A 245,005-nucleotide genomic window follows, 5' to 3' on the forward strand; every position below is an offset into this window, starting at 1 on the left:
CTGATCAAAAATACTGAGTGATGAGAATTGATATCCTGAGCCCATTCACCGATATAACTTCAAAGAATTATACTTGAAACCAAGGCAGACTCCCCTCCAAAAAAAGTGGGGCAAAAGACATGAAGCTCATCCAGAAAGCTGCTTTGCTAAGCATGTTTCTTCTCAGCTGGTAAGGAAATAATGTAAGTGTAAATTGCACTGTCCTTACAGTATGCCCTGAAGATGCATGCAGAGCAGGTTTGTGCTATGTGATTGTCCATGGAGCTCCAATCACCAACATCAAGGAAATCATTATAATACAAAAATGTTAATTCTATATCTTAATTATATCCAAAAGGTTGACAAACATTTACTGCAATTCAATCAAGAACCACTTGGGATTAAATTCTACTAAATTTGGAAGATGTGGTTCTGTGTAGATTTATTTCAGAGCAAGCTATGCCTATCTGTACTGAAATAGTATAGTTCTATAGAAAAATAAGTGAAGATTATTGATTTTTATTTGATGTCCAATTTGTATTCAATACATTCCTTAAAGCACACTATAAAAATATATAAATCATTAGTAGAATCTGGGTAAACTACAAATATGTATCACATTATATATTAAATTGTATCAATTGAGCAAGTTGTCAAAATACTTTGGAAATTAAGAGCTATAAAACTTCAAAATATGCAAAACACATATAACTAGAAATGTCTAACAAAATCACTCTCAAATTTGGTCAAACTATAATTATTATACATTTTTTAAAAAAATTCAAAGCTCATTATATTTACTCATGCAGATTTAATAATCCAAAAGAGAAAATAAAACTGATCAATTGATTTTGTTCATTTAAGTTGCTTTGACAATTATATTTATATTTTTCCAGCTAAACTTCAAAAACTAATTTAACATATTTTCAAACTACAACTTTAGTTCTAATTTAATTTGAATATATGGCCATGTATTATTTTTATCACAAGGTATTTTGAGTATTCACTGGATTATATTTGCACTATCATTCTATTGCTAATATACTTTCTAGTTTTTCATATTCTCCTGAGAAATAGATTTTTTCCACACTGTAAAATAATTAAATTTCCTCCTTATCCATCCATGCTTTTTCCATTAGACATAGTCATTTTTTCTGATTGGCAAGTCAGGATTAGTCAATGAGGGTTACCAAGCTAAACATATCATGTTAACAAAAAGGAAAGAGCCACCAAATTAAAGCTACTTTCACCAACAAAAATAGAAGCAAAGTGAGACAACAGAAATAAACATTGGCAGAAGGCTTCAAAGCTTACTAAGTATTAACAATAGCTAGCGATTTTGGCTCTCAGGATGACCCAACCCCTAGCTTAATGACAATTCAACAGAGCCAGAGCCTTCATGCGAAGCAGAGGTTCTACTCCTTATGTAATTCTCAGATACTGTGGCCACAGCCACAGTCTACATAGCAATGGAGCCTTCACGGAAGGTTGTTTTCCCAATCAATGCATTGAGAAGGACGGGCTGTCCATTCCTGCATTTGGATTGTGCTGTCCGGATGATGTCATCCATTTGGTCCTCATTCTGGCGTGTGAGCAACAAACCTTTTCCTCCTAAACCTTCCACCACCACATGGTAATCTGCAAAGAAAAAATCATCACTCATCAACATGGGAGAAAGCATGTGTTGTGCAAATCCCACAGGGAAACGTCTGAGAATTTAGATTGGGAACCAAGTTGACAACAGCTCCTTCCTTGACAAGTTTTGCTACTGCAGGTCAGCTTTAAATATCTAGCCACAATAATATAATAACATCTAACTTTTATTAGAGGTTTTAAGCATTGCATAAAGAAAGGGATGGAGAAAGGAATTTGTAGTCATCACTCATTGTGTCAGATCCGTGTATCTGCCATTCTTCAATGGAAGAAGAAGAGGGGGAGTTGGTACAAGTAATCCTTTTTGATGTAACCTGAATAACTTAAGTCTTGTATTTAATCTGTATAACTTGCACAACTAGGGACTGGAGCCCAGATGCCTGGAAACTTGTCACCTCTTGGAGAGATAGCAAGAGGAGAAGGAGCCATAAAAATTCCAGCTCCGAAAGAAACTTCCTGGGAAACCTCAACTACGATCCCAGAAAAGGGGGTGGGAATCAACATTTCTTTGTATTGACGAAATCCACATCAGAATAAGGGGAGAGGTTCTAACTCCCTTTATCTATGCTGTATGCCTGGAGGCATATTAGACCCTGCTTTGACTAGTACCTGGATAACTTCCTTCCAATAAATAATTCCTTTTGAAATACCCAGCTTTCAGAAGTTTGTTCTTATTGTTTGAAGGGGAGAGAGTCTGGGCCTTACATAAAGAAGGATTTGCAATAGTGGTCAACCTGGAGAGGAAAAAAAAAATATCCTTCCAAAAAAGAACTTCACTCTACCGAGGGGACCCTGCAAAAATGTCTGAATATAGCAAAGGAGCAAAGGGAAGCCGAATGCTGGGAAGAAACTTCGACAACTACCCAGCCAGATACTGGCTTTGTGTATCCCATCAAAGACATCAAAGTTGCCTGCAAAAATCCCCTGAAGTCCCGATGGTCTATAGGCATTGAAAAGAGAGACAGCTGGAATGGAAGAACCAAGTGAATAATCCTCACCCATGGTAGCCATAAACCCAGGTGGAAAATGGAGCTGGAGGCCCTTTCTGGGCAGGAAGAATGGGTTGAGGACAGACTGGCAGATGACTGACTGAAACGGTACAGAAAGCATCTCGTGAGGAAAGCCCTGGAGGCCTCAATGTGCGGGATGAACCAGGTCACCAACGAAGGAGAGCGAGTGAACCAGAAATTGAGAGAACCTGAGCCATCACCCCTGATCCAGCTGAGAATGATTGAGCAACGGAACAAGTCGGAGGACCAGCAGCAGTGCCAGGTATGCGACCCCTTGCCGTTCCAGAGCAGGGGATTAACCCTGGTCAACCCAGAGACATAAAACTACAGAGAAAGATCCCGCCCTTGGGGGTGAAATTCGATGGGGACCCCCAGAAATTGGGATTCTTTCTGGTGCAAGTCCTCACCTATATGCAAGAATATGGGCGGAACTTCCAGACCCAGGGGGCCTGAGTGTGAGTCGTCAACCTGGCCCTAGAAGGAGCAGCTGCCAGATGGATGGTAATCCTCCACAATGTTAACTCCCCAGAGCTGAGGAACCTTGATCAATTCATGACAACCCTATGCCACCACTTCGAAGACCCCCTCACCAATCGAAAAGCCCGCAACTGCATTAGGGTCGTAAAGCAAGGTCGTTGCCCTGAGGAATTTCACAACCTGGCCAGCTGAGTTGACTGGCCAGAAGATATCCTAATCTGTTGGTTCAAAGATGGACTCAATGACAACCTGTACAATGCCTGCCTGGCCCCGTGGAGCTCCAAACCTTCTACATAAATGGTACCTGATGGCAGAGGAGGTGGAGATAGACATGTAACCAGTATCGCAGTGGCACGGTTTGGAAAAGATCCCCATCCCAGGGGAAGCGGGAGTTTGTCAAACCTCAAACCACCATGACTACAAGACCATCTGGCTGTTTTAAGTGTGGAAAGGAGAATGCTGTTCAAAAACTCTGCCAGAAAGCCAGACCACCCATTGGGGGGGAACCCTGGAAAATCCAACCTCTGAGGAAAAGAAACTGCTCTGAGAAGCCGAGAAGCCATGAGGTTTCTGTCCCCTGCAAACCCAGAGGAAGAACCCCCAAAGCCCTGAGGAGACCTGAGCCAATCTGAAAGCAATCTGGAAGATGACCCGCTGGTAAGCGACCCAATCGAACCACTCACTCTACCCCCAAGACTGTTTATCCCCAGCCGAGGGAAGGGGAAGGAAGTTGCAGCGCTACTGGATTCGGGATGCACCTGGTGCCTAATCAACCCCTCCCTAGTAGGGAACTTGGGAATCCACCTAAGGAAAATGGAAAACCCCATTGCTTTCTGCCAATTAGATGGAATTATAGCGAGGGCGGGGGAGCCAGCCAGTTTTGCCACAGAACTGTTGAAAATAGAACTGGGGAACCATAGTGAGATGCTCACGTTCATTGTAGCCCCAGGAATGGAAGGGCCACTAGTCCTAGGACTCACATGGCTACAGAAATGGAATCCAAAAATAAACTGGAAGAGAGGAACCGTACAGTTCCAGAAACATGTAGCATTTGCAAACATCCCAGAGGGGGGGAAAGAAAGAAAAGAGAACAGAGAACCAGCCATGACTGGCCAGCCGGCTGAACCCATTAACATCCCTAAAGAGTACCAGGATTTAGCCCAAGTATTTAGCAAGGAGGCTTCTGATGAACTCCCACCTCATCGCGCCACAGACTGCACCATTGAAATCCTACCAGGGGCTAAACTTCCAAAACCGAAAATGTATTGCATGTCCCCCAGAGAATTAGATGAACTCAGAGCATTTAGCGATAAAAATCTAAAAAGGGGTTTCATCGAACCTACCCGACCAAAAATAGCCGCAGTATTATTCCACAAAAAGATGGATCCTTACGCCTCTGTGTGGATTTTCGTACCGTGAACACCATATCTGTGGAGAATATGTACCCACTCCTCCTCATGAAGGACATGCTAGCTCACCTCTCTAAAGGATTTTTTTTTTCAAAGTTAGATTTAAGAGAGACATACTACCACATCAGAATAAGAGAGGGGGATAAGTGGAAGACTGCGTTTAACACCCCACTGGGGTGCTACCAATTTAAAGTGCTCCCTTTTGGACTACAAGGAGCACCTGATGTATTTATGCAACTAATTAATAAGGTTCTCCATGATTTTTTGTACAAAGGGGTTCTGTTTATCTCAATGACATTTTAATCTACATCAAAACAAAAGAAGAGCACAATAAAGTTACTCTGAGCAGTTCTCACAAAACTCCAAAATGCCAAACTATATGCAAAACTCTTTATATGTGAGTTCCACCAAGAAAAAATTAACTACCTGGGATATAGAATATCCCATGAGGGAATAGAGATGGACCCACAAAAAGTAAAAGCTGTCATCGATTGGGAGCCGCCCCATACTTGCAAACAACTGCAAAGCTTCCTGGGTTTTGCAAACTTTTACCATCAGTTCATTCCAGCTTTTGCGAATATCATCCTCCCCATCACAAACTTGTTAAAAACGAAAGGGCGGGGGGAGAAGCCGAAGCCAAGGCAACCCCTGAACAACCATTTGTCATCCAAGCAGACACTAGCGATGTGGCAGTTGGAGCAGTTCTACTCCAAGAAAATGGACGTGGACAGTTACAACCATGTGCTTATACTTCCAGGAAACTGACAGAAATCGAGCAAAGATGGGCCATATGGGAGAAACAGGCATATGCTGTGTGATGAACACTCCTCACATGGAGACATTTCCTAGAAGGGAGCCAAATCCCCTTTGAAGTCTGGACCGATCATAAAAATCTAGAAGCCCTGAAAACTCCACGTAAACTCTCAGAAAAACAAGCAAGGTGGGCTCAATATTTTAAACATTAATTTCACTCTCAAATATTCCCAGGGGGAAAAATTTCTTGGCAGATGCCCTGTCTAGGAAACCCCAATACAACAGCAAAAAGATTGAAGTTGTAAACCCATGATCCAACCAACCCAACTTGCAGCCAAAGTAATTACCCGAGCGCAAGGGAAGAAAGAACCACTGATTGACAATGCAACAACTTCCAAATTTAAGGAGGCACTACTTTAGGACGACTGGCTAACAAAAACATTTGCTTACTCAAAGATGATCTAGCCTGGGTAAAAAACAAACTTTATGTCCCTGCCAGCCAGAGAATGGACCTCATGAAACGATGCCATGACTCAAAAATGGCTGGACACTTTGGACCCTGCACCTCATCAAAAGACAATTCTGGTGGCCATCTCTCAAAAAAGATATTGAAAGCTATGTTGCTAGATGCGCTGCTGCAAAAAGAAGACAAGGAAAATCCCCTGGGCTTTTACAAACAGTGGCAGAACCTTCAGCACCCTGGAGAGAGAGATCTCTATGGACTTTATAGTGGAGCTCCCTGAAAGTGCAGGAAATACTGTTATTTGGGTTGTAACTGACCTTTTTTCAAAACAGGTTCATTTTGTACCCTGCCAAAAGATCCCAACAGACATTGGCAAAGATGTTTTTAATACACATTTATTGCCTCCATGGAGCTCCCCAACAGATTATCTCAGATAGGAGTTGTACAATTCACATCTACATTTTTGCAGGCATTTTTAAACCTATTAGGCTCCACCCAGGGGTTGTCCTCGTCCAATCATCCAGAAACTAATGGCTTGACAGAGAGAGCTAATGGTGTATTAGAACAATATTTAAGATGCTTTATTAATTACCAACTGGAATGATCTTCTTCCTTTTGCAGAGGTAGCATACAATAACTCAGTCCATAGTAGCATGGGGTTCACCCCATTCCAAGTAGCCACAGGACCCCATGCCAGAACTACCTACCATGGAACCTGAAATTCCCTCCCTTAAGGAGTGGATAAATAATTTGCAAACCACTTGGCCAGTGGTCAGACTAGCTAGAACAGCCTTCAAAGCTCAAGCGGACAAAAAATGCTGTGATCCTAAACTATTCAAAGTCGGGGACTGCGTATATTTGTCTACAAAGTCCCTAAAATCATTGCAACCCTCTAAGAAACTGGGACCGAAATTCATTGGCCCATTTTCTATCTCCAGAATTATTAATTCTGTTAGTGTAGAGCTTCTACTTCCCAAAACACTAAGACAGGTTCATCCAGTATTTCACTGCAGCCTACTCAAACCAGAGATCACTTCAAAACTTCGACCTCCCCTTCCCACACCTCCAACTCCCTATATGGTACATGGGGAACAACATTTGGAAATTAAAGATATCCTTGATTCGCACACTTACCATTGATCCACACAATATTTAATAGCTTGGAAACACCTTCCCTCCTCACAAAATGAGTGGGTAGCCAACGACATAGCACCCACATTACTACGGAAGTTCCACCTGAAATACTCTCACAAACCATCCTAAATTGTAAATGGAACACATGTTTATGTCTTCCAGGTGAATTTCTTAATTTTTTGAGGAGAGCAATATGTCAGATCCGTGTATCTGCCATTCTTTATTGGCTGCCTCATTTCGTATCCATTCAAAGTTTCCATTATATAAAACATAGCTTTGAGACCAATCCTCATACACTGCTCAAAAAAATAAAGGGAACACCAAAACAAGACATCCTAGATCTGAATGAATGAAATATTCTTATTAAATACTTCGTTCATTACATAGTTGAATGTGCTGACAACAAAATCACACAAAAATTATCAATGGAAATCAAATTTAGCAACCCATGGAGGTCTGGATTTGGAGTTACACTCAAAATTAAAGTGGAAAAAAACACTACAGGCTGATCCAACTGTGATGTAATGTCCTTAAAACAAGTCAAAATGAGGCTCAGTAGTGTGTGTGGCCTCCACGTGCCTGTATGACCTCCCTACAACACCTGGGCATGCTCCTGATGAGGTGGTGGATGGTCTCCTGAGGGATCTCCTCCCACATCTGGACTAAAGCATCCCCTAACTCCTGGACAGTCTGTGGTGCAACGTAGTGTTGGTGGATGGAGTGAGACATGATGTCCCAGATGTGCTCAATTGGATTCAGGTCTGGGGAACGGGCGGGTCAGTCCATAGCATCAATGCCTTCGTCTTGCAGGAACTGCTGACACACTCCAGCTACATGAGGTCTAGCATTGTATTGCATTAGGAGGAACCCAGGGCCAACCGCACCAACATATGGTCTCACAAGGGGTCCAAGGATCTCATCTCGGTACCTAATGGCAGTCAGGCTACCTCTGGCGAGTGCATAGAGGGCTGTGCACCACCCTAAAGAAATACCACCCCACACCATTACTAACCCACTGCCAAACCGGTCATGCTGGAGGATGTTGCAGGCAGCAGAACGTTCTCCATGGCGTCACCAGACCCTGTCACGTCTGTAACATGTACTCAGTGTGAACCTGCTTTCATCTGTAAAGAGCACAGGGTGCCAGTGGCGAATTTGCCAATCTGGCAAAAGCCAAACGTCCTGCATGGTGTTGGGCTGTAAGCACAACCTCCACCTGTAGACGTTGGGCCCTCATGCCACCCCCATAGAGTCTGTTTCTGACCGTTTGAGCAGCCACATGCACAGTTGTGGCCCGCTGGAGGTCATTTTGCAGGGCTCTGGCAGTGCTCCTCCTGTCCCACCTTGCACAAAGACAGAGGTAGCGGTTCTGATGCTGGGTTGTTGCCCTCCTACGGCCTCCTCCACGTCTCCTGATGTACTGGCCTGTCTCCTGGTAACACCTGCATGCTCTGGACACTACGCTGACAGAGACAGCAAACCTTCTTGCCACAGCTCGCATTGATGTGCCATCCTGGATGAGCTGCACTACCAGAGCCACTTGTGTGGGTTTTAGACTCCGTCTCATGCAACCACTAAAGTGAAAGCACTGCCAGCATTCAAAAGTGACCAAATCATCAGCCAGAAAGCATAGGAACTGAGAAGTGGTCTGTGGTCACCACCTGCAGAACCACTCCTTTATTGGGGATGTGTCATGTCCCTGGGGGAGACTGACTCTGAGGAAGAGGAGGAAGAGCCAACAGGGAGTGGGAGTGTGGCTCCAGAGGTGGTGGAGGAGGCTGGGGAAGGGCAGAGGCCGGCTGAGCAGTCAGAGGAGGATCCAGGCCCATCCCCTATCCATCCTAGGTCACGCAGGGAGGAGAGGATCAGGGAAAAGTGAGGTCTACTCAGGAGATTACCATGATCCTCCTTGTGGCTTGCAGGTGGGAGCTATGTATATAAGTTTGCAACTGTGCAGTTAGAATTTGCAGGAGTGAATTTAGTGTTCCTTGAAAGAGGTTTATCTTTGCTGGCGTTCTTCCCATGGATTCTCCTCAATTATTTTCCTGGAGCTTATGAATAGTTATCTTGGCTTGCTTCGGAACTCTCGTCAATGCTGTTTGGTTTTCTTTTTGCCTCATTATTTACTTTTGTGACTTTAAACTGTACCTAATAAAACGGTGAAGTTAAGTTGAAGGCCTTATTGGACTTTGTTTTGGGTTTTGGATTATTTTGAGAGACTACGGGTCATCACATTTTGACTCCTGCCACCCTTTCAACTTATTTTTGCTTTTTGTGGGGTGACCATGGATCAGCTCAGAGCAGAGATTGCCCAGTTAACCCAGCAAGTGGCTCTTTTGACTGCACAGGTGGCACAAATACAAGCTGCCCGGCCACGTTGAAAATGCCCAGTGGCAGTGCCAGATAAATTTGATGGTTCGCTGGCCCAATTTCCAGCATTTTTTGGGCAGTGCCAGCTGCCTTCGGTCTGAGGACTTTCCCACTGACCGGGATAAGGTGGGGTTTTTGATTAGTTTGTTGTCAGGCTCTATAGCACGTTGGGCGACGCCTCTGCTGACCCAGCCCAACCAGGTGTTGGAAAATTACGCCGAGTTTTGCCGTCAGTTTCAGGCCATGTTTGAGGACCCTGTTTGAAGCCAAACAGCAAACAGACATTTGAGAGAGTTGAAGCAGGGGCGTGGCTCACTCATGGATTATATTGCTAGTTTTCAGGTGGTTGCTCTGGATGTACAATGGAATGAGGGAGCACTATTAGACCAGTTCCAGGAGGGTTTGTCGTCGGAGCTCCTGGATGAGTTGGCACGCATTGAATGCCCTCACACCCTTCAGGAGCTCATGCATTTGTGTCTTCGTATCGATGCTAGACTTCAGCAGCGACAGGTACAACAACTGACAGAGACCGTATCTGTTTCCAGCAAGACGGCGCCCTTGGTGGAAGTACCTTTGGAGGAACCCATGCAGTTGGGGGCTGGCTGCCCTCGCCTGACTCAAGTAGAAAAGAATAGACGTCGTCTTGATGGTTTATGCCTCTATTGTGGCAATCGAGGCCATTTTGTGGCCAAGTGTCCTGTTAAGACATCCACAGCAGCGATACCTGCAGTGGCAGGAGACGAGGATCATTCGGCCTATGGAGGTCTGCAGGTCGGGGTGTAAAGTCCATAGGCCCGCTATCTTCACCAATCTTGGCATCCTCGTCACCTTTGACATCTTCGACATCTCTACCACAGTCGCTATTGGTGAAGCATCTTGTGCTGCCAGCAAGTGTGTTCGTGCCTGGTGTGGGAGTGGTGGAGATCCCAGCTTTGATTGACTTAGGGGCCACAGCCAATTTCATGGATGCTCATTTTGTCAAGCAGTGGTTCATTCCTCAGCAACAGGTTTCCCCACCAGTAATGGTGGAGACGATTGATGGTCGGCCCCTTTGTTCGGGACCTGTGGTTGCTGCAACCAAACCCCTTTGCATGCATATTGGGCAGCATGTGGAGGAAACCGTGTTTTACGTTGCCGCAGTGCCTCATTTTCCGGTGGTGCTGGGTTTGGAGTGGTTACAGGCCCATGATCCACAGATTGTCTGGTCGTCTGGAGCTGTGCAGTTCCTTGATAAGAAATGTGCCAACCATTGCTTGCGCTCCTGTACAGGGAGTGTGGCTACGCCCGTGGACCTGGATCTACCGGCGGAGTTGGTGGACTTTGCTGATGTGTTTGGGGAGGAGGGGGATCAGTTGCCTCCGCATCGGGCGTATGACTGTCCAATCGACTTGTTGCCCGATGCAAAATTGCCGGTGGGTCAGATATATTCCCTGTTGGAACCAGAGTTGGCTGCATTGCAGGATTTTATTGACAAGAACCTCCGGAAAGGGTTTATCCAGCCTTCTACCTCCCCATTGGCTGCACCGGTGCTTTTTGTGTTGTGATTACTGCAAGTTGAATGCAATCACAGTGAGGAATCGGTACCCGCTTCCCCTCATCCCTGAACTGATTGAGAGGCTTTGTCAAGCTAAGATCTTTACGAAGTTGGACTTGCGTGGGGCCTACAATCTGGTTCGCATTCGTGCAGGGGACGAGTGGAAAACAGCTTTCCGGACGAGGTACGGGCATTTTGAGTATACCGTGATGCCTTTTGGATTAACCAATGCCCCAGCTGTGTTCATGCATTTCATGCACAATGTTTTCCATGATTTGTTGGATCAATTCGTGGTCATTTATTTAGATGACATTTTGATTTACTCAGACTTCCTGCAGGAACATTGGCAGCATGTGTGGCTGGTGTTGTAACGTTTGCGTGATAACCACCTGTTTGCTAAACGTGATAAGTGTCAGTTTGCACAAACCACAATTAACTTCTTGGGACATTGTATTTCACCTGCTGGGGTGGAAATGGACCCGGAAAAAATCCAATCGTTGCAGGAGTGGGAACCTCCACAGCGGGTTAAGGATGTGCAACAACTGTTGGGGTTTGCAAACTACTACCGCACATTTATTCCCTGCTTTGCTGCCTTGACTGCTCCCCTTTCTAATCTGTTCAAGAAAGGGGAGAAGTTCCATTGAGGTGCTGAGGAGCAGGCAGCTTTTCAGACATTGAAAGTCGCCTTTGCTTCTGAGCCTATCCTCAAACACCCTGATCCAGGCCAGCCATTTGTGGTGGAAACAGATGCTTCCAATGTGGCTGTTGGTGCAGTGCTCCTCCAGGCCTATGCTCCTGCAGGCACCTTGTTCCCGTGCGCTTATTATTCCCAGAAGTTGTCGGCTCCAGAGCGCAACTATACGATTTGGGACAAGGAGCTATTGGCGGTTAAGGTTGCTTTTGAGACATGGTGGCACCACCTGGAGAGGCTTGTCACCAAATCGAGGTTCGGACGGATCATCGCAATTTGGAGCATCTATGTACAGTTTGGACACTGAACCAGCGTCAGGTGAGATGGTCCTTATTCTTTGCTCGATTCGATTTCCGGGTGACCTATGTTCCAAGTGGAGGGAATCAATGCACCGACGCCCTATCTCAGAAGCCCGAGTATACCCAAAGGGAGGATAAAATCTTGCCCTGGAAGGTGATTCCGTTGGAGCGGTTTGCGGCCACCAAGGAACCTGTGAACCTCCGAGTGAGGATGCAGGAGGCGCAATGGCAGGACCCAGTTGTGGCAGCTCAATGTCGAGAATTGGATGAGAATGGGAGACAAGAGACTCCTTGGGTGTATATTGGGGACCTGTTGTGGTTCTATGATCACATTTATGTGCCTAGAGGTCCTCTTTGTGGCCTTATCCTACGTCAATATCATGATAGTCTGGCGGCAGGACACTTTGGGGTGTTCAAAACACTGCACCTCATCTCTAGGACATTTTGGTGGCAGAGACTTAAACATGATGTGTCGGGATATGTGGCGTCCTGTGGGATCTGTCGCCAAGCCAAGCATGCTCCTGGTGCGCCCCCTGGTCTCTTGCAGCCCTTGCCCACACCAGAATGACCGTGGGGGGCAGTTTCATTGGATTTCATCATTGAGTTACCACCATCGAATGGTGCCACAACCATTTTGGTGGTGGTGGATATGTTGACTAAAATGGCCCACTTTATTCCGTGTGCAGGTCTTCCATCGGCCAAGATAACGGCTCAATTGTTTATCTCCCATGTTTTCCGGTTGCATGGGTTACCAGACCGCATGGTATCAGATCGGGGGGTACAATTTACGGCACGCTTCTGGCAGACCCTACTCGCGAAACTGCAGGTTCAGGCGTGTCTGTCATCTGCTCATCACCCCGAAACTGATGGGGGGACAGAGAGAGTGAATGCTATTTTGGAGCAGTACCTCCGCTGTTTCAGCAATACTCAACAAGACAATTGGGTGGAAGTGCTGCCGGTGGCAGAATTCACTTATAACAATGGTCAACATGCATCCACCCGTGTGTCCCCTTTCTTTGCTAATTATGGGTTTCATCCACGACTTTTCCCTTTAGCCCCATCTGATTCCCCAGTTCTGGCAGTGGATACGTTTTTGCAGGAGTTAAAAGCCATGCACCACATGGTCCGCGATCAACAAAAGAGAGCCAAGGAAGACTATAAACGGTTTGCAGACCGACATCATCACGATGTTCCTCCTTTAGTGGTCGGCGATTGGGTTTGGCTCTCTACTCGATATTTACCAACGACGCGACCATCAAAAAAGCTCGATCACCGTTACTTGGGACCTTTTCCGGTCGAGGCGGTGATCAATCCTGTGGCTTACCGTCTCTCCGTGCCACGGACCATGCGTATCCATCCTTTTTTTCATCGTTCCCTGTTAGTCCCTGCCTTGGCCAACAGTCCACATCGACCAGTTCCATCACTGCCAGCCCCAGTAGCCCCTCTGGGAGAGGAGTACGAAGTGGATAGCATCCGAGATTCACACCAGTTGCGGGGCTGATTTCAGTATTTGGTGGCATGGAAAGGTTATGGACCAGAGGACTTCACCTGGGTCGATGCCACTGATGTTCATGCTTGTTTGGTCCAGAACTTTCACCCTCAGTTTCCTCAACGTCCTCGTCTGCCTGGTCCCAGGGGAGGGGGCCCTGCGGGGGGGATAGCCTCTGGTGGAGACTGACTCTGAGGAAGAGGAGGAACAGCCAACAGGGAGTGGGAGTGTGGCTCCAGAGGTGGTAGAGGAGGCTGGGGAAGGGCAGAGGCCGGCTGAGCAGTCAGAGGAGGATCCAGGCCCATCCCCTATCCATCCTAGGTCACGCAGGGAGGAGAGGATCAGGGAAGCGAGGTCTACTCAGGAGGAGATTACCATGATCCTCCTCGTGGCTTGCAGGTGGGAGCTATGTATATAAGTTTGCAACTGCGCAGTTAGAATTTGCAGGAGCGAATTTAGTGTTCCTTGAAAGAGGTTTATCTTTGCTGGTGTTCTTCCCATGGATTCTCCTCAATTATTTTCCTGGAGTTTATGATTAGTTATCTTGGCTTGCTTTGGAACTCTCGTCAATGCGGTTTGTTTGGTTTTCTTTTTGCCTCATTATTTATTTTTGTGACTTTAAACTGTGCCTAATAAAACAGTGAAGTTAAGTTGAAGGGCTTACCGGACTTTGTTTTGGGTTTTGGATTATTTTGAGAGACATCACAGGATGTCTTGCTAACTGCCTATGCTTTCCACCTGTTGTCTATTCCATTTGCACAACAGCATGTGAAATTGATTGTCAGTGTTGCTACCTAAGTGGACAGTTTGATTTCACAGAAGTGTGATTGACTTGGAGTTACATTGTGTTGTTTAAGTGTTCCCTTTATTTTTTGAGCAGTGTATTTACAATCCATTGCAGTTGGTTGTGGTTATGTTATTATCATCTATGTGCTTTGCAACTGGTACACATTTGTAACTGTTGCAGCATCCCACAATCACATGATTGCTATTCACTTGCATCCAAACCAGCTTGCAACAAGCAGAGCTAACAGACCACAGAAGTAAAATTGCAAGTTATGGTCATATAATGTTTTTGCTTAACAACCCAATGGAAAGTGACATCATAAGCCCATTATGGCCATGTGAGCTTCTACTTAGTGACTGCAACATTTAGCAACAGAACTGCTGGTCCCAATGTTGGTCATTAAGCAAGGATTACCTGCATCAGATTCAGTTTTTATTGAATAAACAAGCTTTATAAGTATTATTTATACATTATAAATAATACAACCTGTAAATACTCCAAACAAGGATACACATACTCTCTATATTATAAGATGGAAAGCAGAAGTTTATCTTTGTAGGTGCTTAAAAACTTTTATCAACTTGGTCAAAATACATGGTATACATGAAGCCAGCCTGGAAATGTGAGATCTTGGTATTCATTCTAGTTCTGATCCAACAGATGTACTTAGCATGGATCAGTCCATTTGAAATCAGATCAGAAATTTGTGACAGAAGCAGGATTTGTTTCAAGCCAAGGAGCTGTACAAAATGCTCTTTTGCTGGTCCTTCCTGAGAGCCTGGGCTCTTTTGCCCTCACACTACCTGTATTTCTAGATAGTATAAGGCACATGAAATTATGCAGGCTATTAACTCACCTAAGTAATCCAGTGCACAGGCTACATTGCTACCCAACAAGGGCACTTGTTCCCTGGAAATTTGAGTCCAGCAGGCATCATTCCCCACAAGCGCAATAACAGGTATCTGAAAGAGTGGAATAACTATGTTAAACTGAAAAAGTGATTGAGGAAGCTATTCTCTACTCCAGTAGTCCCCAACCTTTCTGGCTCTGTGGACCAGCCACAGCACTGTTGGGCAGCGGGGGATGATTTCACACACATAACCTAATCCCATACATGCGCAAATGGACCTCTGCATGCTCAACTGCTGCTTACGCAGCCCAGTTTCTAATGGGCCATGGATTGGTAGCCAGCGGTGAACCAGGGGTTGGGGACCTCTGCTCTACTCTACTCTTGACTTTATTTGATTAAAATTGTCCTCAATGCTGAAAGACTCTTGGGAGCTTACAAAAAAAAAAAAATTAAATTAAACACAATACCCAAGAAAAGTGCTGTCTGCCAAAAAGTGAACTGAAGATAAGGTGTACTGGAATTATCCAGGTTTAACTTGTTGGCAGAAAGTAAATAAGGTGGGAGCCTTGCATATTTCTGGAGGAAGAGTGCTCTACAAAGTGGAGAAATATCTACTGCCTTATTCAGATCCCTATACCTCTTGAGAAGGGGAGACTTTCAGCAGGTCTTCCCAAGATGACCAGACCAAATAGGAGGATTCAATTGTGGAAAGTCATCTCAAGATGTATCCCAGTGTTGTTTCTGTACATGATTTTAAAGATAATTACTCCTGTGTTTTCTACTGGGGCTGTTGGGTCTTTTGGTTTAATCAGGATGTTTTGGAGGACTTAAATTGGTTTGTATGCTATGCTGATGCCATGAGGTTATAACAGTCTGTTGACTCAGCAGCCCAGAAGAAAAAACAGGAGTCATCTACAACAGTGGTCGCCAACCGGTGGGCCGTGAGAAAATTTTGGTGGGCCACAGAGAAATGTCCTCCCCAAAACACCCCCCCCAAAAGCAATTAATCCAGGCTGTTCCCTGGATTATGGCCCGCCCACCCACTGGCCCCCACCCTTCGGCCAAGCACAAACCTTGAAAAAGCAGCGCAGCCCTTGCTGGCCAGGACGAGGTAATGGTGCTGTTGCAGCAAGAGGGGGCTGGTGGCACAGGCGGGCTGAAGCGGCGATGGAGATGGCTGGAAGATGCAGGAGCGCCACACTACTTGCATTTGTGCGGCACTCCCGCACCTTCCAGTTTGCATCTCCTGGCCTGGGCTCTTCTTGATGGCCATGGGCTGTAGAGATGGCCCAGGGCAGGAAAAGTACCGGCTGGTGGTGGTGGGAGGGGGCGGAGTGGGCAAGTCTGCGCTCACCATCCAGTTCAGAGGTCCAGAATGGGGTGTTGGCGTCATCAGTTTCCTCATCCCTCTTGGCGCTCTGCTGGCCCCCCACCCCAGCCATTGCTGCCCAGGGAAAGCACACGAAAAGCGAACAGAAACATAGCTCTCACTGGGGCAAAAGAGCTGAGATCGAGGAAGGCACAGGCAAGAGAAGACGGAAGCTGCCACCTTTGAAAAGCGTTGCTTTCTGTTGCCTGTGTCTTCCGATCTCCGGTCTTTTGCCCCAGTGAGAGCTACATTTCTGCTCGCTTTCTTTTCTTGCAGGCGGGCAGCAGAGACGTCAGGGCTAGTCTCCCCCCTCAGCAAGCCAGGCCTGGAGGAACGCGAAGAATTGCGGGCAAGCACCGGAGAAAGGTGTGTTGGAAATGCCAACACACGTTTCCAGCGTGCTCCTCTCTGTCCTGAAGTAGAATTGAGTGGAGGGAAGGGAGCAGGGGGAAGGAGAAGCCCAGCTGGCTTTCCTTTGGCATGGGGCAGGGGGAGAGACCAAATGCACAGACCAAAAGAGTGCCGAGGAAGACAGGCTCCTAACAACCAGCCTGTTTGTGCAGGCAAGAGCTCGAGTTTTTCTGGGCTCGACACCCCCCGCCCTTTGGCCTTCACACAGGGAGGGACCCTTCTCTGCTGGGAAGCGGTGGGAGAAACCTGGAGCTTAGCCTTATGTGGAGGCCGAAGGGGAGGAGTGTTGCCTGGTTATTAGGAGCCCGTCTTCATCGGTGCTTCCAGCCCGGCTCTCCTTCCCTCCTGCAACTCCAGGCACCCGCACCTGGCAAAGGAGGGAGAGGTTTCCTCTGACTTGGGGGAGATATGAGATGGCTCTGCTTTTCTTCCATTTGTGGGGGAGCCGGTTCCTCCCCATCCAGATTTTCCCAGACCCCAGGCACCATGTGGCTTCCTAAATCCTCCCTCTTTCCCCCCCAAAAGATGAGAGAGACTCCTCCTTTCCCTTTGCTCTGCCCCACAGTTATGATTAAGCATTTACAATTTTGTTATAATTAAATAAGAATTTTAATATTGTATGTATATATATATATATATATATATATATATATATATATATATATATATATATATATATATTTTTTCTTAACTTTTCATGGGTATTTATATGTATGGTATTCAGCTTTGTTGGTATTTTCCACGTCATTTAAAATGCTTTTAAAGCACTACTTTAATGACGTGGGAAAATACCCGAACAAAGCTGAATACCATACATACATACATACACACAAAATTAATTTTTTAAATATTAAATTTATATTTAATATAAAAAACATTTTTATATTAAATATATTATCTTTAAAAAAAATGTATTAGTGGTCCTCGGGATTGAAAAGTATGAATTTGTTGGTCTCTGAGGTCCAAAAGGTTGGCGACCCCTGATCTGCAACATACAGTATAAAACTGCAACAGCCACCACATAGAACAGACAGAAGACTAGCAGAATGCATCCATGAAATCATATAGTATTCAGAAGACAAGATGAAAGTTATTTAATTTCACAATTAAAGACTCGTCAGACTTAACCATGGTTTCAAGTGGGAAACCATGATAATCTTAGATCAGGGATGTCAAACTCGATTTCATTTAGGGTAGCACCAGGGTTGTGTTTGACTTGGGGAGGTGGCCAGGTGGGTGTGACCATCTTGACAGTGTGGCTTAAAAAAAAACTTGCAGGATGGTGGAGTGGGCTTCCCATTTTGACACTCCACCCCCACTGTTGCCTCCATGCCATTGCCTTCCACACCACTCTCCACTCCACAAAATGGGAAGTCCTGGCTGCCACTATAGCCAAACTGCTCATTCGGTGTTTGGGCTGGAGCAACCCACTGCCACTGTCCTTTGACAAGCCCCCTCAATTCCATATCAGTGCTGTCCTGCCTATCACTGTCCCCGACAGCCTGTTCACTTTCCACCCACCCAGCTCTCCACCCAGCACCCACAGTGAGTTGTCCCTGCAACTAATTTCCAGTGTTGAGATGTCCTGCAACAAGACGGAAGCAGGAGGTTGGCAGAGGGGACTTGGCAGTGGCGAAAAGGCCTTCCACACCTGGCTGCGCCAAGCTAGTGGTGTCAAGTCATCCTAAAACTCCTAGAACCTGGGCAAGCTGATAGTTACCCTGTGTCGCACAAAAGTATCAAATTCCATAATGCTGAATCCAAGAGAGCCATCTCCATATAAGATCCACACCTGTTTACAATTTAAAAAAAAAGATGGAAGAGTTAGCAGCTAGAAAAAGAAGTTGTAAAACGGACCTAGCCTCTTATTTGCTTTTCCATTACTTAGTTTCCACCCTTAAGCTTCCCTCTACAATATACTAACCTCTGAGTCTGGCCTGCAGAGCTTGGCTCCTAGGGCAAATCCACCCCCAACTCCCAAAGTTCCAAAAGCCCCTACAATGAGATGAAACAAAGAAATAATGATTAAAGAAACTGCACAGGTTGTGTGTACCGATTCCCAAATAGTAATTCCTTGACTTTCTAAAAAGAAGTGCATTTCATCTGTTTATGATTGCTTACTACACACTGTATCTTTTTCAGCTTCGTTAATATCTGTCATGATTGGTATGTTACACAGAAAGGAAGGATACACATAGATTAAAACAAATCAACAAACTAATTCATGCCTCTATAACAGGACAAGATACATACTGGAGTTAATTTATTGTACTAGAAACCTAGCCTGTTTTACCCACAGTTTAGTTAAGCCATAAATTAATTACTAATTAAAGAAATATGCTTCTTGACCTGGTAAAAATATGATGAAAGATATGGAGAAGAATGCTAGAATTGTAGAATTGTTTAAGATCGTTGAAAAACGTTTATTTTATACTACTCACTATTTATTATTTTTTACTACTACTATTCAGACTAAAAATAATTTGAGGACTGATTCTTAATTGACACTCTAGTGCAGGGGTTGCCAACCTTTTGGACCCCAGGGACCACCAAACTCATAATTTTAAATCCCGCGGACCACTAATATGAATTTTGACTGATGGTGGCTTGCTGACATTTTCCCAGAGTCTCTGCAGAAAGCAGCAGAGACCCTGGGAAAATCCCAAAAAAAAGTCTGCAGGAAAATTCCCCACCCTGTTTTCCTGCCGATCAATCATTCTTTATTTGGGATCACAGGATACTGTCTTTAGCTTCATTCTCAGGGGAGGGAGGGAGGGAGAGGGAGAGGGAAAGGGGGAGAGAGAGAGAGAGAGAGAGACAGACAGACAGACAGACAGACAGACACTTTTGGCTTCATGCAAGGAAAGCAACAAAAATCTTTCTTTCTCTCCTCCAAACTCCGCCAGAAATGAGTCTTTGTGAGACTTGTCATGCCGGCGCAGCCTCTTGGAACAGGATGCCTTGCAGGGTCCAAAAGACTTAATTTCTGGCAGAGTTTGGGGGACAGAAAGAAAGACTTTTGCTGATTTCCTTGCGTGCAGCCAAAAGCAGAAGAAGAAAGAAGTGGAAAGAAGTAGCCCGGTGGCCAGGCGAGGCACGTGGGGCAAGTTCCCCCCTCCGCTCTTTCCCTCCACCCCTCACTATCGTGTTGTTTGCAATGCAAGTGATGCAAGCCTTGTGTTCCAGTGGGTCACGTGGGTAGCACAGCCTTGTGTTCCTGCGCAGCCTGGATTAATTGCTTTGGGGGTGCCATTTCTCTGCAGCCCACCAAAAAAATGTTGCGGACCACCAGTGGTCCGTGGCCGACTGGTTGACGACCACTGCTTTAGTGTAATGGTTTTGCTCTCTTTTGTGTGGTCTATTTCTTTGATCCATGTGGTAATGCAGCGAAGATGAAGAGCCCAAACTTCATCTGATACTACCTGGGGGATAAACACCGCTGTGGGTTGGGAGATTTTACTGAGTGAGAATTGGATGCACGTTTGGAAACCAAAAATATATTTTTGGATATTTTCGAGGATGGAGCATGTCTCCTGTTTCAAAAGCAGCTGAGTACAAAGTGGAAGGCTGTGTAATGAAGTATGACCCCATTCTACATCATGAAAAACAATTAAGTCTAGACTACTGCTTTAGTTCATACCTGGATCCAGCCAAGATAGTGGTCCCCTTGGCTTTATAATATAGGCAGCACTTGCTACAAAATCACCTCCATCTGCAACTAGTAGACTGTGTTCAGGAAGCAAGTAATCTACATGATGCAAGAGCTTCAGTGGGTTAAGATACTGTTCTGTCCGTTCTTCTGCCTTCTCTCTGGAGATCACAAACTGATTTGAGACATACCAGTAGATAGACATACTTTTGATATAGCAAAGTATTATTTAAGAGTAACGCAAATAAGAAGTTTCTGCAAGCCTTGTACTACATATGGACACATACAAAAAGTACCATTTATTTATTACCTGTTTGTTTTCTCCTTCCTCTGATCAGCCTCCTTCAAACTTATTACCCAATCCTGAGGACATGAATAGCCTTTCAGCTTTTGGTTTAAGCACACAAGGAACAATGCAGCATCTCCTGTGTAAAACATAATTGAAGGTGTTATGCACCCTCTTCCAATGATCCTCTTTCTCTGATCACCGGTATTAACAATGCATGCATTAAGCATCATCTTTTTATTGTTGTCTTTTCTCACTATATCAAATCCCTAGGAAATGTTGCTCACATCTCTCTTATTGTTGCCTTGAACAAGCTCCTCACCTTTTATGGCTATATTTGGTATCCAGTGAAAATATGCATTTTTAAACAGTTGCTCCCGATTCCTGTTAACAGCAATGATTTTGCTGTGCTTACTCAAGGTGCGTCCATATGACAGGCGAAAATCACAGACGGTGCCTGAAAAGGAAAAAGAAGATATAAACAGAAGACAATTGTTAGATAATCATCATTACTATCAAAAATATCTGCTAACCTCCCAATTTCCCAAGATTGGCACAATGTTTTTTTGAAAGTCCTCTTCAGCAAAAGAAAAAAACCTAGTACAAAACTCTCAGCTGAGCTACCTGCTAGAATAACCAGATCTGCCTCCTTGAGAGCTTCACGCCGATTTTGACGAATGTGCAATGGACTGTTCTTTCCCAGCATGCCCCGAGCCATGCCTCCTAGGAAACATGGAATCCCAAGTTCTTCTAAAGCTTCTCTGTAAGAATATGCAGGGGGAGGAAAAGTTCAGATATCTTTGTTATCTCTTCTCACTTCTGTCTACACATCTGAACACATGCTCATCACAGATCCTGTAGTTCCTCTTTCCCATCAATGGATTAATTCTATTGAGCAAGGATATTGTGCCTCAGAGTCAGTGGCAGCCTAATAGTAGATCAATATTATATTATAAAAGGAATCTCAGTCTAGGGCAGGCAGCATATCTTACCTAAGCTTGTTTGCTGGGATTGGAGGGAGGGTCACTTGACTGCCAAGCAGTATGACTGGTTTCCTAGCCCTGCTGATCAGCTCCACGCACTGTTGCACCTGCACAGAAGTATGCCCAGGAAAAATTGTTCACAGCGAAAGTCAATGATTTAGAGCAGCAACCTAACTAGTATTAATTGTTTATGTGGATACAGTGATGAATAATGGGGGCAATGAAAGTGATAGTAATCCAAGGCTTTACTGATAAAAATGGAAATTATATTTTCTGCCTTAAGTTCATTCCCTTTTATTAGTTTGCAATCTCAACGAAGACATTAAATGCTGGAACGATAAGAAAGCAGAAGCAAAACAAAATATTAACAAATAATGTTTCCAATATCCCCTCTTTGACTTTGATTAGTTTGACTGGAATCTGAAAATATTTACTTAAAAAGGAAGTCTCACCTGTGCCTCTGTGGCTTTTGGCATGCTCACTGGTAGAGGTGAAAGGTCTTGTGCTTCCCAAGCTCCAGCAAACAGGTTTCTCAAATAATTGCGCAGAAACCTAGTAGACAACAGAGAACTGAAACAAAACCACTGCCACTATTATAGCTGCATGGTACAAGAAAATGTGGCCAAAACCATAGAAACTGAAGACTGTGATTTTTTTATTGCCCTAATTTGTAGTGCTTACCAACTACCAAAAATGCTCAAGAACTTAATAACAGTAGATAAACTAGTACAATCCTCCTTGGTTGGTATATGGAACTGGGTCAACAAATTGCTGAATCTCATGACTTAAAGATGCTGGGGGCCGGGGTAGAGAACGAGGCACCATCAAAAAATCCTAAAAGCTGCTCAATCGATTGTCATATTATATAGACATCTTGTCAGAGTTTGCAACAATCCAACAAGTACACAAGTAAAGAATTCAGCAGGATTCATTTATAGAAGAAACTTCTTTATATACAATATAAAGTATGATGCATGTATACAATACCCATGCAGCAGAAGCCAGAATCAGAACTAAAAATCCAGAAGTCATAATCACAGAAGATACACACACACACACACACACACACACACACACACACACACACCAGTCAAGCTAAGCCACACCCAGGCTCCGAGCTGTCTGTCATGGCTCACAATAGATCTTGTTTCTTAGTCACCAAACAGTTCCCATTGGCTATCCCAGCTCACAATTTCTTACACGCCTGCCTTTATAGACTCCTGCCTTTATAGACATAAAACCAAATAACTTAATATTCTTACCATGGTGCACTCCACCCAATGGCTTGGTCATTATATCTGCCAGATTGTCTTCTGAAGAACAGTGAAGCAAGCTAATCAAATTACATTTGATGGCTTCTCTTATATTACAATATTTAATATCCACACACTTGCTTCTATTTTTTACTCTGTCACCTGTTGCCATTTTAATGCAAGCAGCATTATCCCCAAACATTGTTACAGCTTCATTTACTTTTATGTTTAAATCCTTTAACAATTGCTCAGATAGAGCAATAAATTGCTGCTGCCAACTAAGAAACAGAATCTGTTGTGAGCCATGACAGACAGCTCGGAGCCTGGGCATGACTTAGCTTGATTGATCTGTATATATAAGACTTGGTTTGTCCTTGCAATCTTTGCTTGTGATTATGACTTCTGGATTCTGAGTTCTGGTTCTGGCTTCTGCTGCATGGGTATTGTATACATGCATCATACTTTATATTATATTGTACATGTATATAAAGAACTTTCTTCTATAAATGAATCCTGCTGAATTATTTACAAACCAACTCATAAACACACACACACACACATACACCAGCCAAGCTAAACCACGCCCAGGCTCCGAGCTATCTGACATGGATCACACCAGATCCTGTTTCTTAGTCACCAAACAGTTCCCATTGGCTATCTTGTTGTTATGGCTATCCCAGCTCATAATTTCTTACACACTGACACATCTACCTGTCATTGACTGGTTTACTTTTATTTTTGGAGTGAGGCTGCTTCATCTGTTGGTAATTATTCTATCACATGCAACATTTGGAGCATAAATTGAATACAATACAAAGAATTTGAATTTGAATCTGTGTGTTTGAAATGAGAAAGATTTTGATACTCCCGCTTTATAAATTTCTATTGAAAGCACCAGTTGATATGGTTTTCCGTATGTGTTAAGAGAAGCAATGAGGGCCAATATTCATGGAAAATAGTTGGTATTTCAAACAAAATACCAAACATATCATGCTAAAGAAAACTTCAGCAGCAACATGAAAAATGCCAAGCATCTATGAAGCAAAGAATTAACTGCCCAGTAAATGCACACATATATACATAAAAAGAGTGGTATGGTGACTCAGACACTGGGCTTATCTGCTGGAAAGCTGGCAGCCCAGGTTCAAGACCCAAGTGTCATGACAGGGTGAGCTCCTGTCCTCACCTCTGCTCTTAGTAATCTGAAAGCATGCAAATGCAATAGATAAATAGATAGCACCTTGGTGGGAAGATAACAGCGCTCTGTGATGTCATGCTGGCCACATGATCTTTGGACAGCAGTGGCTCAATGACTTTTATGAGCATCATCCCCTTTAGTCAGCAATGACTAGCAGAGTAAAATCCACAGGGACGTCTTTATCTTTTTACTTATATAGATAAAAAGTAGGTATATACTTATATACATACATATTCCATCCTGCCCCGCTTGGTCCTCAGAGGCATTGGGCATGTTATGCCAACATACTCAGTTCCATTCACTCCTTCCCATCCCCACTCCATCCCCATTCATTTATTTATCTTTTGACAAGCTCAGGAAGTCAGGGTAGAGAAGGCAGCTCCCTTGCTGGGCCACGTGGCACAATGAAAAAGAAGAAATTCGATCACTTTGCTTCTGTTGTAATCCTTTCCTATCCAGCCAGCATAAACTATAACAATTTCTCCTTAGCTCCACCAGCACTAGTTTTATGGTAGTGGTGCTAAAAAGAAATTGTGCCTATTTTGGTTCTTTGCAAGCCTTTATTCCCCAGCCAGCTTACAGGTGAAACTCGAAAAATTAGAATATCATGCAAAAGTTCATTTATTTCAGTAATGCAACTTAAAAGGTGAAACTAATATATGAGATAGACTCATTACATGCAAAGCAAGATAGTTCAAGCTGTGATTTGTCATAATTGTGATGATTATGGCTTACAGCTCATGAAAACCCCAAATCCACTATCTCAGAAAATTAGAATATTACATGCAATCAATAAAACAAGGATTGTACATAGAACAATATCGGACCTCTGAAAAGTATAAGCATGCATATGTACTCAGTACTTTGTTTGGGCCCCTTTTGCAGCAATTACTGCCTCAATGCAGCGTGGCATGGAAGCTATCAGCCTGTGGCACTGCTGAGGTGTTATGGAAGACCAGGATGCTTCAATAGCGGCCTTCAGCTCTTCTGCATTTTTCGGTCTCATGTCTCTCATCTTCCTCTTGGCAATGCCCCATAGATTCTCGATGGGGTTCAGGTCAGGAGAGTTTGCTGGCCAATCAAGCACATTAATCCCACGGTCATTGAACCAGGTTTTGGTGCTTTTGGCAGTATGGGCAGGTGCCAAGTCCTGCTGGAAAATGAAGTCAACATCCCCATAAAGCTTGTCTGCAGAAGGAAGCATGAAGTGCTCGAAAATCTCCTGGTATATAGCTGTGTTGACCCTGGACTTAATGAAGCACAGTGGACCAACACCAGCAGATGACATGGCTCCCCAAATCAACAGACTGTGGAAACTTCACACTGGACTTCAAGCATCTTGCAGTGTGTGCCTCTCCATTCTTCCTCCAGACTCTGGTCCTTGGTTTCCAAATGAAATGCAAAAGTTGCTCTCATCAGAAAAGAGGACTTTGGACCACTTGGACCAACAGACCAGTTCTGTTTTTCTTTAGCCCAGGTAAGACGCTTCTGACGTTGTTTGTTGTTCAAGAGTGGCTTGACAAGAGAAATACGACATTTGAAGCCCATGTCCAGGATCTGTCTGTGTGTGGTGGCTCTTGATGCACTGACTCCAGCCTCAGTCCACTCTTTGTGAAAGTCCCCAACACTTTTGAATGGCCTTTTCCTGACAATCCTCTCCAGGCTGCGGTCATCCCTGCTGCTTGTGCACCTTTTTCTTCCACACTTTTCCCTTCCACATAACTTTCTATTAATGTGCTTTGATACAGCACTTTGGGAACATCCAACTTCTTTTGCAATTACCTTTTGAGCTTTCCCTCCTTATGGAGGGTGTCAATGATGATTTTCTGCACAACTGTCAGGTCAGCAGTCTTTCCCATGATTGTGATTCCTACTGAACCAGACTGAGAGACCATTTAAAGGCTCAGGAACCCTTTGCAGGTGTTATGGCTTGATTAGCTGATAAGAGCGGGACACTTTCAGCCTGGAATATTGAACCTTTTCACAATATTCTAATTTTCTGAGATTGTGGATTTGGGGTTCTCATGAGCTGTAAGCCATAATCATCACAATTATGGCAAATCACGGCTTGAACTCTCTTGCTTTGCATGTAATGAGTCTATCTCATATATTAGTTTCACCTTTTAAGTTGCATTACTGAAATAAATGAACTTTTGCACGATATTCCAATTTTTTGAGTTTCACCTGTACTAGAATTCAACATAACACAAACACAAGCAATAGAACATAATGACACCAGAGTCTTGGATTTTAAAAGAGCTGCTTTTAATAAATTCAGAGAGAATTTGGGAAAGATTCCATGGATGAAAATCCTAAAGGGGAAAACAACTCAAGAATCTTGGGAAACTCTGAAAAGTACAACCATAGAAGTCCAGACTAGCACAATTCCACTGAGAAAGAAAAACAAGAAATCCAAGAAGAAACCAGCATGGCTGCACAAAGATCTCTCTGGCAAATTGAAAGAAAAAAAGGACAAGTAGAAAAAATGGAAAGAGGGACATACAACAAAGGCAGAATATCAGCATATAGCCCGAATCTGCAAAGACAAAGACTTGCAACAAAAGTCAAATATAATAAAAAAAGTTTCTTCCAACATATAAATAACGAGAAAAAAATCAAGGAAACAGTTGGTCCACTAAAGAGAGAAGATGGCAAGGAAGTAACAGGCAACAGAGAGAAAGCAGAACTGCTTAACTCATTCTTTGCATTGGTCTTCATGCAAAAAGAAACTATAGCTCAACCCACCCAAAACATAACTGTAAAAGACAGACCAGAAATAAAAGTTAAAATAAGCAAAAAAATAGTAAGAGAACACCTGTCTGATCTTGATGAACACAAATCACCAGGGCCTGATGGATTACATCCCAGAGTTTTAAAGGAGCTGGCAGGTGTTATCTCAGAACCACTGCACCATATCTTTCAAAAATCCTGGAGTTTTCGAGTTTTACCTGTAAATCAGTAGTGATTTACGAGGGGTGGGATTCAAAAATCCCAGCACCTGGTTCGCTGCCCAGTTGCTGGGTGGGCGTGGCCATGGTTGGTGTGGCCTACTGGAACTTCTGGGAGGGCTGTTTTTCGCCCACCCAAGGGTCTGGAGGCTTCCCCTGGGCCTCTGGGAGGGCGAATATAGCCTCCCGCGGGCTCTGAAGGCCCATTGGAAGCTGGAGACAGGCCCGTTTCCAGACTTCCAGGAGGGCCGTTTTTGATCCTGCCAAGGGTCTGGAGGCCTCCCCCTGGCCTCTGGGAGGGTGAAAACGGCCTCCCTGGGCTCTCGAGGCCCTCCAGAAGCTGGAAACAGGCCTGTTTCTGGATTTTGGGAAGGCCCGTTTTTCCCCCTTCCACAGCCTCCGCCTGGACCCTGCACCTACCTATATCGCATGGAGATTCCTGGGAGGGGACGGGTGGGGAGGGCGAGGCTCAGTTGAAATACTGTTTTGGTGAACCAGATGAAAACTTAACATCCAGTTCGCCTGAACTGGTCTGAACCAGTAGAATCCCACCCCTGTGATTTACCCTAGCTGATGAGGAAAGGATTGCCATGGAAGTAAAAGAGATGAGATTTCCTCTTTGCTCTACTAGCATAAGATTGGCATAAAGCTAGCACTAGTAGCGCTAAGAAGAAATCATACTTATTTTGGATTCCTTGCAAGCCTTTCCTCTCCAGCCAGCATAGTCATAATTTATTTTTAGTGCCGCCAGTGCTAGCTTTATGTTAGTCTTATGCTAATATAGCAAAGAAGAAATTCCATCTCTTTTGCTTCCATGGCAATCCTTTCCTCCCCAGCCAGGGTAAATCATCATCAATTTACCCTGGCTGGGGAGGAAAGGCTTACAAGGAACCAAAATAGGCACATTTTTTTCTTAGAGCCACTAGCATAAAACTTGTTCTGACCAATTTTCATGAGTCCCACTCAAGAGCCTACTGGTGAGGAAAAACCCCTTTTTATTTAGAAAGGCAGGAATTCACAGCATTCACTGACAAAGCTCCAGATCACACATCAGTAGATGATTTACAAGCAGGGAGCCTCAATTAGCACTTCAATCCCAACACAAAATGTCCTGACCAATCTGATCAGTGGCAAGGAAATCCTGGCAAGGAATCCGCCAGAGGGAACTCTTCTGGAGCATGAATGGATGCCTCCAACACCCACGCCTCCCACACCTCTCCTCCTTATATCCCAGCCAGGGAGGGGCTTGTTAATTTCTCCTTTTTTTCCTAGATAGCTGCCCCTCAATCCTGCATTGCTCTCCTCTCTGCTCTCTCCTAGAGAGAGTTTAGGAAGGATTCCATGGATGAAAGTCTTAAATGGGAAAACAACTCAAGAAGCTTGGGAAACACTGAACAATATGTTTATACAAACTCAGTTCAGCATAACACCACTGAAAAAGAAAAATAAGAAATCCACAAAGAAACCAGCATGGTTGCACAAAGAACTCTGATAAACTAAACAACAAAAGAGTTATAAAAAATGAAAAGAGGGACACACAACTAAGGCAGAATACCAATATACCAGCAAATAGCCCAAATCTGCAAAGATGAAGTCAGGAAAGCTAAGACTAAGAATGAACTAAGACTTGCAACAAATGTCAAAAATAATTTTTAAAAGAAAAAAGTCAAAGAAACAATTGGTCCAGTAATGGCAAGGAAGTGACAGGCAGCAGGGAGAGCTGCTTTATTCTTTTCTTGCATCTGTCATCATACAAAAAGAAAAAATGGCCCAACCTATGAAAAACAGAACCATAAAAGACAGACTAGGAATTCAAATTAAAATAGGCAACAAAATGGTAAGAGAACACCTATGGTTCCCATCTTCAAAAAAGGGGAAGAAAACAGATCCAGGAAACTAGAGACCAATCAGTCTGACCTCAATACCTGGAAAGATCCTGAAAAGATGACCAAGTAACAGAACACCTAGAAGCAAGCAAAGTTATAGCTAGGAGCCAACGTGGGTTTGTCAAAAACAGATCATGCCAAATAAATCTTATTTCATTCTTTGACAAAGTTACTAAATTAGTGGACCAGTAAAATAGTGTGCACGTAGTATACTTGGATTTCAGTACATTTGACAAAGAAGACCATAAACTACTACTTGGTAAGCTAGAAAAAATGTGGGATAGATAGCATCACTATTAGATGGATTTGAAACCGGATGAAAAACCACACAACTTAATGGAACTACATCTACATGGAGGGATGTAAGTAGTGGGGTACCTCAAGGTTCTATCTTAGGCCCAGTACACCTCAATATCCTCATAAACAATTTAGATGAGGGAATAGGAGGGGAACTCATCAAATTTGCAGATGGCACCAAGCTGGAAGGAATAGTTAACACCCCAGAAAACAGGTTCTCAACAGACTTGAACACTAGGCCCTATCTAACAAAATGAAATTCTATGTAGAGAAAAGCAAGGTTTTACACTTATGTGAGAAAAACCAAATGTTCATGTACAGATTAGGTGGAAGTTGGCTGAAAACCAGTAACTTGGATCTTGGAGTCCTAGTGGACAATCACTTAAATATGAGCCAGCAGTGTGCTGTAGATGCCAAAAAAGGCAATGCAATCCTAGGTTGCATTAGCAGAGGGATGGAATCAAGATCACATGAAATGTTAGTACTGCCTTATAAAGCCTTGGTAAGATCACACTTGGAATACTGCATCCAGTTTTGGTCACTACAATATAAAAAAGATATTGAGACTCTGGAAAGAGTGCAGAGAAGAGCAACAAAGATGATTAGCTAGCTGGAGGTAAAACACATGAAGAACAATTGCAGGAATTGTATATGGCTAGTCTAATGAAAAGGATAGGAGTGACAGGACAGCAGTATTCTAAAATTTGGGTGGCTGCCACACACACACACAAAAGGGGGGGGGGGGTTATTTTCCAAAGCACCAGAAGGCAACACAAGAAGCAATGGTTAGAAAATAACCAAGGAGAGAAGAAACTTAAAACTTAGGAGAAATTTCCTGATAGTGAAAACAATAAACCAGTAGAATGGATTGCCTTCAGAAATTGTGGATGCTCCACCACTGGAGGCTTTTAATAAGAGACTGGACAATAGGAAATAGATGATAAAAAAACAAGAGGAACTGTTAGGAGAGGGAAGCACACACAAGAAGAAACTGAAACAGAGTGAAAGGAAAGAAGGGAACAAGAAGGAACAAGTGTAAAAGAACAGAGAGAAATAAGATAAACTAGAACAACAAAACCTATCTATAAGTAAACAATAGAAGAACAAACAAAACTATTGGCAATCTACATAAATGGACTGAAGTTACCCATGAAAAGAAAAAGGATTTTTAATAAATTAGAAAAAAACTAGATTTGATTCGTCTTCAAGAGGTGCACATCAGTGGTGGGATTCAATTTTTTTTTACTACCGGTTCTGTGGGTGTGGCTTATTTGGTGGGTGTGGCTTGGTGGTCATGTGACTGGGTGGTCATGTGATTGGGTGGCCAACTTGATGTCACCCACATCAAATGGTGCCTTGCCTGGCCTCTCCTCGCCTCAAAGAGGTACAATTTCCCTCTCTATTTACTGCTACTGAACATCCAAAATACACTATTTAATCTTTTGTATATATGCCACGTGTACATACATATTACATAGTATAGTGTGTGTATAGGCACACAAAAAGATACATTATCTACTATATATACTGTATGTGTATGTACACATACACACACACACAGAGCTCTTCTAAAACTATACACATTCAACCTCAATGCATTTGGAAAAACACACCCATAGTCCACTTTCTGCTACATATTTAACAAAAACTTCTGTACATTAGAACATTGCACACACCTTCAGATTTACTTCCCTAGCTTGCACATGACCATTAGACCCAGGAGATGTCATGGATTGAGTAAAATGTGGTGAAACTCACTTAACAACGCTCTTGCTTAGCAACCAAAATTTTGGCCTCAATTGTGGTCGTAAGTGAAGGACTATCTCTGCCTTCCTCTGCATGGCAGCCTTGTCCTAGTAAACTCCTCTGCCAATTTTCCTCTGTGTTAAAGGCACTGTAAGGTCTGGCAGTACGCTTAAGCCAAAAATGAACCAAAACAAAGACTTAAATGGAGGCTTGCAAATTAAAGAAAGAAGACTTTTATTCTTTGATTAAAGTTAAAGATCTGGGAAGAAGTTCCTAGCACATCACAAGAGAGATGGGAGGAAAATTCTACAAAATACGGAAAGATGCCCTGTCCTTCTTATACCTTTAAGATTCTTAGAAGTTGAGTAACTGCATTGTAAAGCTCTCTAACTTAGATTTACATCTTTCCTGCAAAAGACATTCCTCCGGCAATGTTTACCTTTCATTATCTCTCCTCCTATTGTCCATCTAATTGATCGCAATCGACCACTTGAGGCTATTAACAGCATACTTCAAAGGTGTGGATTCCTCCGAATGGAGGTACATTACATTCCCAGAGAGGTATGTTTCATTCCCAGGGGGTGATGCTGGGGTGAAATGTATCAATCCAGGAAAATAGATGGATTCAGATTGATTTAGATGGGACAATCATGTGTCTTAATAGGAGAGGGGTGTAACTGACTGCAGGCATGTGTTTATAATTGTTTTATAACAAATGAAAAGTTAAGGAAATCTTTTTTTACAACAGCGAAATAAGAAATGCCTATAAAGTAACTCTCTATAATGCTATAATATATTTTAATACATTTATATATTTATTAATATGCCCTTCAGCGCCAAAATAATCCAGATTCCAGATGATATAAGGTCTCCTGCTAGGGACTTGGACTAGATGGCCTTGAAGATTCCTTCTAACTCTGCTGTTCTATGATTCTGTAAGGATCTCCTGCTGAAGCAGGGGGTTGGACTAGAACAGGGGTCTTCAAACTTGACAGCTTTAAGCCTTGTGGACTTCAACTCCCAGAATTCCTCCTCCAATCATGATAGCTCAGGAAATATGGGAGTTGAAGACCACAAGTCTTAAAGCTCTCAAGTTTGAAGACCCTTGGACTAGAAGATGACCTCCGAGATCCCTTCCAGCCCTAGATTGCTGTTCTGTTTCAAAGAGTCTTCTGAAGCCCATGCCAAATCACTGCTACCAGTTCACCCGAGCCAGTGCGAACCAGTTGAATACCACCTCTGGTGCACATAAAAAACAACATAGTAAATTATTGGAATATTCCAAAATTGGGAAATTATATGTTTTATTAGCACAGCAAAAAAAAAAAAAAAAAAAAGGGAGGTCGCTCTATATATTAAAGAAACAATAAATACTAGATAATTTTTTGCAAATGAAGATGGGAGAATATTGATGGAGATAACAATGAATTATGAGCAGATGCTGTTGATAGCAATATATGCACCTAATAATAAACAAGAAGAGTTTTATGGAAAACTCCAGAAGAAAATTATAGAATTGGAATACGAAAATATTTGTGTGGTAGGAGACTTCAATGCAATTGTAGATACAGAACTTGATTATAAGAGTAGTAAAATAGGTAAAAAAGCTAGGAAAACACTCCCTAAAACTTTTTTTTAAATGATGGAAGAAATAGGAACTAGAAATATATGGAGAGAAACACATTCCAAGAAAAATCAGTACTCCTTTTATTCAAATAGACATAAATCTTGGTTAAGAATAGATATAGTATGGATGTCATTAGAATTGAGAACATGTGTACAAGAGATAGAAATAGAACCCAATGTTTGGGCAGATCATAATCCAGTAAAAGTTGTGTGGAAAGGACAAAAAAGAAAATTGAGATGGACATTGAACCAAGCAATACTATAAGATAAGGAATTTATACAAAGTACGGAAAAAGAACTGGACTTTTTAAAAAAATAGAACAGGAAAGAAGATACTTCCTTGCAAACTGTATGGCCATGATGGTGAACCTATGGCACACATGCCAGACGTAGCACGCAGATTCTGTGGGCACATGCACAGTCGCCCCAGCCCAGCTCCAATCGCATTTCACTCAATCAATTCCAACTTCGCGAGAAAGAAAAAAATCTCATGAAATTAGAATTGATTGAGTGAACTTTTTCACTTGCACACTTCACAATGGGGGAGATGGGATCCTGTCCTCTTGAAGCCTAATACAATGCAGAACCACAATATGATCCTGCGTTGGCTCGGCTCAGCAAAAAAAACCAGTTTCTTTTTCTGCAGAGCTGCCGGTGTTGGGATGCCCTGCTTCCCTGCCAGCCAGCTGAATTTCTTCAGGCACTTAGCTTGTCCACCTATTAGATCCACCCCACCCTCCGCCTCAACAAGTAGTGCACCAAAGTTCAGCTGCAATGCAGCTCACTTTGCCCTTTCCAAGCCCACTGTTGGTGAAGCTGGGCACCGGTGAGGGCTGGCTTTTTTCCTAGCTTTGTCCGGCTGATGGGGAGAGTGGGGGAAACAGACAGGGGCCTGGGGAGGATCAAACTAGACTGGGGAATGTGGCTGTGAGAGGAAGAGAAGTCAGGTGAGCCAGATGCTTCCTGGGTCCCCTCATCCCAGAACAGCAACCTCACACTCTTCTTTGCACGGGGTTGCCCAGCAATGGAGAAAGAGAGGAAGGAGGGAGCGGCGTTTCTGTGTGGCACTCTCCCCTGAGTGCTAGAGCAAACGCCACCCCCTCCTCTCTTTGAGGAGGAGGGAAGCCAGGCAAAGGGGCGAACGAGGAGCGTGCGCAGCATGCCGGACCTGGCAGACTTTCTAAGCCTGCTTAAAGCAAGGAGGGAGGGAGGGAGACAGAGAGAGAATGGGAGAAAATGAATGATGAATGAGAGAGAGAATGAGAGAGAATGACAGAATGAATGATGAATGAATGATGATTATAAGATGAGATGAATGATGAATGAATGAGATAGAGAGAATGAGAGAGGGAATGACAGAGAATGACAGAGAGGAGAGAGAGGAGGAGGAGGAGAGAAGGAGAGAGAAAGGAGAGAGAGAATGAGAGAGAATGAATGATGAGAGAGAGAATGAGAGATAATGAGAGAATAATGAATGAGAATGAGAGAAAGAGAGAATGAGAGATCCAATCTACATCTGTGTGTATGTGTGCATGAGAGAGAGAGAGAGAAATCTGATACAAGTGTGGAGAGTTATATCAGGGCTGGTGGCCATTCTGTCTCTTCCTCTCTCTCTCACACACACATACACACACAAAGAGGTTAGATCTTTTTTTCTTTCCTTCTGCCCCACCCACCAGAGACCCCTGGGTTCCCTCCCCAACCCTGCCTGTCTCATACAGGCACCACCCACATGAGTGACATAGAGTTGGCTATGCCCACTCAGTCACACGACCCCCCCAACCACGCCTACCTGGTCATTAGGAAGAACCGATTGTTAAATTATTTGAATCCCACCATTGGTAGTAAAACCTTAGTATTCAGGTTAAATTGCCGTGTTGGCACTTTGCGATAAATAAATGGGTTTTGGGTTGCAGTTTGGGCACTCGGTTCCTAAAAGGTTCGCCATCACTGCTGAATGGGATACTGCTAAAGTGAATACCCGGGGATTAGTCATAACTTACATGGGGAAGAAAAATAAGAAGACACAAAATTAAAAAATGTTAGAAGAACTTAAAAGATTACAATTAGAACTACAGAAAGAACCACCAAAAAAAGAAGATTTAACGCAGATAAATCAAATAGACCTAATAACGCATAAAATGAACCTATTGGAAAAAGATGAACTGGCACAAAAAATCAAAAGTGTTAAACAATTTTTTTTTGAAAATGTGAATAAACCAGGAAGATGGTTGGCATATGAACTGAAAAAAGAGAGGGGGAAAAACTGATACATCGACTAATAGATGAGAAAGGAACCCTTTATTACCAGAATGAGGATTTAAAAAAAATATTCAAGAGTATTATGGGAAACTGTATGATCAGGAGAAAATCCCTGAAAATAGAATACAACAATATTTGGAACAATCTGAACTTTCTAAAGTACCTGAAACAGTTAAAGTCATGTTGAATGAGCGAATAACGATGATGGAATTGACAGAAGTGATTTAGAAACAAAAGAATAATAAAACACCAGGGCCTGATGGGCTACCGGCAGAATTTTATAAACAACTACAAGATATATTAGGCCCAGTTACGTTGGAAGTTTATAATGAAGTTCTACTAGAAGCGAAAGTACCAAATGCATGGATGGAAGCAAATTTTACTCTTATACTGAAAGATGATTCAGATTTAATGCAGCTTAATCATTATAGGCCAATATCTCTATTGAATGTGGACTATAAAATATATGCTTCAATAATAGCAGAGAGATTAAAAAGGGGTTTGAATTAATTTATACATGTAGGTCGGAATGGAATTTTGCCAAAGAGGCAGATTAAAAACAACATGAGAATGATTTTAAACGCATTGGAGTATTTTGAAACATATCTTGGAAAACAAATGGCATTGATGTTTTTTGATGTACAGAAAGCATTTGATAACGTTGATTGGTGATTTATGTTATTACAACTAAAATACATGGACTTTGGGGAGAGATTTATCAATATGATTAAAGCAATATATCACAAACAATCAGCCAAAGTGATGGTAAATGGGGACATGACAGAGAACTTTGATATAAAAAAAGGCACAAGACAGGGATGTCCATTGTCTCCTTTACCACTTATATTGACTTTGGAAATGTTAACCAGAAATATGAGACAAGATAAAGAAATGAAAAGAATGGAAATAAAAAAGAGAAATATAAGCTACAGGCGTTTGCAGAGGATTTGGTTTTTATACTACCGGTAGAAGACCCACTAGAAACTGGTCAGAAGTTAATTAGAAAGATAGAAGAATATGAAGAAGTTGCAGGATTGAAAATAAACAAAGAAAAGACAAAAATTCTAGTTAAAAATCCTACAGATACACAGAAAAGAGAGTTGATGGAAAGAATTGATATACAGATGGTCAAGAAAGTAAAGTACTTAGGGATACAACTAACAGCAAAATGTGCAATGATTAAAGGAGATTATATATGAAATATATAATTATATGAAACTGATGCAACAAATTAAATTAGATTTGGAGAAATGGAAAAGTCTGTAATTGTTATTGACAAGAAGAATAGCTACTGTAAAAATGAATATTTTACCAAGATTATTATATTTATTTCAAATAATTCCAATAAAACTGGGGGAAAATATTTTGAAGAACTAAATAAAATAATATTAAAATATATTTTGTTACGGAAAAAAAGCAAGAATAGGTTTGAAAATGTTGTAAGACTCCAAAAAAAGAGGGGGCTTTGGGTTGCCAGACTGGAAATTGTATTATCAGGCCTTGGTACTTACATGGCTGAAAGGATGGATCAATTTGAAGCATAAAGGACTGTTGAGGTAATTCCCCGTTAGGAGAATGAACGCATACAGGGAGAAGTAGTGAGAGTAGTGTTGAATAATACACACAGGAACTGTATTTGCTTGGCATACAACACTAGCCTGATATCTATCAGGTGGTCGTGTGACTCGGGTTGAACGTCTTGGTAATACAGGGCTAACTGGTGGACTCACCTGTTCCACCTGCTCCTGTTCTACTACTTCTTCCTGTGCCTGTTCTTCTACTTCCTCTTGTTCTTCCTCTTTAATGGCTATTCGTGGTTTACTTATTTCATCTTTAGGGACTATTTGGGTGTCAATAATTATATCATTGCTGGATTCATGTTCCAGTTTATCCCACCAACGTGCTCGAGAAATTTTGCACTAGCACTACAATAAATATGAGCTGTGCCTTGATCCCAGAATCTAAATGATCTATGGTTAGCCTCGTAACCTTCAAAAAATAACTTCTTAGCTCTATGTTGCCCTTTCATTCTTACTTGTGAGGGAATATGCACCAAATGAGCTCCAAATGTGTGTGGGTGTCAGCCTTCAAGATTTTCTCCCTTTGCTTTGCATCTTTCGGCTGTCATAAGTAACGGGGGGAGGAGGGGGGAATGGTTATGGGAAGTGAGCTGGAGGTGTTACAAACCAGAACTGTATAAACTGGGGGGGGGGGTACATTCTTGTTTGGTTTCTATCGTATGCTATGCGCAGCTGCAACCCTTTATCAAACTATGTCAAGGTCAACGGACAGAAGCCTCATCACCACCTGGAGATGCCCACATGATGATATACACAACTTTTAATTGGATGAGCCAATTGAACTATTGGGGGTGGGAACGTTGCCATTACTTTGTATATGTGATTTTTCTCAGATTCAGAATTCTTTTGTTGCTACCACTTGATTTCCAGTAAAAGATATCTTTTCTCTGATTAAAGGAGTCTAAGTATTTCTTTCTTGGATTTTGAATGGAGCACCAGCTGACAGTAGGTAACTTAAATTTGGTTTTCTGCCATGCCAACAAGTGAATGGCAATTCACCAGTTGTTGTGTTAACTACATTGTTTAAAACTTGATTGCTACACATTATGGCCTCACCCAACAGTGTTTCAGGTAAACCTGAATCAGATAACATAGTGCGAGCCATGGCTTGTAACGTTTGCCCTCTTCGTTCTACGAACGAGTTATGTTGTGGTCTGTAAGGTGCAGAATGTTTATGCTTAACACCAGCCAATTTTAACATAGTTTGGAATCTCTTGTTAACAAACTCAGTTCCATTATCAATAACTAAAGTAATTACTTTACTCCTCATTTTTCTCTCAGCAAACCTTAGCCAATTAAAGAAATGTTGGAATGTTTCTGTTTTGTTTTTCATGAGATAGCAGAAACCGTACCTTGAGTAATGGTCCATAATACTCAAAATATAGCAGGCACCTCCTAAACTAGGTTTCTTAGGACCAATTATGTCAGCAAAAACAACCTCTAAAGGTTCTTTGGTCTTAAACCCATTTAGTCTGTTTGCTGGAGTAACCTTGCTTTTCTCTTGGCTACAAGCATTACAGTTTAAATACTTGCTACAGGGTTTCAATTTTACGCCCTCTGACAAATTGACAGTTTCAGCATTTTGAAATTAATGTGCCCCAGATGTCTATGTAGTAAATGTATACATTCATCATGTGGCTTAACATTGTTATAAACTGAGTTAGCCATCTTCAACTGGTCATCATGTATCACATATAAATCATTCTCTAAATTAGCAGTAACACTTTTACCCTCTTTCTCTATTATACATTTATCTCCCCTAAAGGTTACTACATAACCAAGATTAATTAAAGCCCTTACTGATAACAAATTGAATTTTAGTTTAGGTACATATAACAGTTAAATGTTCGTTGATACAAGAACAATATGCATTACCTTCACCAGAAACCTTCATCTTCCATCCATTTGCCAATGATACATGTTGTTTACTCGTAGACATCTTTATAAACCTCTATCTTTAGTAATGCATTGCGATGCTCCACTATCAACAACCCACAAATCATGGTTTACAGTTGAATTGCTAGACATAGCTAAACTAATATTCTTCTTGGCCTTCTGGTGTTTACTAGTATTCTGTCGTTTTCCTTTCTTACAAAATTAGCTATATGTCCCCTAGCCCCACAAGAAAAACATTTACTAACATTATAGGCAGTTGAACACAAATCCTCTTCTTTGGTTGTTCCTTCCTCAGTTGGTCCCTATCCAGCCGTCTTCTTGCTTCTTTTAACAACCTTCCAGTTATGTCAGTCAATGTCAGTTTATCTCTGGGCAGGACTTCCAGTGAAGATACGTAATCATCATAACTTTCATCCAACGAGGAAAGAATGATGTAAACTTGATGCAGCTCTGAAAATATCAGTTCTTTTTCATGCAGCTCTTGAAAAGTTCTTTTCATGAAGTTCAAATGAGCTAACATATCTCCACCTTTCAGCAGACGTGCTCTAAACAGTTTACATGTAAGATGTATGTGTGCACCTACACTGTCACGAACATAAATCTTCTTCAAATTCTCCCAACACCTAGCAGCAGACTCTTCTCCACGAATATGGACTAGCTGCTGGTCACTCAGTATTAGTCCAATTATACAAAGAGCTCGTTCGTTGTTCTGTTTAAAGTCAGCAAGCTTCTTGGCATCGTCCTCATTATCTGAATCCCAAGCATTTACATCCGGTGGGTCTTGAACTACAGTCCATAACCCTTCTCTACGCAGAAGTAGACTGCACTTCATAGACCAGGAAACATAGTTTGTTCCATCCAACTGGGTTATCAGTGATAGACTTATTGAAGTGTCTTATGCCATCTTTACCAGGATAGTAACCCACAATTAAACAGTAAACAGCTGTCTGTATACAGTACTGTGCATTCACACCAACTCTCAGTTATCTGAGCCTGGTATGGCCTGGGCCATAACCAGTGCTGAGGTAATTCCCCGTTAGGAGAATGAGCGCATACAGGAAGAAGTAGTGAGAGTAGTGTTGAATAATACACACATAGCACACAGATACACTGTACAGTAAATGTAGGTTTTTACTTCCAATAAACGTTTAAGCACAGTCCAAGATAAGCAGTCCAAGTCATTCACAGGTAAAGCAGTCGGTGTTCAGTTCAGGGATAATCCAAATAACAAAGTCCAGTATCAAAAAACAGTTCAGTAACAGACTTACATCAACGATCAGTAACAGTCATTTAGGAGGAACGGCAACTCTCTCCAACAGAATGAACAGAAACTCACTGAGACTAAACAACCCAGGTTTCTGGCTCCATCTTATTGCCGTTTGAGAAACCACACTCAATTACAGTTGTAGCATTTTCTTAAAGACAGTATTAAAATGTCTATCCTAGTTTATATATTTCCAACCCAAATAACTGTTAGGTGACTTACATTCCTAACAAGGACTATTAACCTTAGAAGGACAAGACCTTCAATCAAGTTGGCATGCTTTTTTATGGTATGGGAAGAATAAGATACATAGCTATTTCCAAAGACACTATGTTAGAAATACATTCTTATTAGTATGGATTAAAATTAAAGAACAACATTATCTGAAAATACCAGTCTGGCTTTCCACAATTGAAGCATTGATACATCCTAATGTTATTAACATGGAAAATATTATAAGATATAAATATATTCTGAATGAAAATGGGGAACTAAAAACCAAGCAAGAACTTAGTAGTCAAGGGATGGACATAGCATGGTGGCCACAAATGCAGATACAATCTCAATATGAGAAATATGTATGGTTTTAATAAAGAATTCACAGAATTGAACCAGATCTTAATTGGAAGGGATGAAAAACTGATAAAGAAAACATATAACTATTTATTAAGTATCAAACTGGAAAGTGAGCAGGTAAAGGAGACAATGATAGTTTGGGCTAAAAACTTTGGATATGCAATAGAATTGAACAAATGGCAGAAATTGTGAGATAGAAATGTTAAATTAACTATGTCAACTGCATATAAAGAAAGTTTGTATAAAATGTTTTATAGGTGGCATTTTTCACCAACAAGACTGGCAAAAATGTTTAAAGATAGATCCGCTAAATGTTGGAAGTGCAAGCAGATACCTGGTTTGTATTACCATATGTGGTGAACATGCCCAAAAGCCAAAATATAATTGGACAAAAATACATACTTGATTGGAAAAAATGATAAAACAGTATATAGACTTGAAACCAGAAATATTTTTATTGGGTATTCTGCTGGAAAAATATGATAACAGGAATATATATTTGATCTTACATGTATTAACTGCAGCCAGAATTTTATTTGCACAACAATGGAAAAACAATGAGATTCTGACAGATGAGAGTCTAATTAAGAAAATATCAGAATGTGCAGAAATGGACAGATTAACGCTTACAATTAAGGAAAAAGAAGAAACTGAAACACTGAAATACTCAGCCAGATTTAGAAACTGCCCTATAAAAAGAAAGGGTTAACAAAAGAAATCTTTCAAATGTTGTGTTTGTTTTAATCTGGAACAATGGTCTCCAACCTTTGTGGCTTGGCAGTTTGACTGGGGGGAGAAGAAGGAACTGAACCGCATGAGAAGCAGGCTGATGCACGTACGCATGCAGTCCTTGCGCAAATAGCGGGCCATTGCAAGTTGAGCTGTGCGTGCTCCGACCAGCCATTTGTGCAGCCCAATTCCAAATAGGTCCAGCAGTAGACTACAGCCCAGGGGTTGGGGATCCCTGGTGTAGAGAGATTCTCAGAAAAATCTAATTTTAAAAACAATCTTAAAAAATAACCTTGGATACCTGGAATTGTCTTTGTCCTTTTTCATATTTTCCCTGATCAATCAGAAACAAAATCCAGAAATGATCAGAAACAGTATATGTTTATATGTGTAGGTGTATGTATGCACACATATATATCACAAAAAATATTCCATAGCAGCAAGTAATGCATATATTAATGAACTTCCCCTTGGTTTTCTATACTGCAACAATCTATCATTGTTTGAGCTAACTGATCCATTAAAATCTTTCCTGATAGCAAAAGGAGAACAACTCACAACTCACCAGTTCAAGGCCTTTCCTTTCAGGCTCTTGGGAAAAACATTCCTAAGTATCTCTCTCTCAACCAAATGGTAAGGATATAGAATATCCAAAGGAAACTCCACAAACACAGGACCTGTAAAATTAACAAAGGTTTTAGTGAAAGATAAAACTTTAAAGAAAAATCTGTATTTAAATGAATAACCATATCTTATATAACACAATTATGTCTTACACAGTCACCTGATCATGAGGTGGGTGGTAAACAAACAATTTATTTTACTATTTCAACATGCTAAAAAAATATGGTTTTCGTGAGACCATTCAACGAGCATTCATTCCTACTCTCTTAAACAATTTATCAGCTGTCACATACTGTTCTAAAAATTATCACTGATGGAATATTTAATTTTTTGCCCTCAATTGTAAGAACCATCAGTTATTATTAATACAGAAAAGGCAATTTTAGTATCTTCTGTGAAGCAAGATGACAGAATAAAGCTATTAAAAAGTCAAACAATAATACGTAGTTTGTTTAATTTCTTCAGTACTTAAAACCTTTTGATCATTGGATGAGACAACAGCACATCCAATCTTTATTATTTGTTACCAAGCAAACAAGACATTTATAATCACATTGTTTTTTTTATTACCCGTGTTTCTTCCAAAATAAGACCCGGTCTTATATTTTTTTTACTCGAAAAGACGCATTAGGGCTTATTTTCATGGAAGCATGGTATCAGGATAATCAGCCCAGCCGGAAAGCACACACCCCGGTGCATGCACAAGACAAGGCGAGTGCATGGGGGCCAACAATGTCTGGCAGCAGCCACAGCCCTCCAGCCCCTTGGCTAGCACACTCTGGGGCTGCACAGCCCACGCAGCGCAGGCGAGTTGGAGTGCTGTGATCACCAGTCCAGCCCTCAAAACAGCAGCAGTCAGAGGCGCAGGTGAAAAGCACGCAATCTGGCCCACCAGCTATGGTGGGACAGAGTGGGCGAGTGGCTGTGGGAGGCTTGTCCCGCACATGTGGTGGAGCTGGAGGACGATGTTTCGATTCACCTGTGCGTGCATATTGCATGCATACATGACATGCACGCATGTGTCTTTCAGCAAAGAAAGCGGACTAGTCCTAGCCCAGGAAGGCCCTCAAGCTGCCCCAAAGGACCCACAGCAGTCCCAGTTGCTGCAAGCAAGCAACAAGCATGTCAAAAGCGAAATGCGGGATTCACCCACCATCCTTTGCATTGCAGAAGGCAGTGAAACATAAGGAACAGCCACCCTTTTTTCAGAAAAGAGCCAGGAGGCATTTCAATAGCAGGTCAAGCCGATGACGTCCCAGCATGTCTTGGAAGGGAGAAGATGCAGCTGCTATTGCCCATGCTTACACAGCGGCGGCAAGAGATGCAGGATTTATTTTAAAGAGAGACAGGGGAGGGGCTTCAAATTTTTTTGCACAGGGCGACAGACTGTCTCACTCATCATCATATGTGTGCGTGTGTTGTAACCACTCTCTGCCTGACTAGACGTAAGGCAGGGGGTTGGGTGAGGGTGGGGCCACGCCACGGCCCCTGCTTGCTCGGCCACTGCTTAGAGTTAGATAAGGAGCAATGGTATTCAAGGGAAGTGGGAGGGGGCAAGCGTACACACACACTCTCTCTTTTAAATAAATTCTGCAATCTTTTGCTGCTGTCGTGCAAACCCCAGCACGGGCAATAGCAGCTGCGCCTTCTCCTTTCCAAGACATGCTGGGATGTCATCTGAATAAAATCTGGCTTGACCTGCTATTGAAACACCTCCCGGCTCTTTCCTGAAGGAAGGGTGGCTCTTCTCTATGTTTCACCATCTTCTGCAGTACAAGGACAGTGGGCGAGTCCCGCTTTTCGCTTTTAATGCGCTTGCCACTTGCTTGCAGCAATTGAGACTGCTGCAGTTGGCAGCAAGTGGAGGCAAAGGCACAGGGCCACCCATTCTGTGTCCAGCAGCTGCTGCAAGCACATTTCTAGCAGCCATGAACTCATCTGGCTCTCAGACTCTCCCAACCCACCAACAGGAAAGAACCCTCAGCCAGAGCAGCCTGGTGCAATTTAATGCTTTTACTTTACAAATAGAAACCTGGTTACTACTACTACTCCTTCTCTTCTTTTTTGCCTCTTTTTTCCTTCTCCTTTTCCTTGTCATCTATCCTCTCCTTCTTACTTTCCTCCTTTTCCTGCCCCTCCTTCTTGGCTTCTCTGTTCATCAGATTGTGCAGCACTACCAATGAACAGGTGAGGCAAGGCAAATGGTGGGGTGGGGCCAACCATGCAGGTTGGCCCCGCCATCCAACATTGTCCTCCAGCTCCGCTGCACAGGCAGGACAAGGCTCCTGCAGCCAGCTGCCCATTCCATCTTGTCTGTCTTTGTTTGCTGCGTGTGGCGTCCAGCAGACTGGATCACACGCCTTCCCCCCACACCTCTGCCTTCACCCACTTTCACTATGGGAAATGGTCATAGGAATTTTGGACCCACTTTCTTTGTAGGCAACTTTAAGATATTTAATGGACAAGTAGATCCGATCTCCCATTTTAAAGGAGGCTTGGGGTGATCGGTGCTTGTCCGCCTGACATTTGTGTTTCTCAGCGGCTTGGGTGAGGGCACGCTTGGTATTTTCCCGCCCGTTTTAATGAGTCCATCCATTTGGTTAGAGACATTAGATATTGGCGGCTCTCTAGGTAACTCAGACATAGGCACAAAGTCCTTCCCACTGATGACTTGGAAAGGAGTTAGTCTGGTACTACTGTGGACTGCATTGTTGTAGGCTACTTCTGCGAAAAGTAGCAGATCAGCCCAATTATCTTGCTGGTAGTCTATGTAACATCTCAGATACTATCCCATCATGGTATTCATCCGTTCTGTGGCCCTGTTCGTACTTGGATGAAAAGCAGAGCTCAGTCCCTGTGAGGACCCAATGGACCGCAGGAACTCCCTCCAGAACTTTGAAGTAAACTGGATTCCTCGATCAGAAATAATCCAGCGGGGCACTCCATGCAGTCTATAAATCTGCTTGATGAACATTTTTGCTAGTTTCTTAGCAGATAGTAATCCAGAGCAAGCACTGAAATATGCTTGCTTAGAGAATAAGTCAATCACTGTCCAAATGATAGTGTTTCCACAGCTCTCTGGAAGTTCAACTATAAAATCCATGGCTATCTCTTCCCATGGTTGGCTGGGATCAGCTACAGGTTGGAGCAGACCAGGTGGCTTTCCTGGTCGTGTTTTCATGGCAGCGCATGTGGAACAACTTTTTACATAGTCCTCCACATCTGCCTTCATTTTTGGCCCCCAAAATTGCCTCCTCACTAAGTGAAGGGTCTTTAGAAATCCAAAGTGACCAGCCAACCAGGAGTCATGACTGCACTGCAATACTTTCAATCTCACATAGTGTTAGGATGTTGTTTCCGGGTATGATGAAGTTGCCAATCCAATACGGCTTTAACCTTGCCTGGTCCATCTCAATCCCCTTGGTTGACACTCAGTAGCCAAGGTAATCTAGGGAGGTCTTGTGAAATTCACACTTTGACAGCTTGGCATAAAGCTTAGCATATAGGAGTTTTTTCAATACTTGGCGCACTAGTCTGACATGTTCCTCCATTGTCTCACTGAAGATGAGAATATTGTACAAATAAACTAGAGCTCCTTTGTATAGGTGCTCTTGTAGTACCTCGTTAATGAATTGCATAAACACCACGGGGGCTCCCTGTAGCCCAAATGGCATGACCTTAAACTGGAAGCTGCCTAACTGGCAATTGAATGCTGTTTTCCATTTGTTGCCCTCTTTTATCCGCACGTGGTAGTAGGCTTCTTGAAAGTCTAGCTTTGTAAACACTTTTTCCCTCGCCAGATGGTTGAGCATGTCCTTCACGAGGGGGATGGGGGTCGGTGTTTTTGTACGCAAACAGTGTTTATCCAGCGAAAATCAGGGAGCCTTACCCCCTTCTTTTTTCTCTTTAAACAATATGGGAGCTGCGACCCTAGATTTGGCGGGCTGGATGAATCCCCTTGCTAAGTTGACATCAATGTACTTCCTCAATTCATCCATTTCTTTAGGGGTCATTGAGTACATCTTTGGCTCTGATAGTTTTGCCCCGGGATGAATTCTATTGTGCAATCGGTCGGGGGAGATGTACATTACACTCGTCTTCACTAAAGACTTCCACTAAGTCTTGGTACTCTTTGGGTATACGTGGGCAACCAAATTTCCACCTCAGCTTCCTCTCGGTTAGCCATGTCCTCAAATCGGGCCCTAAGGGACTGCACAAACTCATCCACATCTTCAAACTCAGAGGCTCCTTCATCATGGAGCTGAGCAATCCATTCTGCTTCTTCCCCTTCTCTCATATTATCTGCAATGACCGAGATCATGTCCTAGTCTGACTGGTATTGAGCCCCATATTGATCAATGTGAGCCCAGATTCGGTTCAGGAAATAGGCCAGTTTTCCTGGGGTGCCATCAAAGGTAGTGTCAACTCTACCTTTGGCTACTCAACAGGTAGCCAAGAATTGCGGTGGGGCAGCTGCAGCTGGCGGGATCGGTGGTGGGATGGGAGCCGGCATCCACTGGTACTTGATCCACCCCTGGTGCCTCGGCTTAAGTGGCCCAGGGGTCCAGGGTGTCATCCTGCTGTGGCTCCCTTCTGGGCTGCTGCTCCAATGGATGGGGTCCGAAGCGGGAGGCTGACCCTTGGTCCGGCCAGTGTCAAGTGGAATGAAGCCAAAGCCCCGCTTTGGACTGCCATACTCTCGGATCCCAGAAAGTTAAATGTAGGTTGGATTAGAATTCAACCAGGCTGGATGGGTGTGGGGACATTTGAGCTGTGGGCTTCACACTCAGCTGATCGAACCTGTAGGGTAGCCCGGCCAGTGAATGGCTCCACGACGATTGGAATTTCCATTCTCTGGACTCGCTAATCTCCAGGGATTTCAATGGTCTCCACTTGCTGCCACTTGCTCGGGGTGTCCTGAAGGCTGCCACTTGCTCGGGGTGTCCTGACACCCCTGGAGGTCCTGGGGTTACCATCATGGGCTCCAATTCTAACTGCGTAGCTGGTCCAGCTGGCTGGGACAGCCATAGGACTGGCTCCTTGGGTCGGGCACCCCTCCAGAGTTCGGCCTCCACTCCCTCTGCTTCGGCTACTGCAGTAGCTGATGGGTAGCAGAGAGCTCTGCAAACATCTCCTGAAGCGTATCTGGTAGCCCCTTCAGGGGTTTCTGTTCCCTGCTCCATCTTCCCTAAGTCTTTACACCTGTTAGGTTGGGGGGCTTTCGGGGCTCAGGACCCCGGACAGCGGCAATGCTTTTGCGAGAAGCCTCTGTGATTTTCTTTAGATTAAGATTCGGGTTAATGTCAGTGTTCCAATCAATCTCCTATCTCAGCCTCCCCCATCCTGCCCTAGCTTGATTTTTAAGCTTGCAGCTCACCCCATCTTGTACAATTAAGATGGTAGGCGGAGCTTAACTAGGGCTTATTTTGGAGGTAGAGATTATTTTAGGCACAGGCATTAAATCAGGCAAAGGCTTGTTTTCGGGCTAGGTTTTATTTTCAGGGAAACATGGGTATATAATAGCACTGGCCTAAGGGGAAGACTTCCTGATATCTGATAGGTCAGGGGTCCCCAACCACCGGTCCGTGGACCGGTACCGGTCCATGGAACAACTCCTACTGGGCCACGGCTTGCTGGGCGCCGCCATCTTTTTCATGAAAAAGTGCTTCCGGTGAGCTTTTCCGGGTAGAGCTCACCGGAAGCACGCGTTTTCATCAAAAGATGGCGGCGCTAGCACTCGTGAGCTTTTCCGGGTAGAAAGCCATTTCTACCCGGAAAAGCTCATCGAGCTTGGCGCCGCCATCTTTTTGATGAAAACGTGCTTCCGGTGAGGTCACCGGAAGCACTTTTCATCAAAAAGATGGCGGTGCCCAGCTGATGCCGGTACCGGGCCGCGGCGCCCAGCTAATGCCGGTACCGGGCCGCGGCGTCAAAAAGGTTGGGGATCACTGTGATTGGTAATGAAAGGAAAAAGAGATATAAATCAAATATCCTAGCAAACGGGACAGAAGAAGCCTATTCCAGCAGTCACTCCTACCAAGCTACCCCTCTGCTCAGAAATTGTAATTATGGGTGTTTGCCAGATTAATTCCAAGTCAGTAGAACAAGGACATACCTGGAGTATTACATTGGGCAACAGCAATTGCTTTTCGCAGCACAGGAGCAATATCTTTGACAGTGTTTACTGAAGCACAGAATTTGCAGAGTGGCTTGAATAGAGATAATTGGTCAATATCTTGGAGAGCTCCTCTGCCCTGAAAAGCGGAAGAATGGAGAGAAAAAACTGAAAGCCCACTCATTTCATATAGAAATAGCTGGTTTTACCAACAGGTATGCAAATATTTATAAAAAGTGGCTTGTTTACCACACAGATGCTGTGCAAAAGCTAATTCAGGTTGTGGGAGAAAGCCTATTTAATCTAAGAAAACAAATCAGCAATATTAGCAAACTGTGCCTTTGTTTTTTTTTTCAAACTTCCGGGTCTATGGCTGGAGCAGCCTACCTTCTGCAATGTGCTTGTTGCCCCTCCAATCAGCAATATGGGAGATTCTGCCATTTGGGCATTTTTCATAGCTGTCACAGTATTTGTTACTCCAGGTCCTGCTGTCACTGCAGCAACTCCCACTGTTCCTGCAACAGAAAAAAATCAAACAAAGTGTTATTGGGTCTGTGTATTCCTCCCACAGAAAAAGTGAAGTACAAAGCAATACCTGAGAGTCTGGCCACTGCATCTGCTGCAAATACAGCAGTCACCTCATGCCTTGTGTCCACAACACGAATGCCCAATTTCTCACTAGCCACCAAAATGGGGGAGATGTGTCCACCCACCAGCGTGAACAAGTAGTGCACACCATGAGCTTTCAGCACCTCTGCCACTATCTCCCCACCATGCCGGGTACTTTTAGGATCCACCTAGAAAAGATAAGGACACATGTTGATGCTATTTAACAGAAGTCATACAACAAAAATCTGTTTGTCACAATTCTCTCTAATACAGAACCAGAGGAATGAACTGTAGATATATAAAAACTAGGAATAGTTTTAATTTTTTACTGTCTCTTAAAAGCTACCTGCTAAAAATATTTCATTATCTGAGTAATTTTTTCAAGAATACAACCTCCACTAAGGATGTATTGTATACATATGATTCCAGCTGTTGTAAAGGTTCCAGAAATTATCCGGTTCAATCAGTAACTGCGAGACAGACATCATCTCAAAGTGCTCCATTAAAACCAGGAACTGGTAACATCTGTGGAATTCCGAAACTGAAGCTCTTTTCAGACTTCCCACAAAATTCCAACTACACCCACCCATTTCTCTACACCTCATAAATCACATGAACCAATTAATATGCAGCTTCAATTACCAGCTGCCACACTCTGTAACCTTGAACTCTCAAACTAATATATTTTGTCTACTAAAAGCTATTGAATTACATCACTCCCTCCCACATTCTTCAACTCTATGGCAGCGATAAATTCCAGAGCTGACAGCTGTTTTATTTCACAATTCTGTTGTAAAATGGCTTTACCTGATGCCAGAATTGATAAATCAGTCCTAGTTTGTACACCAGTCCAAGAGCAGTTACTGTAAAAGTTCCCAACAGTGCCAGCACCCATATTGAGGAACTTTCCAGGCCTAAGGTTTCAGCCACCATCATGAGATTTATTCAGCACCAGCTAGGGATACACTTCAGTTCTGAAAAAGGAAACAGACACAGAAGTGGCATTCCATTAGCTATATATTCATAGCTATATATTTAAGCCATACTAACATTAAAATTGTAGTCTATTTCAGATGCTATTCAAATTATGGACAAAAATTAAGCAAATTATAAATACTGTAAATAATGCTATTAAAATATAATTTAATAACACTTTATCTAAGATAGCCTGCATTGTACTAAAATGGTCGGCAAGTGAACTTCTAGCATGACTTGCTGAGTTGCACTGTCACAATGGAATATTGCGGGGAAATAGCATAGACCTAAGAAAGGAAGCAACATCCATTTATGAAGGCAGTAAAGCAAAGGTGGCATTTTTGACCAGAGAACAGGAGAGAAGAGAAAGAATTAACCACCATCTGGATACATGAAGGTATCTAAAAATGAAACCTGGGAAGAACGCTATACTGCCACAAAATACACTACAGCAACAAAATTTAACCTACTCAATTTGAAAAAACTTGTTCAATCTTTGACAGTTGATCTTCAATTCTATTTTATTCTCTCTAATTGTTAGGAAATCATTATGAATTGCAATGTAGTATACATCTTGACATGAAGAGGGAAGACTAATGGTTTACTTGATTCCAGAAGCTGAAAGGCAGTGGTGAGAGAAATATATGGTGCATATTGCTTAACTAGGGAAATCAATATTTTCTAAAGTGAGAAAAATTTAAGATAGCAATAATGAGACAGTAGCCAACTCCCAAGCTTTGCAGAGATCAAAATTCACAATTTGCAAAATTGAAGTTGTGCTATATGAGTTGCATCAAAGAACCAAAAGAAAATTGACTTGGCAATCCAAGAAGTTAATATTTTAAGGAGATGGGAGCAGAGTGTCAGTACAAAATTGGAACAAATGCTGCACATGGAGGGGTGCAATTTCCTAGGTGCAATTCATGACTTAGTTTGATCAGCATTTTTGTTTCTAGGATGCTTGGGGTATGAACAATGCTCAAATGAAGAAGAAAAAGCCACACTGCTGAAAGTAGGTTATTCCTGCCATTGGCCTGTAGCTGAAATTTTGGCTTTCAGTGGTTGAGCAACTATCTCCTGTATAAACAAATTACAGGGCAGCTGAACATTGTCTGCCTAAATAAGATTTTAAATTACCTTCCTAGGTCATACCAAAGCTTTATATACCTCTAAATCATTGACTATTCTGTTACAGTAATTATGAAGCATATGCATGTAGTTAGCATATGCATGTATTTGATTAATAAATAGTCAGAAAATTTGATTTAAATACTTTTTTGTCAACTATTTTAATTCGACCCTTATAGAACTCAAGTAAAATATTGGATGGCCAGAATTTTGCTCTAGATTCACCTTTCTGTTGCTGTTGATGAACAAATTAAAAATGACAATTTTAACCATTTCTGCTCTTGAGTAATAAAAGCAATATCTGAGCCTACATTTGCCTAACCATATTTTTACCGTTTACTTATTTTACAATATTTATAAGACATAAATCATCCCAATCCTGATGGAACTCCAGATGAGTAAGTGCAAATCAAAATGTTAAAATGTTTTATATTTTATATTCCCATTTTTATGATATTGTAAGATGTACAGAATTAATACTAATAGTGAGTGAGTGGCATACAAAGTTAATGAATAAATAAAAATAAATTTAAATATAAAAATTGCAATATCATCAAAAAATATCAGTTTTGTAAATATAAATGCCTTTAAGCTAAATTAAACCAAAAGCTGGGGTGGAGCTGACATCGCGGCAAGAATGGCGAGCTTTCATGGGGCTCTGTGTTAAGTCGCCATATTCTACCTGTCAGGAGCAGTGGTGGGATTCAATTTTTTTTTCTACCGGTTCTGTGGGCATGGCTTGGTGGGCATGGCAGGGGAAGGATACTGTAAAATCTCCAGTCAAGAGATGGTATTTGCCAGTTCTCCAAACCACTAAAAATTTCCACTACCACTTTTCCAGAACTGGTCAGGACCTGCTGAATACCACCTCTGGTCAGGAGGTCCAATTGGATTCAATTAGACCCAAGCCACCTTGGAGAGGTGGCGGAGGTACGGGGAACTTCTGCTGATCACAGAGAGTCTGCAAACTCTCTGTTTGATTCTGGAAAACTCCTGATCCTGACAAGGGGAAAAGAATGCCATTAAATTGACTGGACTGAGGCTATGACAACTCTGATGAAAGAGCAGTAAAGGAGACAAGCAGAGAAAAAGAGAGCCTGCAGCCCAGGGGTGGGATTCTACCGGTTCTGTCTGGCTCTGTAGAACCGGTAGCTGTGAAGAGCAGCAGACACAGAACCAGTTCTGTGTCTGCTACTGTTTTGGCCCACCCGCCCACCTGGGCTCTTACCTGACCTTTATTTCCTCAGCTGCTGACCTCAGCTGCTTTGCGCGGCACAGTTGCAGTTGAAAAAGCAGGAAAAAAGTGCTTTTTCAAATGCTGCTCACCTGCGTACAGCACATTGCTCAGCTGTCTAGGCAGCAAGCTGATGTTTCACATGCATGCACAGAGCGCGTCAGGCACACGTGCGTGTGAAACGTGCATGCGTGCACAAAACATAAATCACCGAACTGGTAGTTACACCGGTCGGATCCCACCCCTGCTAAAGCCTGACACGGAAGAAGCTGGCCTTATGGCAGACCCGGAGGCATGACTGCTGATCCGAAGAGGCAAGGAAAGATAAAAGACAGTACGGCAGTAGCAGGTGAGCTGTGGATGTAGCCGAGTCTAGAAGATCGGTGAAAATTAAGCCAGAGAGCAGCTAAAAATCAAAGGGAGTCTCCAACAAGGAAGGGTTAAGCTCAAAGGACAAGCGGCAGCTGATTCTTTTTTCCTTCTTGCGTTAGGAGCAGAATGATATTCGGAAGGAAAGATCAGACAGCAGGACAATAAGGGGGGGGGGGGAGGAAAAGTACTGCTTGAAAAAATAGCCTTTCGGAGATTGATACTGTGAAGCTCCAACAGAAAAAAGACAGGTTTCACAGATGTGAAGAGAAACTTTGGATGAATGACTGTGCAGAGTGTGTGAGACCGCCATTGTGAGAAGAGACAAGAACTGAGAACTGATGCAATACAGACAAGTGATAATTAACGGAAAAACTTTTTATATGTGCTAGTGCTATTAGACTTATATTAATAATACTTATTCATATTTATATTAATACTTATTCTTATTTACATTTATATTTATATTAATATTGAATAATTAAAGTTAATATATTTAGAAGTGAGAAGTTAAAGATAAAGAAATAGACTTTTTCCCTTATTAGTATTATTTGCATAGATTATATTTATATAGGTTTATTTGGTTTTATATCAGATTGTTTAAATAATTTTATAATCTTTGATTTACTAAGACATGGACAGATTTATATATCTGAAGTACTTATCTTAATAATATTATCAACTGTTTAATTATTATTAGTAATATTGCTATTAACTACTAAATATTAACTGTGTTTATAGTATTTATAGTATTTATTGTATTTAGTATCTTAAATATCTAGTTTTTTAACATACTGATTAATAATTAACTATTAATTGATATTAATTATATTTATCAATACTTATTTATATATTTATTAATTACCCTATTGATTATTAATTTGAGAGATAATTCTAAGAGAGAGTAACTGAACTGGATGGTAATTTGGGAAAACATCTATAAGTTCCTAGGGGAACAACATAAAATCATTAAGAGAGATGACTAGTATTACAACTGCCAAGACAGGGAAGAAACCTACATCTTTGTCAATACCTAGTCCGGCCAACATCAAGTTTGTGAACAATTGAAGGAATGCTTGCTATTGAGAAAATGAATACTACTTCCAACATTCAGAGATGCAAGCCACACTATTGATGATACAGGATTGTCATGATCAAACTGCAAGAAAATATATAAAAAAACCACGGTGAAATCAAATTTGAAATGGGAGAGATGAAATCAGAAATACACAAACTGGATGACAAGATAGGATCAATCAAAGAAGCGATCAAGAAAAATGAGAAGAGGATAAAAATAACTGAAAATCAAGCGGAACAAACTGAGAAAAAAACTAGAAATGGTGGATCAGAAGATGACAGGACAAAACAAAGAATTGGAAGAATCTCTCATTCATCTCAAAATGGACTGGGCCTCATTCCTTCTAAGGTTCCAGAATATAACAGAGACAAAGGAGGAGGACCTGCAGATACTGATGGCAGAATTGATTGCAGAAGTCCTCCAGAGGGATAGGCAAGAAATTATAAATGAAATTGATGTCTACAGAGAATATACCAGTTATGTCAGGCGCCACAGATGTGGATATAAGAAGTACATATAAGATTTGCACACAGAAAAGTCAGGGATATTATATACAAAATCACAAGAGAGAAACCGATGACATACAAAAGGAAAGAAATAATTGTACTGAAGCAAATCCCTAGAAGAGATGCGAACAGTGGAAAGACTATCGGTTTCTAGCGAGCCAATTAAATAAAAAGAACATCCTGTTCCAATGGATCATTCCGGAGGGAATGCTGGTCTCATGGAATGAAAATAAAATAAAAATTGATAACCTGGAAAAAGTCCAAGAACTTTATGATCAGCTGGTTGGATCACAGCCACGGCCCACCGGTGGGCCTTGAGAAAATTTTGGTGGGCCGCAGAGAAATCTCACCCCCAAAGCACTTTCCCAAAGCAATTAATCCAGGCTGCGCAGAAACACAAGGATGCTCAGCCCACATGGCCCACAGGAACGCTCCCTGCCCACTCACTCCTTACCCAGCAAACTTGCCTGCTAAAATTGCTATTTTTCCTTTTTCCGACCATCATCTGTTCTGCTGTGCCAGGAGATTTAGATTAGCTAGGAAGCAGGAAATGGTTGGATTTCTTGCTTTCTAGCTAGTCTTTAGATCTTCAGCTCTGCTTCCCTTAGGACTGAAGGTTTGCTTGCAAGCAAATTCAGTGCAGATTCACAGCAAGCAAATTTGAGAGACTGACCTAGCCAATGGCAGATAGATGGATCACTGAATGATTCTGCGAGCAACTCAATCTGCCTGCTTTGGCTGATTTTGGGTAAAAATTGCTTTTTTATATAAAAAAATTCAAATATTCAAATAAAATTCAATATTTACATACATGGTGTGTTGTGAGTTAATTTTGTGAGTTTGCTTGCAAGCAAATTTTATGTGACAGACTGAGCTAGCCAATGGCAGATAGATTTCTGAATGAATCTGTGATTCTGTGAGCAACTCAATCTGCCTGCCTGCTTTGCCTGATTTTGGGTAAAAGTTGCTCTTTTTTTATAAAAAATTCAATATTTATATAAATATTTATAATATTTACATACAAGCCATGCCCAGCCAGTCACATGACCACCAAGCCACACCCACAAATTAGGCCATGCCCACAGAACCGGTTAGTGGTCCCTGGGATCTAAAATTGTGAGTTTGGTGGTCCCTGAGATCCAAAAGGTTGGCGACCCCTGGATCAGAGGAGGAAAGCAGTAGTAGAGAAGAGTTAGATCAACCAAGCCAAGATGAACAGCGGCAAGAGATTAGAGAGAAGGAACAAGAAAAGAAAAATAACAAGGAGAAAGACAACCAAGAAGAGCATATTTGAGAGGGATAATGACAGATTATACTGCAAAGAGAAATAAGGAAAAATGGGGAAACCATAATATACTACTAGGGAGATAAAGAAATTACAAGACAAATTACAAAAGGATCCTGGGGAAGAACAAATTAAATTGGCCTTAACAAAACATAAGTTGAATATTCTACATCAAGAAAAATTGGCAAGGAATTTAAAATTTACAAAACAAAATTATTTTGAGCATGCAAATAAACCTGGAAGATGGTTGGCCTATACATTAAAAAAAAAAGGAGAGAAGACCTATACACCAATTACAAGATAAGAATGGAATTGAGGAAACTAATATTGATAAGGAAAAAGAAATTGTAAGATAATTTTTTGAAAATCTTTATAGCCAGGAATATAGAAATGGGAAAAATAGATGAATATTTAAAAGAAGGAACAATGTCCCCATTATTGGAAGAAATAAGGGAATTACTAAACAAGGAAATAACACTAACAGAACTAAAGGAAGCAATTAGAAAACAAAAAAACAAGACCCCAGGACCTTGCCAGGGGAATTCAAAAATATGGGAGATTTGGTAGAAACATTATTTCTGGAAGTTTGTAATGAGGCAATGACAAAAGCAAAGTTACCAGATTCATGGAAAGAGGCTTATATTACATTGATTCCAAAAGAGGGTACAGATATAAAACAAATTAAGAACTATAGACCAAACTCCCTTCTAAATGCTGACTATAAAGTATTCATGAGTATTATAGCAGATAGGTTGAAAAAATTATTGAATGAAAGAATACACCCAGATCAAAATGGATTTCTCCCGACATGACAAATTAGGAATAATACTAGAACAATTATTAATATATTAGATTAGAATATTATGAGGTACATTCAGGAAATCAAGCGGCTCTTATCTTCCTGGATGTGCAAAAAGCTTTTGATAACATAAATTGGGAATTTAAGATTCAACAGATTAAAGTTATGAAATTTGGAGAAAGATTTGAGAACATGCAAGAAGCGATTTATTCCACTCAAAACGCGAGTGTATTAATAAATCGGGAAATGACAAATTCATTTAAAATAGCGAAAAGAGTTAGACAGAGATGTCCACTATCACCTCTACTTTTCATCCTGATACTAGAAATACTAATAAGAATTAGATTAAATAAGGAAATAAAAGGAACCAAAATTAAAAAAGAATACAAATTACAGGCCTTTGCTGATGATATAGCATTTATTGAACCAGCAAAGGAGTGGCCCATCTTGCAGCCGAACCCGACAAGAGACTGATAACAAACCCCACCTGAGCCCGGTCATCAGGGAAATCTTCTGGCCGTAAAGACATAAACAGTTGACACTGCCCCATAAAAGCCGGGAACATTTCAGGCTGTCCAGAGAATTTATCCGGCACAGCTACCGGGCATTTCCTATGGGGAGGGGCAGAAGGATTAACAGGAGCTTGCATCAGCGTAAGGTGATTAATCAGCTGGGTGACTTGTTTCTGCAATACCTGGTTATCCTGCAGAAGCTGGTTAATCTGTAGCTGTTGCTGCTCTAACTGTGTTTGGTCCATCTTGGTTAGAAGATAGGATGAAGGTTCGGGTCAAAAATGTTCTGTCTCACCTGTAGCCACAAGGTGAGAATCCAAATGTCCCAAAGGAATAAATATGAACAGACAATATCAGGAAACAACAGAGTTAACTTTCCTCTGTAGTCGTCGTTGGCAGCTTTCCCAGAAACTGTCTTCAAACCCAGATAAGGAGCCGCACGATAAATCAGAGCCAAAAGGCAAACAGAAGGCTTATCCCAAACTGCTAACGTAATTAACGAAGTTTGACCCGAACAAGGATCTCTAGCTAACACGCCTCCTTATATTCCTTGAAGGGGCGTGTCAGTCTCTCTAATTAGTCTCTGATTTGACGTTTCCTTTCAAATTGTGCTTGACGTCTCAGCCTACGTCTAGTCCTTGCATCAACCCAACATTCGTCCGTTTGATCATCACTCAAAGACTCTGGCGCGTTCTGTGGATCAGCTGCTGACATCTGAGGCATAACTGATGTGGAAGGTTCTGGAGAGGAAGGTGATTCCGACACTTCCTCATCTTCCTGGCTCACGTCTGCATCTCCCATTAAAGCAGGTTCAAATTCCAATGCCAAACCCTCCTCATCACTCAAACCTGTGTCTTCTGACACATCAGACTCAAAGCGCACAGCAGGCTCAAACCTCCCAGTCACAACACTATCCCTCACCGCAGGGCCCTTCCCACGAGTCTGACGATCCGGATGTGGCTTCGATGGAAATTGTGCATGATATAGCCAGATAAGGTCCGGAGCATGCTCCTTGGACACATCCTCCCAGGAACGAATCTCTGTTTCATTCTCCAACCTCCCTACGAAGTACTGAAATCGTCCTTTCAGCCATCATGAATCGTGAATGCCAACCACCATGGCATCAACAACAGGATCATCGCTGGGCCCAGATGGAGAAACCGTATTGTCGGGAAAACGGAGAGTACACGATGGGGTGTCAGGAACCAGAAGGGAACAGTGGAAGACAGGATGAATGCGCATGGAGCGCGGTAGGGTGAGCCGATAAGCAACGGGATTGATGACCGCCTCAATAGGGAAGGGACCAATGAAGCGATGATCCAACTTCTTAATCGGACGATCAACCCGGAGATGCTTCGTGGACAACCACACCCTGTCCCCCACAGCCAGCGGAGGCGTCTCCCGATGCGAACGATCCGCGAATCTTTTATAGTCCGCCTTAGCCCGTTCCAATTGTTGGGAAATCAAATGGTGCACCGAATGTAGTTCAGACAAAAATTCTCGTGTGGGTAGAGGTGTGCTGAGAATTGTTAAAAGCAAACTCCGCCAAAGGAAGATAGGTCACCCAGTCGTTTTGTCGTTGATTAACAAAACATCTGAGGTATTGGGCGAGGATGCCAATTACTTTCTCAGTCCCGCTATCGGTTTCCGGATGGTGCGCCGACGCTAAACATACTTGCACCCGTAATGCATTCATTAGGCTCTTCCAGAATTGAGCGGTGAATTGGACACCGCGGTCTGAAACAACTCTGTCCGGTAAGCCATGCAAACGGAATACATGTTGCAGAAAAAGTCGGGCAGTAACACGAGCCGATGGTAACCTTCTACATGGGATGAAATGGACCATCTTGGTGAGCATGTCAACCACCACAAGTACCGTCGTATAACCCGACAAAGAGGGCAAGTGTGTTAAAAAGTCCATGGAAATTGCCCCCCAGAGTCGGTTCGGAGTCAGTAGTGGTTGAAGAAGGCCAGGAGGCGCACCCGACGCAGCTTTTGCTTGCCGACATGGTACACAAGAGGTAACATAAGCAAAGACATCATGCCGAACTCGAGGCCACCAAAAAGTCCTTGTGACTAGATGAAGGGTTTTGAAGAACCCAAAATGACCCGCAGCTGGGTTGTCATGACATTGGGTCATGATGAGGGCTCTAAGTGTCCTGGTGGGCACGTACAATCGGCCCCAATGTCGTAGTAAACCCTCCTCCAGAGTCCATGGGGAGTCGGGTCCAATTTCCCCCATTCTCTGCTGCGACCAATCGTCTACGCGCTGCGCCTCTCGTACCCGAGCCCTCAAATCCACCGGTTCCTGGATAACAGCTAAAGATTCCGGTGGCAGCACTGTACGTGAAGGAAGAGGTTCTTCAGGACACTGATACTCCGGTTTGCGGGACAGGGCATCTGCTTTTTTATTTTGACCACTAGGGATGTACGTGACTGAAAAATTGAACCTAGCAAAGAACAACGACCATCGGATCTGTCGTTGGTTCAATTTCCGAGCAGTGGTCAAGTGTTCCAGATTCCGATGATCCATCCGAACTTCCACCTTGTGCCGAGCCCCCTCCAGGTGATGTCGCCAGATCTCAAACGCAGCCTTAATGGCCAGCAGCTCTTTCTCCCAAATTGTATAATTATGCTCGGAAGTAGTAAGGTTCCGTGAATAATATGCGCATGGAAAAAGAGGTACGCCATCCGCTGGGGCTTGTAACAACACCGCCCCAATGGCCACGTTGGATGCATCCGTCTCCACTACAAATGGACGATGGGGGTCGGGATGTCTCAAGATCGGTTCTGCAATGAAGGCTTTCTTGATGGCCTCAAAGGCCTGTTGCTGTGGAGGCCCCCACTGGAATGGAACCTTCTTGCGAAGGAGCTGGGTGATGGGATCCGTCAGTTTAGCAAAACCCGGGATGAAGGACCTGTAATAATTAGCAAACCCCAAGATACGTTGCACGTCTTTCACTCGACAAGGGGGTTCCCAACTACACAGAGCCTCCACCTTGCGCGGGTCCATAGCAATGCCTTCGGGAGAAATGATATGCCCCAAGAACTCTATGGAAGTCTGGAAAAAGAGACATTTCTCCAGTTCCGCATAGAGTTTATGCTCCCGAAGACGTTGTAATACCTGGCGGACTTGGCGAAGGTGGCTTTCCCTGGAATTAGAATAGATCAAAATGTCGTCCAGGTACACCACCACAAACCGATCAAGCATGTCCCTGAAAATATCATTCATGAAATGTTGAAAGACCGCGGGGGCGTTGGTCAACCCAAAAGGCATTACAGTATATTCGAAGTGGCCGTATCTAGTACCAAACGCCATCTTCCACTCGTCTCCTTTGCGCATCCACACCAGGTTGTAAGCCCCTTGAAGATCGAGCTTGGTGAAAATAGTGGCCTCTCGTAATCGCTCCATCAGCTCGGGAATGAGCGGCAAAGGATAACTATTTTTCACCGTAATGGCGTTTAACCTGCGGTAGTCACAACATAAGCGCAAATCCCCCATCTTCTTTTTCACAAAAAGGACAGGAGCAGAAAGAGGAGACGACGACGGTCTGATAAACCCCCGGGCCAAGTTCTTGTCCAGAAAATATCGAAGAGCGGCCAATTCGGGCTCAGACATTGAATACAAATGACCTTTGGGTAGCAGAGCATTGGGCAGGAGGTCCACAGGACAGTCATAGGGTCGATGCGGGGGTAACCGATCCGCCTCCTTCTCGCTAAAAACATCGGAGAAGTCAGATAGTTCAGGAGGTACGGAGATGGCGGGGGCGACGATGTCCTGGCCAGCACAAGTGTGTCGTAGATGGTCCACACACTGGAGACTCGGGAACGAAATGGCGTTCTGTGCCCATGCCACCCGAGGATCGTGCAACCGTAGCCAAGCCATTCCAAGAACCAAAGGGAGATGGAGGTCCGAGGTGATATAAAAACTAATCGCCTCCTCATGGTCCCCAATGACCAGACGTAACGGCTGAGTAGCAAAACGAATAGGCCCAGACCGCAGTTCCCACCCATCAATGGTTTCCACCTTAATGGGAGGCTCCACAGCAACCAAGGGAATTTCATAATGTGTTGCAAAAGCCCGGTCCATGAAATTGGTAGTAGCCCCCAAGTCCACCAACGCAACCGCAGGAATTCCCTCTGACCGGGACTGTAAGAAAACCTGCGTGTCCAAAAGCAAATGTCGTGGAGGACCAGAGTTCACCTCTGCTACTTCGGGCGGTTGTGTGGTATGTGCCCGACCTAGGGTTTCCCCGAGGCCGGACCTGCCCTGTTTCCCGATGGTACAGGATGAGATTCGGGCACTGGCTTTCGTGCCCTCCGTTGTTTACTAGGACAGGAACTGGCAAAATGTCCCGACCCCCCACAATACAGGCACAAGCCTCCCTGAAATCTCTGCGTGTGTTCTTGTGCCGTCAACCGAGGGGGGAGCGCACCCAACTCCATCGGTTCCTCAGTCCTGGTCACGGCACTATGGGATACCAGGGGCGCTGGTTGTATGGGAGGCTGCGGCTGTGAGTGGGAGGGCGGCTCCGGAACTGGGCGTCTGGTCTTGTGCCGTTGAAGCCGGACGTCAATGCGCAAACATTGCACCACTAGCGCATCCAGGGTTAGAGCCGGCTCCACATGCACCAACTCATCTTGAATTTCTTCTGCCAAACCCTCCTGAAAAGCGTCCATGTGGGCTGCCTCATTCCAAGCAGAATCCATGCAGAGCAGACGAAACTCTGCAATAAACTCTTGCAAAGGGCGTTTCCCCTAACGAATATCCTTTAAACGTCTGGCTACGATTTGAGTTTTTATGGGGTCCTCATACATAGAACGTAAATGGTGCCAAAAGCCCTGATAGTCATTCAATAAAGGACTATTTTGCACCAGCAAAGGAGTGGCCCATCTTGCAGCCGAACCCGACAAGAGACTGATAACAAACCCCACCCGAGCCCGGTCATCAGGGAAATCTTCTGGCCGTAAAGACATAAACAGTTGACACTGCCCCATAAAAGCCGGGAACATTTCAGGCTGTCCAGAGAATTTATCCGGCACAGCTACCGGGCATTTCCTATGGGGAGGGGCAGAAGGATTAACAGGAGCTTGCATCAGCGTAAGGTGATTAATCAGCTGGGTGACTTGTTTCTGCAATACCTGGTTATCCTGCAGAAGCTGGTTAATCTGTAGCTGTTGCTGCTCTAACTGTGTTTGGTCCATCTTGGTTAGAAGATGGGATGAAGGTTCGGGTCAAAAATGTTCTGTCTCACCTGTAGCCACAAGGTGAGAATCCAAATGTCCCAAAGGAATAAATATGAACAGACAATATCAGGAAACAACAGAGTTAACTTTCCTCTGTAGTCGTCGTTGGCAGCTTTCCCAGAAACTGTCTTCAAACCCAGATAAGGAGCCGCACGATAAATCAGAGCCAAAAGGCAAACAGAAGGCTTATCCCAAACTGCTAACGTAATTAACGAAGTTTGACCCGAACAAGGATCTCTAGCTAACACGCCTCCTTATATTCCTTGAAAGGGCGTGTCAGTCTCTCTAATTAGTCTCTGATTTGACGTTTCCTTTCAAATTGTGCTTGACGTCTCAGCCTACGTCTAGTCCTTGCATCAACCCAACATTCGTCCGTTTGATCATCACTCAAAGACTCTGGCGCGGTCTGTGGATCAGCTGCTGACACCTGAGGCATAATTGATGTGGAAGGTTCTGGAGAGGAAGGTGATTCCGACACTTCCTCATCCTCCTGGCTCACGTCTGCATCTCCCATTAAAGCAGGTTCAAATTCCAATGCCAAACCCTCCTCATCACTCAAACCTGTGTCTTCTGACACATCAGACTCAAAGCGCACAGCAGGCTCAAACCTCCCAGTCACAACATTTAGGTATTTGGTTAAGGGCAAGATACTCAGCATTAAAAAAAGGATAACTATGCAAAACTTCTACAGCAAATAGGGAATGATTTGGACAAATGGAGTAAATTACAGCTTTCATTAGGGAAAATTGCTATAATCAAAATGAACATTCTACCCAAATTGCTATACCCATTCCAAACTATATCTATAAAATTAGATAAACACTTTTTAAAAAAATTAAATAAAATAACTATGAAATTCACATGGTCAGGGAAAAAAGCATGAATAAAATCAATTTATTTACAGGACAGTAAAGGACAGTAAAGGTAGATGTGGCTTTGGACTCCCAATATGGGAAACTTACTATAAAGCAACATCCCTAGTTTGGATTAAGGAATGGATCAAATTAGAAAATAGGAGAATTCTGACATTAGAGGGACATCAATGCAAATAGGGTGGCATGTCTTCATATGGAACCCCAGAAATAAGAACCACTCCTATTTTTATAGATATATTTTATGAGAATCATTGATAAATACCTGGGAGGAAATTAGAAAAAAACATTATACCAAAATCCCAGGCTGGTTATATCCACTATGGAGGCAATGATCCACCCTAATACATTGGACATTAGTAAAAAGGTTAAATACGATCAAATTTTGGGTAATCAAGGAAGACTTAAAACAAACCAAGAATTAGAAACACAGGGAATACTCGTAGATTGGTGGCCATACCTTCAGGTGCAGACGAGATACAAAAAAGATCTAGAAGAATTTGGATTTGAAATGAAAGCAACCCAGTTAGATAAATTATTACTGGGAACAGAAGAAAAATTAATATCGCAAATATATAACTATTTATTAAACTTTGATTTAGAAGAGGAAATAGTAAAAGGACTTATGTTAGCTGGGGCCAAAAATTTTGGACACAATATTGAATTAGAAGATTCGGAAAAAGTGTGGCGTAAAAATTTATCCTTAACAAAGTCTGCTGCACATAAAGAAAATTTATACAAAATGCTTTATCATTGGCATTTAGCACCATTCAGGCTTGCAAAAAGTATCCCAATCTGAACCTGAATTGTTGGAAGTGTAAGAAATCACAAGGTACCTTCTTCCATGTCTGGTGGCTATGCCCAGAGATTAAAAAATATTGGATTAAGATACAAACATGGCTAGATGAAATTACCCATTGCAGGTTGGAGTTGAAGCCTGAATTGTTTCTCTAGGGAATTATCAAGGATAAAAACCCTAAAAAGATCCAATATTTGATTATACATATAATCATGGTAGCAAGAATCACACTAGCTCAGGCTTGGAAGATGTCTACCACACCACATCATCAGATGGAGTAATAATTTGTAAAATTCTGGAATGTACAGAAATGGATAGACTCACTTTGAAATTAAATGACAAAGATTCAGAACATTATACGTTCTGGGGACTTTTCAAGAAATACTAGCCAAAAATGAAGAAAAGATTAAAACGATTGAAGAGAAGTCAGAACAACTAGAGAAAAAAATAGAGGAAATGCATCAGAAACTAACACAGGCCAATAGAGAACTGGAAGGAACTGTTATTCAATTGCAAATGGAAAAGACTGAAAGTTCCTGAGGTTCCAGAATATTGAGGAAGAAAAAGAGGAAAACTTAGCTGAGTTGATGGTAGAGTTACAGACTCAAACCTTACAGATAACAATACATGAGATGAGGGCTGAGATAGACAAAGTGTTCAAAATTCATACTAGCTATGCTAGAAAGAAGTAATTTCCAAGGAAGGCGCATGTAAGATTTCTGAAAAAAATCAACAAGAGCAGAAATACTTAAAAAAACAAGAGAGGAAACCCTAAAATATAAGGGAAGAGAGATTGTGGTTTTAAAACAATTGCCCAGAAGAGTTAGAGATCAGTGGAATTCCTGACAGGACAGTTGATTAAACACCAGGTAAAGTTTAGATGGCTGATACCGGATGGAATTTTGGTTACCTGGAATGACAAAAGACATAGACTGGACCAGGGGTGGGATTCAAATTTTTTAACAACCGGTTCTGTGGGCGTGGCTTGGTGGGCGTGACTGATTATGTGACTGGGTGGGCATGGCTAGGTGGTCATGTGACTGGGTGGGTGTAGCCAACTCAACATCACTCACGCCAAGGGGCGCTTCTCCTCGCCTGGCATCTCATGACCATGGGAATGCTGCAACGGTTGTAAGTGTGAAAAAGTCATGTCACTTTTCTCAGTGTCATTGTAACTTCGAATGATTACTAAATGAACTGTTGTAAGTCAAGGATTACCTGTACAAAAATACAAAAAGCTTCTTTGCTTGCAAAAAGCTACCCTAAGTACCAATCATTAGATTAAAAATACCTGCAAGCCGGAGTTACAAATCAGGCAGGATGCCAGAGCACCTTGAGGAATTAATATAGTTAAAATGCAATGATAACTATCAGCAGCCAACTATTACCCAGAAAGCGAAACCTTTTAGCAGAGAGGTCATTTAAGCTCTCCAGAAAGAGCACACCCAGGAGAAGCAATCCTTAGACCCATTTAACAGATAACAGATAATCAGAGTTGGAAGGGACCTTGTAGTCATCTAGCCCAAGCGGGAGACCCTACACCATTTCTGACAAATGGCAGTCCAATCTCTTCTTGAAGGTCTCAAGTGATGGCGCTCCCACAACTTTTGAGGGCAAGGTGTTCCATTGGTTGATTGTTCTGTCAGAAAGTTTCTTCTTATTTCCAGGTTAAATCTCTCCTTGTTCAGTTTCCATCCATTATTCCTTGTCTGGCCTACAGGTGCTTTAGAAAATAGCTTGACCCCTTCCTCTCTGTGGCAGCCCCTCAAATATTGGAAGACTGCTATCATGTCTCCCCTGGTCCTTTTCTTTACTAGACTAGCCAAGCCTAGTTCCTGTAACCGTTCATCGTATGTTTTAGTCTCCAGTCCCCTAATCATCCTGGTTGCTGTTCTCTGTACTTTTTCTAGAGTCTCAACATCTTTTTTATAATGTGGTGAACAAAACTGGATGCAGTACTCTAGGTGTGGTCTTACTAAGGCTTTATAGAGTGGTATTAGTACCTCCCTTGATCTTGATTGTATCCCTCTGTTAATACAATTTAGGATTGCATTAGCTTTTTTGGCTGCTGCTGCATACTGCTGGCTCATATTTAGCTGGTTGTCCACTAAGACTCCAAGATCCCTCTCACAGTTACTGCTATTGAGCCTAGTTTCACCCAGTCTGTATGTGTACTTTTGGTTTTGCTTGCCTATATGTACGACTTTACTTTTCTCTACATTGAATTGCATTTTGTTAGATACCACCCAGTGTTCTAGTCTGTCAAGATCCATCTGGATCTTTAGCCTATCTTCTTGGGTGTTAGCTATTCCTGCCAACTTAGTATCATCTGCAAATTTGCTAAGTTTCCCTTCTATTCCCTCATCTAAGTCGTTAACGAAGATATTGAAGAGTACTGGGCCTAAGACGGAACCTTGTGGCACCCCACTGCTTACTTCCCTCCATGTAGACTTAGACCCATTGAGGACTACTCATTGAGTACGGTTTGTCAGCCAGTTGCGAGTCCATCTAGTTGTGGTGCTATCTGTTCCACTTTTCTCTAGCTTGCTAAGAAGTAGGTTGTGGTCTACTTTGTTGAATGCCTTGCTGAAATCTAAATATATTATGTCCACAGTATTTTGCTTGTCTATTAATTTAGTCACTATGTTGAAGAATGAAATAAGATTGGTTTGGCATGATTTGTTCTTAACAAACCCGTGCTGACTGCTAGTTAGTATTTACTTGTTTCTAGATGTTGGCAGATCTGTTTTTTTATTATCTTTTCCAGTATCTTTCCGGGTATTGATGTTAGGCTGATTGGTCTATAGTTTCCTGGGTCTGGTTTTTTTTTTCCCCCTTTTTTGAAGATGGGAACCACATCAGCTCTTTTCCAGTCCTCTGGTAGTTCTCTGGTGCTCCAGGATTTTTGAAAGATATGGTGCAGTGGTTCTGAGATAACACCTGCCAGCTCCTTTAAAACTCTGGGATGTAATCCATCAGGCCCTGGTGATTTGTGTTCATCAAGATCAGACAGGTCTTACTATTTTTTTTGCTTATTTTAACTTTTATTTCTGGTCTGTCTTTTACAGTTATGTTTTGGGTGGGTTGAGCTATAGTTTCTTTTTGCATGAAGACCAATGCAAAGAATGAGTTAAGCAGTTCTGCTTTCTCTCTGTTGCCTGTTACTTCCTTGCCATCTTCTCTCTTTAGTGGACCAACTGTTTCCTTGATTTTTTTCTCGTTATTTATATGTTGGAAGAAACTTTTTTTATTATATTTGACTTTTGTTGCAAGTCTTTGTCTTTGCAGATTCGGGCTATATGCTGATATTCTGCCTTTGTTGTATGTCCCTCTTTCCATTTTTTCTACTTGTCCTTTTTTTCTTTCAATTTGCCAGAGAGATCTTTGTGCAGCCATGCTGGTTTCTTCTTGGATTTCTTGTTTTTCTTTCTCAGTGGAATTGTGCTAGTCTGGACTTCTATGGTTGTACTTTTCAGAGTTTCCCAAGATTCTTGAGTTGTTTTCCCCTTTAGGATTTTCATCCATGGAATCTTTCCCAAATTCTCTCTGAATTTATTAAAAGCAGCTCTTTTAAAATCCAAGACTCTGGTGTCATTATGTTCTATTGCTTGTGTTTGTGTTATGTTGAATTCTAGTACAGGTGAAACTCAAAAAATTGGAATATCGTGCAAAAGTTCATTTATTTCAGTAATGCAACTTAAAAGGTGAAACTAATATATGAGATAGACTCATTACATGCAAAGCAAGAGAGTTCAAGCCGTGATTTGCCATAATTGTGATGATTATGGCTTACAGCTCATGAGAACCCCAAATCCACAATCTCAGAAAATTAGAATATTGTGAAAAGGTCCAATATTCTAGGCTCAAAGTGTCCCACTCTAACCATAACACCTGCAAAGGGTTCCTGAGCCTTGAAATGGTCTCTCAGTCTGGTTCAGTAGGAATCACAATCGTGGGAAAGACTGCTGACCTGACAGTTGTGCAGAAAACCATCATTGACACCCTCCATAGGGAGGGAAAGCTCAAAAGGTAATTGCAAAAGAAGTTGGATGTTCCCAAAGTGCTGTATCAAAGCACATTAATAGAAAGTTATGTGGAAGGGAAAAGTGTGGAAGAAAAAGGTGCACAAGCAGCAGGAATGACCGTAGCCTGGAGAGGATTGTCAGGAAAAGGCCATTCAAAAGTGTTGGGGACTTTCACAAAGAGTGGACTGAGGCTGGAGTCAGTGCATCAAGAACCACCACACACAGACGGATCCTGGACATGGGCTTCAAATGTTGTATTCCTCTTGTCAAGCCGCTCTTGAACAACAAACGTCAGAAGCGTCTTACCTGAGCTAAAGAAAAACAGAACTGGTCTGTTGGTCCAAGTGGTCCAAAGTCTTCTTTTCTGATGAGAGCAACTTTTGCATCTCATTTGGAAACCAAGGACCCAGAGTCTGGAGGAAGAATGGAGAGGCACACACTGCAAGATGCCTGAAGTCCAGTGTGAAGTTTCCACAGTCTGTGTTGATTTGGGGAGCCATGTCATCTGCTGGTGTTGGTCCACTGTGCTTCATTAAGTCCTGGATCAATGCAGCCGTCTACCAGGAGATTTTGGAGCACTTCATGCTTCCTTCCGCAGACGAGCTTTATGGGGATGCTGAGTTCATTTTCCACCAGGACTTGGCACCAAAACCTGGTTCAATGACCGTGGGATTATTGTGTTTGATTGGCCAGCAAACTCGCCTGGCCTGAACTCCATCGAGAATCTATGGGGCATTGCCAAGAGAAAGATGAGAGACATGAGACCGAACAATGCAGAAGAGCTGAAGGCCGCTATTGAAGCATCCTGGTCTTCCATAACACCTCAGCAGTGCCACAGGCTGATAGCTTCCATGCCACGCTGCATTGAGGCAGTAATTGCTGCAAAAGGGGCCCAAACCAAGTACTGAGTACATATGCACGCTTATACTTTTCAGAGGTCTGACATTGTTCTATGTACAATCCTTGTTTTATTGATTGCATGTAATATTCTAATTTTCTGAGATAGTGGATTTGGGGTTTTCATGAGCTGTAAGCCATAATCATCACAATTATGGCAAATCACAGCTTGAACTATCTTACTTTGCATGTAATGATCTATCTCATATATTAGTTTCACCTTTTAAGTTGCATTATGAAATAAATGAACTTTTGCACGATATTCTAATTTTTCGAGTTTCACCTGTATGACATGGTCACTCAACTCCCTCTATCACTTCTTCTCTGTTTGAATTAAATCCAGTATGGCTGTCCCTCTAGTTCCATCCTCTACCCTTTGGACAACAAAATTGTCAGCTAGGTTGGTTAGGAACTTATTTGATTTCTCACTTGGTGCAGAATTAGTTTTCCAATTGATATCAGGATACCGTATATACTCGAGAGTATAAGCTGAGTTTTTCAGCCCATTTTTTGTGCTGAAAAAACCCCCCTTGGCTTATACTCGAGTCAGATTCCCCTCTGAAAAAAAAATGGTGTGGAGCTCCGGAGCTGGGCAGGCGCTTCCCTGCTTCCGTGTTTCCTTTGCAACTTTTAAGCATGGGGGTAATCGGAAGCAGAAAAGTTCTTGCATGAGGATATATTGTTTTTTCTTTTTTTAACTGTTTTTAGAGGGGGGGGAAAGACCCACCGTCATGTGAGAATGCTCAGACACGAAATCTATCCGCCCAAAAATAAGTGTGTGTGTGTGTGGGGGGGAATTTTAACAGAGGGAAGATGTAGGGAGAAGGCAAAAGCGACGGAAGATCCTTCAGGGGAAACTGAGGGGGAGACTCACCCTTGGTCCAGATGAGCCCCCTTCCCTGCCCCTAAGGAAGCAGAGGCAGCCAGCAAGGGCAGGCAAGCCCCCCTTCACAGACTCCATCCGTCCTCACTCCCACCCACCCACCCAAAGCCACGAAGTCCCCCAATCGCGCAGCCCAGAATCACCCTCCCCTCAGGGGGCAGCAACGACGCCCGGTTTTTCCCGAGACAAGAAGCTCCGCCGTGCAATGAAAGCGCCCTGGCTCTAGGCTCGCGGGCTCAGAAACAACGCGAGCCGAGGTCGCTTCGGCTCCGCTCGGCTTCTCCAACATCCGGCACCGCCCTGTTCTATGTGCCAGGCCCGGCAAGTCCGAGCAGCCAGCGCATGGAGCAGGACGGCGCCGGAGATCGTTGGCTGCCTCTTTCGCAGCACGGGAGGCCTCCCCCAGCTGGCCAGCTGCTCTCCTCCTTCTCTGCCTGTTTGTTCTGTGTGACCGAGGAGGAGGAGACCGGCCGGCTGGTTGGGGGAGGCTTTCTGCGCTGAGGGAGGCGGCTGCTGGTGTCCGGCTTTGCTCCGCTTCTCTGGCGCGGCCCTGTTCTTTACTTGGGCAGCCGGGCGCCTGCAACGGCGCCCACGGCGGCAACAGGCAGTTCCACCCGGGTTCCGCTCAGGTGTCCGGCTGGGGTTGTCGGGAGTTGCTGCTGCCAGTGCGGCTCCAGTCCCGCGTTGCCTTGGGAAGGGTGGGGCAAAACCAGGAGTCACTGAGCCTGAGCCTCCGGTGCCGCTGTTGAAAAGCGCTGCCGCGGCTCTTCCTTTTTGCCTTTGCCTTCCCGAGGCGACGCGGGACTGGGGCCGCGCCGGCAGTAGCGACTCCTGACTCAGGGGGCCTCCGAGGGAGGGGAAGAGAGTGACTCCTGCCTCCCGCTGTCATCATCATCTTCTTCTTTTGGGTTAGTGAATCAATTAAACCTTTCATGATAGTGAGATCATTTCCCAAATTAATTATTTTTATTTTTGAAATTTACCAGTAGCTGCTGCATTTCCCACCCTCGGCTTATACTCGAGTCAATAAGTTTTCCCAGGTTTTTTTGTGTAAAATTAGGTGCCTCGGCTTATATTCGGGTCGACTTATACTCGAGTATATACGGTAATTGAAGTCCCCCATTACGATTGTTGTGTGTTTCCTGCATATGTTTGTTAGTTGGTTGGCAAAAAGGACATCTATTTTTTTCTGCTTGATTGGGTGGCCTATAATATACACCTATGGCCATGTCATTCTTTTTTTCTTTTATATTGACCCATATGCATTCTAGGTTTTCATCTTTTGTTTCATGCATTTCTGTAGCAATACAGTGCAACTCCACCTCCTCTTTTATGGAGTCTGTTTGTTTTTTAATAGTTTGTATCCTTCTACCAGTATGTTCCAATCATGGGTTTTATCCCACCAAGTTTCTGTTATTCCAACTATATCATATCTACCTTCATGTATTCGTAGTTCGAGTTCACCCTGTTTGTTCCCCAGACTTTGTGCATTTGTATATAGGCACTTAAGATCTTTATGTCTGACACTGTGTTTACTGTCTACATAACCTGTGTTATGCCTGCCTGCCCCTACTTTCTTGTCACCTGTTTGATTAATGCACATGGTATGGCACTCACTATTAAATGCTTGGTTTTGGTTGACAGCCAGGTTGATAATCTTACCTGCACAGAGATCTATTTTGCATGCACTGGTATCCTTATTAATTTTAGGTTGCTGGGGACAGACATTTTCTGTATCCATTAATTCTCTGTCCCCGCTGTTCAGTTTAAATGTTTATCCAGAAAATGTGTGAATTTAATGCCAAGTAACTCAGTCCCTTTCTTTGATGGATGCAATCCATCTCTTTTGTAGTTTTTCATTGGACCAGCTGCAGACATCATGACTAATAAAACCAAAGCCTTCCCTTTTACACCACTCCTTTAGCCACACATGAAACTCCGCTACATGCTGACCTTTCCTTTTTTGTTCCTTGTATACTGGTAGAACCTCTGAAAAGATAAGCCTACAGCCCATATTACTAAGTTCATACCCCAAGCTCTGGAAGTCTTTCTGAACAGAAAGTACATCCTTCTGGGACAGATCATTTGTGTACCAAGATGTATAATAGCATCAACATCACAATCCTTACTGGCATTCTTAACTATCTTAAGAATATGCTTCTTGTCTCTGCTGGCAGTAGCACCTGGCAGACACCTGATCTCTTTCAAAACCTTTGTATCCTTTCCTAAATTTACATCCCTTACAATTGAGTCCCCAAACAGAAGGTGGCTTCTCTTTTTAGATGCCTTGCTCGTCTTGTGTGACTGATGCGTAATACCTGATTCACACTTTCTCCTTTCCAAAGTAAGTTCTTCTTCTAGGACCATGATCACCGGCTTATTTGAGTTATCATTATCACAACTACCTTGACCTGTCACTTTAGTGTCCCCTATTAAGGTCAGCAAGGGCACTCCCCCCTGAAAAAAAAATCTGAAAAGTAGCCAGGGGTGCAGGGGTTGCCTAAGCACCCGCCGCAGTCCGCACAGCGCCCCGGTGGGAATTAAATTGGCAACGCCCCCTTGAAGCTTTAGCAGAGTAAAGTGATCAAAAGTGATTTTTCAAGGTGAGTCTGCACAATAGTTTTATTATTTGACAAAAAAAAATAATAAAGAGCACCATGAGAATGCTCTCGGACAAAGGGTTGCACATTTAAAAAATAAAACAAACAAACAAAAACAACAAAGAAACCCTGCTTAACAGACAGAAAAACAGCCACAATGCTTCACCTCTAATTGGACTTTCTCTTTGTTCCCTTTCCTTCGATCAGCATTGCTTCTCTATGCTTCTTTCTAGCTAGTTGAGCTGATAGCATAACTTTGAGTCTGGCCTGTCTTTTGGCTACAGTTGTCTTCCTCTTCAGTTCCAGATTGGCCCTTTTTGCTGCAAGCTTCTGTTTTATTGTCTTCAGTTCTTCCATGTACGATTTATGTGCCCTTCTCATATTTCTTACAAGACTTGGATTCACTGGGTCATGTTCAAGGTCCTTCCTTTGATACTGCTGTACAGCAGACTTCCCTGAAGCCTTCAATGAGTATTTAACACTTTGAAGAGCATCAAATGTCCTTATGCCAAGGCGAGATGTTTTGGAAGTTATAATGTTACCCATTAGGCTGAAAGAACTCTCAACTTGGGGTCCATGGAAGCAGCTCATGATTGCTTTCATCATCTTGAAGAGGCAAGGATACTTTCCTGCTGAAGCAATCCCAGTCCACCAGTTGTCTATCATTGCTTGGTCTGCTGCACTAGGTATCCTGGCATCACTGTGATACCGGTGAACCTCTAGTATGTAGGGCTCTACCTCTGAAGCTTCCAAGACATTTGGTAGAAGCTGTGGAAGTGCCTTCATGCACTTCAGTGCTTGGGAGTGTCCTCTCACAATGGGGTCTGTTGCTGAGAAATGAGCAAGTAATTTGTTCTTGATAGGCAGTTTTTCCTGCAAGCATTTTCCAGCTGAAACATAGGCAGACCTTGCCCTAGTAAGGAATCCGTTCTTCACCTCCTTCTTCTCTTTCTTGAGAATCTCTTTCGCTTCAGGCCCAACAAACATGTCTATACATGGTAACAAAGAAGTCTCAGCTTGGACATCTACTGCACACACTTTACAGTCACGAAGTACTTCTGGCTTCACAAAGCATGCAAAGAAGTTCTTTGTCAAGTCTACAACTTCATCATGCAGTTTGTGGATTTTTGTTTCCTTCTTCTGAAACACCAGAACAAACTTCTTCAATAGAGGCAAGGAAGCACAGTAGAAATGAAGAAGCAATCTTGTGTAGCTGCGATTCACAAACAGCTTCTGTGTGATTCTTTCTTTTCGTTGTTTCCCCTCTCCTGTCATTTTCTTCTCTCTGAGCTTGACTTGAATTGCTCTGATAGCCCTGACAGCTTCGTCTCCAATATCCTTTGTGTTGAAGATACCCTTGCACAAGAAGAAAAAATGCTGACGATCGAATGAAGGTAGGAAGGAGAAGTAGAAGATAGCGTACACTTCAAACAACCTTAGAGTGTCAACTGCTACATCATACACACTAAGCCACCTGGTTGGAACGTATCTCTCTGGCATGGTGAACTTTACTCCAAGAATGATGCTCAGCTCCACCAGGTACTGGCGAAGATCCATAGACCATTTGAAATCATTGTAGATGGAGGTGAATAGCTCTTCTAAATAATGTTCAAAAGCACTTGAGAACTTCTTTCAAGAATTGTGTACATGATGTGTACATGATGACACACATCTCCATCAATGTCCAGGAGATGAGGAGCATGCTTTGTCCTTATCCGTGTCTCCAATCCAGCCTTTGAGCCCCTTATAACATTGCAGGAATCCATGAGAATAGACATGACATTTTCCCATGGTATGTTGTGTTGTTTTATCAATGCATCGATTTCTTTTTCAAGATTCTCACTGTTCACCACTATCAAACTAAGTGAGGCAAAGTGCTGAATTATAACCTTCTTCAGAGAATCAGAGTAGTAGCTCACCAGGACAGTCAAAATTTTCTTGTTGCTGTCAGAGGTTGCCTCATCAATGTTCATTGAGAACTTGCTGCTTTGCAGGTCCTTCACTAAGTTATCTTTGATAGTCTTCGCAAGGCCATATTGCATTTATATGATGCAGTATTTTTGTCCATGGAGAGTTGACTTAGGACCTTGGGATCTCCAGCAAGAGCCTGTGACAAGTTGATCAAATCTGGTGCCAAGCTGAATGGAAGCGACTTCTCTGCAAGAAACGCCAACAGCATGGCCTCGTGGTTAGTAACTCTGTCCACGAGAGGAACCGAGGCTTGAAGAGGTGGACAAGATGGTGTTACGTTTGACTTGACGGAAGGGTGCAAGCCATACGTTGAGCTGGAGGTTGATGTTGAGGGAGCAAATGCAGCTGTAAAAAGAGAGAGGGAGAGGTAAAACAAAGTAATGTGACATCATAATAATGATGATGGTGGTGGTGATAATAATAATAACTACAATTATAATTATTATTATATTATTATTAATAACAATGTACTACTATAAAATTTATGATACTACGTACTGACATTTCCTATATAATTAATATTACAGGAAAGAAATAATTTTTGAAGATATTGTGAGATTTGTCACACTTTAAAACATTTTTAGAAGTACAATTTATGACGCATTTACTTCATGTTTCAATACCAAAATACCTTGAAATTATTTACAAATTTATCTTCCCTAAAGTCATAAATGTTCATAGATTTCCTCTGAGGCAGATGTTGAATTGGAGGCATGATTTTTCTCCTGATCTAAACTTGCTGAGTTCACAATTGGTTATTTACATGTTGTTTATTCAAAATTGTTTGTGATCAAGTCTAATTATATGTTTATTCAATTTTGTTTGTTTGTGATGATATTAATTAATATGCAGGGCCTTCACGTACAGTAAACCAGTTTATAATAACCACTGATAAAGCTACCCTGGGTAAAAGAAAAAGACTAAATAAATAGAATAAATAAATAAATTGAAAAATAAGTTTGGATGCATTCACTAAACACTCCTTCAATTACTTAATCTCTAATTAAATTTCATCAAATAAATCAAACCAGCATAAAAACCCCATTCACATAAGATCGGAATGGAGCCGTCTACTTGAGCCGACCAACAAACCTCCACAGCACAGAGACTCGTGCCACCAGTATTCGCCCCTGGAACTCTGGCAGGGCTAGCCTGCAGTACGCCCCGATATAGTCAGCTGGTTTGCTTCGGCAATTCAGGGATCATATCGAAATTGCAGTCAGCACCACTATTCAATGACTAATTAACTTCGCAAAGGGGGGGAAATTTGGGGCTAAAACACACAAATTTTTCATGTAAAAATTATCTACACACTCTACAGTAACTTTCCAATGCCAATTTTTGGGACTTATGGTTTTAAAAATCGAGGGATTTCATGAAGAGTTTTCCATATATTTCGAGCTGGGCATCCCCGCAATAGCACTGTCTAAATGCCGATCCCATACACACGCAAGCACAAAAATGAACGAACGAATTCAAAGTTTTAGTTGTAACTTGGTCCGGATGTGAAGACAGAAATGATTACAAAACATAAAATAAATGAGATCACAGATGAAACTTACCACTAAGGCTGTAATTTGTCTCCCTAAGTTTCTTCACGTCCATGTGTTTCTTCTTTGTCATATGCCGCTTTATCACAACGAGGCCACCCTTTGCATAGGTGATAACACTTTCACACCAGACACAAAATGCTTTCCCTGGTTTCGTGACTTTTCTGATGCTTCAGATATCATGGTGCCATCAACAGTTCTCTGGGTCCATTCCCAATTCCACTTGTCATGGACAGTTCCATCAATTTTCCTGACAAGGGCTTCATCCTTTCTTTCCAAAATTTTCCACCGAGAAGCCATGCTGTTTTTGCTGTCTTTAGGTACGGGAGGCCAAATCCAGCATGTGCATAAGCAACGGCGATACACGGCGTGTTGTAAAAGTAGATATTTTCGCGCAATTAATTTTCGCGTTCGGTCGAGTTAAAACAATTTCGTGTGTTTCTAATTTTGCGGAATCAAGACGTACATAGAGGTACGTATAACAAGCAAAAATATTCGTGTGCTTTTATTTTCGCGCTGTCTGGTTGCACGAAATGTGCGAAAATTTCCACACTGCGACTTTTGGGCATGCGTATGACTGATTGAAACACAGGCTGTACGCACGATGCCAGCACGCGCCCCAGCCCTCATACACTAGCTTGCTCTGCCTGGCTGGCGCGGCTCATGGCCGCGGAGCTAGCTCTGATCAGATCGATCGGAGGTGCGGAATGGTCTAGACCGATGTAACAGAAAAGGATTGAGAGTTTATGGCAAAAACGAAAAAAAGTAGGAATCACTGTTTGGAAAAGAAAAAAATCGGAATTCCGATTTTAGTCGGAAGAATATCATGCCAGGTTTATGGTCCATGGCTCTCACCCTGCCAGATCCCATGGTTGTCCATACTGCCCTTTTCCTGTAGGATCTTTGTGGTAGTGGGGGCTGGTAGCATGGCAGCTTAATAGATGGCTGGATTGGGCACCTAATTTCTGCTTGGAGAGCACAGATTAGAGATTGTAGATAGGTAATCTGTCCAAGTAGACTGGTAATTTTTTTACAAAGAGGACAGTATTAAAATTAGAAAAGAGTACTGCGAAAGACAGCTGTAAAGCAAGTATTACACTGAACTAAGCCAGTCATGTTGAAATAAAATAAAATCACAATCTAAAGCGCACTAACTCTAAATGTATTATTGGTATTTTGCACCACTTAAAGACACCAGCTGGTCTTACTCACCTCACAAGATATCCTAAGGAAATCATCCAGATTTAAGGAAAGATCATGTGCCCCCCAGAAAGGCAGTAAAAAAAATCAGTGCCAAGCTTGCATCCTGCCTCTTGGAAGAACACCTCAAAAGGACAGTGTCAGGAACCAGTAAAGCAGTGAAGGAAGACCCCTGCCCCAGATAGAAAAAGAAACCATGAGGCAGGAAAAAATTCAAACACAATACAAATAATTAAATCACAACAGTAGCTGTTACTTGTTAAACCAATTATCAGAACAAATAGACCCAGGAACTAGCCAGATTTCTCAACCCAGTTTCTTTTCAGGAACAGAAATTAACCTTTTTCCTTCCAAACAAAGCTGAATAGGGAAAATTATCCCACCAATAAACACAGGATTAAACGGCACCAAGCACAATTAAACTTCACCAAAAACCAGTTTTAGACCAAAACTCAGAAAGGGTATGTAAACTCACGTTTGAATGTCAATCTTTCTAGCTAGCCAAGAAGCTCTGCTTCGTCATTCAATTATTTCTTCAAAGTGCTGATCCCGGCTGGAAGAACTCCAACAGGGGAGTATTTCCTCCCAACAGCAGTGTAAAAAGCTTAAAACAACCCTTCCCCTTTAAGAAAGTTCCAGCAAAGAAAAAAAAAAAACCTCCGGAGACACAAAGTCTAGGCGTACTCCCAAGAATGTAGTAAGGATTAACTGAGAGGCAGTTTCTGTAAGTAGGTCAATAAAGATTATGCTAGAAACACACCAGAATGTTTCTGTGATGACCTGGAGTGTAACACAAATGTAACAAAATCCAAAATGTAAATAAATGTCCTTTAATGCCTCCAACTTGGCCCCACTGTTCAATAATTCTCAGTTGGAGATAAAACATACTCAAAAATAGTCTTCAAAAGAAAGCAATACAGTCTGAACTTAATGAGCAGATAGAGGTGAAATAAAAAACCAAATAAACTGCAATGATGAAATTTCCACAATGGACCAGGATAAGTAATTACCTAATTCAGGGAGATAACAAGGCGGTCTGTTGGAAGGATGCCAATTAACTTCAGCCCAAAATAACACACACTTTGCTTCTAGCAACGCTGTGTTGTAATAGTCTCTCTTATATACCAGTCTCCCAGCTGCAACCAATGAGGATTATGGCCGCTTCCCTCTTTCGTAAGCCAAGTTGTTGCCTTCTCCATTCCTCCCTGCATGTCCTAGGATGCAGAGGGGATGGGTCTGGTTCTTCCTCTGACTTCCCAGCTGGCCTCTGCCCTTCCCCAGCCTCCTCCACAACCTACGGAGCCACACCTCCACTCCCTGTCGGCTATTCCTCCTCTCCCTCAGAGTCCGACTCTACCAAGGGCATGAGTTTCCTTCCTGCCTTCCTTACAGGATTAACCCTGTAAAGTGGAAAAAAACAAAAGGAGATTTCTTTCAACAACCAGTTCTTCGAACTGCTTAAAAAGTTAACAACAGGTTCTAGCGAATAGGTGAGAACCAGTAGAATCCCACCCCTGGACTGGACTCTCTAGATAGTGCATATGAATTCTATGACTATTACTTTAAGTCACAGGAGCAACAAACGAGAGGAAGCAGGAAATAGAGGACAAGAGAAATTAATGACATGAAATGACAACTAAGCAACAAGGAAGTGAAGTTGAACAAAAGAGACGAGCAGAACAAGGAGTAAGAACAAAGGAGTAGAGAGCAACTAGAACAGCAAAACCCACCTATAAGTCAAAGAAGAAATAAACTTACTATCGATTAATATAAATGGACTAAAATTTCCCATGAAAAGAAGATTCTTTACGAAACTGCAAAAAATGTACTTAGACCTAATCTGCCTACAAGAAATACCTATCAAAAGACAACACAGCAAACTCTTAGACTATCCCAAAATTGGGAAACTATATTTTTCATTGGCACAATAGAAGTAGGGTGGTCTTATATATCAAAGAAACAATAAAAGCCAAACCAATATACACAGACGAAGATGGAAGAATATTGATGGTGGAAGTAATAATAAACCACAAACAGGTGCTCTTGACAGTAATATATGCACCAACAAGCAAGATTTTTATGGGAAACTTCAACAGAAAATTGCAGAATTGGACTATGAAAACATTTGTCTAATAGGAGATTTTAATGAAATCATAGATGTAAAGCTAGACTACAGAAGCAGTAAAACAAACAAAAAGGTAAGGAAAACCCTACCAAAGACTTTCTTTAAATTGGTGGAGGAAATGAGTTTTCAAGATACATTGAGAGAAAGAAATCTGGAGAAAAACCAATATATATACTACTATAGCCATCAATCCTGCTGAAAGATAAATATGGCATGGATGTCATCAGAACTATGTACTGATGTATAAGAAATAGAAGTAGAGCCAAATCTATGGGCAGACCACAACTCAGTTAGGATTAAATTGAAAGGATATAAGAAAAAAGTGAGATGATGTTAAATCAATCTACATTAAAAGATAAAGAATTCATACAAATAACAGAAAAATGACCTTCTTTAAAGAAAATAGAAAGGAAGAGACCTCACTACAAAGTGTATGGGACACAGCAAAGACATACTTTCGAGGATTAGCTATATCCTATATAGCAGTAATGGCTAACCTTTTCGGCAGCAAGTGCCCAAAGCATGCATGTGCATCTCCAAAATGTAACGTGCACACACCACATGCATGCATCCTACCCCTCCGTGCATGCGTACATGACCCCTCCAGTGCCCCATGCATGCATGTGTGACCTCAGTGCGCCCGCACGTGTGCATGACCCTGTGTGTGCACCTTGCCCCATGCATGCATGCACAACCCCCGTGTGTGCGCCCTCCACTCCACACACATGCGCAACAGAGACCCGAAGACCAGCTGGCCGGCGGGAGGTGCGTGCATGCATGCACGGCAGAGCTGAGCTGGGGTGACAGCTCGCGTGCCCAGACAGAGGGCTCTGCGTGCCACCTCTGGAATGCATGCCATAGGTTCGCCATCACGGGTATATAGGAAGGAAAAATAAGGAAAAGAAGCAACATCAAAAAAACACTGGAGGGACAGTACAATAAGACTAGAACTGGAACAAAGAAAAAGCCACAAGAAAAGAAGCTCAAAAATCAAATGGAAATAATAAAACACAAATTGAGCTTACTCAAAAAATAACTGGATCAAAAAAATAAGAGTATGAAATAAAATTTCTTCGAAAATGCTAATAAACCAGGAAGATGGTTGGCATACATTCTAAAAAAGGAAAAAGAAAAAAAAATAGGTGCAAAGTTTTGATAGACGAGAAAGGTACACTACTGTATCAAAATTACAGCAAAAAATAATAATTCAGAACTATTATGAAAATCTACATGAACAAGAGGGACTATTGGAGGATAAAATAAAATGATACCTAGAAGCCAGATTGCCTAAAGTCCCTGAAGAAATAAGATCTAAATTAAACGAAAGGATAGCAATGTTTGAATTAACAGAGACAATTAAGAGACAGAAGAATAAAAAAACACCAGGACCAGATAGCCTACTGGCAGAATTCTATAAACCAGAGATCGCCAATCTTTTGGACCTCAGGGACCATCAAACTCATAATTTTAGATTCCAGGGACCACTAACTGTTTCTGTGGGCATGGCCTAATTTGTGGGTGTGGCTTGGTGGTCATGTGACTGGCTGGGCATGGCTTGTATGTAAATATTATAAATATTTATATAAATATTGATTTTTTTATTAAAAAGAGAAACTTTTACCCAAAATCAGGCAAAACAGGCAGGCAGATTGAGTCTCTCACAGAATCACAGATTCATTCAGAAATCTATCTATCTGCCATTGGCTAGCTCAGTCTGTCAAATAAAATTTGCTTGCACGCAAACTCATAAAATTTGCTAGCAAGCAAACTCATAAAATTAACTCACAACACAACATGCATGTAAATATTGAATTTTTTATTTAAAAAAAGAGCAACTTTTACCCAAACTCAGGCAAAGCAGGTAGGCAGATTGAGTTGCTATCAGAATCACAGATTCATTCAGAAATCTATCTGCCATTGACTAGCTCAGTCTGTCACATAAAATTTGCTTGCAAGCAAACTCATAAAATTAAGTCGCAGCACACCATGTATGTAAATATTGATATTTTTTTTATAAAAAGAGCAACTTTTATCCAAAATCAGGCAAAGCAGGCAGATTGAGTTGCTCACAGAATCATTCAGTGATCTATCTATTTGCCATCGACCAGCTCAGTCTTTCAAACTTGCTTACCGTGAGTCTGCACTGAATTTGCTTGCAAGCAAACCTTCAGTCCTAAGGGAGGTTCAGCTGTGCTTAGCTAGAAAGCAAGAAATCCAACCATTTCCTGCTTCCTAGCTAATTTAAATCTCCCGGCACAGCAGAACAGATGGTCAGATAAAGGAAAAATAGCAACTTAGCAGACAAGTTTGCAGGATAAGGAGTGAGTGGGCGGGGAGAGTTCCCGCGGGCCATATGGGCTGAGCAGCCTTGTGTTTCTGCGCAGCCTGGATTAATTGCTTTGGGGGGATGCTCCGGGGGAGAGATTTCTCTGTGGCCCACCAACATTTTCTCATGGCCCACCAATGTTAGGGATAACATTGTTTACCCTAACTGGTTTGGGTAAAAATAATAAATAAGGTATCATGGTTTGTTAGTTAAAGTGTGTGTAACTTTAACTGCAAGAATGTAATTAAGGGTGTGGTTGTAAAAGCACTATATAAGTAGCGAGGCAATTGCAGCTCACTCTCTCTGGCTTACTGATCCCTAATTACTGAATGGATTGATGACTGCATTCTTGCTGAAACGGGGAGAGATAAAGGAGTGTTGATTTTCTCAACGGAGAGAAGATAAAGATTGGACTGATTTATTGTAAGTGAACTGACATTGGCTATTCAACACGGACTTTGCAAATAGAGTATCCCCGACAAGACTTGACTGAAATTGATATATGACTAATGGACCGTTATTTTGACTATGCTATAATTCTTAAATGGAATAAACAATATTTTTGATAGCACAAGCGTATCTGTATTTTTACTGCGTGTTAACTAGAAAACTTATCTCACACATTTACCTGTCTTCCTATCTGACTTCGCTGCACGTTCTGTTTGGTTTGTTTTCCTTAACACCCGTTGGGGAATCCAGGCTTAACAGGCGGGGAGAGTTCCCGCGGGCCATATGGGCTGAGCAGCCTTGTGTTTCTGCGCAGCCTGGATTAATTGCTTTGGGGGGATGCTCCGGGGGAGAGATTTCTCTGTGGCCCACCAACATTTTCTCATGGCCCACCAGTGGGCCGTGGCCACCGGTTGGCGACCACCGCTATAAACAACTACAAGACTTTCTGGGACTATTAATGCTGGAAGTTTACAATGAAGTCCTGTTAGAAGCTAAAATAGCAAAATCCTGGATGGAAACAAATATCACCCTCATACCAAAAGATGCAGATTTATCACAAATTAAAAATTATAGACCTATCTCACTTTTAAATGTGGACTACAAAATTTACACATCAATAATAGCTGAAAGATTGAAGAGATTCCTGAATGAATTTATACATTCAGACCAGAATGGCTTCTTACTGAATAGATAAATTAAAAACAACATGAGAATAATTTTGAACACATTGGAATATTATAAAACACACCTTGAAAAACAAATGGCACTGATGTTTCTGGATGCATTTGATAATGTAAACTGATTCATGATACTGCAGCTAATATGTATGGAATTTGGGGAAAATTTATTGTGATTAATGCAATGTACACTAAGCAGACTGCAAAAGTGTTTGTAAATGGGGATATAACAGAGAATATTAATATTAAAAGAGCACAAGACAAGGATGTCCATTATCCCCTCTACTATTTATTCTGGCTTTGGGAGTGTTAAATAGAAACATCCACCAAGATATAGAAATACAAGGCATCGAGATAAAAAAGAAAAAAAATACAAACTACAAGCTTTCGCAGATGATTTGGATTTCATCATAGAGGAACCGCAAGAACAAGATTCAAATTAATAAAGAAAATAGAAGACTATGGTGATGTTGCAAGATTGAAAATAAATAAAGAGAAAACTAAAATCTTAGTTAAGAATTTTACAGATAAACACAAAAAAGACCTAATGAAAAAGAGAGATATTCAGATAGTAAAAAGAGTAAAATATTTGGGAATCTACCTATCAGCGAGATGTGTAACTATAAAAGAAGACAACTATTTAAAACTAACACAGTAAATTAAGCTAGATTTGGAAAAGTGGAAAAAATGTAACTATCACTGCTAGAAAGAAAAGCCACCATCAAAAGGAATATCTTACCGAGATTGTTAAACCTGTTCCAAACAATCCCAATAAAGTTAGAAAGGAAACATTTTGAGGAACTAAATAGAATAGTATCCAAATTTATTTGGCAATGTAGAAAGGCAAGAATAAGCCTGAAATTAATACAAGACTCTATTAACAGAGGAGGCTTTGGGTTGCCAAATTGGGAATTACTACCAAGCAGTTCCCCTTACTTGGCTAAAAGAATGGATAACTCTGGGACATGATTTGCAATTGGGGTGGCATGCCTTCCTACGGTATGAGAAACACAATACTTTCAAAGACACTATATCAGAAATGCTCTGTTCTCAGTATGGGCAAAAATCAAGGAAAAACACTATTTGAAAATACCAGTATGCCTCTCCACGATGGAGGCACCAATACACCCAAATGCGATGGATATGGAAAAAAATTGTGAGATACGAAGATATTTTGAATGAGAATGGGGAATTGAAAAATAAACAGGAATTGAATAGCCAAGGGATAGACTTAGCATGGTGGCCGCATGTACAGATACAATCTAGATCAGGGGTCACCAACCTTTTGGACCTCAGGGACCACCAAACTCGTAATTTTAAAATCCCGGGGACCACTAATATGAATTTTGACTGATGGTGGCTTGCTGATGTTGGGGGGGAGAGAGAGAGAGAGAGAGAGAGAGAGAGTGAGAGTGAGAGTGAGAGAGAGGGATCTAACCTCTCTCTTCCCCCCACCATACACACACACATACACACACACAAACACATAGAGGCAGGAGTGGGATTCAAATTTTTTAACAACCGGGTCTTGGGCGTGGCCTAATTTGTGGATGTGGCTTGGTGGTCATGTGACAGGCTGGGCATGGCTTGTATGTAAATATTATAAATATTTATGTAAATATAGATTTTTTTTAATAAGAGCATTTTTTACCCAAAATCAGGCAAAGCAGGCAGGCAGATTGAGTTGCCCACAAAATCACACTTAGAGATCTGTTTTTCTGCCATCAACTACCTGAATCTGCACTGACAAATAGAAGCTTCAGTCCTAAGGAAGGTTAAAAAGCAGAGCCAAAGATCTAAAGATTAGCTAGAAAGCAAGAAATCAAACGATTTGCTGCTTTCTATCTAATCTAAATCTCCCAGCACAGCAGAACAGCTGATGGTCAGTGAAAAATAAAAAATAGCAACTTAGCAGGCAAGTTGAGTGGGTGGGGAGGGTTCCCGCGGGCCATGTGGGCTGCACAGCCTTGTGTTCCTGCGCAGCCTGAATTAATTGCTTTGGGGAGTGCTCTGGGGGTGACATTTCTCTGCGGACCACCAAAATTTTCTCATGGACCACCAGTGGGCCATGGCCCACTGGCTGGCGACCACTGATCTAGATATTATAAAGATGCTAAAACATATGGTTTTAATAAAGAACCAAAAGAATTGGATCAAATCTTAATGGGACCGGAGGAGAAACTGATTTTTAAAAAATTGTAATTATCTATTGACTATTAGAATGGAAGAGGAACAAGTAAAAGAAATCATGATAGCATGGGCTAAAAACTTTGGGCATTCTATAGAATTGGACACATGGCAACAGTTATGGGATAGAAACTATAAATTGACAATGTCCACTGCATATAATAAAAACCTATACAAAATGTTTTATAGATGGCATTTCTCTCCAGCAAGATTAGCTAGAATGTTTAAGAATATGACTGCCAAGTGTTGGAATGAAACCAAATCCCGGGCTTGTACTACCACATTTGGTGGACATGCGTGAAAGCAAAAAAAAAAAAAAAAAATGAAGTAAAATACATACCTGGATAGAAAAAATGATAAAAGGAACCTATAGATTTAAAACTGGAAATATTTCTGTTGGGCATTATACCAGAAAAATACAGTAAATACAGTAAAAGGAATGTATATTTAATAGTACATGTGTTAACAGCAGCCAGAATCGTGTTTGCACAACATTGGATGAGGAGATCTCTACAGAAGAACAGATAATAACAAAAGTCTTAGAATGTGCAGAAATGAATAAACATGGTTAAATAAGAGAAACAGAACTTAGAACTTCTAAAATCACAATAGAAAGATTAATTTTGCTATTAGGATTGATTATTGTAACTTATTAATTTTGATTATTAATTATTATGTATTAATATGAGGGAAAAGCACTGTCATTACGAGATTACTATTAGAAATTACGATGAGTATTACTCAAACGAATTGTAACCAGCCAACACACTGTTTATATGGATATTGAATATGTTGCTCTATTTATATTTTTTTAAAAAATTATTAAACCAAGAGCTGAACACACACTGAAATAAAACAGTGCTGACTTATTTATGCTAATATATATATACACACACACACACATATACATATATACACACACGCTTATAAAATGCTAATAGATATTCATAAAGTTAGAGCCACCATCCACATTGGGGCTACAACAGGCCTTCTTTTGAATGACTACACTGAATGAACAAGTTCAACTCTGGCAAAATATTGTTGGATGTACCTACACTGTGTGCACAATTATTAGGCAAGTGAGTATTTTGATCATATCATCATTTTATGCATATTTTCCACCTCCAAGCATATCAGGTGAGGTATATTTGTGTAATGAGGGAGGGTGTGGCCTAAGGAGACCAACACCCTATATCAGAGGTGGGCAACTATGGCCCCTTTATGACTTGTGGACTTCAACTCCCAAAATTCCTGAACTAGCATGGCTTCCATAATTCATAAAAGGGCCATAGTTGCCCACCCCTGCCCTATATCAAGGTGTACATAATTATTAGGCAGCTTCTTTTCCTCAGGCAAAAAGTGGGAGATATTTATTTTATTTATTTATTTTGTCAAGCGATTATAAGATAACAGGTATAAATATAAACATAGTTATGAATACATGAAATGGATACATATAAGAAAAATAAAAAACCAATAGGACACGTTGGTGCACTTATGCACGCACCAATGTCAACTTGCACAGAATAAAGCTCATCCTACATTTTCTCACTTCCACACTCTCTCTGCGGAATTGGCTGCCTGCCCAGAAGCTCAACTTATAAAACCAATCGACTCCGCATTTCTTCGACCAGTTTTGCTGGGAACATCGTGTCTGGTGGAAATGCTGCGGGACTGTGAAAGGAAGGGAAGCAGTTGGCATCATACGTCTCTACAAAGAGTGGCAACTCCACCGCTGAAAGAATGGGAAAACGTCCATGTGTCAGGCAAGACGACACTCGCGGGGTGCAAATTCCACTGCGGTATTGACTATGGAATTCATACTCTTAAAACTCTGCCACGCCAACCACGAAAGTCCAAGGGTGACTTTCCCTCCACCCTCCCGTCTCCACTCCGGCACCCGATTTTGGAAAAGTGAGTGACATTCGAAGCCTTCAACTTACCGAGCTAGGAACGAGCAAACCTGGAGAAAACAGGCACCGGACCGCTGGCGAATAAATGGGCGTTGGCGGGCGGGTTCGCTATATGGGTAAAGGCATGAGGCCGGGACCGCCTACTCCGGCGCACACCGCTTTCGCCCCGCCGGAAACAAGACCTGGGGAAAGAACTGGCAACTTGATTGGCAGCAGTTGCTGCCATTCATCGACTCAGGTGCATAGTCGCGAAGGCCGGGCGGTTTTGCATGCCGTTTCTCCGCCTCTGGAAGATCGCCTGCAGTCTCTTCCCAGGCCGGGATCTCTCGCCTACAAAATAAAGAGTGGTCAAGAGCCGTTGAAAATCCAGATGTTTCCGCCCCCGAAAAATAAAAATCACACGACACTCCCCCCCCACCCCGCGACAGGAAGCGCCAAGCTCTTTGGCCCTGCTGTTAAGCAGTGTTCCCGTTTTAAACGGCTGCGACAGAAGACTTTCAATTCGCGGCATAAGCAAACCGTAGCTCACCATGGCTTTACAGCAAAGTTCCCAACCTTTCCGGGTGGGCAGATGGGAGGGGGGAAAGAGGAGATGATTTTGTGGGCGGGGTAAATTCGCTATGACGTGGCGCGGTCGCGAGCGCCGTGGGCGCGCGCACCAGCCGGCTCCTGACACGGCCCACTGGCGATTAGCCCGAGGTCGTGTTGTGGGCAGTGGACCGCATGTTGGAGACCCCTGCTTTAGTGTATGCTTAGCCCATAACACGACCATATGGTAGCCCCCTGTTGGTGTGTTTGACACGCAAAATAAAGTTAGTAGGTCTTACGAGGTTACGTGTGGGGAGGGGAAAGCCTCTCCCCCCAACTGCCGAAGAATGAAATATTTTGGGGGATATTAAATAAGGCAGAAAGCAGCCCCAACAGCCTAGCACAGTGGTGGTAAACCTTTTTGGCTCCGGTGCTGATAATTGTGTGCATGCTCGCGCTAGCTTGCTGTCCCCCCCACCCCCTGCGCATGCACATGCAATCCCCCTGCCGCATGCTGTGCGTCTGCGCCTGCACGTGTGATTCCCCCACTGCATGCCATGCATCTGTGCATGCACACTCGATCACCCCTTCATGTGCCGCACATCTGCGCATGCATGTGCAACCCCAGCATGCGCTGCACATCTCTGCATGCGCATGTATCTCTTTTGTGCTCCCGCCCCCACCCCGTGCATGCATGCCAAATACCTGACAATCAGCTTCTGGGGGGTGGCGCATGCACATGCGCAGTGGGGCTCTTCTGGGCAAGCTCTCACGTGCTGGGAGAAATGGCTCTGCATGCCACTTCCATAGGTTAGCCATCACGGGCCTAGCAGACGCCTGAAGAGGAGGAGATTTTTTTGTGTCTATTAATAAATCCAATTCTATTCACAAACAAAACACTTTCAGCTCCAGTTGATGGGATTAAGAAGGACAGGAGATGACCTTTAGGACAAAATTCCCAGTCAAGTAGAAATTGCTCTTGTCACTGAAAATGACCTTGGCCCACTGTTTGTTGGCCCACTTGGCATACTTCTTGGCCCACGCATGTCGAAGAGAGCGGTGAGTGTCTGTGAGCAAAGGTTTACTTCGAGCCCTGCAGCCTTTGAGCCCTCTGGCAAGCAGTCTGTGACGCACTGTGTTTGTGCACACTTTTACATCACAAATTCTTGTAATCTGAGGTGAGGTGAGCTTCCTGTCAGCCATCGAAATGCGTTGCAGAGCCTGATCTTGCCTGACTTTGCCTTTGCAGATTCTGGCTATCTGCTGATATTCTGCCTTAGTTGTGTGTTCCTCTTACCATTTTTTGTACTTGTCCTTTTTTTCTTTCAATTTGTCAGAGAGATCTTTGTGCAACCATGCTGGTTTCTTCTTGGATTTCTTTTCTTTCTCAGTGGTTGGTGCTCCATTCAAAATCCAAGAAAGACACACTTAGACTCCATTATTATAGAAAAAAGGAACTTTTACTGGAAATCAAGTGGTAGCATCAAAGGAATTCTAAATCTGATGATTTACGTGCGAAAAACACATATAAAACACATTTCCAATTCTTTTAATTCTGTTTCTGTGAATACTTTATTTCTTATTATTAATCAGTGTTGATCTGCCAGCCTCTGTTCTGTTATTTCTGATTCTGGGTGATCTTTTTTCCAGAATTGGTGCATTTATTTCAAATACCCTCTTCTTGTTAGACTTCATCTGTAATAACGAATCATTATTTCTTTGTTTTCAGTTACTGTATATTTGCAGTGGGTAAAGGCCTTTCCTTCCAGTAGTTCTGCAGTTGCTGACCCTGGTTGCTCAGACAACAGTCCTGATTCCAACACCTAGTTTTGTTGACCTGGGCAATGACCAAGCTGGTATGGGTTTCTGTAATTTACTTACTATATTTTTTATGGGAGAGACATTCTTTCTCTGACTCCTCTGATGTCACCTGCCAGTATAGTAGAACCTCTGGAAGAGCTCCCATCTTCTTCAGAGCACATAAGCCACACAATCACATCAAGATAGTGGGAGACTATTATTATATACATAAAATATGAAATCACAGCTTCTAGTTCTTTAGGTGTTGGCCTTCTTTATGCATCAAATATTTCCCAAGAATTTTGTAATTCTTTTTTTTTTGTAATAATTGTAAAAGATGTAATGCCGTGATGGCAAACCTATGGCACGCGTGCCACAGGTGGCATGCAGAGCCCTCTCTGCGGGCAAGCGAGTGGTTGGCCCAACTCAGCTCCACTGCGCATGCGTGCCTCCCAGCTGATTTCGGATCTAGACCACGCTGCCTTCCCCATTCCATTTGCAAAAAAACCAGTCAAACCGTTTAACATTTTGTCCCACTGGCTGGCCCTGCCCTGCCCTATCTGCCTCTCCCGCCTCCAGAGTCACACGCGCTGCCTAATGGTTCTTTGGCTGCTCTCTGGTTCCCGCTCCTTGCTTGTTGTCATTGCGGCTGCTTGCTTGCTTGCTTGCTTGCTTGGCTGACCTGACTCACTTGACTTCTGTGGCGTGCATAATTTTTGGTAAGTTGCTGACTTTGTGCCCCCACACCGCTTGTTGCCGCAGCCCAGGCCCAGCTGCTCCCACTCCTAGCCTGCTTGCTGTCGGTGCTGTCGGTGGCTGCATGCAGCCCCAGGATATCCGCTCCCTTGCCACCAGGCTCCCCTGTGCCTGCATGCCTGTCTCGCGCTCCTGGCGGCTTTTAACAACACCGCAAGAAACACCTGGGATCCACTTGGGCTGGGGGGGAGGGCAGGCATGGCTGGCTGGACCCTGCCCCGAGTGCGATTCTGGCAGAGGAGGAGCGGGGATCCCTGCAGCCCACACCTGCTCATGCTGCCACCAGGAAAGGTTGGTGGTCTGCAGCACACCCATGTTGGCAAAAGGGGTGACAAATGGGGAGGGAGGGTACCACATGGGAGATCACATCATCAGAACCCTTCCCAATGCTGGTATGTCTGGATAGAACAAAAATAGAAAATATATTAGTAAATACTGTAAAATGTAAAAGTAGTAATTATATATTCGCAATAAGATGTATTTGTAAATATGTCACCAATATTGATAACAAATAAGGAACCATAGACTGTCGATAATAGAATTGCTAGTTTTTTAATCGTTTTCTTTTTCTTTTCCTTTTTTTTCTGTGTGTTGTGTATGTGTTTGTTTGACATTTTAGTTGTATAAATATATATATATATATTTAAAAAAAGAACCCTTCCCAGGTGTCCCATGACCTGCGAGAGTAGGGCACGATCTCCCGCTCTCCCCCTGCAAAGCGCTCCCCTTCCCTCCTACCACGCTTCTCTTCCTCCTCGCCAGAAGTGGTCACATGCCCAACAGGAAGGAAGAGGCTTGGCGAGGGTCTGCAAGCAATTTGCGGATCTCCCGCACTCCCCCCTCTCAGGAAGCTTGGCGAGGAGAAAGCTTCTCTTCCTCCTCGCCAGAAGCTCGCCTCTCCTTGTGCTCGCCTCCACTCCCACCATGCTTTCCTTCCTCCTCGCCGGAAGCGCTCGCACGCCCAGCGGAAAGGAGGAGGTTTGGCGAGGACCAGCAAACGCTTTGTGGCTTCTGAGGGGGAGGGGTCGAGCCTCCTCTTTGCAACATCTTTGGGCATCGCTGACAGCTGCTTCCAGCAACTCAGGAGTTCTGCGCTCTTCCCGCTGCTGCTCAGCCTCCTTGATGTGTGGAGGCAGGAGGCTGAGCAGCAGCCATAATGCGGGTTTGCTAGGGAGACTGCAGGAAAAAAATCACCCCTGCCCTACTTGGCCCCACCCCTGCCTGCCCGGTCGCCCCCATGTCTTGTTTAAAGCTCTCGTTTAGTTTAGCTCCGAGACTAAAAAATATATATCCTGATCAGTGGGACTTCTATCTCTAAGCAGAAGAGAAAGCCATGGTCACCTGAAGTGGCTCCCCTTGAGTGTGGAGAAAGGTAGCGATTTAATCCCCTTTACCCTTCGAAAGCCCCTTTTACCCTCCCACCTCGTCTCTCAGCGCCTCTTCTCCGTGTACAGGAGGAGCTGCATTCTCACGGCAATTGGCTAGCCCTGCAGCCGAGGGGAAAAGCAAGGAGGAAGCAGCTGGGGGAAAAGCTGGGGAGACAGGAGAAGCGTTCCCCTTTCCAGCCAGCTGGGGCTGTCTGCGCTCGCTACTGTTCCCCTTTGTGGGGGCAGAGCCTGATGTCTTTTCTCATGCTTAACAGTCATGGCTAAGGAAGCACCACTGCTGGGTACTTTAACGCCCGCCCCAATCCAAGCTCGGCTACCTGCTCTTGGTCTCCCACTGTCTCAGGTGTCAGTTCAGCAGCCGTGTGGTGAGGGCTACAGAAGACTTTGCCATCCTACCCCCTCGGTTCATCTCCAGGCAATAGTGTGTGTAGCCAAAGAACTGGGAGAGAGAGGGAGAAAGAGAGAAAGAGAGGGAGAAATGGAGAAAGAGGGAGAGGGGGAGATGAAAGAAAGGGAGAAAGAGGGGAGAAAGGGAGAAAGAGAGATGAAAGGGAGAAAGAAAGAGAGGTAGGAAAGAGAGGGAGAGAGGGAGAAAGGGAGAAAGATGAAAGAAAAAGAGGGAGAAAGACAGAGATAGAAAGAGAGGGAGAGAGATGAGATGTTGCTTCTTATGGGAAAGGGGAGTTATCTATGCAAGAGCCCCCTCCTCACTTTATCCCACTTGAAAGGGGAGAGGGGGGTCTCTGTTATTATTTGAATAAAATTAAATCCACTATTTGTACCTAGTGTAGTTGTCCTTCATTTCCTGCTTTTTCAACCTCAGCTGCTTTGCGCGGCACAGCTGAGATTGAAAAAGCAGGAAAGAAGAGGATTTTCAAATGCTGCACACCCGCATGCAGCACTTGTCAGCTGTCCAAGCAGCACAGCTGATGATTTCTTGCAAATGCTGTGCATGCTTGCACAGCGCTCGTCAGGCATGGCCGTGCGCACAGCACAGGGCCACGTGCAAAACGCGCACTCACCGAACTGCGGCTTTGCTCCGCATTAGGAAGGCTTCTCACTGGGTGGTCGAATGCATCAAGAAAGACTCCAGGCAGGTTCTATCTTGGGTGAGCTGCCCCGATCACGAGCTCAGGGAAGCTCTTTTATTAAAAACACATAGTGATACATCATAAGCGGTGAATTCTATCCAATCATTATGTTACATGAGCAGAAATATTAGTGGACACATAGCAGCATCCAATTACAGTTACATGGTCAGTTTGAAAGGTACAAAGTAGCAAATCAGCGTTTGCAGTCCAGTTATTAGCCCACGTGTTGTTGATTGATGTTCTTTGTTCCTGGTACACGCTTTCAGCCTACGTGAGGCCTTGAGGCCTGGTATGTACCGAAACTATTGAAGCTGATTTATTACTGCATCTCCTCTGTTTTAGTTTTATAGATTAATTTCTTCTGGATCTTCGTCACTGCCCATGCGAAAATCTGTGCGAGCGTACGCATCAGGGTCTTCTGAGGGTATGACTTTGTACAGAGGTTCCTTTTCCCAGAGGGCATTAACCTGTGCAATAGCGCGCTTTTCAGCTAACAAGGAGAGACTATTGGAGATAGTGCGAATAAAAATTGGTAACACACATGGAAGAATAACGCATCCTGCAGCAATCATACCTATGAGAGCTACTATAGTTTGTAATCCTGGTAGTTTTGGGAACCAGGAACTAAAAATATTTTTTAAATCAATACCTTGCCATACTTGATTAGGATTATAGGTTAATTGTCGCATTTCAGTTGTTAATTGTGCTACTACTTTGCCTACTTTATCAATTTGAAGTCAACAATTTGTGAGATTGAACCTACCACATACCCCTCCTTCTTTGGCTAGTATGTAATCTAAAGCTAAGCGATTTTGGTAGACAGCTGTGCGTAATTTGTCTGTAGCAGTCGCTAGAGTGTTTAGAGCTTTGTCTATTCGTTGTCCAGCTAAATCTAAAACAGCTTGTAAACGAATAATTCTTTTAATCATATATATGGGGGTTCTATATCTATAGGACCCATCTTGGGCCCAAGTAGCCATGCCATAGGTGCAGATGATTCTTTCTGAGCTCCAGGTATCCCCTGTATATTCTGATTGACAGGGGAAGCCTGCAAAGGCATTATCGGTGTTTCTTTTCCTGCGGGATAATGTATCATACACAGGGATGCCTAGCTCTTGCTTAATGGAGATCGGTAGGAGGAAAAAGGAAGGTCTTATCCACCCCAATACACATGATCCTTGCCAATCTGCAGGAAGGGACGGATAGGCTAGGTTACCACAAATCCAATACATGTTATTTGGGGCTGTCCAGTCTTGGGAAGATGTTGTGTCATTAAGATAAGGGAGAAGGGAGGTGTTGAATTTGGCAGGTGTGGTGGTAGCATTGTCAGGTGCTGTCCAAGTCTGGTAGGAATTATCCCATGTACCTAAGCAAAGGAGGTGTCCTACTGGAGTGGACCCATTTCGGGAAAAGCAGTTTCTACCAATTAATTTAGTGGTAATTGTCCAGATAAGTGGATCTGAAACTGTTCTAGCTGTTATGTTTCCTATAGAAGACATGTTATTGAACAGTGATGGTGAGGCTTCTAAGGCTTGCCACGGCCATTGTTCTCCTGTGGTGGTTCCCCCACAGACAAAACAATTGGTTATTGCAAGTTGTTTTGCAATTTTTTCTGCCATATCCATGAACAAGTTTTTGCAATAACACTGGTATCAGGGGCTTTATCTGATTTCCTTAAATTATTATATACCGACCAACCTAACGATGTTTCCTTACCTTCATATATGATTTCGGTTTTTATGGTAATGTAAGTGTTTGGATCCGATCCGGTGCCATCAATCCCTATACCATAAGTATCCAAAGCAGGGTGTTGTCTGGATATGGTGATTTCTACCTTATTGTCTGTGGTAGACCCTGATATTCGTTTGAAATGTGACAGATGATTGCAGCCTGAGTACCCTCCCCTGGTATAATCACAGACACAAGACCAACCCGAGCACTCGATGGAACCTCCACAAGGGATCCACTGATTGGGGTTCCCTGTGGCCCAGTTAATGGGTATAGGACACAAATATTTATGATTGTGGGCGTAAGTTGTTTTCCAGTCAGCCGACCCGCATGAATATCCCCCTGGTTTAGAACAAGCAATACAAACATCAAAGGTTAAACCAATTGGGTTAGTACCATCCTTGAGCACAGTGGTGTGGTTTAGGTAATAAAGTTTTCCCTCCCCCTCAGGATCAGATCTGCTGGAGGTTCTTGGAAGTCCCGCCCATAAGGTAACGTTGAGACGTACAGCCGTCTTGGGATCGTAGCAAATGGTTTTTGAGTTCATCTTACATAGATGGTACATGGTTCCGTTGTTTTGGCAAGTTTTTCCGGTAGGAAGGCACTTCTGCGGTTGTTGGGTATGGTAGATGAGAGTTAGTTGAATGAAGCCTGCTTGTGTGGTTTTGGTCAGGCAGGGGGTGCAGCCATCTGACACGCTAGTGGAGTTCTGCGATCTCTTAACCCGATGTAGAAAGGGGGGGGCCTGAATATGAATGTCAGGCTGATTCGTGAATTGTCTGTGATGATGATGAGGTGAACGGGGTCTGAGGACTGTCCATGAGTCATAAATGTTACGTATGGAATCATAGAGGCGTCGACCGGAGCAATAATAGGTGGTGGCAGTAGGACGAAGTATGAGGAGTGTAGTCCGAGGAGGGTGTTGATCTGGAAAGAGGCATTGCTGGAGATATGGAGCCATGGCTGAGGGAGTGTCGACCATCTGAGATAAGGGGGAAAGATGTCCCCAGACGCGGTGCAGGTCAGCAGGAGGGGGGTGCCTAGTGTGAAGTATGTCACTCGAGATGGAATGGAGACCTTGGAAGCATGTGCAGCAAGAAGGAGGAAGAGGGTCAGCAAGGCAACGAGACGAATCATGTTGACATGTCTGCGGGTGGTGATTTTTCTATCTTGGGGTGGTATGGTCTGACGTGCCGTCCAGGAACCCACAGGACATGATCTGGAAGCTGGATAGCTGCGTGGCCTCGACCCCAGGTGAGGAGACCAGCAGGGCCCTTCCAAGTAGGGTCTGGCAGTTGGCGGTAATATACCTGTGGTTTGGGAGAATCAGGGGAAGGGGGGGAGGAAAAATGTCGCTCCGCTGCCGTCATAGCAGGGGTGCTGGAGAGATTGAGGAAGTTGAGGGTATAAAGACAGAGATTAAGAGTGTCTTGCATCGCTGGGAGGCCAAGGGTTCTTTTCCCTTTGATCAAATGTCGTTCTAACGCTGTTTTTAGCGTTAGGTTAGCTCTCTCTACCAGGGCTTGTCCTTGACTGTTATAAGGAATCCCAAATTTGTGAGTAATTTGCCACTTAGCGCAAAATTCTGACATAGCTGTGCTAGTGTATGCAGGACCATTATCTGTTTTTATTTCATTTGGGCGTCCCAACGTTGCAAAGGTACGAATGCAATGATTGATGACATGTTTGGAGGCTTCTCCTCTTTGCGGGGTCACCATTATAAACCCTGAATAAGTATCAATTGTGACATGCAGATACTTCCAGGGGGCAAACGGAGGAAATTGAGTAACGTCCATTTGCCATATTTCACAGGCTTTCAACCCGCGGGGATTTACCCCTAAGGGAATGGAATGGGCTTGTTGACTGCAGGTGGGGCATTGCTGTCTAATGGCTGAAGCTTCGGCCATAGTAAGGTTGAAATGTTTCATGAGAGCTTTAGTGTTTTGATGGAAGTATGAATGGCTCTCCCAAGGAGTTAATGTGTGTGAGGTCATGATGCCTGCAGCCGCTTGATAAGCCACATCATTGCCTTCCTGGAGGATTCCCGGGAAGGGTTGGTGGCTACGAATGTGTGCTACAAAGAGGGGGTGCTGGTGCTGTGCAACAAGGTGTTGCAATGTAACAAAAAGAGAGAGAAGGTTTTTATCAATAGCAGGAGAGAGGTAAGAATCGTGAATAGTAGAGACTATTTGGGTAACATATAGGCTGTCTAAGATCAAGTTGAGGGGTTCGTTAAAATTCTGGAGGACTAATATGGTTGCAGCAAGCTCAGCCCTTTGTGGTGATGTCTGCACAGGGGTGGTTTTAGTGTACCACACCCCATCCCTTTGCCAAGCGCATGCCCCTCGTTCCCTACTGCCATCAGCAAATATAGTCAAACCAAAGGTCCTTTGCTGATGGGAGAGGAGAAAGAGATGGGTATTGTCCGAATGATTTGAAAACGTGGATCAGCGGGCGGGTGGCAGGAAACTAGTCCAGGCCAGTCAGCTAAGGCAAATTGAATTTCCTGGGAGTTTTGGAATAGAGATTCCCATATTTGTAGCGAAAAAGGGATAAAAAGTGTGGAGATATCTATTCCCATAAGTAATTTTGCATGGCTCCTGCCTTTTATGATCAATTGAGCCAATTGAGCTGATTTGGAAGTGATGGAGCATCGTGGCGTATGGGAAAGATGGATCCACTCTATGATATGGAGCTTTTGGTCCTTTTGAGTTACTGCTGCGGTCATAAGCCTCGGGGTGGCTAAAATGACCATATCTAGGGGAGTATTGGCAGCAGCTCTGTCTACCCATATTTTTCGAATATTCTCTTCTATTTGAGTTATTGCTTGAAGCTGAGGTTGCTGCAAGGATATTATGTCAGCAGGCTTTTTCCCCCAGGTAAGGGCTTCAAACAATGGAGAAAGAATATCAGTGGTTAAAGACTGGAAAGGTCGGGCCCAGTTTATGGTACCCAGATATTGCTGAAGTTGAACCAGAGTGGGTTGAGAAGGTAGAGACAGAGAGGAGAGTGAAGGATAGGCAGTAGTTGAAAGCATTTTATAGCCCAGATATGCATACGGAGTTAGTACTTGCACCTTTTCAGGTGCTATATGCAAACCTCCTTTTGCAAGAACGGCTTTTAAGAAGGAAAATGAAGTGAACACCGTACCCGGTGGCCCGGGAGCGGCAACAAGGATATCGTCCATGTAGTGATACACCAGAAATTGTGGAAAAGCAGAACGATAGGGTAGCAAGACATTATTGACATAGTGTTGACACATGGTGGGGCTATTGAGCATACCTTGAGGTAGAACTTTCCACTGAAAGCGGGAGGAGGGAGAGGAGTTGTTTAAGCGAGGCAGTGTAAAAGCAAATAAGGCACGATCTTGTTCATGCAAAGGGATAGAAAAAAAGCAGTCCTTTAAATCAATAACCATGAGATCAAATTTTTCAGGGATGATGTTGGGATTTGGAAGACCACATTGTAACGCCCCCATTGGTTTTATTATTGTGTTTGCGGCTCTTAGATCCTGGAAGAGCCTCCATTTTCCTGACTTTTTCTTTATGACAAAAATGGGGGTGTTATATGGGCTGACAGATGGTTCAACATGCCCTTTGACAATTTGGTCCTGGATAAGTGATTGCAGGGCCTCTAGTTTGTTTATTGTGAGGGGCCATTGGTCTACCCAAACAGGTTCTGTGGTTTTTAATTGTAGCCGCAGTGGAGTTCTAGCAAAAGATTCCATTAATCAATAATGAGTTTTGCGTTAAGTTGAGACATAAGATCACGGCCCCACAGGTTAGTATGTAGTGGAAGAACCAAGGGTTGGAGATAGGCAGTGCGAGAAATATCAGAGGAACTCACCGGTAGCCAGTGTTTGCTACGGTGGGGGTGCTGAACTCCTCCCACTCCCCAAACGGCTGGGGCAGTTTCCAAAGGCCAATCGTCCGGCCACTCAGCCGTTCGGATGACACTTACGTCAGCTCCAGTATCTAAGAGACCCGAAAAGACTTTGTCACGGATTGTGAATTGTAACACAGGCCTGGCATGTTCCACCATTTGATGGACAGTAAATGCCCAAGCATCAGCCATTTTAACAGGTACCGGAACAGCGGTTGCTACTAGTTCTCCGTTGCTAAATTTGGTGGGAGTATTTCCAATTACTGCCATGGCCACTGAGGAAAAGTCATCGGAATCTCTCAGAAACGGAGATGCAATGATTCCCTTTGCCATGAGGTCCCGGATGGGATAAATTATGAGGGGCGTCATGGCAGGAGGGATTGTTTTCAGGCGTGTGGGAAGAAAGTACACAGTGCCTGGGATGTCAATTTCCATATCTTCAGAGGCAATTAGTTGAAAAGACATGGAGTCAGCCTTTGGAGCGGGGCTGGCTGATCGCCCCTCCTCTAGTTTCCCTGTGGCTGAGGAATGTTGCTGCGACACTGATTTGCCCAGTGGTACCCTTTCTTGCACCTTGGGCATATTGTTTTAGGCTTGGTGTTGTTTTGTGTATTGTCCCTGGCTCTGCATTGTGCTTTGAAGTGGCCTGGCTTCCCACAATTAAACAGTTGCCAGCCGGCCTGTTTGAGAACCTGCTTGCTGCAAGGCCATGGCCAGATGCTCCATATTGTAGGAGACAGTTCCCACGATTCTGCAAGCCTTTAAATAGTTCAACAGCTTCAACAGAAGCTCTTTACGGGCTTCTTCATTTGAGATTTGCCTATGAATGGCCTTCTGAAGTTCCTCTATGAACTCAGCATAAGGCTGATGTGAGCCTTGAGTGATTTTTGAAAAAGATCCTACGATGCCAGAGTAGGATCATCGACCTTGTCAAGGGCTTTGACCGCTATGATACTGATAAAGGCAAGAATACGTTGTGGGAGAGCCGCCTGAGCTGATAAGTCCGCAAATCGGCCCATACCGAAAATTTGATCCGCTCTCGTGGCCGTGCCACGATTGCGGGCAAATCTTTCAGCTTCGGTGCGAAAGTCTGACTCCCAAACAACATACTGTGGTCCAGTCAGTATCATACGGAAAAGATCTTTCCAATCTTGGGGTAACATGAAAAAGGAGGTGCTGATGGTGTTAATGAAGCCTCTGACATATGGTGCCTGGATGCCGTACATGGCCATGGCTTGTTTTAAATCTCTGATTAATTTCATGGGTAAAGGTTCAAGTCTAGGCACCATATTTCCGGCTCCATCCCCTATATATTCAACAGGACAGAGAGAGAGCTCCTCCAGGGTAAGAGAGCCCTCCCTGCGTCATGGCTTGTGCGATCGCTCCAATGGATGTTTGATCCTCCACTGAATTTGAGTTAGGAGGATTTATGGATTTAGGAGCAGTGGGGGAGGAAGCTTCTAACGGGAGAGCGTCCTTTGTTTTGGTTTCAGCTGTATAGGGAGGAGGACCCTCCTTAGGGGAGGGGGCTTTGGTCAGTGCTAAACCATGGATTTTTAAACATTCCATGACTATTCGCCATGTGGTCAGAATCTTTGGTGGAGCCCTGGGATTATTATGAAAATAGTCACCTAAAAGTTGCCATGTGGACACTTTCAAGGACCCTTTCTCCGGATAAGCCGGACGTTGTGTGTAAATGTAAGTCAAAAGGTTAATAAGGTCCTTTTTAGTTGGAACCGGGAGCGTTTTGCCCTGATTCCTAAGAATAAGAATTGAGCTCTTCGTTAATTCTCCTAATTCCTGCAAATGTGCTATCTGCGCTTTGGAGAACTTTCCGCCCATACTCACCTGAAAGGAGGATGTCTTCTTTGCAGAAGATTCCTGGGGAGGGATCCGTGACACGAAACGGCGTCCCTGGGTTGCAACTGGCTCGTCCGGCCGGGTGAGATAAGCAGTCGAAGACAGATGCACCCGTTTCTTTTAACGGATCACGTCGGGGTCACCAGATGCGGCTTTGCTCCGCATTAGGAAGGCTTCTCACTGGGTGGTCGAATGCATCAAGAAAGACTCCAGGCAGGTTCTATCTTGGGTGAGCTGCCCCGATCACGAGCTCAGGGAAGCTCTTTTATTAAAAACACATAGTGATAAGCGGTGAATTCTATCCAATCATTATGTTACATGAGCAGAAATATTAGTGGACACATAGCAGCATCCAATTACAGTTACATGGTCAGTTTGAAAGGTACAAAGTAGTAAATCAGCGTTTGCAGTCCAGTTATTAGCCCATGATGACGTGTTGTTGATTGATGTTCTTTGTTCCTGGTACACGCTTTCAGCCTACGTGAGGCCTTGAGGCCTTGAGGCCTGGTATGTACCGAAACTATTGAAGCTGATTTATTACTGCACCGAACCAGTTGTAACACCGGTTGGATCCCACCCTTGCATGTTGGCACTTCACAATAAACAAGTGGGTTTTGGGTTTCAGTTTGGGTACTCGGTGCCAAAAAGGTTCGCCATCACTGTTGTAATGTATCAGTATTGTATATGTGCAGATCCAAGTAGTGTGACCTCTTGTAATTGACAGTTGGAAATTTTATCAATATTCTAAGTGCTGTCCAAGATTTTTTTTGTACCTAATGTGCCAATAACCACTGAGATCGCCATGGCTGGTTTACACCATCATCCTTCAACTTCAATTTTTAAGTCTTGATACCTTGTGACCTTTTCAAATTCGTCTATCACCTTCTATTGCCACATCAACTTTCCATACTTCATTCTTTTGAAGCAAAGTTAAAATCTGGTGTTACGAAATTTGGATAATCTACAATTAGATTCATAAAGATTAACAATTCAAATCCTAACCAAGGACCTAAGAATTATCAGAATAATTATGTTTATCTCAGTCAGCCAGGGGTATATTTATTTATTTATCAAATTTATTTGCTGCCCATCTCACAGCTCAGGCTGTGGATTTGGTATTGTTACCAATTAACCAGTCACTTCCAAAGACCTGGATAGAGAGAGACATGGTTGTTTGGTGGTGTTAAATAGTAGCAGGATGTAAGCTGTTGCCTGGAAAGCTGCCTTTTACAATTTATTATTAAAATTATGAAACAGAACTTTAAAGCGCTTGAAAAATCATGCTTTCTCTTCCCGCCAAACGTAAAAGAGCGGGCGAAAAGACATTTAGGAGAGGAACATAGTCGAAATCCCACGCGCGACTCCCTCCTGCAGCATTTATTCCAATGCTTCTCTTTCTTTTATCCCTTGGCCAAAGCATTTCCGGCCGCTATCTAAGAGCAAGGAAGCACTTCCGTCGAAAGTTTGTTCCGGGGATCTAAGATGACGGCGCCGGAGGCATCGTTGCGGTACGGTAAGGTAATACGGAGTTGGGCGCTCATGGCGGATTGAATAGCGGCCACCGGAACGACGGACGCCCAAAGAGGGCCCTGTACTCTCGTATTCTACGCCTGCGCCGTTTCGGTAAGGAAGATGAGATGGGACCTTCTTGGGCTGCCCTTACTGCGTGTGGTAGAGAAGGCTTTGAGATAGGTCTTTGCTTTGGTTGCGAGGGGCATGGTTCGGCGGCGGCGGGGAGGCAGACGAGCTGTAGGTAAGGGCAAATGAGACAGATGTATACGGAGAAGAGGCCGCCGGCTGGCTAAGATCGGGAGTGGGCGACCCCTGTGCCCTCCTGCCCCCCGCTCCCCCGCACGCCCATATTCACCATAGGCCGGATAAATCTGATTGTTCTCCAGAGCGGGACGTGGAGCGGGTTAAAACGGAAATTAGCCCCGTTACACTTTCCTGTTTTTAAAAAATATTCTGTTTGATTTTTCCTGATGCTTTAATGATTAAGACACCAAAACAGTTTTTCCCTCTCCTTATAAACCCCTCCAAGTGGGCAACACAAGCAATCTTGCTTTCAGCATATAATTTAGGGAGCTTAAACTCGAATCTAAGATGGTAATAGATAGAACATAGGTTTGACAATACTGATTTGAAATATGTTGACGTTTTCCTTTTTTGGGCCTTTCTACATTAGCTTTTATTAGTGTTGAACAGATGAGTTACTTCAACTGAAGAGGTGAACATCAAACTTATTCCTGAATTACACATTCTCTCTATTTTTTAAAAAAGTTTTGGTATAAACATCTTAAGCATTGCTGGAGGAACCATGGACTTTTCTCTGGTTCTTTTCCCTCCCATGTTGCGGATTTTTTAAATACCTGAACTTGTCTTGTGTAAAGATTTGCATGACATGATCTTTTAACTGTTATGAACAGGAAATGAAAATTAATTGCTTAAAGAAGTTGAGTGGATTATAATACCTTATTGTTTGCCCTTTATAGGTCACCTGACATTCCTTAAAACCACCACCTTCCTTCCTCCCCAGCCCAATTGAATTGGACACAGAGAAGTAAATACCTGTACAGGAGTTGAGATTTGATATAGTTAGGAAGATGATTTGAATATAAGACATTTAATATTTAATAATCATATATTGAGCTATTATACCTCTACAGCAGCTTTCTTAATGTTTTTGCCTTTGATTTTGTAGTTCTACTTCCCCAGCAATGCACATGAAGCTTTCATCTCAACCTGTTAAAAAAGACATAGTCTCCACTAGTCTCAGTTGTTAAATGAATTCCGTGTCACCCACCTCAGTGCAGTACTTAAGCCAGGAAGAGTTGCACCACTCAGATGGAAGGCAGTTTTTAAATCCCAGAGCCAGCAGCCAGGGAGGGAGCTATCCAGGGCTTTTCCCCAGAAGTGTCACCTGCAGCCAGTATAGTGAACCTGATGAAGTGGACAAGATCAAGAGCAAGCTCCTCTCTACCTGGAACAATATGAAATATGGTAAGTTCAGGTTATAGAAACTGCATGGGAATGGGCAGATCCTATCACTGTTTAATTGTCACCTTGATCTTGAGAAATATAGATTAAAAAAATTATGTAACAGCTGTAAAGTATTTCATCAGCTGGGCATCCTACATATTTCTCCTTTATGTGGTTTGAATTTTCAATGAAATTCTTAATATATTTTGTGACTTTAAAATCAGGAGACCTGTATTTACTTAAGTTTCATACTTATAAAATCAGTTCATTTGTCAGGATATATTTAAGTCCTGCTTTAGTGGCCTAATTGTTAGCCTTTAAATATGTAGGTTTAGAATTTAGTTATCTACAAAGATTGACTTTTGCGCGTATCTGTCTCTAAAGATTTGTAAAAAAAAAAATCAAATCTTTTGTAAACATTATGTTCTGTAATCTCTCTGAAACTATTCAAAATTAAATAGGTTTTCCAGATTTTGAATTTTTAAAGGAAGAAAAAAAATGCTTAAGCCTACCATTCTATTCCATTACCTTGATGTCCATGAAATAGCTCAAACCCTGAAACCTGGCCAGAATATTTCAGTCTTCCTAATTCTCTGACACTTCCTGATGTGATTATTCCAGTACCCCCAATGAAGAAAAACAAATCAAAGTTGCCAACTGTAAACTACTGATGTTTACAACAACACTAAGCAATAAACCATGATTTCTAAGCCATATGATGTGCTTGCACAAAACCAAAACACTTTAGCCTAGTGGGAAGTGTAATTGCAGATGCATATGTATTTTGTACTTGTATTTTTCATGGAGTTTTGTGAATAAATCTGGATGGGTTGGGGAAAATCATCTGTTTAGGAGAATAAATTCTGTTTCTATTTTTCCAATCAGCTATGGTAGTAAAGCTGTCTTTTTTTGTAACCTCTAGCTGATAGGACATATTTCCCACCATTATTTTATTGAACATAACTTTTGATGAAGAGTTTGTGGTCTGAGTTAGTGAAATAACCCACTAGTGAGTGAGTTAAATACATTCATTGATATATGTATAGATGTGTATGTATTTCATTTGGCCTTCCATATGCTATTGAATGTTGAATGCTATTGAGTGCCTAGCATTCCTCATCCTTGCCAGCAACATTTGAAGGACCACAGTTCCTTCAAGGTGCTTTTCATTTACTCCTATGCTGAAGTTATAAGACCATAGTTACTTTGGTTATCTCCTCATATGAGTATCATAGTAGGAGAACAGCTTTTTTCTTATTCCTATGGACTTTTCTTCATCCTTGTCGAGATGGGCATGGACTGGGGGACGCTTGGTAAGTATGCTCATAACTCTCATCAGAACATAGAGATTAATAGAAGCACTCTTAAAACATGGAAACGGGACTTTAAATTGAAAATGACTAGTAAAAATATTTTAGCTTGGTCTGCAGTTGTAAACACAAGCATTCTATTGCTGAAAGTTATCAGTTTTTTAACTATACAAGCTCTATTAGTAACAATATGAATTCCTTAGTTTATATTATCGCTGATTTCTCTCTCTGAAATAATGCCTATAGTAATGTCAAACAATTCCTTGTTTAGCATGATAGAGAGGTTTATACTGTTAATTACCTTCACTTTTCTTAGCATCTGTATAGATATCTCAGCATAGGTGTAAATGGTTGTGCATACAGGTAGTTCTTGGCATACAACAGTTAATATAGTGACCATTCAAAGTTACAATGGCATTGAAAAAAGTGACTTATGACTGCTTTCCACACAATTGTTGCAGCATCCCCATGGTCACATGATCAAAATGTAAATGCTTGGCAACTGACTCATATTTATGATGGTTTGCAGTGTCCTGGGGTCATGTGATTACCTTTTGACCTTCTGACAAGCAAAGTGAATAGGGAAGCCAGATTGACTTGACTTAACTAACTTAACAACTGCAATGATTCACTTAACAATTGTGGTAAGAAAGGTCATAAAATGGGGCAAAATTCACTTAACAAATTCACTTAGCAACATAAATTTTTGCCTCAATTGTGGTCATAAGTTGAGGACTATTCTAAGGACAAGAGTTGAGCTAGTTGTTTATACATTTATGTGCATTTGATGATTTAATGTGTGTGTTGGTTAGACCTCTACCCTATGCAAATTGGCAATAATGTATTTGGAGTATTTTTGCCCTGAGGATCCTTTGTTTTTTATTCTTTGATTGCCTCAATGACAAAAGAGATTATAGGGAAAAAGCTGTGTTCAGCTGTGCTCAATTGCTTTAAACTGGCATATCACATGATCTGAGATTGGATTTCCTATTCCTTTTTCTTCTCAGGTTGGACTCTCAGAATCAAAACCAATTTCAGCAAGGTTTCCCCAGTTCATCTGTTTGGACGTGTCTATCGCTTTGGGGAAGAGGGTAAGTTTGATACAATAGGGGACGGTCTTCTCATCACTTAGCTGAGTTCTATTTGACTGCCCCTCCTTTTCTCTGAGAAACAAATCTCAAAATCTTAGCAACCTAGTGTACAGTCCACACATCTACATTGAAGAATGTTGCTATGTTTTAGAAGATTGTCAGGACCACAAAAAAATACCTAGATTCATCAAGATCTGAAAACTTTTTTATGCTAGCCCTTTATAACTTTTCTCTCCCTGTCTTGTCTTATACTGCAAAGGTATACACTAAGATTTCCTGCAGCTTTAGGTTGTGTGACAGTGTCTTTGGGCTTCTTTGAGGCCTGATTAAAAAAAGGTCCCTCTATCTGACAGAATTTTGTTTTTCCTTGAAGAGGATGTGGAGCGCTTCCAGAAAGACTTTGCCTCTCGTATCTGGCTAACTTACCGTCGAGATTTTCAGCAGCTTGAAGGCACTACATGGACCACTGACTGTGGCTGGGGCTGTATGTTGCGCAGTGGGCAGATGCTGCTTGCGCAGGGTCTTCTTGTCCATTTTCTTAGCAAAGGTGAGTGGCAAGGGTATATTTGAGACATCTGAGAGGGACTTTATTCCTCATGCCTTTGTACTAAGATATACAGGCTGAAGTATCTGGAATGTATAATGTTTACATCTTGTTCCATGGAGGATCTTAAAGAGTTATCTAATTCAGTAGTTTCTGTCATGGCCCAGTTGGAGCTTGGGTCTAAGTAGTAGTAGGGGATGGAGCTGGGGCCAGCACAGAGGGATGGTGCAATCCCTATGGCTCAGAAGGAACAACCTGAGGACGAGGCAGTCCTAGGTCCATCGGGCCTCGGAAGAGTAGGTAGGGAGGAAGAGAGGGCTCTGGCTTATCAAGGAAGTTGGGAGGAGATGGAATGGGCAGACAATGGAGCAGAGCTCTGGAGATGAGCAAATACCTCCCCTACCCGATCCCCAAGTGGAAAGAATGGACAGAAGGCAGAGTCAGCGCAGGATGACCTGACTACTCGGGAGGAAGTTGCCCCATCCCTCCTGAAGAGTAACACTTAAGGAGAGGCTGTGAGGTGGGCCTTTTGCCAGGAACAAGTGTTAGTTTTCCACCACGATCAGTTCTGGGGCTGCCCGGTCTACTGGCCTTAGTCTGCGATTGGCTTGAGCAAGGCTGCTATGAAACACTGGATGCACTTTCTCTAGCAAGTGTCGGAGTCTAAGCTGAACAGTTACAGGATTTATGACTCACTATTGGGAAAGGACCTATGAATTTAGGTCCCAGTTTCTTATTTGCAACTTTAGTTTTAGTACTTAGTCAACAAATATATTTTGTCTGGGGAGGAAGGGAGAAGCAGCATTTATTGCCTTGCTGTTTGTATTTTTTTATCCACTTCTACTAGGACTTGCTTCATGTTTTCCCACCCTTGCTTTAATTGCTCCATCCATTCCTTCAGGGACATGGAGTTTTTTTTTTCCCCCTGGTAGCTTAGGCATGGGGATGAACTCCATGCTGCTGATAACTTGGAAAGGTACCAGACCGGTGCTATTGTGCACTGCGTTGTTGTAGCCTCCTTCTGCAAAAGGCAGCAGCTCTGCCCAATTAAATAGATTGCTGGTAATCTATATAACACCTAATATACTGTTCTACCATGGTGTTCGTCCATTCCGTAGCCCCGTTTGTACTTGGATGAAAAGCTGAACTGAGTCCCTGGGTGGACCCTATTGCCCATAGGAACTCCATCCAAAACTTAGCCATGAACTGAACCCCTCTATCTGAAATAATCCTATGGGGCACCCCATGTAGCCTATATATCTGTTTTATAAACATCTTGGCTAATTTTCTGGCTGAGGGCAACCTTGAGCAGGCTGTGAAATGGTCTTGTTTTGAAAATAGGTCAGTCATGGTCCAAATGACCATGTTCCTGCCATTCTCTGGGAGCTTGACTATGAAGTCCATGGTGATTTCTTCCCAGGGACAACTTGGGTCATCCACTTGTTGGAGGAGACCCGAGGGCTTTTCAGGTCTCTTCATAGTAGCACAGGTGGCACAGCTCTCCACATCTACATTTATCTTGGGCCATCAGAACTGTCACCTAGTCAGGTGCAGGGTCTTTAAGTAACCAAAGTGCCCTGCAAGTTTGGAATCGGCTGTGCTGCAGGACTTGGAGTCTTAAGGTGGTAGGGATGTACAACTTGGTCCCTTTCCAGGCTAGTCCATCCTTGAGGGTCAGCTTGTCTGTTTATTTATTTATTTTATTTATTTGATTTGCCAATTGTTTACAAGATAATAAGTATAAGTGTATACATAGTTGTGAATACATGAAATGGGTACATATAAGAAAAATAAAAGAATAAGAGAAACAATAGGACAGGGACGGTAGGCACGTTGGTGCGTTTATGCACGCCCCCTACAGACCTCTTAGGAAAGGGGTGAGGTCAATAGTAGACAGTCTAAGGTTAAAGTTTTTGGGGTTTGGGGAAGAAACTACAGAGTCGGGTAGAGTATTCCAGACATTGACCACTCTATTGCTGAAGTCGTATTTCCTGCAATCAAGTTTGGTGCGGTTTACTTTGAGTTTGTATCTATTGTGTGCTCTTGTGTTGTTATGGTTGAAGCTGAAGTATTCACTGACAGGTAGGACATTGCAATGTATGATTTTATATACCATGCTTAAGTCAGACCGAAGACGGCGTAATTCAAGGTTTTCTAGTTCTAGAATTTCAAGTCTGGTGGCATAAGGTATTCTACAACGAGTAGGGGAGTGGAGAACTCTTCTTGTGAAATATTTCTGGACTTTCTCAATTGTGCTAATATCAGATACGTAATGTGGGTTCCAGACTGATGAACTGTATTCGAGTATTGGTCTAGCAAATGTTTTGTATGCTCTGGTTAGTAGTGTGATATTACCAGAGAAAAAGCTACGTAGGATTAGGTTAACAACTCTTAATGCCTTTTTGGCTATGTAGTTGCAGTGGGCTCTAGCACTTAGATCATTAGAGGTGAGTATTCCAAGGTCCTTTACAGAGCTTGGGTCATCAACAAGTTCTTGACTATTCAGCTTGTATTTTATTTTCTGATTTTTTTTGCCAATATGTAAGACAGAGCATTTATTTGTTGAGATTTGAAGTTGCCATTTGTTTGACCATTCTGATACGTAGTCAAGATCTTTTTGTAGGGTAGCAGTATTGTCTGTGGTATTGAACAGCTTTACATCATCAGCGAAGAGAACGCAATTGCTCTTAATATGATCACAGAGGTCGTTTATGTAGAGCACAGGTGTCAAACTCAAGGCCCGCCACGTCATTTTATGTGGCCCGCGAGAGCTACAAAGTTCCGATTGTCTTTAAATAAAGCAAAAGAGAGCATTGACCACAAACTACATTTCCCAGAATGCATACCAATTATGTTACCAGCGAATTGTCGACATCTCGCCACTAGGTTGCAGTGTATCCGCATCAATGTTATTTTCTGCAAGTTGAATTATGTGGAATTACAAATGATCCCAAAATGTCCAGGAAGAGGAAAGTTGATGCAGATGGAAGGATGTTTCAAGAAAGATGGGAAGGTGAATACATGTTTGTGCTTCAAGGAGAGAAACCGGTATGTCTATTATGTTACGAGGCATTATTGGTTGTCAAAGAGTACAATCTACGTTGGCATTTTGAAACCAAACACAGAGCTAAGTATGCCAAAGTTAGCCTTTCAGAAAAACGACAGATTGTCGAAAAATTAAAAAGCAAACTACAATTGCAGCAGAATGTGTTCACTAAAGCCACAACCAAAAACACTGTGGCAGTGAAAGCTAGCTTCATCGTTGCAGAAGAAATCGCCCGAGCTTCAAAGTGTTTTTCAGAGGGCGTGTTTTTGAAACAGTGCATGCTGAAGGTCTGTGAACAGGTGTGCCCCGACCAGATACAGACTTTTAAAAATGTCACTTTATCAAGGAACACCATTGTGGACCGAGTTAGAACTAGCAGGAAACCTGTCGACGCAGCTGGCCCAAGAGACACGTAGCTACATAGCTTTTTCATTAGCTCTTGATGAAAGCACAGACAACACAGATACAGCGCATCTATCCATTTTTATTTGAGGCATGAAGTCGGACCTGTCACTGAGGAGCTGTTGGATGTAACTGCCATGCCTGGGACCACAACGGGACAGGACATTTTTGATATGGTGGAGAAGTCCATGAGTAAAAATGCATTGCCTTGGAAAAAGTTGGTGGGATTATCTAAAGACGTTGCACCCGCAATGTGTGGAGGAAAAGCGGGCTTGGTTGGACTAATAAAAGACAAAATGCTAAAAAGTAATTGTCAGATGCCTCTGGTAACGTATCATTGCATCATTCATCAAGAAACGTTGTGTGGGAAGGTGCTGGGGATGGATCATGTAGTGACCACAGTCATGAAAACTGTGAACTTCATTCGAGCGCGTGGCCTGAATCACCGTCAGTTCCAACTGTTCTTGCAGGAAATGGGCTCAGAGTATGGAGACGTGCCGTACCATACAGAAGTACGGTGGCTGAGTAGGAGTAAAGTCCTCAAACGATTTTTTGAACTTAGGGAAGATATTGCTCTTTTCATGCTAAGTAAAGGAAAATTCATGTCTGAACTGTCAGATCCCAACTGGCTGTGTGACTTTGCTGTTATGTGACATAACCGAGCATCTCGCCCAACTGAATCAGAAGCTGCAGGGACGTAGACAAGTCATTACGCAGATGTCCGACATGATCACGGCTTTCCAGCGTAAACTTGATCTGTGGATGTGCCAAGTCAAACAGGACAATCTTGCTCATTCCTGTTTGTCAAAGCATTTCAGCCTCATTTCCTGGTGTTTTTTTATGTACTCAGTTGGCTACCAAAGTGAGCCGATTAATAAATGAGTTTGATCGGCGCTTCTTTGACTTTAAGGCGCAGCACTCAGACTTTGCCATCTTTGCCGATCCTTTCACCACCGACGTCTGCACTGCACCCCAGCACCTTCAGATGGAGTTAATCGAGCTTCAAAGTAATCGTAGCCTGAAAGCAAAGTTCAAGGATGTTGCAATCCAGGACTTTTACTGTAAAATACCCCCTGGTTCAATGCCACAGCTTCGACGTCATGCAGCCCGTGTTCTGTCTATGTTTGGGAGCACCTATCTGTGCGAACAGATGTTTTCAATAATGAATCTAAACAAAAACAAGCATAGATCACGTATCACTGATGAGAACCTCCACGCTGTTCTATGGATTGCTTCAGCACAAGACCTAAAACCAGACATTGACACACTGGCTATGGAAAAATGGTGTCAAATATCCAGCCAGAAAATGCATAAGTAAGCATTTTTAAAAACCTAATTAATATATAATAAAATGTATTTCAATCAAGAAGAATAGTTAAACTGTGCAATTTAATGATTGTGCTGACATTTTGTTATTTTTAGAACATGGTCAATGGATTATGATGGAGGAGAGGGGATCCACTCTGTGTGTTCCAGGACAGTCAGCATCTTCTCATGAACTTCACCTAAAAACTTGAGACAATATAGTTGTGAATTGAGACAACCCTGATTTTGTTATTTTGAGTTGTTTACAAATATAACTTTATATGTGTAGTAATGCATTTAGTGTTTATAGGTTTATATGTTTATGCAGACAAATCTGCAAGGCTATAGGCAGCCATTTGTTTTTGTGAAATGCTACATCTGTCACATATGTTCTTAACACCTCACAATTGTTGGTTGTACTTATTCTGTTATTCTGCCCCTCCTAGCTGTGACAAAAAGGATTTGAACAAAGTTATTATCATAACTGATGTTGTATGATGTTTTTCTATTATTATTCACTTGGATAGATTGATCATTGATTGATGGAGTAATGTGGGTTTAACTTGACAAAGTAAAATTTTTATGTCATATTAACAGAGCTACTAGCAACCTTTTTTTTTTACATTTATGCAAATGCATGTGTAATATTTGTGATTTGAATAAATAATAAATTCAGAGCTAATTAACATTTAGGAGTAGTTACATTTGATTACATTTATACTGTCATACAGTTACATGTGCCCCTTTGAGGGCAACTATTATGCTGACATGGCCCTCGGTGAAAATGAGTTTGACACCCCTGATGTAGAGTATGAAGAGAGTTGGTCCTAGAACACTGCCTTGGGGGACACCACTATTGACAGGTACTGGATTTGATAGGACGCTCCTGATTTTGACCATTTGTTGTCTGTTTGACAGGAATGCTTCTATCCAGTTATTCAGTTGTCCAGAGATACCATAGGATTTTATTTTTAGGAGTAGTTTGTCGTGTACCACTGAATCAAAGGCTTTACAGAAGTCTATGTAGATTGCGTCTATTGCTTTGCCCTGGTCGAGTTGTGTCGTCCATATGTTTTTGCAGTGTAAGAGTTGTAGATTACAGGATAGTTTTTTTCTGAAACCAAATTGTTTATTGGAGAGTAGGTTGTTTGTCTCTAAGTGGAGGATAATGGATTGGTTAATAATTGATTCCATGACTTTACAGGTGACGCAGCATAAGGAGATTGGTCTGTAATTTTCAACTAGGCTTGGGTCTCCCTTTTTGAAGATGGGGATGACTGTGGCTTGTGACCATAGGTTAGGCAAGGAGCTGGTCCTGAAAGATTTTTCAAAGATTATGCTTAGAGGTTTGGCTATGGCAGTGGATAGCTTTCTTAAGAAGTAGGCACATATTCCATCTGGTCCAATAGATAGAGATGGTTTTAGATTGCGTAGTGATTTTTCAACATTGTCTTCTGTGAAATCGATATGTATTAGATCATTATTGTTATCTGTGGTACGGCTAGGAAATACTGGGTATGATCCATTGCTGTTTACAAATACTGAGCCGAAGAATGTGTTAAAGATGTTGGCTTTAATGGTGTCGCCGTTGCAGTCTTTACCATCAGGTCCTATCAAGGGAGGGATGGACCTTGAGTCTTTTAGTTTGTTGTTTACAAAATTGTAAAAAGCACGGGTGGAATTGGTGCTTAGAAGGTTTTCCTCTTGTTTAATGTGATAATTGGTGCATTCGGTCTTTATCTGGTGGCATAAATTTTTGTATCGGTTTTTGAAATTGGCAACGTGACCAGATTTGTTTTTCCTCCAGAGTGATCTCTTTTTGGATTGAAGTTTCCTTATTGATATGGGTAATCTGCTTTTTTGTTTTGTTTTGGGAGTTGTTGTTGGTACATATAGTTTGATGACTCTTTTGACTTCAAGTAAAAATATGTTGTAATGGTCTTCAACAGTATTGCATCCAGTGAATAGAGATTGCCAATCCAGGGATGAGAGATCGTTGTCTATAAGATCATAGTTGCCTTTTTTGAAGTTACAATTGGGGATTACATCATTGTGGTGATTTTTGTGTGGACGTATGTTGAGACAAAAGTCAATCATATTGTGGTCACTACTGGAAAAGGGTTCTTTAGTTTGTATTCCGTAAATTAAATTCAAACTATTGCAGAAGATGAGATCGAGGCAGTTGTTTAGTCTAGTGTTGTTGGTTACTAGTTGTTCCAGTCCCAGATTTGTAATAGCATTGTAGAAGGTTGTGTGTATGATTTCAGTTGTACAATCATGTTGTACAGTCTGTTGTTGTTTAGCCATGGAAATGCAGGGAGCACTGCCTTCAATGCTCCCACCATCGGGTCTCCTCCAAAATTGTCACGGCACCGGGTTTAGCTTCTCATGTTGGCTTGGGCTGCTGGTTGTGAGGAAAGGATAATTGTGTGGATTATCTCCTCCTGGTGGCTGTTGAACTGCAGCTTTCTGGACAAGGTGTCAGTGAGTAGGTTTTCTCCCCCAGGATGTATTTTAATTAAAACTTAAATGGTTTGAAGTACTGGGCCCAACGGACTTGCTTAGGTGAGAGTTTACGGGGCATTTACAGTGCCCCTAGGTTTTTGTGGTTAGTCCAAACCTCAAATGGCACCTGGCTTCCTTCTAGCAAGTGTCTCCAAGTAAGGAGGGCCAACCAGACTGCATAGGCTTCTTTGTCCCACATGGCCCACCTCTTCTCAATGTTGGTGAGTTTATTGGATGTGTAGGCACAGGACTGCAGCTGACCCTGAGCATTAGCTTGCAGTAACACTGCTGCCACAGCCATGTCACTGGCATCAACCTGGACAACAAAGTGCTGAGGATGGGCTCCTCAGCGAACAGTTTCTTTAGCTCTTTGAAAGCCTGCTGACAGTCTAGGGTCAAAGCCAGTGGCTGGCTAGGTCACGGCATAGGAGTCCCCTCCCCTCAGTCTTTAACAGTTATATAGCTAAGAGTTTTTTCAAGACATGGCATACTAGTTTGATGTGTTCTTCCAGAGCAGGGGTGTCAAACTCAAGGCGGGGTGCTTAGATCTGGCCCACGGGACCAGTCTGGAAATAGCAAAGGACCAGCCCGCGGTGCCTCTGCTCGCAAAAATGGGGCGCAGGTGGGGCACACAGACCCCTACAACTGCTTTTGGCCTTCAGAGTCCTCCGGGAGGTCTTCCAGGCCCAAAACAGAGTCTGCACAATTGTGCAGGAGGCCTTCCAGACCCAAAACATGACCTCTAGAGTGGTCCAGGAGGTCTTCCAGGTGCAAAACAGAGCCTATGGAATGCTCCAGGAGACCTTCCAGGCCCAAATGGGGCCTCCAGAGTGTTCCAAGGGGCTGTCCTTGACTCAGAAGGTTATAAAAGGGAGGAAAAGTAAAATATTTTACCTTCCAGGCTTGCAGGATTCTGCTACTGTAGCCTATGTCAACAATTTTGTAGTTGTAGTCTTCCTATGGAGTCAGTTTCTTGATCTGGTCTCTCTCGCATAAGGTGATCAAGTAAGTATTACAAAACAAAATCATAGAAATATACACCTCCCTATTTTTATAAGTTTATAAAACCATGTCTATTACTGCACATTCTTTCCCCGCTTTGCTATCCAGACTGCTCCCCTTTCCAATCTGTTAAAGAAAGAGGTGAAGTTCCATTGAGGCATTGAGGAGCAGGGGGCCTTTGATGACATTAAGGCTGCCTTCACCTCTGAGCCCATCTTCAAGCATCCCGATCCATTAAGACCGTGCGGATGGATGCGTCAGATGTGGCCATCTGGGCAGGCTCCTGCAGGCCGATGCCCCTGCAAGCACCTTGTTCCCATGGCACTGAAGAAGAGTTATGACATATGGGACAAGGAGGTGTTGATGGTCAACGTAGTGGCACTAATTGGAGAGGGCAAGTTGAGGTTCGAACTGACCATTGGAACCTAGAACATCTACAGACTGCCAGGACACTGAACCAGCACCAGGTGCGATGGTCACTGTTTTTCGCAAGGTTTGACTTTTGGGTGACATGTCCCTAGCATGCAGAATCAGTGTGCAGATGCGCTGTTCTGCAAGCCCAAGTTTATCCAAAAGGAGGACAAGATTAAGGCCAGAACGGTTATTCACTTGGAATGGTTCATGGCCACCAAGGAGTCCATGGACCTACGGGTCAGGATTCGCAAAGCGCAGCAACAGGATCTGTTTGTGGTGACTCGTTGTTGTGAGTTGGCTTGCAATGGGAAAAATGAGATCCCTTGGACTTACATGGAGGACCTGTTACATTTTAGTGACTACATTCCTGAGGGGGACTTCCATGGCAGTATCCTGAGACAATGTCACGACAGTCCGGCAGTGGGGCACTTTGGGGTCTTCAAGATGTTGCACCGCGTCTCTAGGACATTTTGGTGGCTGTGACTCTGGCATGACGTGTCGGGATATGTGATGTTATGTGGGCAACGTTGACAGCCAAATATGCCACTGGTCTGTTGCAGCCATTACCTATGCTGGCAAGATTGTGGGGGGGCAGTCTCATTAGATTTCATTACGGATTTGCCCCCATCGAAGGGTGCCATGATACTGGTGATCATGGACATGCTCATGAAGATGGCCCATTTTATCCTATATGCAGGTCTCCCTACCACTCGGACAATGATACATCTGTTCATTGCCCATGTGTTTCGGCTGTATGGTCTACTGGATCGGGTAGTGTCTGACCAGGGGGTGCAGTTCACAGCACACTTCTGGCCCGACCAGACCTTTTATAGTCCAAGCTGATGCTAGTGATGTGGCGGTTGCAGCCATTCTTCTCCAAAAGGACTCTCAGAACCGACTGATGCCTTGCGCTTATGTGTCCAAAAAGCTGACAGACACAGAGCGAAGATGGGCAGTCTGGGAGAAAGAAGCATTTGCAGTGCAATGGGCTTTGTTGATTTGGAGGCATTTCCTAGAAGAGGTGATGGAGCCGTTTGAGGTGTGGACTGATCACAAGAACCTTGGGGCTCTAAAGACACCTTGGAAGCTATCACCTAAACAAGTCCACTGGGCTCAGTATTTCAAGCAGTTCAACTTCAACATGAAATATATCCCCGGAGGAAAAAACATATTGGCGGACGCCCTGTCAAGGAAACCCCAATTTGACAGTCGCCAAGAGGAAGTAGTGCAGACTATGATATCAGAGCTCGATCGGCAGCCCAAGTAACCAAGTAACCGAGGCCAAGCCAACCGCAACCCCAGACTCCTGGAAGACAAAATGACAACTGAGTTGAAAGCAGCCTTATTGACCAATCTCTGGTTTGTGGAGCATCAAACCAAATTGACAATGAATGAGGGACTGACTTGGAAAGAGACTATACTTTATGTACCCGCAAATCTAAGACTAATGGTACTAAAGTGTAGCCATGACTCACAATTGCGGGGACACTTCAGTTTCTTAAAAACCGTACATTTAATCAGAAGACAGTTCTGGTGGCCAAAAATGAAACCTGATGTCGAGGACTATGTGAAAAACTGCTCAATTTGTGCCACGATGAAACACAGAACTGGTAAACCCCCTCGCCTCCTCCAACAAGTAGCTGAACCAACACAGCCGTGGGAAGAAATTGCAATGGACTTTATCGTAGAATTACCTGAGAGTGGCGGGAATACGATCATTTGGACTGGTATTGACTTATTCTTTAAGTAGGCTCACTTTACAGCCTGTAAAGGACTTCCATCTGCAAAAAAACTTGCAAAACTGTTCGTGAAGCATATCTATAGCTACCTATTCCTTTTGCCAGGAACAAGTGTTAGTTTTCAGATTACACTCGGCTGTGACTCAGGCTGCTTTGTTTTGAAGATTTGGTTTTGCCTTGTTTTGAGGACTGTCCTTGGCTTGCCCTAGCCCTAAAGATTCTCCTTTCAGACCTGCCTTGCCTTGGATCCCATCTTGTTTCGAGAAGTGCTTTTGGCTTTTTGGTTTGACCTGTGTCCTTGATTGTGAACTGCATTTGTCTGTTGTTTCACTTTGGGAAAACTGCGCCTTGTCTTGGACCTTTACCTTGCTCTGAGTACTGCCCTTTCTTTCTTTCTGGACTTTTGCTTTGTGAACTGATCAGATAATTTATGGGCTGTTATTTGTGGGAGGGTGGATCCTGACCAGTCAGTGGAGGGTCAATTGTTTAACTCTTTCCAGGAGAAATAAAAGACTCTCAAGAGGCCTGCCTAGTCTTGTCCATCTGGGTCATAACAGTTTTTTTGGATTTGTCATCTTCCAGAGATCAACAGAAGACATTTGCATAATAATAGAAAATTTGAGTAGCTCACCATTTATGATACAGATTCTTCCACCAACCAAAATGTGGGTCATAATTTAGTCAACTTCAGCAGGTATGGTATCCACATATACAGTCTGTTACAATGTGTTTGCTATTGAGTGAATAAGTGATACCTTAATTAATTTCTATGGGCTTTGGGGAATTGGATGGCTTGCTATCCTTTCTTATTTTTCTTGATTTTGTGTTTCACTTTTCAGACTGGACCTGGTCAGATGTCCTTATCACTACCAATTTGACAAATATGCAGCCCATGAAAGTTTCCTCTCTACCCTGTCCCAGCATCTCCCATCTGCACCAAACTTCATCCATCCCCACTAATAGGACTATAGGACCCTGGGAGTTGTGGGCTCATCGGCATTCCTGCAGATCTGATGAATTGGAGAAGGAATGCTACCACCGTAAGATTATTTCATGGTTTGCAGATCAGCCACAAGCACCCTTTGGGATCCACCAACTAGTTGATCTTGGGCATAATTCAGGGAAGAAAGCTGGAGATTGGTATGGCCCTTCTGTTACTGCCCACATCCTCAGGTGAGTAATTGGTATCTGAATGAATTTATATTATAGAGATGAGGAAGAACAGGTTTGGGGATCATTAACACTCTCTCAGTGGGAGTCTTTATGGGCGGATATTCTGGTTTGTTTGTTGGTAGTTAAGTTGGGAGGTTTATTGTGTACAGACCACTTTGGATTTGACAATTTTAAAATGAAAATATCCCATTTGAAGTTCAAAATAATTTTAATTTGAAATAGCTGGTCTTCATCTGAAATAGTCTGTTTCAATGACTTTGGTAGTGTTTTGAGTATTCTCAGAGTGACTGAAATAATTTATTTCAAATTTAAAAAGTAGGTGTTTCAAATGGTTAACATTGAAACATTTTGCAAGCTCCTAATTATTTCAGTATTCTGTTGGGTGCCCAGCTAGTTATGTGGAAGTTAGGTTCTCTGCCAAGAATGCTCCATGTTCTTATTTTGGGAATTTTTTGACAGCACAACCAGGGATAATCAAACTCTGTTATCACAAGGTTTCAGAATGATTGACTAAAGTACTAAATGGACCTGCTGGATCTGTGTCTTTAAAACGCCTGCTTAGAATGCAGGGGACTTGTCTAAATTCTCCATAGAGCCGCTCGGAGCATCCAGAGTGGAGGTGCTTCAGACTCCTCTCTCACAGGCTGAGCTTGAATTGAGGAACGCTCCTCCTCCTCCACGTGACTCCACGTAGCGTTCCCCAGTTTTTGCTCAGCCTCGGAGAGATAGGCTGTTGTTAATGAATGCTCCTTGGCCGATTCAGGATTTTTCCTATTTCTCTGCAGAAAAGGTTTGAATTTCTCCTCTTAGCCCCTGCGCATTTGGTAGTGACCCAGGGGAGCGTCTTTCTCGCCCCTAAGGGTATAAAAGCGGGCGGGCTTGCGGCACCTTTGCGCTAACCCCCCCATCCTTGATCCAATTGTCCTCCCTGCCTCTTTCCATGCCGCCTCGTTAGCGGCTCGTTATCTCGCGCTTAAAGCGCCGCTGGTTTTCCCCCCACCTCGAACGCCGATCGCTCAGGAAGAGCCATATCTCTTCTGCGCAGCCCCTCTCGGCACGCTGAGCTAGCCGGAGGAGCTTAACCGTCCCGAGAGGGCCCAACACTTGCTCAGCTCGTGGCCGCCATTTTGGGCGCCGCCTCATGGTCGGGCGCCATTTTGTTTCCTGTTGAAATAAGCTGCGGTCGACCTAGTTCTCATCTGGACCCTCAGCGGGTCAAGAGCACAGTCTATAACTTCGCTATCTGTTAATACCTGGCTTTGGTTGATCTTATTGTTGGCCCTCCCGCAGCCTCACTCGGGGCGAAGTACAGCAGCACCCCCCCCTCCAGTTTTTGCCTGGAGGACAACTGCTGGAGGCCTCTCCACTTCTGGCCTCAGGCGTTCATTCGGCTAATTGGATACTCATTAATCTTTGATCAGCTTTCGTTTTCTTCTCTTGTTGCTATCCACCTTCCAACGGTTGCCTTCTGCCTTTGAGCCAGATCCAGTTATACCAGTTTAACTTATTTAGTTCTGATAAAAAATAAAATAAAAAAAATAATTGAAAATATAAAAATATAAAATAAAAATTTATATATCCAAAAAAACAAAAAAAACAAATATATTTATATATATATATATACTTTATTACTAATATCAATATATATCTCCATATAGTTGTTATCGTAGTACATAATAAAAAATTCCAAAAGGGGGCGCGGACCAGCTCAAAGGACACCCGGGCTTTGTTGTAGGCCGAACCCTAGGCGAGCCAACCGTCTCTAGTAATTTATATACGCTTATTACTTCTTAAAATGGCAGATGACAATTCTTCTAAACGCCCTTCTCTGAAGGCCAAATCGAAGCATTTGCGCAGGCAGGCTAAGGAACCTTCCAAGGCCTCCCAGAGGGATGCCCTAAGGCGCCATAAGGCGTTGGAGAAGGAATTCGATAGGCGATCTAGGGAGTCACGTTCGATGCCTCCAGCCCTCACACCTTCCACTCCCTCCACCTCTAATCAACCCCCCCTCCTCCAGACCACTCTTCCCTATCCAGGCGCGACCTCTCCAAGTTACTAGGTAAGATGGTCTCATGCATTTCCATTGTTCCCTGGGCCCGTTTACACAGCAGATCCCTACAGTGGTTCCTGCTCCCATTTCAAAGATCCGGCAGAAGCATTGAAATCCAAGGTCAAGGTACCTCCAAAGGTCCTCACGTCCCTCCTCTGGTCATTACTTCAAGGAGCCCCAGAGGCTCACCTCACCACAGACGCCAGCCTATCCGGATGGGGCACTCCACGTCAACTCGCTCACGGCACAGGGCAGATGGTCAAAGATAGAATAAAGATGCAGCATAAACTGGCTGGAACTGCACGCTGTCCACCTGGCCCTGCGCAGCTTCCTCCTCAGGTACGCGGACGTCATGTCCTCATTCTCACGGACAACGTCACTGCCAAAGCACACATCAACAGGCAAGGGGGCACACAGTCCATTCAGTTGATGAGAGAGGCCGAACGCCTCTGTCGTCGGGCAGAGTCCAATCTCCTCTCGCTAAAAGCAGAGCATATCTCAGGAGTTTCCAACATCCAGGCGGACTGGCTGAGCAGGGCCACGGTGGACCAGTCAGAATGGCGCCTCCACCCATCCCTGTTCAAGGAGGCGTCCAGACTGGACCTTTTCGCATCCCCGCTCAATACACAACTTCCAAGATTTTTCTCGAGATACCCGTCCCACGGGTCGGAGAACCACAACGCCCTACGTTGTCCCTGGCCACCAGGGCTCCTATACGCATTCCCCCCACTAGCCCTAGTTCCCAGAGTGATCCAGAAACTAATCCACGAGAAGGCGGACCTGCTTCTGGTGGCCCCTTGCCTGACCCAGGCGCCCGTGGTTTTGCGGACCTCCGCAATCTATCTGTAGCCCCCTGGAGAATTCCTCGCGGACAGGATCGCCCTCTCCCAGGGGCCCCTTCTGCATCCGGATCCCCAATGGCTCCAGTTAGCCGTCTGGAGGTTGAGCGGAACCGCCTAAGGAAAGAGAAATTCTCTAGTCAAGTGATTGACACCATTCTAGCTGCTAGGCGGCCCTCAACCACCGGATCTACGATGCCACTTGGAATAGCTTCTGCAAGTGGTGTCATAAAGCCCAAGTTAACCCTCTCTCTCCCCTCTATTGCTCAAGTCTTGGAATTCCTCCAAGAGGGCCTGCATAAAGGACTTTCCCCTAACACCCTGAGGCGACAAGTCGCAGCCCTGACAACTGTTATCTCTTGCAACAATTTTGGCTCCCTCTCCCACCACCCTCGCGTTAGGGCATTCCTCAGAGGAACCACCAACTTATGCCCCCAACTGTTCACAGGTACCCTACCTGGGACCTCAATAAGGTCCTTACTTCACTCACTAAGCACCCCTTTGAACCTCTGAGGAGTCCTCCCTCCAGTTTTTAACATTTAAGGTGGTGTTCCTGGTGGCCATTACATCGGCCCGGCGAATATCGGAAATCGCAGCCTTATCAGTCAGAAAGGACCTCTGCGTTTTTCACGCCCGACTGGGTGGTTCTCCGACCCGACCCTACCTTCCTGCCCAAGGTCGGGCGCGCGGCGGGGTCTCTTTGGCCGGCCCGATTTTTTTCAGAGCGGAATATCATGCCTGATTAAGCGCACTCAACCCTTTAGGAGGTTGAATCCCTATTCCTTTCCTTTCAGCCCAAGACATTGGGTCTCAAAGTATCCCCTTCAACCATCGGTCGCTGGATCAGAGCAACTATCTCCAGATCCTACCTGTCACAAGCTCTGCCAATGCCCAGTGGAATAACAGCACATTCCACCAGGAGTGCGGCTACTTCAGCAGCTTGGGCTACCTAGGCTCCAATCACTGATATATGCCGGGCCGCCACCTGGGCTTCCCGTCTCCCTTCATTAGGCATTACAAGATAGACATATTTGCCTCGGCGGAGGCCTCGTTTGGCAGACAAGTCCTACAGAGGGTCCTCGATGAAGTGGAGGGGCTTCCACCCAGACGGAGTCCCTCCCATGGACTGCCAAGCTTTGGTATGTCCCACTCTGGATGCTCTGAGCAGCTCTATGGAGAATGGGCGTTGGTTCTTACCTGACACGCCCCTTCTCGGCGAGCCGTGAGGAGCATCCAGCCCCACCCTAATTTCTCCGTCTGGTGGGGAATCTTGTTTCGACCAATGATCCATTAGTTGGTTAGGATGAGTACACGGCTTTTTCTTCTCATCCTCGCAAAACTGGGGAACGCTACGTGGAATCACGTGGAGGAGGAGGAGCGTTCCTCAATTCAAGCTCAGCCTGTGAGAGAGGAGTCTGAAGCACCTCCACTCTGGATGCTCCTCGCGGTTCGCCGAGAAGGGGCGTGTCAGGTAAGAACCAACGCCCATTTTGTTGAAAAGAATAACAATAGAACTTTGCTGGCTTTCTTGTCCTTGATTAATTGCATCATTAATTATGAAAAAGTTGAGAAAGGCAATACATGGCAAATCTCACATTTCTTTAGCATCTGAATCTTTCAGAAGCTGTCACCTTGCAAGCCAAATATATTCTTATGAATGGGGAACCTATGCTGCTAGACTAGAATTCCTGGCATGCCATACCATTACCCATGCTGATTCAGTTTTCTGTGAGTTGTGGTCAGCAACATTAAAATGATAAAAGGTTCACAATTTTATGTATTAGGGCAGCAATGGCATCTTGGAAGCTTTTCTGACTCCTACATCATTATGCTATCCCAAACTGAGCCCAATTTCCTTTTTCCCCAGCAAGGAAATTTTTCCATTAATAAGTTTACTATTTGTCAACTCTCCATCCTCCTTCCCATGACAACCATCTGAACTGTGAAAAATTGACAAGGATACTATTTCACTGAAGCGTGCTATTTTGTTCCTGTAGGAAAGCAGTGGATTGTTCTATCGAAGCAGGCAATCTGGTAATATATGTTTCTCAGGATTGCACAGGTAAGTTTGGAGAAGGGGGAATTGGACAGGTTTGTCCTGGGCTCAAGTCTCAGGACAGTCAAAGGGATTTAACTAGCTTTTTGTCCATATAGTTTATGACTGAATTCTCTTCTCTCATATCCCCATAGTGTACAAAGGGGATGTGGGAAACCTAGCCAAGAAGAATAACAGCAGGACTCCATGGGATCCTGAGGCAGAATGGAAAGCAGTCATTATCCTGGTGCCCATGCGGCTGGGTGGAGAGACTTTTAATCCTGCCTATGTGGAGTGCATCAAGGTGACTTGAGAACAGGTGCAAATAGTGGGATACTGGGGTTCACATACAATCCATGTTGATGTCTCATTCTTTTCCAACTGATTGCGTGAAAAGGCTATATTGATTGTGTCTCAAAGTTGCAATATTCTGTAAGCAGAACTGTACAATGTCTGTAGGAGATGGTTTCTGTAATCTCCTTGTATGTATTCCCAGTTGTTTAACTAAGACAAGAAAATTGCTCTTACAAAATCAGCAAATCAGGAATAGCAGTAGACTGAATTATCAGCTTTTCCAATTCTTACCACTTACATTGTCTTTTCCTACATTTGTACATTTGTGGTTGAAAAGTGATAGTCTCTCTCCTAGTCATTGTAGATAAGTACTGGGAGTTGAATATCACAGTAGAAAAGGAACAAAGATTTGGTGGAATTCCTGAATTCTGAACCTTATCCTGCAGGAGCTGTTGAAGTTAGATTTCTGCATTGGAATTATTGGAGGGAAACCAAAACATTCACTGTACTTTGTCGGATATCAAGGTAATGGAATTTAACTGTGAGCCTCAGAAATCTCTAATCTATTTTCCCTCTTAATAATAGGTTGAGCCAAATCAGCTTTTCTAACTTCTACACTAAGCTATATAACCAGTAAATTTATTACCCAAATTCTTAATATACAATAACTTCTGTAATGGTATAAACTTTACGCTGTAATTACCAGTGTAACAGTAATAAAATTTACATGTTTTTCCTATTGAATATTATTTCAAATACTCTAATCCTATTGGACTGAAACTTCCATTTGTAATTATGACACTCTTGGTTTTATGCTTGTTTGGATTGCCAAACACATGAGTAACAGAATAATGGGGTTAAATTTTAATTGGCAATTTACCCAGCACAGCTGAATTTGCAGAATCCATGTCTGACAATCCTTGTTACTTTCTCAAACCAGTAAAAGGAAGTTCACTTTTTCCAATCAATCCATTACAGCTCCAAAAAGCCTTGATGTCATCATTTTTATTTATTATATGGTAATACCCAAACCATTCGTTTTGTGTGATTAAAAATGAGCAATTAAACTAATGAAAGCTGTAAGCCAGTAAAAATAAAAGCCTTCCTAGATATTTGAAGTCAGTGTGGTTGCAATGAAATACCAACAATGCATATGGTAATATAGGTATGGTTTGAAGAATGGTCAATATAAAAAGAAGTAAATAAGCAGGGATTTTTAATTTTTTGGAGCTGCTTATTTTTAGAAAGGAAAGAATCATCTAGTTGGATCTGAATGGATTGTAGCTAAAAAGGCAGTAGTTGTTCTTTGTACTTGGAGAATAAGCCTGCATATAGGCAACTCCTGTCATTTACCTAATAAAAAGTAGAAGTATCCTTGGTAAATGGGAAAAAAGTTAATAGCTATTTGTAAAATTGCTACCAGTTAAGCAGCAGACTAATTCAAAGAGGAGGCATGTGAACCAATTGATGGAAAAAGCAGCTAAGAGCATGTTGCATAGTCCATGTTTCCTCTTCTGACAAGTGCATTTTTTTCAAGTAGAAGATAGTCATACTAAGATGCATTGCTTATTTCTGCCTCCTACTTCCCTTCATGCCTAGATGACTTCCTGTTATACTTGGATCCCCATTACTGCCAGCCTTTTGTGGATACCACTAAGGAGAACTTTCCTGTAGAGGTGAGTATTTATCAATATCTCTTTGAACTTAAGGAATCTAATAGTTGGGAAAATCATGTAAGAAAGCAATTAGAACTCCAGAAACTATCCAATATTAGGAAGAATACTCAGATTGAAGAAAGCATTTTTTTGTTGCTATAGCCCTGTGATGGCGAACCTATGGCACACGTGCCAGAAGTGACACACTGAGCCATCTCTCTGGGCATGCCAGCCATCACCCGTTGCTCTTCTGGGTTCCGGTGCGCACATGCACGCCAGCCAGCTGGTCTTTGCATTCACAGGAGCGCCGGAAACTGGAAGAGCAGCTCCCGGGTGCGCATGTGCATACCAGCCAACTAGTCTTCATGTGTGCATGAGCATTAGAAACTGGAAGACCAGGTGAAGCTGAGCTTCCAGTTTCTGGCGCTCCCGAGTGGCGCACCAGGGAGTTGCTCTTCTAGTTTCCAGCACGCGCTCCCATTTTGGCACTTCAAACAGAATTGTGAATCCCAGGACACCATCTGACCCTATAATATTAATATTTCAAAGTATGAATACCATATTTCCCTGAAAATAAGGCTGAGTCTTATATTTATTTTTGTTCTAAAAGACCCATTGCGGCTTATTTTCGAGGATGTCTTATTTTATCCACGTACAGGAGGCAGTGAGTGCAGGAGCCAACGGAAGTGGGAGTGTTGCTACCACCAGGCTGTCCCTCTCCCATTTGCTTTTCTGCAGCCACAACGTGCCAAGTTTTTGGTGTACCCTGGCCTCTGCCCATCCTGCCTGCTGGCCCTGCTGTTGCTGAGATGTTTCTCAGCCACTGGCCATCGAGTGGCTGCCTGTGCTGCTGCTGGCCTCTTTGCCTTCCTGGCAGTACTGCTCTTGGCGCCCTGCTGGGCTGCTGTGTCTGGTGCTGGTGCAGGACGAGTTGGCCAAGATCTATGACTTCTGGAGCACTCGCCCTGCCGCCAGTGGAGCTGTGCTACCTCACCCACTACCGCCTTTGGGCTGCTCAGTGCTGCAGGTGCTGGGTTACGGGCTGAGCCTGGCGCTTTTTGGGCCTTGGCCCTGGTGGACTCTGCAGCTGTCATGCCAGCTGTGTGAGGTAGGTGTGTGTGAGGTAGGAGGCTGCCCCTGGCTGCCTTTTGGCTCTATCTCATCTATGGGTGCTCTGCCACTGCTGCTGTTGCTGCCTTGCTTTCCGTCCGGCCCGCCAAGCCCTGGCTGTTACCTAGCAGCTTTCAGTACCTCAGGCTGGAATTCCCCACACACCTCACAGGCCAGGCGGAGCACCCCTCCCTCTGCCTGCTAGATACCCACCGCTCCACTCCCCCCACCCATCTGCCTTGTCTCGCCTTGTGAGTTGGCAGCTGCAGCTGGTGGCAGAGCAGCCACAGGTGAGGTAGAGGCCAAGGGTGGCCAGGGGCAGCCCCACACCCGCCACATACAGTCAACACGAGAGCTGCAGCACCCACCAAGACCGGGGCCCAAAGAGCGCCGGGCTCAACTTGTAGCCAAGCACCTGCAGCATCGAGTAGATGTTCCCACTGGTACTCAGTAGCCCGAAGGTGGCAGCAGATGAGGTGGCGCGGATTCACTGGCAGCCGCCGGTGAAGGGGCCCTGTGAGGCAGGGAGGCATTCCAGAGGTCATAGATCTGGGCCGACTCCCCCTGCGCCAGGCAGAAGCAGCCCAGCAGGGCAGTTGAGAGCAACACTGCCAAGAGGGTGAAGAGCCCCGAGGCCAGTAGCAGCATGGGCAGTCACTTGTGCCAGTTGCTGCAAGTGATTGGCAAGCATGTGAAAAGCGAAAAGTGGAACTCGCCTGTCCCCTGCACTGCGGAAGTCAGCAAAATGTAGAGAAGAGCTGCCCTCTCTTCAGGAAAGAGCTAGGAGGCCTTTCAGTAGCAGGTAAAGCTGGGTGTTATTCAGATCATGTCCTGGCAGGTTTTGAAAGGGAGAAAGAGCCTCTCTATGTTTCGCTGCCTTCCACAGTGCATAGGATGGCAAGTGAGTCCCGCTTTTTGCTTTCGACATGCTTGCCGATTGCTTGAAGCAACGGACTGTTGCAGGCAGCACCAGAAGCAGGTGGAGGCAGAGGCGCGGGGCTGCCCACTCTGTTTCCAGCAGCCGCTACAAGCACATTTCAGGCAGCCATTAATTCATCTAATTCTCAGTCCCTCCCAAGCCATCAACAGGAAAGAACTTTTAGCCAGAGCAGCCTGGTGCTCCTTCTCAGCATCTCTGTTGGCAACCTTGTTGATGTGTAGCGCTACCACCAAATGGATCAGGAGAGGCAGGAGGTGGGGCAGGGGTGGTGCTACACTGGGATCTCGCAGTCACTGCCTTCTGTGCTGGCTACACCCCACCGCCCCAGGGCTGACTCTTAATGGGCTTAATTTTAGGGTAGGGCTTATATTAGATGCATTCTAATAAATCCTGTTAGGGCTTATTTTCTGGTTGGGTCTTACTTTCGGGAAAATATGGTATAAGAGAGGGATCTGGTGGTTGGGCGCTGTGCCGGTGTGGAGCTGAGGAGCGGATCACCGCTCTGAAAGATTCCGATTTTCGCTAGTTGGTGGCTTTTTGGAGCATGCCAGACCCCGGAGGGGTAGGCAAAAGAAAGGGGAAGACACGGAGGTCTTGGGGAGGTGCCGCGATCACGGAGACTGGAAGAAGAACCCCCTGAAAACCAACGGCAGAAGAGGGAAATCGTGACAACCGTGATGATCGGAACCAGAGACGCAGCAGCCCAGCCGATTAAAAGAAGCGAAAAGACGGAAACAGCAGGCTGAGCACTGAAAAGGTGTATTTAAAGAAGATTTTCAGAATATAAGTGTATACTGTAAAGGAAGCTCCGAATTGAGTGGTGTGGTGAAGCAGTGGAGTTTTTGACAGGAGCTCTGATTGTAACAATGGGTTCTTATTTCAGACGGTGCCAGTCAAGTTGGAAAAAAGCTTTTTTGAAGAACTAAATAAACATATATCCAAATTTATATGGCAGGGGAAAAAAACCCAGAATAAAATATAAATTATTACAGGACGATAGAAAGAAAGGAGGCTTTGGTCTTCCAGATTTCATAACATACTACTATGCTGCGATAGCAACCTGGCTCAAAGAGTGGGTTAATATGATAAATAAAAGGATCTTAACATTAGAGGGCTTTGATTTCCAACTTGGATGGCACACATTTATGTGGGATGGAAAGAGTAAACACCACTTGTACTTTCAAAGGCATTATATAAGGAATGTGTTACTAAATATTTGGGAAAAGATAAAAAAGTACATTACTGTAAGGTGCCACTGCGGTTATCTACAATGGAGGCAGTTACACATGTTTTAGATTTTGATAATATTGTAAGATATAAAGATCTATTACATCAAACCGGAGAGTTAAAGGGTAGGAATCAAATACAAATTCAAGGAAAAGAGATAGCATGGTGGCCCTATGCACAGATGCAATCGCATTACAAAAAAGATAAAGAACAATTTGGTTTTCACGTGACCTACCAAGAATTAGATAAAATTTGGCATGGAGAGGAAAGGAAGCTGATTAGTAAAATATATAAGTATCTATTGGATTATAAATTAAAAGAAGAAACAGTCAAGGAGTGTATGATAATTTGGGCAAAAAATGTGGGCCACAGTATTGAATTAGACAAGTGGGAACGTATTGGGAAATAAATTACAAACTAACTATGTCAGCCTCGTACAAAGAGAATCTCTATAAAATGGTGTATCGTTGGCACTTGCCACCCGTGAGACTGGCTAAGATGTTCCTGAACCTCCCCCCAAACTACTGGAAGTGTAACTGCGCCCAGGGAACATACTTCCATATGTGGTGGACATGTCCATATGCGCAGAAGTTTTGGAAAAATATCAAAAATTGGATTCTAAATATAACTAAACAAGAAGTAAAACTTGAACCCCAAACCTTCTTGTTGGGTATGATAGACTCAAAAATAGAAGAAAAAAAATCAATATTTAATCTTGCACATTATAACGGCAGCCAGAATAAGTTATGCTCAAAATTGGAAACTGTCTATTGTCCCTTCAGAGGAGATGGTCATTAAAAAAATTCACGAGTGCAGAGATGGACAGCCTAACCAAATTACTAAAAAACAACAAAGATAGTGAATACTACAAAGTTTGGAACTGTTGGTACGAATGGCTAACGAAAAAGCAACATTTGATAACTGAATAAGGTATGAAATTATGAAGGACATGCATTTAATTATAAAGTATTCTGTGAAATTAAAACATTAAAAGAACGAGGAAGGTATTGTAACAAGGTAGATTACGTCAATGTTATGCGGTAAAAGAAAAAAAAATGTAACCAATGCTCAATACCTGCTGCAAAATGTATATATGTATATATATTTGTTTATATGTTTGTTTCTTTTTAAATGTTTTAAATATATGAAACTTAAACTTTATTTTTTTAAATTTTTTTTTAAAAAGAGAGGGATCTGTGTATCATAGTTCAGGGTAGGTGACCTAAAGTTGGGGTTGTTTATAGGTAACAATTCCAACATCTTCTCTTGAACATCAAGATGTGATGTAATTGTTTTAAGGATGCTAATGAGTTGCAGACTATAGAAACTATGTTTTTTAGATTGAAAATAATTTCACAGCTTATTTTAAATTTTCTTCTTTAAAACGTGTATCTCAATTATGCTGACTTCTCTTAAGATAATGAGATGTAACTGTAAAACCTACTCCGTACATTTGTATATAAAAGCATATTATCTTGAAAGCAAAGCTATTTTGATACCAGTCTATTATATTGTAGTGCCTTATATATTTGGCTTTGAAATAATCTTTTTTTTCCAGTTACAGAAAGAGGCATTGAGACTTATGATGTCTGTTCTCAATCTTATCAGTTCCTGTTTATGGTGGAATTATCTAAGACTTCATTTGAAGGTTGATTCTAGAGACAGGCAATCTAAAAAATTGGAGAAATTTAATGTTGTTAACTCTTTTCCAGACTTTCCACTGTAATTATCCTCGAAAAACATCATTCACAAAGTTGGATCCCAGCTGTACTATTGGGTTCTATGTACGTCACAGAATGGAATTTGAACATCTCTGCTTGGACTTAACTCAGGTGAAGAATTATATTTTTCTGGGTTCACTTACAAGCTATTCTCTGAATTAGTGTTTACTCTGGATTAAAGATAGAACTTGACAGAAATTTGGGGAAACAAATGTGTTTATTTGTAGAATTTGAAACTGGAAACTTGGGATGTGAGTTTTTAAAAAGGCTCGTGCTTTAAAAGAAGCTATTAGTATTTTACTCACTGTGTTTAAGATTCTTCAGCACAACAAAACTGGAAGCTTCCATCATAAATTGTGAGTTCTGTGTAATTCTTACAAGCCATTTTAAAACAATTGCTCCTCCAGTCAGAAATGGAACAAAATCCAGGCCTAATAAAAATGAATGTCAAGCCTGCTTGTCTGAATTTTATAGCAAGTAAATGGATTGTACTAGTTCATTATTCTTCATTCCCACTGCAGATCCTAAACTATGCAGCTGCCAAAGAAAAATATCCCATGTTCTCGGTTGTGGAGGGCTGCGCTCAGGAATATGGTTTGGAGGAGATGTGTGCCCATTTTGCCCAGCAAACCATGCAAGTCCAACAGCATAGTAAACGGGACAGAATAAAGAAGCCCTCAGCTGAGGAATTTGTCATCTTATGATTGCTGGCTAGCCGGACCCACCACCTCAGACTTTTTTATTTATGTAGAGATAAAGATACAGGCTTGAAATAGAGCTACATTTCTTATGTCCAAAAAAGAAATCTGAGACAGCAGTTGTCTCTGCTTCTCTGACCTGTAGTATTCCAGCTGTTCCCTATGGAAGACACTGCAAAAAAATTTACCTTGGGGTCCCTAAACCCATATGCAGACCTATTCTCATCTTCGGTTAGGCTGCAACAGAAAGCCGTGACACTGGAATAAAGCTGCTGAATGTAAAGAAGGACATTTAGTACTAAAATGACAGCCTAGAATTTTTTTTTAGAAAGGAAACAGTCAGATGAGGTTCATTAAAGAGACTATTGGTTAGCTTCAGATTTTGCTGAGCACCAGCCTGAAAACAAGAGCTTCCTTTTCATCAGCACTGGACTTGTTTCATAGGCCTTTAAAAAGAAGGATAAGTTGCATTTTCATGCATATGGAAGGAAAACCCTATGTTCATTTCAGTTTAAAAGTTGAGGATTTCTTCAAACAACCATTCATTCAGCAACTGAATTGGGGAAAACAAGACAAGCATAAAACGGAGTGGCCAATAATGTCTTTGTTCGCTTGAATAAACAGTATTGTCATAACAAATAAAGAACTGAAGGGCTTACTCTCCCATGGAGGGGGATGTTTCAAGTTGGGAATCAGGTAAAATTAATGTATCTGGTAGAGTCAGCCTCTCGGGGCCTTGCACATTGATTGGGTGTTCTATTACAAAAAGCTATTGATCACTATTAGTTCACTTCATGCCAGATATGTTTCAGTTCTCTCCACCTTCACCCAGTACAGTTTTCAGAGCTCTTTCTCTTCCTCATGACATTTTTCCACTTGCAAGTAGATTAGCAATTTTGGCAGTTGCACATTTTATATGCCTTCTGCCTTTTATAAGCAATGGCTTTTCTTAGTGTAGGTGTGGGTGCAGGAACAGGAAGTCAGACTTATCCTTTATGGCACTTTACAAGTTTAAAGGCAACACTCCCTTTTAGTCAATAAATGTTCTCTCTGAAAATTTGCAAGTTACCTGTGTCTGTATCAAGAAACTGATGCTGTGGTAGTTTCTTCAATAATTAGTTTGAGATGGCCATACCATTTAATCAAGATATTCCATAAATACACGAGGAACCAGTTTTCCTATTCCAGATCCTTCAGTAATGCCCACAAAAGCATGTTCTGTACCAGACAGCTTACAGAAGAAAACAGGTTGTTAAAGCACCATTCTCACTCTGATACCGTAGTTAACAAGTTGAAGCTAGAACCAATCATTTGTAGAATGTTGAGTCACTAAGCCATGCCTGACCCACCACAACCCTATGACAGAACTCACCAAGCTCCCTGTCCTTCACTGTCTTTCAGAATCTGCCCAAACCCATGCCCACCACATCAGTGACAGTCTCATGCTCTGCCATCCCCTTCTCCTTTTGCCTTCAGTCTTTACCAGCATGAGTCTTTCTTTCCCAATGAGTCCTCTCTTCTCATTTGGTGGCTAAAGTATTTGAATTTCAGCTTCAATACCTGTCCTTCCAAATAAAAGTCATGGTTGATTTAAGATTGACTGATTTGATCTCCTTGCAGTTCAAGAGACTGTCAATAATCTTCTCCAACAGCACAATTAGAATAGAATATAACTTTATTATGGTGTTAGACCAGCAATAGACATCACTATTTACTATATACACACACACACACACACACACACACACATACATACATACATACATCCATTAAGAAAATACATGTTCTCAAACAGTTAGGGGCACTCCCTGGTTTATATGAGTGGAGAGCCAATAAGTATGTGTGTAAATATCATTTTCCAAAGTTTGCTCTATCTCCAAAAATTGTCACAAATTGACAGCTATAATTCTGTAACCATTTTTTTTTCTAGACATTTCAGCAACACAGAATTTTGCCACTGCACACATAATAGCTGGGTTTGAATCCTGGAGGAGAAAGTCTACATAAAAATTGTCTGTCCTCCCTGACAGTCTCTCTAGTAAGGGGAGAATATACAATGACCTATAAACTCTGTATAACTCACAGAACAATAAAACATGTCTTCAATGTCTCCTTTACCACGTATACATACCTGTTCTGCTATTGGTGTTTTCTTATACCTGTCCTGAAGGAGTGCTGATGGGAGAATATTAAATCTGGCTCTGAAGAATGCTGTTCTTTGTTTTGGGAAGATCAGATCATTAGATATCTTGCTGATTCCCACACTCCCTGTTTAATTCTGTCCCTGCTGTGGCGAGCCAACCTATTTAGTTCTTGGAACTCCATGTCCTTAATTCTATTGATTACTACTTGCTTTGCTTGGTCAAAGCCTAGGGACATTAGTACTGGGTAGAGCCCATAAGAGCCCAGCTTGTGGTCTATTGCCTGTTTCCAGGGGGAGGGGTAGTTATCAGTCAGTACTAGAGGGGTCAGTCCCTCTGGGAAGAAATGCATTTTTAGCCAACGAATGATCATCATCTTGCAGGCCCTTTCCTGAATTTGAGGCATGCCTGACTCAATTCTTACCTGGGCATTTGGAGTGCCTTTGGGTGCAGCTAAGATGGCTCGCAGGAATTTGGTTTGTATAGGTTCTAGCAAGACTTTTTGCAAGGATTCCTGTTTGTGCCCCATATAGAATTTGTGCCAATGTTTTGGCCTCAAAAAGTTTTAAGGCCGCAGGTACTAATTGCCCTCCACCGGTGTAAAAATATATATGTTTAATTGCATTTGAGGACCTATAGGCTGCTTGCAATGTGTGATCCAGGTGTGCCTTCCATGTCCCTTGCGAGTGGAAAACCACCTCAAGATATCTGAATGTCCTGATTTGTTCTAAACTATACCCTTCTATTTGCCTGGAATATTGTCTAGGTCTTTTAGAAAAAACCAAAACTTTTGATTTATCAAACCAGCTTATTCTGTTTACAAAATTCAAGTGTTGCCATAATTGCTCTCTTCAGTCCTATTGGAGTTTGTGAAATTATAGCAGCATCGTCTGCATATAGGAGAATCGGGATTTTACATGTTAGGAGGATGTAAATCAGGGTTGTGTAAGAGGTTGATCAGACGGTCAAGGGAGGGGGATAGGATGCAACCCTGCTGTACCTTTTTGTATCCTTACTGGGCTGGTTAAAGTCTCTTGAGCATTACACCTCACTTTCAAAGTGGAATTAGCATACAATTTTTGTATGAGGAAAAGGAGGCATTTATTGATGGTAGTGTGTTTTAATTTCTCCCAGAGGGTGTTCCTGGATATTGAATCGAAGGCCTGCTTAAAATCAAGGAAGGCCACGAAAAGAGGATTTTTTTTATTCATGTATTTTTGAACCAGATGATGAAATACCAAGATATGATCCACCGTAGATCTTCCTTCTCTAAAACCAGCTTGCTCATCTTTGATTATCCCCCCGGAAATTAGCCAATCCTGAAGTTTATAGTTTAGGTGTTTGGCATACAATTTACTAATAACATTCAGAAGGCTAATAGATCTATAATTTCTATTACCTTTTTAAATAAATTCGTATGATAATTGCTAATCCCCAATCTCTTGGCATACGGCCCTTTTTATCTATACATATAGAGATGCTAAAAGTGGAGCCCACCAACTGGCATTCTTTTTGATTATTTCTGGCAGGACATTATCAGCATCTGGTGCCTTATTAGCCTTGAGGGTTCTGATCAACCGGGATCTCTCTCCTGGTGTAACTGGGGGCCAGTAAGGAGTTTGGTCCAAACTAATTTGGTTCTCCTTAGTTACATAGTCAGGGTCTGTATATAGCTCTCTAAAATATTCTTCCCAGGCATGAATCGGTACCTGATTAGTTGGGGGTAGGGGGGATTTCCCCAATCCTCTAGTGATGTGCCAGAAAAGGGATGTATTTTTTGTCTTGACTGCTGCAATTAATATATGCCATAGATTAATCTATTAATCTAAGACTCCTTCAGAGCCACACTTTTTTTTTTCTTTTAGCAAGGTCTTATATTGTGCCTTCAACTGCTTTAAGTAGCGAGTGTGATCCTCAGGAGTATTTTTACTTTTCCTATACTCTTTTGTTATATGTCCTTTTCAGTTGCACGCAATCTCTATCAAACCAACTTTTATTCTTTAAAATCGGCTTTTTGGATTGAGCTAGTATTCTGTTAGTGAGAACCGATTTCAAATTTGAAATTAAAGTTTCAAACCCCTCTAAGTATGATCCTTCAAACTTATTTTTTAGTAGAGATGTACGAAGTTCTAATGTTTCTGGCACTAAACAGCCATTTAGTAACTTCCTTTGCATTTTTCTTGGTCCATTTAATTTTTACCTGGGTATTTTGGCTCTTTAGCCTGGGTAGGTAGATTGAACCAGTTCTTAGAGATTTCTGGTGTAATGTGAGAGTAAGGATTACTGAATTGTGATTGCTTTCCATCGTGAGTCTACCTCCATCTTTTGCAAGAACTTCTGGAGGTCATATTATCCAATAATCAACTGGATTTTCTTCCTACTCCCTGATAAGTATATTCTGCTGGGTAGTCGCCTTTTGTGGAACCATTAAGGATACAAAGGTCCAAATGTAAAGTCATCTGTCTTACACATAAACCTGCCCAATTTGCTTTAGGATCTTTAAATTGTCTGGAATACAGGGGTTCTTCTGGTACATTCTCATCATAATGGATCTTAAATTGATCAAATAATGCTTGATTGTTTGGACCCATCCAACATTTAAGTCACCTCCAATAATTATTGCTGCTGTGGGGTATTTGAACAGCCAAGAATAAAATCTTCTATGCCATCCCAAATCTTGTTGATCAAATCCTTCCTATTGAGTAGAGGAATGTAGATATTAAAAAGCAAAATCTCCACCTGTTTATACACTGCTCCAAAAAATAAAGGGAACACAAAAATAAGACATCCTAGATCTGAATGAATGAAATATTCTTATTAAATACTTTGTTCATTACATAGTTGAATGTGCTGACAACGAAATCACACAAAAATTATCAATGGAAGTCAAATTTAGCAACCCATGGAGGTCTGGATTTGGAGTTGCACTCAAAATTAAAGTGGAAAAAAACACTACAGGCTGATCCAACTTTGATGTAATGTCCTTAAAACAAGTCAAAATGAGGCTCAGTAGTGTGTGTGGCCTCTACGTGCCTGTATGACCTCCCTACAACGCCTGGGCATGCTCCTGATGAGGTGGCGGATGGTCTCCTGAGGGATCTCCTCCCACACCTGGACTAAAGCATCCCCCAACTCCTGGACAGTCTGTGGTGGATGGAGCGAGACATGATGTCCCAGATGTGCTCAATTGGATTCAGGTCTGGGGAACGGGCGGGCCAGTCCATAGCATCAATGCCTTCATCTTGCAGGAACTGCTGACACACTCCAGCCACATGAGGTCTAGCATTGTCTTGCATTAGGAGGAACCCAGGGCCAACCGCACCAGCATATGGTCTCACAAGGGGTCTGAGGATCTCATCTCGATACCTAATGGCAGTCAGGCTACCTCTGGTGAGCATATGGAGGGCTGTGCGCCTCCCTAAAGAAATGCCACCCCACACCATTACTGACCCACTGCCAAACCAGTCATGCTGGAGGATGTTGCAGGCAGAACGTTCTCCATGGCGTCTCCAGAACCTGTCATGTCTGTCACATGTGCTCAGTGTGAACCTGCTTTCATCTGTGAAAAGCACAGGGCGCCAGTGGCGAATTTGCCAATCTTGGTGTTCTCTGGCAAATGCCAAACATCCTGCACGGTGTTGGGCTGAAGCACAACCCACACCTGTGGACCTCGGGCCCTCATACCACCCTCATGGACTCTGTTTCTGACCGTTTGAGCAGCCACATGCACATTTGTGGCCTGCTGGTGGTCATTTTACAGGGCTCTGGCAGTGCTCCTCCTGTCCCTCCTTGCACAAAGGTGGAGGTAGCGGTCCCGATGCTGGGTTGTTGCCCTCCTACGGCCTCCTCCACATCTCCTGATGTACTGGCCTGTCTCCTGGTAGCGCCTCCATGTTCTGGACACTATGCTGACAGACACAGCTAACCTTCTTGCCACAGCTTGCATTGATGTGCCATCCTGGATGAGCTTGCACTACTTGAGCCACTTGTGTGGGTTGTAAACTCCGTCTCATGCTACCACTAGAGTGACAGTACCGCCAGCATTCAAAAGTTACCAAACCATCAGCCAGAAAGCATAGGAACTGAGAAGTGGTCTGTGGTCACCACCTGAAGAACCACTCCTTTATTGGGGATGTCTTGCTAACTGCCTATGCTTTCCACCTGTTGTCTATTCCATTTGCACAACAGCATGTGAAATTGATTGTCAATCAGTGTTGCTACCTAAGTGGACAGTTTGATTTCACAGAAGTGTGATTGACTTGGAGTTACATTGTGTTAAGTGTTCCCTTTATTTTTTTGAGCAGTGTATAAAAGTAAGGTAGTCACAACCCCTGGCTTTAAAAGATGGCAATGATACACATTTAAATTGCAGCGCTGTATTAACTGGTGTCACAATACCCCCTTTAGCTCTCCCATCCACCTTACTTGGGGCAGCCGGAATAGAGTTGGTCCAATAACCATCTAACTGTATCTCTGTGGGGGTCCAGGTTTCCTGTAAAAAGAGGATGTCAAATTGTGATATGTAGTAAAAAAAGAAATGGTATTTTGATGGAACAGTCCAGCCTGCTATATTCCAGGTTATAATGGAAAGGGGATCATCTTTTGCTGGTCATCAGGAAATTTGATTTATACAAAGGGAAGTTGTAGGGTTGTTGCAATGGACTGAGGTGTCGTCGCGCACGAAATTGGCTTTCTCTAAAAGGAGGGGAGACCCATCTGAATCCTGTATAGACTCCTGAGAAAATTGTTCAGAATAAGGGGTTTTAGCACCAGCTAGCAGAGCTTGCCATTCCTGTACTTCTCTAGGTATAGGGCAAGGGGTCATTAGGTCATGCTTCATTCAACTTTGAGATGATGGTACTGTCGTGGGACCTCTCCCAATCTCTTGTTGTGGTGCTGAAGGTGTCATAGGATATTCACATAAGACAGATTGTTCTGTCTCACCTGTAACCATGAGGTGAGAGTCCAAGTTTCCAAAGGAATATAAATAAACAGACAGGACCAGGAACGACAGAGTTAAATTCCTTTGGCTGGAGAAGTCCTTGGCAGTCTTCCAAAAGCTGCCTGCTAAGTCCGATAACAAAACAAGACCATAAATCAAAGGCAAACGCCGCACAGAGAATTTGTCAAAGCTACAATCCCAAATAAACAAATTGTCCTGAATGAGGATTCAGAGCTAACACGCCCTTTTTTATTTCCTGAGGGGCGTGTCAGTCTCTCAAGTCAGTCCCTGATTTGACATTTCCTTTTACGTTGCATTTCACGCTTCTGCCTGCGTCTTTGCCTTGCATCAAACCAGCATTCTTCGGCTTGATCCTCAGCCAAGGACTCCGGCACTCTCTCCTGATTATCTGCCGACACCTGAGGCACAACCAGGGAGGAAGGTCCTGGGGAGGAAGATGATTCTGAATCTTCCAGCAAAGCAGGCTCAAACCTCAGAGCCAAATCCTCCTCTTCCTCCTGACTCACGTCTGTGTCTCCCAGCAAAGCAGGCTCAAACCTCAAGGCCAAATCCTCCTCTTCCTCATTACTCGAGCCTGTGTCTTCTAACAGAGCAGGCTCAAACCTCCGAGTCACAACAGATGATAGTATTTCCATCTCTACTGGAGCCTCTAGTGGTCCCTGTGTATCTTGGCTTCTGTTTTCCATCTCATATTCGTGCAGTCCCTTGCCCTCTGGGGGAGAAGTAAGAGGTTCAATTATTGGGGAGACCAGATCTATAAGCAGTTCACCGGTGTCCATTGTGACCAACAAGGATTTCTTTAAATTTTCTAGCTTGAATAATATGTTATCTTGTTCTTTTCTTGGGAGAGCTCCACAAGCTTTAATGAGGCCAGTTTCTGTGCTGTTAAGTAGATCTTCCACTTTCTTTTTTCCAAGGTTGGGAATGCACAAGAGACAGCAGCCGTGGGAGCTCGCATGTTAACTATTAAAGGTTTAACCTTTTCCTCACAGAAAACTGATGGGAAGACTTTGGAAGGAGGTTAGATGTGCTTAAACAGCATCAGTGGTATGGTGGGCTGCTTGAAAGACAGGAGTATCTGCTTCCAATTTGGGACCTCAGGAAGCCATTCCACAGCACGAAGATCAATCTGCCCCTGATGGCAGTGAAGAAGCTGACTTAGGGAATTTAGTATAGCACTCTTAGTAATCCAGCATCCATAATTGAGTCTGTTCATATGGACTCTCAAAGCAATCTGCTGTGTTTGCAATGAGTGATGTGATTGTAGGGGAGATGCTTTCCTGGCTTCTGATGAAACTTCTCTATTGATACCTCCTCCTCTTGTTGCCTTGTCTGGAAAAGGACTATTTTTCTGAGAGCCACTTTTTAACAGGCTTTTTAACTGTTTCCCTGGGTCTTTGCTCTTTTTCTTCTTCCACATCATGAGTATGGGATTTACCCAGGTCTGCTGTAAGCACGTTGGTGGTGGGGTCTGTAGCCCGATGCTGTGCTTGCAGAAAGACAGCGATATCTTTTCTTAGTGTCTCCACATCGTGTTGGATGATTATTAATTATTCAAATATTGAAACAATCATTTGCACTGTGAGAAGGAATTGTTTTGCCATAAACTCTGTTGTATTCTCCCAGGGTAAGCTCTCCTCACTTTGAATTAGATTATTGTTAATCTTTTTATTCTTTTATCACAGTCTCCATATCAGCTGTAACTGGCTTAGTTGTTTGTGAAAAAATCTGGCGGTCATTTTGCTCCTCCCCCACTAGATCGGGAAAGTCTAATATCTGCTGTTTTGTCAGATCTCTTTGCAGGTACCATTCTAACTTCTCAAGATTGTTGGAAATGGAGGTGTGGTTAGTTTTACTTACAGATCTCTTGCCAGCAAAGTGTTCCTCAATTATTGGTTGTTTGCAGTCTTCACTGGTGGGAGAGATCCTTGGCTAGTGCCATGGCACTTCTTTCTTTTCCCCATGCCTTGTTAGTCCTCAACAAAACAAAAATGTTTGTCTGTGTTGTGGTCTATGCTGTTATCTTCTCCGGAAAATATTATTTAAATAAAAAGGATCCAGTGGGAGTACTAAAATTTGATAAAATAAAATAAAACCAAGATGAGCTGCTGCAGCATGCTCCAGCAGCCGGCTTCCCCACCACCACAATTAAAAAGCATCCATTCTTTAGTGCTTAAGATTTCCTTATGGTCCAACTCTCAAATCCATATTACTACTGGGAAAACCATAATTTTGACTGTATGTGTCAGTGGGTGCTCCCTTCGAGACCCAAGAAAGAAATACTCAGACTCCGTGAATTAGAGCAAAGTTCTCCTTTTACTGGAAATCAAAGTGGAAGCTACAGATTGAATTCTGAATCTGAGGAATTGGCGCGCAGATCACATATACAAAGGAATGGAATTGTTTCCACCCCCCAAAGTCCAAATGACTCTCCCAATTAAAAGTTCTGAATATGATCATGTGGGCATCCTCAGGTGGTGATGAGGCCTCTGTCCGTTGACCTTGACATATTTTGATAAAACTTCGCAGCTGCGCAGAAGGAAAAGAAAGCTAGCAGGGAAATAGAAAGTTAAAGACAAGAATTTATACACCCCTCCCCTTTCTTACCCACAGCAACACCTCCAGCTCTCTTCCCCTCCAAGTCCCCCCTCCCCCCGTTGCTAATGACAGCCGAAAGAAAGTAATGAGCATAGCAACAGAAAAGATGCAGAAAAGATGTAGAAGATATCTTGAGGCTGACAATATGGATCTTTGTTAACAAGGTGATGTGTCTGCTTTTTAATAAACTGTCTAGATTTGCCATAGCTTTCATCCCAGGGAGTGTCTTATTTCATGGCTGCAATCACCATCTGCTGTGATCTTGACCCAGGAAAATAAAATTTGTCACTGCTTCCATTTCTTCTATTTGCCAGGAAGTGATGGGCATGATTTTAGTTTTTAATCTCTTCTCATTCTTTTCTGCTTCTGTTAGGTATCTACCATTTTTGTTCTTTATTGTACCCATCTACATGAAATGCTCCCTTGATATTTCCATTTTTTTGGAAGAGATCACTAATCTTTTCCATTCTATTGTTTTCCTCTATTTGCATTGTTCACTTATGGAGGTCTTATCTCTCCTTGCTTTTTTTCTGGAAGTCTGCATTCAGTTGAGTATACATTTCCCTTTCTTTCCTGCTTTCCTTAGCTATTTGTAAGGCCTCATCAGAGAGCCAGTTTCTTTTTCCCCCTTGTATTGGTTTTAGTTGGTGTCTCCTATACAGTGTTACAAACCTCCATCCATAGTTCTTCAGGCACTCTGTCTCCCAGATCTAATCCCTTAAATCTATTCCTCATCTCCACTGCATATTTGTAAAGGATATGACTTAGGTCATACCAGAATGACCTACTGGTTTTCCAACTCTTATTAACTATGAAAGCTATTTCATTTATTCTAAGTGATTCTTTGCCCACAGTAATAGATATAACGGTTATCTAAATTTGCCCATTCCCATCCACTTTAGTTCACAATTCCCAAGATATTCGATGTTCAATGTTGCCATCTCATATCTGGGCACATCCAGCTTTCCTTGATTCATAGATCTTACATTCCAGGTTCCTATGCAATATTGTTTTTACAGCATTGGACTTTACTTTCACCACCAGATATATCCACAGTTGAATGTCCTTTTGGCTTTGGCCCAGCTGTTTTCACTCTTTCTGGGGCTATTTGTAATTGTTTTATTCTTCCCCAATAGCATCAGGGGCTCATCTTCTGACATCATATCTTTTAGCCTTTTGATACTGTCCATGGGGTTTTCTTGGCAAGGGTCCTGGAGTGGGTTGCCATTTTCTGGATGGCCTGCCATTTTCTGGATGGCCTGCTTGGCTTAGCTCATAGCTACTTTGACTTGTGCAAGCTCCTTTGTCAGGACAAGGCAGTGAACTCATCTATCCCCAGGGGAATCTTATGACACATTTTTGATACATTTTGGAATAGCAATAGCACTTAGGCTTATATACTGCCCCATAGTGCTTTAAAACACTCTCTGGATGGTTTACAATGTCAACATATTGCTCCCAACAATGTAGGTTCTTATTTTATTGACCTTGGAAGGATGGAAGGCTGAGTCAACCTTGAGCCCTGTCAGGATCAAATTACATGGTTTTTTTAAAAAACAAGTTTTATTCAATTTTTCCAAAACAACACAAAAAAAGCTCTTTTCAGTGTACAACATAATTCCAAGTCACCACTTTTACATGCGAATATGACAGTAATTATATATTCATTTTTACATTCAATATTCTATTTTGTCCAGTTTTAACTTAATTCTATTATTACTTCTCCATTTCAACTTTTACGTAAGAAAAGAACAAACACATTAATTCTGTTAAGTGATATTACTTTCATTCTAAGCATCTTCTCAATTCATTTCAATTTATTTCAAATGTATTTCTTAAGCATTAAAGTTTCTTTTAAGCATAGCCTTTTCCATAGTACTCTTTTCTCATTTAAATCACTAATAGTTCCCATATCTTCATACATTCCCTTTTAATTCTTTTTTATCTTGTGAAATTTGCAATTCCATCGCATATTCTTTTCATAAAGTCTAAATTAATGCAAGTTTTTCACATAAAACAAAACATAAATTTTCCCTCCCCTTTTACTAGTTTGGGGGTGTCACCTCAGTGGTTTAAGTATGCCTTAATTCCCGCATCTGTAATTCCCAATTAAACATCTATTTTACTTAGTTATAGTAATAGTCAATCCCTAGAAAAATAAACTACTTTATATTGTACTTTTCAGTCAGATTCCGCAATGTATTTTCTCCCTTCCATAAAATTTTATCTATATCAAAAAAATAAAAAAAATAAAAAAATAAAAGAGAAAGAAACAATTAATCCATTTTGCTTGGTCACTGATACTAATCTCATTTTTAAACCTCCTCAGAATTCATTTCAATCATTTCAATATATATAATAAACATTAACCTTTCTTGTAACAATAAAAATAAAACATGCATTCATCTTCTAAATAGATATCAGTGCCCCTCCCTCCTCTCAATAAACTATATTCTATAATTTGTAATTGCAAAGTACATTATTATTACCCCTCATATCAATGCGGAATCCCCTTTCTTAATTCATTAGCTAACCATTGTCCCGATGTATTCTAGGTACAGACAATTTTTCCTTTATTTTACAATTCCCATCCCTTTTCCTGTTCCTCATTACCTCTCTTCCCTTTTGTTTTTCCAAATCTTTTCTCTGATTTATATCCCTCTCTCTATATATATTTCCCTTTTACTTTTCTTTCTGTCTTTCCAATTTTTATAAATATTCCCCATTTTAGTTACTTTTTTAAATCTCCCATTTTTTACCCCCCTTCTTTTTCCTCTTCTTTGTGGTATTCTTTGTGTTGTCTAAGATGGCTTCTTCTTGAACTAACTCCTCCTTCTCTGAGGTTTCTTCTTCATATTCTTCAATCGCCATTTCAATAGCTTTTAACTCAGAGGCAAGTGATTCACCTCTTGCATGTAGTAGTTCTTTCAAATTTTTAAGTTCCATCTTTAGATCCCACAGAGATATCATTGTTACACACTCTTATATCTTATAGTCATTAAAATCCACCAATCAGCTTCTCTTTTTCTTTTTTCTTCTTCAAACTTTCTGGATTAACAACTATTCCAGAACTGGGTTTATAGCAAAATCACCAATCAGTCCAACAATCCATATTTTTTTTTATTTTATTCTAATTCAATTGTCACTTTTTAGGGTACTTGTTATATTGTTTCAATATTTCCTTTTCATTGTATCAAATCCGATTCATAGAGAAATAGGAACATTCCCTTTTTCAGCTTAAATTTTTGTCCACCAGATGGCACTCTCCATTATACAATGTCCTCACCTTTTCCCCCCATTTTATTGTTCGGGACTTTCCAAACCTCGGTATTCCAAACCAATCAAATCATCAATTTAAATATTTCCCCCTTCTTTTTGAAAACTCCTAAGTCCATTGTTTGTTACCAATATATTTTAATTCAATTTGTTTGGATATCTTATTCCGGCTTCTTCCTATCCTGGTTCGAAGCCCTGCTCTGCTGTCAAAGATATTTTCACTTTTTTCCTTTTTCCTTTAAAAATCCGCCGCTTTCTTATTCTTTCATAAAAATTCTTAAAATATCGTCCTGGAATACCTTGTAATTAATTGTTGTACCAAGTTGTCCCGGTTCTTATGTTGTCGACCTTTTTCTTCTCTCCTGCACAAATCTTAGTCCAGCTAAGTCCTCCTCTTCAGGGTGGCCATTTTGGACCACTGCTTGGTCATCTTCGGGGGGAAAAATTGCCTAGCCCAGGGAGGGGGGATGCGGCTCCCCTCGACCTGGATGGCGGCTTCCCCTTACTCTGCCACCCCTCCGAGGAAGCTTCAGCCCCTAATCACAGTGATTGGGGCTCTCCAATGAGAGAGCTCGGACCGAAGCTGCAGACAGTCGCAGTCCCTGGTCTGTCAACAAGGAGGGCTTAACCCAGAAGCCCAGATCAAACTACTTGTTGTGGGCAGTGTTTGCCTGCAATACTGCGTTCATCCACCAGTCACTAGGAATCAGTTGCTACCGATTAGTCCTGAAAACCCTAATAGAGCCTGTCCATTATGATCATAAAGCGAGTTATCCATGTGACTGACCCAATTTTATGATTTTTGCAGCAGTCATAGAGCGACCACTGTTGTTAAGTGAATCCATTGTTCACTATGGAACATTTTTGCTGAAAAACAGAAGACCAGTTTTTGGCAAAAACATAAACCGTGATCATGTAACTATGTGGCATTGCAAATGGCTGCAAATGCATCAAAATGTGGTCATGTGACCACAGGGGAGAGGGGCGGCCATCAGAACATTAGAGCTGGCTTGTAAGTGGGACAGGTTTCCATCGAAACTTTGAATGGTCATTAAGTCATAAATCAAGGACTACTTGTACTTCTGCTTCTCTCCACACTTCTTGCTGTATGTAACATTTTCTACTTTAAGTATGAAAGCATTTCTATGGCAAGCTCCCATGGAATTGGCAGAAGACAGTTCATAGCAGTAATTCTTCGTTTCCATTGCTTTCTGGAATTCCTCAGATAAATTTGCTTAATTCAATTTCTTAGCAGATCTATTTTCTTGTCCTTTCCCTGTTTCATCCATGAACTAATCGATGTAAATCAGGAATGATTCAGACTTAGACAGTAATGGCCCTACTGTTTACTTTAAAGCAGACTACTTTGTTGTTATGCATCATATGTGCTACATTCCTGATGTAGCAGTCAGGCAGCTTTGCCAGTTTTCTCTGTACTCAAAATATACTTAAACAGTCTGCTTACAGAAGCAAAACCTCTAAATGCTGGGACATGTGCTGACATGAGACTATTTGGGCTTGGGGTATCCTTGTGTCACTGGATAACACACTTAACTCTGGAGTTTGTTTTCAATAATATGGAATACTGGAACGAGTTATCCAGAGAAGTGGAAGTTTCCCTTCGTATTGGATATTTTTCAAAACAAAGTATTTTTCAACACAAGCTGTCTGGGATTTGGTTTCCTGCACTGAGCAAAAGGGACCTGAAACCTAAATAGCTCTTCTAATACCATGATTCAATATAATCAAAATACTGAAGTATATTGTGATGATTCTGACAGATAGCTACCAGCCTTAGTCTTTAAATACTATGTCATACAACCCAAAGGTATTTAGGACAATAAAAATGGAGATCAATTTTGATTTCACAATCTCCCAGAGATTTTTTTTAATATTAAATCAGTTACGAATAAGGTACTTTGCACACAGTGGCCCTCCTACCGTGTTTCTCCAACAATATGCTCCCACCAATAGGAAGACCCAGCATGTTTTCTAGGCCTAAGGTGAAATTAAGCCCCTCCCCCCAAATTTAGGCCTAGTTTAAAACATGCAAAATGTGGGGGGGACTTGCCGTTAGGAGCACCCCGCAGGCAGCCATGCCGTTAGGAGAACCCTGCAGGCAGCCATGCCTCGCTACCAGCCGCTCCTAACAGCTGATCATGGCGGAGCGCGGAGAGGTCCCTACCCCCGCCAAGTGCCTTTGCTGCAGACCCGGGTATGGTGCTGGGTGCAGGCCGGGTCAGTGGGCGGGCGGCGGTGGCGTGGATGCCAGCCTCTGTGGCAGTGGGGCACTTTGCATCGCGCCTGCCACTGTTGCTTCCTCTGCCGCTGTTGCTTTCCCTTCTGCCCATGCGCTGCCGCGTTTGGAGTGCTGCACATTCCTCCACCGGCAGCGTTTCAGCTGCTTCTTGGGCGGGGAAGCCATAGCTCCCCAAAGGAGGAGAGTGCATTTAAGGGGGTGAATCCTCCTTTGGGGTGGATCCTTTGGGAGAATCCTCTGGGAAGCTTGGTGCTAAGCGTCTGTAGAATGGTTCCCTTTTTCTTCTGTTCAGATTGGAAGGTTTGCCTCTGCTCGAAGGGCAAAGTGGATAGATGGCTCCCTTTTTAAAACTACCAGGAGGAGTGGGGAGGAAGCTGCCCGGCCAGTCTGTATTCTTAGGGAACTGACGGAGGGAATGACAGTAAAGAAAACTTAAAGAGGGGGAAAAGGTCACGGGGGGTTCGGGCGGCTGGAGCGAGAGCACCCGACCGTACAAGGGACGACACCATGACCTGAAGCTCTGGGGTAGGAAGCAAAGAGAGGCATGGGGGGGAAGAAGCGATCGCATCACCCTCCCTCCGCCACTTCCACCCACCCAACCCGAAAGACTCACCGACTTGCAGGACCTTGTCGACGTAGCTGCCGTCAATCAAAGTGATGCCCCTGCAGGAGGGGTCAGCAGCGGGGTCTGTCTCACCACTGCTCCTGTTGTTGGAGACGGCGCTAGTGAGAGAAGCGCCAGCACCGGCGGGAACTGTGGAAGCGATGGCTTCCCCGCCTGAGAAGCACCTGAAACGCTGCCAGTGGAGGAATGTGCAGCACTCCAAACGCGGCAGCGCACAGGCAGAATGGAAAGCAACAGTGGCAAAGGAAGCAATAGCGGCAGGCACGATGCAAAGTGCCCCACCGCCACTGAGGCCGACATCCACGTTGCCGCTGCCGCCTGCCCGCTGATCCAGCCTGCACCCAGCACCCGGGCCTGCACCCAGCACCCGCTGACCTGGCCTACACCCGGGTCTGCAGCAAAGGCGCTTGGAGGGGGTAGCGAGGTCTCTGCGCTGCGCCATGATCGGCCATTAGCAGCGGCTGGTGGCAAGGCGTGGTTGCCCACAGGGTACTCTAGGCGAGGGTAGGGGGAGAAATTAAGTCACTCCCAAAAAGACGGCCTAGCCATTTTTTTGGGGGTCAAAAGAAAATAAGGCCCAGCCTTATTTTCTGAGAAACACGGTAGTATGAAAGTGGCAGTGATCAAAAGGAATAATATAGGATTAGCTAATGCAGTGAATTCTTGACTCAAAGTTAATACAAAATATAAAGGCAGCAAATGCATTAAAAGTTCATCAATTTGATCCATACTTCCCAAAAATCAAAGAGGTAGAGTTTAAAACCCACCTAGAAGCCACTATTAACCAGCTTTAGACCACACCAAGTAAACGAGGCTAAACCCTGAAATCAAAGTAGATCACACTGCTTGGTCCTTTGATGAGCCAAATATGATTCCCCCCCCTATTGCTTCTTCCGTCTCTTCTCACGAAGCAGCTGGCGATAGCGCAAGCTCTTGGGATTGAGACCATAGGCTTGGAGCCTCTGGCAACTGAACTCTGAGCCTTTCATTCGTATCTTGGTGCCCAATACCAATCCTTTTCTGCCTTTCTTTTTTGATCTCTGAACTCTGGGGGGCACAGAACAAGAGCCATTTGAGGCAGGAGCATCAAATTCTTTCCCTATAACAGAATCTGTTGTGGTCTTGGGAAATAAACCTCCTTCCTTCTCACAGCCAGCACTAACCAGCTGTATTTCTTTTGAAGAGAGCCCAAAACACTTAGTCTCCTTGCTCTTTTTTCTCTTCTTGGGCTGAGATTGCTTTGCATCTTTTTCTTTTTCCATTCTGCAAAAAGATCATATGGCAAAATCAGATCCTGAGAATTCCATGAGGACACAGAACAAAAAATCTAGTTTCAAGGCAGAAGAACCATCAAAGATCCTTATCTTAACATCAAAGACCCTCAGTGGCGTGCATAAGCGCACCAATGTGCCTACCGTCCCTGTCCTATTGTTTCTCTTATTCTTTTATTTTTCTTATATGTACCTATTTCATGTATTCACAACTATGTATACATTTATACTTATTATCTTGTAAACAATTGGCAAATCAAATAAATAAATAAATAAATAAAATAAAGTTAAAGTTCTAAAGAAAGGAAAGAAAACAAAGTTTGTTTCCCCTCAGGGTCCAAATTTTCAGGCACATTAAGTGAAAGCAAATGGCAACTATACAAAGTGAAATGATTTAAAAGAGAAAGGCTCCCATGGTGATTGGAAAAAGGCTAGAAAGCATGGTGGCTATTTTATTATGTAGAATTATCCATCCCTGGGTAAATCTAATTGCTTTCATTTTCTTCAATATTACTTTCTAAACCTGAACTTTTTGAATTACTGTAGTTAATTATATAGGAAAAGAACTACTGTTTAGGCTGGACTCGCTACAGCCTAAGCGTCAGAAGACATACCCTGTTTGAAGGGATTTGAGAATCTGTTTCTTCTTCCAAGCATCTTGGCTTTTCTTCTCATAGACTGTCTTCTCCTGCAACTCTTCTTTTTCTGACCTGTTCAGAAAACATGCAAATCCATTTTCTCCTGAAACATCCCAGCACCATTTAGTATCTGGTGTAGGATGAGAGAGGAAAATGGCATGAAATAAGGGGCTTTTTGAAATCTAGTTTTTAAAAGGCAGTAACACAAAGATAGATCTCTTTTAAGCTGAAATGAATAACTGACATATTTTGCCCTTAACCTATCTTATGGAAGGAAAATACAGGATGCATGTTTTCACACTTAATAAAAATTAGATCTTATCATTACAGATTTCATTTTTTAAAAAACTCATTAAACACCCATGCTATATTCTACGTTATTAGATAGCAAAAGGAGGTTACCAGGAGTTCAAGACAAGATAAGAATACTAAAAATATTGCTTTGTCCAATTTTTTTTCTATCATGTCTTATTCTATGACCTTGCTTCTTTACCCAACTGAATACTTGCTGATTACTAAGCTTCTCTGAATATTAACTACTACTCTAAGTAGCTAATTAAATAGAAATAGTAATACTATAAAGTACTAATATTTTTTATAATGATAAATATATCATAAATAAAATCATTTATATTTGGTATAAATATATGGTAAGGGGAACTTACCAAATTTGCAAATAATACTAAGCTGGCAGGAATAGCTAACATCCTAGAACAGGGGTGTCAAACTCGATTTCATTGATGGCCGCATCAGGGTTGTGTTTGACCTGGGGTGGATGAAGACGGGACTGGGGTGGGTGTGGCCAAAATAGGCATGGCCAGCTCAACATCACTTGTGTTGGAGGCACCTATGGTGGCCCAAGTGCTCTGCCAGTGAAACGGGTTCCTGAGCTCTGTTTTTGGCTGCAATGGTCTCCTACAACCCTCTGCCAGCGAAAACAGAGCTCCGTTTTCCCTGGCAGAGGAATGGCAGGCTGGTCCTTTGCTATTTCCAGGGCAGCCCCGTAGGTCAGATCTTACTACTGGGCCTTGAATTTAACACACCTACCCTAGAAGATAGGTTTGAACACTGGGCCCTATCTAACAAAATGAAATTCAACGTAGAGAAAAGTAAAATCCTACACTTAGGCAAGAAAAACCAAAAGTACACATATAGACTAGGTAAAACCAGGCAATACCAGTAACTGTGAGAGGAATCTTAGCGTCTTATTTAACTTGTTGTCTACTGAGCCAGCAGTTTGTGGCAGCAGCCAAAAAAGCCAACACAATCCTAAATTGCATTAACGGAGATACAGACAAGATCAAATGAGGTACTACCACTCTATAAAGCCTTAGTAAGACCACATCTAGAATACTGTATCGTTTTGGTTACCACACTATAAAAAAGATGTTGAGACTTTTTGAAGTGCAGAGAAGTGCAACCAGGATGATCAGGGGACTGGAGACTAAAACATGAATGGTTACAGGAATTGGGCATGGCTAGTCTAGCGAAGAGAAGGACCAGTTGAGACATGATAGCAGTTTTCCAATATTTGAGGGGCTGCCACAGAGAAGAAGGAGCTATTTTCCAAGACACCTGAAGGCCAGACAAGGAATAATAGATGGAAATTGATCAAGGAGAGATTCAACCTAGAAATAAGGAGAAATTTTCTGACAGTGAGAACTATCAATCAATGGAACAGCTTGCCTTTGAAAGTTGTGGGAGTTTCATCACCGGAGGCTTTCAAGAAGAGATTGGACTGTGTACTTCCGTCGCCATTGGAGTGAGGTCCGCGATCGTCCGTGGCTTCACTTCGAGCTCTCCTTGTCGGAAGGCCCCAATTGAGGCCAAAACCACGCTGGAGGGGTGGTGAAGAAAGGGGGACCACCTGATAGAGGAGAGCCGCATCTTCCCTCCCTGACATGGAAAACTCCCTCATCCAAAGACGAACTGTAGCGACAGTCAAAATGGCTGCCAAAAAGACGGGAGCAGTCTCTGTTCCCTGTACCGAGTTTTCCACTTGGGCAGCCATTCAGGGCAGCGCTTGGACCCGGAGGGTCCAGCAAAGCGAGGGGAAACTCTCAGAGACAGCTTGGAAGGTTGCAGTTCCCAGCTGGGCAAGGAAGAGAGCCCAAAGTTCGGAGTGGAAAGAAGCCGGCCTTAGGGCAGACCCGGAGGTGCGATGAGCTAACAGAAGATGGAAGGAGAAAGAGATGGCAGTACGGCAGTATGGTAGTAGCAGCTGATCCATCAATACGATAGAGGCTGGAAGATTGATTGTGGAACTGAGTCGGAAACAACTTAAAAATGAAGACTCCAGAGCAGAAGGGGTGAGTGTGGAGAGTAGGCAGCAGCGGCTTGATCTTCGTTATACCCTCCGGCTCTGGGAATAAAACGGCAGCTTGAAAAAAGAGTGATTAAAGGAGAAAAAAGGACTAGACGAGAAGAGATGTGAAGGAGGAAAACTATCTTTTGAAACTGAGATTGATTGTGAATTCTGATGGTGGAAGAACTGGAATGATGTATGTGGAGAAATAGAGAGTGGATGAATGACTGTGCAGATTGCAGGAGACCGCCATTGTGAGAGAAAAGACGACTGAAGAACAGAAAACAGAAGCAAGCCTGACAAGTGATGAGCAATAGAGAACCGTGACTATATGAATTTGTACATTTAGATTAATATAGAACCAGAGCTTAATATAGAACCATGCCTATGCCACTTTTAGTTTCAGTTTCCAAACTAGGCTTTCTAGTTTCAGTTTCCAAATAGTCCTCATTGGCTGACTTAGTTGCTATACCTATTCATTGGCTGACCTTGTTACCAAGCTCTATTCCAGATCATGAATATACTCTGACAGAATTAACAGAAGGAATATTCCTGGAAGTTTGCAATGAGGTATTGTTGGAAGCTAGGATACCAGAATCGTGGAAGGAGCCTTATGTTAATCCCAAAGGAGGATTCAGAGGCTAATCAAATTAAAAATTACAGACTGATATCTCTCTTAAATGCCGATTATAAAATTTTTATGAGTATAATGGCAGATAGGTTGAAGAAAATATTAAATGATAGAATACACCCTGATCAAAATGGATTCTTCCCGGCAAGACAAATTAGAAATAATAGTAGAATAATAATCAATATATTAGAATACTATGAAATGCATCCAGGAAGCCAAGTAGCCCTTGTCTTCCTGAATGCACAAAAAGCATTTGGGACAATGTCTTATGGAGAGCAACCACTACCCCCTGGTTACAATCATTGGGCTTTCCTCAAATATACATCTCCCTAAGGGTCCCCAGATATTAGATCCCTATGTGGCCTCATATACAAGGAGTATCAAATGGTCTTCTAATACTGAAAGTTTCACTCCTTTTTATCATCTCTGGAGTGTCTCAGCTTATACAATCAGGACCTAACAAGTAGTGGCCCAGGGACCATCTCAGCCTTTGAATCAGTAATTAACAGTGTTCAAAGGGAGCTAGGAACCGTCTGTAGGCCGAGTGGTCCATATAATTCAAGAAGTAATTCTTGGTTTGACAAAGAGTGTCTGATGCTCCGGAACCAGATTAATCAGGTTTACCTGCTCTATCGTAATCGAGGGGATAAATGCCCACCAGAGGACTACTATCGCTTGAAGTGGGAGTATAAAGGACTAATTGCTAAGAAAAAGAAAGCTAAAGAGAGAGAGAAGTGGGATCTACTTATCCTCTCCATCCAGCAGAAGAACACTAGATTATTTTGGCAAATTGTTGCCAGCTTCTTGCCAGGTCATCAAGAACTCCCTCTCTGCTGTATTTCTAACAAAGATTGGGAAAACCATTTCTTGACAATTTTCCAGGCGTCAACAAGCTCGACCGTGCTTGGGCCACAGCTGCCTCTTGCAGTTCCTGACTGGCAACCCGTGACTCATGCTGAGACTACCGAGCTTATCTCCAAAGTCAAGTCAGGCAAAACCCCTGGCCTGATGCTATACCCCCTGATCTGCTAAAATCCAATCCCGAGCAGTGGATTCCTCTCTTAGCAAGACTCTTCATGCATATCAATACCTCTGGCAGGATCCCTACCTCCTGGAGCTTAGCAATTATTGTTCCAGTTTTTAAACGAGGAAATAGGAACAATCCAGCTGACTATCGCCTCATAAGCCTGCTCTCCATCATTGGAAAATTGTATGCAAAATATCTCCAACATAGACTCCTCACTTGGGTTGAGGAGACCAATATTATTGGTGATGAACAGATTTGAGTTTAAAGCGGGCTGTGCCACACTGGACCACTGCTTTGTCTTAGCGCACCTGGTCGATAAATATACTAACATACCAGATGGCAAACTTTTTACTGCTTTTATCGACCTAAAGTCAGTGTTTGACTCAGTCCCTAGGGGACTGTTGTGGTCAAAACTGCTCAAAAGTTCTATCGATAGACGTCTTCTGTTCCTAATTAGATCATTGTATAACCAGACCTCGTCAGGTCAGGTGTGGTTTGCAGGGAGAACTTCATAATCCTATCCCGATTAAGAATGGAGTAAGGCAGGGTTGTGTTCTGGCTCCTCTTTTGTTTAATTTATTCTTATCTGACTTGGCCTTTCATATTGGACGTATTGAGTCCCACGTCTCAAAGCTGTCAACTATGAAGATCCTGCTTCTCCTTTATGCTGATGATGCGGCCCGCCTTTCATTGTCAAGGCCAGGTCTGAAAAGATTACTTTCTGCATTTGGGTCTTACTGTGACGAGAACCACTTGTCCGTTAATTATGACAAATCCAAAGTATTGGTGTTCTCTAGATCCCGGAAATTGTATAACTGGGCTATCAATGGTAATGCTGTTAAGCAGGTTTTCCATTTTAAGTATTTAGGTATTCAATTTCAGAACACCGGTGCTTGGACTAGACATCGAACCCAGGTGCTGAATTCAGCCTCCTGTAGTCACCAGCAGATTTTAAGATTTTTTTATACCCAAGGAGGCCAGTTTATTCCTTCTGCGCTGCGTATTTACAAAGCCATTTACAAAGCTCAAACTCTTTACGGAATTCCCATATGGATATGGGGCTTCAAGGATTGTATTGAAAGAACCCAGGCTGTCTTTCTTAGAAAATTTCTGGGTCTTCCTCCTTGTGTTGGTTTCGCTCCGATGTACCTGGAACTGGGCATTCGATTAGTCGAATGTATGGTGTGGATTAACACCTTTAAATGGTGGTTTCGGGTGCTCTTTCTGGCAGTTCCTGGTAGCTACCTCTCCCTGGCGTTTGCTGACTCTCATATTTCTCGTTGGGAGAGGGAGCTGATGAAGAAATTACACCTGCTAGGTTTTACGGGGGATGCCCTGGGAGATTATGGCCTTAAGGACGCCCAATTTAGGGTAGTCCAACGGCTTGTGGACATTGACTTGCAATATCTACAAGCCAGAGCCAACAAAACTTGCTCCCCTCTGATCTTCAGCCAATTTAATAATTACAGACTGAGGATGGCTTCCTATTTTTACACTCTAACCATTCCCAAGTATAGAAGAGCTTTCTCCCTAGCTCGCTTTAATGTCTTGCCCTCAGCACTACTGGATGGGCGATTTAAGAGGCTCCCGATTAACGAGCGGCTATGCCCCGTCACAGAGCTGAGGTTGAAACTGTAGAGCGTGTCCTTTTATATTGCCCTATGTATAACGCAGGCAGATCTAAGTTACTGTCTCTCCTTGAAACAGACCCTTCTAGACCCAATGTTAGTAATTTGCTCTTATATTGTCTAGGGGATGGCTCCTCATACATCACTTCTCAGGTTTCCAATTTTTTTTTTTAAGAGCTGTAACCATCAGAGAATGCTGTAATTCCCCTTAGTCAAGTTTTTGGTGACCAATTGTTCATGATTAATTTTCCCATGTTCTTCTTTTGTTGTACTTGTGTTTTGGTCTGTGATCGCAAATAAAGTATTATTATTATTATTATTTGACAATGTTAAAAATTTAACAGTAAAAGATAAAAAGGAATTAGAAGAAGCAACAGGTTTCCAAATTGTTAAAAAATTCAAATATCTAGGCATTTGGTTAAGGACGAGATACTCAGCCTTAAAAAAAGACAATTATATAAAAATGATACAACAAATAGGGAAAGACCTGGTAAAATGGAGTAAACTACAGATTTCACTCTTAAGGAAAATAGCCACAATTAAAACGAATATCCTACCTAAATTATTATGTTTGTTCCAAACTATTCCAATTAAATTAGATAACAAAAATTTCAAAGATCGAAATAAAACGACTATGAAATTTTTATGGGCAGAGAAAAAAGCACAAATTAAAGCAATTTATCTACAGGATAGTAAAAGCAGAGGTGGCTTTGGACTCCCAATCTGGGAAAATTATTACAAAGCAGCATCCTTAATATGGATTAAGGATTTGATTAAATTAGAGAACAATAGAATATTAATATTAGAAGGATATGATATGCAAATAGGGTGGCATGCCTTCATATGGGACCCCAGGAATAGGAATCATTCTTATTTTTTTAGACATACCTTATGAAACTCATTGATCAAAACCTGGGAGGAAATAAGGAAGAATCACTATACCAAAATTCCTGGTTGGTTATCCACTATGGAGGCAATGTTCCATCCAAATACTATGGATATCAGTTAAAAACTCAAATACTACCAAATTTTGGATAATCAGGGGAGGCTCAAGACAGTCCAAGAACTAGAAATGGAAGGAATATCCATAGATTGGTGGTCGTACCTCCAAATACAGATGAGATATAAAAAAGATTTAAAAGAATTTGGATTTGAAATAAAAACAACTCAACTAGACAAATTATTATTGGGATCAGAACAAAAATGATAACAAAATTATATAATTATTTACTAAAATTTGAATTAGAGGAGGAAATTGTAAAAGGAACAATGCTAGCTTGGACAAAAAATTTCAGACACAGTATAGAACTTGATGATTAGGAAGAAGTATGGTAAAAAAACCCTCTCTATAACAAAGTCAGTTGCCTATAAAGAAAATTTATATAAAATGCTTTATAGATGGCATTTAGCACCCTCCAGACTTGCAAAAATGTACTCTAAATTAAACCCGAACTGTTGGAAATGCAGAAAAACACAAGGTACCTTTCTCCACATCTGCTGGCTATGCCCAGAAATAAAAAAATATTGTATAAAAAACTTGGCTGGAGGAAATTACACACTGCAGGTTGGAGTGGAAGCCAGAATTATTTCTCCTGGGAATCATCAAAGAAAAGTATCCCCCCCAATATTAGATATTTGATTATACATATGTTAATGGTGGCATGAATTGCATTGGTGCAGACTTGGAAAATGCCCACCACACCTTCTAATAATGTTATAATCCACAAAATCTTAGAATGTGTGGAGGAATTTAAGCTCATGCTTAAATTAAGGGAAAAGGAGGACTCAGAATATTTTTTAATTTGGAACATTTGATATCAATGGTTAGACAGTACAATAAAAAGGTCACAAAAAGAATATTAAAAAGAAATAAAACTGGAATACAAGCAAATAGATAGAACAAGGGAGAAGTAGTAGGAACTGAGGAACTGCTAGGGGAAAATAAGACCTAGATAGATGTCTAGACTAGAATTTAAAATTATTTAGGTCTATTGTAGAAATGTACAGAAATATATAATGAATGATAGAAATGTGACTCCTGTTTTCTGATATAGCCGTGGAATACTAAATTACAGCATATAGACTATGAATATCCCTGATGTTCCCTTTACACATGCATGCATATATTAAGTTATTAATTATATATTAAGATATTAATCTGATATTCCCTTTTCTGCATATGAGAATCAGATCTTAAAAGACATAGTTTGTTTATTAACATTAAGAATTGAGAATTAATATAGACAATATACTTAAAAAACTGTCAAATCCTATGTATATACACTGCTCCAAAAAATAAAGGGAACATTTAAACAACACAATGTAACTCCAAGTCAATCACACTTCTGTGAAATCAAACTGTCCACTTAGGTAGCAACACTGATTGACAATCAATTTCACATGCTGTTGTGCAAATGGAATAGACAACAGGTGGAAAGCATAGGCAGTTAGCAAGACATCCCCAATAAAGGAGTGGTTCTGCAGGTGGTGACCACAGACCACTTCTCAGTTCCTATGCTTTCTGGCTGATGGTTTGGTCACTTTTGAATGCTGGCGGTGCTGTCACTCTAGTGGTAGCATGAGACGGAGTCTACAACCCACACAAGTGGCTCAGGTAGTGCAGCTCATCCAGGATGGCATGCGAGCTGTGGCAAGAAGGTTTGCTGTGTCTGTCAGCATAGTGTCCAGAGAATGGAGGTGCTACCAGGAGACAGACATCAGGAGACGTGGAGGAGGCCGGAGGAGGGCAACAACCCAGCATCAGGACAGCTACCTCCGCCTTTGTGCAAGGAGGGACAGAAGGAGCCCTGCCAGAGCCCTGCAGAATGACCTCCAGCGGGCCACAAATGTGCATGTGGCTGCTCAAATAGTCAGAAACAGAATCCATGAGGGTGGTATGAGGGCCCGACATCAACCGGGGTGGGTGGGTTGTGCTTACAGCCCAACACCGTGCAGGACGTTTGGCATTTGCAAGAGAACACCAAGATTGGCAAATTCGCCACTGGCGCCCTGTGCTCTTCACAGATGAAAGCAGGTTCACACTGAGCACATGTGACAGACGTGACAGGGTCTGGAGACACTGTGGAGAACGTTCTGCTGCCTGCAACATCCTCCAGCATGACTGGTTTGGCAGTGGGTCAGTAATGGTGTGGGGTGGCATTTCTTTAGGGGGCTGCACAGCCCTCCATGTGCTTGCCAGAGATAGCCTAACTACCATTAAGTACCGAGATAAGATCCTCAGACCCCTTGTGAGACCATATGCTGGTGCGGTTGGCCCTGGGTTCCTCCTAATGCAAGACAATGCTAGACCTCATGTGGCTGGAGTGTGTCAGCAGTTCCTGCAAGACGAAGGTACTGATGCTATGGACTGGCCCGCCCATTCCCCAGACCTGAATCCAATTGAGCACTTCTGGGACATCATGTCTCGCTCCATCCACCAACGCCACGTTGCCCCACAGACTGTCCAGGAGTTGGGGGATGCTTTAGTCCAGGTGTGGGAGGAGATCCCTCAGGAGACCATCCGCCACCTCATCAGGAGCATGACCAGGCGTTGTAGGGAGGTCATACAGGCACGTGGAGGCTACACACTACTGAGCCTCATTTTGACTTGTTTTAAGGACATTACATCAAAGTTGGATCAGCCTGTAGTGTTTTTTTCCACTTTAATTTTGAGTGTAACTCCAAATCCAGACTTCCATGGATTGCTAAATTTGATTTCCATTGATAATTTTTGTGTGATTTTGTTGTCAGCACATTCAACTATGTAATGAACGAAGTATTTAATAAGAATATTTCATTCATTCAGATCAAGGATGTCTTATTTTTGTGTTCCCTTTATTTTTTTGAGCAGTGTGTGGGTATCTATCTATCTATCTATCTATCTATCTATCTATCTATCTATCTATCTATCTATCTATCTATCTATCTATCTTTGGTTATTCGGGTTTTCTCCCGCGTAAGATTGGAAGTATCTAGGCAACGTTTCGATGAAGTCTCATTCAACATCTTCAGGCTTGTGTCTTCAGCTCTGTGCTTCTCAGAGTGATGTGAGCTTGCAGCTGCTTCTGTATATATATATACACACACACATCACATCAAGGCATCACATCAAGACTGCCTTCAAAACAGACAGAAAAATAGCAGCCATCCTTAGAAACCCCAAAGATAAAATTGACCTGGAAAACCAAGGCATATATGAAGTCCCCTGTGCATCATACCTGGCCACATACATTGGACAGACCAATAGAAGAATAAGTACCCGCCTGGATGAACACAAAAATGCAGTAAAAAAGCTGGAACACACTTCCTCACTAGTCCAACACATGAAAGCAACAGGTCATAGCATCAACTTCAATGGCACGAAAACCCTAGCCACTATAGAAAATCCCAGCCACAGAATTATCAGAGAAGCCATAGAGATTGAAAAAAGACCTGAAAGCATGAATAGAAGAGATGATTCCACTAGACTGTCAATTATTTGGAAGCCTGCACTCACAAACAAAAAAATCTCCACACCACAAGCCAGGCAAACACCTGGGCACAAATAGATCCCCCCTGATACCTCCAGCTCAAACACACCCCAACCAGGCACCCAGATGAAACCTAGCTTCCTAACAAATGATAGCCGTCCATTTACTCGGAGCCAAGCTGCACTAAAAGCCTCCAATACAGGAACACAATGTTGCCAGCCAACCAAGACAAAAAAAGCCACAAAACAGACAGAAGATATTAGAAACACCAATCAAGCAGAACACAGCAAACTCCAAGACCAATAAACACAGACCAAGACTCCCAACCAATCAGGATGAAGAAAAAACTATTCTGGCACAGCAGTAGGCTAGCCCCAAATTTAAAACTGAAACAACTGTAAAAGTCTGACTCACGGACGAACTCAATACAGAAGCCTGATGATGGCAGATGAGATTCTGCCGAAACGTTGCTACAACTTTAAAAGCACAACTATAATGACGTGGGAAAATACCCGAACAAAGCTGAATACCATACATATATATATGATACCCGAACAAAGCTGAATACCATACATACATACATACATACATACATACATATATATGGTATTTAATGTACTCCCAAAAATGATATGGAAATATGTCAACACAAACTTTATTATAGAAACTTTTGTAAAAAAATTTTTTAACATTTTACCTTTTGTAAACTTTTTAATATTTTGAACGTTAATAAAGTTTTGTTTTAAAGTCAAATAAATAAATAAATAAAAAGGAAATTAAATTTGAAATGTTAATTATTGATGTAATAAATCAAGGGGAGAATATGCTGAGGATAAAGCAACAGGGAAGGAAATTACAGAAAGAGGATTTTAAGAGGATGGGGGTAAAATCAGATAACAGGGAAAAGAAACAGTGGGATACAATAGAGAAGGGAGGAATGAGCAAGAGAAAGGGTCAAAAAATGATAGAAAATGGAAGGCAAGTTAGGATACTAACTAATATAGTAAGGAGAGTAAGAGACAATGGCTGAAGAAGGGAAGAATAAGGATTCCACATGAATGGGTGTTTTATTAGTTAAGATATATAATTATTAACTTTGATAAACCTGGAATTAATATTTTATTATAGAACTATTATTAAAGATATATAAAATATCAATTAGAATAAAAATAAGGTCTAATATTTTAATTGGAATAAATATGAAACTAAGATTCTATTATAGGATGATTATTTAAGATTTATAATTGTTTATGGAATATACATGAAAACCAATGATGCAAATGATGGTATAGGGAAAGAAATGCCATGTGGAATCTGATGGAGGGATTATATACACTGTATATAATCCCCAAACTGTTAGGATTGGCAGCTATTTTTCCTCCACTCTTGCTCTCAGCACTGGCTCTCCATAGGGCTGTGTGCTGAGCCCCCTTTTGTATTCACTCTACACCTACGACTGCACTCCCTCTTGTCCCACTAACTCTATAATAAAATTTGCAGGTGACACCACATTGGTGGGACTCATATCAGAGGAAGACGAAACGGCCTATAGGTCAGAGGTTCTCAGACTGGTCTTGTGGTGCAAGAGTCATAACTTCACCCTGAACATCAAAAAGACCAAATAATTGATTGTAGACTTCAAAAAGATGCAAAGCAGAGCCTCCCCACTATATATCAATAGAGACTGTGTGGAAAGAGTTCATAGTTTTAAATTTCTAGGAACTCATATTTCTGACAAACTTACTTGCTCGGTCCACACTATGGCCACTTCAAAGAAGGCCCAACAGCGCCTGCATTTCTGAGGTTGCTGAAAAACAGTGGTCTGGGTGAGAAGTTGCTGGTTACTTTTTACTGTTCTACCATCGAGAGCATTTTGGCATACTGTGTAACGGTGTGGTATGCTGGATAATCTACAGTGGATAAGAAGATGCTCCAGAGAGCTATAAACACAGCACAAAAAAATCATTGATTGCTCTCTTTCTTCTTTGGAAGAGATTGCAAAGACCAGACTCCTCTCTAGAGCATAAAAAATCTCCACAGACCGTTCTCATATCCTGGTCATTCATATTGCGAACTGTTACCATCAGGGAGACGTTATAGGTGTCTTAAAATGAGGACTAATAGATTGAGAAACAGTTTCTTTTCCAAGGCAGTAATTGTCTTGAATCAAGCAGTGCATTTGTGATTTAGTCCTATGTATATAGTGGCATTTTAAAACTATTTAACTTACTAAATGTTTTAGATAGGTGTTCGACTAGTTTTTAAATTATTATTATTATTTTCATTATTTTAATTTTTAAATACTCTGTAATGTGATTGTGATGTGGTGTTTGGGGCACTGTGCTGGTGTAGCTTTCAAATTTCATTGTATTCGTGGAATGCAATGACAATAAAGGTATTCTATTACATACATACATACACACACACACACACACACACACATACACATATATTAGAATACATAATTTGTTAAATGAAAATAAGATGGAAATTATGATTTGTGTAATGTAATGAGATTAGAGAGGGATTTTGTTTCAAAAATATAATAGTGGCACAATTAACATTAAAAAGGGAATAAATACTGGACAATATGAATTAAGATGAATTTATGAATGAGTATTTGAATGTTATAATTTGATAATTTTTGCAAATATGACGAGAATATGTATTAAAATGATATTAAGAATACAGATTGATATAAAATAACATATGAGAATACTGAATGACAAAATTGGTAATATGTAATAATATTAAATCAGATAAAGTTAATAGTAGGAATATGAATTATGGTCATGTTTGTTTTAAAATGTTGAAATACCTGGAACCACACTGTTCACTCAATGATGTATTTAAAGAAACAAAAAATAAAAAATATATAAGAAGAGATTGGACTGCCATTTGTCAGAAATGGTGTAGGGTCTCCTGCTTGGGCGGAGGGTTGAATTAGATGATCTACAAGGTCCCTTGGAACTCTGTTAATCTAATCTAATTAATATAATACAATAGTAATATAAAATAATAAAAAACATTTAAAAAGAAACATTAAGTAGTTAACTAAGGAGAAATTTCCTAATAGTAAGAACAATTAACTGGTGGAACAGCTTGCCTTCAGAAGTTGTAAGTGCTCCATCACTGGAAGCTTTTAAGAGATCGGACAGCCACTTGTCCAAAATGGTATAAAGCTGTGATGGCGAACCTATGCCACATGTGCCGAAGTAGCCATCAGAGCCATCTCTCCAGGTACGCCAGCATCGCCCGTTGCTCTTCCAGGTTCTGGTGCGTGCCGGCCAGCTGGTCTTCATGTGTGCAGGAGCACCAGAAACCAGAAGAGCAGCTCCCAGCACACACATGCGTGCCAGCCCGCTGATCTTCCGGTTTCTAATGTGCATGCATGTGTGAAGACAAGCTGGCGTGAAAAAGCGGCTGGCCTCCTGGTCTTCCATTTTCTAACACACATGCGCACAAAGACCAGCTGGCCAGCACATGTATGTGCATTAGAAACCGGCCAGCCACCTGGTCCTCTGGTTTCTAACATGCATGTGCATGCGAAGATCAGCTGGCCGGCCAGTTTCTAACGTGCATGGCGCACTGGTCTTCACACAGGCATGTGCGCCAGCCAGCTGGTCTTTGCATGCACATGTGCATTAGAAACCAGAAGACCAGCTGGATAGCTGGTTTCTAATGTGCATGCATGTGCCGGCCACCTGGTCGTCTGGTTTCTAATGCACAATCGCGTGAAAAGACCACCTGGCTGGTACGTGCACGCATGTTAGAACCATCTGGCCAGCTGGTCTTTGCACATGCATGCACATTAGAGGTCGTAAGACCAGGTGGCCAGTACTCAGTGACTTTTCAGTACGCGTGCGTTCCCGTTTCAGCACTCAGTGCCAAAAAATTTAACAACCACTAGTATAAGGTTTCCTGCTTGAGAAGGGCATTGGACTTGATGACCTCTAAAGCCTCTTCCAAGTCTATGATTTTGTTCTGTTCTAGTCCTTTTGGGTGGGGTGGAGAGCCAAGAAATGCTGGAGCTTAAGTTCCAACTTTTACCATGCCCAGCTGGGCTCAAAGCCCAGGTCTCAATCTCCATGCCAGATTCTGGACTCCAGCCATGTTATAAATAGCACCTTCCACTTTATGTTGCTGCCCCTCACCTGTACATGCAGGTCTTCCGTAGAGAACACCAACGATTCAGTTCTTTATCATCAGCAGTCAAAATCTAAAAAGAGAAAGACAATTTTTTTGTGTTTCTCTCAGTGCAGAATGCACCCATTCTGATCCTTTCCTACACTATGAAGAAAACTGTCTTATTTTCTACTATAGGAAGGTTTACTTCTTCAGTTGACAGTCCATAATTGCAGGGAACAACTGTGCGATATTTGAAACGACAAGGAAGGTCCCCTATCAGGTCCTCATATTCCAAGTGGTAGAACTCATCCAAATATTGTTCAAAAGTCTTTGTTTCTGCAGAATTCAAGAAAAGTAATGGAAGTCAGGAGATGTTACTCTTTCATCATTCTTCTCCAAGTCACATCTTTAGACTATTTACAATACGTATCCCCAAACCTCCGCAATTCTAATATTAGGATGAATCTACGGTACTTCTATCCCCCAACCTCTACTTTTTGTATTACCTAGCTTAGTTTCTTAGCTTAATTTCTAGGGAACACAAATATCTTTATATTTCCATGGCACCTTGCTTGGTTTTTAATAAAGGTCTATCACTGACCTGTGATAGACACTTAGCTAATAGCAATAGCACTTAGACATATACCACTTCATAGTGCTTTACAGCCTTCTCTAAGCTGTTTACAGAGTCAGTGTATTGCCCCAAACAATCTGGGTCCTCATTTTACCAACCTCAGAAGGATGGAAGGCTGAGTCAACCTTGAGCTGGTGAAATTCAAACTGCAAAACTTCTGGCAATCATCAGTCAGCAGAAGTAGCCTGCAATATTGCATGCACCACCATGGCTCATAATAATAAATCAATCTTTTTAAAATGTATAATTTTAAATCAATCTTCACAAGCCTTGCTAATGACTCACTCACAGAAAGTTTTCTTCCCAAATTCTTACCAGGATCAAATGGTTTTTTTTCCTGAGAGATGGCCTCTGCAAAAGGTGACTTGTATTTCTTCTTTCCTAGAAAAGGAATCTCCAGCTTTTTTTTCTTTTTGGAATGGGTTGGTTGCTGGGAGGGGTCATAATCTGCATCCATCTGAAGAGGTGGTGTGTAGAAGACAGCAGAGAAGAGAAACATGGATCCAGTTTCAAAGCCATAAATGCAAAGTTAAATGCAGAGCCCCCTTCCCCCAGGATTTACATAAGAAAGGCAAGACACCAAGTCACTACTCAGGCACACAAGAAACTGCTGTCCATATTTTGTAACTCCCATCTATCTACCCACCTCCAGCATTTTACCAAGAAATCAAATAGAGCCCTTTGACTTTTTACCATAAAGACTGCTATACTTTACATTTAACAAATAAATGTGTTATGTCCCCCTCTGGGACACTGCCATTCTGATAGAGGAGAGGAGAATAGGCTCTCAGGGTTGCATTCTCTGCATGCTTTTGCTTTTGTTGTAATCGTGTGTGATTTAGGGAGGGGGACTATCTCTCAGACATGCCAGACTTCCTTGAACTCGGTTCTAGCCTGTCACCAAGGTCATTGCATCCTGGGAATGAACTACTATCAAGCTAATGCCTCAAAGTTCTCAAAACACCTTTGCACCTTTTGGCTACTGGTGGACTGGTGAAGGGGGTGGGGTTTTAAATGGAGAAGAATAGCTTAATGCTTTGCGCAGGAACCTCAAATTCTGATTCTCTGCAATCATTTTCTCAGTAAAAGTTCCTTTTGATAACAACTTGTTTCAAGAGTCATGCTTTCCTGTGGCAAGTCCTTACACAATTTTTTTTTCTTTTGAAACCCTACATTTGCATCCCTCACAGACGAACAAGTACTGCGCAAAAAAGACTTAGTCTAAAACAAAAGAAGTCTATAGACTCTGTAAAAGACTAAGAAAGAAAAAAAAAGCAAGCCAAACCCATAGGTTCACCTCTGGTTCCTTATTTAATTATACATCTGTTTTTGTTAAGTATTTGTAATCCTCTGAAGTATATACTTTACTTTACTTTTATTGTCATTGCACCTCGCACAACAAAATCAAACACCATCTTCAGTGTACATCGTGACCATGACCATGAAAATAAACACAAACACACATCCTTCACCCTAAACACATTGAACTGAAAATCCCCGACACCACACCAACACTGCACTATACAGCACAATTCAAAAGAGCTACTGCCCTGGGATAGAACTGTTTTTCAGCCTAGTTGTCCTTGTTTTTATTATTCTGTACTGTCTGCCAGATGGTAATAGTTAAAAAAAAAAAAAGGGTTCCCAGGATGAGATGGATCTTTGAGAATGTTTTGAACTTTCTTAAGGCAGCGGGAGCTATAAAGCTCTTCCAAAGAGGGGAGAGGGCAACCAATGATCTTCTGGGCAATGACGTTAACCCTCTGTAGTGCTTTCCTATCTGCCACTGTTCAATTGGCAAACCATACAGAGGTGCAGTAAGTTAAAATGCTCTCTATGGTGCAGCGGTAGAAGATCACCAGCAGTTTTTATTCAGTTATTGTTTTCTGAGAAGTCTCAGAAGTGGGCCCTTTTGACCAGGGCTGCAATGTGAGCACCCCAGGTCAGGTCCTCTTTTATGGTAACACCCAGAAACTTAAAACTGACCACTTGCTCCACTCAGTCTCCATTGATAAGCAAAGGCTGGGTGTCTGATCTGTTCCTTCTATAATCCACTATAAGCTCCTTGGTTTTATTGGTGTTGAGGAACAAGTTATTGTCTCCACACCACGAAAACAACCGGTTCACCTCATCTCGGTAGGCAGACTCATCCCCCCCGGAGATAAGTCCTACCACTGTTGTATCATCTGCAAATTTAGCAATAGTATTACTAGCGTGAGTGGGAATGCAGTCATGCACATAAAGAATATAGAGTAAGGGACTCAACACACAACCCTGTGGTGTACCAGTGTTAAGAATAAGGGCTGAAGAGGTATGATTACTTAATCTGACCCTATGTGAGCGGCAGGAAATCCATAATCCAAAAACAGATTGAATTAGAAAGCCCAAGGTCCAGAAGTTTAGACACTAGTCTATGTGGAAGAATTGTGTTAAATGCAGAACTAAAATCCACAAAAAGCATCCTCACATACCCCCCCCCCCCCGACTGTTCTAGATGAGTCAGAGCAGTGTGAAGAGTGATGGCTATAGAGTCCTCTGTAGATCTATTTTTTCTGTATGCAAATTGGTGTTTATCAAATATATGTGGAAGACCAGAAATGATGTGCCGGCAGACCAATTTCTCAAAGCACTTCATGATGATAGGAGTGAGTGCCACTGGTCTGTAATAATTGAGGTTACTGATAGGGAACTTCTTTGGCAGCGGAACAATGGTGTGGAAGCCTTCAAACAAGATGGAATAGTGGACTGGGATAAAGACAGACTGAAGATCCTGGTAAAGACTCCAGTCAACTGATCAGCACAGTCTTTAAGCACTTGGCCAGAGATACAGTCAGGACCGGCAGCCTTTCTAGGGTCCATAGCCCTCAGAATGCTCCTCACCTCCTGTTTCTCCACAATGAGGTGGGGGCTGCAATTGGCTGGTGATTGTATTTTATCTGTCTCTGATGTCTCCACTTCAAAGCAAGCAAATAAATGATTCAGTTCCTCTGCCAATTAAGCATCCCCCTCAGCAGGGATGACATTGGTTGGTTGATGGTTTGTAATTTGTTGAGTCCCTTGCCACACCTTCCTCATGTTATTGCTATAAAAATTATCCTCAATCTTCCTCTTATACTCAGCCTTGGCCTTTTGAATACCATTCTTCAGATTAGCTCTGGCAACACTATATCTTGCCCCATCACTGGACCTAAAGGCCTTGGTCCTGTCACGCAAGAGGCACTGGACTTCCTTGGTCATCCAGGGTTTCTGATTGGGATAGATCGTAATATGTTTATCCACAGTGATAGTATCTGTGCAGTGTTTGATATAGCACAGAACAGTTGCAGTGTGCACCTCTAGGTCAGGGTGGTAAAAGACATCTCAATTTGTGTTCTCAAAACAATCCTGAAGTTGTTGAGAAGCATCTTCTAGCTAAGATGGTAGTATTGGCATTAGGTAGACTGCATAGACTGCAGCAATCAAAACCACGCTGAATTCCCGCGGAAGATATATGGGCCTACATTTAAGAGTCATATACTCCAGATCCATGGAGCAGTGGCTGTCTAGTCTTTGCATTGATACACCAGCTTTTGTTCACATAAAGGCTTAAACCTCCCCCTTTGATCTTGCCAGAATCTCTACTCCTGTCCTGCCTGTGAGCTATGTAGCCTTCCAGTTCAACAGCTGCATCTGGAATGAAGCCAAGTTTCTGTGATTAGCAAAACACAGCAGTTGATGACTTTAGTTTTTGCAATCTGTAGCCTTAATTCATCCATTTTGTTAGTCAGAGATCTTATGTCAGCTTTGAAATTCAGCTGCCACATTTTTTTTAAGAGAGTTGGAGGAGTTGAAAAGTTCAAGGTTATTCTGTATGTCATATTAAGAAATTCCAGTGGCAGTTAATTGGTTCTCGTGATTTATGAAGTGTAGAAGTGGGAGGAGAGAAGGAAGGAGAGAAGGTGGATTCTATGTAATGCGCGAAAAATTTTCACTTTGGAAAATTGCCTTTGACATGCCAGATCTGTTTCTAAATAAATCAATTGGAGAGAAAATGTCTTGGAGTGATTGATATCATGGATACTTTCTGGATGCCATACATTTATTTCCCAAAGACACTTTTTAATTTTTGAAGGGGCTTGGCTGTTACCCTGGAGTTCTTTTCCCAGAGATGGAGAAAGATCAACCATCAGCTGAAGTTGTAAATGTGCAGGGGGGAGCATGTGGGGGCCCTCCCTCCGGAGCATTAATTGAACCTGTCAGCCCTTGTTTGGAGGAGATAATGGATGCTTTCAGGATGGCAGTAGGAGAAAGAGATTTGGGAGCTATACCGAAGCGTTTCAAGTTAAGAAGTTGTTATAACCCAGAGGTAACCCAGCTGTCTGAAGAGAAATCTTTCTCTAGCCCCAGGCATATGGCTATACTGCCAAATTGGAGGGAAGAGAGACAATTGGGGTCAGAATTCTCTCAAGAAGACAACCCCTAGATTATTCCTGGAAGTCCGTCAAGGGCAGATTTACATCAACAGTTCCAGAATTTAAAGGTGACAGGTTTGGTCTCACAGTCTACTTGGACGGGTGGAAGGTTGAGACCACCCATATTCACTTACCCAAATATCGTGAGGAACGAGGAGACTATACAGATGCCAGTTGGTGGAAGCCAGAAAGAAGCATCAACTGACAGAGGTATGTTGCAGCCTCCAAGGCAATCCCCTCATTTTCCAGAAAGAATTTTGTCCGCTGCAGAGAGTATCCCTCCAGGGTGGGGATTTTATCCAGGCCAGGGGTGGATTCAATGCCAATGGCAGCCAGCACCAACACAGCCCTGGTCTGAAGGGGGGCTGCCCAGACAGCAGACACTTCCCCTCCACCCAACCAGGGAACCAGACCACACCCATCTTCCTCCTGGCAACCACAATTGCAGCCCCAACCGGCAGCGAGGCCACAGGGACCCCTATTCCAGAAAGGCACCACCCAGCCAGGATTCAGGGGGCCTATCCAGCCTATGTACGCCACCCAGCCTGTTCCTTTCATTCCAGTACAACCTGCAGGGGCCTGGCATGTGCCACCTCCGCAACCACGACCCAGGCCGGACCAAATACCCTTTGAGGCCATATTTGATGGCCGCCATGAACATTTCAATTACTTCCTCACTCGAATCCGATCCTATATAGAACAATTTGGAGATCAATACGCCACAGAGTGCAATTTGGTTAAACAAATTGGATGAATGAAGAAGTGGCCCAACTACACAACGAACAAGCCCCCAAATTATACAATGTAAATGGATTATTCAATTATTAAGACTCAGATTGAAAATCCAGACAGGGTAGCAGAGAATGAAGAGAAGTTAATTGAAATGAGGCAAGGCAAGCAACCCTTGCCAGAATTCATTTGGGACTTTAGAAGGGTCACAAGCCACCTCATGGATTGGCCTGAAAGAATGACTTTACACTATTTTAAAAAAGCCATTGATCCAGAAGTAAAGGCCTGTGAAATTAACTAACCTGCTAAAACGCCCAATCAGATTTGAGCAAGTGGATGGAACCTTAATTGGGGGGGGGGGGCAGCCACTCAAATGACAGAATTGATCAAGATGTAATTAGGGCCCCATCGCGAACTCATGCGCTTCATAGTGGCCCCCAAGATGTCAGAATCAATCATACTGGGACTTGCTTGGTTAGACAAATGGGCCCCGATGATCAAATGGAAAGATGGATTCATAAAAATCCTCATTGGACCGGGCCCATCGCCCCCTCTTCCACCCACTACAAAGCCACCAGTCAGCTTGAACCCAGAGCCTGAGCCAGCATCCATGGCATCCCACCTTCTCCCAGATAACCCCCAGATACCCGACCAATACAAGGACTTGGCTGAAGCATTCAGTGAAAAGAGTGTAATGTTTTACCTCCCCATTGAGCTACTGATTGCACCACAGAATTAGAGCCCAGGGTGAAATTACCAAAACCAAAGATGTATTCCATGACACCTGTTGAAATGACCGAATTTGGTACCCAGATTCAAATTATAAATTTTTTGAATTAAAAATTGCCAATTCAGATTATCGAAAGCTTTTTTTGCATCTAGGAACATGAGTGCTACTTGTCTCTCAGGGTGGGCTTCATAAAATTCTAGTACGTCTAATACTATTCTTAGATTATTCTTTATTTGCCTAGTTGGAAGGAATTCGTTGTGATCTTCATGTATATACAAGTTTAGCAATCTTTTTAATCTGTTTGCTATAATAGAAGTGAATATTTTATAATCAGTATTTAGGAGTGAAATCGGCCTGTAATTGTTTATATATCTGGGATCTGTATAACAACTATCTATGACACACAACAAGCTAATATAATAATAAACGGGGAACACACTCGCCCAATAAAGATAGAAAAAGGAGTGAGACAGGGCTGCCCACTCTCTCCTCTGCTCTTCATATTATCATTAGAGACATTATTAACGCGAATTAGGCGAAATTCAGATATAAAGGGATTAACGGTTAAGAAAGAGGAATTTAAATTGCAAGCATTTGCGGACGACATGATTTTCTTCATTAAAGAACCAATAGATAGGGGACTAAAATTGATGAAAAAACTAGAGAAATTTGGAGCAGTAGCAGGACTTAAAATGAACAGGAAAAAAACCAAATTAATGACCAAAAATTTAACAGAAAAACAGAAAATAGAATTAGAAGAAACAATGGAAATACAAGTGACAAAGAAAGTGAAATATCTAGGAATTTGGCTAACACCACACTGTAAGTCACTTAAAGAAAATAATTATGACAAATTGTTACATCAGGTAAAGAAAGATTTAGAATCATGGAGTAAACTTCAAATTTCACTATTAGGTAGGATTGCCACCATTAAAATGAACATTCTCCCCAAATTTCTATACTTATTCCAAACGATCCCAATTAAATTACACAAAAAGTTCTTCAAAGAACTTAACAAAATAACCCTCAAATTTATTTGGCAAGGGAAAAAACCCAGAATAAACGTAAAAGCAATGCAAGATATGAAGAGCAGAGGAGGGTTAGCAGTCCCAAACTGGGAGTTATATTATATGGCCACCTCGTTAGTTTGGTTGAAGGACTGGGTGAATTTAACTAATAAAAGAATATTATTTCTAGAAGGCCACGACTTACAAAGGGGGTGGCACGCTTTCTTATGGGACGTAGGGAAAACCAGTCAAAAATATTTTCATAGACATTTAATTAGAGACGCGCTACTAACAATTTGGAAGAAAATACGGAAAAAACATTACATAAAAATACCAATATGGATTTCAACAATGGAGGCGATGATTCACCCAAACAATCTGGAAATTACTAAAATGATTAAATATAAAGACTTATTGGACCCACAAGGAAATTTGAAATCGAGGCAGGAAATTCAGGACCAGGGACAAAAAATTGATCAATGGGTTTACCTTCAGATTCAAAGTAGGTACAAACAAGACAAGAAAGAATTTGGAATTAACAACAAACTTCAACAATTAGATAAAATTTTATTAGGACCGGACAAAAAAAAACATAACAAAATTTTACAATTATTTACTAGAAACAGAATTAGAAGAAGAAATTGTAAAGGGAATATGATTGCGTGGAGTCGGAACGTGGGACGTAGTATTACACTAGCGGAATGGGAAAAAGTTTGGGGCAGGAATAATAAGATCACAAAATCGGTAGCATACAAGGAAAATCTTTATAAAATGTTTTATAGATGGCATCTCCCTCCTTCGAGACTAGCGAAGATGCACCCCAACATGAGTCCGTATTGTTGGAAATGCAAGAAAAAAGAAGGAACCTTTTTCCATATGTGGTGGACATGTACAGAAACCCAAAATTACTGGAAGAAAATCAAAACTTGGTTGGAAGAAATTACAAAAGAGCAGATTGAATATAAACCAGAGTCCTTCCTACTAGGGATCTTTGACAAACAAATTTCCAAAAAAGCTAAATACATAACAATACACATCTTAACCGCGGCCAGATTAGCCTTCGCTCAATATTGGAAACAACATCGAATTCCACCAGATGAAGTGATTATTGATAAAATTTCAAAATGTGTAGAAATGGACAAACTGACTTTGGCACTAAAAAACAAAGATACTTCACTATATTATGATAGTTGGAATTGTTGGTATAATTGGATTGATCAAAGATAAATTATATACCATAAGGCATAAGAGGAAAGTATTAACCTATAATAATGAGATAGCGATATATGTATAGAATAGGTGTGTGTATATGACATAAATCAAAGGCTATGAAAAAAGATCTTGCAAACTGTAAAAATAAGAATGCTTTTAACTTTTCTTCCTTCTTTTTCTTTCTTTCTTTCTTTTCAATCTTTTCTTTTCTTTCTTTTCTTCCTTCTTTTTTTTCTCTCGTTTATTTGTGTATGTATCGTTGGTTGTTTTTAATTGTAAAAACTAATAAACTGTTTAAAAAAAAAAAAAGAAATGACCGAATTAAGGAAATACATCGACAACAATTTGGAGCGAGGTTTTATTGAGCCTGCCAAATCAAGATTAGCTGCCCCCATGTTGTTCAAGGAGAAGAAAGATGGTGGGTTGAGATTGTGTGTTAACTTTAGAGGCATGAATGCCGTATGCGTCAAAAACATGTATCCTCTCCCTCTTATGAAGGACTTATTGAACCATCTGTCGAAGGGCAAAGTATTCACCAAGCTTACTACCAAGGTCCACATCAGAGGGAGATGAGTGGAAAATTGCTTTTAACTGCCCTCTGGGTAGCTTCCTATTCAAAGTCATGCCTTTCGGACTTCAGGGGGCTCCTGCAGTGTTTATGCAGCTCATCAATGAGGTGCTACACCCGCACCTTTACCAAGGGGGGGGGGTCCTCATGTATCTGGATTACATCCTTATCGTCAGCGAAACCATGGAAGAAGATGTTCAATTGGTCCGACAGGTTCTAGAAAAACTTCTAGCCGCCAAATTATATTTGAAACTCTCAAAATGCTAATTCCACAAAGAGTCGCTGGACTACTTAGGCTACTGAATATCCAACCTGGGGATTGAAATGGACCCTGGAAAGGTGAAAGCGGTGCTGGACTGGCAACCCCCCAGAACCCGAAAACAACTTCAAAGTTTCTTGGGGTTTCCCAACTTCTATAGACAATTCATTCCGTCCTTTGCTGAAGTTGCCCTCCTGTTGACAGAGCAATTAAAAACGGGCCCGTTACCCACCAAACCAAAGCCCAGTCAACCCCTGGCTTGGACTATGGACTGTCAGAAAGCTTTCAAGACCTTAAAACACCTCTTTGCAGCTGAGCCCATCCTCCAACACCCAGACATGACCAAGCCTTTTATTGTCCAAATAGATTCAAGTGATGTAGCGGTGGCAGCTGTTTTGCTGCAAAAGACTCTCAAGGCCGACTGATGCCTTGCGCTTATGTGTCCAAAAAGCTGACAGACGCAGAGCGAAGGTGGGCGGTCTGGGAGAAAGAAGCATTCGCCGTACGATGGGCTTTATTGACTTGGAGGCATTTTCTAGAAGAGGCGCCAGAGGCCTTTGAGGTATGGACTGATCATAAGAACCTTGAGGCTCTAAAGACCCCTAGGAGATTATCACCCAAACAAGTCTGCTCGGCCCAATATTTCAAGCGATTCAATTTCAACATTAAATATATCCCCAGAGGGAAAAACGTACTGGCGGACGCTCTGTCCAGAAAACCTCAGTTTGACAGCCACCAAGAGGAAATAGTACAAGCCTTAATTTCAGATACTCAATCGGCAGGCCAAGTGACCACTCAAGCCCAAGCCAACCCCAAACGCCTGGAAGATAAGCTGACTGCGGAATTGAAAATGGCCCTATTGACCTATCCTTGGTTCCTGGACCATTAAACCGAGTTGACCATGAATGATGGACTAGCTTGGAAAGGGACAAACCCTAAGACTACTGGTACTAAAGCGTAGCCACGACTCCCGGCTGGGAGGCCACTTCGGATTCTTAAAAACCCTACATTTACTGAGAAGACAGTTCTGGTGGCCAAAAATGAAATTTGATTTCTTCATCACTTGACACCATGGAGGCAGTATCTGCCACCCTGACAGGGGCTACTGTGGCTGTGGAACCTTCACCAAGAGACACAGCCAGAGCCAACTGCTGTTGCCCATTGGCTGCCAGCAGACCTAGCAACCGAATCAGACAAGGAAGAGGTAGAGCCTGGACCAGCTTCAGAGCCTTTAAAACACTTTTATGAAGAAGCAGAATCAGTAGCAGATGCAGAGCAGGGCCTTCTGTCTACCCCCACGTGGAAAGGCAGCTGTCTTTGGGGCTGAGCTGAGTGAGGGGGAGAAACAAATGGGGCCCATTGGAGATGTGCGTATGCATGGAGAGGAGAGCAACAGAATGCACTAAGCCAGCTCTCAGAGAAAAGAAGTCATAGACGCTAGCCAGCCCCTCCCTCCCAGGTCTTATTTTCAGAGAAACACAGTACCTGATGCATGTCCTCCCCTACATGCAGGTATACAGCCATGAGATCCTCAGAGGAAGCTAAGGTGAAAGTTGTCACGCTGGCACTAGAAGGGGCCACAGCCCAATTGATGCACAATGCAAACGCCCCCAAATTAAGGAACTTCAACCATTTCGTGACATCATTTTGGCAATGGTTTGAAGACCCACTAGCCAATAGGAAGGCCAGAGACCACATAAAGATAATGCGGCATGGGAACAGAGCAGAATTACACAGAGGAATTCCATGATCTGAAGTGCTGCCTTGACTGGCCGGAGATCTTCAGGAGCTCTTTCAAAAATGGACTGAACAATGACCTACTGTATATACATCATGAGGGGGTCTCTCTTGCTTTCATAATTGGTACGTGCTGGCCAAGGAAGTGGAGATTGACCAAACCCAATACAAATACTGAATGGCCAAAGTCTGGACGAAGTCACTTCTGGAAAGGGAGTGGAGGTCATGGAGTTCACTTTCTCATCCAAAATGAATGAATGAATGAATTCTTTATTGGCCAAGTGTGATTAGACACACAAGGAATTTGATTTGGTGCATATGCTCTCAGTGTACATAAAAAGAAAAGATATATTCATCAAGAATCATAAGGTACACCACTTAATATAGTCATAAAGTACAAATAGGCAATCAAACAGTCAATATAAATCATAAGGATACAAGTATTATTCCTGGAAGTTTTCAAGAAGAGATTGGGCAGCCCCTTGTCTGGAATAGTACAGGGTCTCCTGCTCGAGCAGGGTGTTGGACTAGATGGATGAAGATGGTGCCCAACAAGGATGGTGAGGTTCTAGTCCCGGAGAGCTTATCACCTTTTAGATCCTTTTGAACCTCCACCTTCACCAGAAGTTGCCTGAAATCATGTGCTAAAGCTCCTGTAAGTAACCAAGATCCCTTGGCAAGCTCCCACAGTCTTCTCCAGCAACCATAGCCTTTCATCCCCGAGCCCCTGCGAAGTGCAATTCCCCGGTGGTAAGGCAGGGCAATTTCCCGGAGGTAGGGCCATTGGATAATCTCCCGCAGCCTCCCCAGCAGCCGTAACGCCTGAGCCCTGGTGGAGCACAAATACCAGGCGGCAATTAAAGAGCCAGGAGGCAATTAAAGAGCCAAGCTGGAGCGCAGCCTTCCCCACTCCGCAGCCTTCCCCACTCCGTCTTCTAAGCCCCGGACAAAAACAATTCACCAGAGGCAGCCAGAAAGCCAAGCCAGAATGGATTTACAGTCAGCCAGTCTAAATCCCAGCAAGAAAAACTTCTTGTTTTTTGTTGTTACCAGTAAACAATCTTGCTAGAAAACTAATCCTACAATCATCTACCTTACCAAACAATATCTCAGCATCCTCTGCCTCATCAGGAAACAATTACTTAGCAGCCATTAAAACAAAAGAAACCACGTGGCTTTAAGGAGACTTCCAGTCCTAAGATTCCTTGGGTGGAGTCTTGAAGCTGTGGATCCCCAAACGGGATCCCCTAAACGGAGTCAGTGTGTTACAGTAATTTAGGGTGTTTTACTCTGTCTCAATAATTCAGCGTGTTTTTAGTCATCCTGTTACAGCCTCTTTCAGCTCAGATAACAGCAGTCATCTAAGCAATAAATCCTTCTCACTCTGTGGAATGGATACCAGCAGCTAACAAAGCAATTAACCCTTTACTTGCTGACTCTCAGTACTATCTCATTACTTTAATATTTAAAAACTGATTACTTTATTACCTCAAAACTTGTAACTTTTCTACCTCAAGACCTATTTAAATGATTAGATAATGATGTCTCCAAATCAATTTCTATAAAATAACTAATTTTATCAATTGATTAATTGATTTGTTTTGATAGAGTGTTTAGTGCATATAGTGTGATTACTGATTAGTGTAAATGATCAGCGATTTGTGTAAATTAATTGATTAGTAAAATTAGTGATTTAGTGAATTTAATTGACCAGTGTGATTAGTGATTAGTGTAATTATTTCAGTACCTCAAGACCAAATATTGATAGATAATGCTTTGTCTAAAATAATTCATTTATCATCTAATAGTATAACAATTAATTGTTAAATGACCACTAATTTACTGATTCATTGAATTGATAGAGATTTAATACTGTATCATTTGTTATCTAGAGTGATTGATTTTTTTAGTAATAAGTAACCTTACTTTTGACTTGTTCTCTAACTTATCATTTAATTTATTAATTACCAACATTCATTAATTGTCTACCTATCACATTAATTAGCTATTGTAATTGTTTAGTGTACTATTGTCATTGACATGCCAGCCAAAAACTCCAAATCCTCCACTACCAAACAACAACAAAAGAATAATATCTCTACCAAGGACCTCCCAGACTTCTGCACATGCTTCAAATGTCTTGAAACCATCAATGAAAGCAAAGATAATATCAAATGCCACCTATGTGACAATGAAGCCCACCTTGCCTGCTTAAACTTAAACAAAAACCCAGCTGATCTCCTAAAAACATCAGATACATTCCCTTGTCTATGTCCATCATGTTTTCCTAAACTAAACAAACTAACAGAGCCTGACAGAGTTGATAGCATATAGTCACTCATTCACCCCATAGAAGAACGCTTAGCAACACGTTTCGAAACAACTATGCAAGCAAGCCTAACCTCTCTTGAAAAAAAAAATACAGTACAGATAAGCAAATACCTATCAGCTCAAAATCAAATCCCAACTCAACAACCACTACCACAACTACTACCTCAACTACAATCACAACTGCAACAAAAAGTTACCACCAAACCATAGCCACAAATAATTACTATCCCATCAAATAATTCCACAAATGATATCCCCTTACTCATCAGAGACATCATGGAACATGATCAGAAATGTCCAAATGCCATCTTATTTGGTCTTGAAGACACCAATGAATCAGACGACATCACCAAAGTTTGCAATATCATAAGCAACTCAAATACAACAAACATCTCTCCTGAAGATATCATTGAAATAACCAGAGATGGCCCTGAGTTCAAATACAATGACAGCTCGGTGGTGCCAAGATTTTGCAGAGTTGTTTGCAAAGATGAGTCCAGCAAACGTATATTCATTCATACAATAAGCGCCATTGCAAAAACCAATCCCACCCATAAAAAACTTCACTCAAGACCAGACTTATCCATAGTGCAAAGAATCCACTCCTGTGAACTCCGCACAGAACTCAAACAATGTCTAGACAATGGAGAAAAGGACTTGAACATTGACTACCGTGCTGATTGCATAAAAAGAAAGTCACACAACCCGCAACTCCGCATCCAACCCTACCTCATCCAACACACCATCACTCAAAACTAGGCACGCACGCCCCTAACTACCTCTATTCCAACTGCAACTGGCCTTAAATGCAAGCTACTCAATGCAAGAAGCCTTGTAAATAAAATACCTGAATTTCTCCTCTTACTAAATACGGCTAAATTCGACATCATATTTGTCTGTGAAACATGGCTCAACAAATCTCTCCCTGACTCCGTTACCACAGTAACAGACTATGTTTACCGATCAGATCGTGAAATCTGTAGAGGAGGTGGTATTGCTATCTTCTATAAAAAGTCCCTACATCTAAAAAACATCCAAGTTTTTTGATGGTACTCTTCCTGAGACCATCGTCTGTGAACTGTCCTTAAATATCACATCTTCATTCTTACTATGTTACAGGCCCCCTGATTATGACATTGAACACATAAACAAGTTAAATTCACTACTAACATAAGCAACTTCCTGCCCACATGCTTTTATCTTTCTTGGTGACCTCAATCTACCTCATATTAACTAGACCCTAAACGAGTGTAAAAATGAATGCATACATGCAACCTTCTACAATGCTGTAACAAATCTGGGACTAGAACAACTAGTAACCAACAATACCAGACTTAACTGCCTCGATCTCATCTTCTGCAATAGTTTGAATTCAATTTACAGAATACAAATTAAAGAACCCCTTTCCAACAGTGACAACATGATTGACTTTTGTCTCAACATACGTCCATACAAAAATCATCATAACAACAGGATCACCAATTATAACTTCAAAAACGGCAACTATGATCTTATAGACAACGATCTCTCATCTCTTGATTGGCAGCTTCTACTCACTGGATGCAATACTGTGGAAGACCATTACAACATATTTTTACTTGAAGTCAAAAGAGTCATCAAACTATATGTACCAATAACAACTCCCAAAACCAGAAAAAACAAATTACCCATAACAATCCAAAAAGAAATCACTTTGGCGGAAAAACAAATCTGGTCATGTTGCCAATTTCAAAAACAAATTCAAAAATTTATGCCACCAGATAAAGACTGAATGCACCAATTATCACATTAAACAAGAAGAAAACCTTCTACGCACCAATTCCACCTGCGCTTTGTACAATTTTGTAAACAACAAACTAAAAGACTCAAGGTCCATCCCACCCCTGAAAGGACCGAATGGTAGACTGCAACGAAGATACTATTAAAGCCAACCTCTTTAACACATTCTTTGGCTCAGTATTTGTAAACAGCAATGGATCATGCCCAGTATTTCCTAGTCGAACCACAGAAAACTACAATGATCTAATACATATCGATTTTACAGAAGACAATGTTGAAAAAGCACTACGCAATCTAAAACCATCTCTATCTATTGGACCGGATGGAATATGTGCGTACTTCTTAAAAAAGCTATCCACTGCCACAGCCAAACCTCTAAGAATAATCTTTGAAAAATCCTTCAGGACCAGCTCCTTGTTAAACCTATGGTCACTGGCCACGGTCATCCCCATCTTCAAAAGGGGAGACCCCAGCCTAGTTGAAAATTACAGACCAATCTCTTTATGCTGCGTCACCTGTAAAGTCATGGAATCAATTATTAACCAATCCATTATCCTCCACTTAGAGACAAACAACCTACTCTCTAACAAACAATTTGGCTTCAGAAAAAAAACTATCCTGTAATCTACAACTCTTAGACTGCAAAAACATATGGACTACACAACTCAATCAGGGCAAAGCAATAGACTCAACTTACATAGACTTCTGTAAAGTCTTTGATTCAGTGATACACGACAAACTACTACTAAAACTAAAATCTTATGGTATCTCTGGACACCTGCATAACTGGATAGAAGCATTCCTGTCAAACAGGCAACAAATGGTCAAAATTGGGAGCGTCCTATCAAATTCTGGACCTGTCAACAGTGGTGTCCCCCAAGGCAGTGTTTTAGGACCAACTCTTTTCATACTCTACATAAATGACCTCTGTGATCATATTAAGAGCAACTGCATTCTCTTCACTGATGATGTAAAGCTATTCAACACCACCGACAATACTGCTACCCTTCAAAAAGACCTCGACTATGTATCAGAATGGTCAAACAAATGGCAACTTCAAATCTCAACAAATAAATGCTCTGTCCTACATATTGGCAAAAAAAAAAATCAAAAAATAAAATACAAGCTGAATAGTCAAGACCTTGTTGATGATCCAAACTCTGTCAAGGACCTTGTACTACTCATCTCTAATGATCTAAGTGCTAGAGTCCACTGTAACTACATAGCCAAAAAGGCATTAAAAGTTGTTAACCTAATCCTGCATAGCTTTTTCTCTGGTAATATCACACTACTAACTAGAACATACAAAACATTTGCTAGACCAATACTTGAATACAGCTCATCAGTCTGGAACCCGCATTACATATCTGATATTAATACAATTGAGAAAGTCCAGAAATATTTCACAAGAAGAGTTCTCCACTCCTCTACTCGTTGCAGAATACCTTATGCCACCAGACTTGAAATTCTAGACCTAGAAAACCTAGAACGTCGCTGCCTTCTGTCTGATCTAAGTATAGTTCATAAAATTATACATTGCAATATCCTACTTGTCAATGAATACTTCAGCTTCAACCATAACAATACAAGAGCACACAATAGATACAAACTCAAGGTAAACCGCACCAAACTTGATTGCAGGGAATACGACTTCAGCAACAGAGTGGTCAATGTCTGGAATACTCTACCTGACTCTGTGGTTTCTTCCCCAAACCCCAAAAACTTTAAACTTAGATTGTCTACTATTGACTTCACCCCTTTCCTAAGAGGTCTGTAGGGGGTGTGCATAAGTGCACCAACGTGCCTACGACAGTCCTATTGTTTCTTTTTATTTTTCTTATATGTATCCATTTCATGTATTCATAACTATGTTTATATTTATACCTGTTATCTTATAATTTGCTTGACAAAATAAAATAAATAAAGTAGGGAATTATTTGTTTAGTAGAGTGATGGCATTTGGAGAAAAACTGTTCTTGTGTCTGGGTTGTTCTGGTGTGCAGTGCTCTATAGCAGCGGTCATCAATTGGTGGGCCACAGCCCACTGTTGGGCCGTGAGAAAATTTTGGTGGGCCACAGAGAAATCTCACCCCAGAGCACCCCCAAAAGCAATTAATCGAGGCTGCACAGAAACACAAGACATGGCCCGCGGGAACCCTCCCCGCCCACTCACTCCTTACCCAGCAAACTTTCCTGCTAAGTTGCTATTTTTCCTTTTTCTGACCATCAGTTGTTCTGCTATGCCAGGAGATTTAAATTAGCTAGGAAGCAGGAAACGGTTGGATTTCTTGCTTTCTAGTCTTTAGATCTTCGGCTCCGCTTTTAAGCACAGCCGAACCTCCATTAGGACTGAAGGTCAGTGCAGACTCACGGCAAGCAAATTTAAGAGACTGAGCTAGCTGATGGCAGATAGATAGATCACTGAATGAATCTGTCTGTGAGCAACTCAATCTGCCTGTCTGCTTTGCCTGATTTTGGGTAAGAGTTGCTCTTTTTTATTAAAAAATCAATATTTATATAAATATTTATAATATTTACATACCATCCATGCCCAATCGGTCACATGACCACCAAGCCACACCCACAAATTAGGCCACACCCACAGAACCGGTTAGTGGTCCCTGGGATTTAAAATTATGAGTTTGGAGGTCCAAAAGGTTGGCAACCCCTGCTCTATAGCATCATTTTGAGGGCAGGAGTTGAAACAGTTTATGTCCAGGATGTAAATATTTTCACAGCCCTCTTTTTGACTCATGCAGTATTGTCAGCCTTCAAAACTCCTTTCCTTTCTGTCGCATCTTTTGGCTACCATAGTAACGGGGGGAGGGTGAAATAATTGGACTTTGTAGGGGTGGGAAATGTGCTGGAAGTTTTAGAGAATGAACTGTATAACTTGGGGAAAACTTTATTGTTTACTTGTTTGTTTACTGTGCAACTGCAGCTCTTTATCAAACTAGGCCAAGGTCAATGGGCAGATGTCTGCATCACCACCTGAAGATGCCCCACATGATATTATACATATCTTCAATTGGATGGACTGTTTGAACTATTGTGGGTGGGAACGTTGCCATCACTTTGTATATGTGTTCTTCGCGTGTAAATCCTCAGACCTAGAATTCTTTTGATGATACCACTTGATTTCCAGTAAAAGTTTCTTTTCTCTATAATAATAGAGTCTAAGAGTATCTTTCTTGGATTTTGAATGGAGCACCATCTGACATTATTCTAGATCTGAGGATTTACGTGTGAAGAACACATATACAAAGTGATGGCAACGTTCCTAAGCAAGTCTGCTGGGCTCAATACTTCTAACGGTTTAATTTTTCACTGAAGTACCTTCTGGGGGGGGGAGAACTTCAGGGCGGATGTGCTGTCTAGATTACCCCAATATAATAGTGTGCACCCGGAAATGATCTGCCCCATCGTCCCAACTAAACAATTGGCAGCTCCGATGGTTAACAGAGCCTAGAAAAAGGGAGATGTTGATCTATCAAAAGATTTGTCTGTTCAGTTAAAGTAAGCTTTTAAACTAGATGATTGGTTCCTGACCCACTCAAATGACTGTATGGTTAGAAATGGTTTGGCATGGGTGGGGGCCAATTTATATATACCAGCTAGCTTGAGGGCTCCCATTTTAAAACAAGCTCACAATTCAAAAGCTGCTGGACATTTTGGATTCGTGAAAACCCTACATTTGATCAAACGACAATTCTGGCTTACTTTAAAAAAGGACATTGAAGCTTACGTGGCTAGTTCTCCTATTTGCGCTTTGGCCAAATGGCCACATGGTAAACTGGCTGGTTTACTACAGAAGCCAGGCCAACTGCTCCATGGAAGGAAATTTCTATGGACTTTATAGTGGAATTGCCTGAAACTGGGGGAAATATAGTTATTTGGGTGGTAACAGACTTATTTTCCAAGCAGGTTCATTTCATACCTCGTGCAAAAATCCCATTTGCAAAAACCTTAACTAAACTGTTTATTTTACATGTCTATAGGTTACATGGTATTCCTGAATGGATAATTTCAGATAGGGGTGTCCAATTCACTTCAAATTTTTGGAAAGAATTCCTGAAACTATTGGGCTCCACCCAGGGCTTAAGCTCTACCCATCACCCACAAACCAATGGGGCTTGTGAGAGAACTAACTCGGTATTGGAACAATACCTTAGATGCTATATAAATTATCAACAAGATGATTGGTCTGACTTCTTGCCCTTTGCAGAGATGGAGCATAACAATTCAGTTCACAGTAGCACTGGTTTTACCACATTTAAAGTAGCTTCGGAGCAAGACTTTGTACCCATACCCAAACTTCCACAAGAGAAACCCAATGTTCCGTCATTAACTGAGTAGATAACCCAACTCCAGCTTACCTGGCCAGTTACCCATAAAGTATTAGATGATGCTCATCAAGCTTATAAGAAACAAGCTGATAAAAAGAGAGATCCACAAAAACAGCATCAAGTGGGGGACAAAGTCTTCTTGTCCACTAAGTATTTACAAACCACACAAAAGTTTAAAAAATTGGGACCTAAATATGTTGGACCTTTCCCAATTGAATAAATAGTGAATCCTGTGGCAGTACAACTGCAATTACCTAAGACCCTTAGACAGGGTTGGGATTCAAATTTCTTAACAACCAGTTCTGTGGGCGTGGCCTAATTTGTGAGTGTGGCTTGGTGGTCATGTGACGGGTAGGAGTGGCTACGTGGTCATATGACGGGTGGGCATGGCTACGTGGTCATGTGACTGGGGTGGGCATGGCCATGTGGCTGGCAACCCAAATTTAAGTGGTCCTCACTTAATGACCAGGTGCTCGCTTAGTGGCCAATTGCTTAGCAAGTGCTTTTTGCCAGTTTCCAAGGCCTGGGGAGGCCCTGGCAAGGCCCAGGCAGGAGGCCATGTGGCTGGCAATCCAAATTTAAGTAGTCCTCACTTAATGACCAGGTGCTCGTTTAGTGGCCAATTGCTTAGCATGATATAAGGATTAATGCAAATTGGAAAGGAAGACTGCAGAGATTGTGCACAAGTGATTTGTACCAACCAACACACTATGTTGGTTGGTTTATGTTTTATGTTTTTGTTTAAAAAAAAATAAAACACTTATTTAAATTTTTTCATTTACATATGCATACAACCTTGTTACATTGATGTTGCTATATATTGATTTAAGCAGAAACAGATAATGTATAACATCAATGTAACAAGAAGTTGCCTGTCTCCCTTTTGGTAAGTTGCTTTTTTATTTATGTATTTATTTATTTTTTTACTATCTGCTTTTACTATTAATCATAAAAACAAAACAGATACTAAAGAAAGAAATAAACACATAAATAAAAAATATTTTACTATTCATCTTGATATTTAAGCAAAGAAGAAACATCAAGATGAATAGTAAAATAATTTTTATTTATGTGTTTATTTTAGTATCTGTTTTGTTTTTATGATTAATAAAAACAAAAACAGATAGTAAAAATATATAAATACATAAATAAAGAAAAGCAACTTACCAAAAGGGTAACTTCTTGTTACATTGATGTTATACATTGTATACAGCAACATCAATGTAACAAGAAGTTGCCTGTCTCCCTTTTGGTAAGTTGCTTTTCTTTATTTATGTATTTATATATTTTTTACTATCTGTTTTTGTTTTTATTAATCATAGAAACAAAACAGATACTAAAGAAATAAATAAACACATAAATAAAAATTATTTTACTATTCATCTTGATGTTTCTTCTTTGCTTGAAGAAACATCAAGATGAATAGTAAAATAATTTTTATTTATGTGTTAGCCCTAGAAAAGAAAAGAAATTCAAGATAAAAGGATACATTTCACAAGCAATACAAAAGTTTAATGTTTGTCAGGATATTTCGCTCGAAATGCCTGTATGAGCCTAGGGACTCGAACATCTCATTCATTTACCCATTCTGACTGAGAAGGAGGGAAATGCTTCCAAACAACCAAATATTGGAGTCGACCCTTTTGTTTCCTTGAGTCCAACATTTCTTTAACCTCAAAATGTTGTTCACCCTCAATCAAAAGAGGTACTGGGGCTAATGCCTCTTTTGCAGGAAGGCCAAATGTCAGCCTTCAAGACTCCTTTCCTTTCTCTCTCATCTTTCGGCTTCCATAGTAATGGGGGGAGGGTGAAATAATTGGACTTTGTGGGGGTGGGAAATGTGCTGGAGGTTTTAGAGAATGAACTGCATAACTTGGGGGAAAACTTTGTTTACGCTTACTTGCTTGCTTACTGTGCAACTGCAGCTCTTTATCATATATACAGGTCCTCAATGGAAGGCAGGTTGGTTGTAATTGTTTTTTCTGCAGTTCTAATTATCCTCTGAAGTCTGTGATTGTCTTGCTGGATTGCAGAACCAATCCAGAAAGTTATAGAGGTACAGATGACAGACTCAATAATTTCTCTATAGAACTGTATCATCAACTCCTTGGGCAGTTTAAGCTTTCTGAGTTGGCTCAGAAAGAACATTTGTTGTGCTTTTTGGATGACATTTTTGATGTTAGATGTCCATTTTAGGTCTTGACATATGATGGAACCTAGAAATTTGAAGGTCTCTAATGTTGATACTGTGTTGTCTACTATTGTAAGAGGTGGTAGTATGGGAGGGTTTCTCCTACAGTCTACCACCATTTCTGTGGTTTTGTATGTATTCAGTTCCAGATTGTTCCAGTCGCACCACGAGGCTAGTTGTTCAGTCACCCATCTGTATGCGGATGGAGGGAACTCCGACCTCAGCAGACAAAGACCAGGGGCTAACCAATATTGACTCTAATCCCTTGATAAGTGGCCTGATTACATTCATGACTGTCCCCAGAAAGCTTCATTTCCTGGGGTCGAGGCTGAAGGCCACCCTTAGGGTCCCATTAGATTCAGTCTGTCCCGGGTACTTGGTAACCTGGTGCCGGCTGAGAAACTGGGCATCCAGCCAAGAAGGCTAAAAAGTCCCAGTCGCATTCTGCCAATTAGATGGCTTGGTTGCGGGAGGCATCCCTGCAACTTTTGCTACTAAACCCATAGAAATGTGGATTCAGAACTCCTAAATTTCATATTGGCACAAAGGATGGAGAGACCCCTTGTTCTAGGGTTGGCCTGGCTGAAAAAGTGGAATCCTTATGGGAATTGGAGGGGAATGATGAAATTCAAGATGATCAACCAGCGTTCAAGCCAGAGAGAAATCCCAACGAACCCCTCTCCGTGCAATGAACTTGGTGTGATGATATAAGGGAAAATCCTTCCCACCATTCCCAACAAATACAGAGATCTCAGGGATGTATTCAGTGAAAAGGGGTCAGATGAACTCCCCCCCCCCTCTCCACACTGGCCCATGGACTGTGCCATTGAAATCATGCCATGGACAAAGCTACCAAAACCAAAATTATACTCATTGACCCCTAGAGAATTGAAGAAACTGCGCTTATTCATTGATAAATACCTAACTTGTGGATTTATCCAACCGGCATGACCATGGGTGGTGTCCTCAGACCCGTTCCAGGAGAAAAAAGATTAGGCTCTTCGTCTCTGCATCGACTGCATGGCCTGAACACAGTATGCATAGAAAACATGTACCCCCTTCCTCTGATGAAGGACATATTAGCCCATTTGGCAAAAGGGAAATTTCTTACTCAACTGGATTTGCTACAAGTATCTTACCGCATTAGGATTAAAGAGGGGGATGAGTGTAAAACTGCTTTCAACTGCCCACTAAATTGTTTCCAATTGAAAGTGCTTCCCTTAGGATTACAAGGAGCCCCCGCAGTCTTCATGCAACTTATTAATGAGGTACTGCATGAACATCTGTATAAAGGGGTGATGGTATATTTAGATGACATTTTAATCTACAGCAAGACTGAAACAGAACATGTGAAAACAGAAACTTTGGGCCACTAAACTCTATGTCTATGTCAAACTTTTCAAATGTGAATTCCATCAGGACAAAATAGATTACCTGGTCTATCAAATCTCCCGTGAGGGAATCAAAATGGATCCCAAAAAGGTCAGAGCAGTGTTAGAATGGGCTCTGCCACACTCTAGGAAGCAGTTACAAAGCTTCCTAGGATTCGCCAACTTTTACAGGCAATTAATCCCTTCATTTGTTCAAACAACCCAACAACCCCTTCATCATACAAGCTGAAGCCAGTAATGTTGCGGTGGGGGCAGTATTAATGCAAGAAAATGAAAACAGAGAGTTACAACTGTGTACTTACACCTCAAAGAAACTATCTGAAACCGAGGAACACTGGGCCGTATGGTAGAAGGAGACTTACGCTGTGAGATGGGTATTCCTGTCCTAGTGGCCCTTCTTAGAAGGGAGTAAAATCCTTTTCCAGATATGGATTCATTACGAAAATCTGGAAGCACTGAAGACCCCTCGTAAGTTAAGCAAGCACATTGGGTGCAACACTCCCAGAGGTTCAATTTCACCTTGTGCTACTCCCTGGGGGCGGGGATTTCCTGGCTATCATGGATGTCACAATACCATTGCTCCAAAGTGGCAATAATCAAACCAATGCTCCCATCTCGTCAACTGGCAGCCCAGGTAACCACTAGATCACAGTAGAGAGAAAAACTACCAGTTAGCAGCAATGTGGCCTCTGCCCTAAAAAAGGCACTAACAGATGATGAGTGGTTTTGCAACCACAATAATATCTGCTCCATCCAGAATGGACTAGCTTGGGTGGGAACAAAACTCTATGTGCCAACTAGTTAAAAACTCTTGATTATGCAGACATGCCATGATTCAAAAACGACAGGGCATTTCGGATTCATAAATACATTTAATAAAAAGACAATTCTGGTGGCCCTCCCTCAAAAAGGACATTGAGAGCTGTGTGTCCAATTGCTCTGTAACGAGAAGATAGGATAAAACAGCAGGGCTCCTTCAAATTGTGGCCGAGTCATCAGCACTCTGGTCTATGGACTTTATCATAGAACTCCCTGAAAGTGCAAGGAACACAGTAATTTTGGTGGTCATACCTATTTTCCAAACGAATGCATTTTATTCTGGGCCAAAAGATACCAATGGCATGGGGTCTTGCTAAATTGTTTTTGCATCACATTTACCGGTTACATGGCACAGTCCAATGCATCATATCAGACAGGGAAGTTCAATTCACCTATGAGTTGTGGAGGGCCTTTTTATTAGGTACTGACCAGGGACTTAGTTCTAGTCACCAACCGCAAATGAAGGGGGGGGAGTACTTTAGATGTTTCATCAACTATCAAGAAGACAACTGGACCAACCTTTTACCATTTGTAGAACCGGCTTATAACAATTCTGTACTGGTTTCACCCCTTTCCAAGTCGCAACCAGTCAGAACTTCAAACCTAAGCCTGAATTACCCATCAAGGATCCTGTGATCCCCTCACTAAAGCATTGGATCAGCCAGTTACAAAACACCTGGCCGGTCATGCAAAAGGCACTTACTGAAGAGAGAGAAACTTATGAATGTCAAGCAGATAAGAAAAGAACTGAGCCAAAGAAGTGTAACGTAGGGGATTGGGTGTACTTTTCCACACGCTACCTACAGTCACTGCAACCTTTTAAGAAGTTGGGACCTAAGTTTGTATGGCATCATTAACCCGGTTACAATAGAATTAGACCGGCCCAAGTCCCTTCACAAGGTTCACCCCTTTTTTCATTGTAGTCTGTTGAAACTGAGGTGTCCTCACCTTTGAGGCCTGTCCTTCCCCCATTCGCAAACCATTTATGGTGGAAGATGAACAACATTTTGATAAGGAAATTTTAGGTTCCCATAAACATTGTGGGACCCTTCAATACTTGGTAGTGTGGAAAGATTTTCCCACTGCCCAAAATGAATAGGTTAATCAATGCCACATTAGACCCCCCCCTAAATTTATCAAAGTTTCACAACCAATACCCTAATAAACCTAAATGAGACTAAATGTTGTTTTTCTCTGTTTATTATGTTATGTGCTGCAGGCATAAGCCCTCTTTCTTTTGGGAGGACAGCATGTCATGTCTTCCTCTGGGATGCTGTCATTCCCATGGAGGAAGGGGAAGGAGGATATAGGGGTTGAATTCTCTGCATGCTTTTACTTTTGCTGTAACTGTATGAGATTTAGGAAGGGAGACTATCTCAGAGACATGATAGACTTCCTCCCTGCCGGTTCTACTCTAACACCAAGGTTGCTGCACCCTGGGGATGAACTGCTATCAAGCTAATGCCTTGGAGTTCTCAAAACACCTTTTTAACACTGTTTGGCTACTGATGGACTGATGGAATGGGAAAGAATAGCTAATGCTTTGCGCAGTAACCTCAGATTCCACCTGACTTCTCGGTAATCACTTTCTCAGTAAAAGATTCTTTTGATAACTACTTGTTTCAAGAGTCATGCTTTACTGAGGAGCAGTTGAGGCAGGTCCTTACACAATTCTTTTTCTTTTGAATCCTAAGGTTTGCAGCCACCACAGTGGAACAAGTACTGCACAAAAAGATTTTAACAAGAAAGTCTGTAGACTCTGTAAAAGACTAAGAAAAAAATCAAGCCAAACCCATAGATTCAATCATCTCTGATATGTAATTATACATCTCAGTTTTTGTTGAGTATTTTTAATCCTTTGAAGTGTACATGAGTTATACTGCCTGTGGACTGTACTTGGATTTAATATTTGTCTTCCAAATTTGGAGCATTACCTGCTGGCCTAAGCAGCTCTAGCTGTAGTGCAAAGGGGCCAGAAGACACCAGTTTCCGTTTCTTGTGCCATATACAGTTAGAATCATTAAGAAGTCAACATACCACAAAGTCAGGGTCCTCACAATGTGGTTGGTGATCTTCCTCCTGATGCTGCCACATTCCATCATCCCTTCCAATCCACTTGTCCCAATTCCATTCACCTGAATTTTTAGTAAAAGAAGGGGGAAGAGAAAGTGTTTTTAAGCAATGATTCTATAGCTCTTATAGCTTCTTGAACTTCATTATCCCATGAGGACACATTTGAAATACTATAGTGTTCATTGGGCTTCCCTCTTACTGTACTCAATGCATACTCACAAACCGGCATAGAATCTGGATAAAAAATACTGCATTATAAATATTATTTAATGCAACTCCATTCCCTTGTTTAAATTTTACAATGTTCTAAATCTATTTTAGGGATGTCCTGCATAATAAATAGCAAAGTGTACCAATTACTCCTCCTAAAAAAAGGCTTAATTCATGCTTCAAATTGTCATTGGTTTTTTTTTAACTTATATATATGGTTAATTCTCATATTACGGTTAATATCCCAATCCTCCAAGCAATTTTCAGCCAAAGTAATCATCTTAATCAATTTAATGTTTTCACCAGTGACCAACAAGGTGTTTCTTAAAAAGCCTACAAACTAAGAAAAAAATGTTTATATCACATATCTGTTCTGCAATTTTATATGGAAAAGTCTGGAAAAACTGTCAAATGTAAATAACTCCAACAGGGAAGTTTGAGAATCAGGGAAAAGCAACTGGGAGAACTAGGAGATTTAATGGGCCACAGAAGGAAAATATGCTAGCCTAGAAGCCAGGAAACCAAGTTCTTCCCTTGGATGTGAAAGCTGGCTGGATAACTTTGGGCCATCATTCTCTCTCAGCCCAACCCATCTCATAGGGGGATTATTGTGGGGAAAATAAGAGGCAGGAGTATTAGATATATCTTTATAGAAAAATGCAGGCTAATGTATTTTCCTGCTAATAATATTGATATTAAGATTAAAGAGCCTCAGTGGCACAGTGGTTAGAGTGCAGTACTGCAGGCTACTTCTGCAGCAGCCAACCGTCTGCAATTTGGCAGATCAAATCTCACCAGGCTCAAGGTTGACTCAGCCTTGCATCCTTCCGAGGTGGGTAAAATGAGGACCCAAATTGTTGGGGGCAATATGCTGACTCTGTAAACTGCTTAGAGAGGGCTGTAAAGCACTATAAAGTGGTATACAAGTCCAAGTGCTATTGCTATATATATATGCTAAGCCACCAACCACAATTTAACCCATCTGCCAAGTCAAAACCAAATCTATATTTATCTTAGTGTGCTATGTAAACTGCAGTTTATATGGTACTGTATTGTGGCTTGTTTTATCTACTCTGAAACAAACAGCCAATCCATTTGTTAACTAAGTTTATGGTATAGCATATTTGCAACCACAGGCTACAATTGGGTAGATAAAACTAGAATAGAAGTACTTGTTTCAGATAATAATACACCATTAGGGGTGTATGCAATGCAATTTAGGGGATGCATGCAATGGAAAATGGTTTGGTTTGAACCGGAAGCAATCAATTGCATTCTGGAAGGTCTGCTATAACAAAGCCCATAATCCTTTAGCTGTTCTGCATATTTTGCCAAAACAAAGTCCAAAGAGATCCTTCAGTGATTTTATGGGAGATAAGCCTACTTCATGTTTTCCCCTCACTTCTCATATAGGAATGTCCCACATATTGACTCTCCTGCTGATCTTTCCAGCACTACCAACTCTTCCCTTGCTGCTATTTCCACCAATATCCACATGTGCTGTCACCATAGAAACCTGGTGACTTTTTCTTACAGTTCCTCTTCCCTATCCCCCAAACCACTTCTATCCAGAACAGTCCCATTTCATTTTGTATACTGGCCTAACATCTGAAACATGGCAATAACAATAGCACTTAAGACTTATATACCACTCCATTGCTACACAACATTAAAAGATGCTTATTGGTCTTTACCACAAGCAGCTGTGGGACACTCTGATCATTGAATGATTCATTCAATCATTGGTTTTATGACAAAGACATAAAACCAACAATTAAATCAGTGAGGTCTTGGACTGAAGAGGCAAAGCTTGACTGCACTGATTGGAATGTTTTCAAAGATACATCTGCAGACTTGGAAGAACTCACAGATACTGTAACATCATATGTCAGTTTTTGTGAAGACCTATGTGTGCTGACCAGAAACCTGTGAATATAACAGTAACAACAAATCTTGGTTCACAGCTAAACTTAAGCAGCCATGTCGTGCCAAAGAGGAAGCCTACAGAAAAGGCAATAGAATACAATCAGGCCAGAAACATATTAACAAAGGTGATCAGAGCAGCAAAAAGAAGCTACTCTGAAAAACAAAGGAATCAGTTCTCGACAAATGAACCAGCAAACATGTGGAAAACTCTTTAAAATATCACCAGTTACAGCAAAACTCCTTTCCATGCTGAAGGAAATTGATAACTGGCAGATGACCTGAATGTATTTTACTGTAGGTTTGAGAGGAAACTACTGCCACCTATCTCCACAATCCCCATCTCAGACACATCAACAAAGAGTCAAATTTCCTACAACTGACCCCATTACATTGGGCCCTCCACCTCTGGTGATTATGGAATATGATGTGCAAGATAAGAGACAAAAGACAGGAAAAGCACCAGGCTCAGACAAGATAACTCCTTCTTGCTTAAAAGCTTGTGCTGACCAACTGGCCCCTATCTTCACCCGCATCATTAATAAATCACTAGAGATGTGCTATGTTCCTTCTTGCTTCAAACACTCTACTATCATCCCAATGCCGAAGAAACCCTCCACCAAGAAACTGAATGACTTCAGACCATTTGCTCTAACACCTGTAGTTATGAAAACCTTTGAAAGGCTAGTGCTGGCCCACCTGAAAACCATCATCGATCTGCTACCGAGCAAATAGATCAGCAGATGATACTGTTCATATGGCTCTGCACTACATCCTACATTTTGAATCTCCAAAGACCTATGCAAGGGTCCTCTTTGTAGACTTCAGCTTGGCATTCAATACCATCATTCCAGATATTCTTCTAACTAAATTAAATCAGCTAGCTGTGCCTGACCACACTTGTAAGTGTATCATAAGCTTCCTAACAGACAGGAAGCAGCAGGTAAAGCTAGGCAAAATCACATCAGCTACCTGTACAATTAGCACAGGGATGGTCTCTCCACTTATCTTCTCTCTTATACACCAATGACTGCATCTCAAAAGATCCCTCTGTTAAAGTACTGAAGTTTGCAGATGATATATAGCAGTGATTGGACTCATTTGAGACAACAAGAAATCTAAATACAGACAGGAGGTTGAACAACTAGTCTTGTGGTGCGATTGGAACAATCTTGAACTAAATACACTCAAAACCGTAGAAATGATGATAGACTTTAGGAGAAACCATCCTATACTATCACCTCTTAGACTAGTGTCTAAACTTCTGGAACTTGGACTTTCTTATTCAATCTGCTTTTGGATTATGGATTTCCTGTCTGGCTGCTCACAGAGGGTCAGATTAGGTAATCATACCTCTTCAGCCCTTATTCTTAACACTGGTACACCACAGGGTTGTGTTAAATCCCTTACTCTATACTCTTGATGTGCATGACTGCATTCGCACTCACGCTAGTAATACTATTACTAAATTTGCAGAAGATACAATAGTGGCCAGTTTTAAGTTTCTGGGTGTTACCATAAAAGAGGAACTGACCTGGGGTGCTCACACTGCAGCAGTGGTCAAAAGGACCCAGCAAAGATTATACTACCTGAGACTTCTCAGAAAACAACCACTGAATGAAAAACTGCTGGTGACCTTCTACCACTGCACCATAGAGAGTATCTTAACTTACTGCACCTCTGTATGGTTTGCCAATTGCACAGTGGCAGATAGGAAAGCACTCCAGAGGATTAAGGTCACTGCCCAGAAGATCATTGGTTGACCTCTCCCCTCTTTGGAAGATCATTGGTTGCCCTCTCCCCTCTTTGGAAGAGTCTCCCCTCTTTGGAAGACAGCTCCCGCTGCCTTAAAAAAGTTCAAAACATTCTCAAAAATCCATCTCATGCTGGGAACCCTTTTTTTGAACTATTATCATCTGGCAGACGGTACAGAATATTAAAAACAAGTACAAATAGGGTGAAAAACAGTTTCTATCCCAGGGCAGTAGCTCTATTGAATTCTACTGTATAGTGCAATATTAATGCAATATTAGGGGTTTTCAATTCAATGTATAGAATGTGAAGGATGTGTGTTTGTGTTTATTTTCATAGTACACTGAAGATGGTATTTAATTTCGTTGTACGAGGTGCAATGACAATCAACTAAACTAAACTCTTACAATACTAGCCAATACAGTATCAACAGTAGAGACCTTCAATGTTCTAGATTCTATAATTTCTCAAGACTTAAAAAATAAACACCTAACATCGAAAATGTCATCCAAAAAGCATAACAAATAATGTTCTTTCTGCGCCAACTCAGAAAGCTCACACTGCCCAAAGAGCTACTGATACAGTTCTACAGAGGAATGACTGAATCTGTTATCTGCACTTCTATAACTGTCTGGTTTGGTTCTGCAACCCAACCAGACACAGACTTCAATGGATAATTAGAACTTCAGAAAAAAACAGTGGCTACCAACCTGCCTTCCACTGAGGACCTGTATACTGCATGAGTCAAAAAGAGGGCTGTGAAAATATCTACAGACCCCTCACATCCTGGACATAAATTGTTTCAACTTCTACTCTTAAAATGATGTTATAGGCATTGCACACCAGAACTAGACACCAAGACAGTTTCCCCCCCATGCCATCTCTGCTAAACAATTAATTCCCACAATACTGTCAAACTATTTACTAAGACTGTATTACTATTTGTTGTGGCTCTGAGGCTTGAGCCTGCATTGTTAGAGGACGAAGACTCCTCCCCAGGACCTTCCTCTTCGGCAATGCCTTCCTCCCTGATTGTGCCTCAGGTATCGGCAGATAACCAAGAGGGAAAACCTGAAGCTAATCAGGAGAAGGAGGAGGGCATATCGGAGTCTCTGACAGAGAATCAAGCAGACGAATGCTGGCTTGATGCAAGGCAGCGTTGCAGGCATAAGTGTGAGCTGCAACGCAGGAGGAAGGGACGAATCAGAGACTGAGCTGAGTGACTGACACACCCCACAGGGAATAAAAGTGGGTGTGTTCGCTCTGAGAGCTTCCTACAGACGTGTGACTTATTCAGAGAAGCCTTGGTGTATTTTGTGTTGTGGCAGCTTGTGTGATTTATATTCCTCTTATCTGGTCGGACTTGGCAAACAGCGTGTGTGAGACTGCCAAGAACATTATCGGCTCAAAGGAGTTAACTCTATAATTGCTGGATTTGCTTGCCTGTTTGTATTCAGTGGAAGTTTGGACTTTTCACCTCCTTTGTAAAGGTGAGACATAACAACTATTATTCTTCGTATCCTTCCTATTACCTATTTCCTTTTCTACTTATGACTGTAACTTTGTTGCTTGTATCATTATGATTTATATTGTTTACTTAGTTTCCTAGTATGGTATATGTTGATTGCTTATTTAGTAACTTATGACTATCACTATGTGTTGCATCTTACGATTCATGATGAATGTATTTATGATGACTATGACTATGATTTATTACTTATATCTTTTATGTACACTGAGAGCTTGTGCACCAAAGACAAATTCTTTGTGTGTCCGATCACACTTGGCCAATAAATAATTCTACAATGCTTTACAGCACTCTCTGAACAGTTACAATATCAGCATATTGTCCCCAACAATTCAGATCCTCAGAAGGATGGAAGGCTAAGTCAACCTTGAGCTGGTCAGGATCAAACTCCTGGCTGTGGGCAGTGTTAGCCTACAATACTGCATTCTAACTACTGCGCCACCAAGGCTCCATGCATATTCATCTCAGGCATGGAGAATCCAATCAGCTGTTTCATACAGAGTATTTGCCATATCCTTAATTTTGTGATGGTCCTTTTTAAAAATTATCATTTTTCCTCAGGAGTCTGTCCTCCAGGTTATGGAGTTGATTATAAACGCCTTATATTAATTCCCAAAATATCTGGGTTTTTTTTCACATGAATAGCAACTTTCCCTTGCTCCAAGATGGCCCAACATACCGTCAATTCCTTCTTCAGTTTCAAATTGTGGTTTCTCTTCCTCACCAACTCCATAGTACACATCCCCAAAATAATTCTAGATAAGGAAAAGATAACATTCAAGATTTATTTGTCCTGGAGGAAATAAATCTTTAGCATTCTTGAAGCCACATTTTTCCTCCCTATTTGATCTTTTTAAACAAAAAAGTATCGCTGATTGAAACTGTTTTGTGGATACAGTGCCTGTTCCATGTGACAAACGCATCCCTCGAAACATATGATCTTCAACTGTTTGGATGCTGTAATTACTTACCTTTGCAGCAGAAGCTCATATGCAACCAGCTTGTCAGCAATTAGAGCTTTTAATAATGGGGAACCACAAATTTTATCAAAATATTAACATGCTAGTATATTAAACTGGCAAAGATAAACTGCATATATTTTCCTTTACCCTTATTACCCTTTACCTTTATTCTTTACCTTTTACTTATTTACTTTTAACTTTATTCTTTACGTTTACCTTTATTCTTATTACCAAGTAAAAATACTTAAATAATTAAGGCCTTTATACCTAATGAGAGGGGCTTATCCCTACAGAAACAAATCATTGCACCACCAACTTTTACCCAAAACATAGCATGTAAATAGCAATAACACCTATATATACAGCTTCAAGGTATTTATCTAATATCCAATATATCTAATATAGTATTTATATAATATCCACTCAAGAGTCGCTTTGAACTATGAGATGGGTGGCAAATAAATTTGATAATAATAATGATTGATAATAATAATCCAGGTACATCCTGTCAGACAAGAAGCAACAGGGGGGGGGAGTGGGTTGGAATGCAAGGGAAGGGGTAATGGAATGTAAGAGCACTGACTCCAAGGGGAGACATACCAGCATTCCAAGGTCACCGGCTGGGAAAGTTCACCGGAGTCTGTTCCCCAAACAAACTGAACATAATTGATTGGATGGAATAAAGTGACAAAGGGAAGACCAGGGAAAAGGGTAACTTTTAAACTATGCTGTTTGCATACGAAACCATTAGAATTGGTTTCATATCATACTTCCATATCCATAACTGCTCAGTAAATTATACTCTTTAGAAACAAAAATGCTCCAGGAATTTTTATTTGCTGCATGCACTGAATGGAATAGTTGACATTAAGCTAATTCTCACAGTAATACTCTGTCTAGAACCCACCAGGAGGTTTGAGGAATGATATCATTTACAGAAAAAGACTTAAGACTGTCTTTGTTTTCTAGTGAACATTTTTGAGCTACTTCTCCTTAGTTTCAGCGGCTTTAAGGACAATGCCTTTAACAGTTAAATATTTTGCTGGGTTCTTGGGAAGGTTATTTTGCCAGGCATTTTTAGTTCATACATTCAGTTGCCATATTCTCCAAAAATGGTCAATCCACCAACCGTACACAAAGCCACATCTATATTTACAATAAGCAAGTACTTAGGCAGGCAAGGACTTGTCATGTCATGCAAAAAACAAAGAAAAAAACTGAATTTTGAGCAGTTCTGCCATTAAATTTCACTAGTGCCATAAACTCCCTAGGTGACTTTAAGCTGGTTGCTATTCTACCACAGCCCCAGTTCCACACAATTAATACTCTTAAACTTGGAAAGTAGGAATCAGATTTACACTACAGCAGACTATGTCTTATTTTGTCTAAGCAAATAGGGAAGATCAACTACTCACCTCCATAAGCTGGTCATGCACGTGGGGATCAAAGTCTCCTTCCAGGTCACTTTCTTGAAAACTGTTACCTGCTCTACCAGTGATCTTATGTAGCTTCTCTAGCCGTTCCAGGATCTCCTGACGCTTCAAGTTCTTCAGGTGCTTCAGCTCCTGCTGCTTCTGTTCCCTCTCCTTTTAAACAAATTAGTAAGTCCATGACTTAGGAAACTAGAGTGTTGATTAAGAGATAAACCATTGATTAATGAGGTACACTGGATCAAGATTTAGTCCAGATTCCAAGCCACTCACTTTTCTCTTGCGCTCCCGAATTTCTTGCCGTTTCTCTTTGCGGTACTCATCCTTCCGACGCACAGATGTTGTAATAATGCGGGGATATGTTTTTACCTATTAGGGAGGGAATGGGAGTGAAAAGAGAAAGGGGATTTTATCCAATATTTATTGAACTGAGCATTTGGCCTTCCCATTCAGATTTCTACCCACTTCTGCCACACTTACATGTTGTGCTTCAGGTTCCTCAAAACGAAAGTTGTACTTGCGCTCAAAATCCTCTTGCTTCTTTAAGAAGAACTCACCCTCATCTGATGAGTCTGAAACAGCCAGCTGGATTCCAGGTGGCCTATGGGGAGGCAGCACATATTGGACACAGTATTACATAAGTCAGTGATTCTTAAAGTATGATCCTAGGATCACTGGGGGTCCCAAGACCCTCTTAAGGGTTCATGAAATCAAAATGCCAGATATTAAAGATATTTGCAAAATTTTAAAACAATGTAACTTAATTTGTTAAAAATATTGGGAATTTTCATGAAAACTATTTATGTTAATATCTAATAAACTTAATATATTCAATATATAAATATTTTACAAATGCATCAATTTTAATATTTAATGTTTAAATGTTGATAAATATAACCCATACAATGAAAGCTCTTTTAGAGTCCTCCATAATTAGAAGAGGGAAGGGGTCCTGGAGCAAATAGTTTAAGAAATGATGACTTGATCAAACACAGCTGAAATATTTTCTACAATTCAATATTCCTTTTCTGCCCTAGCACATTGTGTAACCCTTCAGGAATTCTCAGTAGCAGCGTTATTTCAAAAATAAGTCCTATCTCCACTGGAGTTATATCTAAATTGTAGCTAAATTATTTATAAAGCATTATTATACTTTAATACAGGAGTGTCAAACTCACGGCAGCGTCACGTGACATATTGGGATTTTCCCCTCTTCATTAAACTGGGCATGGGCGTGGCCAGCACATGATCCATCTGACCTGCAGGCCGGGAGTTTGACAGCCCTGCTTTAGTAGATACAGAACAATTTACAATATTTGGCAAAAGAATTAAGTTTAAATCAAGGGAACTGTTTTACAAAGTATAGCACTTAAATGGAATACACCAATCTTATGGTGTCAATGCTACATCATGGTTTACTCCAAAAAGTTTGGACCCATATTTCAATTAAAAAGCCTGGTGGTAAATATGCCCCTAGCAATAACCAATCGCCATTTCTCACAACTACCCTGATTGGACACAGAAATCAAACAATCTTTCAAGAACCCAATAGGACCAAAGTTGAATTTCTAGGACAGTGTTGCACCGAATGCTGGAATGGGAGTGCACGAATGCGCGCACAGGGAGGGGGTGGGAAGCTGGAAGAGCAGCTCCCAAACGTGCATGTGCGGCAGCACCAGAAATTGGGAGAGCAGCTCCCTGGTGTGCATGCTGGGAAGCTGAGCTTCTAGTTTCTGGCATGCATATGCATGCGAAGACCAGCTGGCCAGCATGCATGCACACACCGGAAACTGGAACCTGAGCTTTAAGTTTCCAGCATTCCTCCACACGCAAAGACCATCTGGCTAGCCGGAACCCAGAAGAAAAATGGGAGACAGCTGGCGTGCCTGGAGAGATGGCTCTGCATGCCACTTCCAGCATGCTTGCCATTGGTTTGCCATCATGGTTTTAGGAGGACTGTGGAGATTGCTATAACACTATTGGACAAATTACTATGTTGTCAGTCTAGTTAAGTTGAAAAACAGAAGAGGAAGTAAAGGAGAGACAAAAGCAGGCTAGTGTATGTAATTCTATGCAGTGCCTGGTAACTAAAGCTATGCTTAGATTGCATGCAAACATACTGAGCAAATGATGGAAGAATTAGGCTATTCTAATACTAGGATCAAATTTATGTAAGAACAGAGGCCTTGTTATCAAACCAAGGTAGTCTTGCAACTGGTTTCTCACGGTGATCAACCAGTGTTTCTGGGGTGCTCAACTGAAAATGGAGAGATAACTCTCCCTACCAATATTCCTTGTAACTGGTAGTTGGAAACATGCTTCCCCCACATCTGTGGTAACATTCAGTATAACAGGTCTATTCACCTTGGATTTATTCAATCCCTCTTTAAAGCTATTCAAGTCAGTGGAAATCCCATCTTGTGAGAATGAATTTCCATAGATAACAATAGCTATGTGCCAAGCAAAGAACCTTCTTTTATTATTATTTTTAAATTTCCAACCTGCTGCACTGAATGACCCCTAGTTCTAAAGTCTGAAGAGAAGAAGCTTCTCTCTGGCCATCTTCCTTACATCATATATGATTTTATACATCTTAAGTCACATCATCCTTCAGTTGCTTTTTCATAAATGAAACAGATCCATCCATTCAGAGAGACAATGTTCTAACCCCCAATCATTCTAGCATTTTTTCCATACTTTTCCAATTCTATCACTTCTTGTTTCAAATGTGGCTACCACATCCGCTTCAGTACACAAAATTCCAAGTTTGAATGTCTCACAGAGGTATCAAAGGATATCATGATATGGTCAAGTTTATTTTCAATCCCTAACATAGAATTGCCTTTTTCATAGCTGCTGTATACCGAGTTACATCCTTAATGAGCTACTAGTGATAACCTCAAAGTTTTTATATATACATTTGAATATAGATCTATGTAATACATCATTAGTAGACTGTGAGAAATCAATGAATTCCTTTCCTATTAGCTCACTCTTTCTCCATTTTTGAAGGGGAAGAAAAAAATCAAACAAAAAAGTACTGACCCTTCCTGTTGATGCTCCTGTTCCTCCTCCTCCTCCTCCTCCTCATTGCTTCCTTCTTTATAACATTGGTTTAAGATATAATCTCTCAGAAACTGCTCTCCTTCATCCAGTTTCGGATCATTCCAGTATATTTTCAGTGGTATCTGTAGAGATAATTAGAAATACACAGATGAAATCCAAAACATATTACTAAGAATGAAAATATGAACTAGACTCACCATTAAATTCACTCCAAAGCAGTGGTGGTATTCTACCGGTTCAGCCTGGTTCTGCCAAGCCGGTAGCAGTGAAGAGCAGCAGAGACTGAACCGGTTCTCTCCGCCACTCTGCTGTTGGGCCCATCCGCCTGCCCGGGCTCCCATACTCACCTTTATCCTCTGAATTTGAAGCACAGCTGCTTTGAGCGGCACAGAAGAGTGCCGCACGGCAGCTGCTGAAACGACCGGGATCATGCAGGCTTGCAGGTGAATTAGAACGCCTCTGTGCCTGTGCAAATGCCTCTGTGCCTGTGCATAGTGCGCGTTTGGCACGCACACACGCAAAGTGGGTGCACACGCACAAAGCACGCCCACCAAGCCACACCCACTGAACTGGTGGTAAAAATATTTGAATCCCACCACTGCTCCAAAGATGACTGTCAGCCCACTTCTTTGCTCAGGGATGATCTAGAGCAGTGATCCCCAACCTTTTTGACGCCGCGGCCCGGTACCGGCATCAGCTGGGCGCCGCGGCCCGGTACCGGCATCAGCTGGGCGCCATCTTTTTGATGAAAAAGTGCTTCCAGTGACCTCACTGGAAGCGCGTTTTCATCAAAAAAGATGGCGGCGCAGCCTCGGTGAGCTTTTCCGGGTAGAAATGGCTTTCTACCCAGAAAAGCTCATCGAAGCATAGCGCCGCATCTTTTGATGGCGTGCTTCCGGTGAGCTTTCTACCCGGAAAAGCTCACCGGAAGCACTTTTTCATGAAAAAAGATGGCGGCGCCCAGCAAGCCAGCGGCCCGGTAGGAGTTGTTCCGCGGACCGGTACCGGTCCGCGGACCGGTGGTTGGGGACCCCTGATCTAGAGAACTCTTTTGTGACCATTTGATCATATAGGTGATGGAAGGTGGTGGACAGACTATGATGAGACACAGAGAAAACTAACAAGACCTTTCAAGTTTTTGGTTTTATGATACTGCCACCTTCATAATGAGCCTTTTTCCTTCCATTATTTTATTGCTGCAACTTGCAATTAAAATTAGCCAGAAGATTACCAATAAAAGAAATTACTCAAATGCTCAAGAATAAAGGCTCTCCTTCCTTACTTAGTACTCTCAAATGGAAGTTCTAGATCAGTAAATAGATTATTTTCAGAGAATAATACAAGTCAGTTGAATAAGTGTTATTATAGGGCCTATTCAATCAACAAGAATCAATTATATGCTAAATCAAAATAACCCATTTGTATAGTCATCCACATCAATTGTCCCCAGCCCTTTACTAGCCAGATCTTGAAGTTCATTCTCTGCTTCTAGCTTCTTTTGACCTTTCAACCAGCTGATATAGTCTGCTTCCTCATGTTCCTGAAAGAAAGAGATTAAGTATTACACTAACACCCCTTTATAGTTCCAGCATCATTTTGTGAGGATTTTTATTTGCATTTTAAATTACTTTCAAATTCATCCTTGAGTTAGATTATTTTTAGTCAATATATTCATACTTTATTTTTGCCCCTCCTTAAAAAAAATCAATATATATTTGGCCACTGAAAAATTTTCAGTCTTTTCAATCTTTCTCCATTATAATCCAAGTTTCCAAAGCCTAAGTAATACCTGGGCTATCTTAAAAGAGATTTGGGTGATACTGAAGTTTAGACTGGTTGTTTATTTTAGGAAGCAAATTATTCTTTGTCGTCTAATATCTAATATCTTTAAGTTTAATTGACAGTTGACAAAACTGGATGGCCAGATTCTCATAAGACAGTTGACCCTACTACCACATGGCAAATGATTTATTCAGCACAGCTGCAGAGAATTAGCAAGATATAAAGCTGCTCCAATTTAGCTGAAAATAATTAAATTTCCAGATATTCCAACTTTCTTGGCTGAAATTAGTGTAGAGACTTTAAATAGCTTGTTCATAAATATTTAGTTATTCTATAGAGGGGTGTCAAACTCAATTTCATTGAGGTCACATCAGGGTGTGTTAGACCTTGCAGGGCTGGGTGGTTGTGTGGCCGGGGGTGGCTGGGGGCATGGTGGAACAGGTTTAGGGAAGCTTCATGAGTTGACATTATTACTTATTCTTCATACTCCACTAAACTTTTTATTTCTAAATGTATACCCCATTGTTCAATAGTAAATTGATTTTCCAGGCAAAGCTATTTATACTATTGTATTTTTATTATTCAACTAATAATAAAAATACAATAGCATAAATAACATGATAATACAAGATCTAACAGCAGAGGTAAATTTCCAGGATAGTAAATAGAAATGGCTGTCAATTACCGATTGTTGATTGTAGATTAAATGGACCTACAGTATGTAAAATTTGGCATTAAACTGTAGTATTAACAGGATGTTGCTTGATTTTTGTCCAGATCAAGTACTTACTTGAGGCCACATAATTGTAATTCAGTCCAATCCAGTCTTCCTGCAGCACTCTGCCAGCCGAAAACAGGCCCCACAGGGGCTTTGCATGGCCTGTTTTCGGCCGTCAGAATGCTGCAGGAGGCTGTGGAGGCCGAAAATGGGGTCCAGGGGGGGTCACATGCAGCCCATTAGGGCCGGCAGAGGCACCGTGGGCCAGTCCTTTGATATTTCCAGGCTGGCCCCATGGGCCAGATGTAAGCACCTCATGGGCCAGATCCAGCCCACAGGCCTTGAGTTTGACACCCCTGTTCTATATTGCAATCTATTTAAACTTCTATATACTACATATAGTTTGAATGATCCCAAAGATTTTATACCTCTAATATTACCTTTTTTGCAAAAATAAAATAAAGTCAGTTTGTGCATCTTCCCTCTTCTCAACTGTTTTCTTGTTCAAAATACTATTTACAGTTTGTTTAATGACTGTTCAAAGTTACAACTCCCATGGTCACATTATTTACATTTGGATACTTGATAGCTGGCTCACATTTATGACAGTTGCAGTGTCCCAGGTTCATGTGATCCCCTTTTGCAACCTTCTGACAAGCAAAGTTAATGGGGAAACAAGATTCATTTAACAACTGTGTTACTAATTTAACAACTGCAGTGATTCACTTAACAAATGTGGCAAGGAAAGTTGTAAAATGGGGCAAGTTCACTTAATAAAATTTTCACTTAGCAACATACATTTTTGGGTTCAATTGTGATTGTTAGTTGAGGACTACCTGTAAAGAAATCTGCAATGGTCCAATACAGAAAGGAATAACCATGGACATTACAGGGAGATCTGCACTCCCTGCATCTTTCTATCCATTCCCTTTGTGTGCTCAGAGAAGTATGAAAATAAAATATTTGACCAATATAATTCACTGGAATTCAGTTGTTCTAAGTTAAGCTAATTCTTGTATTTAAGCAAGGTGCTAATCCTAACCTAGACCTAGTGAAGCATCTCATGAGTGTGTATTCAATAATACAGGTAAATTGCATACAAGATTCAGAGAACACATTCAGCATCCTATTTCTTTTCAAGAATGGGTATCTGAAATATTAGAAAGATATGTCACTGTTGAAAACTCTTTGAATATCAGAAGTTGACAAAAAATGCCATCATAGAAAGAGGATATCCTGTGTGACATTCCTCACAAATCTGAAGAGATTAATTAATATTTCAGACAGCCTAGAGAACCAAACAGAAAAAATATGTATTTCCCACCTTTCCTTTAGAAACTAAGACGCTGAGTTCCAGAACAGTTGCCTGCTGAGATAAGAAAGAAAGACCTAAATAATACTACCTCATATAGACACATACTTTCTCTTCCTTACTTTTAACCCGTTTCTGAAGTAGAGCTGAAGAATTGCCATTGTCACCTTCTTCTTCATCACTTTCTGCCACAAACTTTCGGAAGCTGCATCAGAGACAAAGGTAGGTTTAATATAATGTCAAGCGTTTTTGGAGGTTAAAAATCAATACTACCGGATGGAGAAGGCGGAGTCTCGTCGCTGCGATACAGCTGCTATCTCGGGGCTCTGAGATAGCTGCTGATATCCCCGCTCCTGGTCGGTCCCAACGGACCTAAACCGTCCCGTAGAGACGGTGATAGTAAGGGGCGCGTTCTGTAGATCCCAGGGGACATCGCAAGTCCCTGGTTGATCCAGAAGAAGCCCCTTTACCATCGGCGGGGAGGCAGCCATTAAGCTGCTGAAGCTGGGACAGCTCCGGAAGGAAGAGATCGTAAGAGAAAGTGTATCGGCTTGGTGAGAACTTTTTTTTTTTTAATATTAGTATTGGGACTAAAGGACACTCTAAGGATGAGAAGAAAACTGTAAGATTATTGACAAAACTGACTTAGCGGCGATTTTCAAAGAGAAATGTCAAAGTGAGGCTTGGCTTTTTATTTTTACCTTTTTTTTTTTTCTTTCATTGAACTTCTATGGTGATCTAGTTAAGCAGACTGGTTTTTTCTTTTATATTTACTAGTTCTTTTTTCTCCTTTTTGACTGTTTATATTTTATAAAATAGAGGCCCCCTTTAGTTTTGTTCTTTTTTTAAATTAAATATATATATTTTTGTCCTTTTTAAGGCTTTTTTAAGGGGGAAGAAGGGGGAGTGGTTTTAAGAAATTTTGCAACACTGCCAACTAGAGGCTTGAAAATATTTTATTTGAAGTTGAGAGCTGGGAAAAAACTTCTGTTTCAAGGCTATTAAAGTGATAAGATAAAGGGAAGATAGAGGGAAGAGTACTGGAGGATGTTTATACAGGTGCTCTTCGGGACTTCTATTATTAATTGAATATCTGAAGCTTGGCTCTGAAATGTGTCGAGAAGCCAAATAAGAGCCTTGGATAAATAAAAGGCAGTGGGTGTTTTTTTTATTCTTTATTTTTTATCAACTGTTCTATCCCTCCCCCCCCAACTCCACAGCATTTTGTAATATTGGTATACTTATTTTTATTTTTTATTTTACCTCATTTTTAGTTTATTTTTAAAGGGGAAGCCTCAGAATATTTATTTTTTCCTTTTTATTTTTTTTTATTGGGATTTTTGCTTTCTTATTTCTACTTCTGACTTATTTTTATGGATATTTTTTATTTTTGAGATCTCTCAATTGGATTAAGGTGGGAAGAACCTGAAGAACTTCTTCTTTTTGTTTATTATTATTATTATTATTATTATTATTATTATTATTATTATTATTATTATTATTATTATTATTATTATTTTACATTGTTGGCTTTATTTTGTCTCTTTTTTCTCTTCATTTTTAATTTTTACTTTTGAATTATAATTGAGTATTTCACAATTGGATTAAGGTCTTGAAGAACCTGAAGAATTTTTCTTTTTCTTTTTTAATTTTGGGCTTTTTACTTCTTCTTCTTCTTCTTTTTTTTTTTGGTGTTTTCCCTTTTTCTAATTGGATTATAATTGGTCACCTTATTAACTGGATTAAAAGAACCGGAAGACGCTGAATCACGGAATGAGTAAGATAATTTTACCGCCGGGCATTTCAACTTCTGCTCCTGTTTCCCCATCAACTGGAGGACGACTTTCCATAATGCAAGATAAAGCACAAATGGATTTAATGACGGTTATGCAAGGAATACAAGATCTTAAAGTGAGCATGGAACAAAGAATGGAGAGTATTGATAAAAGAATTGGGAAGATTGATGAAAAATTTGAAAATTTTCAACAAATGATGGTGAATCATGATGAGAGAATCCAAAAAATAGAAGAGAAAGACAAGCAAAGAGATGACATAATTGGAAATATTGATAATAGATTAACAACGGTTGAACAAGAAAAAAGTGGGATGTTGAAGTGGGAGATGGACAGGTCAGAATTTTATCTTAGATTTCAAAATATTGAGGAGGAAAAAGGACAAAATTTGGCTGCAGTAATGATTGAAATCTTGGCTGGAGCCTTGGAAATAACAGAAGAAAAGATGATGGATGGAGTAGATGAGATATATCGAGTTTTCACAAGATATGCGACGAGGAACCAATTACCAAGAGAGGTTCATGTTAGATTCACTAAAAAAACTATTAAAACCCAAATACTACAAGTGGCAAGAGAGAGGGTGTTGAAGTATAAAGACAAAGAGATTGTGGTCTTAAAACAAGTACCTAGAAAAGTGAGAGAGATTAGAAGAGAATATCGATTTTTGACTAAAAGACTATTAGAAAAAGAGGTGAACTATAGATGGCTGATTCCAGGAGGATTAATGTTTACGTGGCAAGAACAGAGATACAGAATTGATTCAATTGAGAAAGCAGAAATATTCTACAAGGAATTCTTTGAAAGAAGAGAAATGGAGATAGAAAAAGAGAACATTTCAACTGAATCTGAAGAGGATCTGATGGAAATGAGAAAAGAGGAAGGTGCAATAGGTGGACAAGCGGAGACCAAAGAACAACGTGAAGTAAGATCCACGAGAGCTGTTAGACCTAAATATAAAGTATAACCATGGAGGAAAAAAAATTGATTTCTATTAATATAAATGGACTGAATTCAGCTACTAAAAGAAGAAAAACCTTTCACAAATTAGAGAAGCTAAAATTTGATATAATTTGCCTACAAGAAGTACATATTAAAAAACAACACGAACAACTACTGGCACGACCAAAATTAGGGAAAATATTCACTTCTCTGACTTACTGTAAGAAGAGGAGTGGTTTTGTATATTAAGGAAACTATTCCAGCAAAACTGACTTTTACTGATGAAGACGGAAGAGTATTAATGGTTGAAATAGTGGACAATAATACAAAAACACTTTTGGTTGCAATTTATGCCCCGAATGATAAACAAGAAGAATTTTATAAAAAATTACACATGAAAATAATTGAACTGGACTACGCTAATATACTTATGATGGGAGATTTTAATGGAATTGTAGACAATAAATTGGATTATACAGTAAAAAGCAACACGACAAAATAGGAAAACTCTCCCTAAAACTTTTTTTAAAATGATAGATGAATTAAATCTTAAAGACATATGGAGAGAAAGAAATGCTAAAACTCAACAATATACTTTTTATTCCAATAGACATTTATCATGGTCCAGAATAGATATGATTTGGACATCAACGGAATTATTATCTAATATTCAAGAAATAAATATTGAAACAAGTACATGGGCAGACCATAATCCAAAGACAATTAAATGGAAAGGACAAAAAGAAGATCTAGATGGACATTAAATAATACTATTTTAAAGGAAAAAAACTTTACACAATGGATGGAAAAAGAATTGGCCTTCTTCTTCAATGTAAATAAAAAAGAGGACACTTCAATACAGAATGTTTGGGATACAATGAAGGCATATGCAAGAGGATTAATAATAGACTATTCAAAGAAAAAGAACATTAGGAAGAGGCAAATGATTAAAGCTTTAGAAGATGACCATAAAAATTGGAAAAAGAATTACAAAAAGCGCCACAAAAAAAAGATATTAGACTTAAAATGGACATAATTAAACATAAAATGGATCAAGCAGAGAAAGAAGAACTGGCACAAAAAATTAGAAGTGCTAAACAGAATGATTTTGAAGATGCAAATAGGCCAGGTAGATGGTTAGCATATAAATTGAGAAAAGAGAAAGAATCAAGGAAAATATTACAGTTAATAGACAATCAAGGTCAAGTATGCTATGGTAATAAAGAGAAAAAAGCAATCATTCAAGATTTTTATGGACAATTATATAAACAGGAGGATCTTGATGAGGGAAAAATTAAACAGTATTTACAAAATGCTAACCTACCTAAGATACCTGATGAAACTGGGGAAATGTTAGAAAGTGCTATAACAATGATGGAATTAACTGAAGCACTCAATAGACAGAACAATGGAAAAGCACCAGGACCAGATGGTCTCCCGGTAGAATTTTATAGAATACTACAAGAATCGTTGAGCATTCCACTATTAGAAGTCATGAATGAAATTATGGTAAATAAAGAAAATACCCAAAACATGGTCAGAAGCTTATATTACACTTATCCCAAAAGAAGGGGTTGACCCATTACAAATTAAGAACTATAGACCTATTTCCTTATTGAATGCAGATTACAAAATATTTGCCTCAATCTTGGCAGAGAGGCTTAAAAAATATTTAAATAATTTTATTCACCCTGATCAGAATGGATTTTTACCAAAGAGACAAATTAAAGACAATATGAGGATAATCCTGGATACATTGGAATATTACGAGGCGCATCCTGAAAAACAAATGGCTTTGATATTCTTAGATGCCCAAAAGGCATTTGATAACGTGAATTGGAGATTTATGCTATTATTATTGGAACAGATGGGCTTTGCTAGAAAATTTATTCAAGCAATAGAAGCCATATATTATGAGCAAACGGCAAAAGTAATGATAGATGGAGAACTTACAGACTCTATTAATATTAAAAAAGGTACAAGACAAGGATGCCCATTATCTCCTTTATTATTTGTATTGACTTTGGAAGTGTTAAATAGAAATATTAGAGAGGATACAAATATAAAAGGAATGAAAGTTAAAAAGGAGGAATTCAAATTGCAAGCCTTTGCAGATGATTTGGTCTTTATTCTGGAAGATCCTCTTGAGACAGCTTTAAAATTATTCGAAAAGATAGAGATGTATGGTGAGATGGCTGGCTTGAAAATAAATAAAGACAAAACAAAGATTTTGACAAAGAACATGTTATTAAGACAAAGAGAAGAGCTGACAGACCTATTGAAAATTCAAGTTACGAATAAAGTTAAATATTTGGGGATATATTTGACGTCAAGATGTACTACACTGAAAGAGAATAACTATATTAAACTTAAGCAGCAGATAGCATCTGACCTGAAAAAATGGGAAAACTTACAATTGTCACTGATAGGTAGAATTTCAACAGTTAAGATGAATATTTTACCTAGAATGTTATATTTGTTTCAAACAATACCAATTAGGTTAGGTAAAGACTATTTTGAAGATTTAAATAAAATTGTGTTGAAGTATATATGGCAAGGTAAGAAAGCGAGAATAAAATTAAAACTTTTACAGGATGCTAGAACTAGAGGAGGATTTGGCCTTCCTAATTGGGAGTTGTATTATCAAGCTGCAAATTTAATGTGGGCTAAAGAATGGATAACGTTAAGAAAGACTAGATTGTTGGCATTAGAAGGACATGATTTACTATTGGGTTGGCATGCTTTTCTATGGTATAAGGAAACTAAATCACAGGGTTATTTTAGAAGGCATTATATACGGGAATCGTTATGGTTGAATTGGGAGAAAATTAAGAAACAATGTTATTTGAAAATTCCAGTTTGGTTATCAACTATCGAAGCCTTTTCTTATCCTATAATTTATAAGAAGGAACAAACAGTTAGATATGGGGAATTACTAGATGAAAAGGGTGAACTTAAAACGATGCAAAATTTAGAAGAACAAGGTATAAAGATGAATTGGTTTTCATATGCGCAAATACATTCAAGGTATCTTAAAGATTCCAAAATGGAAGGATTTTATGACAAAATGACTGATTTAGATAGGATTTTGACAGGTACTGATGAAAAAGTGATTAAAAATTATATAATTATTTGTTGGAAATTAAATTGGAGGATGAACAAGTTAAAGAAACGATGATTGCTTGGGGGAAGAATTTTGGATATGGGATTGACTTAGAGAAATGGCAAAAGTTGTGGTCTCGAAATTATAAAATGACAATGTCAACAGCATATAAAGAAAATTTGTATAAGATGTTTTACAGGTGGCATTTTCCCCCAAAAAGAATAGCAAGAATGTTCAAGAATAAATCCGAAAAATGTTGGAAATGTCATCAGACACCAGCTCATATTACCATCTGTGGTGGACTTGTGCGGATGCTAAAAAATACTGGACTAAAATCCACATGTGGTTGGAAAAAATGACACAAAAACATAGACTTGAAACCAGATATTTTTATTGGGAATTTTACCTGAAATATATAGTAAAGATTTGAAATACCTGATTGTAAATGTATTAACAGCGGCTAGGATTGTATTTGCTAAAAATTGGAAGAGTGAGAAAATACCAGCAGAGGAAGAAATTATTAAAAAAATATTGGAATGTGCTGAAATGAGTAGATTGACATTTGAAATTAGAGAACAAGAAGATAAACAATTTTATGAAGTTTGGGATCTTTTTTATCAATGGTTAGATAATACAATATAATAATAGAATATTTAGAAATTTAGGAAATAATGAATATACACTTTTTCTTGGTTTTGATAATATTTTGATAATATTTTATTAAGATAGATTTGGTATAATTTTATGAATTGTTATAAAATAAATTAACTAAATTATAGTTATCTCGCTTAAGTATGAATTAGTAAAATTATAGTCAAATGATTGTTTAATAATGATATTAGGATATATAATTGTTGATTGATAATATGAGTTATTATGTAATATAATTATTATGATGACTATGAATGGATGCACAAAAAGGAGTGGTAAACCAACCGATACACTGTCTGTAAATTTATGAAGGATGATGATGTTTTTATGTTATGTCTTATGTTATGTTTTATGTGTTTTTGTTTGTTGTTAAAATCAATAAAACTTTTACCAAAAAAAAAAAAAAAAATCAATACTACCACACAGCACATAGTCACATTTACAACTACAATAATTAGATTCAATTAGTAAATGGCAATACTTTTAGCCATAGCTTATCAATTAAGTAATTAACTGGTGATTAATTGTAATTAACAATTAATCAATTAACTGGGTTCATTAAACCACTAATCCAGAACTATAGTTTCCTATGAGAACTGGGTTCAAAGAAACAAAGCCAGGCAAATTACATTTTGGTTCAATGGAATGTTCAGATCCAACCAAAGAGAAATTCTCTGTTCCAAACAACCCCAGCAGGATACTTAACAATATTGCAGTTGCCACCAAATATTTTTTGCTTATGGACAAATACAGCTCCAGAAAAATAAAAAGTTAAACTGAAATAAACCCCAGAATCTATCATTACTCAATCTTAAGAGATACAGAATAATAGATAGACAGGCTTATGAGCATATAGAAAGTACACTAAGCAAATATGAAATAATTATACCTTATTCCCCCAATGCCTATGGAGGAACAGGATTCCAAGATGATTTATTCCCAAATCACACTTTTTTTATAGACATTTACCATTTGGAGGATATGTACACATATAGAGCAATCAGCATGAAAATTCTGAATCACCCAAGTTGTTTCCACTGAGTTCCTGGCTTCCAAATAGCTAATAACTACTATGAATTCTTGTCTCACCTCTCCTTCAGCTCCTTCTGTTCTTCTACATAAGTCTGTAAAAAGAAGACAGGGAAAAAGAAGATTCACCTAGTAACTTTACATGTTTCTAGAAGAGATTATGAGAGGATCCAGACTTCAAATTGATATACTCCTTGCAAACCATACTCACTAGTTGACTTTTAACTGTTATCTCTTCTTCATCCTCTTCATCTTCATATTTGCTGCAGAAAAAACAACGAGTTGACCAATCCTTGCTCAGAAACACTTGTATTAGGAATCTGTCCACCAATTAGCTGGGTTGGCAATATATAAACCAACAATGTATGTTTGTAGCTTTAAGACAAAATCAATGTATTGATTTATACTATATTCCAATTGGTTGATTATATTGCAAATTACCATAAGAGGGAACTAGAGATCATAGCTTGCTCTCTCTGACATTCTGTCTCTCTGACATTCTGTTGCTATCTAAGGTTCTCAGTTGTATTTATGCTGTGCTTATACTTTGATATTCTTGTTTACTGTAAATGACAAAGGCAATCAGTAAGAAGACTTTGTAATTGGATATTCTTTGGACTGTAAAATGTATATGACCTGGACCGTTTATTGGACTGTGCTATTTCTTAAAGTAAACTTTAACTCAATTTAGTGTATCTGTGTGGCTGAATAATTATTCATAACTACTCTCATAAACGTTTCTATGTGCATATCCTTGTTACTCAAGGGTTATTCTGTACATATCATAACAACTTGAAATGAAAGAAACCAAATTATCTGAAACCTGAAGTTCAGTCCTCTGATATTGATGAATATTGCTTCCGGAGAGGTTGAAGACAAAATCTTCTCAGAAACAAAGCTGCTCATATATTCATGCTACTGGCTAAGCTAATATAAATTTATTAAGGAAGGGAAAATGAAGTACACACATATTCTTTCAGTTCCCGGTACAGAAATGTAGCAAGGGAAACTTAGCACCTCTATACTGCAAAAAAGCAAGTGTCACTTATGAAAATTAAATATATATACACCAGGGGTGTCAAACTCTATTTCACTGAGGGCCGCATCAGGTTTATGGTTGACCTTGAGGGTCCATGGTGAGTGTGGCTATAGTGGGCATGTCTGGCATGGGTGTGGTGGGCAGGATCAGTTCGACATTGCTCATGGCTGGGTGCGCCTATGGTGGCCTGGGTGGGGTTGGGGAAATCCACTGTCTGCAGGAGAGGAAGGCAAGACCAGGGCAAGCGCCAAACCTTGTCCACCAGAGGAGCCTTGCCATCCCTTTCAGGCCATGCGGAGGACCCCAGACAGTGGCATAGGCTGCCCAGAGCCCTGGGCAGTGGAAGACAAATGCCCAACCCTGCCCAGCCTTCCCCAAGGGGCCACCCAGCTGTGCTTACCTCCTCCTCAAGGCTGCTGCTGCTGTGCTCATTCTCTTTGGCCAGGTTGCTTATGGTTTGTGTGGGAGGGCAAAGTGTGTGGGTCAGAGGGAGACCCATGCCCTCTCCATGTGAGGAGAGCCAGCTTTGTAACCAAAGCATCCTCAGCAATAGGATGGGAGGCCACCAGGAGAGGTCAGGAGAAGGGGACAAGGGGATGGCAAAAGGATAGCAAGGCTACTGATGGCCAAGTGCTAAGGCAGGACTTTGCTCATACCCTCCTTCCTCTCATTATAATTTTCTACCCTCCTTCCTTCCTTTTCCTTTCCTCTTCATTCTTTCTTTCTTCTTCCTTCCCCTCTTTCCTTCTTTTTCCTTTGTCTTTCTTCTTTCCCTTTCTCCTTTCCTGTCCCTTCTTGATACTCAAATGCAAAAGTGGAAACATTTCTCGATGTCTCCTTGCTATGATCAAATGCCACTTTTGCTAGTAGTTTAAAAGACTGAGAACAAACCAGACTCAGTTTATCTCGTGCTTGCATTTAGTGGGGGCGTCCACAGACAACAGTACAGCTGTAGCTCCTCTATTTTTTATGTGCAAGAGCTTTAGCATTTAGGATCAGAGGAAAGTTAGTTGCTTTTCTATTAACATATAATCTTTAAAAGGGGTCTCCTGTAAGGACCCTGCCATGGTCTAATTCAGACTGGAAATATAACAAAGGAAAATATTTTTCTCACTCTGCTTTGTCCTGTTCTCCCCACTGGAAATGGCTGTTTGCAATACAGAAGGAGGGGATATTTTCCTAAGAGCTCACAATTCAAGATTACCAATGTTAAAGATTGGTAGCCATAGAGGAGAGGAGCCATAGCACCAGCACTCACCACTTCAACCTCCCACTCGCACTCTGCTGCAATTAACTATACACACACACACACTGTAATTTTTCAACTTCTCACACTTTGGGTCTAGAAAAACATGCTAAAAATAGTCTCATCAAGCTACAAATACCTCAAAAGAGGGCCCGGATCTCTAACGAATGGGGGTGGAAGGTGGGCGGAGGCTGCTCAGTCCTACGCCAGTCCATGAAGCCTTGCAAATTTCTCTCCCTTCCAGCCTTAGATCTGTGGTGCTGCTTCGGCCCCGGCCCCCTGGGCGTGTGCATAGGAGGTGGCGAGCATGCAAGTGCTGGCATCCTGGGTGAAAGGAAGCCCTTAGAATGTAGTCCCCAGGGACGTTAGGCTGTGTGTGCTTGCTGCTTCCTATGCACAGACCAAGGGGGTGGGGCCAAAGTGGCAGTACAGTCCAACCTGGATGGCCACCACCAAGTTGCAGATCAGCACCCGATTGGCCTGGACTTTCCAGTCTTTTGATGTTTCCAGGGCAGCAGCGTAGATTGGATCTAACCACCTCACGGGCTGGATTTGGCCTGCAGGCCTTGAGTTTGACACCCCTGATATACACTGTGCACAATTATTAGGCAAGTGAGTATTCTGACCATATCATCATTTTCATGCATATTTTCCACTTCCAAGCTATATAAACTTGAATGCTTAGTGGATATAAGCATATCAAGTGAGGTATATTTGTGTAATGAGGGAGGGTTTGGCCTAAGGAGATCAACACCTTATATCAAGGTGTGCATAATTATTAGACAGCTTCTTTTCCTAGGCAAAATGGACCAAAAAAGACATTTAACTGATCTGAAAAGTCAAAAATTGTAAAAAGTCTTTCAGAGGGATGCAGCACCCTTGAAATTGCTAAGATATTGGGGCGTGATCATAGAATCATCAAACATTTTATTGCAAATAATCAACAGGGTTGCAAGAAACGTGTTGAAAAACGAAAAGACGCAAATTAACTGCCAGATTTGAGAAGAATCAAATGTGAAGCTACCAGGAATGCAATATCCTCCAGTGCTGTCATATTCCAGAACTGCAACCTACCTGGAGTGCCCAGAAGTACAAGGTGTTCAGTGCTCAGAGACATGGCCAAGGTAAAGAAGGCTGAAACTCAACCACTACTGAAGAAGACGCATAAGTTGAAATGGCAAGACTGGGCCAAGACATATTGAAGACAGATTTTTCAAAGGTTTTATGGACTGATGAGTGTGACTTGACAGACAAAATGGATGGGGGGGGGGGGCTGGATCAGTAACAGAGCTCCACTTCAACTCAGACTCCAGCAAGGTGAAGGTGGAGTACTGGTATAGTCTGGTTTTATTAAAGATGAGCTAGTTTCTTTTCGGGTTGAAGAAGGATTCAAAATCAACTCCCAAACCTACTGCCAGTTTTTAGAAGACACTTTCTTCAAGCAGTGGTACAGGAAAAAGTCTGCATCTTTCAAGAAGACCATGATTTTTACGCAGGGCCATGGTACTTTGCATGCACCAAAGAACTGTGTGGCTAGCCAGTAAAGGCTTTAATGATGAAAGAATAATGGCATGGCCCCTTTCCTCACCTGATCCTATTGAGAACTTGTGGAGCTTTCTTAAACAGGAGATTTATGGTGAAGGAAAACAGTACACCTCTCTGAACAGTGTCTGGGAGGTTGTGGTTGCTGCTGCACAAAAAGTTGATCATCAACTGATCAAGAAACTGACACTCCATGAATGGAAGACTTATGAGTTATTGAAAAGAAGGTTGGCTATATTAATCACTGATTTATTTATTTTTGAAATGTCAGAAATATTTATTTGTACATTTTGAGTTGTTTTATTATTCTCACTTTAACAGATGCAAATAATTGTGCACACAAGGTATGTTCATTTGGAGGATTTAGTGAATTTTGCAATTCCATCATTCAAAGGTTGAGTTGGAAATGTAATTTGCTAATAATATTTAATTGCAGAGTTTTGTACATCTTGAATAAAAGTTTTGATTAGGCATTCTCACATATTAATTAAAAATCATAGACTATAAGGGTTGGATGGTATCTCAGGGATTAACCATCTGCTAATACAGGTCTAGAAAAGAATCCACCACCTCACAAGATAGTCTATAGAATCACCGAACTGTTCACGTCATTGGAAAATTCACTTGGTTAGATGTGCCAGAAGGGTTGGAATAAACTTAAAGTTCCCCACAAAGATGCCACTTTGGGTATCATCCCAGGAATCTTTCTTTAGAAAAGAAATGATGGTAAAGCCAAACTGGTGGACTTATAGTCAAAGAATACTTTTTAATTATGAGCTTGAAGGCTAATTAGGCACCAAGTGCATTCCAAGTCCAATAAGGCTGTGAGGATCCCCTCTTACTCCCGAGGAGGGCACCAAAATCTCCACCCAGGTTGTCATAGGGATGATGGTGCCACTTACCACCGGGTTATCTTCCCTGTTGCTGTCACTTTCATAAAAGACCACGGTGGGCTGGTTGTGGGTCAAAGTTCTCTCCCCTTCACTGGATTGAGGAGAGACTTCCATGACCTGTTCAGCCACCCACATTTTCAGCTTTGCAAGTGATTTCCTTGGCTTTGGATGGGCCAGGGTTTTTAGTGCAGATGCTGGCTGCAGTGCGAGGCAATTGGCTGTTTGGTGACCCGCCTTTCCACATCGGAAACACGCTCCTGAGCTCCAGTGTGGCTTTTCCTGTAGTAGACGAAACCCCCTTTCCTCCACAGGGTGCCAGGTGTCTCTCAGGCATTCAGTGGGCTAGTTTCCATGCACCACATATTCCCAGTACTCCATCAGGTCAAGCTCCACCTTCATGGCTAACTGGTACCACACTCGAAGGTCGAGGCAATTGTGATACAGCTCCTTGTTCAACCCCTCCTGGAACTGGTAGAGCAGCATACACTCAGGTCAATCTCCTCGGTGAGTCAGCAGGCTACGAAAATCTTGGATGCACTCGGCCATAGGCTGCTTGCTCTGCCATAAGGAGTTGATGTGGGTTTCTGCTCACCGGGCTGTTGTGGGATCTTTGAATCTGTCCCACAATGCCTGCATGAAAGCATCCAGGTCTTGCAGCTCCAGAGCCCCCTCATCATGGAGAGATACCAGTCATCCTGCCGCATTGACTTCCAGGTTAGATGTAACAGCATTGGTCCAGGCACATTCATCTGGTTCCAGACCTGGCTCAGGAAATAGGCCAAGTTGTTGGGTCGACCATTGAGCCAAAATCTTGGATGCACTCGGCCACAGGCTGCTTGCTCTGCCATAAGGAGTTGGTGTGGGTTTCTGCTCACCAGGCTGTTGTGGGATCTTTGAATCTGTCCCACTAGGGGAGGTGGCAGTCAGTCCTCTTGCACCAAAAAGTATCCAGGTGGCAACCCCACTGCTGCCAGGGGTGTCTGACCTTGGCTGCCACTGGAGTTGTGTGTGTTGGTCCCTGCCCCACTGGTGGGGAGGTGGCGGGTACATGAGTATAAAACTTTATTGAATAAACCACACTGGCACAGAAGTGAAACCAGCTCTGGTTTCCCATACAAAAGCAAGTATAGTTAAGTTCCCCTTTTCTCTAAGGGCCACTCACAGTCCTAAACATCCACCGATCACTTATGTTCATTTATTATGGGAAGCAGCCAGCCACACCAGGACATCTGCTTGGCATGTCCTTGTCAGCACATCTCACTGACGCCTTCAGTGTTTTTTCAATATCTTGCACTGTCAGTAATACACTTGTTCGTGACAAACTAACACTCTGAAACAATTTTATTTCATCTGGTACTAACAACTCCACAGCAGATACCATGCAATCTTTCACAAGCTCTCTCTCTACATGAGGCCTCAGCTTCTTTGCGATTAGTTTGCTCATTACATAACTTGTCTGAATAACATTATCTCTGTCACAAGGACTAGTGAAAGGGCTTGTTGTGATTCCAAACTCCACTGAAGAGCATTGATTTTATCCAGATGCATTTGGCCTCCCAATTCATTGAAGTTAGCATGTTTTGAACTGTAGTGACATCTTTAACTTCAACAAAAAAATAATCATTTGTCTGTTTCTCTTGGAAAGAACACCGCATCATTTTTTTCTTTGTAATTGCCATTTGCAGGATGTCACACCACTTAAGTTTTAATAACTATCCAGTATCTGTGTGTGTCACCAACGACACAATTATTTTGCTTTGATCCACTGCAATACAGATATACAGGCGCAGGCAGCCAACAAGAAGCATGTGTCTATCCTGTCATGTACTCGTATGTGTCCTATCTCGTAATTGAAAGTCCTTGCTTGTCCCTCAAAATTTACATTATTATTATGATTCACTTAATATAAATTTATGTTGCTCTGAAAAAAGCTCCTAGATTTATTGAATTTCAACTCCCACCTGCAGTTGCCTTGGCAGAGCCAGACCAAATGATTTCACAGGTCTTATGCAGCCCGCAGGCTGAATGTTCCCTACCCCTAATGTAGATGTTAAAAAGGAGTGAAGAGAGTATCAAGCTCTGCAGCATGCCACAAACAAGCAGCCGTGGGCTAGATCTCTTATCCCTATCAACACTATTGGAAGCAGCCTTACATAAAAGAGCCAACCTAGCAACAAAACTGTGTCATCCAGTTTTCTAGGAGTAAGTTTAAGGAACAGTAGTATAGTTTGAAAACTTTACATACATTTTATGAAATTATGCAGCTCTATAAGGATCTCATAATAATCTAACTTTCTCACAAATATTATCACATCCATATTTTTTTAAAGCTACCACTTAAGTATTTATATAACTGTGCTAGATAATGGAAATTTTCCCAGAATAAGGAATCAGTATGGGTAATCTTCAGACAAACACAATTTGTGTTGGGCAAGATTATGAACCAAGGAACTGGCTACAAAGCAAGTCGAGCACTCTTTATACAATCTAATTGCTGATACATTATTTTAAACAAATGTGCATAGGTACTGGGATATTATAGACAGACCTCAACCTACAACCATTCAGTGACCATTTAAAGTTATTACAGCACTGAAAAAAGTGATTTATAACTGATCCTGGCACTTACAAACAGTGCAACATCCCTATGTTCACATGATCAAAATTTAGACACTTGGCAACCAGCATATATTTATGATGGTTGTAGCATCCTGGGACCATGTGATCCCATTTGTGAGCTTCCCAATCAGCTTCCAAAAAGCAAAGTCAATGGGAAAAGTTTAACAACCACAATTCACCTAACTTCAGTTATTCACTTAACAATGATAGCAAAAAATGTAAAATCAGGCACATCTTATTTAAAACCACTTCGCTTAGCAATAGAAATTTTGGTCCCAATTATAGTTGTAGATTGTATAATATATCAATGAATATTAAATTTTACATGCCAAAGAAATGACATAAAAAAATAGCAGACAGCTTTGAGGAAATGTGTTTCATGGTAAAATGTCACCACATTTCTTTCAATGTGTATTCCCCATTAAGTGCCTGCTTCCTTTCTTATAATTCCTTTTTTGACAGTGAATGTAAATACAAAGATTAATTCTCTTTTTGCTAATTATTCCAGTGCCCAGGTGAGCATTTGAAAGGCAAGGCACTGGGGGTGGGGGGAGCTGAGATAAAATCATAAACACAGTTGTGATCATGTGATTTTCCACTTAGCGATTTAATTCCTGGTCCCAATCCAAATTGTGATCATTAAATGAGAACTACTGTTACCATTTAAAAATACTTGAACACAGAAGATATGTATTTCAGTCAATCAGAATCAGAATAGAGCTGGAAGGGACCTTGGAGGTCTTCTAATCTAGTATCCTGCTCAAGCTGGAGACCCTATACCACTTCAGACAAGTGACTGTCCAGTCTTTTCTTAAAAACCTCCAGTGATGAAGCACCTACAACTTCTGAAGGCAAGCTGTTCCACTGGTTAACTGTCCTCACTGTTAGAAAGTTTTTCCTTAATTCCAGGTTGCTTCTCTCCTTGATTAGTTTCCATCCATTGTTTCTTATCCTGCCCTCTGGTGCTCCAAGATTTTTAAAAGATATCATTCAATGGTTCTGAGGTAACATTTGCCAGTTCCTTCAGAACTCTGGGTGCAATCCATCAGATCCTAGTGATCTATATTCATCAAGGTCAGAAAGATGTTCTCTTACCATTTTCTTGCATATTTTCATTTTTAATTTCTAGTTTGTCAATTATATTTTTGGTAAATTAGGCTATAGTCTTTTGTGTGAAGACTGATGCAAAGAATGAGTTAAGCAGCTGTGCTTTCTCTCTACTGCCTGTTATTTCCTTGCCATCTTCTGTCTTTAACTGTTTCCTTGACTTTTTTCTTGTTATTTATATGTTGAAAGAAATTTCATTATCTTTGACTTTTGTTGCAAGTCTTTGTTCATTCTGAGTCTTTGCTTTCCTGACTTCATCTTTGCAGATTCAGGCTATCTGCTGATATTCAGCCTTTGTTATGCGTCCCTCTTTCCATTTTTTATACTTATCCTTTTTGTCTTTCAATTTATCAGAGAGATCTTTATGCAACCATGCTGGTTTCTTCTTGGATTTCTTATTTTGCTTTTTCAGTGGTATTGTGTTGAACTGGGCTTTTACAATCCTATCTTTAAATGTTTCCCATGCTTCTTGTTTTTTCCTTTAGGATTTTTATCCATGAAAATTTGCTTAGGCTCTCTGAGTTTGTTAAAATCAGCTCTTTCAAAGTTTAAGACACTGGTTTGGTTATATTCTATTGCTGGTGTTTGTATTATATTGAATTCCAGTATGATGTGATCACTCTCACCCAAGGTTTCAGCAACTTCAACTCCCTCTGTCACTTTTTTTTATTAGTTAAGAATCACAGTAGGTCCAGTATAGCTTTTCCTCTAGTTCCCTCCACTACTTTTGGATGACAAAGTTGTCAGCTGAGTTGGTTAGGAATCTGTTCGATCTCTCACTTGCTGCAGAGTTTGTCTCCTGGTTGATATTAAGGTAGTTAAAGTCTCCCATTATTACTGTGGTATGTTTCCTACATACATTTGTTAATTGGTTAGCAAAGAGTTCATCTATTTCTTCTGCTTGGTTAGGTGGCCTGTAGTATATACATATACCAATGTCATTTTTTCCCTTTTATATTGACCCATACGGATTCTAGATGGTTTTCATTCTTGGTTTTGTATATTTCTCTAGAGATGTAGTGATCCTTTACATATAATGCAACTCCACCTCCTCTTTTATTATGCCTGTTTCTTTTGAATAGTTTGTATCCTTCCATCAGTACATTCAAATCATGAGTTTCATCCCACCAAGTTTCAGTAATGGCAACTATATAATATCTGCCTTCATGTATTAATATTTCAAGTTCACTCTGTTCCCTAAACATTGAGCATTAGTCTATAGGTATAGAGTCCTTTATGGGTCTTGGGTATGTTTCTTATATCTCATACTGTACACCTGGGATTTCCATCCTTTCCAGCATTCTCTACTTCATTATGTTTATTTCTTCTTTCTCTTTACTCCCTTCCTCCTTATGTGATTGGTTATCTAATGTTTTTGCATAGAATTAGGTTCTAAAGGTCATGAAGACAGCCCCCTCCCCAATTTTAGTTTAAAGCCCTTTTGATAAGATGAGCCAGTCATTTTCTAAATATAGTTTGCAGTTCTTATGAGGTGTAGTCCATCCCTTCCCAGTAGCCCTTCATCTAGGTAATGCAGACCATGATCTAGGAAGCCGAAATTCTGTTGATGACATCAGTGGTTCATTTCTAAAATCCTTTGCTCTCTCATTGGATGTTAGATTGACTATATGGTCTGCAGACTATAGTTTCTGTTCTAAAAATTGAATCTCCTATCACCAATATTAGCCTTTTTTTCCCTAGGGAAGTCTGGAATACTTTTCTTCCTGTTGCAGGAATGCTGGATTATGCCTTTTTTTTCGAAACTAGAAATTATTGATGAATGCTCTTTTGTGTGTGTCTGGATATTTTCTTCAAGGGGAGGCTATGAAAGCGATAGTTCAGTTCCAGAGCAGCTTCACTAGAGTGGGCTAGGATAGATAGTAGGAGCTTTGCTCTTGGTTGTTGTTTTCTTCTAAAAGGGACATATTTTCATCTGTCTTGCTCTTAAGGTACATATCATGTATCCCCAAAAATAAGACCCGGTCTTATATTTTTGGGTGCTCCAAAATAAAGCACATGGGCTTATTTTTGGGGAAACATGATTTCAGGGTGATTGGTCTGGTTGGGCACCCCATTCCCCAGCACGCACATAAGATATGACAAGTACGCAGGGACCGACAGTATCCGACAGCAGCTGTAGCTCCCCAGTCCCTTGATCGACATACTCTGGGCCTACACAGGTGAGTTGATTCCATCCAAGCAGCAGATGGAGGCAAAAGCATGATGGGGGGAAAGGCAGGTGATCTGGACATGCTACATGGACCGCAGGAAAGCCAAGACCACAAAGACGAGCCTCCTGCTGCCTGCTATGGCCTACCAATCCTACGGCCTGCCCGGATCACCTGCCTTCCCACCAGCACCTCTGCCTCAATCTGCCAGTACCGCCGCGCGAAGACAAGCTCGATTCTCGGCTTTACTGCAGCTTGTGTGACATATCCACATCACATTCCTTTGCCTCCATCTGCAGCTTGGACAGGTAATCAACCTACCTGTGCTATGCAAGCTGCAGCTGCTGCCAGACATCATCATCAGGTGCTGTGTGCCCTTGCCACCTCCTGTGCTGGCCACATCCACCCTTCACTAGAGCTTATTTTTGGGATAGAGCACATGCTTAAAATTAGGCTAGGTCTTATTTCAGGGTAAGTCTAATTTTCAGGGAAACACTGTATGTAGGCTCCTTTTCTGCAGAAGTTTTTTGTTCCCTACTGTATATCAGTTTTCTTCATATATGGGGTCATCATGAGGATAAAAGAGCCTCGGTGGTGCAGTGGTTAGAGTGCAGTACTACAGGCTACTTCTGCTGACTGCCAGCTGCCTGCAATTTGGCAGATTGAATCCCACTAGGCTCAAGATTGACTCAGCCTTCCGTTCTTCCAAGGTGGGTAAAATGAGGATCTAGATTGTTGGGGGCAATATGCTATGTAAACCACTTAGAGAGGGCTGTAAGGCACTGTGAAGCGTTATATAAGTCTTAGTGCTATAAAAGTTCAAATACATAACTTCCGTGTTTTGTCAATGACTTGATAAACCTCAGAAAATAAGTGTAAAATGTACCTAATGCTATCCCAATTATATACCTTCCTTAAATCATTTAAGCAAAGATAAACTCCTAGTGCTCAACATCTCTAGACTAAATATTAATGAGATAGTGTAACTTTTACTGTCTTACCCTGCCTTCTCAACCATAACTTTTCTTTCATAATCCTTAAGTAACATGGGTTTTTCTTTCTTCTTTGTGGAAGTCTTCTTACAAAGAGTGGCTGAGCAAGAATCTGAGAAGAGAATCAAACATAACTGACAACTTCTAGTAAAGTTAAATCTTTATCCAGCCCAAATACAATAGTGTAGTCCGCCCATTACTTAAGAAGATATCGCTGGATTCCAGCCTGTCTCCAATCTTCCCTTTTTGGAGAAGGTGGTTATGCGGGAGTTCCAGGTTTCTGGATGAAACGGATTATCTAGACCAGGGGTGTGAAACTCATATCATCATGGCGATATTACGTGACGTATCGGGACTTTCCCCCCCTTTGCTAAACTGGGCGCGGGAGTGGCCAACACATGATGCATCTGGCCCACAAACAGGGAGTTTGACAGCCCTCATCTAAGACCCCTACCAGTTAGGATTCAGGCCTGGATATGGAACAGAAACAGCATTGGTCGCGCTTCTGGATGATCTCTGGTAGGAGCAGGGTGGAAGTAGTACATCCATCCTTGCTGTACTTGACCTCTTGGCGGCTTTCAATACCATCGACCATGGTATTCTTCTAGAGCGGCTTCAGGGGATAGGAGTGGGAGGCCCTGTGCTATCTTGGTTCACTTTCTTCCTCTGTGGCCACTCTCAGTGTTGATAGAATGGGAGAGATCGAGTCCTCGCCCACAGGGCCGTACTTTCTCTGTTCCTGTTCCAACATTTATATGGAGCTGTTGGGTGTTCCCCTCATGCACCCAATGCACCTCGGCACCACCAAGGCCACCAGCAGCTTGCACAGATCCATTAGGCCACTGCCATCGCTGATCGGAGCACCAGGTCCACCCAACCCGAAAGAGGTGAAGCAGCCAGCTAGAAAGCCAAGTAGAGGTGGTAAAGCATACCCAGCAGACAAAAGCAGCCACGCGAACGGCGCCATGGCTGGCCAAGCCCAGCCAGCATCGTGTGCCTCCACCCCCATCTCTGCTGGGCCTGGGCGGTCATGGCACTAATGAAGATCCAGTTTTCCCCATTTGCGGTGGCCACTTTTACCTGCTGGGTTTGGGTGTGCTTTACCACCTCTACTCGGCCTTTCTAGATGGTGTCTTCACCTCGTTCAGGCTGGGAGGGCCTGGTGCTCCAGGTGGCCTAATGGACCTGCGCAAGCTACTGGCGGCCTTGGTGGTGCCGAGGTGCATCGGCTGCGTGAGGGAAATGTGCTCCACACGTGGGCCAAGAGCAAGACTCACAAGGGGGCTGAGGAGATGGGCTTGGGCATGCTTTCCCACTTCTACCCAGCGTTTCTAGCTGGCTGCTTTGCCTCCTTTGGGCTGGGTGGGTCTGTCGAGCAGCAGTGGAGTTAATACCCAGGAGCAAAGACCCCCGATGATGTACCTCCTTCACTGTGGCTGCTCGGAGGGGAGAGCTGAGCCCCGCCCTGCCTGGCAAGGCAGCAGCTCCAAAGTGCTTTCAGGGCACTGTCCGACCGACACAGCTCCTTCAGGTGGAGCCCTCAAGACTTCCCTGGATTGAAGACAGCCTTCTGTCTTGCAGCCTCCCTGCCACATGTCCATTCCGAGCTGAGGATTGCAGCCAAATTCCCTGCTCAGCTGGCATTCCCAGAAGGTGCAGCTTGGCTACAGCGCCAGTTAAGCAGTGGGGCAGCTTGGGGGCAGTGGGGCTTCCCTCTGCACAAGCAGGCAAGTCGGCAGGACACTCAAAGGCCCTCTTCTTCCAGCCTTGGGACGGATGCCACTTCCTATCCTGACATGCTAGGCACCGCATGTTGTGTCTGGTAGAGGGTGGGGAAGCACCCTCCCCTGCTTCTTGACAGGCCTGCTGGCAAAGCGCCCTCTTATGCATCCCCCCATCTCCGCTTGCTGCTTGGATGGTCAGCCCAATGGTGGCAGCGGGCTCCAAAACCACAGCATGCACCAAGGGGCTGGCAGGCTGCGTCTACAGCCAAAAATAAAGGGCAGCGAGTGCATGGTGGCCAACGGGTTTCCAGCTGTAGCTGCTCTGCGCCCTGCCTCACCTTACCTCATCCTGAAGGAAAAGCCTCCTGCCCACGGCCCCACCCATCGGAGAGCCCTGGATTCCCTCCCCAACCCTGCCCCCAGTCATTCATGACACCCCGGCCAAACCCTTCCCCAGCCACACCCTTCCCCCACTCCCCCGGAGGACAACCACAATGCTTATCTGGCCCTCAATGAAATTGAGTTTGACACCCCTGCCCCAGAGATTAGAATGGCCCCCATTGTAACACTTTTCCAGAAGGGGTTGAAGACCTCGTTCTGCCAGCAGGCGTGAGGAACCCAGAGCAAGATGGAGCCCATTAAATGGTTGGTGTAATGTATTGTCTGGTGAGGGGCTATTATATTATTTGATTATTTTCTTTTATTAGTATACACATACATATACGTGTGTGTTTTATATATATATATATATATATATATATATATATATATATATATATATATATATATATATATATATATGTATATGTGTGTGTGTGTGTGTGTGTATATATGTATATGTATATGTATATATGTATATATGTATATATGTATGTGTATATGTGTATATGTATGTATGTATGTATGTATGTATGTATGTATGTATGTATGTATGTATATATATATATATATATATATATATATATATATATATATATATATATATATATATATATATATATATATATATATATATATAATTTTCTTAAGTTTTCGTGGGTACTTACATGTATGGCCTTCAGCTTTGTTCGGGTATTTTCCCACGTCATAGTAGTGGTGCTTTTAAAGTTGTAGCAACGTTTCAGCAGAATCTCATCTGCCATCATCAGGCTTCTGTACAATACAGTTGCCTTAATCCAAAAACACTGTAAATAATACTCACCTTCCTCAGTGTAGAAAGTGACATCCTTTTGATAAATTCGGGGATCCTTCATTTTTAATAAGCCTAACATGGAATAAAAAGCACGATCCAGTCTGGGATCAAGTTCCTATCATGGAAGGAAAGAACCACCAAAGGTGAATATTACCATTAGAAAAAAAAATTGTTCTGTGGTATTATTTTCCAATTTGTCCCAGCAGATAGAACCCCAAAAATATAGACAACAGAAAGTTCTATAGCCTGCCCTTTATAATAGAGTACCCTAAGAGGTCTGATCCAGTGTTAATTGCTAAGAATTCTGCCTAGCTCTATGACTTTTATCAGCGTTTTTAATTAATGTATTGCTTTTGCTTTTAATCCTTGCACACCACGGATAATTCTAAATGTGTGGGAGGCATTAGAGATAAATTCAGAATTTAGACATTTACATTATAAGCAGCACATCTGGGAAGGTGATAAAAGCCGCGTCCCCCGACAGCAAAACTCAAGAGTTCTCCCTTGCGAACTATGGGAGGGCAGCGTTTCACTTGCAGAGAGAAACGGCCCTTAATTTCATCCCAGCCGTCGCTCCAAATGCTTTTGAATTTCATTTTTCAGAGCAGCAGGGGAACAACACCCATCAGGAAACGTAACCCGATTCTCCCGGATTAATAGAAGTGAGGGCTTCTTGTCACTATCTGCTCCTCAAATTGGCGGCACAACGGTACCCACCTCCTCTTCGCTAGACGCCGACTCGGAACTCGAGATTTTCTCCTCTTCCCCATATTTGTCCTGCACTGAGGGAGAGAGAAACCAGGCATGAGGACAGCGCCGTAACAAATCCCCCAAAGCCCAACCCGACCACGCTGGCTAACACTCACTCCGCTGCAGCTCCTCACGACGCCGGTATTTCCCATAACATGCAGCAAACGCCGCGTTGACCCGCAATATCGGCCGGCCAGACATTGTATTACCACTCAAGCCTTCTGCGCTGAGGCAGGTTCATTTCCGGGTCGCTCAGCGTGGAAAAGGTTGGGCTTACCAACGGAAGTAATTGGCTCTCCTTCCAGTCACCGGGAAGCTATCAATCAGCTAGTTGTGAGTGCTTTGGAGGCGGGGCCAATTAGACTACGCAAACTTGCCCAATATTAATATAGAGTAGATGGGACGAATGTCCTTAATGTAACTCTTTTCAAGCGAGGCAGAATTCCAAAACGGGATGACATCTTAAAAACGTAAACGCATTATTATTTAAGCGCTTCTAGCTAGACCGAACATATCAAGCACTATTTTAAAGATAGTGATGTCGTATGATTATAAAATGCAAAAAGTATTTGATGTTTTTCATTTCATCAGAATTTATAGTACCTATTTTTTTCTATACGTATGTTTGTGAATACACAGATGCACACAAGGATGACGTTTGTACGTCTGATAGCCTATTTATAAGTCAGATTTATTGGCAACCCTACTCATAAGCTGACTTCAATAAACTTAAGAGAAGACAACAATGAGGTGATGGGTGGCAGGGAGAAGGTGGAACTGCTTAATTCATTATTTGCACCTGTCTATGCAAAAGAAAAATAATCCAGCCTATCAAAAGCAGCACCATAGATGACAACAGTAACACAAGTCAAAAATAGGCAGGAAAATAGAACATCTATCCACTTTAGATGAATTCAAATTGCCAGGACCAAATAGATTACATCCCAGGGTTCTTAAGGAACTGGTAGACATGATCTTGAAACCACTGGAAAAAATCTTTCAAAGTTGAAACGTCCGGGGAATTAGAACATTTGGAACTAGAGGATTAGAAATGAGTTGATGTTCCAATCTACAAAAAGGGAGAAAAAGTGGATCCAGGAAACTACAGACCGATCAGCTTGACATCAATACCTGGGAAGATCCCGGAAAAGTTAATCAAGCAGCACATTTGTGAGCACCTAAAAAACAAGACAATTACTAGAAACCAGCATGGGTTTATCACAAATAAATCATGCCAGACAAACATTCTTGCCTTCTTTGACAAAGTGACTAAATTAGTGATTAAGAGAAATACTATGGACACTATTATTGAATTAAATCTAAATGAAATACTACGGACACTATTATTGAATTAAATCTAAATTTATTTAGATTTCAGTAAGCCATATGACAAAGTAAACCATTTACTTGGTAAGATGGCACAATGTGGGATAGAGATAGATAATACCATAACTAGATGGAGGGGAGTATGCAGTTGAGCTAGAAAATGAACTCATCAAATTTGCAGAGAACATCAACCTGGGGAGAATAGCTAACACTTTAGATGATACACCCAAGATTCAGGAAAATCTTGAAAGATTTGAATACTGGGAAACATCCAACAAAGTGCAATTCAGTGGTGAGTAAAGGCTTTACACAAAGGCAAGAGAAACCAAATGAACAGGTATAGAATAGGTGGTATCTGACCCAATAGTAGTCACTCAGAGAGGAGTCTAGGTGTCCTAATTGACCACCACTTAAATATGAGTCAGCAGTGTGCTGCAGCTGCCAAAAAAAAAAAAAAAAACTAATGCAAGACCTAGGATATATCAACAGAGGGATAGATAGCATCAAGATAACTAAAAGTTATCTTTTGCTTTACACTCTGCACATTGTATTGCTTTACACTCTGCACATGGAATACTTTGTCCAGTTCTGGTCATCATGATATAAAAAAGATGTTAAGACCCTGGAAAATGTGCAGAGAAAAGCAACAAAGATGATAAATACCCTGGAGGCTAAATCGTATGAGGAACAGTTGAGGGACTTAGATATGTCTAGCTTATGAAAGAGAAGGACTAGGGGTGATATGATAGTAGTTTTGCAATTTTCCACAACATCCCTTGAGAGGCAGTCACCGAGAAGAATACTATTCTCCAAAATACCTGAGGGCAGGACATGAAAAATTGATCCAACCTACAACTAATGAGAAATTTTCTGAAAATAAAAACAATCAGTGGAACTGCTTACTTCCTGGAGTTGTGGGTGCTCCATCACTGGAGGTTTTTAAAAGAGATTGGATAGCTATTTGTTTGAAATGGTGTATAACGAGAACAGATAGAATTATAAACTGACCGTGCTGACCATGTGTAAGGCTAAATTGTGATTGAATTTATGTCCTGATCTCCAGGATAGCATTTATTTTAGATTCAGATTATATAACAAAATCTTAAGATAACCTTTGTTGTCATGTTTTACTGTGAGAACACTGGCACAGATTAAAAATGAAATGCTGTTGCCTGCTCTCAAAAAAAATTATATATCTAGCCATATACATACATAACATCCATATACTATACACACACACACACACAGCAAAATTCACTGAATCTAAATGTTTTGCTTCATATACCACAAAGCCTCCTCCCAGAAGGTAACAAGGAAAACAGATCATGTAAGAAGATGTGTAGTCTCCCAGACAGTAATGCAGATCCTGCTCAAGAATCGCTTATATGCTATGTCCTGGATAGAAGGAAGTGAACAACCAATAATCATTTCTGCCATCCTTACCACTCTTTGCACCGCCTTGCTGTCTGATGCAGTAATGCTTCCAAACCAGACAGTAATGTGATATGACATGATGCTCTCGATTGTCCCTCTATAGAAAGTGGTAAGGATAGGGGAAGGAAGATGATTTTTTCTCATGCCACACAGAAAATGCACTGCTGTGCCCGCTTCACCAGTGTCTCACTGTTGAGCGACCAAGCATTTGTGTCATGAGTCAGTGCATGTTCGTTCACTAAATTTTACAGGTTAGCTATCAAACAACTCCTTTTAAAAATTATAGTATTTATGTTAAGATGGTTAATTGTATTATTCAGTAAACACTCAAGAATTTATTGAATAAAACAATAAAGAAAAGAGCCCAGTTCTTCAGTAGTTATTGCCATCAAACAAAGTATTAAAAGCAAGTGTAGTAATATGAAGCCTTTCTGATTATGTTAAATTCTGTCATCCCCGAGTATTGGCTATACAAGTTAGGCTGACGAAAATTGAAATCCACCATTTGGAAAATTACAGGTACTTCTCCTAGTAATCCTAATTGCTGTATTCATACAACATGCAATTCCTGATAAATAACGTGTAAATTATAACCAATCCCCTTTGACTCATGCTAAGTAAAAATATTAACCAATTATATTTTATCTTACCAGGTTATGAAAAGCCAATCCATGGTTTTAAGTTAAAGTTTAGTGTATTATGTAAACCTATAATATTGAATGAAATAAACCACAAGTAATTTACATGTAAACATATTTTATGAACATTGCTTTTCTTTAAGAAATAAAACTTATTGTACATCCCTTAGGAAAGAAGCGACTTGTTTCTTGCAATTGAGATTTTTTAATGTTCTCAGTTTGTGGTTTCCTGGTAGATGCTAGGCAAGTTGCAAAACAAGGATTCAAACAAGTTTCAAAACAAGCTCAGCTGTTTAAGGTTTCATTTTTTAAAATGTTCTATCTCCTCCGTGCTTATGTCTGTAGGTACACCCAGCCCTCCCCTATTCCTTACAATGCTTGACAAGCAGGCAGACAGCTGGTATTACAAAATATTCCACTTCCTTCCTTTTCTGTATCACTGAAGGCCACACCTAGCAGCTGGGACATTATTCTACCTGATAAAGTTCAACTCTAAGCCACATGTTCCTTTCAGTTTTGTGTCCAGCATCAATTAGCCCTGCTGTGCTATTTTGGTGTCTCAGCTCTGTGAGGGCTGCATTAGAAACATAAAACCAGTACAATCTCAACACAGATTGAAAAGGTAGTCTTCTTTTCCTAATGAAGCATCAACAAGCAGGAAATCTGAGTTATGGTTTTCATAAGTTATACAGTAGCAATCTTCAAAAAAATAGTATTAAGGCTATGGGAACAGCTTTCTCTAGATTTGCTAGGGATTCACCAAGGCCTATAATGCATGTATTGGGCAGAGAGTTCTGTCAACTAGAACAGCGGGCCCCCAACCTTTTGGGCACCAGGGACAAGTTCCGTGTAGAGATGTTTTTCCGTGGACCAGAGGGTGTGTTGTTTCATATGCTGCCTGCATCCCGTGGATGGGGCTTCCCTTGTTTGTGCAGTCTGGTTTCCAGCATGCAGCGAACTGGTGCTGGTCCACAGACTGAGGGTTGGGGACTCCTGAACTAGAATACCCTTATTAGACAAAGCAGTTTTTGAAGTGGATGATACCCAGTGCAATTTTTACTTCTCTTTTCATCCTAGAGACAAGATATAAAAATCTTGATTTTATTAGGTATATTTTTCATAGTCTGAATCCATCTTACCTTGTCAGAGTAATTTCAACAGTATTAATTTTACTTCTACTATGTCTATCTGTAATAACCCTACAGGGGTCCTTTTTAGATATTAGTTATCCAAAACAGTAAATTCTAGCACCAGTTTGATTTTGTATTGCTGCACAAATTCAAGGAATATGAAGTGCAATCACAAACAAAAATTATTTTTTCAGGGCTATTTCTGACAAAATTGCCAAACCTCTGAAGTTATAAGAGTTACCTACCAGATGTTCCAAGCTAAGAATGGGGCAGCCTATGGCCATCTAAATACTGCTGAACTACAGCTCTCAAAAGCCTGGCCACTATGGTCAACCTAGCCTCATTTGATGAATGAAAGGTTTTCTTTTCTGTGCTCAAATAGAAATGAGCCAAGAGAATTGAGGAATTTAAATTTAAATTGCTGTTAATGAAGTATAATTGACCTTGCTGGAAAAATTCATGTATTTTTAAGAAATAACAAAAAATGTTTACCCTTTTCCCCCTTTGAGCAAGTATTTTCCGTAGCCCTTTTTAAAAAGTGCCTTTGAGTCAGTCTTGACTCCTGGTGTCTACATGGACAGTGGTCTTGGCAACATTTGCAGAAGTGATTTACCCTTTTCTTTTCAGGGCTGAAAGTGAGTCAGTCACCTGCTGATTCCATACCTAAGGAAGGATAAGAACTCATGGGTCTCCTGGCTTCTAACCTGTGCCTTTACCCATTTCAACAAACTGTTTCTCATTGACTGGGCTTACATTTCTAATATCCTTCAAGGTTCAGCCTAAAAGAGAGAAACTTTTTTGTTCCATCTGACCTCACTTGAAGTTATTCTAATTAATCTGTCCCTATAGGATGCAGTGGCTCAGTGGCTAAGACGCTGACCTTGTCGATTAGGTCAGCAGTTTGAATCCCTAGCACTGTGTAATGGAGTGAGTTCCCGTTACTTGCCCCAGCTTTTGCCAACCTAGCAGTTTGAAAGCATGTAAAACTGCAAGTAGAAAAATAGGGACCACCTTTGGTGGGAAGGTAACAACGTTCTGTGCGCCTTCAGCATTTAGTCATGCCGGCCACATGACTATGGAATCATCATCAGACAGCGCTGGCTCTTTGGCTTAGAAATGGAGATGAGCACTGCCCCCTAGAGTCAGGAACAACTAGCATGTATGTGCAAGGGAAATCTTTACCGTTATGTTACGTGTTGAAATGAGTAGTGGAAATTGTAGTTGAAGTTCTCACTCAGGTCCGCTGTTGAAGCGGGAAAATACTTTAAGCTGACTGGTTAACCGGCTGACAGCTTCCTATAAAAGTAGCACTGTCAGCCAGACAGTTGCTGTTGTTCATATGAACTAAATAAAAAGAGCTTTGCTAAAATCACTCTGGCTTCGTTTCCATTCTCACCCCAAACTTAACACTGGCGGACAAAGGTGGGACCGGATGGAAATTGAGGCTGAAAAAAGCTGATCACGGACCAACTCAAGAGCTGAGCACTAGAGATGACCCGCCATTTGCTGCAGCACCATTCATCGACCATAAACGCATCAGCCCCAAATGGCTGGGCTTGCATCGGTCTAGTGGAAACAGCTGCACTAACGCCGTTAGACATGGGACTCATACATTGTCCACTTCAAATGCTACTGTGGGCTGGACATTTTTGAGACAACCAGGGCTCTCCTCACTCCGGCGGCCATTCAGACAGTACCGTGGGACATGCTGCAGAACAAGCTAAGAACACACGATGTGCCCGTCGTGAATTGCTCACCAACATGCTTTCCACCATTGCAATCAGACAGAGAGCGAATCTATCAACCAATACGTTGCAGTCCTTTGGAAAGCAGTGTTGTATTGCGAGTTCAGAGACTTAGAAGACATTCTTTTGGACAGAGTGGTTTGTGGAGTGAGGGACATAAGTTACAGCATCATTTACTCACAAAACCAAACCTCAACCTGCAAATGACCAGTCGACCATGCAAAATGGGAGACCCCAATCATGACACCCATAAAGCTGGACGGCTCAGCCTGCATTTGCGCAGACTATAAATGCACTTTAAACAAGGTGTTGCAGCAAAACACATACCTAGTCCCAGTAGTGCAACACCTATTGAACTCTCTGGGTGAAGGAAAAGTTTTTGCTAAGCTGGACCTTGCCCAAGCCTACCAACAGCTTCCGGTTGACAATGCCAGCTGAAGCCCAATCATAATACATTGAGGAGCCTTTAGATGTCGCAATCTACAGTTTGGAGTGTGGCACCAGGATTTTTCAGAGCTTAATGGAGCACCTAGCATCCCAGGTGTCATTCCTTATTTTGATGATGTTTTAATATCTGCAGCCGATGACATAGAACTCCTCGACCAACTGCAAGCAGTACTCAATGTTGAGGTAATTCCCCATTAGGAGAATGAGCGCATACAGGGAGACGTATAGAGAGTAGTGTTTGAATAATACACACACAGCATACAGATACACTGTACAGTAAATGTAAGGTTTTACTTTCAATAAAGGTTTAAGCAAAGTTCAAAATAATCAGTCCAAAATCATTCACAGGTAAGATCAGTCAGTTTTCAATCCAGGGGTAATCCAGTAACAAAGTCCAGTGTCAAAAACAGTTCAATATCAGACTTACATCAAATCCAGTAATATCAGTCAATTAGAAGAAATGGAGGAATGGCAATACTTTCCAACAGAAGGAAACAGAGATACTCTCTCTTCTGAGACTCAGACTAAACAACCCAGGTTTCTGGCTCGATCTTATGGCCGTTTGAAAAACCACACCCAATTGCAGTTTTTGCAATCTCTTAAAGACATAGTACTAAAATGTCTATCCTGGCTTATATATTTCTAACCCAAATACCTGTTAGGTGACTTATATTCCTAACATTCTCCCCTTTTGGGTAAGACAATATATACAATATATATTACATTCTAAGTCCATAATCTTCACAGCAAGCTTTATGCTTTATAGAGCCTTGGACCTTTGTAAAATGATCTGCTATATTGTTTTCTGACATACAGTATTCCAGCTTAATCATCTTACTTTGCACACATTGTCTCACATTTAAATGTCTTAAATCTGTGTGTTTCGTTCTTGTTTTAACAGCAATATTTGAAGCCATCTGTATTGCTGATCTTCGTAAACAACAATAGGATCTGTTACATCAATTCCCATGTCAATTAGTAATTGTTTATACAAAACTAAATTTGTACATAATAAAGACAAACATGAGAATTCAGCCTCCATTGTTGACAAACTTAGATGTTTCTGTCTAATAGATCTCCATCCAATCAATGCTTTTCCCAATAATACTACAGTACCCGATGTAGATTTTCGTGTATTTATGTCTGTAGCAAAACTTGCATCAGCATATGCAGTCAAATTCAGTTCATCTTTAGGCTCCAAATACAGTGCATAATGCATTGTTTGTTTCAGATATCTTAACACACGTTTAGCAGCTTGCCAGTGCCTTTCAGTTGCCTCAGCGTTAAATCTCGCTAATTGATTAACACTGTATGCGATATCTGGCCTTGACCAATTACTGAGATAAGATAAACTACCAATCAAGGACTGATAAATGTTCTTATCAAAAATAGGACTTTGTACATCACTGTGGCTAAACTCCTGGCTCGTTGGTGTTTTAGCCGGTTTACAAAGTTCCATTTTAAAACTTTTTAGTAATTGGTTAATTTTATCTGCCTGTGAGATCTTGTATCCTCCCCTAGTTCTATCTATCCTTAAACCAAGATATTGTTTGATTTCTCCTAATTGTTTTATCCAATAGTGAAATTATCTCAGGAGCTTCTTGTTCAGTTTTAGTGATTAATGCTATGTCATCAGTAAATAATAGCAATAATGAAATTATACAATTAGTTTCCTTTTTAAACAAACATGGATCAGCCATGCCAGCTACAAAACCTATCTTAGTTAATTCTTTAACTATACATTGGTTCCACTCATATCCTGATTGCTTTAAGCCATAAAGACTCTTTTTCAATTTCCACCAATCAGTTGTATTATCATCTTTGATACCTAAAGGTTTCTTTAAATATATAGTATGTTGCAACGGTGCATGCAGGTAAGCTGTCTCTACATCTAAATGATTTACAATGTATTTCTCCTTAGCTGCCCACACTAATGCTGCCCTTAATGTAGTAGCCTTCAGACTAGGTGCAAACACCTCATCATAGTCATTTGCTGTCTGATTGAACCCTTGTGCTACTAACCTGGCTTTGTGGGTAACAGTCCCATCTACACCTGTCTTTAGCTTATATATCCATTTACATCCTATGGCATGTTTACCTGGTGGTAACTTAACATTTTCGTATACCTCCAGTCTTTTTAATGATTCCAGTTCCTTATCCATTGCTTTCTGCCAAGCAGCCTGATCCTTAGCAGGATACAGTTTTACTATAGTTTTTCACTATAGTTTCTTGGAACTGTATTAACTTGGCATACAACACTAGCCTGATATCTATCAGGTGGTCATGTTACTCGGGTTGAACGTCTTGGTAATACAGGGCTTACTGGTGGACTCATGTGTGCCACCTGCTCCTGTTCTTCTACCTACTCCTGTGCCTGTTTTACTACTTCCTCCTGTGCTTCCTCTTTAATGGCTATTCGTGTTTTACTGATTTTATCTTTAGGGACTATTTGGGTGTCAATAATAATATCATTGCTGGATTCCTGTTCCAGTTTATCCCACCCAACGTGCTCGAGAAATTATGCACTAGCACTACAGTAAACATGAGCTGTGCCTGGATCCCAGAATCTAAACGATCTATGGTTGGCCTCGTAACCCACAAAAAATAACTTTTTAGCTCTATGTTGCCCTTTCAGTCTTACTTGTGAAGGAATATGCACCCACGCTGGAGCTCCAAATGTGTGTTGGCAACTTAAATTTGGCTTTCTGCCATGCCAACGAGTGAATGGCAATTCTCCAGTTGTTGTGTTAACTACATTGTTTAAAACATGGTTACTACACATTATGGCCTCACCTCACAGTGTTTCAGGTAAACCTGAATCAGATAACATAGTGCGAGCCATGGCTTGTAACATTTGCCCTCTTCGTTCTATAAATGAGTTATGTTGTGGTCTGTACGGTGCAGAATGTTTATGCTCAACACCAGCCAATTTCAACATTGTTTGGAATCTCTTGTTAACAAACTCAGCCCCATTATCAGTAACTAAAGTTTACTTTTCATTTTTCTCTCAGCAAACCTTAGCCAGTTAAAGAAATGTTGGAATGTTTCTGTTTTGTTTTTCATAAGATAGCAGAAACCGTACCGTGAGTAATGGTCCATAATACTCAAAATATAACAGGCACCTCCTAAACTTGGTTTCTTAGGACCAATTATGTCAGCAAAAACAACCTCTAAAGGTTCTTTGGTCTCAAACCCATTAAGTCTGTTTGCTGGAGTAACCTTACTCTTTTCTTGACTACAAGCATTAGTTTAAATACTTGCTACAGGGTTTCAATTTTACTCCTCTGACAATTCAAGAGTTTGTTTGAGCATTTTGAAATTAATGTGCCCTAGACGTCTATGTAGTAAATGTATAATTCATCATGTGGCTTAACATTGTTATAAACTGAGTTAGCCATCTTCAACTGATCATCATGTATCACATATAAATCATTTTTTAAAGTAGCAGTAACACTTTTACCCTCTTTCTCTATTATACAGTTATCTCCCCTAAAGGTTACTACATACCCAATATTAACTAAAGCCCTTACTGATAACAAATTGAATTTCAGTTTAGGTACATATAACATAGTTAAATGTTCGTTTATACAAGAACAATATGCAGTACCTTCACCTGATGCTTTAATCTTCCATCCATTTGCCAATGATACATGTTGTTTACTCGTGGACATCTTTACAAACCTTTTTCTATCTTTAGTAATGCACTGTGATGCTCCACTATCAACAACCCACAAATCATTGTTTACAGTTGAATTGCTAGACATAGCTAAACTAACATTCTTCTTAGCCTTCTGGTGTTTACTAGTATTCTGTTGTTTTCCCTTCTTACAGAATTTAGCTATATGTCCCCTAGCCCCACAAGAAAAACATTTCCTAACATTATAGGCAGTTGAAGACAAATTCTCTTCTTGTGGTTGTTCCTTCCTCAGTTAGTCCCTATCCAGCCGTCTTCTTGCTTCTTCTAACAATCTTCCAGTTATGTCAGTCAATGTCAGTTTATCTCTGGGCAGGACTTCCAGTGAAGATACATAATCATCATAACTTTCATCCAACAAGGAAAGAATGATGTAAACTTGATGCAGCTCTGAAAATATCAGTTCTTTTTCATGTGGCTCTTGAAAAGTTCTTTTCATGAGCTAACATATCTCCACCTTTCAGAAGACGTGCTCTAAACAGTTTACGTGTAAGATGTATGTGTGCACCTACACTGTCACGAACATAAATCCTCTTCAAATTCTCCCAACACTTAGCAGCAGACTCTTCTCCACGAATATGGACACGCTGCTGGTCACTCAGTGTTAGTCCAATTATACAAAGAGTTCGTTCGTTGTTCTGTTTAAAGTCAGCAAGTTTCTTGGCATCATCCTCATTTTCTGGATCCCAAGCATTTACATCTGGGACTCCTAAATTTTTACAGTGTATTCTTGCCGCACAAAGCTTCAGTAGCTGAGCCTCTTCACAGACTGCTAGCCAAAAAATGTCATGGTCCTGGGGCACAAAAGAAGCTGCCGTGTTCTCCACTGTCAAGGACTTATCATCTAACAGCGTCCTGGTACAGTATGAGAACCTTCCATTAGTTCTCACCTGCGATACTTCCCATTTGGCATGGGAGCAGTCCTAAGCCACCAAGTCCCAAATGGAGAAGAGGCTCCAATCCCATTCTATTCACAAACTTTATCATCAGCTGAATGGAATTACAGTCAGCTGGACAAGAAAACATTGGCTGCGGTCGCAGGAGTCAAATGGTTCCATGAATACCTATACGGCAGTCCTTTCGATCTTGTGACAGACCACAAGCCACTATTGGGCCTACTCGCCAGAGACACCAAACACCAAACATTTTGTCCCCTCGCATGATGCATTGGACAGTTTTCCTGGCAGCATATAGCTACCGCCCTATACATCGACCGGGTAAGTCCCTGAGCCACGCTGACACCCTCAGCCGATGCCCATTCCTGACCATTGTAGAGGACCAGCACTGATCACCCGCATTCTCCTACTTGAGGAACTGCCTCCAGCCCCATTACAGTGGCAGAGATCACCAAATATTCTGCCAAAGACCAGGTCATCGCCTAATTCTCAACTGGGTGTGGAAGGGGTGAACCAAAGGGCCAGTCAATATGAAGTTCCTGCCTTTCCACGCCTGGCAACATGAACAGTCAGCTCAACAGGGTTGCTTACTTTGGGGGAATAATCATAATCCCACAGAAGCTGCGGTGACCAGTCCTGGAAGCCTTGCATGCAGGCCATCCAGGCGTTGTAAGAATGAAGGCACTTGCCCAGTTATGTTTGGTGGCCCAACATGGATAAAGCCATCGCTGAATGGGTTGCCTTTTGTCAACCGTGCCAAGAGTCGAAACCAGCACCCCCGTCCGCTCCTGCATGCAAGTGGGAAGTACCCAAAACACCTGGTCAAGGGTCTATATTGATTTTGCAGTGCCATTCCAGGGTCAGACATTCATGGTGGTTGTCGATGCATACTCCAAATGGCTGAAGGTGGTACTAATGCCATCAACCACCTCAGATGCCGTCATCAAAGCACTACAAAAAGTGTTTGCAACCCAGACTACCAGACGTCCTGGTGTCAGACAATGGGCCACAGCTCACGTCTAACCAATTTGAACTATTCCTGGCAGGTCATAGCGTCGCATCATTTCATCCTGCTAGCAATGGGTAGGCAGAGAGAATGGTACAGTCAGCAAAAGAGGTACTGACGCAAATAGGCCCCAGGAACTGGCAGACTTGGATAGCCAAATATGTTAGTCCAGCATGTTACATGTGCGACGACTAACCAGAGTCTGGGAATCCTCTTCCTCAAAAAGCTTTTAAGAAGTTTTAAAAATCCCATAAATGTAAGCCCAGGATCCTGGGTAAATTCAAAAATCTATTAAAGTTCCCAAAGTTCTTGTTGCTACAACTCACGGTCACTAAATTTTGTCCATAGGATAAGTGTTTCTAATATCACAAAAGGAAGTATCATTAGAAGCAACTTAATTATAGAAGAGGATTCCAACCTTTAGAAGTGTGTTCATGAGCAGGGGTGTAAAACTCAATTTAATTGAGGGCTGCATCAGCATTATAGTTGCCCTCAAAGGGTCAGTTGCATGTAAAACTATGACAACGCATAGCAACCATGTTAGTCATGGCTGGGTTGCTGTGACTAGGTGGGTATGGCTGGATGGCTGTGGCTGCCACGAAAGTGTTGTAGATCAGTGTGTAGACTCCCAGCAGCAGTGCTGCACCTGCCACCAGCATCTCTGCGGCCCACTCGCCAGCCTGGCCTTGACACTGGCCCTGCAGCCCATGAGCACTTTCCTTTCACCAGGATACCGGTCCCCACACGTGCTTGCCAGCCCAGCCTCGCCTGCTGGTCCCACAGCCTGCAAGCGCTTCCCTTTCATCGGGGACACCAGCCCCTATGCCTTCTCCATCTCCTGTGCGCACGCTCAGGGGGAGCGCTCCAGCTGGGCTGGAGGGTCTCCAGAGTGTCTCCACAGACCAGATCTAACCACATTGCGGGCTGGATCTGGCCCGTGGGCCTTGAATTTGACATGTCTGTTCTTGAGAATCATATGTAGAAAGGATTCTGATTCTATAGCATTCTTAATGGTGCTGCATACAAATGCATACAAATCTTCAAAGTTGGTAAGGCTTTCAGGACTGTGATATGAAGCAGCCCTCTTCCATTTAGTACAGAGGGTTGGCAAGAGCAGGGTACTCTTAATAAAGACACCAGAATGAGCCCCTTGAAAGCAAAAAGATTTCACCTTAGAGTGTTTCCCAAAATCAAATGTCAGTAAATCAAAAATAGATTTAATGTTTTTAATAATTAAATTAGTCATTCCATAAAACTTATCCTTGCAAATCACAATAAATAGAATATATTTTGCCTCCTTTAAAACCTACTATATACATTGCTTGAATCCACAAATTCATCACAGGGAACAAGCCTTCAAAACAAGCCTTAAACACTTTAGCCAAAGATAAAAGATTCAGCACACTTTAGAAGTGCATAAAAGGCAGGGCCAAACACCAAAATGTCAAGAGGGAAACAGCTACTAATGGCTCAGGAATCATAAGATCTCCTGAGATAGAAACTAGAAAAATCACAAAATAGGTGAAAACTTTAAAAAAAATGTTAGACTCCTATACAATTAAACCTTGTGGAATTCTGGACCCCATATTTGGCAGAGAAATGGGAACGAATATCTTGCTCACCAAAAAGAAAAAAAATCCTCATCATGTTTTCCATTCAAGGCTAGTTTTCTGCCAACCACCGCTTAATATATTTACTGTTGGTGCTTTATTATAATCAATATAATAATTCTTGTTAGGAATCTAGTGCAATGCATCAAAGAATTGCTAGATCCTTACATATCCTTTGAATAGAAGAGAGAGGCAGAATTATATCCCTGGAAGGAAAACACCAAGCATCACCAGACTGCTGAAATTCTGGGGTAGGTTGTAATGGAAGGAGGTCCCAGTATAGTAGAAAATGTGGGCTTTGTCTCAAAAAGACAAAGATCTGTTCTCTCAAAAAGATCTGTTCAACCTAAATGTTTTCCAAAATGCTTCTTCTAATTTTGGGGACCATTTCAAGGGAAGAAATGCAAGAGGATAGTAACTAGGGAAGGTCAAGCAGAAATGCTGCAGTGCAATGTGATTCTCAAGGGATTGGCACATTTGGAAAAAGCTGGAAATTAGAAGTACCGAGAACTCATATAATATGTACAAATAGAAACAAATACTTAAAGACATATTTTGAGGTAGGGCAGAAGGAACTATCTTTGTTCCAGGGCTCTGGAGAAAAAAGGACAATCTTGGGGAATAGAGGCCTAGCAGGCAGCAGAAAGTTAGCTTGGTCCAGACCAGAGGGGTCTTTCTGAAATTAAGCTGGGACAGAGAGATGCTGCTCAAGAATGCACTGGATGTGTGAAAGCCCGAGATGCTCTGCTAGCTCCAGTGGTGTTTGCCCCTTGGAGTCCTTCTGCTGCAGTTGGGATTGAGGTGCCAGGAAGCAAACCACATCTGTGTGACCTTCTTGAATAGCAACATGGATGGGCAGTGAGCCAGAAGCATCTGGGACATTGACATCTGCACCATGCTCCACCAAGATTTTCAAGGTGTCAAGAAAGCCAGTGCGGGCAGCATCATGGGCTGGTGTTGTGCCAGACCCATCTTGGATGTTAGGATTGGCACCTTGCTTTAGCAGTTCTTCAGCCACAAAGATATTGCCAAACATCATTACCTGTGGGAAGATGAAAGAGGATGAAGCAGGGGATATTTACAGCCTCAACTCCTCTCAGGTGAGCAGGCAAGCCTTAACCCCATTTACTGATTATGGGAAGTAATGGGGAAGGCTACCTTCTATTGAAGACTGTTTGAACAACATACTGAGACATAAACAAATAACTATAATTTAGTTTATACATAGTTAATACATGATTTAATTATTTGAGCAAGATTTCAGCAAAACTGAATTAATTAAATAAGCAATTATTATATTAATCATAACTTGCACAGTACTAATAGAGCCATAATTATATTCATGGACTCTAAACAGAAAATCACAAATCCCATAATTCTGCTTGTTATCTGTTGTAAAAGGAAATAGGCAGGCAAGATAAAACAGAACAATGGAGTTGGTTGAAGAGCCTAGGCAGATCTACCAGTAATTATACAAGATAGGGTGTACATCTTTTCTCCAAACTAGTTGTAAACAAGCCACCTCATGCCCTTTAAATGACCCTATTTGGCTTGAACCCAACAGGAAATAGGACTAGCTTTTTGGCCTGTGTCTGTATACTATTTATTTAAAACACAACAATTATGTTTAAATGCTGGGTGAGTTTTCATGCAAAGGTAGAAAAGATGGAATTGACTATAAAACTATAAAAATGTGGGGAGGATCCTGTGGCCTTAACTTGAGCTGCAAACTAAATCAATTTTGGTTGAGGGCGATGTCCTTGAAACGGGCAGCAGCCACTTTTCCCAGAAGTGCCAGACTAATAGGAGTGAACTGAGACTGGGGAAAACTGCAGAATCAGAGCCCCTTCACCCAGGCCACCGGTGTCTCCAGGTGACACTGTTTTCTCGCTAAGACACAGGAACCATGTGATGCCTCACTTACCTGCAACGCGGTCTTGCCAAAGCGATTATGAGAGTCGGGATGAACCAGCTCCAGATGCAGAATGTGTCGGACTTCAGTTATATCTCCCCGGGCAGCAGCCCCGGTTAGCCGGTCTCCAGCCGGGATCTCGGCATTTCCCGGCTGCATGCCCGCACAGGCACCTGCAGGGAATAAGGACAGGCGAAAATGAATGAACTGACAATCATCCGAACAGGATTCTTGCGCTGCCAGAAGCAGTTTTCTTTTGCAATGAAGGTATTGGCACCGAAGCTCCCGCAGAAGTTCTACTCCCCACTATTTCCAGGATGCGGGAAGTACAGGCGTAGATGCTCCGCATCGCATTTCACCCTTGACGTTTGACAACAGGCCGGCAGGAGCTAGCTACATTTTTCCCACCTCTCCGGCGGCGGCGGCGGCCTTCCCTTGGGCAGTAATCCTGCTCGCTCTTCGGCGCTTACCTCCACTCCCGGGAGGTGGGCTCTTCTCCAAGTACTTGTCAAAACAGAGCAGAAGCCAGCGCTTTGCTCCGTGTTGCCTAACCAGTTACAGGACTGGCCTCGCTGCTGCCCCTAAGGAGGGGCTGGCCCGGTTCAATGAACCCGTCGGGTCGTGACAAGACAGATCGTTGCAGATGCTGTTAGAATGCCGACCCAGGGAGGTGTCTCTGGGGGCTCGGCTCCCTCGGGGCGGAGTTGTACTGAGAAGGAAAGCCGCTGAGGACTGCTGTGGCAGGCAGCGCCGCCCGTTCCTTCGCCTGCCCGTCCAAACGAGGTGCCGGCACAGATCGTGCCAAACCCACCCCAACTATTGAGCTGCAGCCTCGGCAGGACAACAACCCCACCCTCTCGTGACGGACGCTGTGGCTTTTTTCATTTCATTCCGCGCTATTAATTTGGATACATTGTAACCTGTCTGATTTTCCATTTCTCCGCCCTCGTCTGATCCGACCAATCATGAGCCAGCTCTGGGCAGGAGCCGGAGAGCCTCGTCGTTGGATTGGTTCACTAGTGGCGGACTGCTGGGCGGGTCTCTTCGATTCAAACAGTATTTCGGGCGGGAAGAAGCTATCTCCGACTTTCCCCACTTCGGTTGCATGCAGGCAAGGCAAGCCAAGCCAGAGGTCGCGACCTGAGAGGGGGTGGGAGGAACGCGAGATGGCTCTCCAAAATGATTCTTGCCCTGCCTGTGTAAGTAAGCAGCCAGTCCTAGCCATATTGAGCTTGGAAATCAGTGCTTTCGACAATCCTCGACCAAGTTTTATAACAAGCTGGCTCTTGTACACAACAAGAATAATTGCTTTTGAGCAATTATTTGAAAAAAGTTGGAAGTTACCATTTTTCTATTTTTCCCTTATTTTTTGCACGTTCCTCTTTCCTCTTTTTCCATTTTATTTCATTTTTTCCTGTATATTTTATGTTTTGCACAAGATATTTATCTTTTGCACAAAATAATATTTTTTTAAACCAATAATATTTTTAAAAACCAAGCTCCATGCTGTATAACTCATTATATAATCTGAAATAATAATTTGGGGTTTGAACCCCAGTCTTTATATTCAAGATTTGTCCTGTGGAGACTGGCTGGTTTTGCTCAATACACTGGAAAACATGAGCAACACTTCCTCCATAGTGTCATTAAAGGAAGATAATTTTATCTTATAATAGCTAGATTTCATAGAATATCAAAATTTATGTATTAATTATTTTCTTTTACAGGTAGTCCTTGACTTACAATCATTTTTTACTAATCATTCAAAGTTACAATGGTCCACAAAAAGGTCCTCAATAGTCCTCATACTATATACTGTAGAAGCATCCCCGCAATCATGATCAAAATTCAAGTACTTGCCAACTGACAGATATTAATAACAGTTGTAGTATCCTGGGTTCATGCTATCATCATGGATGACATTCCCAACGTTTCTGACAAGCAAAACTAATGGGGGAAGCCAGATTTGTTTAACCATATAATTCACTTAATAGAATAACAGTTGGAAAGGATCTTGGCGTTTGTCTAGTGACTAGTCCAACCCACTGTTGAAGCAGAAAATCCTATAACATTTCAGACAAATGATTGTCAAATCTCTTCTTAAAAACATCCAGTGTTGGAGCACACACAACTTCTGGAGGCAAATTGTTCCACTGGTTAATTGTTTTTACTGTTAGGAAATTTCTCCTTAATTCTAGGTTGGTTCTCGATTAATTTCCATCCATTACTTCTTGTTCAGGTCCTTTGGAGAATTGGTTGATCACTCTTCTTTGTGGGAGTCACTTAAATATTGCAACACTGCTATTATTCCTTTTTTTCATTAAACTAGACATACCCATTTTCTGCAACTGTTCTTCATATGTTTTAGCCATGATAGCCTTCCAATATCTGAGGGGCTGCCACAAAGAAAAGCTATTCTTCAAAGCAGGACAAGAAGCAGCGGATGGAAACTAATCAAGGAGAGACCAACCTAGAACTAAGGAGAAATTTCCTAACAGTTCATCAGTGGAATGACTTGCCTCCATAAGTTGTGAGTGTTCCAACACTGGAGGCTTTTAAGAAGAGGATGGACATCTACCCTGTTTCTCCAACAATACGGCCTCCCCCAATAGGAAGTCCCAGCATGTTTTATAGGCATGAAATGAAATTAAGCCCCTCCCCCCATATTAAGGCCTATATTAAAACATGCGAAATGGGGGGAATGGTGGGGGGGGGCTTGCCGTTAGGAAGTACTTTTGTTGCACACCCGGATATGGTGCTGCCTGCGTTGACCCCGATACGAAGTGCCCCACCAACACCGAGGTCAACATCCAAGCCGTCGCTGCCTGCCCGCCCGAAGATGCAAGGGGGGGGGGAATTAAGTCACCCCCGAAAAGACGGCCTAGCCATTTTTTCAGGGCTCAAAAAAAATTAAGACCCAGCCTTATTATATGAGAAACATGGTATTAGCCTGAAATGGTATAATTTCCTGCTTGAGCAGGGGGTTGGACTAGAAGACCTCCAAGGTCCCTTCGAACTCTGTTATTCTGGTTGAAATTCTGCTTAACCTGAGTTAAAAAAAAGTAAAACTGGATGTGACTCACTTAACAACCATCCCACATTGACAGAAATACCAGTCCCAACTGTACTCATAAGACTACCTATATTGTACTTCTGTTAAATGTATATTACATTATAATCAATTGATTGGAATAAATTGATTAAATTTGCCTATAGCAGGGGTGTCAAACTCATGATGACACATCATCATGTGATATATCAACTTTTTCCCCCTTTGCTAAACTGGGAGTTGGCGTGACCAGCACGTGACTCATCTAGCCCACGGGCCATAGGTTTGACACCCCTGGCCTATAGTATCTATCACAAATGAAGGCAAATGTAGTAAGTATCCCGGGATAATGTTGCAGTATCAAGTCTTGATCAGTTACCAGGACCAGAGGTTTGTCTTCTGGATTTTTGGACTCGTGCTGGAGCCCATCCTCTCTCTCATTAGAATGTATGTGTCTGTTTATAGTGTCTATATTGTCTGTTTTCAAACTGACTATGAAGGCATGCCACAAATAAACAATTATGTACAAGAAGAAATAATACCAGTGTCTTCATACTAGTTAAGCAAAAGTTAAAGTTTAGCTAAATAAATCATGTGCACACAGCTAGCAAGTGGATTCACATATTGTAGCAAATTGTTTAATTGTGGTTTACTGAACGAATCACAATTGCTAAATTCACAGAACAGACTCAACAAAAGAAATCATATTATGATTTACCATTATACTTGTATCTTGGTACAGAAATTTAGCTCAGAACTGAGAATGGAAATTGTATAATTTCTTTTCCCTCAGCTATGAGCTAAATAGATGTAAATTACAACTACTTCTTTGAAAGACAGAAAAATATGGAATAGACAGCATCACCACCAATAACTTAGCTAACCAACTGCACTCAATGTATGGTCCCAAATGGAATTACTTGTACAGTACATGGAGTGAAGCATGCAGCCCAAGATTTTGTCTTAGGCCGAGTACTTTTAGCACACGGGCATCAAATTCGATTGCATCATGTGACATCACATGATACATCACTTTTTTTTGCCTTTGCGGAGCCAGGGTGGATGTGGCCTACATGTGATGCATCTGGCCTGCGGGTCAACAGTTTCACACTCCTCCTTTAGCATTTTCATTAATGATGTAGATGAGAGGATACAAGGGAAACTCATCAAATTTGCAGTTAACATCAAGCTGGGGGGAATAGCCAACACTTTATACGAGAACATACATTCTAATTAAACTCATCATCCATAGCTTTTACCCCTCAATTATCAACCTCAGGGTGTGAATGTAGTTATGAAAGTGTCACATTTTACAAGGGTAATATACCCTTTTCAAATCATACACTTTTATTAGGATTGTTGCCTTAAAGTATACTTGGGTCAAAGACTCATGTTTTATAAATACAGATCCTGAGATCTTTCACAACCTTCACTTTATAGCCTCTTAATGGGCCAATACCAAATTACTGATTCTCTTGAATTCAGCCTGTAACATAAGAGAGTTGA

The 245,005-nt window shown here is 41.8% G+C and overlaps 5 protein-coding genes across 22 annotated transcripts; 1 reads left to right on the plus strand and 4 right to left on the minus strand.

Moving 5' to 3' along the window:
* Positions 1 to 482: 482 nt before the first annotated feature.
* HACL2 (2-hydroxyacyl-CoA lyase 2) lies at positions 483 to 86,432 on the minus strand. Of its 2 annotated transcripts, XM_026679651.2 has the most exons (17): positions 86,343 to 86,432; positions 85,844 to 86,143; positions 49,013 to 49,179; positions 48,192 to 48,393; positions 47,984 to 48,111; positions 47,597 to 47,735; positions 41,423 to 41,534; positions 22,049 to 22,148; positions 21,606 to 21,703; positions 21,238 to 21,374; positions 20,936 to 21,070; positions 20,638 to 20,752; positions 20,319 to 20,488; positions 18,603 to 18,673; positions 18,399 to 18,470; positions 14,905 to 15,010; positions 483 to 1,617 (listed from the first exon to the last, which is right to left on the minus strand). In XM_026679651.2, exons 3-17 carry the CDS (start codon positions 49,139 to 49,141, stop codon positions 1,439 to 1,441), a joined length of 1,893 nt encoding a protein of 630 aa, XP_026535436.1. In that variant the 5' UTR covers positions 49,142 to 49,179; positions 85,844 to 86,143; positions 86,343 to 86,432; the 3' UTR covers positions 483 to 1,438. The 2 variants fall into 2 exon arrangements, with proteins under 2 accessions (XP_026535436.1, XP_087813226.1); XM_087957100.1 differs by lacking the exons at positions 85,844 to 86,143; positions 86,343 to 86,432 and adding an exon at positions 71,581 to 71,600.
* LOC148132364 (uncharacterized) lies at positions 71,581 to 75,903 on the minus strand. Its single transcript, XM_087957101.1, has 2 exons — positions 74,948 to 75,903; positions 71,581 to 73,730 (listed from the first exon to the last, which is right to left on the minus strand). Exon 2 carries the CDS (start codon positions 72,969 to 72,971, stop codon positions 71,583 to 71,585), a length of 1,389 nt encoding a protein of 462 aa, XP_087813227.1. The 5' UTR covers positions 72,972 to 73,730; positions 74,948 to 75,903; the 3' UTR covers positions 71,581 to 71,582.
* Positions 86,433 to 100,312: 13,880 nt separating the features above from the next.
* On the plus strand, positions 100,313 to 129,982 carry ATG4D (autophagy related 4D cysteine peptidase). Of its 15 annotated transcripts, none has more exons than XM_087957104.1 (12): positions 100,313 to 100,469; positions 101,339 to 101,406; positions 101,548 to 101,846; positions 104,143 to 104,226; positions 104,600 to 104,773; positions 116,023 to 116,356; positions 121,243 to 121,307; positions 121,436 to 121,584; positions 122,021 to 122,099; positions 123,174 to 123,250; positions 128,219 to 128,338; positions 128,749 to 129,982. In XM_087957104.1, exons 3-12 carry the CDS (start codon positions 101,630 to 101,632, stop codon positions 128,929 to 128,931), a joined length of 1,482 nt encoding a protein of 493 aa, XP_087813230.1. In that variant the 5' UTR covers positions 100,313 to 100,469; positions 101,339 to 101,406; positions 101,548 to 101,629; the 3' UTR covers positions 128,932 to 129,982. The 15 variants fall into 15 exon arrangements, with proteins under 15 accessions (XP_087813230.1, XP_087813236.1, XP_087813233.1 ...); XM_087957110.1 differs by having other exon boundaries at positions 101,655 to 101,846; XM_087957107.1 differs by having other exon boundaries at positions 100,313 to 100,364.
* A 13,782-nt stretch (positions 129,983 to 143,764) lies between these two features.
* Positions 143,765 to 224,881, minus strand: KRI1 (KRI1 homolog). Of its 2 annotated transcripts, none has more exons than XM_026679648.2 (19): positions 224,729 to 224,881; positions 224,580 to 224,644; positions 223,872 to 223,977; positions 220,956 to 221,058; positions 209,552 to 209,603; positions 209,401 to 209,435; positions 201,934 to 202,030; positions 199,476 to 199,553; positions 197,993 to 198,135; positions 195,428 to 195,548; positions 195,221 to 195,316; positions 194,933 to 195,103; positions 193,235 to 193,310; positions 187,107 to 187,204; positions 161,835 to 161,976; positions 161,091 to 161,221; positions 160,912 to 160,976; positions 146,674 to 146,769; positions 143,765 to 146,051 (listed from the first exon to the last, which is right to left on the minus strand). In XM_026679648.2, exons 1-19 carry the CDS (start codon positions 224,811 to 224,813, stop codon positions 145,670 to 145,672), a joined length of 2,142 nt encoding a protein of 713 aa, XP_026535433.2. In that variant the 5' UTR covers positions 224,814 to 224,881; the 3' UTR covers positions 143,765 to 145,669. The 2 variants fall into 2 exon arrangements, with proteins under 2 accessions (XP_026535433.2, XP_026535434.2); XM_026679649.2 differs by having other exon boundaries at positions 224,580 to 224,639; positions 224,729 to 224,876.
* A 13,259-nt stretch (positions 224,882 to 238,140) lies between these two features.
* CDKN2D (cyclin dependent kinase inhibitor 2D) lies at positions 238,141 to 241,305 on the minus strand. Of its 2 annotated transcripts, none has more exons than XM_026679664.2 (3): positions 240,859 to 241,305; positions 240,463 to 240,623; positions 238,141 to 239,580 (listed from the first exon to the last, which is right to left on the minus strand). In XM_026679664.2, the coding sequence occupies exons 2-3, from the start codon at positions 240,607 to 240,609 to the stop codon at positions 239,221 to 239,223; spliced, it is 507 nt and encodes a 168-aa protein (XP_026535449.1). In that variant the 5' UTR covers positions 240,610 to 240,623; positions 240,859 to 241,305; the 3' UTR covers positions 238,141 to 239,220. The 2 variants fall into 2 exon arrangements, with proteins under 2 accessions (XP_026535449.1, XP_026535451.1); XM_026679666.2 differs by having other exon boundaries at positions 240,921 to 241,284.
* Between the last annotated feature and the right edge of the window lie 3,700 nt (positions 241,306 to 245,005).

Source organism: Notechis scutatus, chromosome 2, assembly GCF_049901735.1.
Source record: "Notechis scutatus isolate UNSWTSFEM ecotype Mainland chromosome 2, rNotScu1.2, whole genome shotgun sequence".
Classification (NCBI taxonomy): Eukaryota; Metazoa; Chordata; class Lepidosauria; order Squamata; family Elapidae; genus Notechis; species Notechis scutatus.

Coding starts and splice junctions, on each gene's coding strand:
- HACL2 (XM_026679651.2), bottom strand. CDS start 49,141: ATGATGGTGGCTGAAACCTTAGGCCTGGAAAGTTCCTCAATATGGGTG. Junction 48,112..48,191: donor TGCAGTGGCCAGACTCTCAG/GTATTGCTTTGT, acceptor TTTCTGTTGCAG/GAACAGTGGGAGTTGCTGCA. Junction 20,753..20,935: donor ACCAAATATAGCCATAAAAG/GTGAGGAGCTTG, acceptor TGTTTTACACAG/GAGATGCTGCATTGTTCCTT.
- LOC148132364 (XM_087957101.1), bottom strand. CDS start 72,971: ATGGATCTTCGCCAGTACCTGGTGGAGCTGAGCATCATTCTTGGAGTA.
- ATG4D (XM_087957102.1), top strand. CDS start 100,563: ATGGTTCGGCGGCGGCGGGGAGGCAGACGAGCTGTAG. Junction 116,357..121,242: donor GTTACTGCCCACATCCTCAG/GTGAGTAATTGG, acceptor TTGTTCCTGTAG/GAAAGCAGTGGATTGTTCTA. Junction 123,251..128,218: donor AGGAGAACTTTCCTGTAGAG/GTGAGTATTTAT, acceptor ACTCTTTTCCAG/ACTTTCCACTGTAATTATCC.
- KRI1 (XM_026679648.2), bottom strand. CDS start 224,813: ATGTCTGGCCGGCCGATATTGCGGGTCAACGCGGCGTTTGCTGCATGT. Junction 198,136..199,475: donor AGAATGAACTTCAAGATCTG/GCTAGTAAAGGG, acceptor TTATCTCTACAG/ATACCACTGAAAATATACTG. Junction 195,104..195,220: donor TTCGGGAGCGCAAGAGAAAA/GTGAGTGGCTTG, acceptor TTTGTTTAAAAG/GAGAGGGAACAGAAGCAGCA.
- CDKN2D (XM_026679664.2), bottom strand. CDS start 240,609: ATGCAGCCGGGAAATGCCGAGATCCCGGCTGGAGACCGGCTAACCGGG. Junction 239,581..240,462: donor TTGGCAAGACCGCGTTGCAG/GTAAGTGAGGCA, acceptor ATCTTCCCACAG/GTAATGATGTTTGGCAATAT.